Here is a 240,153-nt window from a genome sequence, read left to right on the forward strand (position 1 = left end):
CGGGGTAAACATTAAGTGGGGCACGACTGTACAAATACACACTAAACACAGGTCTGGTTTGTTTTCGCACCTCTAGCACTGCTGCTGATGCCCTGTGGTGGAGGGAAGATGCTGACAAGTGTTCAGCACTGTAATCATTTCTTGCACTGTTTTCATACTACGAATCACAAAATTAATTTGTGGGTAATTTTGTGCTGCTTGCCCCATGTGCCAAAATTGCTAGTTTGAGCTCTGTCTGTGCCAGTATCTGTGTGTTTTCAAGTATACAGGGGGGGAAACCACTAGAGACATGCAAACAGCTGGGGAGGGGGGTCTCCTCCCCACTCATAGCTGGAGACAGACAGGTGGCGGTTGGCTGTTATATTGTGGCACCATCAAAGCCATGAAAATAAAACAAAGCAGATCCAAACATCCTAAACCCTCAAAACCCATACCGAAATGCAGACATTCATCCACTCACTCAATCTCAGCAACCTCATAAACTGCAAGTTAAAATGGTGTGTGTGTGTGAGAGAGAGAGAAATCAAGTCCGTAAGGGCCAAAGACAAATAGGATGCACTGATGCTAAGTCCCTCACTTCTCACTGCAGCTAAACCAAAGGCCCCAGAGAGTAGCTGCAAAGGAATACTGCCCAGAGGTCTCTCTCAGAGACCACCTCCGGTGCCTCAGTGAATGTGAGTGTGCAGGGTGAGGCCCTGGGCTTTATTGGGAGGGTGAAGCTGTCAGTCTCTTTCTCTGTTATGTGGCAGCTCAACATCTTCCTCATAAGGTATTGAGCTTTCACGTTCTACTTCCCCACTTAAGTGTCACATCATTTTAACATTTTAAACTCCATGAATGAAAGATTTAACATGATGGGCCTGTGTGGGATGCAATTCCAAACTCTGATCATCTCTAGGCTCTTTACTGTGCCACATGGTTGACTCAGAAACACACAAAGCGCTCAAATTCAGTTAAGCTTTTGACATTCAGCCAAACAGAGCACACAAACACAATGTAAACCCTGTGGATCTTTTCCCCAGAAATCCAACTGCATTCAAGACAGCAGCTTTCCCAAACCTGATACTCTTTGTATGTACTAGGTCACAATTCCCACCAGCCTTGGCCAGCATGTCCAATGGTCCTGCCAACTGAAGATACAGTCCAAAACATTTAGAAGGAATTTGGTTGGGGGAGGCTACATTAAAAATAAGAGGTGGATTATGCCCCTTCTTCTCAACCTTGTAAAACAGCAGGAAAGGGATCCATCCCTCCCAGATAAATGAGCATAGAATTTCACTCATAATTACTCTTCTGCACTCTGTGCAGCATCCTTTTTCCTACCCACCACCTGCACAACGTTCCATGTATCATCATTAATCAACAGCCTCCCACATTTTGCAGCCAGAATATACTAAAATCAAGGCAACAAGGCCATGATTCCATACCCTACTTCAACTGTAAGAAGTTGCCCCACTCGTCTCCTCCACAGAATCTACAGATCTGAACACAGCAGTAAGGTAGAGTGATGTTTATTGGCACTTTGAGTTCTTGCTTGAGGACCAAGCAAAGATGGGGACAAAACATGTTCTCAGCAGTGTAAAAGGTCCAAATATAGAAGACCCCTTGACATGTTGAGTTTTCCAACACCAACATTCATATTTACTTAATGCAGACATCCAGAAGCTTAATACCTTCTACGGTTGCAAGAGCTGGGGAGGGGACGGGCACACATCTAGGAAACTACAGTTGAATTACATGACAAGCATTAACAAAACAGATATTCATACTTGTTTTTAGAAGAACAATATCATGATAAAGAAAGTTCCAAAGTCAGGGTTTGTGCACAAATGCGCCTCTCTCTGAGTTATTGCTCACTGACACACATCTGCACCTTCAGCATCCACTGAAAGTTGTTCTGTTCAAGGTGAGCTAACAGGGGTTGTCATCCTATATACCTGGGCGTAAACCCCATCGAACACTATGGGACTTACTTCTGAGTAAACAAGCACAGAACTGTACACTGTGATCTTTGAACTGTGATGGCTATTTCAGTGACGCAAGATACTGCTTGGTGTTGCTGCCATCAAGTGATGAACATAAATGTGTGAATTCATTTTGTTAGATCTTGGCGAATGAAGAAATGCTAACATTTGAAATCTTTCTGACAGATCCCTGTGAGGACTCTAAGGCAACTGTCTTTTTTTAATCTCACGTTTGTGCCCCATGTATAGTATCGTTTTCCATTACCACTTGGCAGGATTGTTCCAGACAATGAATTTACATCATCAGAAGTTCCCTCCCAGATAGTTTGGTCAAGTTTATGCATCGACCAAAGAATCCAGTCTGTTCACCCCTCTGCCCAAAGCAAGTCTGCACAGGATGTCAAACAATCAAGTGTTCTTCCCCATTGACTCACTCTTTTTCCATAAGGATACAAATTTCATAGCTCTAGTTTTTTTAAAATTTTTGCTCATCATCAATTGGGAGGCAACAGATCCTCATGTGAAACGAATTCCATCCTGCCCCCTCCTTTCTCTCTACTGTGGCTCCTGCTTATTATGAAAGGATCTGCCCATCCTCCTCCTAGGCCTGGCAGTACCATGTGTATATTACCGTGAAGCTGAAACAGTCCTGCGTTTGCCATTTTTAAAAGGAAATCACTTTCTTTAAAAAAAAAAAACCCATTGCTGTTAGTGCAGCTTGGAGATGGGCTCCGTTTCCCTAATGAGCCACTGGAGAGCTTCGTGTCGTCCTTGCCGTTCCAGTTCTGCCCCGACCACCTCTCTGCATTTTCTGTGATAGTTATTCACCCAGTCACACTGAAAGAGAGGGGGAAAGAAAGGAATTGTTTGCTAGAAGGAATGGGCAATGCAGTTTGATCTCTACCCACCATGAGTGTCACCTGAAAGGCGAAAGCATGCATGAGACCCTGCAGTAGCCTTCTACACAGAAAGCTGAAACAGCCACAGGGAAGAGCAAATACCCACAGCCTTTGTCTTCTCTGGTCTAAGAAGGGGCATTGGCCGACAACCAAATGTTGGTGCATGACATGCTGCTGCTGCCATCCCTTATTGCATGGCATCAACCTAGAATTCCTGAGTGCCCTCAAACCCAGGGAAGTTTTTTAGCGAGGTTATTAAGAGGCACAGGTTCACGTTTTCACTTCAGCTGTTGATTCCTAGCATTTCTAAAAACGTGCCTCATGGAAACCAGCATCAATTACTGCAAAAATAAGAATGTCAGCACTCGTTCAGTGCTAAAAAAGTCACATTAGTATGTGCTCCTCAGCAGAAAATTGCTCTGCTCTTCCATTTGCAACTAACTGTAAATGAGTACTTCTATCTATAAGACCCTGCATTTGCTCCGATGACAAAACTTACTGCACTTGTGCATTTATGCAGACAAAGCAATAACAAAAGCCCTTTGAGAAATCGGGATTCTCATTTGCTCAGTGAACCGTTGCAGCCTTTCTGAGGATCCTATGAGGCAAGCTGGGCAAACTACAGTCTCCAGCACCTCCCCCCAGTTGGATTTTTCCCCTCAGAAAGTCCCCATACACCCTTTTAAGGGGCATCAGGAGCACTTTTGCCACATGGGGGGGGGGGACCTGAAATGTTTTATTCTGAGAAGGAGCCTTTTTTCAAATCACACAGTAAGTTTTGAAAAAACGGGCTCTGAGGCCTGTAACAGCTCAGGCATAAACGCAAACACAGCAAAATTGCCCCACTAAGAGGGGACAAAGCGTGTGGTTTTTGTTGTTTTTTCAGTAAAAGAGAAGAATTTTTAAAATACTGAGGGAGGATGCAGCAGCAGGCCTCAAGGATCCAGGTATAGGCATGTGCAACCCCTGGACCTGTATCAGTTGCCCACCCTGCTCTATATTTATGATTAGTGACCAATCTATCGGGAGACCAATTTCTTATGATAATGCCTCTGTTTACTATGTATCTGTGTAGTTTTGAATATTGAACCTACCAGTCTTGCAGATTTGTTCCCTGCAAATTAGTTTTGTAACAAAACTGTTGCAGTGCAAAATGCTCATATTCAGCGACCCATATCTCCTTCTAGGGCAGTGGTTCTTAACCTCTGTTACTCAGGTGTTTTTGAACTGCAAGTCCCAGAAACCCCAGCCAGCAGAGCTGATGGTGAAGGCTTCTGGGAGTTGCAGTCCAAAAACATCTGAGTAACAAAGGTTAAGAACCAGTGTTCTAGGGGATTCCTTTCCATACCACCACCAGAGCCATCTGATTTTTGGAAGGTTTTACTCCAACAATCACTCTTGGCCAGCTGAGGATGCTCAATGTGTATTTGGCTATTGTGGCAAGCTGGGCAAAGTACAGTCTCCTGGTTCACTCTATGTTTTGGTGGGTTGGTTGGTAAAGATCTTTTTTTTACTTCTGCAAAACTTGCCCCCCCCCCGCCCCAAAAGGCTGCTGCAACTATCCTCATATGCAGCTGTGTGTTGTTTTGCCCACACAAGTAGTCACAATCAGAAAACTGTGTTCACTCCTGGTAAATCAAATATTGCTTTCTTAAATTTTGAAAGTCAGCCCCTGTTTGTATGTTAAAAAGCCATGTAGAATGCCTACATAAAGAAAGCAGTGTTCAAGCATTCCCTATCTCCTCTGTTTTCACCTCCATCACTCTCTTACATGGAGAGGTGACAATCCTGAATGAGGACAATCTCCATTATCTGCGGGGGCTCCTCATAAGATTCAGGACCCTGGAGAATCGGTGTTTAGATTTATATGAAGAACCCAGCCACCCCCCACAAGATACCAGAGCTTTCTCTCTTCAGCCTCTTTGCCCTCCATACATAGAAGGAAGGCAAAACCGATGATAAAAGGAAGGGGATTGTTTCTTAATGCCTGAATAGGGCTCCTGCATAGGCAAACTCTAGCACTGCTCTCTGAATAAAATAACTTCATCCAGGATAAGTTTCATGACTTGGACCATAGTGGCTGAAATCTACAAACCACTACCACCTAAGGTATGTCTGGCTTTTGAAATGTTTATAAATCTGGACGCAATTCCTGCCCACCAAACCTATATACTCTTTCTCCAAACAACCAGTGAGCTAACCCTCTTGTCTTCCAGCCTAGTTTAACAGCAGACAAAACGACAACAGCATGGGCACCAAATAAATGCTGTGACAAGTGCTATACCTGTGACTAGAAATTATGGAGAGGAAGAGCAAATATGCTTTTAAACCTCCCAGTAAAAATAGGGATAAAAACCAGTGCAAGTGATCTCTTACCTCTTTTTGGGTCAGTGAATGAACATGCATCATTTTGGTCTGGATCGGAACCAAGGTCAGAGGTTCAAAAGTCAAACTCCCTCTGTTGCTGAAGTTATACTACAAAGAGAAAAGTGTCCTGGTCACTTGAGAAATTGCTAGCTGAATAAGAGCATCCCACAGCCCCCATAATCTACACATAAAGAACATATGATAAGGCAATCTTATCAACTACACAAATCAGGACATGTCATCCTTCCTGCTGACAACCTGTCCCTAATGAATAGGAAACTGCACTTCACACTTTCATAAATGCATTTCAACAAAGCAATATATAGAGATCATTTAAGATGCAGTAACATCTAATCCAGGCAACAGCCGATTCCACGTTTCCAACCACTGTGTCTCAGTTTCCATTTGGTCATGTGTAAGATTTCTTTCCACCAGCAAACTGGGAAAGTCACTGTGAAGATTGAGAGATACTTTCCAAAGTTCTGTTTCTCTTTCAAAGTACAGCCACAAAACACATACAGGAATGACTCAAAAGGAAACACGTCTATATGACAAGGGAAGAAGCTAAGTAAAACGCTTCATTCAAGCATAAATGTCTTAATGTCTACATTCAAAGTGGCAAGAGGAGAATTACAGTAGAAGAGGCAGATTTAATCAAGCAGGAAGACAAACATCTTCTCACATTGTGTAACCAAAGCTATTGGTCTCTATTTAGATCAGGGCATCCCATTCTGAAAAGTCCATTTCCCAGACAAGGGCTTGGCAAAAACCTAATTTCTTGGTGCTTGGGAGTCATAGCAAGTTATTTTGTACCACAGGAAATGTTTATTTGATGCAATAATAACCCACACACTCTCCATTCATGAAATCCATGAGCGAGGTAGAACTTTTCAGAACAAAACCACCTTCAAGGAGAAACAGTAAAAAAAAGTTCTTTTTCATGTTTTATCATCTGACCATTCTTTCACTTTCAGTTTTTGCACCCACTATTTGAAAGGTTTTACATTTGAATATCATAGCAAGATGGCACTGCACTGTGTGCCAAGAAACCACTCACCTTCGTTTTGGTTGGAACGACAATTACAACGTTTTCTATTCGGATCCCAAAAGAGCCATCCTCATAATAACCAGGTTCTGCAGAAACAAAATTATTAAGGGGGAGAAATCCCTCTAAATACCAATTTCCTAAAGTTTTTACTGCTTAATAGGCTGAAGAGTTCTAACTCCTGTTCAAACAAACATACATATTTCATACAGAATGACAAAACACATTCCCATTCTGGCTTGGTCCTGGAAGCCAGTTTGCAGAAGCAGGATGACTTGAAAGCACTTTTGTGTGAAAATTCTGCTACTTCAAGAAAGGAAGCTGGATGCACACAATGCCAACGCAGAGACGAAATGAACTGCAGTACTCATTGCATCACAAAAATATTCATGATACACCAGAAAACATGCACCAAGTTACAGAACGCACACTGTAGGAGGAGAAAAACAGTGTGTATTTTGAATCCTGTTTTACTGATCTAATGTGATGATGTGTGAGTTATTATTTAAATTTTATTTTTTGTGTCTCAATTTTGGATTAAATGTTCATATGGTTATTGTACTTTCCTCCCCCACCTTAATTTTTCTGCTATTTTATTACATCAGGGGATGGTTATTCCTCTGTTTACTGTTTGCCTGTAAGACAGATGAATACAAAGCAGCCACAATATCTGAAATTCTTTTATCGTGACATGTACAAGGAGTCAAGAGAGACAGAAAATAATAGTATACACAGGTTCTACACTGGTTGATACGGCCGTCAAAATAAATGATTTAAATTACCATCAGAAACAATCATCCCAGCTTCCAGAGGTTCATCTGCAAATGTTTTGTAGCTAATACCACATGGCCCTTCATGGACATTCAAGAAGGCACCAACCCCATGTCCTGTGCCATGCAAGTAATCTAAGCCTTGATCCCATAGAGCTGACCGGGCAAATGAGTCCAGGAGGTGACCTATATGACACAAGAGGAAGACACAGGTGCACAGTGTATTAGCAGCTTTAAAAATGACCATCTTTGATGCATCTGTAATTTTTACTACGTGAAATCAGAAAAGTAAAGGAGTAAGAAAATGCATGTTAACTTTGTTACAGATTGAAAATACAAACTCTCTCTCATCTAAAACATTTTGCTTCCCAGACTCTTGCAGATTCCAAAATCAACAAAATCAGATAAATCAGGTCAAGCTGGAGTTCTGTAACCAATATAGTTTTTATTATTTATTATTCCTTAACATATTTTAAGCCTCCTTTAAAAGCCTTCCCAAGGCTTCCATAAAGTCAAACACTACAATAAAACACCAGAATGATAAATTGCTATGATAATAACCAATAACCAACCCAACGAAAACTAAAATGTAAAAAAAACCAACCTTATGACTAAGGAAAATTACTATTATCATAATCTCCTAGAACTTTACATTTTTCCAGTTTTTGAGGACAAAAAGGAATGTTTGTTTCTTTCAGAGGATTGTATGATTAAGATCCCATGATGCCAACTGAGTTCAATTTAAAGAAAGTTTACACATTACTCCTAAACATTTTTTTGCTTAATACAGCTCTCTTTTTGACATACATACTTTTTTGTGTATACGACCCCCCCCCAATGTTTAAAATCACCCCCTAATTTTGGCCCATGATGGAGGTGGAGGAACAATTAATGGGCAACTGCTCCTCCACCTCCATTTCCTGCTGCTGCTTTCTCCACTCCCGCCTGATCACCTTCTCCAGTGCAACTGCTGGGGCTCACCTCCAGCTCACCTCGCTGCCTGCCCTACGGAGACGATTGCTGGAGGAGGTGATCCGGCAGCAGCAACAGCAGGAAGAGGCGCCCAAGAGTGTTTGTTTGCCTGCACCTCCTGCTGCCTCCAGCACCGGAGGGGACAAGGTGGCGACATGAGCTGAGGCCCGTCAATCCCACTGAAGGAGGTGATCGGGTAGGCGGGGGAGGCAGCAGCAAGAGGCCCTCGAGTGCGTGTAACTGCTCCTTCGCCTCCTGCTGCTGCCTTGGCCACCGGAGGGGACAAGCCATGAGCTCTGGAAGAGGCAATTGGGTAGTGGCGGCAGCAGCAAGAGATGCTCGAGCACGCGTGCGACTGCTTCCTTCCGTGTCGACCCTCAATTTGTCCTTTAATTATTTTAGGAAAAAGTGTCATTTTATACAGGGAAAGATATGGTAACACAAGGAGAACTAAGTGAATTCCAAAATAAATCAAGAGTGTTCCTTTGCATGTCCTCAGCCATGATTTGCAGAAGGAGTGGCCCTTCAGATGTTGCTCGACAACTCCCATCATCCTTCATCATTTGCCATGCTGGCTGGGGCTGATAGGAGCAGCAATCTAACAACATCTGGAGGACTACTGGCTGCTCCCATTCATTTGAAGAAGAAGAAAAACACCCAGTACTCACATATCACAAGTATATCACAGCATCATTCCCGTTATCCCGTCTTTCTTCAGCCTGGTGCCCTTCAGATGCGTTGGACTATAACTTCTGATACCCTACACCCAACTAAAATGACTACAATTATGGGAGCTGAAATGCAACACACCTGAAGGGCACTGGGCTGAGGAAGGCTGTCCTAAACTGCAGAAAAATTTACACTGCTTTAATGTGAATACTCAAGTCTCTTTTCCTTCTGAAACACTAGAACATCTTCTAGACAGGCCCTGTGAGAGATTTCAGAATTAAATTTCAAGCAAACCCTGCTCAAAGAAGACAAAGTGGCTTTGGGTTGCAGCACATCTCAAAGACAGAATATATTCTTTGCACATAGAAGGCCACAGATTCCATCCCATTATTATTATTATTATTATTATTATTATTATTATTATTATTATTATTATTATTATTATTATTATTATTATTATTATTATTATTATATATGATCTCCAATGGCAGAGCTGGAAAAGAATAATAACCATGTGGTGTCAAGTCAATTCCAACGTACGGCAATCCTCTCAGGATTTTCCAGGTACAAAGAAATAATTTAACACTCCCTGCTTCTGGTGGTGCCCCAGGGCCTTGCAGCTTCCCCAAGGCCACAGAGGTGGCAGGGCACACACTTACTGCACCAGCCACACACAGCTTCAGGTGATCTGGCTCACCCCTTCCCCAGCAAGCACAGTGGGGGAGATGGATCCCTATACAATCAGGCCTGTCCAAATCCTTAGAGGGATGCTGACAGTCGAAGAAGACAGAGATTAGCCAAGATGGACCAGGGGTACTAAAGAGCCCGAAGTGGCCCTATAGGTCAAGTCTAATCCACCTCTCACTTTACACTGGAAATGAATATTGATGCATTCGAATTAATACTAACTGGCGACAGCCGTACATTGGTACCTTGTAACAATAATCATGCGCCTTCAAGTCAATTCTGACTTATCCTGGCTCTTTTCAGGGTTTCCCAGGTAGAGAATACTCCGTAGTTCACCGTTCCCTTCTTCTGCGGGGCATCCTGGGACTGTGCAGCTTGCACAAGACTGCAGAGACCGGCTCTACTCACAGTGATTCAACTCCAAACCTCTGACTCTGCAGTCAGATGCCTAAACCACTGAGCTATCTAGCCAGCTATTCGCTATCTTAACGAAGATCAACTTGATCTAGGGCACGTGAACACATTTTTAAAATCATATCCTAAACATAACTCAAGCAACTGGCTATTATTCTTTCCTCTAGCTGCGTTTACATTATAGGTGTGTATTTCCTTGCTCCACCCTTACATGTAACGATGACTGAGAATGCTTAGAATACACCTTGCAAAGACATTTAACGCAACGCCGACTCAATAACGATCAGCACAGAAGCGACATCAGAGTCTCCAATAGCATTGCTTCCAACAGTAATTTCAAAGATAGGGGAAGTAGAAATGCCCAACCTTTGGTTCCATTGGGGAATATGGCAGCGCTGACAGCTATGTGACCTTTCAGCACATATGTGAAACATTCCTGCAGAGAATGGAATATTATGAATGAAACAGAACAATGATGGGAGTATCTAACTAGAAATTACTTGCAGACTTTAGTGTATCCACATGAATTTCTGGGCTGGGATCAACCAATATACAGTGGTGCCCCGCATAGCGACGTTAATCCGTCCTGGATTAATCGTCGCTATCCGGAATCGTCGCTAAACAGAACTAAAAACCCCATAGGAACGCATTAAACTTTGTTTAATGCGTTCCTATGGGGCGAAAACTCACTGTTCAGCGAAGATCCTCCATAGCGCCGCCATTTTCGCTGCCTTGGTAAGTGAGGAAACCGCGCAAAAATGCTTGCAGCAGCCATTTTGGGCACCCGGCGGCCATTTTGGAACCGCCGATCAGCTGTTCTAAAAACATCACAATGCGAAGATCAAAACATCGCAATGCGATCGCATTAGCGATCGCAAAAAATAGATCGCTATGCGGATTCGTCGTTAAACGGTGCGTTCGTTATGCGTGCCACTACTGTAGTTGCAATGGTAGCTCACTCTGATGAGTGAATCAGCACATCTCCCGACATTGCTTAGAAGACAATAAAGAACAATTTTTCAACACTGAATAATGTTCTGCCAAAAGGGGGAAAGAATCTTGTCAGCAAAGACTGAGTTTTGTTTTAAAGTACTATTTTTTCCCAAACCAAAAGTACTGTATCATGGACCTTTTTAAAAAATCTTCATTCTTCAGTTACATGTTTTGCCCTCAACTCCAGAGAGGTTCAACCCAAGTCAATTATCACAAGAACGCTAGAAAGTTTTAAAATTAGGTGTCCATTACATTGAAAGGGCAATTATGACTAAGCAGATCAAAATTAAGAGGAAATTGCATGGTGATGTTGTCAGAAATAATCCAGACACAAACTATGTTCTATGGTGTCTTGGAATAATATACATTTTAAAAAAAGGTATGCCCTAACAGGCACTGAAACACCAAGGATCTCCTGATTCTGCTGTAGCATGATTACCTGCGGGTGATCATGCTGCAGCAGAACCAGGAGATCCTTGGTATTTCACTGCCTGATAGGGCATATCTTTTTAAAATGTGTATTATTCACAGAAATGCAGTTATGGGCTGATACAAAAGTACTGACATAGCTTCCTGGAAGTCCCATTGCAACTGTGGTTTTCCACATGTTTTGGAAGAAGGCATGCTCAGAAGAAGTAACAACTAAACCTAAATGGGAGTTGCAGTAGGACCTGATAGTGACAATGTGGACCTTGAAAGCAACCACATTAAACTCTGCTGGATGATCTGTTTGTCACTGTCCTTGAGGTCCTAGAAATTACCTTCCAGAGAAGACTGCCTGCCTAAGGATGCCCATCTGTGACAGAGCTGTACCAACCCCTTAAGAAACTGGCCTTCTTCTCCCCTTGAAGCTGGCAGTGAGTGGGTGGTTCTTGCTATTCAGGAATGGTTTTCCTTTCAGTGATTTTAAGGGGAGCCTAGACGTACCTGATGACCATAAAACCCATTATATTACGGAGAGAGAGAGATTCAATAACAAAAACAGAATTCTTGCATACCTTTTCATATGCTGATGGAGTGCCAAAGTGCATTGTCCTTGTCACATCTGTGGTTCCATCCCTTCCAAGAAAAAAAGAGAAAACTAAATACATAAACAAAAAGAGAAGACAGAAACATTAAAAGAAAAAGAACGCATTTCAAGGTATTAAAAATAGAATTATGCAAGAAAGATCTGGTTTGTAACCTCTTCAAACAGTATTACAGAATAGATTGTGCACTGCTAACAAAACAAAAGTGTGCAATACACTTGCGTCTCACAGACACACTGGAATCTCTGCTCTTTCCTCAACTGCACAGTCTGAAAAAAGGCTGTATCTATTAACCATGTAAGAAACTTTGGGTGCCACAGACTAAAATGTTGCAGAAATAGTTTTGTGCTAATTCCAAGTCCTGTTTCTTATTATTTTATGTTGGTTATACTGCTCTTATTTTAAATAAATATCTTACCATTACTGGGACTACTGACTTGCATTTTACATTTTAATATTACTCAGAGGACCTTCCCAATGAACAGTATGACACACGATGAATGGAACAGAACAAAGATTGTTTCAGGCAGAGCTAAGTGGCAAGACAGGAAAGTGGCTGTGGCAACAATGATAGCTCATAAGTGATATCCAGGCTCGTCATCATTTAGTCGTTTAGTCGTGTCCGACTCTTCATGACCCCATGGACCAGAGCACGCCAGGCCCTCCTATCTTTCACTGCCTCCCGGAGTTGTGTCAAATTCATGTTGGTTGCTTCAACAACACTGTCAAACCATCTCATCCTCTGTCATCCCCTTCTCCTCTTGCCTTCACACTTTCCTAACATCAGGGTCTTTTCCAGGGAGTCTTCTCTTCTCATGAGATGGCCAAAGTACTGGAGCCTCAGCTTCAAGATCTGTCCTTCCAGGCTAGAGGCAGCTTAAACACCAAAGGACATTGCTTTCCCTCACTTCGCAGAAAAGATATCATCTGAACCATGGATTCCCAAGTGGATCCCAGGTAAGATGGGATCACTCTTGTCACAACCCATGTTTTCCTATAATTCTAACCTTGTCCAGAAGCTTTATTTCTTCAAGATTAAAAAAAAAAATCCGTCTCTGATCCTATCCCAGACTCACCAGTTCCAAGTTAGCTTTCACAGACTGCATGGCCACTGAAGCAAAAATGACCTGAAGCCATCAGTGCCCTTCAGAGGAAATGAACTCTATTCTAACCAACTCTGCATCCCCCTGTTTTCCTGGCATCGGTGTCTGTCCACTTCTCCTGCTCTGTGCTAGCAGAACATTCCAGTCTGGATAGCTGTCTGCAAGCTGTTGCTGTACAGGCCAGGCTGTTCAGAAGGCTGAGATGCAAAAGATTTGGCAACAATGATACACGGGGCTGTTCTACGTGACCTTCAAGTGCCTGCTACCTCTGCTGCTGAACAGAATGAAACCTCAGTGAGTCTCAAGGCTCTGGAACATCATGTTTCAGAAAATATGTATTATTTGGTACTAAGAAGGGTTCCCTAGAGAATGAGAAAAGCCAGAATAGATATATTTCCTTATGTTAAAAAAAAAACTGGGCAAACGAATCCTTTCAAATAAGAGGAAAAAATAGTAGCAACATGGATTCTGTGCTCAAGCCGTGCAAGGTAAGACTGAAAGAATTGGGCATGTTTAGCCTTGAGAAAAGAAGACTGAGGGGAGATATGATAGCACTTTTCAAATACTTGGAAGGCTGTCATGCAGAGGAAGGATGGGATCTGTTTTCAATCATCCCAGATTGCATGACATATAACAATGGGCTCAAGCTACAGGAAGCCAGTTTTCAGTTGAGTATTAGGAAAAATGTCTTAACTGTTAGAGCAGTACAACAATGGAACCAATTACCTTGGAAGGTGGTAAGTGCTCCAGGCTGCAAGCATTCAAGAGAAAATTGGACAACCATCTGCCACAGCTGCTTTGATTTGGATTCACTTAGCAGGAGGTAGGGCTCAGTGGCCTTACAGGGCCCTTCCAACTCAATTATTCTATGTGTGGAATTCAGCATTTCAAGAAAGATAGTGGCAAGACTAGCTTGAGAATAAATGGCAAAGCCCAGTGAAGCCTCCCACGTCAGGGTACAGCCAAATACAATTGTATGGACCCACAAAGGCAGGAAGCCTATCAGAATGTCTGCATTAACTATCACCTCTGCCGTGTCACAAAATATTTCAGTCAGTGTGCTAAACAAAACAGTAGCTGGAGGGGAAAGGTTGTGTTGAGTAGGAAATTCTCAAAGCCTTCAAATTGGAGTTCAGGGAGAAATATGCAAACTTACAGAAATATATTATCTACTCAGACGTAAGCCCCACTGAGTTCAAACAAGACAAATTCCCAGGCAAATACACAAAGGATTACAGCCCGGACTTTGCTTTCAGTGGCCAAGGAAAACCTTTTCAGCTCTACAGCTCATGATGATTTGAACATCCACCCGAGGTGCTTCTCCACACAGGACGTGGGCAAGAAGAGTGGGATAACTTTGCTGCTGGATTACACAAAAAGTCTGTCCTCTCGAATCCAGGCACTCTGCCCTAGCACATGACATTAGAAGCAGCTAAATTAACTTTGCAACCTCAGCCAATTCAGCCCTGCTGCTATCCCCAGAGTCTGGAAAATATCATGGACGGCTAACTCATTATAGTCAAGTGGCTGCTTCCCATTGTGACTCAGAAGGAGGCCATCATTAGGCTGTCTGGGAAGAAAGATCTCATTGTACAAGTCTTATCAAAGAACATTCACATAGCTCCCTTTCAAAGAACAACTGTTGGATAACAGCAGTGCCAGACCTCTAAAGAAATTTGTCCCCTCAAAGGGCAGAACAGGTCTGCTAAACCTTGCCGGACAGAATGCTTTTAATCTGAATGCTGGTGTAGTGGACTGGCTAAGAGACGAGCTGCAAACAATCTCTGCAGATATCTGCAGGATAACTCAATAGGAAGTTGCAGGTGAAACACTTTCTCACAGTCTCTGCTCCATCCACCCCAGCTGCAATATGGGGTTCTTATTGTAGGTGTTTTTAGAATCGCCAATAGACAACCTACCTAAAGTGCTCGGAATGATTGAAAGTGTGATACTTTGCTGTGTATAAGATGTCCCCATGTATAAGACCCCCCCACACACACTTTTCTAACCAAAAATTAAGAAATCTAAGTGGGGCTTAGCAAGTGGAGAGGGAAAGCAGGAATCAAAGCGCTGCAAGATCACTTTGATCCCTGCTTTCCCCTTTTTTGCTAAGCTCGCTTTGATCCCTGCTCCTCCCCTCCACTTTCTTGGCAAGAAAATAGAGAGGGAAAGCAGAATCAAAGCTATAAAAGCATGGATCAAAGCGGTGAGAGCAGAGATCAAAGCTATTGTGCAGCTCTTTGATCCCTTTCCCCTCTCCTTACTTCCATGTATAAGACGACCCTCGATTTTTAGTCTAAAGATTTTAGACAAAAGTATTGTCTTACACATGGAAAAAATACGGTAAATGTCAAATAGGACCACCTATAATCTAGTCTTCCCAAGCCTCCATATATGTTGGACTACAGCCTCTATAATCCCCAATTAGCATGAGCATTGGAGGTTGCAGTTCAACACACAGGAAATCGCCTGATTTGGAAAGGCTAAAAAAGGAACACTACTCAAGCTAACACAGTTATAAAAGCCTTGGTCCATCAGCCACAAGGACTGATGAGAATTTTAGAAACCATGAAACCAGTAAAATCCAGGTAAAAGAAACAGGGCCATGTGAGTCACCCATAAGAACAAGGAAAGGGGGTAGGGCAAAAGTTATCAGAACAATTCACTAGACTATTTCTGAAGGGCAACCTCAGGCCACAGCAAACAGACAGAGCAAACAATGATGTCACTCTGCTGGCTTGCCTCTTATGGATTATCATGTGATCTTAGGCCTCCTTATGTGCAAAGGTCCATATAAAATGAGCTTGTCTTGTAATTCAATGTAATTCAATGACCCTGCAGCCTGACATATAACCACAACTTTCTGCATTTGCTGCTTCCGTTAAAGTGTCAACTAACCATCTATGCCATGCAGCTACATGAATCTTAGTCACTGAGTCCAACAACCTTGACTGCCAAGAAATCAAAATGTGAAATGTCAACAGTTCAAGGCAAAGTCACTTCTTTACCCCATTCCTCCCAGGAAATATGGGCGGAGAAAGATGACTCATTATTTTCTCCATATTATGGTTTTCTAAAACAAACTGCAGGCTACCTACATGTTTCTCTATAGCAGGGATAAATGAAAAGTAGGATTTAGTTCAGAATAGGACTATTAATTTAACGTAAGTACACACTTACTTGTACTGAGCACCGGAATCCAAGAGGTAGATTTCATTTACAGATAAAGTCCTATTTGTCTCAGGAGTAGGCCTAAAAAACAGAGATCATTTCAAACTTTAACCTCTGTTTCACTGAAATCAACAGACATTTTTGCACATTTCCAGTTAAACTATGTAAATAGCTTATGAACTTGGGCTGAGCAGATCTACATTCGCTAAAATATCACATATACCAGATCAAATCAACCACCAAGTTAGATCTGTATCGTATATCAAAGGACATCTTTAGATGTGCGCTTCCTACTTCAAAGTACTGAGGTTCTGCATGGCATCCCAGTGTATTACAGAGTTCTATTATCTACATTAGACAGGCAATGGCTTTTCAAACCCACTGAAGTTGCCCACACCTGATCTACATCCAAGTTAAAAGGCATGCACTGTATTACCTGCCAGGAATGCTATTCTTCAGACACATGTATATGGTAGAGTTTATTGCAGGTGCTACAGGGAGACTCTATTATGCACACAGACCTGCTTAGTGATTTCTTTTTTCCTCAGAAAGGGCTATTATATATTTCTGATCCTTCCATACATTGCCACATACATGATTTAGTGGGTAGTCAAGGAGGGAAGTGCACAGGCAGTGTCATTCCTGCACCACAAAAATGTCCCAAATCTGGTGAGCAGGTCCTACTGATACAACCTTGCCGTTTTTTATTCCTTGTGAAGAACTGTGGCACAGGAAGTAGGTCTTTGGCTAACAAGATCCAATGCATCAACGCTTAAGTGAATCTCATTCTAGTTGGCAGCTGAGTGCAAGGGCTCTTACTTGTAGTGAATGACAGCACCATTTGGGCCCGTGCTTGAAATGGTAGCAAAGCTCAGGTCAACAAAATCCTCTTGCTGGCTGAAAGAAAAAGAGATTTCATGAACAAGGACTACTAAGACATTGGAAGCATCACAGAGTCTTCGCAGCAATCTTTTTTTTTAACCTAGGCCTTGTCGGCCTATTCTCTCCTATTAGCCTAAGAAGCTAAATTGAAGCTAGAATGGATCTGAAACAGAGGCATTGCAACATAATGTCCCAGTCTAACAATGCAAAGCAGCTGAAGCCAGCAAAAGTATTTTCTTTTCCTGTAGCTGTTGAACAAAGATACAACATCACAGGACACACGACCCATTACCAGAAATGATCAAAGTACTGACTTTTCTGATCTCTCTGGATGAACTATTTAAACCACCACTTGTTCACATTGTTTCTAATCAAGCAATCGTATAGAATCAATCTGTTTAAAAACAACAACTGGAAAGCTGGGGGATGGACCATTCGTGATCACAGAACAGAGTTCTGGACCACTATACAAGACTTCAGTGGCCAGAAGGAGAACAGAATGTAGAAGTGAGCTGGTGTATCTGGTCCACTTGTGTATGACCGATTTTCCAACCAAGCACATAAATCTTATCTTGGATTTAAAAAAGTGTGGAAGAGTGGGCTCCTGAAAGAGGTTAAGAAATAGCAAAACACAGCCTTCTTTAAGGCAAGAAAGCAACCAGGCAAAACAAACAAAGAAAAGACAAGGTACAAGACAGAGACAGACTAAACTACCTGCATCAGAAGACACAAACCTGTTTTCTGCAGCATCCTGTTTTCCCCCAGGTATGAAAAAAACCATAGGAGCAATTATGATTCATAAACTCTCTGCTCCAACCTTTTGTCTTACCTACGGAATTCCTCTGCTTTATCTGCTGCTGTTATTTCAGTAATATTGCCTTTGGGGACCTAAAAGACAGGGTTGAATAAGATTAATACAGTAAAGAATGGCAAAAACACAGCACCATGTAGATTTTCTCAGCTCCACCCCAACCAGGCTTATTTAATGCCCTCACCTGGTTTCTTCCCATTGGGTCACATGGATCTAAGTCAGAAACAGATCCATACCATCTTTTAGGGCAGAATGTTGAGTTATTTGGGGGAAGATTACAACTCGCAGGAAACCCCAGCCATCTTGGCCGGGGTCCATGCTAGCTAGAAGATCCAGGGAGCTACCACACAAGTAACTGGGCCATTAATTTGCATGCATTTTGACATTGGCAAAACCAACAGCCTCTTCTCCTTCCTATATTGGCTGAAAGGAAGAGAGGAACAAAGACAGAAGGGGAACATCCTTCCAACTCTGCAGTCTTTTGTAGATGACTGCCAAGATCCAATGCTGAGCTTCAGAATCCAGTGATGTACTTCCACAGAAAAACAAATGGCATTAAGTGTTTTTGGATGCTCAAAAAGCATTTGACAATGTGAGCTGGCAATTTATGATACAGCAACTAAGATAGATGGACTTTGGCGAGGATTCATAAATGTTATTGAGACAATCTATAATGAACAAACAGCAAAAGTAGACATAGAAGGGAGATTAAAACAAGACCTCATAGACCAGGGCTTGGGTTCATCATGGTGGCCTTTAATGTAAACACAATCTAGACATGAAAGGCATTTAAAAATATATGATTTTTATAAAGAACAGACAATGTCTGATTAAATAACGTTGACATCAGATGATAAATTAATTAAGAAAATATAAAGTTTCTTTTAGACTGGAAAATGGAAGATGAACAAGAAACAATGGTTCAATGGGCAAAAATATTTGGATATAACACTGAATTAGAGAAATGGCAAAAGCTGTGGAATAGAAACTGCAAAATGACAATGGCGACATCTTATAAAGAGAATTTATATAAACTGTTTTATAGATGGCACCTACCACCTGCTAGATTAGGTAAAATGTTTTCTAATACGTCCAATAAACTTTGGAAATGCAACCAAAAAGCAGATACAGTGGTGCCCCGCATAGCGACGTTATTAATTTGTTCCGGATTAATCGTCGCTATCCGGAAACATCGCTAAACAGAACTAAAAACCTCTAAAAGCCCCTATGGGGCGAAAACTCACTGTTCAGCGAAGATCCTCCATAGCGCCGCCATTTTCGCTGCCTCGGTAAGCGAGGAAAGCATGCGAAAATGCTTGTGGAGGCCATTTTGGGCACCCGGTGACCATTTTGGAACTGCCGATCAGCTGTTCTAAAAACATCACAATGTGAAGATCGGTAAGCGAAAGGCTTACCGATCATCACAATGCGGTGTTTTCCCATTCAAAACATCGCAATGCGATCGCATTAGCGATTGCAAAAATAGATCGCTATGCGGATTCGTCGTTAAACGGTGCACTCGTTATGCGAGGCACCACTGTACTTATTATCATGTGTGGTGGACTTGTGATAAAGCTAAAAACTTTTGGATTAAAATATATACATGGCTTGTTAAAATGTTAAAAAATAGACTTTAAACCAAAACTGTTTCTATTAGGTATAATACCAGAAAATGTTGATAAACAAAATGTGTATTTAACATTGCATTTTTTGACAGGAGTTAGGAATGTTCTGGCACAACATTGGAAAAATGAAGCAATAACTACAGATGAAGAAATAATTAAGAAGATCTTGAATTGTGCGGAAATTGACAGACTTACATTGAAAATTAAAGAGAAGGAAGATTCAGAATATTTTCAAACATGGAATCTGTTCTATCAATGGCTAGAAACGTGATGTAGAGATTAGGCCCTAATCTGTAGCAACAAATGAATATAAACTGAACCCATGTATCACAATGTTTAATAAGCATGGATTGATTTTATTAATAGGAAAAAACAACAACTAATAAAATGTTTTTGAAAAAAAAAGAATCCAGTGATGTACTTCCATACTCATTTACTTTCATTCCTTTCGTGTTGCAGCCCTTTGTCATACCAAAAAGCTACTCAGAAGGATCTCCCAGCCCTTTCTAGGAAGGGATGGAGAGTTACAAGACAGAGAAAGGATCACCAGTTCTAGAAGAAGCAGTAGAATACAACAGGAGGGTATTCTGTTGGATCCTGATCCACAACTTGAGAAAAAAAATGTACTGATTGATTGATTTGATTTGATTTGATTTGATTTCTATCCCACCCATCTAGACCAAAGGTCTACTCTGGATCATCATAAGTTGTCATAAAGTGACATTTTCTCCTTAATTATCGCATACATTTGTCTTTCCCATCCAACAGTAAATTAACCATGGAGCATACAGTGTTACTTTATGACACCTTTGGTTACAACTCACTTGCATCAAGTTGTGGCATAAGGACAACCACAACTGGCAAATGAAAAATATGACATCACAGTAGTCATCTCCCAAAGATTGGAGATGTACTGACACTACATCTGAACTGAATTAAACTATGGTTTAGTATCATGTAAATAAACTTAGTCAAGCCTCAGATTCATGTGCTTCCTCTTCACCTCTCTTCTTTAGATGCACTTGAGAGGAGGAAAGCACATGTTTTCCCTTCCATTTTGACATGGCTATGTTTCAATATTACAGTGGTGCCCCGCTTGACGATTAAATCGCTTAACAATGAAGTTTTTGCGACCGCTTTTACAATCGCAAAACAATGTTTTAAATGGGAAAAATCACTTCATGATGATCGGTTCCGTGCTTCGGGAACCGATTTTTCACTTTATGACAATCAGAAAACAGCTGATTGTCGGGTTTCAAAATGGCTGCCCGCTGTTTAAAATGGCTCCCTGCTATGCTTAGGATGGATTCCTCGCATTACAGGCACCAGAAAATGGCCGCCCTATGAAGGATCATTGCTGGACGCAGAGGTATTTCGCCCATTGGAACGCATTGAGCGGTTTTCAATGTGTTTCAATGGGCTTTTTCATTTCGCTTGACAAGGATTTCGCTTAACAGCGATTTGAACAGAACGGATTATCCTCATCAAGTGAGGCACCACTGTATAGCTGAACCCTAAACTGCTATTAATACTAATGACATTTAATTGAAACAAATATGATTTACACATGGAAGTTTGAAGTTGGACAGCTTCAGTAAAGGTTCTGATCATCTTCTCCTAGCTATATTGTTAAGGAAGTTAGGAGGAGGTGATCAGAATCTATCCCCTTTAGTCTTAAATAGCTGTAGTTTTAGTATTATATCTGGACCAGTCAAACTGTAGTTGGTCTTAACTATAGTTTACTGAAGCGTGAGATTCAAACAGGCTTGTTCCCATCAATGGTCAGTGTTATGTCAGAATGAGGCCATTAAGAGAACTTTTATATGAGGGGGAAAAACTTTCTTTTGATAAACAATTTTGAGGGTATTGCCAGTTGGCAATATCCTTTTAAAATAAAATAAACAATACATTTCATTCAAAAGAGAAGTTCAGTGTTACTTCAACAACACTATACCCTGGCAATCTCTGCAGCTTTTCTTCTCCCCATATAACAACAGATATGTCATCCTTCCTTCAATCACACTAAGTAAATGAGAACAACATCCATAAGTCATCCCTCTTTTAGGTGAGAATCTTAACTGCACTCACTCCACAAGGCTTCATTATTTTCTCTTCATGTCCTCCCTCCAATACATCCTTCAAGACCACTGCAGTAATTAAACACATATTTATGCAAGATTTTACTCTTCATGAATAGTCTTCTGTTTCTAAAATGAAACTCTGCAAAGCCATACCTCCTTCTCCAGCCAATTGAACAATTCACACAGAGCAACGGCATCCTTAATCTATTATTAAAATGAGAAGAAAGGAAATGATGCTTAAAAAGGGCAGTGGAAGACACACATTCGGCAAAATCCATCAGAATAATTTCACAAATCTGGCTGCAAACATTTAAGGCAAAAATCTATCAAGAGGCAGAAGCCATCACTACTGCATATTCTACAGCATATCACAACATTCTCTATCTTACCAGCAGGACATCTCTTACCAGCAGGACGTCTGAGAAACTGTACTAAACCAGGCAAAACCAGGCATAACATTGCGGGGGGGGGGTCTTGCTTTTGTTTTGTTTGTTTGTTTGTTTTTTGTTTCTTTATTTGCAACCAGCCTTCTGTTCTGGCAACATATTTCATGATTAATCTGGTAAGCTTTTTGTAGCAGTCTCAGAGAGTGCAATTTTTTAAACTGATAAGAAGAAATAAGCATTTTATTTTAGTTTAGTTTATTTAAATTTATACCCCGCCTCATGGCGCAGTGGTTAAAACGCTGCATTGCAGCTAAAACTGTGCTCACGACCTGGGGTTCAAATCCCAGGTAGCCGGCTCAAGGTTGACTCAGCCTTCTATCCTTCCGAGGTCGGTAAAATGAGTACCCAGCTTGCTGGGGGGGCAATGTGTAGCCTGTATAATTAAACTGTAAACTGCCTGGAGAGTGCTTGTAGTGCTATGGGGCGGTATATAAGTCCAAAAAAAATTTTTCGTGAGCCTGCCACTACTCTAGGCGGCTTACAAAATATTATAAAACATACAGCTAAATACGGCAAAAGAAATGTCATCTGGCAAAATGAAACCTTGCTTGGGTGAAGGGGTCAGAGAATAAACTTTAAAAGGCAGGTACAATTCATCCTCTGCAGCTGTTCTACCAGACAACAGTTACTTTACTAAGCTCAGCAAATCACTTACATGAGCTCTTCTCATGCCTTCAGCCTCTGATGCATTCTTCACAGCTTTGGCAATGCAGATAGGGGTGTAGGGGGAGAGGTAACGGTGATCCTGAGGCAGAACACAAACACATGTATATATGACATAGAAGCACAACCAAATGTTTTGGTTTGTATGGCCACTATACTATAAGCTTGTTAGTGGCATTTCCAGACCTGTCTTTGAAGCCACCGTGATCACAGCCTCCAGATTCCTTGTAAGGAACAGGCTCCTACCCATTCCCCTAACCAGTTTATACAGCCCTTTTTGCCTCCTTTTCTGGTTCTTTCCCCAACTCCCCAAAGCACTTCTAAAGCTTCAGGAGAAGAAGACACCTTCAAGGCTTCACTTAACATCTTGACAAAAATGAGTCATGTCTGGAAGGTTTGTGATTCAGTGTCAGCCATCTTGGGAACCGATAACATAATGTCTCAAATAGCAATAAGTATGCTTCCAAAAACATAAAATAAAATTCTGGACTGTCTCAGATCAGTGTCATGTTCAATATTTGGAATCATCTGTCATCCAAATGCATATGGGTATGTTGCTAATGTTGAGAAACCAAGAGGAGATTTACCTTTAAATCATATCCTCAGAATCATAGAATACTTAAGTTGGAAGGGTCCTATAAGGCCATCAAGTCCAACTCTCTGCTAAATGGAGGAATATAAATAAAAGGATATCTGTCAGATGGTTGTCTAAAATTATCTTGAATGCCTTCAGTGTTGGAGCACTCATAACCTCTCAAGGCAATTGTTTCCATTGTCATACTGATCTAACAGGAAGTTTTTCCTCATATTCAACTAAAATCTAGTTTCCTGTAACTTCAGCCCATTATCACATGTCCTGCACTCTGGAATGCCCCTCCTCTGTATGAAAACCTTTAAATAATCTGAAGAATGCTATCATATCTCCCCTCAGTCATAGCTAAACATGTCCAGTTCTTTCATTCTTTCCTCACAGGGCTTGGTTTCTAGTCCTCTCATCATCCTTGTTGCCTCCCTCTAAACTTGTTCATATTGTATCCTTTTAAAGTGCAGTGTCCTGAACTACACACAGTTCTAAAGATGAGACCCAGCCAGTGCTGAACAGGAAGAAACTGGTACTTCACATGACTTGGAGACTATATTTCTGTTAATGCAGCCTAAAATAGCATTTGCCTTTTTCGCAGCTGCATCACACTGTTGGCCCATATTCAGTGTATACAATTCCAAGATCCTCCGATGGGAATTGTACTCCAACATTATCCCATGGGACTCAGAAAGGCTACTTTAGCTGATGTAGAAACAGTAATTTTAAAATACAGGCCAGAATTCTTTTTGTTTTTTACGTAAGGGTTGTAAAACTTGCCACAGCTAACTGCAGCAGCTCAGGGCACATCTCAGTCATGTGCATGGTAACACCACTACGATTCTTGCCATGAAGAACAGAAGCAGCATTTCCCTCCCCCTCAAAAAAGTATCTTTATGGGACAGCAATACATTTCAAGGTCTATTGTGCTTGTAGTTGCAAATACACAATCCCTACAAAAATCTCAAAGGGGCTGCTGTGCTTCTTTCCCCTCCAAAGTGTGAGAATGAAGTCACTTTATTTCTCTGCACCATAAAATTTCCCAACCATAAGAGGTTTATGTTGGAAAGGTCAATAAGCTCATGTTCTTGCCTTCTTTTAATCTGACAACCTTTTGGATAAATTCTTTTAATGAGTTAGCCATTTCCTCTCACCACAGCAGTCATAAACAACCCATAGAGAGCTTAGTGTGGGTCTCCAGCAGAGGGTAAGTCCTGCACACCACCACACAGAAGGAAACTTGAAAGCCTCCAGACCAAGTGGAAATGCTTCCAGCCAGAACTGAGCCAGGAAAAGTCCACTGCCCTGCCAGAGCATACAAACCTTGGGGATGGCCTGAGTCAGGGCAAAGCTGGCTTTGTCACTAAGCCAAACTTTCTCATGAGGAGACAGGCTGTCACAGATGGATTTCAGAACCATCAGGATGGAGTCATACGGCAGTATTTGGATGCTAGACTCAGCATCCTGAGAGATATCCAGCAAAAGATGCTCTCTCACAGCTGGGTCTGCCATGCGGTCACCATCAATAAACAACCTGGAGGGATAACAACATCAACAAAGAAAGCAGAGATGAGACGTCTATCGTTTTCAAAAGTTCTGCTTAATGAAGAGTGGGGATAATCTCAACAGTGCTCTTCAGAGTTGCAACACAATGGCAGGAACTTTGTACCAAGGCTTTCTTATAAACAAAAAAGCAGGCTGAATTCAGCAGTGGTGGTGTGACACCCCCATTAGATACAACTTGTTCTGTCACATCTTACAAGGTCTCACAACAACGGGACCAAATGCAGTGGGGTGCCACTACTTTTTCTAAGGCTGTAAGTCTGATCAGCTCAAGCTCCTCTCGTATTTAAGTGGAGCTATGCAAAAATTTCATTCCGTGTACAATTTGAAGGCAAACTGACCTGATCCAGATTTGCCCTTTTAGTCTGAAGATCTGAACACCATCTTTTCATATTTACAATTCTATTTCACAATGCAGTTCTCATTTCACAATGAACCAAATTATATTCAGAAATGCTAAAAAAACATATACATTGTGTCTCTCTGAATACACTCGACCTCACCTTAATTCAAAATTTAAACAAGGTCAATTAGTGATTAGTGCTTGGGTGGAAGACACCTAAGAGCCACTGTGGAGTCGCAAACAAGTATCTCTCTGCTTAAGATCTGGAGTCAGGAGACCCGAGTTCAAATCTCTTAGGATCTTGATGGCAAAAAAGGCAACAAGAGAATGCCAGGGCTCTCCAGATAAAGCTAAGAAGGAATCCTGCCTCTAAACCTAGACAGCTGCTGCCATCCAGAGTTGACAATAATGGGCTACACAGGCTGAAAGTCTCACTTTGTAGAAGGCAACTTCCTGGGTTCCTATATTTTGTACCAAATTTCATTCCAAATATTTAAACACAAATTTTAATGGGTGTTTTGCTTTTACAATTTCGGATGACAAAAGCAATGGCATTGGACAAACTCATAAAACAATTCATACATTGCTAATGCAGACCACAAATAGAGTGACTGGTCTAGTCTTAGTTACTAATGTTACTTAGTTACTTGGTTACTAATGTAACCATTAGTGAACTCTGATAATGGCAGATTATTGCAAAAGAAGTGGGTGAGAAGGACAACAAACACGAGTAAAAATTCCAAACTCTTATATGAGTAAAAAAGAGGTTTCCCTAAGGTTTTGCAGCCTTATATTATCCTCATTTCTTTAAACTACAGTTTGGTGCATTTATTATATAGCTGTAGCATATTTTATAAATGTTAGTGGGCATTTTTGTTTGTTTGTTTTTACAGAAATATAAATAAAGGATATTTTTGCAAAGCTTGAAACATTTTTCCTCTTCAAATTAAAAAAAATGACACCTACTGCTAACTACAGCAGGCTGGTATGAGTAGAGGTTATCACTGAAAATAAATGAACTGTTGGATAGCTCAGTGGCTTAGGCATCTGGCTGTGGAGCCAGAGGTTGGGAGTTCAGTTCCCCACCGTGCCTCCTTGACAAAGGCTGGACTTAATGATCCATACAGTCCATTCCAGCTCTGCCAGTTGTAAGATGATGATGATGATGATGATGATAAATCAAGGTCTTTTTTTTTTTTTTAAAAAGAGAGAAATAAACATGCATGCCCTAGTCTAACTGCAGTTAAAATATATCCCACAATTTTGAATATCAGCTTCTGGAAGGAAAATATTATATACATTAAACATTAGATCAAATATTAGAGAAACCAATGAGAAAGGCACCATACACATTACCTGATTGCATTTGTCCCTATGATGGCATAAGCAAAAAACACAGGGTTGTAGTCAACATCAGAGCCTCTGAGATTAAAGAGCCCTAGAACAAAATGGAGAAGCCAGTGTTATAACCCTGGTTAAAACTCAACATAACTTTTTTTTTAAAAAAAAAAAAAGGAAAAAAAACCTCTCTTCAGTCAGAAGTAAACCAAATTGGCCCTTGGTGTCCCTTTCCAGTTCTATTGTCGTAGTTATTTCTTTCTAAGTTTTGCTGCCTAACTGAGTAGTAAAGGTGATTTACCATAAGATGGCACTACAAGCCTGTACCACACAATACACATGACCTACAAGTAACAATAGCAAACACCATTGCAAACGAAAAGCATTGCTGGCCTCTTAAAGACAAACAGATTGATGTCGGTGTCAGTTTTCAGGGATTACAGCCCACTTCCTCATCCACACGTAGTGAAATATTTAGCCAAAGGCTTACATTTAAATGTGCATTCTGGAGGGGGAGATCCATTGAAAACGGATACAGGCACGGAAAATGAAATCTAGCCTTAACACCAATAATGAGCACTGAGAATGTAAATAACATAAACATAATGACATTAGCTAGAGTTGTTAATTGTCTGGTTCTCTCTGTAGTGCAAAAATGTAGAACGAAGGGATTAGCTTGTACTTTTCTAAATGATTTTCTGATTCTTTGGCCAAAATCATTAACTTTCCCTACAGAAAGATTATAGGAAAGACTTTTTATGAATACATATAGTGGGTCAAGAATCCTTGGTCTCTATTTCCCACTGTGAAACTGACATAGGATGTTTACCTCAGCTGTCTTTCTTGCTAATTAGCCCCCTTTTTTAATACAACGGTCAGTTTTGAATTGCCAACAAGACTACCCTGGGAGGTTGATGTGTTCTAAAATTGGCCGTTATATGCCTGATGCCAGCTTTGTGCCCTTTTGGAGAAGGTCCCATTTGCCTATGTAAAATGCATAGTGGCACTGCTGGCAAAGGGTGGCATAGATCACATCTGCAGGAGAAAAAGTGCCCAAGCCCCTACTGTTATTAGAGTTAGCAATGGTGCTGCCATATGGAGACACAGATAGTATCTGAGTTTGCAGCAGGGTCTTATCCATGTTGTGTGGCTCATTGTGTGTTAGTACCTGTTTAAGCCTGTCTATAAGTGGGTACAGGCCAGTGGGTACAGGGAGATGCAATAGTGTCCTGTCGTATTTTTTTTCTTTGGGGTCCATATTATAATAAGTTGCTTCTGAGAAACTATCTTGATCTTTCAAGTTGTTTCTTTACCTCATTGAGTGAATATTATGGCTTTGAAAATTCCAGAAACAACATTTCCGCCTTGAGGATCCAAGCAGATAAAATTATGTTGGAAGTCCTGGCTATAGACAATGGATTTTGCAGTGTGTGGAGAGTGGAAGGTGGAGGAATTTAAGCAAATATAATAAACAAACAAAAATTACAAAAGAAGACTGGAGTCTGAGGTAGTCAGCTACCGACGCCGTGCACTTGGCGAATACTCTCGGAGCTGTTGCAATGCCAAATGGGAGTCTTTTGAATTTGTATGCTTGTGATCCCAAACAGCTCAACACCGTTCCATATTCGATGCCCTCGGATCACCCACCAGTCCCTAACCTGGATTGTCGGGCGATGGAATAACCGAAGGATTGCTGGAAAGAATGGAAGGTTGTGGAATGGGAGGAGAAGATGTTAGTTGGTTGGCTCTGTTATCCCATTCTGGAGACTGAGTTGATAAGACGGAAGTCTGTCATCATCTGAGGGAGATATGACCAAAATTGATTCAGAGAATTATGGAAGTGGAATGTCTGTAGGCTTAGACTGTTTAGCTCATTTAGGATGAACAGGCGCTGGAGCTGGAGCAGAGGTTTAGAGGTTGTTTTTGAAGTTGAGGACTTTGGTATGGACAGTTTCAATGTGTGTGTCTTCGAGGTCTTAGACGATGCAGATGGAGAATCAGAATAAACTGGTGTAGCCGATGGACGTTGTTTCGATGATTCAGTAACGGCTTTTTCCATTGCTTTTGTTAGGGAAGTGGCCCTACAGGGAGGTTGGGCCGTTTGAACTGGTTGTAGGGATTGTTCCCAAAGTCGGAGTTTTAGCCTCAAGAGGCGAGATCGAAGAACTCTGTGCTGAAAATTTTTGCAATGGGTACAGGAAGAAGTTTGATGTTGTTCTCCCAAGCAGAAAAACTACTTAGCACGTCTGTTGGAAAGTGAGATGTTGTCACAGACAAGTGCTTAAACGGGCCCAAAGGAGCCATGAATAGGAGAACATAAGTGAGGAGAAAAACCAATGATTGGAAGGGTGTGTGTGTGTTGTAGCCAGAGGCCAAGAGAGGGGAAAAATCTCTGATGATAAAGAGTTTGATCTAATAGTTTAAAAGAAAAAGACTGATAAAAGGAAGGAATCAAGAGTAGGCTCTCTTTCTCATTTAATCACAGAAGCAGAATTTGAGGCTCTCAACGTGGCGGTTGAAACTGAAAGGGGACGGCTGGCATCAAGGTACTTATACAGGTGGGGAGGGGCATATTCGAATGTGTTTATTGCTACCGCAGAAGCTCTAGAATCTTCTGATAAGGCTCCATGCAGGTGCAAATCAGCCAGGGTGTGATTCACAGAGGCCATGAAGAAGAATCAGGAGTTGCTTCAGGAAAACAACAAGCTACTTCCCTGCGCCTGCTGCATATCTGCACCTCAAAGAGAAGTCAAACACTGAGGTGATGGATCTTACTAGCAATTTATGCTTGACAAAAGGAAATCATGTAAAAATCTTGGTGGCAAATTGCCACTCATTAACAAGGTGCAGTTGCATTCCTGAGCATCCGCTGATCATACAACTGGATGCACACCCATTATTCCCCTTATGCAAACATAAATCACCAAGAAGATTTTGGCTTGAATGTTCTTGGAAATGCAGAGAACTATACTGGCAAAGTGGCACAAAAGGCGTGCCTAACATGACTGGGAATCATTCATGAGGAAATAAACTCTCCAAGCTTGAGAAGGAAAACAAAATGGAAGGGCTCCTTTCACAGAAACAAGGGAACCAAAGAAAAAAGCAACCGAAAGGGCAAGACACAGCTCCAGGTTCCGAAACCCAGCTTCACATGAAGTTTGGCTCCAGGGTCACTTTATGAATGAAATTTTTCTATGTAAAGATCTACTTCCTTTTCCCAGTTTAGGATACTTTGTAACCTAACAGAGACACTGTGTGCATTCTCTTTTGAAAAAAGAACAAGGGACAGGCAGCTAATAGAGCAAATGGCTTATTTGTACAAGAATTAATCTCCCTCCATGGACAATGAAGAGACAACTCTGAAAGCTGAGCAACAGAAAACAGTGCCCAAGCTTGAATACTAGTTTGTTCTTGCATGACATTTCTTAGAAAGCCATTTTATAACTAAAGAACTGAAGCCAAAAGGATGTTTAGAAGTAATTACAATGGAATCACAGAATAATGAAGCAGGAAGTGGCCTACAAGGCCATCAAGTCCAACTCCCTACTCAATGCAGGAATATAAATCAAAGTTATCTTTCAGGTAGTTGTCTAAATTTCTCTTGAATGCCTCCAGTGCCAGAACATTCACCACCTCTCAAGATAATTTATTCCACTGTCATACTGCTTTAACAGTTAGGAAGTTTTTCCTGATATTCAACCAAAATCTGGCTTCCTTTAACTTGAGCCCATTGTTGCGTCTCCTGCACTCTGGGATGATCAAGAACAGGTCCTGTCCTTTCTCAGTATGATAACCTTTCAAATATTCGAAAAGTGCTATCATATCACCCCTCAGTCTTCTTTTCTCATGGCTTAACATGCCCAATTCTTTCAGTCTTTCCTTACAGGGCTTTGTTTCCAGCCCCCTTATCATCCTTGTTAGCCTCCTCTGAACTTGTTTCAATTTGTCAGCATCCTTCTTGAAGTGTAGTTCCCAGAACTAGACACAATACTCAAGATGAGGCCTAACCAGTGCCAAATAGGGGGAACTAGTACCTTGTGGGATTTGGAGACTATACTTCTGTTAATGCAGCCCAAAACAGCACTTGTATCCACATCACACATATTCAACTTGTGTTCTACAATGACTCCAAGATCCTTCTCACTTGTAGCGATGCCTAGCCAGGTATCACCCATCTTCTAACTATGTTTGGTTTCTTTTTCCTAGGTGCAGTACTTTGCACATGACCCTGTTAAATTTCATTCTGTTCTTTTCAGCCCAGCACTTAAGCCTATCCAGATCATTTCGGATTTTGTTTGTCTTCTGCAAATTGGACTAGTATTTCCTGCACCCCCTGATCCAGGTCATTAATAAAAAAATGTTGAAGAGCACGGGGCCAAAGACTGAGCCCTGGGGCACCCCACTTGTTACCTCCTCCCAATTTGAGAAGGAGCCATCAATCATCATCCTCTGAGTATGATTCTGTAGCCAACAGTATATCCACTTGACAGTTGTTCTATCCAGCCCACACCTATTTAGTTTGCTAATCAGAATATCATGGAGCACTTTGTCAAAAGCTTTGCTGAAACCAATATGTCTACAGCATTCCTTCTGTCTATCAGGGCAGTTACCGATGAAAACATAAGATTGGATTAGTCTGACAGGATTTCTTCTTGACAAATGTTGGTTTCTAGTTATTAACTAAGTGCCTGCATAGTGTCTGCTTAATAATCTGTTCCAAAAATTTCCCTGGGATTGATGTCAATAGCTATGTGATGATGACTGCAACTTAATAAGCAATAATTTTACTCCTTTTGTGATGTAACTAATTTCTGGTTGCTGTAACAGTTCTGGAGAACCACTGGGAACTGTACTTCTTTGGCCAGAATCCTATTAGTTATGCCCACTGGTATAATTCCATTGGTGTACATTACAGCTGTGAGTTGCTACAAGGTAAGAAACAGACATAGGCACCGAGTGCTACACTCCAGCTGCATGACTTTCCAAGCTGTGACAACCAGCTAAAGCCACCAAAGGAGGCCACTGCTGAATAAGTAACCTCCAGATCAGATACATCACAGTCTCCACTGGGCCTTCCATCTCACCTCACATGGGTCTTCTTATGTCTTTGTATTCTCACAACCTCACACCTTAATAGACCTCTGGGCAGGCTGTTCCTCATTTCCAGTTGTACAAATATCACTGACAGAACATATACGTACCAAAGGAATCCAGACTGAAAGCAATACTCACAAGCCACTTCATCCAAAGCTGTCACCACAAACCAAACAGCTTTCCTCTCAGCCATTTTCCCCCGCAGGGCTGTGATTTTTTCTTTCCAGCTGATCCCTGCAGTATGCAATGAAAACTAGAGCTCAGTCCAGCTCAGTACTCTGGAGTGAAATATAACAAAACTTTTATCTCAACAGACAGCGGCATTTGCTTTGATTTAGCAGACGGCACTCAAAAGTACCTAAGCAAAGAACTGTGCAAAGTCTGGTGTCCAAAATTTTAATACCGCTACAATACGAAGGCAGTATGTGAGCTCAATAGTCTTACGCTCTACCAACAACATCATTTTCTTTCCTACACCTGAATAGGGAGCCTGTTGAGATTGACATTTCATCATCAACAGTATTCTGAAAGCTATGGCTGACATCTGGCTAACCTGTGTAGTTCAGGCCCAGTGTCATCAGGGCTTTGCAAGGCCGTGGGGGTCGATCTGTCCATATGGCATCAATCAGATTGTCCTTGACAGGCACAAGGGCATGGCCAGCACTTTTCAGAACTTTGGCCATCCTCTTCCACTGATCTGAAAAAGAAGGGGGAAATGCCATAAGCCAATGAAAGCAGGCTATTGATGAAAATCCTAAAATGCTACCTAGCCCTGAGATCTGAAATTGGCAAAAATACATCAATCCCCAGCCTGCGTCCCTTGAAATGTTCTGAACTTCAATTCCCATCAATCCCCAGCCAACACAACCAATGGGCAGGGGAGTTGGGGACTTGGACTCCACAAGTTCTATTAGGAGCTAGGTTGGAGAAAATCAGTATAATTAAAAAAGAAAAAGACTATGGTAGTAATAGTAAGGTAGCGTGTAATGTGGTAAGTGTAGCCACGACCATGGAAAGAAAGACCAAAATCAGAACACGATCTTCTACCAGCATTTTCCAGTAACTGGTATTCAGAGCCATAGAGCCTTTGATACGGCAGATAACATATACCTTTCATGAACTTTAGCAATATCCTCCATAAATGCAGTTTAATCCCCTTTAAAAGCTGATCAAGCTGGTGGCAAACATTGCATCATGAAGTATGAAATACTACAGTTTAAAATGTCTGTAATTGGGTTCAGCAGAATTCACTGGCAATTAAGTCCCACTGCGGAAAAGACCGCAGGGATCCTTCACAATTATTACAGCTTTCAATTCTAAGAGAACTACGTGTGGGATCTCTTATTCTTTTGTGGAAGGAGGAACTGGAGAGGAACTAGAAGTTTTTGCTTACAAATTATAATAAGATTGTACAGAGGAAAAGAGCAGTGAAAAATGTTGTGTTAAGACATGTTATTCAGATCTGGAGAAAACAATGAATGCAAACTTCCTCTGTCTCCACTACAAAAAGCCACATGCCTGGTGGATCCAATGACCCCTGAAATAGGCTAAAACCATTGATTCCCCTCCTTCTTGGGAGGGCAGACAGAGCACCCTATCTCCAGAAAGGAGTTCATTGCTATGAATCATAAAATCTATACTCTTCATGAGAGCTATTGGGATAGCTTGTGGAGGTATGTGATTTTAAAGACATGCTTCACTACGATTATGCCACTCGTAAGAATCAGTGTGGCATAATCATAGGAGTGCCAGACTGGGACTTTGGAGAGTTAGGTTAATGCCCCTTTCCCAGGCATGGAAATCACAGGGGTGCTTTGTGCCAATTACTCTCTCTCAGCTTTCCCTGCTTCACAGGGCTGTTTTTTTAAGTGAAATTGTGATATGACAATGTTACATATATTTGATGGTTTTAAGCAATCAACCAATAAAGTAAAGTAAAGCACAAAGGAAGAAAACCATGTACAGCCGAGACCCACTTTTAAAAGTAGAATTCTCACTGTAGGAAAGTTAGGATACAGATGGAACTAACAGAATGAATGAATGAATGAATGAATGAATGAATGAATGAATGAATGAATGAATGAATAAGAATGTTCATCTTTTTTTTTACCCTTACCATGGTAGGCACAGAAAGTACCATCAAAAGTTGATAGGGCAGACATTCGAATGCGTCGTCGCTACCACGGGGGCATGCGATCGGCCCAAGGTTATCTAGAGTTCACCAAAGCGGCCAGGGCGAGCCTGGGTTGGTTTTGGTAGTATTCCGGCGACCGGCCTGCTTTGAATACTCTAATTTTTTCAAAGTTTTTACCCTACCTAATTGCAAAAGTATAGAGTATGCACTCTTTGGCTCCCTTCCCTCATTTAATCTGCTCCTACATAACCTATCCTCTTATCACCTTGGGCAAGAAATAGCTTAGGGGCAATCCACATATATTACAATTTTGACTGTGGCGAATGAAAAGCAAGTCTAAGCAAATTTAGATAACCTGTGTAAGACACTTATATTGAGGAATTACATTCTCAGACTGCAGGATTTACATATTGTGACAATTTAAAATTCAGCAAAGCCTGGGTTGGATCCAGTGCATCTCATACCTATTTATGTAGATAAATTACTTCTTCGTTAAGTAAAATACAAGGTTATGGCTGAAACTGGTTGAAATTAGATCTCATAGAAAGTGATCAGAGCAGTTGGACAGGACTTCTTTGAAACTTGAACCTGCTGATTTTATTCAGAACTAACCTGCCTGTGGCATTCACCTTTATTATGCTGCACAGATTATGTATTATTCATGTTCTATGCTGATGTGGTTGAGAGGTGGAGCCACCAGAGAAGTTAAAAAGGCAGAGCCTGGGAGGAGAAGGGTAGAATTCAGCCCGAGTTAGAGAGAGAGAGAAAGAGAGTTTGGGAATCTGAGGAGTGATTAGTCTGACGAGTGAAATATTAACCTGTAAGATAATATAGAAGATGGTTATTGATGCTTGTTGAACCTGAAGTAAATACTTATGAATTATTATAGAAACGTCTGTAATCAATAAACCTGTTTTATTCAAAAAGCAGTGATGAATGGACCTCTGTCTTTCCTAAGCAAAGTACGTTGATAAAGAAATCAACTGGTGGCAGCGTGTGAAAAAATGTTTTTTTTGGTTTGTCTACGTTGGCTCTCTGTTTTGGGGAGACAAACAGGGGCCACAAGGGGCAAACGTCACACTGCCCTTAGTCAAAGCTCCTATATGTATCTCCCAGAAGTTAAGTGATGGCGACATGCAGTCCAAACAAAGCTAGTCATTCACACAAAAGGGTACGGGGGAAACTAACCTGCCGGAATAATGAATGGATCTACTCCAACTCTGGAACCTTCAGGGAGCACACTCACAAGCCAATCCTCCTGTGTGGGTGTATCCTTCAGACCTAAAAGAAAGAAAAAATAAATACAGAAGAAACTGAAGAAAGAAACCAAACCAGAAAAAAGCCTGCAGTACCATGGATGGAATACATTACCATGTTTTTAGGGAGAAATAAACCACACACACATCCCTAGAAGAGATCCTCCAAAAAAATACGACACATCACCAGAGTATACAAATGTTATTCTGGACTACAGCTTCCAGCATCCGCAGCCAACTTGGCTTTGCTGGATGAAGGATTCTGGGTGTAGATGTAAAAGAAAGGGGGAGTGGCTTTTTCAAGGCTCTGTTCTTTACTGATCTGGCCTTTCGCGATCACAAAAGGCCTATGGATCTGTTCCAACAACTACAAAATCAAATGTGATTTACAGTCTCTTTCCCTTGCTTCTGAAAGCTTTCCAGATTTCCAGCAAAATTCACAACCTAGTAAAATCAGTGGTATAATACAATGCAGACCTAACAGTCCCACTCCAAGCAATTCTATCCGCTCCCTACCATTTTGCCTTTAGAAAGGAATAGGAGGGACTAGATTCTGCAACATATAGAACTGACTTATTTTGAGTCAAATTAGTGGCCCAGATGGACCAATGTTATCAAATCTAACACAGACTCTTCAAGGTCTTTGCCAATTTTGTTAGCTGATAGCCTTGAATAAGGGAGCCTCTGCCTTCATTGGATGTGCCTCACCAGTTAAGGATAATTACTGCTATCTTCAAGAGTAAAAGTATATGGGAATCAGTTGCCAAGAGCCCCCTTCCCTGCCTGCCTCCATCAATTCCAATAAAAGCTGGGGGAGATTATAATCAAGTTAGCACATTACTCTTCCCTTTTGCTTTCACTCTCTTTTGGGCAAGGAGATACTAGTGATCTCCTTGTTGCTATTGCAAATAATAGGCACAAGTTACCAACACCCTCTAGTAATTTGGTAATTCACAACAGTCGTATCTTCTGCATTTCACGCCTCACTTTTCACATCCCCAACCAACTCTTGCACATATATTTACTCTGACAGAAATGATGATTCTGTGCAATTTCTGAAGCCAGAATTATGCTAATATAGTACATTTTTTCAAGAATGTATCAAATCTGGGCTTCCTGCCAGCCCAATATGGTTTGCTTTATTGTAACACTTGGAACACTCAGTGTTCAATTCACTAGACCTCAGATACACACTACGATCAAGTCAGATCTTCTCTAGCCCAGTAAAAATTAGCTTAGTTTTTGAAAAAAAGTAGTACAGTGGAAAGCCAGGGAACATCTATAACACATATCAATCAGTAAAGCTATTTTCAGGTGAACATTGTTAAATGTTTCTATAGTGTCACTGTACAAGGAAGGAAGGCATGACTTATAGTTGTATCATTCAGAGATGGGGTCTGTTAAGAAATGGTGCTTAACATATAGTTTATCAGATATTCTCAAACTGCAGTTCCCATCAACCCCAGCCAGCAAAACCACTGGTCAAGAATAATGGGAGCTGAAGTCCAACGATATCTTAAGGGCCACAGACTGCCCACCCCTGGAGTATATAATACATTACATTCCACAGAAGGATCTGTGGAGGCACACTGAAGATTATTATTTGTTTTGATTCCTACAGGCAAATAAATATGTTCCCTATGGCAGGCAAAAGCATGCTGGGAAAGGAAAAAGCAGGGTCTTATCCCTGGAACACTCATAAGAATGAACAGTGCAAATCCCCTTTCGAAAACAATATACTCTGTGTTACAACAAAAGTGAGAGCAGGTTCATGAGTTAAGAAGCAGGAGCACTTGACTACACAACTGTAAGGACGAGATGAAGTAAAGCACTCCTTGGGACTCATACACACCCATCTTCATGAGTGTCCAGTTATTATCCATTTGCTGGGCAGCCTGCAGAAAGTAGCGTCCATCTGTCCACATGGCTGCCTCTTGCTCTGTAATAATGGCAGTTCCTGTCAGGGACCACAAAAGAGAAAAAGGGTAGGATCACATACAATATCCATAAATAGTCAATGCGGTCACTGTCATAAATGTAAGGGGGGAACAATCAATCAGATGGGAATTGGTTCATTTCAAAATACCTCAAAGCCAGTTCACTTGAGACCACCTCTGGCAATGTATATGGAGGACAAAGTATTAAGCCTATTCAGGTTTTCAGATAAATGAAATAAATTCACAAGGAGGAACAACCTGCTAGCTCCATGTTCTCCCTCTTCATTTCCATCCTCCTCCAGGCACAGAGGGTGACATTCCAAACTGGAAAGTATAATTTTCCAAATTCACATGGAGAGCCTTATGGAAACAGGATGCTCCCCTCTTCAGATTTGTTGCCCTTCGCATTCAGAGGATGACAGAAAGGGGCCTGTTTATGCAACCTACTTAAATAATGACTAAATAGAGCTTTCCTCTTTTTGGGCTGTAAGTTACTAATCATTACCTACTGAGAAGAGGGGAAATGTTGTAGCTCTAATACAAGTTGCTTGCAAACCTCTGCTTGAAACTGCTCCCTTCATTTGAGACAACACTTTTATAATGTGCTGTCTCTAGTTATTATTTACATTTTCCATGCTTTGTATACCATCCGGAAACCTTTTGTTACTGTTGGTTCACAATCTAAACAAATAAATAATATCAAGATTTTCTTTTTACTTTTTTTAAAAAAATAAAAACTCTAATAAAATTTTAAAATCAATCATTTCTTAATTAATACTGGCTACTAGAAAAGAAAAAAGCTGAGCCTATGGAAAAGTCTGTATCGTAGAACTGAATGATTATAGACAAGAACATTATACGCAGACTGGAAAGCAAAGGCTCTGATGAAAAAGATCCAAGACGGTCATGGAAGAACGAAATACAACAAGAGGCAGCAACATGATTCGCTACAAAACAAAGGCAAATGCCATTTGGGGACATCATGGCACACACTTAACAATTAGTACAGGGGAACAAACGGAACAACTTTGCTCTTTGCAGTTAGGCCTTGAACAGAGCATTGCATTCATGGTTTCGGTGCATGCACCTGGACTTGGGGCTTGCTAACCCCTGCTCTACAGTAAGAGGCAAACAGGCCTCTCCAGAACAGGAAAACTCCTCCACAATGTTTGCACTGGATGTTAATCGGTGGAACAGCTTGAAAGAAAACCTAGATCTCATCACTTTAATGCTTGAAGCCACAGGACATGTTGCTGCTAAATGAAACACATTGTTCCCCTAAAAGATAAACATGGGTTTCCACCACCTGCTTTCTTCATGAATGGAATTTAAATTCTTAACAAATTTCAGATGCAAAAAATAACCTATATTTTTAAAAGGAGATTGAACTTGGGAAAACAGTGTTGTTTACTGCTAATCCCTGATCGGATGAACTGCAAGCTATCTGTTTTGTTTGGCTTCACACAGGGAGAAAGAAAGGAAAGCTGCAATTCCTGTACCAAATAGTTACTTCACTGGAGGGTCATCTGGGGGTCGACAAAAAGTCATTACTATAACTGGTATTACATCATCACTCCAGCTGGTGTGGAAGCTGGAAAGGGAAAGGGCAACTCAGCCCTTCCTTTTATTCCCAGTCCTTTCCTAGAAGAAAAGCTAATTCACCCTCTCTCACATAAACACTCATATACATGTACAATGGAACATGGCAAAATTTATCAGCCATGTTGCTATGCAATTCAGGACACAGCAGCTACTACAATATACAGAAGAGGCTAAATCCAACATTAGTTTATAAGAAGAGGCCCAGTGAATATAATATGACTTGCATTTACTTGCCGCTAACAAATCCCATTCATTTCAAAAGGTCTACTCAAAGAAGGACTAACACTGGACTTGCTCCAAGTGTTGTATCAAGGGTGGCAGAGATAGCTAGAGAGGCAAGTCTCCGAAGGTGCCTGAGCTGTGGCACAGCTTGGAAAAACTACTTTGTTGGGCGATAATTCCCAGAACCCCTCTGCTTATGCTGACCACTGGCCATACTGGTTGGAGGATTTCTGGAGTTGTCATCTCCAAATGTTTTCCAAACTGTTTCCTCATCTGGTTTCTGCATATGCAAACACAGTCCCCACTGAGAAGAGACAGCCCCCCACTCCCTGCCCCACAAAATCAGAAAATGTGGCAAGGCAGTCGTATGGAGTCTGGATGAAAAAATTTAAAAAAAAACCGCACACACACACAAAGTACAATAGTTCTGCAACTCTCCAACGATATGGTGGCTGAAGGGGAAATTCAAGTGGTAGGCTCCAATCCTTCAAAGAGGGGCTTGGCATTCAAAGCTTAAGACGTTGCAAATGGTAGGGGTCAGTTACAGGTCTCAAAACATACCTGCAGAGCCATCAAATCCACAGATGAACTCTCTGCGACAGTCACAAGGTGCGATGTACTCACTCTAAGGGAAGTGCAGTAAAAAAGGAAACGTGAGCATGATGGTGAATAGCAGCAGAGACACAACAAAAGCAGTGGTAAGTATAAACTGAGATTAGTTTGGCTTTCCTACTGGACTATTAGGGGACTGTTCTGGATTAGTTTGGAAAACAAATGTTAAAATACTGAAATGTTCTTTATCAAGCGGTTTTAATGTAATCAATTAAAATTGTCCTTCACTTAAACCTGTAGGATTACTTCTCATGAGTTTATTTCAGTCTACAGCACTTTAAGCAAATATCCACAAGTACTCCAGTTTATTACCCTTTTGGTCAGGCTGCTGGCCGAAGAAACAAGCGGTGCCTTTGATGTGGCTAGGGGAGTGCAGAAGAAACTCTCCAGTTATCTTCCGATCTCCCAAGCTGTAAAATGGTGCTTTAGACTTGCAATCTCTGCTTGGTTTACTGACATCCTCTAACTGGATTTTACAAGAAGTACTTGGAAAAACATTCACTCCCCTTTCCCATTGTGAATTTCAGTCACTGAATGATCTGTTCCAGTAATGACCTTTTTTAAAACACCGTGTAGGCAAGGAAACATAGCAATCACCATTGCGTCAAACCCACTGTGAAATTGAAAATTTAATTTCCTAGGTCGACATCTACTATTCTGAAAGAGGTAACCATATTAGTTTGTTTCAGGAACAAAAGAGTTGTGACATCTGAAAAGCTAATAGATTTATTTCAGTGTGAGTTTTCATAGACTACAGTCCACATCCTCAGAAAAACCACTACCATGTTTCTGAACACAAAGCAGCCACCCACAAAAGATCATGGTGAAGTAAACATTTGAGTCTTTAAGATGCCACAACATGTCAGTTTTTATTTTTGCTACACCTACTATTTTTATTTTTATTTGTACTAAAAGAAAGAAATTTGATCACACAGATTCAGTGCAAACATAAAGCCATATAAAAGAAAAGCGGACAACTTCTATAGTTCCAGAAGACATTACCTCAACAGGCTGCATTAACTTCTGTGTTCTGCCCAGACCAAAAGCATTTTGGAGGGTTGTTGTTGTATTTTTAAATTTATAACACTGCCTCATCCCCACTAGTGGATAATATTAATTAATCAAAAAATGGAGGAATGTGCCAGGTTAGGGTTCATGGGGAGGGGGGAAAGCTTACCACACTTCCTGGTGGAGACACACTTTTAAAAAAATATTTTAAAACTGGGAATACAGGGACCCTGAAAGGGGCTTGGGAGGTATATTTGGGCTCCTCTGGGCCACATGCAGCAAAACCAGTTGACTTTGTCTACTCCTGCTGTAAACCATGGTTTACAAAGTGTGGGCAGCCTTGGTAATATATGTTTCTTCCTTTTTTCAATGAATGTATTAGTCTTTCCCATAGTTCAACATTAGATCTTCATTATAGTTAAAGCTAATCAGGTTCCCTCTGAGCCAACATCAACAAGCCAGCTTCAAACCCTGGTTCAGATGGGAGTACTGGTTAGCACTAATTATGGTTAGCACCAATGTGGATTTAATTTTCAACACATGGTAAAATTAAAAATTCAACAATCCTATAAACAAGTTACACAACCAAAGAAGATATAATATAACCTTTTGCTTACTTTTCATCATAAACTGTTGCTCCTTCTTAAAGAGAAAAAAATAACATAATCTCTACCATGACATGACTTCCTGAAGAAGTGAAGACGTTACCATTAATTTTCACACAAACAGGTCATAAATTTCTCAAGTGGTTGCAAGCACCTTCTTGTTACCTTTTAACACCTTTAACCTCACCACCACTCCTTTGCCAATAGGTAAAGCATTAACCTGAAAGGAAACTTTCTCCCAAAACTTCAGCCACGTATTCTGGGGTTTATCCTTTTATTCTGCCCCTACCAGAGCATCCTTGTCCCAGGTGAATGTTTTCTTATATCCAGTGTTTCATGAAAGGGTTTTTCTATTCTAGTTAATTATAGGTTGCTACATCCAAAGCCATTAAAACCAGAACGGCACCCAACATTAAAAAATTATGACTGCCCAAGGTCACCCAATGAGCTTCATGGCCAAGAGGGTATCTGAACTCAGTTCTAAGTCTGAAATTGTATTTATTCCACCACTATGGGTCTGACAAAAGCCTTCACAGATATTGCTGGAACTAAAGTTTAAGTCATATAAGTATGTGAAAAAGTTTTACTGTAGTCTTGGTATGTAAGAAAATCTAGTGGATACACAATGAACAGTTATAAGGTCCATTCAACTCTCTGCACACAAATAACCTGAAAAACTCGCTGAGCAAGAAAAGCATAACACAATGTCTTTGCATGACTGCGTTCCCCTGAAGAGACACAAAGACTTAAAGAGTCTCACAGGTCATATTCCAGAATTCACAGGAACATGTTAAAAGCCAAGAAAGTGTAACTAGAGCTGCAGAGAAGCAGCTGCCTCAGGCACTGAAAAAATAAATCTGTATCAGCTACAAAAGAGAAAAGGGGGGGAAACCCCACCTTTCTCACCTCTACCAACTGAGCGTGAAACTAATCTTCATGTGTTGCTAGCATAATGTATAAAACAAAGAATACACTGTACTTGCAAACTAGCGTCCTGTGTTTTTTGCACAGAGATGTTAAGAAAAAATCATGGGTAACTAGACAGGTGGAGTACAAGCAAACAGATGGAAAAGAATTGCTACTCCAATGAGTGCCATTTTACATGGCATAAGTTTGGGGGGGTTCTCTTTTCATACATAGACCCTCACAGCCACCACAAGAAATGAGTGGAAACATGGTGGTTACCTCAGTTCTCTGTCATGGGCAATTATAACTTCACATTCTGCATTAGACAACAATGGGCAGAATCCAGTTAACCACTGCTAAGCTATAACATTCCATCAGCATGGCTCCACACAATCTCTATTGAACAGCCTAAGATAATGAAGCTTGCCTACTGAATCCAAAAGGGCTTCCTCCACTTTTGGCACAAATCCCATGAATGTCATTAGGAATGTGCCATTCAGATATTTTTTTTTCACTGTCTCAGAATTCTCCAGTAATCCCCCAGGCAGATTTTTTGGAGTTCCAAGCCACAAATCCATATCTGCAGATACATCCATTTTGCTTACCTGGACTGGGGCCTTGCCTCAGAGGCAGCAGAGCTGTTTCAGACCTACTGCCTCTTGTTAATGCACAAAAATAATAATAAAAAGGTGCTACACTGTAGTTCTTCAGGACAGCAGGATTACAGCTCCCAGAAAGCACTACGGCAGCTTCCTTTTTTGGACATCAGTAACATGGAATAGACCCAAGACAGTCATGTAGCCTCCAGAAAAGGCCTTGGTCCAGGTGAGTGAAATGGAGGTATCTGTAGGTGTGGGCCTATGGTTTGGAATTCCCAGAATTCTGCCTATGGAATTCTTGGGATAATTTTAGGGGAACAGGATCCTAAAAAATCCAAACAGTACATCCCTAAACATCAAACTGCTTGCACAACTGACCACTGCACAAGCAGAACAAATGAACAGACTCTACTTTAAGGCTAACAAGTTTATTTAGCATACACTTTCATAGATTGGAACGTACTTCTTCAGATATGTCTGAAAAATGGGCTAGCATCCATAAAGCCTTATGCCAAAGAAAAGTTGCAGAGGTTTCCAAACTTCTCCTTCCAGCTGCACTAAAAAAGAAGAAAGCGTGCTCTGTAACTATACACAATGGTTTATCATTGTGCTTGAATATAGCCATTTGTAAACCTACTTTCACAGCCCTGAAACTTTCAAAGTATTTTATTATTTTATTTTATTCTATTCTATATGTCTTGCTTTATTTTATTTTGTTTTACTTGGTTTAATCTTATGAGTGAAAGCTGAGTGTCTTACAATATTGAATTTGGCATTCAAAACCAATTTCTGTGTTTTCATAGTGATCATATATTCACCACACTAAGGATGGTAGCCACATATCACACTGTGTCATTATTGCTGTCATAACATCCTTTTGAAATGCTGAATTTAGAAACATCTAGATTGCAGATGTGTACCCCCCACCCCAGGTGCAAGTCACAAGATCGGCAGCACCACCTCATACTGGTTCCCAGCAAACCCTTCCTTCCACACCACTGAATGCAAAGTGCAAGTGGAAGATGTGTGTACTGCATGATGAACTAACTAGCAGGAACTTGTTAAAAATCAATAGTGTTGAGAGTTAGGGATGATGGGAGTTGATCAGAAGGCCCATCAAATAACTTAAGCAACTCACCAAAAATGCCTATGATTTCTTTGCCATCATTAAGTTTTTACAAATATTGTTTAAACTGTTTAGAACCTTTCCTTTACTTATTCCCTTTCTTCACAGTCCTGTTCTCCTCTTTTCCAGTTCCACTCCCATCTTGGATGTCAATATCTCTCCCACCCCACATTCTGGCACTGCAAATAAACAGTGTACTATGTAATCATGTCACATGAACCACCTGCTTCACCAACAGTCAGGAAGTTGTCATCTGGATGTGCCTCTTTATATAAAGCCATTTTTCATTATAACTTGTCCCTTTCGCTTTCTTTCACATTTCTACGTCTACAAAGGAAACCCTGGTGGTTAACAGAAATGTAATCCCTTGCTGTTTTCAAAGGGGCATTCACTGTATCAGCAGAAAAGAATTTCACTAAATCCCATACTTGATGAGCATCTCCTGAAGGCACAATGTAGGCTTGGATTGGCTGTGGAAAGTATTTGGAGCTTCTCATTGACTGCCGAAGCTGCCGCAGTAGCTCTGTAGTCATCTTTGGAGCCATGTTCCTGAACAGAAACAGCAAATAAACAAAAGAAATCTTAGTTACAGTCCTGTGGATTTTGTACCCAAATATTTCAAATTCCAGACAGAAATCCTCCTAAGTACATCCATCAGAATTTGCAAATAAAACCTGTTTTGCCTGACCTATCTCTAGCAGCTATTGCTTAAATTCCCAGAGATGGGAACAAGGCTTGGTAAGGTGCATTTCAGGCCCATCTGCTTTGTCTTTCTCTCAGGCTGCCTTCCATAATAAGTACTTACAGATCTGGTTGTCTGCAATTTTGAATTTTCTGCCAGGGTATGCTGGCGGATGGCGGACCGGAGGAAGCACTGCATAAGGGAAGCACTCAGAGCAACAGATGCTTTGAGGCGTTGGAAAGGAACAACAAGGACATAGGATGGGAAGAAAACAATTCACAACTGCTGCTGCTTTCAGTCACAGGGAACACTCCTGCAGCCAAACGCTGCATCCTGCCTTCCATCCTGCTATATTTCCTTGCCCAGAACAGTTAGGAGGTTTTACAAACTCAGTTCTCTCAACAAAGAATGTTGGGAAAGGGGAAGGTTGTTTGTTTGTTTGAGAAGCGTGGGTCTGGAAATCCTAAAGATAATGTACTGCCTGTAGTGCTGCACTAGGATGTAGGAACCTAGGTTCTTATTCAGCAAAGACAGACTCCTTAGGGCCAGTCACTCAGGCTAGCCTACCTCTAAGGGTTACTGTGAAGATAAATTGGGGAAGGGAAGGCCATTGTGTGTGACCTTGAACTGTTTAGAAGAAAGGTGGGAATATAAATATAATAAAAACATACAAATATGAGGCTTGTTTTATTGTATCTAAAACTGAAAGCAGGAGGCGCTGCTGCTGAGAAACAGACTCAAACGGATTATTAGTGTTGGGCCAAGCTATTTGGTTTTTACAAAATGAAAAACAGATGTCAGAATTGTGCAAGTCTGGTTTCACAAAATCCAGTCCATGGGGCAGACATTGTCAACTCTTCCACTTACGCGATTACATTCCTGTGTCAGAGAAACTAAACTTCTAAATCCGAATGAGTAATTCTCCTTGTGGTTTAAAACTGGCAAAGCCTTGGTGGAAGAAGTTAATGAAAGGATGGAAGGGGGTGTTGTTATCTAAGAGAGAACTACTTGTGGCAACTCAAATGTCACAAATCATAGAACTCACAGGAAAACTGCATCGAAGCCTGTTTGAACGGAAACCAATTTTGATGCAACATTTTAATCTTTCAGATATGGAGAGATTTCAGTGGCCCAGAGCACTGTACAAATGCAACGTTTACCTCTAAGCATCAATATTCATCTCAGTTCAGACACGGAAGGCAGGGTGAGACCCACATGCACACTGAGACAACAAGGTACTAGTAGCAATAAACAATCATTTTCCTGGAGCAGCACAGACCACTACTGCATGTGTCTACTTGTTTCTGGGAGTCCTTCCAGTACATTTGATCTAGAAGGTAGTAACCTTTTCTTTATGTGTGTGCCTTACTCCAGAAGCCAATTTCACAAGGCACAGGGGAAGTTCATTACATCGCAATTACAGAGAAACCCTAACTTAGCCCATTCTGCTGTATAGACTTCCAAAAGACAGTGTTCTCAGTATCCAGTTTAAATATTATAGCCTGAATCAGCAGAGAATATAAATAACAAATGACCACAATGAAACATTATTGCTCCTTTTCTATGTACATAAAACAAGGCCATCTGAAAGTATAATTTCTATTTCCTTAAAATAATATTTTCAAACTTTTCAGACCTGGGAAACCTTTTGCCCAAACATGCATTTTGGAAATATTTTTTAAAACCATATTATGTTCTGAGCATGATTCACTGTAGCTTAAGGTACAACCCAATAATGAACCCATGGTCTGTAGTGGCCATGCTGGCTGAAGGATTCTGGGAAGTGCAGTGCAAACTGTGGTGAGGATCCATCCATTGGCAACCTTGATGGGGCTAATTGGATTAGTGCTCATATGTAATCCTTCAGGATTACAATCAAGCTCTGGCACTAACTGTGCATCCCCAAGTAACTTCATCGCTAGGTCTTACGTCATACTGGACCATTTGAGTGCCAAAGTGATCAGATGGAAACTGCTATAGAAAATTCTGCCGACACAGCTTCATTACATCACAAACCTATCTCCAGGATTAATTTGGTATTCACAAAGGACGGTGGACTTGCTGTGAGGTACAGCAATTAACATCTAGGGGGGGAGGCACTAGCACATACAAACCCATGCTAGAATTCGCCCTGAATAAGCTGCCATCAAGTCTGGTTCAACACAGTGCAGTAACCAGATCATTTTTTAAATGACCAGGATTCCACTTGAACCTTCAGCTATGACTAGATAAGCACAAGGCCAATGGAAGCAACTGAAGGACACTCAGCTACTGATGGACTTCCCTGCTTGTCATCACACACCATCTACCACAGCTCTTGATCAGATAATGGCTGGAAAAGTCTGGCAGCCCAAGGCCAACAGGGTATATCTTATGCCAACCAGATCTCAGCAAGAGCATATCACACTGCCAATAAATGTGGCTGAAGCACAGTTTTGGGATGGAGGCCTTTGTTTTCTCTTGAATTGAAATCTAAGAATATTTTTCACATTTCAAAACAGCTCTCAAACACAACGTCTTGCTAACACGTAAAGTTAATTTAAATAGATAAATAACACTTTCATAGAGTACAAGTAATAATTTGTTTTATTTATTTATTTATTTATTTATTTATTTATTTATTTATTTATTTATTTATTTATTCATTCGATTTTTACCCCGCCCCTCTAGACAACATCTACTCGGGGCAGCTTACATCTGTTAAAACAAGTTGAAAAACATATAAAATGCATTTATACTAATTAGTTCTCAACAAAAGGTTTCCAAGATGGTGGTATAAAAAGAAAGAAAGAAAGAAAGAAAGAAAGAAAGAAAGAAAGAAAGAAAGAAGATAGAGAAAGAGAAAAGTAAAATGACTTAATTGACTGGGGGGTAGGCCTGTTTAAACAATCAAGTTTTTAATTGGCTTTTGAAAAACCCCAGCGAGGGTGCCAGCCGGATTTCAGTGGGGAGTGTGTTCCACATCCGAGGGGCAACCGCTGAGAAGGCCCGGTTTCTTGTTTTCTCGGCGTCAGTCCCCTCAGCCGTCCCTGCTGGCTATGTCGGGTGACTCAGGTAGATCTGGGTGGGAGGAGGCGATCTGCCAAATATTGAGGTCCCAAACCGTTTAGGACTTTATATGTAATCATTAATACTTTGAAGTCAATGCGGAAACGAATAGGTAACCAGTGCAGCGCAGCCAGAGTGGGGGAGATGTGCTGATATTTTCTCACCCCACTAATAAGCCTGGCTGCTGCATTCTGGACCATCTGAAGTTTCTGCATGAGCCTCAAAGGCAGCCCCATGTAGAGTGCGTTACAATGGTCTAGTCTCGAGATTACGAGCGCGTGGACTAGAGTAGTGAGGGCCCCCCGATCAAGATATGGCCACAGCTGGGCAATCCGCCATAGATGAAAATAGGCAGAACGGACCACGGACGCCACCTGGGTTTCCATGGTTAGCGCCGGGTCCAGATGTATCCCCAAGCTGCGGACCTCACTCTTTGTGGCAAGGGTCGTCCCTCCAAAAGAAAGGGAGTCACCTATGCCGCTGACGGGAGGGCCACCCACCCTCAAGACCTCCGTCTTGTCCGGGTTCAGCCTCAATCCATTTGACTGCATCCATTCCAGTACGGTGTCCAGGCAGCGCTGGAGGGACTGGACGGCATCCACTGAAGTTGGAGTAAAAGAGATGTAGAGCTGTGTGTCATCAGCGTACTGGTGACACGATGCCCCACACCCTCTGATAACCCCGCCCAGCGGCATCATGAATATGTTAAACAGCTTTGGGGAGATGATCGACCCCTGTGGAACCCCACAATTGAGACTCCACGGGGCCAAGACATTCTCCCCAATCTGCACTCTCTGGGGGCGGTCCTCCAGGAAGGAGCGGAGCCAGGCAAGTGCCAGGCCACCAACTCCCAACTCGGAGAGCCTCCCCAGGAGGATACCGTGGTTGACAGTATCAAAGGCAGCTGAGATGCCGAGGAGGACCAACAAGGACACATTGCCCCCATCGGCCTCCCTCAACAGGTCATCCAGCAGTGCGACCAGTGCCGTCTCTGTACCACAGTGCGGCCTGAAGCCCGACTGAAATGGGTCTAGAGCATTGGTTTCGTCTAAGAGCGCCTGAAGCTGGTCTGCCACCACCCTCTCAACCACTTTGTTCCAATAAATCTAGAATATTCATTGAATTGCCAAAGAGAATCTGCAGGCACAAAACAAGGAATGCTCTCACCTCCCTACCATACCCGATTCAATTCTGTGAAGCTCAACGTAGGCATCCTTCAGCCTCAAGAGACCATGGTAACGTGTTCTGAGTAGAGTTCTTAGAACAGTATCTAGTGTGGCTGAGAAGGCCAATTTGAGAGTGACAATCCCTTCCACACTGAAGACAAATACAATCTGTCCCCTGTCCGTGAAGCTAATCAAGCCCATAGCATTAGCCTAAGATGGGACAGTAAAGATGACTGCCACTTACTGAATTCAAACGGCTGCCCTCGTGGCATGTCCGCAGTCTGGGCAGGCCTCCCTAAAGGCAAGAGAAATCTGATCCAAGTGGGGAGTTTCTACTTTTCATTGATCACCTGGAAGGGAAGGAGGATTCTTGCTGTACATGTTTTCCATCACATGCTGCAGCCTCCTTGTTACTCTTTCGAAACAGAATGTCTTAAAGCTTTCTGCCCTCTGTAGTCTCATCCACTATGAAAGGGAGGTGAGAGAGACTGGGACTAAGCTCATTTGGGAACTGCCATCTCAGGGTGCCTACAACACCTTGAGGCTTATTTTGCTCCTACCCTCTCCAGCCTTGCATGGCCAGTGGCAAGAGGAACCAGCTTCAATGGAGCCACCACCTCAGAGTACCAAAAGTGTCTTGAAACTGCACTTTCTGGAGGCTCCTCTTCTTCTTCGCCTTCTCATTATCTCTTACATAGGGGGATACAAGGATGAGTGTGCCCCATCTCCTCTTTTCCTGATTCTCAACCTTCTCTTTCTCCTGTTGACATGGAGGGCATGTGTTAAAGTTTTCCTTCTAAGCATTGGCATAGGCAACAGAGAAGAGATACCTCCCAGTATTTTATCTGCTGTCTGTTGCACTGAGTCCGATACTTGACTGCAACTGTTTTGATATTTCACAGGCACTTTCTCAAATCTTCCTAATTTTTTCATATTGCTTTAGAGATCTGTTCAGACACCTGTCTTCTTACTCAACTTTTGTCCTCTGCTCTGGTCATCATCCCAGCTCCCACAAAACCCTATGCCCTTTTGATCACAATGGGCATAAGCTGCCAGTGGGCCCAAAGATTCTTGGCTTCTAAAATCAGATGAGATCAAGTGGAATAAGAGCACCACTTGTATCTATTTCTTCACATTTTAAGCGTCTTTGCTCTGAAGAATATTTACCATGTAAAATGAAGGATAACAACCATCAGGAAACAAATATATCTCATGCTAACTACAATTCAGGAATTTAATTAGAATGTAATCCATGTGACAAACATCTTTGCGCAACAGTTCACCTTCAAAGGTCAAATCTGGATATAATTTTTTGACATCCAGGATTAGATGATGCAGTTTTATTTCAAAAGTGAAAAGCACTTACACGGCAGTGGGGGGAAAGATGAGGAATCCACACAGTGGAAGGAAGTCAATCCTTCTATATTTTCTCCCAACGTCAACTTCCTACGTCTGTGTTATCTCTCCAGGCAATAGGATAATTCAGATGAGGAAAAGCTCTCTTCCCCTAATCCTGTCCATCCCCACTGATCTGCTTTCATCTTTGAAAATTGCCACCCATCTAGTTTAGCCTCAAGTCTCTATTCTGCCAGTCTTTACACCATCTCTATGAGAGTGGCTTCTCTCAGAATCGCCTATAAAACCTTTGGCTGGATAATAATACTTAGCTATTGAAAAGCACACTCCAATAATGAAGACAAAAAGATTATTTTTATTTAACATTATAATGTGGGCAACTTGATGCTCTCAGGACTGCAACTTTGTTTTTTTTGCTGCCCAGCACTAGACATGCTCAATGATGGTTCTCTACCGCTTTTTCTTGTTAGATTGTACTGAAATCAGGGAACATATGCATTAAAATTAAGCCCTACCAGTTTCACTTCTCTCATAGAAAACTGTACACTGGGCCACTTCAAATTTGCATTATGGCTAAAAGCAGTATGTGGACTACAAGGCTTTAATAACCAAACACACATACTCCAGCCCTGGTTTTGAAACATCATACCAAAAGACAAAATATCTTACCTTCAGAACTTCCACAGAGAATTCTGTCCCTTTTGAGAAGACCCAAATAAAGGTATGTTCCCAACACAGATTCCAGAATGTTACTTTGAACCTTCTGGCCAACGTAGCTTCCCTTGCATTTCAAACTGTGCATTCTCAAAGCCTATGGCACAATGAAAAACCAACCTCCAGCAAAGGGCTGCTCTTTTTCCCACTTCAACGTACCTTAAGTGGTTGCTTAGTTCAGCTTTCCTGTATTCCCAAGGTTACTTTTGTGCTTGAGTATCATTCTTTACAATCATGCAAAAAGTTTAATACCAGCACTGTAATGCTGAAGAAAGTCTGACACTTCCCCTACCATCCTTTGTCCCTTTATTATTTAAAGCCAACAGCTGAAATTAAACCCAATTTTTCACAAGTGTAAAATGCAGTCTCCCCAGCACTGCTCCTTTTTTGCCTCCAAAACCATGATTTACATGTGTCTTTCATTACCTGTCCCTATGTAGGCTTCTCCTGTGTAGGCTTTCCCTCCAAATCCTGATTCCCCCAGCTTTTGACAGCACAAATTCTACTTCTGCTCTTTGCTTGCTCTTCATTAACTCAGCATTACCTAACGAAACAAAGGGCAAAAAATTCAAAGGCACAGAGACTTTGGCCACAATAACCTTTCCTTTCCACAATAGCTAATTGCAAGTAATGATCGTTGCAGAGATTAGACTGTGCCAGTCAGTACACAAGGGAACAGAACAGAAGACAGCAGGACATGGTGGACAAAGGGTTGAATTGAGAGCTAGAATCTGATTTCTCCTCTCCCAGGAACCATGAACATGTCACAATTCTTGGTTTAACCTTAAGCTGCTAGTTTATCCTCACAGAAGTATGCTGGTAGATTCCAATTCACCTATTGTCAGCTGTGAAGTTTAATGTAGAACTGCCTAGGAACTAGAAATCGTGGCGGGGGAGAAGAGAACTGACCCGCAAGAAGGACAAAGTACATTCAAATGGAATAAACTGTATGTGTATGTATGAAGTACTACTTCAGCTAAAGAATAAGTACCATATTTTTTGTGTGTGTATAAAATGACACTTTTTCCTAAAATCATTAGAGGAAAATTTAGAGTCATTTTATACATGGAAGGAGGCAGAGGAGGAGCCGTGCTTGGTCACCTCTCGCAGCTGCCCACTGACTGCTGCCGCTGCCTCCAGATCGCCTCCTCCAGCGCCACTCGCAGGTTCCCTTTGAGCAAGGGACAAGGCAGCAACGTGAGCTGGAGGTGAGCCCCGGCACTGGCGTTGGAGGAGGCGATCGGGCAGTGGCGGCAGCAGGAGGTGGAGAAGCAGGGCCGCCCCCCCTCACGGCTGCCCATTGACTGCTCCTCCGCCTCTAGCAAAGGTCAAAATTGGGGGTTGTCTTATGCATTGGGGGGTCGTATACACAGAAAAATACGGTAACTGCTTGTGGTTCAATGGTGTGCTGCCCTTGAAAAGAGCTCCAGGGGAAAAAAATGAGTCATTTTCCATTCCATGTTCCCATGTCTCCCAAGTTATCGTCACATCTAAATCAGAGCAAGCAATTCTCTCTTCTGTGATATACTGTTCCCTGCCTTTATTAAAACTTTATCCCACCCTTCTTCTAAAAAGCTCTAGGAACCTTACAAAGCTTCACATTAAAGTCTCATAGACAGCAGGCTGAATTAGACCACTGGCCCATCTAACTCAGTATCAATTACACTGGGGTGGCAGGGATTCTCTAGGATTTCAGACACAAATATTTCTTAGGCAACAACTGAACTTGGTACCTTCTGCAATCAAAGGAAATAACCTCATGACAGCCCTTCATATAGGATGGAAATCTGGGGTGGGGCTTCCCACGATTAAATGGGGATTTGCACTGGACTCTCTTAGTCTTTCTCCAGTATTCTAACCACTGTGCCACATGGGTTCAGTTATACCCTGCTTCCCAGTGCAGCTTCCACCAAAAATATGGCAGCAGAGAAAAAACAGAAACATAAAATCAAAAGCATAAAAATATACAATACAAGAATAAAAACCAGCTAAAACTACAACTAGAGAGCCTTCATATTGTAGTGTCTGGGCTCAGAACATCTTGGTTTAAATCACGACTTGGTTATGGAATTTCACTGGTAAGTGATGTGTGGCAAAACTACTAAACCATTCCTTGAATATATCATGTACCCTGAAAAAAAAACTGGAATGGTTATGCAAAGTGCAGTGAAAGAGAGAGGTTTTTCTCTCTTTTTCATAAACCCAGAACACCTGCTCTTCCAATGAAATGGAATGGTGAGAAATCTAGCAGAAGCCCAAAAAAGTACGTACTACCTCGTACAGCACACAGTTAATCTTCCTGCTGACTCAGAGGACTTTACAAGAGGATCACACAAACTTATGGAACATAAAATGCCTACTAGCTATGCAGGCACTTCACTACGAGGCAGAATGCTTCTCAATTTTGTTGTTGTTGTTTAGTCGTGTCCGACTCTTCATGACTCCATGGACCAGAGCATGCCAGGCCCTCCCGTCTTCCACTGCCTCCTGGTAGCTTTGATGACACTGTCCAACCATCTCATCCTCTGTTGTCCCCTTCTCCTCTTGCCTTCACACTTTCCTAACATCAGGGTCTTTTCCAGGGAGTCTTCTCTTCTCATGAGATGGCCAAAGTATTGAACCCTCAGCTTCAGCATCTTTCCTTCCAGTGAGCACTCAGGGCTGATTTCCTTTAGAATGGACAGGTTTGTTCTCCTTGCAGTCCAGGGGATTCTCAAGCGTCTCCTCCAGCACCACAATTCAAAAGCATCAATTCTTCAGCGATCAACTTTCTTTATGGTCCAGGTCTCACTTCCATACATCGCTACTGGAAAAACCATAGCTTTGACTATGCGGACCTTTCTCGGCAAAGTGATGTCTCTGCTTTTTAAGATGCTGTCGAGATTTGTCATCGCTTTCCTCCCAAGAAGCAGGTGTCTTAATTTTGTGGCTGCTGTCACCATCTGCAATGATCATGTAGCCCAATAAAGTAAAATCTGTTACTGCCTCCAAAGCTTTCCCTTCTATTTGCCAGGAGGTGATGGGACCAGTGGCTATGATCTTAGTTTTTTTTTTATATTGAACTTCAGACCATTTTTTGCGCTCTCTTTTTTAACCGTCATTAAGAGGTCCTTTTATTCCTCCTCACTTTTCTGCCATCAGAGTGGTATCATCTGCATATCTGAGGTTGTTGAGATTTCTTCCAGCAATCTTAATTCTGGTTTGGGACTCCTCCAGTCCAGCCTTTCGCATGATGGATTCTGCATATAAGTTAAATAAGCAGGGAGACAATATACAGCCTTGTCGTACTCCTTTCCCAATTTTGAATCAATCAGTCAAATGGGCCAGGCACTCCCATTTCTTTAAGAACTTGCCATAGTTTGCTGTGGCCCACACAGTCAAAGGCTTTTGCGTAGTCAATGAAGCAGAAGTAGAGGTTTTTCTGGAACTCTCTGGCTTTCTCCATAATCCAGCGCATATTAGCTATTTCCTCTCTAGTTCCTCTGCCCCTTCAAAATCCAGCTTGTACTTCTGGGAGTTCTCGGTCCACATACTGCTGAAGCCTACCTTGGAGGATTTTGAGTGTAACCTTGCTAGCATGTGAAATGAGTGCAATTGTACGGTAGCTGCAGCATTCTTAGGCACTGCACTTCTTTGGGATTGGGATGTAGACTGATCTTTTCCAATCCTCTGGCCACTGCTGAGTTTTCCAAACTTGCTGACATATTGAGTGTAGCACCTTAACAGCATCATCTTTTGAGATTTTAAATAGTTCCACTAGAATGCCATCACCTCCACCTGACTTGTTGTTAGCCATCTTTTCTAAGGCCCACTTGACTTCACTCTCCAGGATGTCTGGCTCAAGGTCAGCAACCACACTATCCGGGACGTCCAGATCTTTCTGGTATAATTCCTCTCTGTATTCTTGCCACCTCTTCTTGAGGTCTTCTGCTTCTGTGAAGTCCCTACCATTTTTGTCCTTTATCATGTCCATCTTTGCACAAAAGGTTCCTTTCATATCTCCAATCTTCTTGAACAGATCTCTGGTTTTTCTCTTTCTATTACTGTATTTTGCTCTATATCTTTGCACTGTTCATTTAAGAAGGCCCTCTTGTCTCTCCTTGCTATTCTTTGGAAGTCTGCATTCAATTTTCTGTAACTTTCCCTATTTCCCTTACATTTTGTTTCCTTTCTCTGCTATTTGTAAGGCCTCGTTGGACAGCCACTTTGCTTTCTTGCATTTCCTTTTCTCTGTGATGGCTTTTGTTGCTGCCTCCTGTACAATATTATGAGCCTCCATCCATAGTTCATCAGCCACTCTGTCCACCAGGCTAATAGAGTTTTGTTCTCTTGACAAAACTCTATTAGCCTTTGCCCTGCTTCGTTTTGAACTCCAAGGCCTAACTTACCTGTTGTTCCTTTTATCTCTTGACTCTTTACTTTAGCATTCCAATCCCCTAGCCTAGAAGGAGAAGAACATCTTTCTTTGGCATCAGTTCTAGAAGGTGTTGTAAATCTTCATAGAGTTGGTCAATTTCAGCCTTTTCAGCATCGGTGGTTGGTGCATAAACTTGGATTACTGTGATGTTGAAAGGTCTGCCTTGGAAATCATTCTATCATTTTGAGACTATATCCCAGTACAGCTTTTCCCACTCTTTTGTTGACTATGAGGGCTATTCTTCTATGGGATTTCTTCTATGGGATTCTTGCCCACAATAATAGATGTGATGATCGTTTGAATTGAATTCACCCATTCCTGTCCATTTTAGTTCACTGACACCCAGGATGTCAAAGTTTATTCTTGCCATCTCCTGTTTGACCACATCCAGCTTACCAAGGTTCATAGATCTTACATTCCAGGTTCCTACGCAGTATTTTTCTTTGCAGCATCAGACTTTCCTTTCACTTCCAGGTGCGTCCGCAGCTGAACGTCCTTTTGGCTTTGGCCCAACCACTTCATTAGCTCTGGAGCTACTTTTACTTCTCCACTCTTCCTCAGTAGCATGTTGGACGCCTTCCAACCTGAGGAGCTCATCTTCCAGTGTCATATGTTTAAGCCTTTTGCTTCTGTCCAAGGAGTATTCTTGGCAAAGATACTGGAGTGGCTTGCCAGTTCCTGCTCCAGGTGGATTGCGTTTAGTCAGAACTCTCCACTATGACCTGTCCGACTTGGGTGTCCCTGCACAGCATAGCTTCTCTGAATTACTCAAGCCCCTTTGCCACAACAAGGCAGCAATCCGTGAAGGGGATACTTCTCAATACCTGTTGCTAAACCTTTAGTCTAATCCAGCAAGGCTCTTTGTACATCTTTAAATTAGCTGCTTTAGGTTCTGATGATAAAGCTTCTTGAACTGGTTTCTCTTTATTAAATGCCCTTGAACCACCTCCGTCTTTTACTACCCTCTGGAAAGCGAGCTTTCCTTCACATAAGGATAAACTAAACAGCAGTCCTGTGGCACCTTAACAATTTAAATTGCTTAATCTTTCATGCACTGCAGCCAGTTCATTCAATGCATCAGACTAACATGATCAGTCACTTGGACATTTCTGCAATATACCGGGAGTATGTAAAATACAATAGGTTCCCAATACAACCATTACAATGATTGCTTCAAGGCCAGTAAAGAAATAATGCACAGCAATTTTACAGAATCTTGGCATGCCATGAAGAACTCTTCTATATTCTGATCTACATAACCAATCTATAGCTCAGTGCCATGCACCCTTACTAAGAAGTAAATCCCACTATTTTCAATATAGCATACCCCTATTTAGATACTGTATAGCCAGAGCATTAAGAAAATGAGGTACTATTCGGTTACCAATAATTTAAAGATATGCAATTTATCACATTTGTCGTGGATTCTTGAACTTAAACGTTTTCTTGTTGGAAGTTTCTTTTTTTAAAAAAAAAAGGCTCTTTTTCTTTCCTCTTGGAAAAACCTGCATCATAGATCTTTTCCCAGAATCTTTTATGGTACAACTTTTATGGTACACTATGTAAAAAATTTTAAAAAATCAATACTGCATTAGGCAGCAACCAGTGCACAGAGTTTTTCTTTAAATTTGTTTGATTAGCATGAATCTCTTCGTGGAATTGTGTGATTGCTACAAAAATGATTGTATGTATATTGAAACTGTGGTATGTCAATGAAGCAACAGCATGTTAAAAAAAAGTTCTTCCAACTGTAGTCTTACAGCCAGTTCATTCATTCAATATAAAAACAAGATCTAAGGAAGGCTAGACAAAAACATATTCCAAAGCTCACTTTCCATATTTGAAGACTACCTGCTTTAGTTAAGAAATAAAAGCCCTAATTTGATCAAAATTCAAAGAGGGTTTGCTTTAATTAATAGCAACAAGAGCTTATTCACCATTAAGGTTTATATTTATCTGTAATTCCATGAAAAATATTTCATAACAACTGAAGTAAGACAATAAAAAGGGTACGTTGGAAAAATTAAAAGGGAAAGGAGCAAAAAAGCAGAGGAGAAATTTTTCTGGCATTTTAAAGACTGAGATTTGTTTCAGTTTTGATGTTTGTTTCATGGATCAAAATCCACTTCTTCAGACACATCACACTGTGGCTTTTAATCCACAAAAACAAATTCGTTAGCCTTCAAGGAGCCACATTATGTTGCCCACCCCCCTTTAATTTTGCCACCAAGCAGATTAACAGGACTACTGTACCTCTTTGGTATAAAGGGGGTTAGCAGTTAAGAAATCAACTCTTCAAACGCCAATACAATCAACAGCCTCTCTTAAAATAGTAAATTTTAATATCGCCTCTCTCTTTTTTTGGCAGCCTCAAACAGCTGCAACCACTTTAATATTTTTATTTAATTATTTAAATTCTTGCACCCTCCAGTCCAGTTACACACGCTGCATGGGGCCACTGTTGTCCAACCACACACACACACACACACACACACACACACACACACACACACACACACACTTGCATTGCCTTTTCTTCCTTGCAAAACACGGGAACGCCCAGCCTGCCCGTGCAAAGACCACCCTCGCATTCTCATGCCTCACCTGATCCGCGCGCCTGTTCCTGGGTCCCCCTCACTTCACCGCTTCCTGGAGGCTGCCATGTAAACCTGACGTTTCAGCCCCCATGAGCCACCGAGGCTGGGGAAGAGGTGGAGCTTACGGGAAGCAATGGGCTCACGCAAGCAGGCAGAGTTTTGCTGATGCGCGGTAGCATCGTGGTTCTTATTCACACGGTCGAGAGGAGGCGGCCGGTGGCGGCGCTCGACTTGCCTGGGTTTCCTTTCTTGCTTTTAGTGGGCCCAGCGAGCGCAGCTAATTAGTAAGCAGCTGGATTCCGTTCTTACAGGATTATATATTTTAACCGAAATACGGGAGGTGTTGAGTCTACGGAATAGAAAATCGAGCTGTGTTTATAGCGCACGCCCTTTTTACAATCGATGGGTAACGACGGAGAGGCAAGAATTTAAGCGTTACAGCTTTTCTTTCCGCCATCACGGATACTGCCAATTTTGCTCCTGTTTTACATTCGTCTGACATACCAGAATAAAAAGATGTGCCCTTTATAGTTAGTTAAAAACCAGCCTGTATAGCCTTGGGCAAGTTCCACAGTCTCAGGACACCCCCCAGAAGAAGGGAATGGTAAATCACTTCTGAGTGGTCCCTGTTTGCTTTAAGTCAGAATTGACTTGACAGCATGCAATTATTATTATTAGTTTGTAAAGCCATATAATAATAGTGTTACTTGCCTAAGATACTTTGGCCATGGGGGGGATTAAGGAATAACTTCCCTGAGCTGGGCTACTTGTTGCAATACAAAAGAGTAGGTATTCTTGTACTGTATGTCTGAAGGATGATGGCAACCATGTCAGTGGCCATTAGCCTTCCATATATTTTGTATTGCAACCATCACAATCCTGCAGCATAAGCCAGCCTGGGTGAGGCTTTTGTGAGTTGATGCTGAAACATCAGCTTGTGGGCCAAAGGCTCTCCGCCTGTTGATCCCCCCCCCCTCCGCCCACTTCTCAGTCATTTATTTTTGCTAACCACAAAAACAATTAATTGGTTGTAACAAAACCACAATTCAGCTATGAACAAATATAAGAAATCATTAGCAACAATGTTAACAAAATAGTATTTAAAACCGAGGATAATAATAGTTTTTATCTATTATTACCAGTAAGTATTCATCAAAATACCTGAGAAATGATCACGGAGTCAACAATACATTACCCTCCCAGTGTTTGGGATTATAGTGCCCATGTGCCCCACTATAGTCTGGGGGTGGGGCTTCCAGAGACAACGCACCATCTGAAAAGACCCTAGGTAGTTCTGGCTACTACTCCTCAAACCTCAGAAAGTTAGAGGGCTCCATGTAACATCTCTGGAAGATCTGATGAAGTAGTTCAAATGAGATTCTTGTCCTGCTCTTTCACATGGCATTCTATCAAGAACAGGAATCTTGTAGCCTTTTTTCAGGGGCTGCCATGGATGGGAAGAGGATACAAAGAGCAAAGCTTTTCTTGCTCACTTGTCATATGAGCTGTGCTACATAGCAATAGAAGGCTTGGAAACTTATCAATAAATTAATTGGTGGAGGAGGAGGAAAATAAGGGGAGAAATAGTCTTATTCCTGTTCTTGGATCTTCACATTGTGTAGTGAAGGGAGAAAAGCTGTAAACCCTTACAACATGCATCACATCACTAAGCTGCATCCAGGTCATATACCATAATTTGTTTTGGTCTTCAGCAAGCTAACTTCTTCCCGCTCCCTCCACCAGCAATAGGAATCCACACATTTGTGTCACACCCATCCCCCCCACACACACACTGTGTAACCCCAGCTGGAAGGAAAAATCTGCCCAAAAAGAATTGCAGCAACTGAAAGTCTTTGGAGGGTAATGACCCTCCCTTTGAAACAACAAACACACACCTGTTTCACCCAACAATAAAAAGGTTATTTGTTTTTGGGTGTTCTTTCCAGAACCTTAGCTTTTGCCCAGCTCTTCTCTCAGCTGTACATCCTATAAGCTCATGGTTCCAGCGTCAAGCTGTTTGGCTAGTTTACATTATTGGTTTCATTTTTAAATGTATGCATCAAGGGATTCAGCCAAGTATATAGAAAAAACTTTAGCCCACCCTATTTGGGGGTACTTCCATGACATGCACTCAGTTTAGGTGAGCTTGTTATTTGTGGGGACCAGTTGGGTTGTCATGTAACACTAATATGTCTTATCTGAGCCTATGGTTGAGGGTATGGTTTCCAAATCATAGGAAAGAACATCATTTTTCAAAAGATTTTGAACACTTGAAAAGACAAGCGGTCTGCATGCAAAGCAGTGGTACAAGATTTCTATGGTTCTCTCACTTGCTCCTGTCCTTGAAAACATTTGCAAATAGCTTCTCTATGTGAAGGAGGATGTTATCTAGAAAATGTATCAACGGTGTTGGTTTTTTCCTAATACATTGTCATCTGCTTTCACTTGGAGAAGAAAATGAAGAGAAATGGAGTGAAGGACAAGTAGAAAACCCTCCTGAAAACAAGGAGATTTTTAAAAGTAGAGTTAGTATGGCAGGAGTATGGCTAAAAGGTAAAGGTAAAGGTTCCCCTTGACAATTTTTGTCCAGTCGTGTTCGACTCTAGCCATAGAGCCAGCGTTTGTCCGAAGACAATCTTCCGTGGTTACATGGCCAGTGCGACTTAGACACGGAACGCTGTTACCTTACCACCGAGGTGGTCCCTATTTATCTACTTGCATTTGTATGCTTTCAAACTGCTAGGTTGGCGGGAGCTGGGACAAGCGACGGGCGCTCACTCCGTCGTGTGGATTCGATCTTACGACTGCTGGTCTTCTGACCCTGCAGCACAGGCTTCTGCGGTTTAGCCCGCAGCGTAACCTTTTAAAGCCCAACTGTGGAGAAAATCTCCAGAATTTTTTTTTCTCTTATGGCCATAATTTTAATAAACAAATATGTCCTCTGAAGTTTCCACGATGGAATCAAGCTGTGAAAAGGAAAAGCACGGTTACAAACACAGAGTAGATATTATTAGGAAGTCAAAGCCAACCTCAGGGTCTCAGTGGATTTGCTCCCCATGTTCAGAGGTATACATGGCTTTTCTTCACCTTATAAATGTTTAATGCTGCAAATACAGAAACAATTGCTTGCAGCACATGCAAAATGTGAACAAAGCCTTGCAGGTTATTCAAAATCAAGTAAAGCAAAGGATAGACCTGATATCCTTTTGGTGATAAAGGCAACAAATTCTTCATATCCAGAATTGAGGTACTCTACTGGAGTCCCACAAAGACCACACTCTCTGACAACTTTGAATTTTGTTATTCATATATTCACATAAAAATTATATTTCCTTTGTATTTCAGCTGATATGATAATCAGCTCTCCCAAATAAAGGGACGTGATCCTATCTCCCCACACAAATTCCTATAGTCTCAAAATGGCAGGAATGTTTACTATAGGATTTGATACGTTTTCTTGATTGTTTCCTCAAGTGTTAAGAGCTACCCAACACATGTAGCCTTGAGCAAATTTTTACAGGTGGATTTTCATTTACCCTGGTTTAGGAAAATGACTTTATTAAATGTGGCCACTACCATTGAGCTGCAAAGAGAACAGCAGAAGGATGAATGGTAAGGACCACATGTAGGGGAATTATATATGTTTAATTGCTTCCAGGCTAAAGCAAGTTTGCTATAGTTTGGGGTTACCCACAGGACGTGCAGTGTGGTTTCTAGAGAAATACAATCATGCAGCTTGAAACAGCTCCCAGTTTTTAATGGGCAAGGGAAATCACAGTAGATCATCCGCTTGGTTTTATTGTTAACAGGCTAAATCTGGGAGGAATTTCCCTTCATCTATCAAGTCAGCAGCACAAGTGCAAGCACATTTTATAGTTCTGTGATTGTAAAACTTGATCCATTGATGCCTAGGGGATTTTTTAAAATGTTGACTTGCACAGGAGTCGCAACTAAATATTATGAAGGGAGTTATGTAAATGGAACTGTTATAAACAATACTTTTCTAGATTACTGTGGCACAAATGTCTAGGGCTGGAAATGTGGGCCTATCTGCTGCATCATTAATAGATGACAAGCCACTTGTGTATGGTGAAGACCTGGAAAAATACATTCACAGCCCTAAACAAGGACTATGAAGCCAAATGTTCAGCCTGAATATCTAAATTAGGAGATCTGTTTGAGGAATATGGCAAACAAGTCAGTGCTCTATCCCAGTGGTTCTCAACCTTGAGTCCCCAGGTGTTCTTGGACTAAAGATGTGGAGGTGGGCAGGGAATCCTGGAGCAGTGCCTTTAAGTGGGCTTCAGGAGGAGGAGGCAACACCTATGGGCCTCATCTGCCAAACCACTCCAAAGAGTTTGTGCCCATCTCTATGAGGAACAAAGCAATTGGGGTGGGAAGGTGGTAAATCATTGTTCATCGTTACCTCCTGGGTTGTTTTGGCAAAGAAAAAATGAAAAACATTGCATGACTTGTCCAGTTAAGATCAGAGCTTTCTCTTCAATAATATTGCCATGATCTACTGCATCAGAAGCTGCTGATTGACCTAGCAATATTAGGAAAGTTGATTCACCTTCGTCCAGGAAACAGAGGAGATTACTTACCCAAGCCATCTCAGTACCATAGCCAGGCAGGAAACCAGACTGAAAAAAAGTTCAGTGCAGAGAATACACATGCAAAGTTCTCACTAAAGTGTATTCTAGATTACATTCTATACTGTATGGGAGATTGGGAAATTTACTTTTTCAGATTACAGCTCCCAAAAATCACCCAGCCTCTATGGCCACTGGTTAAAATCCAGAACTGAATTGCTGCCAAAAAGCAGTGTTTCCAGGATCTGGCTTTTATTATGTTTTTTCTGTTCAGGAAATTTATCATGGGGAGAGGGGTCTCATCTGTTATTGCATTACTGAATAATGCTGAATAAATGAAATATAAGTAACTCAACTCTCTGTTCCTGATAATTTTTGCCACTAGCTGTGACAGAGGATCAAAGCAGACATTAAGATATTCCCTATAATTAACACATTTCCCCTGCAGCTACACATTTTCCTCAGAGTTGGCAGCTTTTGCCCTTGCAAAATAACCATGTGTTTATTAACCTTCCTGTAGCCAATCATAAAACAAAGGATGGCTAGATGTAAGATAGATAGATAGATAGATAGATAGATAGATAGATAGATAGATAGATAGATAGATAGATAGATAGATAGATAGATAGATAGATAGATAGATAGATAGATAGATAGATAGATAGATAGATAGATAGATAGATAGATAGATAGATAGATAAAAAATAAAATAAAAATCCTCATATGATCTAAAATTCTACAGACGACTTCCATCTGAGCATTTACCGGAGCCAAATGACTCATTGAAACAGCAGCAATGACAAAGAGAGTATGGCTCAATAAGAAGCTGGCGACATATACCAAGATCCAGGTCTATAGAGCCTGTGTCCTGAGCACTCTCCTGTACTGCAGTGAGTCCTGGACCCTTTGTGCATGGCTGGAGAGGAAGCTGAACACCTTCCATATGCATCGACTCCAACACATTTTTGGTATCACCTGGCAGGACAAAGTTCCAAACAGAGTAGTCCTAAAATGAGCTGGAATTGTTAGCATGTATACATTACTGAAACAGTGACGTCTATGTTGGCTTGGGCATGGTGTGAGAATGGCTGATGGTCAGATTCCAAAAGATCTCCTGTATGGAGAATTAGTGCAGGGAAATCGCCCCAGAGGGAGACTACAGCTTGCTTGCTTGCTTGCTTGCTTGCTTGTGCTTGCTTATTTATTTATTTATTTATTTATTTATTTATTTATTTATTTATTTATTTATTTATTGCATTTATATGCTGCCCATCTAGACATAGTCTACTCTGGGCGACTCACAACATAGAAGATAAAAACAATTTAAAATATACACAGTTTTACATTAAAAAACAAAACGATATAAAATATATATATATATAAAAAATGGAGCTAGGCAGAAATTCTTCTAATTTAGTTTTGTGTCTTTAGACTACTGTATCTAGATCAGTGGTTTCCAACCTCGGGTAACTCAGGTGTTCTCGGACTGCAACTTTCAGAAACCCCAGCCAGCACAGCTTTTGGTGAAGGCTTCTGGGAACTGCAGTCCATGAACCCCTAGATAGTAATAGGCTTTCAGTCTTATGTGTTGGATGAGGTATATTAAAGTATGAGTATAAAATGTTGCCTTAAGGGCCAATTCTGGCTTTAAAATTACCTGCCACTACAATAAAGGCAGTTTAGAGTATCAGGGTGTGCAGCACCCCCAGGCTTTCCACTGGAAGGGGGACATCAAAGTGTTCTACTGGACCAGACACAGAGGTCAAAGAAAAGGTGCGACACAACAGGAACTTTTATTCTCATTCTGTTACAAACAATAACCTAACTCCAAACAAAACTGGTGTGCTTACTTTGTCTTGCACTCTATAATCTCAGAAAGCCATCTAAATCCAGGAGAGCAGTTCAATACACCCCTTTCAAGACGTCCCATATGTGAGCTGCTTAACACTGGGGTTGCTGGCAGTTAGCTCACCCTTTCTGGGCACAGAACCATCCATGGACAGCCTGCCTCAGGTCTGTCACTATCTCTGGTGCCTCCTCCATGGTCTTCTCTGGGTGAGAGTCAGATAGAGGCAGCAGAAGCAGGTGGGTTGTTGCAATGGCATTATTTAAGCACACCCTGAGACCAGTTGGTGAGGGTCGCCTTCAGAGCTTCCTTGGACATCTCCTCCTGGCATCTTCCTACCAATCGTAGGAGATTCCACTTCCACAGGAGACATCAAAACACTCTCCTGCATCTCCCTGCCATATGAGACCATGGATAATGCAACTCTGAGGGGTGGATTCAGGGATCTGCAGGTGGGGTAGGCATACAGGTTGGCCTGACTGCCCTCTGCTCCCTGTCACCACCAAACAGGGATAAGTTCACTCCATACTCTTTAACCTTAGGCTGGTTTTTTCATGCTCTTGACTTTGTACGTTGAGAGGAAATGTACACTTTTATAATAAAAGAAAAATGATGGTGGCTAAAAATCTACAAGACTGGCAAGTGCTTGCTTATCAGGCAGGAGTAATTTTGTAACTATTTTTTGAAGCTTAGTGGTGATAAAGACAGCCGGTCTCCCTTTGGGTCTCCTCCTTTTGTTCCCATTGGACGCTTGAAGATCACAAGTAGTGTACCAATCAGCCAAAACTGGTTCCTGGGCCCAGATATGTTGAAGCAAAATGTTATCAAACTGGGTTATATACCGTAGTCTTTGAAAGAAACATCAGACCTCTTAGATACCCAGACAGCAACATTCCATGAAAGATGTTTGACGATACTGGTTGTCAGTCTTCCTATGAGATTTTCTCTGATTCACCACTAGGATCTAGAAAGATTAAGCCATTCACAATAAGGGTTCTTGACTGGATGCTGGTAGCCTCTGAGTGCTGAATCCTGTTGAGGACCTGGCTTTGAGCCTAATGGACTTTTCTAATGATTGTAGAATAGTCCCAGTTCTGCCACGACTTCCAAGACTGTACTCTCTGACTGGCTGAGCAGTCTGGGTTTCCGAATCCTTAAACTTCAAGTTTTTTCATTACTTCAAGGAGCATCACTTCTAAATATGTGCTAAACATATTGTCTAGCCTAACCGAATATAAACGCTGCAGACTTCCGTAGTCTTGGTGCTGGGACCATAACAGAATTCTATTTAGAAAACATATATCCCTTCTTCCCAACAAAATATGATTTATAGCAGCAGGCAATGAAAATACACCACAGTACAAAGTTATACATATATTTTTAAAAAAATCATTAACATCAAGACAGCAAAGCAATAATACTATGGAACAGCACAGATTGTGATTACAAACTAATATAGGTCATAAAAGTCACATAGGAAAAAAATCTAGGGAAAAGCAACTTGGATACTGATGTTGGTAGTATGGAGGAGGACAAGAAGAAGAAAAAATAAAAGGACCTGTTCCACCATCTCCCCTCCCTAAACCCCCCATCTGCTTTTCCTTGGGAAAAGCAGCCATCTGGATTTTGTTACATGCATATGCGAGTGACGTGCAGTTCCGCCTTTTAGATCAACACTGCATTAAGATTGTCACTTAAAATAAATTTAGCCTACCCCTGACACACACACACACACACACACACACACACACACACACACACACACACACACACACAAAGAGTGACTCATCATTATTCCCACTCGTCTGATATTTTGCTTATGACCTCAATTTAGGGGAGGGAATTCTAGATCTCTGTGTCCCAGGAAAATGTTTGGGACTGTTAACAGATCAAACATTAAATTTTATCTAAGCTTCTAAATTATTGCAGGATTGTAGAACATTGTTATGGCTAACAGTACAATCCTCTAAAAATCACATTGTTTCTAGAAAATGACTGCACTGTTCCTGGTGGTGGGGGGAAACAGGAATGCTTTTTGTGGACCAAATGCTTTGAAACAAATCTATTTGTTCTTCTCTTGCCAAATGATAAATCAAATATTATTTTATATGGTATGTGCAGCTTTTCTCTGTGTCTTGCTTGTCTCTTACACACTGGAGCCAGCAAAGCTGGCAACAGGTTTTTTTAATCAGATAATCTTTGGATTTATTTTTTTAAAAAGCACAGTTCAGTAATTATTTCTTAGGCAAGGCCTTTACAGAATCCTACTTTGTACCTAAAACAATGGATTTTAAAAAATGAACTGAGTGGATAACACTTTCTGAGGCAAAACCCATGAGAATTCCTGCAGCATGAGAAGAAGACAAACCCTTTTTAAAATCAAGGTTTCCACATACTGCATAAAATGTCTCTTCAGAAAACTATCATCTTTTTTTTCTGAATTAAGTGGCCCCCCACATAGAAACAGCAAATACAGAAAACTTTTCTAAGTGATCAAGAAGATGGAAACAAGCCATCTGATGCTTTTACATTTTAAAAGCCCATGAAAGAAATTTTCCTCCCACTATTCATGTGAAAAGAAAGACAAACAAGGATTGGCATGTCTAGATAAGTTCTGCACTGCCTAAACTGTGAGCTAAGGAGTTTTCACCTTCACTTACAGCCAGTTGCTCAAACCTTGTGGTATTGTGCTGCATTTTGTGCTGTATTATTGCCTGAAAATCATCTCAGTGCTTCTGATGGGGCAGCAAAAAAGCAATTGCAAAACCAGGCTGGTCAGTCTTCATCACTAGAGTCTTTGCAATCATGAGTGAAGTATTATCTAGAGTTAGCTGAGGAGAAGCCTGTGAGATAGTTTCTGTCCAATACCCATAAAAAATACATATATCTGTTTCACTTGATGACCATCCTATAAGAGAGCAGATAAGTCGAAGGTCAATAGGCAACAGGTGCCTTCAAAATGAAAAACAGCACAGGTATCATCATCATCATCTTAGAACTGCAGAGTTGGAAGGGACCCTATGGATCATTGAGTCCAGCCCCTGTTAAGGAGGCACAGTTGGGAATTGAACCCCCAACTTCTGGCTCCGCATCCATATGCCTAAACCAGTAAGTTATCCTGCAGTTCTATGATTTTCTTTAATTAGTGAAAACAAGTTAAAAGGCAGTAGACAAAAGCTTTGGTATTAACATTCAACACCAAACTACATCATTTAGTAAAGCTAATGTAACAGAAAAGGGGCAAAAGTCTATGTCCATAAAATAGCTGTACTGTATGTCGGGGGCGGCAGGACAGAATACGGATTGAATGCCAAGATTAGGAACCAAACATGATTTCAGATGATTGAATTACTTGTCTAGTAAAAGCAAGAATACTAAAAGAAGGGAATGAAATAAAATACGACAATTAAACAATGCAGGCTGAATTTGTCTTTGAGCTTTCAATAGCAGCTAATATCCAACCCCTTTTTTGAGATTCTCCTTATGCTACAAAAACACATCTAAGTATCATATTGTCACTGTCACATTGACTCAGATAGATTTAGTGTCAGTAAAAACTCTGCCCCCATATTATAGTAACAAAGTATTGCTGCTGACGTGTGGGAACAAAAAAAAAGCTTTCCCTGACAGCAAATGAAAGTGACAGCAGGTGCTGAACATCCTTCAGAACCTATATGACACTAATTCTGAATTTATTTGCACTGCCTGCCTATATGTGTCCAGTCTGAGTTCAAGATGTTGATGATGGCTTTGTTATTGTTATGCGCCATCACGTCACCTCTGACTTATGGTGACTTTATGAATGAGCACTCTCCAAAATGTCCTGTCCTTAGCCACCCTGCTCAGCTCTTGTAGATTCAAGGCTGTGGCTTCCTTTAGGGAGCCACTCCATCTCATATTTGGTCTTCCTCTTTTCCTGCTCCCTCCCACCTTTCCCACATTATTGTCTTTTCCAGAGAAGTCTGCCTTCTCATGATGTGCACAAAGTAGGACAGCCTTAGTTTCACTTTTTTTGGGGGGGGGGGCATCAGAGATAGTTCAGGCTTGATTTAATCAAGGATCTACTTGTTTGCTTTTCTGGCAGTCTAAGGTATCCCCAAAGGAAACTCCAGCCCCACATTTTAAATAAAATACAGTATATATTTGTTTTCCTGTCACCTTTCTTGACTATCCAGCTTTCACACTCAAATATGGTGATCAAAGAAATGCCCTAAATGGCTTGGGACCTGGATATTTGAAGGAGCGGTTCTCCCTATACTGTATATATATATCTTCCTGATCACTAAGATTTGCTGGGGGGGGGCTTAGTGCAATGTTTATAATGTTTGAGGGTTTTAATCTTGTGTTGTTTGATTTTAAATATCATGCTTTAAAACTGTTTTACACAGCTGTGTAACCTGCCCTCAGATCCTGCAAAATCCACAAGAGCTTTTGTTGATGCAGTTTTTAAAAGTTTCTGGTGATGTAACATTTTACATTTAACTCTATGCAATCAGTACTATAAGCAGCTTTGCCAGAATTATGTGGAACAACAGCAGCAAGATGCAAGAGTTAGTAGATTTTATGCTTTTAGTGATAAATTAAAGGGAAATAATGTGTGTCTCCTTCCAACAATGTTGGGGTTAGTGCCAGACACAAGCATAGTTCAAAATCATAGTATAACACTTATGCCCCCCAAAAGTAACTAAAGTGTCTATCAGCAGGGAAGAAACAGCGATGGTATCTCCTCCTTCTCTCCCTCCAATGGAGCAGTGCACCACTGTGATCTCTCCTGACCCATGTTAGCTTCCTTGCATGCCCCAACACCCACATGGAGCCACCATGCCAGGAGAAGGGGCCAGATGGCCTTCCATCATTGGATCAGGGGCTGCTGTCCCACCAACAACATCGGGCTGAGTAAATCTGAAATCCAGATTTCTCAGGACACTTTCTGCAGATGAATAGCAGCACAGTATTCACTGAATATTTATTCATTGAAAATTGACTGACGGACCTACTGATTGATTGATGTGGCAGGCTAAGCACTTTGGCCTCTGCTTCTCTAAACGATTCAGTAAAAAAAGATCGAAACTCTGTCTTTTGGCAATGATGCGTAGGAAAAGCCACATCTTGCTTTTATTTATAAATGTTTATAAACTCAGACCCAGTCTTTGGCACTTTTTAGTATGTCTTGTTAAGAACATCTGGAGAGGGGAAAGAAACACAGTCATATGATCTATGAGTGATATCCAAAATTGGGGTTGGGCAACACCTTCATTGGATAACTGAGTTGTCCTTCAAAATCATGCTTTCAGCAGAACTCTTCAACAGCTGGAAACTGAAGAAACTGAAAAAGAAGACACAGAGAAGTCCCAAGTCATCCTGGCTAGATGTTGAAGCCACCGAACCTGAACTTACACTAACTTTTTGAAATGGAGATTACAAGCTTGGAGCTTCAGCTTCAGATGTGGTGGGGACATGTCTCAAGATCTTTGTTTATTTTTGTTACAAATGGCAGCCAATCAGTCAGTATGGACTCCATTGCCCTTTGTGGAAGCAAAACTCCTAATTTTAGTTGCGTGCACAACTACCAGAAGCATGACAATTCTCATAGCAGAAATGCTGGTGGTTGGTCACAGTCATCACTCTAGACAAAAGCAACCAAATGAAACTGAATTATGAGTGTTACCTCATGCGTAGGGGCCTAGGGAGTCCTTATCACCGATCACCCATAATCTGTCATCAATTGACTTTTATTGTCTACTGTGCCACTATCTTGTGATGGTCCTTTCACTGAAAAATTTATTATGACCAAGATCAACCCTCAATCTAACTACTTATGCAGTGGTTGTGCATAGGGGTTCGGTGGTGTCCTTATTTATTAAAAATCTGTTCCTTGATTCTATTATAAACTACTACAGACACACACAGGCTGTAGATTTTTTGCCATCAGAAACTGGATTTTGGATGATCCTACTCCTCAAGGATATGAATAATCCTATTGGAGGCAGTAGCACCACAAATACAAATATATGTGTAAATGTGTATAAGAGTCTATTATACAACATGCTTACTTAAAATGAGCAAAATGGACAAGAACAATCAGCCTGGCTGTAAAAGACAACTATGGAGAGCTTCCTAAAATTAATGTGCTTTCTGGCGTCTTTACCCTTTGCTGTACAGTACTTGAATAATGCATGGGAAATAATTTAAATACCAGAGAATGGGCTGAGATTTCTAATAACTCAAAGATAATTTGATGCTAAATTCTGAGCTCTTGGGAGCCTTGATAATCTTAAAACCAACCTCTGCTTCTAATGTGAAATATTTAATAATTGATTTATCAACCGTATTATATTTAATTATTTAGGAGACAAAAATGCTACTTGAATCAGTTTGATCATGAAATTCAAATGTGTGCATGTGTGTGTTTGTATAGTTGTAAAGACACTCCCAAGCCCCTTACATTATGAGTCCAAGATCTAAATTGCAGTTTTTCCATTTCATTTGGATCCTTTTTTTCCAAGCAGGATATGGCATCAGAAGATACTAATGTCTGTCACATGATAGAGGATGTTACACTTTTGTTATTCAACCCATATCAGGAAGTAAACATCCCCTTATCAGTACTGTAAAATGTCACACCTTTGTGACCATTTCAAATCTCATTTCCCACATTTTCAAATCTTTCTTTTAAAAAAAAGTTTATCCTAATCCTTTCTCTACAGTTGGTGCAGGCATATTCCAAACACTACCCTCCAAAGTCAACACAGGAAAAAAAACCTTTTGCATAAGTGCTAAGCAGGAGGAAAATGACTAAGGATTTATCTTGTAGCAAGCCTATGTGTCTATTTTACATATCTGTATGGAATTTGGCACCAGTTACAGAATGTAATATCCTGAGAATCTAAGCTTTTAGGGTGTCCCTCCTTCCCACAAAAAGCTCTTCATGGCTATAAAGAGAGCTCTAAAACATGCAACTAATAGCATTACTAGTGATAATGTCGGAAGAGAGAATGAGCGCTATACTCAATTTCCCATGGCCAAAGGGGAAAATGCATCAGTTCTCCACATAGCTCCATGTTACACTGTCTAAATTATTTATTACACTTAAACTCAGTTCTTCTTCCATAGAGAAAGAACAGCTTTTTTTAAACAATTGCCAAGCTATCTTCTATCCAGCCAATGCTTAAGGCCAGATTTGACCAACCAGTAGCAGAACTTGGAATGGTTACTTGGTGTGGGTACAATTCCTATGATGCTTCAGAAATTCTGGGAACATAGTTCAAACAAGAAATACTTCTGACCTCTGAGTTATATCGTCTCTTTCATAACTAACCTAACATCAAACCTGACATATAAATTAGAGTGATTATGTTCATTCTTCTTTCCTTTCTCAGACTGCTAGAACACCAGGTTCAACAACTGCATTATAAAAAGGAAGTTATTTGGGTCTGTGCTATTATTTTCATCCCAAAATATTGAGGTCCTATGCTGAGGCTGGAGAGAGGATTATGGTGCCCATCAGCCCTTGGCAAAGAAGCCTTGATAAAATGCCTTTTTCTTCTGGCAGTTGAAAAAACCCCAGTCCTTCCTGCATTTTAGCACTGTAATTGTCTGACTGAAAATGAGTGGTGAATGAATGTTTAGTGAAGTTCTCAGCCCCCCTGTTTGTTGACCTAGAGGCTAGATGTTTTGTTTTGTTTAGTTGTTTGAGCTATGTGTTAACCGGCTGGACATTGGGGTTTACCCACTGTAGCAAATGAATGTTTTCAGAATTTTTCTTCCATATGAACTCAGCTGCTTTCAAGGATCTTTAATATTTTTATTTCTGTCTGCCAAGGAGAAGGCCACTAACAGTAACATAAGTCTTTTTTTAAAGACAGTAATACAGACGAACAAAACCCAGTCCTTTCTTCCATAGTGAGCTTCTGTGACAGGTAATTTGCAGTACAACATACACCCAATTCCATTCAAAAGTCCTTTCATATGAATGTGACACATTGTACTTCCTCCAATTACACCAGGGAATCATGGTCATTGTTTAATGCAGGGGTCCCCAACGCCTGGTCCATGGCCCAGTGTTGGCCCATGGGCTTCCTTGAACTGGGCCGCGGACATGGATCTCTTCCCCCCCGCCTGCACACACGGCGGGCATGTCGCACTTGCAGAGGGGTGTGTCATGCTTGTGGGTGGGCATGTCGCACTTGTGGGTGGGTGTGTCACGCTCATGCTAACTATTCCCCCAGTGCCTCTTGCAGGAGAGCAGTGCCCCTTCCCTGCGGGGAAGCCACCGTGGGGCAGCCCACCTGGGAAGCACCAATGGCTGGTCACCGAGCTCAGCAGCGCCCCACCAAGGGCAAGCTGCCAGACGGGAGCGCACGCATGATCCTGCTGCTTCCTGCCCGGCTGACTCTTCCCGGGTGGGAAAGGTGGGCTGGGCCGGGCTGCACAGGGTGCTGTTGCTCATCCACAGAACTTTTTAGGTACCTGGAGGGTGGCTTCCCTGCAGCCACTGCGACCACCTCCGAGGGCAGCTCGCCTTCTGGGGCCTCCCATTGGAGCCTTGTAGCGTTGGCTCTGTTGCTCATGGAGGCCCTGCCCGGCAGTCCTCGCCTCTTTCTCTGGCAGGGGAAGCATCCCCCACCACCGGAGCCCTGCTTCCCTCGCCGATGGACAGCGTGCAGCCGTCTGGGCAGGGAGGGGGAAGTGCCTACCTTGGCCCCGAGACTCAGCCCTTGTGGTTGCTGGAGCAGAAGCGGCCCCACCTTGACTGGGGGGTCAATTCGAGTGGCTTGTGTGAAGGAAGTGGAGCAACTCTGGATCTAGTAGCACCGCAGCCGCCCCTTCGGATGGAGTGGGGTGCCTTCGAGGGGCAATACTGGCCCCGCCTCTGCCAGGGCCATGGTGTGGGAGTAGCATCTGCTGTTATTCGCCATTGAGTGGGTTGGGTTGGAAAGAGCTGGCACGGTGGCCTCAGCCGGAACCCCAGGCAAACCCTGCTTCCTGCTCGGGGAGACTGCACGCAGCCCCGAGCACACGCAGAGTGCCTTGTTGGTCGATCAGCACCTGTCGTCTGGAAGAAAACGTCAGTCCACTGAGAGCCATGGACAAGCCTTGGCTGCCGGGCCGACCTTCCCATCCTCGGGGAACATTGAGGAGAGCAGAACCAGAAGAAGACCAAAGACAAAGTGAATTGACTCCGTGAAGGAAGAAGGCTCTAGGCGAAGAGCAGGACCGTTGAAGACAGACTGTTTTGGAGGTCACTTTTTCACCACCACCCTGCACACCCATTCATGCAGAGGGGTGTGTCGTGCTTGTGGAGGGGCGTGTTGTGCTTACAGGTGGGCATGTGCCAAACATGACACACCCCTCCGCAAGCGTGACACGCCCACCCATGAGCGCGGGTGCCCCCACCCCCAACCGGCCAGCGCACGGAGCCTGCACCCCCAAAATAGTCCGCGGACCAAAAAAAGTTGGGGACCGCTGGTATAATAGATTGTAAAACTCACTGAATTTAGTAGGACTCACTTCCAAAGAAACATTCTGTAATAATTGTGTCATTATTCCAAGTAAGGTCCTTTGAGCACAAGAGGACATAAGTATTTAATAGTAGCTACTTATAGGTATTTACTAGATTGTGAGTCCAGATTATTTGTCCATCTTGACATTGTACCAGTTACATTCAGATTCCAGATAAGTTCTGAATATTAAAGTTTAGGATTGCTTCAAAGCATACAATGATGGATATTCTTTCTCTTTCTGCATCCCTGTTTATATTTGTTCTGTGCTTCTTCCCAAAGGATATCATAATAGAAAATGAAGATACAGTACTGGCATTTCCCATGCACTATCTGGGGGAATTTTAGAATTCCTGGACAATATTGAAATATTTGTCTTATTTGAGTTTTATACCCTGTTTCCCCTAAAATAAGACCTAACCTGGAAAGAACCCCTAGTATGGTTTTTCAGGATGCTCGTAATATAAGCCCTACCCCCAAAATAAGACCCAGTTAAGTGAAACCCCACCCTCCACCAATGTGCAGCAACCAGAATAAGATGACATGACTATTGGAATAGCATAGATTTTTTTACATGAAAAACATAAAACATCCCCTGAAAATAAGCCCTAATGCATTTTTGGAGCAAAAATTATTATAAGACCCTGTCTTATTTTTGGGAAAATAGGATAGTTACACAGTATCAGTTCCTGAAATTAAAAATGTTGTCATTTGATGCTGCTTTCAAACTCTGCAAGGTAGAGAAGTCTGGGGCTTAAGTCTTAAAGTAGGTTGTCTCCAAAACCTAAGAAATAGAAATGACCAAAGTGGAAGTACAACTACTGTATGACACTCCTTTTCTTTTTTTACCAAAAAAAAAGGGGGGGGGAGAGAAGAACCAGCATCTTTCATTTTGTTTTGGCCTGCTCCTTAGTAACCCTAATGCAAGATCTAATCTGAAGCTATCAAACACAAGTAAAAATTATCTGCTAACCATTTAAAAACATTCCTTATTAAGAAATAACAAGGAATACATTTAACTGTGTTTATCTTATCTTGGTTGCCTCATTTCCATAAAGTGAATGAAATGTCCCGTATTTATTAGTGTTTCAGGAAGAAGAAGAAGAAAAAGAAGAAGAAGAAGAAGAAGAAGAAGAAGAAGAAGAAGAAGAAGAAGAAGAAGAAGAAGAAGTTGAAACGGAAGGAGTTTGAGTTTGCTGTGTGGGTGTGTGCATCATATCTCTCTTCCTTTTTTAATAGGTTTCTGTAAAAAGCATTTAGAGCACCTTTGTCTCTTTCATTTCCAGGAGAACTGGGGAAATATTATTTGGCATTGGAAGTTACTTGTTCATTTATACTACTTTCAGAGCTTGGAAAAGTTACTTTGCAAGCTGAGATTACTTTAAAAAGTAAACACTAACCATCTTTATCAAGATTGCCAGATTGCCACACAAACTCTTCTGTTACATTCAAACAGCACAGAGTTTTGTTTTTTATTGTTGTATTTGTGCATGAACCACAACTCACTGCAGCAAGAGATGTCTGAAAAAGCAGCATGACCTGTTCTACCAAAGAATGGACTTTGAACATCCAAATTACACATGCTCCTCCCTACCTCCACTACTCTGAATTTTTAAAAGTGGATGTGTGAATAAAAGGTGATTGCTTCCTTTTTAAGGGCCACACTGTACCTTAGGTATCACTTGTAATTACAGTTTGAATCCCCTTAGTGTTCCAGACATATGATTTAGGCAAACTCTCATCTCTAAGAAATCAAGAGTTGCAGACAAGGGAAGTGCTTATACACTATCTTGAAGGCCAATCACAAAACAAAGAAAGCTAATTTGCAAACTATATGAGCTGTGAAAAGCACCCAATTAGCATTTAATTAGTCCTGAGAGCTGTCTGGATAACTCAGTGGTTTAAGTATCTGGTTGTGGAGGCAGAGAATGGGAGTTCAATTCCCGACTGTGCCTCCTGTGAGTACAGCCAACTTGTATGGCCTTGGGCAAGCTTCATCTTTGCCCCAATTCTGCGCATTCTTTACCTGGAAACCCCTGAAAAGGGTCACCATAAGTGAGAATTGACTTGACAGCTCATGATGAAGATGATGAGAGTTTAGTTCAGTTCTTAGTTGCTCATAAATGTATCTTGGAGAAACAGATCATCAATAGCTGACATACAATATAGAAGTAAGTCGCGACTAGAATAGCCCATTGAATCAAGGGAACTTATGGTGGGGTTGACTCACCAAATCTCCACCAATTCAATGGACATACTCTAGTTGTGACTTGCTACTAGACTTCACCCTATACTTTGAGTGCCAATTATGAACTGAGGTTTACCACATACGGGAAGTACCTTCTCTGGTGAAAGAGATAGAGAAACCCACACATTTATTTTGTTAATCCATAATAGGACATATGGAGTTTTCTATCAATACTCCAACACCAATTATCATTTTAAGCCTCAAAATGAAACTTGTCTTACTGGACCTTAGTACTTGGGCTAATTTTTACATTTTTAAGAAAACAGAATCAATGTTGTTTTGCATTTATATATTTTGGTTACTAGACTGATTCTCTCTCGTTCTCTCTCTCTTTCTCTGTGTGTGTGTGTGTGTGTGTGTGTGTGTGTGTGTGTATGTTTGCTATGTTTATTCAAAACTGTGGGAAAGAGGAAGGAGCCTTGAAAAATGTAAATGAACTGGAATAAGAACCAACTGAAGCTTAAATGTAACAGATGGTTTATTATCAAGGAAGTTCCCTGATCTCTTGCTAAATCCTTGCTTGTCAAGGCCTTATCATACCACTCTGCATTTTATGAGGCACTATCAAAGTTCAAAAATCATTGTGTATGCCGTTTTGTTCTCAGACTAGGAGATTAAGGACAAATAACTCCAGGATACCAAGTCCTTGGTTTTTATTCACAAAAACATATCAGGCAGTACAAAGAGGGGAGTGTCCAGTTGTAGAAAAAGAAAGACCTTATACCATGTTCTACCAAGTCCAGTACATCTAAATCCTCCTGCTAACCTAATACTGGGGCAATGTGGAGCCAGCATTTGGCCCCAAAACTCCCACTATGGCCACCTAAGACCCCCCTCCCCCGATTCAATTATTTTGCATTCCCATGAACTTCGGTGCATGTTATTTGCCCTTTAAAGGCTTCTTCATGGCGGTAAACCTTTAAGACCTGAAATAGGTTTTTCTTTCTTGGTTTGTTTCTTCTTTTTTAAAGAAAATTCTGCTCCTGGGGAAGCATAGAAATAGCCTTTTAATGGTAAATCACCTTCCCCCAATTTGCTATTTTTTGGCTGAAAATGTTTTGTCAGCATGGAGTATATGTGGCTCTTAAGTTCTGGAGGAAGGCACAAATGGCCCTTGGATCCTCAGATGTTATCTCAGAGTGTCATAAAAACAAGGGAAACTACATTTTACCAGGTCAGATTTTGATAAGTTTAGCCTACATGGAGTCGCAGTGGCTTGCCATCTGTTCGGACAAATGTTTTTCCCTCCGGACCCTTCTGCTTGCAAAACGTTTGGAATACCAAATATATAGTTATTGACAATATAACTTCCAATATTTTGCATATAAAGGGGGACACTTTGGTTGAGCTCTTATAGCTTAGTATAGTAAATAGCAACTAATGCATGCCCATTTGGATCAATGGAACTTATGGTGGAGCTGACTCATGAAATCCCCACTGGTTGAATGGGCTTACTCCAGTTGCAATTTAACTACACTAAGCAAGAGAATTTCAGCCATTATTTTTCTAACAATCAAACCATTGATTGGTTGACTGATTTCAACTTTTCCATTGTATTCCACTCATCTTTAATGTTAATACAACATTCTTTTCTTCTTGCATTCTCTGTCATCCAATATATGTCCGGTCTTCTAGTATCATAAACAAGAACATTGCCATATGATCAGTACTGGAATAAAAGAAAGCATATAATAACATGGGCTGAAGTCACCTTGTGCATGGGACAGACCTTCCTCCAAATTTTAAAGGGAACCTTCCTGGTATGTTATTGCACCTCACAAGAAGGTGATTTAACCACTACTCTACCACAACCTTGGCATCATAAGGTAACATACGTCCTTGCCTATGGACACTGTCTGAGCTAAAACAGCAGTTATATTTTTGCTAGTGCTCTCTGTGGAGTTTTATTAATTTTTATTTATTTATTTGATTTATACCCCACCCATCTGGCCTATAAGACCACTCTAGGCGGCTTTTACATCTTATGCCATACTATTTTACACCTTATGCCATACTATTTAGCCTGTTGAGGCTCTTGATCAGCTGCTGAACACAGCAGTACTTCAAACTGCTCTGTCACCAAGCAGCAAAATAGCATCTGTATTGTTTAATCGAAAGGTTAGTCACTTAAGATAACTTTGTAATAATATGTTTTGTTATATGTACTACACTTGTGCAGAACTGCTGACTTACCCTAGTTTGCTGGGTGAATACACAGCGTGCTTAGTGAATGCAGCTTGTTTGCTTCCACTCTACTCAAGCAAGTAAAACAAAACAGAAATTCAAAGCTTTGTTTGACACTCAAACTAGGGTTTCTAGTTTGTTTTGACCAAAAAACTAGGCACGTAAATCAGGAATAAACCACAGTTTGTCAATTGCTTATACATGCTAACTTAAAGAGAGGAACGACATGGGCCTGAATTCACTGAATGTACCAGCATGAAGCTTGTGAGACAAGGTAAGCCAGCAATTCTAGCTTTCCATTATCTGTGGAAGATCCGGGCTAAGCACATATTACAAAACTGTGTAAGTTAATATTCAGGCACACCAGTACTGCTGGTGGAAAAGCAACATTATTGTTCTAGAGCACTTAACAGCCTCATCACTCACCCAAATTCCAGCCTTCCCCACTGGATTTCCTTTGACCTACTCTCTAACTTGGCAAGAAGGGTCTCAGGTCATCCATCGAGCCTGGGCAGATGGGAAAAACTGTCTGCAGAAATAATTATGGATTGTGCAAAACCTATAAATGATAACTATGGATTGTACATCTGCTTGTAATTTTTACCTGTGTGTTTCTGAAGAAATAACAAGTTTAGTATTCCGGGCAGGGGCGAGTTTAAGTCCTCCCCCCCCCCAGATGCTCATGCTATACTTTTTTCACAGAGCATTAGAATGTAGTATCAGGGATCAGGCTAGGGATAGTCACTTTGCATAACAGAACAGCACATCTGTAATACTAATAGCCTGCTCAGAGCTTGCAAGACCAATAATCTCCCTATTAACTTGTTAGTTTTGACATATGTGAACAGCTAATTAGCATTGACAACTAAACAGCTGTTCAACAGCTTATTAGCACTAAATATGCACTTATCAGTAAGATAAAATGTACAATACGTTCAAACAGCCCCAGTTCCTGGCAGATAATTATACTTCCACCATGTCCATTTGGGAGTTTTACATAGATGCATTTGACATAGATGCATGCATGCTTCTAATAATGGTCTATAATTCTTCAAACGGACAATATTATTGTCATTGTGCCAGTTTTCACAATTTTCTGAAAGCACCATGTTGTTCTGTCTTCTTACAAAATTCTGAAACAAAGCAGTTGCATTGTCATTTTTAGATTAGGCATTCTTCAGTCTCAAAAGACTATGGTAACGTGCTCGGTATAGAGGACTTGGAACAGTATCTAGTGTGGCTGAGAAGGCCAATTCAAGAGTGACAATCTCTTCCACACTGAAGACAAATGCAATCTGTCCCCTGTCCAGCTCCCTGATTTTGCTGCTTTTGGGACTGCCTTTTTCCCTAGGCCTGCTGGACAAGGGTCTCTTAAAATTGGGAGAGGCTGTGATGCAACGCCTGCCTCCAGGATGAATGCTCAGATGTCAGGGTTTTCCATCTATTGAGGTCCATTCAGATCCCACTTGCAGATGTCCTTGTATCGCAGCTGGCGATCGTCTTCTCCCACCCAGATCTACCCGAATCACCCGACACAGCCAGCAGGGACAGCTGAGGGGTCTGATGCCGAGGCAGGCCCAGAAGGAAAAAACAAGAAATCGGGCCTTCTCGGCGGTGGCCCCTCGGCTGTGGAACACCCTCCCCACTAAAATGCGGCTGGCACCCTCGCTGGGCATTTTCAAAAGCCAGCTGAAAACTTGGCTATTCAAACAGGCCTTCCCTTCAGTCAATTAAGTCATTCTTATCTCTTACTTTTCTTCTTTTATTCTTGCCATCTTGGGACTGTTTGCCTTAAATTAATTGTTAAAATTGTAAATTTACGATATATTTTATATTGTTTTGTTTTTTAATGTAAAACTGTGTATATTTTAAATTTTTTTTATCTTCTGTGTTGTGAGCTGCCCAGTGTAGACTATGTCTAGATGGGCGGCATATAAACAAACAAACAAACAAACAAACAAACAAATAAGCAAGCAAGCAAGCAAGCTGTGGTTTCCCTCTGGGGCAATTCCCCTGCACTATTCTCCATACAGGAGATCTTTTGGAATCTGACCATCAGCCATTCTCACGACAAGCCCAAGCCAACGTAGACGTCGCTGTTTCAGCAATGTATACATGCTAACAATTCCGGCTCATTCTAGGACTACTCTATTTGGAACTTTGTCCTGCCAGTTGATACCAAAAATGTGTTGGAGTCGATGCATATGGAAGGTGTTCAGCTTCCTCTCCTGCCATGCACAAAGAGTCCAGGACTCACTGCAGTACAGGAGAGTGCTCAGGACACAGGCTCTATAGACCTGGATCTTGGTATATGTCGCCAGCTTCTTATTGAGCCATACTCTCTTTGTCATTGCTGCTGTTTCAATGAGCCATTTGGCTCGGGTAAATGCTCAGATGGAAGTCGTATGTAGAATTTTAGATCATATGAGGATTTTTATTTTTATTTTTATTTATTTATTTATTTATTTATTTATTTATTTATTTATTTATTTATTTATTTATTTATTTATTATTTGAATTTATATCCCGCACCATCCGGCAACCAGGCCACTCTGGGCGGCTAACAGCAATATAAGGCATAATATTTAAAACATGATAAAAATAAATTAATACATAACAAATAGGGAAATTAAAACAGATGGCAATAAAGGTGGTAAAAAGGGTGATGGAGAGAATGGAAAAAAGAATGGTAAAAAGGGAGGGCGAGATCTTAGTGCTCCGGGAAAGCCTGGCAGAAGAGCCAGGTCTTCAGTGCTCTTTTGAATCCATCCAGGGAGGGTGCCAGGCAAATCTCAATAGGCACGTTGTTCCATAGGCGGGGGGGGGGCAACCACTGAGAATGCCCGGTTTCTTGTTCTTTCCCTTCGGGCGTCCTTTGAGGTCAAGGACAGATCTGGCTGGGAGCAGGCGTTCTGATAGGTACCTAGGTCCTAAATCGTTTAGGGCTTTGAATGTTATCATCATAACCTTGAAGTCGATGTGCAAATGAACCGGTAACCAATGAAGGGCAGACAGAGTGGCGGAGATGTGCTGGAATTTCTTCACCCCAGTTATTAATCTGGCTGCCAAATTCTGGACCAGTTGAAGTCTCTGCATCAGCCTCAAAGGTAGCCCCACATAAAGAGCACTGCAGTAGTCTATTCTTGAGATTACAAGGGCATGAATCAAAGTCGTGAGTGCTCCTGCATCTAGATAGGGACACAGCTGGGCAATCCTCCGAAGATGAAAATGGGCTGCCTGGACCACAAATGCCACCTGGGTTGCCATGGTGAGACCTGGGTCCAGGCAGATGCCCAAGCTGCGTACCTCACTCTTCTTAGGAAGAGTCACTTCCCCAAAGGAGATGGAGTTTCCCAACCCACTGACACCAGGGCTGCCCACAGGCAAGATTTCTGTCTTGTCCAGATTCAACCTCATATTTAAAATATGTTTGCACCACATTTATTTATTTACAATATTTTTATTTACAATATTTTTAGCTGCACCCTTACCAGTGGCTTCTGGGTGGCGTACAACAATATTAAAACTTAAAAACATTAAAAACATTTAAAAGGACAATATAAAATATCATATATTAAAACAATTCTTAAAACATTAATATTAATAAGTCCTGCTGCTCACGTGGCCAGCTAGGGAATACTGTTTAATTAAAATGCTGGCTAAACAGAAAGGTCTTTGCCTGGCTCTGAAAAGCCAAGAGTGTTGGAGCCAGGCAGATCTCTCTAGGGAGGGCATTCCAAAGTTGGGGGGCAACAGCCGAGAAGGCCCTATTTCGACATGCCATCCCCCTCACCTCTTTCAGGGATGGCATCTTCAGAAGGGCCTCCTGGCTTGATCTTAGCGGACAGGCAAGCTCATATGGAAGAAGGTGGTCCTTTAGGTAACCAGGTCCTAAGCCGTTTAGGGCTTTATATGTCAAAGTAAGCACTTTGAATTGGGCCCTAGCAGCAACCAGCAGCCAGTGTAAATTTTTCAGAACCGGCGTGATATGATTCTGTGTGGCGGCGCCACTTACCAGCCGTGCAGCCCGGTTCTGTGCCAGTTGCAGTCATCAGACCATCTTCAAAGGCTGCCCCACGTATAGCACAACGCAGTAGTCCAGTCTGGTTGTCACCAGTGCATGAGTGACTGTTGCCAGGCTCCACTCATCCAGATAAGGGTGAAGTTGATATATTCTCCGCAGCTGTAAGAAGGCACTCCTGGACACCGAGTCCACCTGGGCTTCCAAGGTCAGACCGGGGTCAAGCAGCACCCACAAGCTGCGGACCCTGTCCTTTAGGGGGAGTGTAATCCCGTCTAAGGCAGGGAAATGGCCCTTTAACCTATCTGGCGGGGCACCTACCAGCAGCACCTCTGACTTGTCTGGATTGATCCTCAGTTTATTGACCCTCATCCAGACCATTATCGAGTCCAGGCACAAGTTCAGAACGGTGAGTGCCACACCTGGATTGGTAGAGAATGAGAGGTAGAGCTGGGTGTCGTCAGCATATTGCTGACTCCTCAGCCCAAACCTCCTAACGACCTCCCCCAGTGATTTCATGTACATATTGAACAGCATGGGGGACAGTACAGAGCCCTGAGGAACCCTATGACACAAGCGCCATGGATCAAAGCTACTGTCCCCCAGCACCACCTTCTGGACTCGATCAGCCAGGTAGGAGCGGAACCACTGTAAAACAGTGCCTGCGATTCCCATCCCAGCCAATCTGTCCAGAAGGACACCATGGTTGATGGTGTCGAAAGCCGCTGAGAGGTCAAGGAGAATCAACAGGGATGCATTGCCCCTGTCTTTCTCCCAGCAAAGGTCGTCAAACAGGGCGACCAAGGCAGTTTCCGTCCCATAACCTGGCCTGAAACCCGATTGAAATGGATCTAGATAATCAGTTTCATCCAGGAGAGTTTGGAGCTGCTCAGCCACCACGCATTCCAACACCTTGCCCAGAAAAGGGAGGTTTGCTATTGGTCGATAGTTGTTCACTAGACCTGGGTCCAGATTAGGTTTTTTTTAGGAGTGGGCAAATCACTGCCTCCTTTAATGGGGCAGGGACCACTCCCTCTCTTAATGAGGAGTTGATGACCTCCAGGATCCAGGTGCGAACTCCCCTGGCAGATTTCTTTATTAGCCATGATGGGCAAGGGTTGAGTTGTGTAGTGGTGGCACAAACCGATCCAAGCACCCTGTCCACATCCTCAGGTCGTAACAACTGGAACTCATCCAATAAATTCTGACATAAGTCCGGAGCACTGGACACAACCATAGGCTCTGCATCAACAGTGGAGTCCAACTCTTTGCAAATCTGAGCAATTTTTCCCTCAAAGTGTGTAACAAATTCATTACAGCGAGCCACTGAGCAGTCCAGGACCTCCACTGAACCATTAGGTTGAAGAAGGTCCCGGACCACTCGAAATAGCTCTGCTGGACGACACACCGAGGAAGCAATACGACTGGAGAAATACTGGTGTTTCGCCAGCCGTATTGCCACAGAGTAGGCCCGATAATGGGCTCTAAGCTGTGTTTGGTCATAGTCGCAGCGATATTTCCTTCATCTGAGCTCAAGCCATCTCCCCAACCGTTTCATATCCAGAAGTTCCTCTGTGTACCATGGAGCCATATAGGCTCTGTGGGCAGGGAGAGGGCACCTAGGTGCGATCGTGTCAACCGCCCGGGCCATCTCCTTGTACCACAAGGCGACCTGGGCTTCGACAGGAGCGCCGACCATATCAGCTGGAAACTCCCCTAGAGCATTCAGGAATCCTTCAGGATCCATAAGTCTCCAGGGGTGGATCATTTTAATTGATCCCCCACCCCTGCAGAGGGTAGTAGTGGCAGAGAGTCTAAATTTTACCAGAAAATGGTCCAACCATGACAACGGAGTCAGAGATAGATCCACCACATCTGGACCACCATCCCCCCGTCCCGTTGAGAATACTAGGTCAAGTGTATAGCCTTTCTCATGACTCAGGCCGATGACATGTTGAGACAGCCCCATGGTTGTCATGGCAGCCCTGAAGTCCTGAGCTGCCCCTGATAAAGTGGCCTCGGCATGGAGGTTGAGGTCTCCCAGTACCAAAAGTTTGGGGGTCCTCACCACTAGATCTGAGATCACGTCCGTCAGCTCAGGTAGGGAGACTGTTGGTAAGCAGCAGGGTGGGCGGTACACCAACAGAATCCCCAGTCTATCTCTTGAGCCCAACACACAATACAGGCCCTCTAGACCATTTCCCAAGGGGACGGGGAGTCCAGAAAAGTGAAAGGAATCCTTGTAGACTATTGCCACCCCACCTCGCTGTCCCTCCGGGTGGCCCTGGTGTTGGATCAAGTACCCAGGGGGACATAACTGAGATAGAGGAACTCCTCCTTCTTCTCCCACCCAGGTCTCAGTAATGCATGCCAGGTCAGCCCCCTCATCCAAAATTAAGTCATGGATGAGGGCAGTCTTATTTTTTGCCGACCTGGCATTTACCAACAGTACCATGTGGCCCAGGGGGTGGCTGATATGGTCACCTGGTACCGTTTGGCTGGGAGTAGAGCTAGAAAGGGGGATAGGTGTAAGGTATCTAACCTCCTTTCTCCTACGCAGGCATGCTCTACTCCCACCGCCATATCTTCCCCTGCCGTATATTGTCTCTATTGATTGCCCCAGAGGCCCCTCAAACCCCCCTGTTTCCCAGCTTGTTCCCCAGCCAGTTCCCTCAGAGAATCTGGCAGCCAGCGGGAGCCCAGCCACAGTCCCACCGTCTCTCACTCAGTGAGCTGTAGAAGGCAGATGTTGTTCGGCTCCCCTGAGCGCAGGAATGATGGTCTGGTAGGGCCCTAGAAGCAGCTCCTACTTAAAAGCCTTCTTTCCCCTTGAGCCAGGTGGCTGATGTTGGGAAGGGGATCAGGCAGCCAGAAGCAACAGGGCCCAGTCCTGCAGAGCAGAGGGAGACTTAGCCAGCTCCCTTGGCAAAAGGCTGGCAACCGCCCGACCACAGATTCACCGTCTCTCACACAGGATGTCATTTGGCTCTCCTGAGCGCAGGAATGCTGGTCTGAATTTCTCCTTAAAAAGGACCCAAGGTGGCTTACATCATTAAAAGAAAATATTTAAAGGTAAAAACAGTAAGTGCACAAATACTAAAAAGGATCAAACAAATGCCAGACTAAAAAATGGTAAAGAAAAGCAGCACCAAAAACACATTCAAAGTGGTAAGGCACAACCATCTATTTAAAAAACCCACTCCGGCATTCACTCACTAAAGGAAAACGTGCCTCAAGAGAAAGTTCTCTGCTTGCCAATGGACAGCAAATATGGTGCCAGCCTGGCCGCCGGTGTAAGGAAGTCCCAAATTCTGGGAGCTGTGACAGAGAAAGCCCTTTCCCCTGTCCTCACACAGCATTGCCCACTGGCTGTGAATTCTGTGAAATGTAGCCTCAAAAACTAACATTTCAAAACTCTGATGGTGGCTTCCACTTAACAATTGTCTAAGACAGAGCTGTCCTGTCACCTGCCATAAATTTCAACATATTGTTTGCTATATACAGCATAGGCATCCTTCAGTCTCAAGAGACTATGGTAACATGCTCTGAAACAGCGTCTACTGTGGTTCAGAAGGCCAATTTGAGAGTGACAATCCCTTCCACACTGAAGACAAATACAATCTGTCCCCTGTCCAGCTCCCTGATTTTGCTGGTTTCGGGATTGCCTCTTTGCCTTAGACTGCTAACAAGTGTCTCTTCACATTGGGAGAGGCCATGCTGCACTGCTTGCCTCCAGGCTGAACGCTCAGATGTCAAAGTTTCCCATCTGTTGAGGTCCATTCCTAAAGCCTTCAGATCCTGCTTGCAGATATCCTTGTATCACAGCTGTGGTCTCCCTCTGGGATGATTTCCCTGCACTAATTCTCCATACAGGAGAAATTTTGGAATTCGACCGTCAGCCATTCTCACAACATGCCTGAGCCAGCACAGATGTTGCTGTTTCAGTAATGTATACATGCTAACAATTCCAGCTATTTGGAACTTTGTCCTGCCAGGTGATACCAAAAATGTGTCGGAGACAACGCATATGGAACGTGTTCAACTTCCTCTCCTGCCATGCACAGAGGGTACAGGACTCAATGGAGTGCAGGAGTGTACTTGTTTTCTAGAGTCAGTTAATAAGCTAAAAGGTAGGTGAGGTAGCTTCCACACAAATCCAAAGTAATCACCTTCATACTGCTGTCACGTATGTATTTGATGGCAAGCTCCACTGGTTGTCAGAACACCTATCTTTCACATCAATGTACTTGATGTACATGTATACCAATGTACAAGAAAATATTTTCCATTTCTGTTATATTTAGAATTATTTCTAAAATGTTTCTTCAAACTAGAACAAGACTTACATAGAATGAAGTTCCATTGATTTCAATAAAACTGTAAGCAATCTCAAGTAGATGCATCTAAAAGCAGGATGTTAGGAGTGGTACTTCTATTCTTCCGTTCATGATAGGCAGTATGTCTAAAATAGAACAGCTGTCCTTTCAAATCTACATTAATTACTCCATTGCCATGAATATTTCCTGCCTTGGGGGTGATGAGAACTTTTGTTCAGTAGGAAAACAAAACTGTAGCTTCTTTCCTGTTCCTTTTTGCAAACATGAGCGACACTTGAAACATGCTGCATCCTGTCTTTATTCCCGGTGTCCTGTATTTTGAAACAGACTTTCCCATTGTTCAACATTTTGGCTTTTGAGTTAAGTCCCCTCAAAGAAAAGTCTGACTGTGGCGTGGCAATCAAGATGGAAAATAAGTACTGTGAAAAGCAGTGTAAGCATGATTACTTTATGTAAGCCAAGTGAATAAAACCACAGGAAGAAAGAAACAGAAGCCTAAGATTCTATTATTGTCCATGCTTTGATGCAGAAACTAGAAATGTACATGTACTATTACTTCCTCTGGGGAGAGAACTGTCCATTCAGTTCCACCCAGCCAAATTGTGAGGGCTGGGACCATTTTCTGCAGTAACAGGCACAGGATATCAACAGCTCTCCAGTGCTTATATGGAACTGCATATGTCACTTTGAATCTTAGTCATCATCCTGCCCTGTCTTCCTGTTCAGGGGCAAGTGACAAAACATGTACAGCCAAAAAGGCACTATGCACAAACAACAAAAAAGTATCAGCAGAGTGGGTGGGGGGGTATCCTCAAGTTTAGTGAAATGGAGAATATTTGGGGGGGAAGGAAGCCTAGAGAGCAAATTTTCATCCCCCCCCTCCCCAAGAGATCCAATGATGATAAAGAATACTTGGCATCTATAGAATGCTGTTTGTCTGCTGGGAGATAAATAGGTGGAAGAAGAATAACTGTTGAGTGGAATGGAGACTACATGGCTAGCTGGCATCTTGATACAAAAGCAATATTTGTCTACCAGTCCCATTTTTCAATACATTACAGTCAGAATTTTTCCAGCTGGAATTTCTTTGAAGCTTTTTGTAGCGCTTCAAGGACAATCAGGTATGGTGGAGAATGTTCTCCTGGAACCTTCTGGAGTACAAATCCCAGTGCAAATTCTTTCTTTCACGTACTAGCCCTAAGATGGGCAATGTTGGGGATTTGTGTACATGTTGCTGATGTACTTAAACTCTTTTTTAGAGAGCAGGATTGGAAAGTGGATTTTTAAAAAAGCTAAATTGGCCTTGTGTTAGAGGGATGGGGAATGAAGGACTCATGTCTGTGAAAGGTGGACTACTGGTATATGACTGTCTATCAAGAAAAGTGGAGATCTTTTCATTCCAGATTGATTAATCTGGAGTAAGAAACTGTGAAGGTGTGACAAGAAGTGTGCCATCCTCTAATAAGAAAGACCCAGTGGAAGGAAGTAGTTGCGCGGAGGGTATCTTGATCGAGATAGATCAGGCAGAGGAAGTGACAGGGAGACCTACTGAAGTGTGTCTAGCAGATGAATGAGGGGTGGAGCTAGACCTCATTATATGGGAGGATATAAAAGAGAGTGAGAGCGTGTGCGTTTTTAGATTATCCACTGAGGGAGAACTTGGAAGGTATGTGGATAGAGGGGTCCAAACAGAGCCCATGCTCTATTCAGGAGAAACGCCGGGCATTGAGAAGGACTTTCCCAACTTACAACTTGGCGGGGGATTGTTACCTGATCCACTGATTCAAGGTGGATGAGGGCGAGTGTACGACCCCTTAGAATGGACCGTTGTGGTATATCCCTGGAATCAACCTGGTGGACAGAGGGTGATTCGCCCTGGCCCTTCATTCCAACAGAAGCCTCCGGAAGGAGACTGGGCCAGGCATCCGTGCTGCAGGACGGTATGCGCGGTTCGGAGCACCCCTTTGTGACCTTTAATGGATCGGGAGTGTTTCGGGCCGGCTCCCTTTTAGGGGAGCTTGAAGGGGTCAATGTTGTAAGACCCAAGAAATACAAGTTGTTGATGGATGATTGTTTATTAGACCTGTTTGATGCCGTTGAATTGAGTTCTGTTACAAATAAAAAGGTTGATTTAGAACACTGATTCTTAACCTTTGTTACTCAGATGGTTTTGAACTGCAACTCCCAGAAACCCCAGTCAGGACAGCTGGTGGTGAAGGCTTCTGGGAGTTGCAGTCCAAAACTCCTGAGTAACCCAAGGTTAAGAACCAGTGATTTAGAAGATCCCGAGCAGCCTCCGCGTCTTTTTCCCGCCTTTACCACGAGCACCCCCCCCGGCAGAGAAGGACCTTGTCACAGAAACATAATCTTAATAGTATTATACATTAAAACTGGCAGTCCACCAGAAGTTATTTACAATCCAATTTTTAATAATGTTTGACATACTCCGAGTGGAAGTACTGAAAGGAAACTAAAATATATCAAAAATAAACAAGTCTTTATACTGAAATGTCCTTAGACTTTAACATGTATTCAGCATGTATTCTTCTACTCTTTTGTGATTCTCCCATACCTTTGCTGATAACTTTGCCTTCCTATCAACTGGATGTAGCACTACATAGTACATTTAGGTCATTTATGATTCTTTAGTAATTTTAGTATTTGATACTAGCCTGATATATAAAAAACTAATGAGCCCAGAACTCGTATTCTGCAGCCTAAAATAATCTCAGAACTGATAAAAGCTGCAACATGGAACATAGGGGAGGTGAGGCTATATTGTGAATAGTTGTCATGGCAACCTGATGTGTGTTAGTGTGTAAAACATGCTGGGTGCATATTATTGTAGATGCAGACAAGTTCAAAGCTGGTGCCTCACTGCTAAATCTTGTTACCAAGGCAATGCAACAGAAAGACTGACTAAAATGAATGCCACAGATGGCTCAAGACAGTACAATCTAGCCGGCTGGAAACATAAGTGTTAAAAGTAATAGTAATTGAAAAGAGTACAAACAGAATTGGGGGATGGGGTGCTGTGTGACTATACTGAGTGAAAAAGGAAAGCAAAGACCATGTACTGTAGGTGGAATATCAGGTGATATTGTAAGTCTTTGATTGGCTTTCTAAAAAAATAATAATGATATTGTTCTTCTAATTCTTGGAAGTTGCCTGCAATGATGTGTATACCTTAGGTCTTGATTAGGGGCAGAAACTTTAACATAAATAACTAACATAGGCCTTTTATTTAAATAGCAACATATTGGCTGAAATCCAGTAGTAAGTTGCAACTAGAGGAGGCCCAATGAATCAGTGGGGATTTGCTGAGTCAACACCTCTGTAAGTTCCACTGATTCAACAGGATTGCTCTTGTTGTGATTTACGACTGGATTACAGCCCGTATTTAATATTCTTAAACGTCCTGATTTTTGGTTTTCCATATGTTTTGGATTTCAGCCTCCCAAATCCCTGACTATTTGTATTGCTGGTTGGGAATTCTGAGAGTTCAAGTCCAAAACATCCAGAAGACCAAAGATTCAGAACCACTGTATCCATAAAGTTACATCCAATGTATGGCAATCCTGTTTAGATTTTTAAAATACTGTATGTGAGATATTTAAGGAGTGGTTTTACCATTGGCATCTCCCAGTGAATTTCCATGGTAGAACAGGGATTTGAGCCAACATCTCCTGAGTCCTAGTCCATCACTTTGTCCACTACCATCTCTTTCCTTTGTAAATACATATTTAAAATGAGATTGACAAGTTGACTTTCCAGCACCTTCCCCACAAAATTATAGGTTCAGCATGAACTTCACTGTCCATGCTGTGACTTCGTATATTTGAACTGCTGCTGCTATTCATCCTTTTAGTTACAATGGCTTCCCCCAGCACTGGATAAAGTCATGATCTGATGCCTCCCCCCAACTAGAGGCATTTCAGCATCATAAGCCATCACTCAAAAGATAACACCTGAATATTATTACTCCTGAACTGGTATGAACTCAGAGTTAAGCTTCTGTGGGTCTATAAGGGTTTATGAACAATAGATTCAAAGAGATCTGTTTTTGCTCTTATTACACTTATGTAATCTGAAACTAGGATTAGAATTGTCTTTTCTTTTCATATACTTTCAAATTGATTTGATTCCCCCCTCCCCAAATAGTTGTTGTTTATCTCAGGTTATTAAAAGAACAGGATGTTCTTTCCTGCCCTGAGGGGGCTAGCAGGAAATGAGAACTAGGCTTTCTGGCATGATATGAGCTGTAATACTATTGGGACAATAAGAGTACTACATAAGGGAAGATATATGCTTGATTAGTTTCATAATCCTGGAATTTTACTTTGCTGAATTTGAGCCGACTTGATTTCTGCTCTGGAAAATGTAGGCTGAAAGCTTACTAGGGAGTAAGTTCCCCCCTGAACTCAGCGGTGCTGAAATTAAGATTCGGGGTCCAACCCATGGCTTCTAATATGTAAGAGATTGCATTGCTGATTAGATGGATACTACTTACAGCTTTCAAATTAGGCAATACATGTCCTACAAAAGAAGAAAATTAGTGTCTGATGGAAATTTAAAATACAGTCTCAGTGATTTAGGTATCTGGCTACGGAGGCAAAGGTACAGAGTTTCAATTACACACTGTACTTCCCTGACAGGGACTGGACCTGATGATCCATAGGGTCCCTTCCAGCTCTGGAGGTCCAAGATTATTATAATTAAAACTCTTTAAGAGTGACTGTGTGACACATCTAACCTCAGCACACACCCCAATAATATCAGCAAGGCTTGCTACTTTAGTCACTTGACTCTGGACTTCACAGGATGGAAGTGAGGAAAATACCAGCCTCTCTCACAACTGGTCTTTCTCTGGAGTCAGGAAAGGGGTTAACAACTAGTGAATTCTTACTGGGAGATTTTTGGGGGAGACCTTTTTAATTGATAAAAAGCATACTACACATCTTTTAAAAACCACCAATCTAGGTGGCAAACAGAAATAAAAATACAGCAACGGTAAACATTCTTAAACAAAAAGAAAAAAGAAACATTAACAAGGTTACTTGTTTCTAGGAAAGGTTACACCTCATATGATTGTCTCCTAAGTACAAAGTCCTTATAAAAAATTAGCACTATAATTCTTGTGCACCTTGTCTACAATTTTTACATTTGTCACTAAAAAATCAACACTTTTCTACTAAGTTTCTCATCTCTGTGCTCCCATTACAAACCACATGCAGAGAGCTACAGCTGGCAGCAACAACCAGGGGGACACGACGGAACAAGAAACCAATAGCAAGAAAGGAAACAGCTTCCTTTTCTTTTTTTAAGCTACTGTTTCTTCTTCTCACAGGACAGGAACGAAAAGATAAAAAGCCACTCAGGGGAGTAAATGTCCAAGATAACATGCCGCACAAAGTTAAACGGTCTGAAGCATAGGCAGGAGTCATCTCTTCCCAACACCTCTGAAGGACTGGCTGGGGCATATTCAGCAGTGAATAGCTTTCCTAGACATTAGAGTAGTAGAGGAAGACCCTCTCCCATTTTGCTTACCTGCATCTCCTTCTTTAATTTCTTCTTTTCCCCTGAAGGGGAAGCTGAGGCAAGAGGTAAGCTCTGTTTTGGGAGCACATTTTATTTGGGGAGGCATTTTGTTTCTAGGCTGACCTTTGCTCTCACTGCCCGCATGGTCTGAGGGGGCGGGGGTTAGATTTAAATAAGCGCAAGCAGAAGCGGCACATGAAATTCTCTGATTCTATTTTTCACTCTAATCTAGTAAATAGGAAAGCAAAATAGCATGGCTTACACCTGAGGGGCAGGAAAGTCTTAGGAGTCAGACCATACTTCCGACCTATTAGGGAGCAGGCTGGGTAGGTGAGGCTCATCAGCCATGGAAGGCAGCCCATCTAGGAGAAGGAAAACTGATTTCAAACCCCCACTGCCTTGTGGCTATATCCACTGATGGAAAAGGCTTCAGGAGTTAACCTCGAGGCAAAATCCGGAGCCGGAGTCCCGGAGGCAGTTTGTGTCGTTCTGGCAACTCCTGTGATGTTGCTGGAACCAATTGTATTGGCTCTTGCCTTTCCATTAGACTATTTCAGTGACGTGGAGAGGGGAGATTTGCTGCTTGAATAACAGCCTATTCTCCATATTATTTTACCCAGGCTTTGTGCTCTGGAGAGGACAATCCAGCTTTGCGTACAGCATCAAAACAACACGGGAAGTAGCAGTTACCGGTTATAAGTCTTTGCTCGATTGGCGTAGAGCGTGATGCCAGGGGCTACTTCCAAAGGTGGGAGAGGCCATTGCGCCTCACTAGGTAGTTACCGCCTGCCTTAAGATGGGCAATCCCCAACCACTAACAGGGGACAGATTGCACTTGTCTGCAATGTGGAAGGAATTGTCACTCTCGAATCAGCCTTCTCAGCCACACTAGACGCTGTTCCAAGTCCTCCATACAGAGCACGTTACCATAGTCTCTTGAGACTGAAGGATGCCTAACTAATTGCCAGATTTTAATCTTGCTATTAAAAATTCAGGGATTTGGCTGAAGCAGAGGTCTGAAGCGATAATCTTCTTCCTCCAGCTCTCATAAAGCCTAGTCCAGAGAACCTCACATCCACAAGTATGTGAGAGAGGCCACAGTGAGGAACATCATTCAGTCAGCATGCCATCCCCTCTTCCCCCTGAGTCTGAGGAATACACCACCACCTGTTCCCAAGCTGACATTGGGTTGGGAGAAATGAGGATTGAAAGCCCTGCCAGAGCTGTTAGCCCTGAGGCACAAGAAAAACCCAGGACCAAAGATCAAAATCACCCAATTAAAACAGAGTAAGAAAAAGACTCAGGAAAAAAGCAAGGGGAAAAAAGAGGAAGAGTTAAAGGGGAGAGATGGGATTAAAAAAAGGAGAGAGAACAAAAAGAGCAACAGTCCCGGCCCAGAGAGCTATGCTAGAAGGATGGGAGTGGAAAGAAAATCCTTGGACTGGTAAATGGAAAAGGTTAATGGTTCCCCAGTAAGAGGCTGAAGGGCAGAGGAATTTTCAGCCCCCCCCAAAAAAAAACTTTGTATTGGGGAGAAGGGGAAGGAAGGGCAAGAAGGCATTTAGAAAGGCAGAGAGCAAAACAACAGCATTGGAAAGTGAGGGGAGAAGAATGGAGATCCCCTTCAGGGAGGAGAAGTGGGGAGAGAGAAGTAGGGCAAGGGATCAGCAGGGAATCAAATGAGGGCCATTACCATTGTTGCAACTACCTCTGCTTGGACTCAGAATATACATGCTATCCAGGATATTGATGGGCCGACCTGTCACCATTGAATGGGACTTGGTCTCAAGATGTTGTAAATTGCCAAAGAGCAGTCCAATGAAGCAAAACTAGGACCCCCTGAGATTGTCATAGAGAAACCGCTAGTTACGTTAATAAATCTGTTGAACTGATATGAGAACAATCTCGGTCGATCAGTCTGAATTTGGAAGCAACCATGGGAGTAATCCAGGAATCCAATCTACAGTGTAACCTAACCTTTGCGTCAGCACCTTGAGCTAGATTGAGCTGGACTTCTACAATCTAGGAATTATTCACCTTACTTTATATCTAATAATATTGAATTCTAGCTCAACAACCCTTCTGCCCATTGTAAAACCTGGGCCCCCACTTTGGATGTCTGGTAACCTTTTTCACTTTTACCAAAAACAGTACACCCAGGATATAGGCAAACAACACCATTTACTCAAATTAATTTTAAAAAGATTGACAAATACTCTGCCACACTCATGAAAGGGCTGGCACTGAGAAGGGTAAAGAAAGGCAAAGGAACAATGTCCAGCTGACCAAAACATTTGTTCAGCTTATCAGTGAAGACTGTACAGTATTGTCCTTTCAGTTTAAGGTTGGAAACATTATTTCTGCCCAAATCATAAATGAAAGAATCAACTTCCAAGGAAGCTTTATATCCATCTTTTCTGGCCTGTTTACAAAAGGCATCACTTCCTCATTATGATCCTCTAAGATTTGACTTATCAGATAAGTCATTAATAAATATTTTGGCTTTGCAAATACTGTGTCAGATCAGATCCTCAGAATATTTAAGTGTCAATGGAATTCTGCAAAATATTCACTTCTTGGTACAGTATGTTTTACTAATAAATTACTGTAGTGGCGAAATCTACTGAACAGAGTAATAATTGTCTTTAAAACATTTTTAGAAAATTAATTGTGAAGGTCTGTATACAGTATATAGAATACATGAATGACTTTATTATTTATATTTAGACAGCAGTTTTTTGTCTCACTCCAGATGATGCACATTTAGAGCACAGAAGGTAAACTGCAGTGATAAGGATTTTGCCACAGGGCTGTCACCTCTGATAATAGTGCCCACAGCTCCATTTGGGTGCAAACTAGCCATCTGCACAGGCTACACATGATAATTAGGAACACATTGAATTGTGCCAAAAGCTCCGAAGCCCCTAACCCTGTACCAAAAAGGAGCATAGCAGCTCTTAAAGGGGTAGAATGGGTTGATAAAAGTAGCAACATATATGGATGATGCAGTTTGGTTTGAACCAAACACTTCAAATACTGATCTATATACCCATCTGGATAGACCCTAACTTTAGTATCTCAGTTGGAAATCAGTCCCAGATCTTATCCACACTGATATTAAGGAATTACTAAAAAGGATTGCACATTATATAAAAGATACAGAAGTCTCAAAAATACGTGAAAGAAATGCACACTTAACTAAGGAAACTGTTAAGAAAAGGAAGAGCTCATCCAATCATATATGAAGTGTGAATTCATTATTTCTGGGCCTTCCCCCCCCTCCTCATCCCACACTCATCCAGCTTTGTTCAATCGTTCTTCTCCTTTCAACTGTAAAGAAGACAGTATATATCATCTGGCAACTGTGCAACACAGATGCAGTTTCCCTGCTATCTAGTTTTGACACATAATCTAGTTTTGACACAATTTTCACACACTTCCCCAAACAGAAAGAGGCAGAAACAATAAGAGAGAGGCAATGATAATATTTTTAACATATTGGTGGAAAATATTCAAACAACTCAGGGAAGTAACCATTTCACCTAGAACTCCCTTTTCCTTTTCTTTTGGTTTTATCCACTTTCTTTCCTGCTGAATCTTCTCTTCCTATACTTTGATGCTCACTCAGGCTTTCTCTCCACATACTGTCCCCACTCTTACCAGACAGCTGACACTCTCCATTCCCTCATAACTGTTTGAAGAAATCAGAGAATCTAAAGAAAGTATAGCTGGCTAGAACTTATCTGGAAAATAAATATCCAGGGGAATATGACCAAATGCTTCAGTCCGGAGTTGTCAGCAACTCCATTTCTAAGAAAGGTTAGGGAAAGCTGATGATTGAAGAAATTATTAGAAGTTATTGACCAATTCAAATTATCTAACATTGTATTCGCGAAAGCTTTCACGGCCGGGATCTAATGGTTGTTGTGGGTTTTTCGGGCTCTTTGGCCGTGTTCTGAAGGTTGTTCTTCCTAACGTTTCGCCAGTCTCTGTGGCTGGCATCTTCAGAGGACAGCAACCTATGCCCTGGTGTAGTTGGCTTGGGAGTGCAGTATTTATGGCTGTGAGATAGGCTTTTGTCTTTTTCTGTAGATGGGTGATTAGTGTGTCTTGTTGTGGGTGTATTGTTGTGCTAAGGAGAAGAGGTTATCTGTTACTGTGGTTGATGGGTGTCATTAGCTGGTCTTTTCTGTGTAGTGATCCCCTGTCCTTGTGGCTGGGTAGAGTTCGTTGATCTTTTGCACACTGTATTTTTGAGAGCTGGGAGCCAAGTTTTGTTGAGCTTCACACTTTCCTCTTTTTTGTTGAAGTTCTGCTGGTGCTTGTGGATTTCAATGGCTTCCCTGTGCAGTCTGATGTAATGATTGCTGGTGCTATCCAGTATTTCCGTATTTTGAAATAGAATTTCATGTCCAGTTTGTTTTAGGGGATGTTCAGCTACTGCAGATTTTTCTGGTTGTTTTAGTCTGCAGTGTCTCTCATGTTCTTTGATTCTGGTGTGGATGCTTCGTTTTGTGTTTCCAATATATACCTGGCCACAACTGCAAGGTATCCAGTATACTCCTGCAGTGGTGAGGGGGGCCCTTCTGTCCTTTGCTGACCGTAACATTTGTTGTATTTTTGTGATGGGCTTGAATACTGTTTGTAGGTTGTGTTTTTTCAAAAGTTTCCCCATTATCTAACATTAATTCTATTTGTTTTAATGTTGGGAGCCACTTTCAGTCCCCTGATCAGGAAAAAGGTGACCTACAAATGATACTAAATAAATAAATAAAATAGAATAACCCATTTTTAAAAAGTAAATTAAAACCACATATGGTGGTTGGAAAGTGATGGAATGATCACTGAAGTGGACTTAATCTGATAGTAGAACCTGCCTCTAACATTTAATAATATTCCCCAAAGCAAATAAAAATAGTAGCTGTATGATCTATGTGTAAAACACAATTCTGGGCTGGATTAATACCTTTACTGTTATATAACAAACATGCTGAATATGTTGAGTTGTCCCACTGTTATGCAAACATGTTGCTGTTATGTGCCACCAAGTCAGAAGTGACTTATATCGACCTCAACAGTTGGTACAAAAATTGAATGACTGGGAAAGAAGCAAAAAATGTACAAATCTGGCCATATGTGGTGGCCATTATTTCTGAAAGCAGACTAACTTTCAAGATGGACATTGGAAAATTGGAGAAGAAAGCTAGTAAGATGTTGGTTTACAGTCTCCTTTTCACAGGCTTGAATATTAGCTTAAAACAGAAGCATATGAGCAACATACGTAGTATTCTGACATTGCAAACAGCACACTCTCTCCATATAGAATGAAAGATGTAGAAGGAACCTTGTATACTATCAAATCCCATCCTCTGCCATAAGTAAAGCATTTAAGGCATTTTCCTTTAGCCCCCTGAAACTATGGACACCATGGTGATGTTATGATAGAAATGACATTGCGCTAGTAGCAGCAACAAGTTATACATGGACATAGCATTACGACTAAATACTACACTGTATTTATGATGGCATAATTTTGTGCATTGTAGTGAAGTCGATGTTTTGGGTTAAATCTGAGAGATTATAAAAAGCAGTGTACAGTGTTTAGAAAATAATCACAGGGGGAGGGAGACCACAATGCCATTATACAAACATGGAATGATCTTACTGCAACTACTTAATGAATCCTGATTTCACTTAAAGACAATGCAGCAGTTGGTTAAAAGCTTTCAAATATTGTTTCAAAGACATTTCTTAGCAAACTTAGCAACCTGATGTTCCCTCAGTATGCACGACCATTAGCTACAACAACATGCATCATCCTTTGGGAGTTCTTGGGGTCATTTGCACAAATCGGACATTTTACAACATTACTATCTGGCAGTATGCCATGTAGCTCTTGCAGCTGTAATGATTTCAAGACAGAACAGAAAATAAAGGAGTAGGATTCAGAAAAAAATGCCCTTGACTAGGGGAACAATTTGTCCCAGGGAAATCTTGTGATATTTATCATTACTATTGAATAAAGTATTGCAGTTTGTTTCACATATATACTGTATTATATAGCCACAGCTGTGTGAATAACTATAAAGTTATTTGCTGAAGCAAACATTCCATAAAATTGGTCATAATTTTCTTAATAGACCTCTTGAGTCATGTTTTGATTGTCTTTCATATATGGAATGACAATGGTATTCTGGCATGCTTTTTTGATACTATGTGCAGTTATCCTGTTCTTAATGTCAAACAAGGTGTAATAGTCTTCTCTTGAGAAATGTCAGAAGCAACTGGTACATGTTGTATTTATATTGATTAAAGAAAAAATACACTAAGGCATGCAGCTAAATCTTATGATTTTATTTGGAAGTTTCATAGAAATAAGGAACTGGAGACAAACAAACAACTTTAGCATCATGATGTAATGGAAGCTCCTTCTGGCAGGATTTTCCTCAAGTTTTGCAATCCCTTTTTCTTCCTGTTTTGCAACTGAGTTTAATATATTTGTCAACAGGCATCTGTCTCCAATCTAGAACAGAAAACCTAAACCCACAACATCTTATTGCTATCATTGATGAAGCTACCTGAGTGGGGACTGGAAATCACAGTACCTGCACTGTGTTCGTAACATGAACTAGCATATTCATCAAGTAATGCACAATATTATTTTGGGTTTAGAAGGAGAAATCACTCTGTTTGGCACATGGACAAAACAGGACTAATTAGTGCATATTTTATTTTTAATTGTAACTATCATGTAATTGTGCAAAAGTGTTATTGTTGTATTTCTGGTACTACCATATGCATATGATAGATCTTTGTTAACTATATCAGAGAATTGCACAGTCTAAAATTATGGATGTATGTGAAATATAGGTAAAATTTTAAATAAATTAAAATGCAAAGATAATTAGACTATTTTGACCAGAAGCAGGCTACTTCAATAGCTTTATCTTGGCCATTTGCTAGATCTTCTTTTGTACACATGGTGGGGCATAACTTGCATGAACATTAAAGCTACATTGATTGAATTTCTCCATAATCACAGAAAATTTGTCCTATATCCAAGTAGCCCCATTTTATTTCATTATTCTCTGATCTTTCTGCTTTGCTAGGAAGTATATTAAGTGTCTTCCAGATAGTGTAGCCAGAGTCTTGTCCTGGTGGGAAACACTCTTCAGCATTTATCCATTCAGCAAGGTGTTTTGCTTTTGCTCTCCTAGCCTCTTCTGGTTTCATTGTTATCATCATCTTAGAAATGCAGAGCTAGAAAGGACCTATGGATCATCAAGTCCAGCCTATATCAAGGAGGCCCAGTGGAAATTGAAAACCTATGGCTCCGCAGCCAGAAACCTATACCACGGAGCTGATATACAGTATAGAGCTTGAGATGTGTGCACAATTTTCCCCCTCAAATTTAGCTGTCATCTAGGGACTGGTGTCAATGAAATGGATGGGTTTGGTGTTGTATTATCTTCTTTTGTTTGTTATTTGCTAGCACCTCTCAATGTCCTCTGAAGGGAAAATGCCAGCCAAATTATGGACTTTTTCAATGAGGGCAGGCTTTAGGCAGCCAGTAATAATCCTGCATGATTCATTAAGAGCTAGATCCACTTGTTTGGTATGTGCTAATTGATACCATATGGTGTCAGCATATTCTGCTGTGGAAGAGCATAAGGACAAAACTATTGTTCTTATTGTTTGTGGATGTGCATTCCAGCCTGACCCAGCCAGTTTCCTAAGTACAGTGGTGCCTCGCATAGCGAGGTTAATCCGTTCCGGATTAACCTTCGCTATGCTGAAGCATCGTTGAACGGGGCAGGGAATTCCATTGGAACGCATTAAACATGGTTTAATGCGTTCCAAACGGGCCGAATACTCACCGTTCAGCGATGCTTCTTAATGGCCGGCAGCCATTTTCGCGCCCTCCCCTCGCTTAACGAGGGCGCGAAAACGCTGCACGCGGCCATTTTGGGCCATTTCCGGGCTTCCGGCGGCCATTTTGGCCGCCAAACAGCTGATCGTCGGGCTTCGTTTTGCGAAGATCGGTAAGCAAAATGCTTACCAGTCTTCGCAAAGCGAATTTTGCCCTATTAAAAAAACGTTGAGCGATCGCATTAGCGATCCCAAAAAAGGGATCGCTATGCGATTTCGTCGTTGTACAGTGCGCTCATTAAGCGAGGCACCACTGTATGTTATTTCTGGTGGCAACTTTCTGTTTGATGCTTAGACAATGTTTTTTGTAGGTCAAAGTTCAATCCAGAGTGACACTCAGATACTTTGAGATAGGGCAATATTCCAAAATCTTACCTTCCCAGCTAACTTGGAGCTTTCTCTCTGCTTCCTTTGACAGATAACTTACTACCTTTCAACAGTTCTGGCTATAGGAGTTACCTGCAGTCTCTATTGTATATGTGAATCCATTTGTTTTGGAGGAGTGTTCTGCTGCCTTTTTTAATTCATTAAAAACATCAGAGCACAATGCAGCAATCCTATAATACTTTCCTGGGAATACTTACCAATTGAACTCAATGAAACTTACTAAGTAAGTATCAGTATATGATAAACAACTGGAATAATCATGAACATCAGTTATGCAAATTCAGGTTCACACTGGACAAACCCAACAGAATTCTGGCCATTACAATTACATTAAATGTTATCCTCTCGAACAGTGGTTCACAAACTGAGGTCCTCATATTTTCTTGGACCGCAATTCCCAGAAGCCTTCACCACTTCCTATGCTGGCTAGGATATCTGGGAGCTGGGGACATCTGGGGAACCCAGTTTGAGAACCACTGCTCTAGAATATGGCTTTCCAACCTGGGAGTCGTGTCCCCCAAGGGGGTTGCAAAGAGTTTTCTGGAATGTCCTTGTCTTTTCTTTATGTTAGAAACAATTTTTACAGCTTGAAGAAGCCTTGAGTCCAAGTTTTATCTGAGGGACTATGGTGCACATATGGGAGTCAGGAGCAAAGCCACCCAGGAGATGGGTGTGGGCAGGGTTCCAGGTGGGGGAAGCTGGAAGTGGAGGAATGGCTATTACATTGTAGAGGAAGGATGAAAAAAAAAACACTCATCTGCTCAGAAGAGCCTGGGACAGCACAGAAGAAGCCTGCAACCCTTCTTCTTGGACATGTGAAGCTTCCACCCAGTTGCCTCTGCCAATGGGAATTCAGGGGAGGAACCTGCCTTCACCAGTCAAGCAGTGTGAAAGTGAGGCAGCATAGGAAAACTCTCTTACTGTGGTGTAATGCTGTGGGCACTGTTTCTCTGAATTTTCTGGGCACAGGTCTACTTACCCTGTCAGCAAGTACCTTTATTGGGACAGGCTGTGCCTTGTGGTGTGCATTGGCTAGGAGGAGGAGGAGGAGGCTTGTAATAAAATTTGCAATGAAGCACATTGTGCTGCACAATACCTTGACGAGTCTGGTGAAGAAGCATAAACTTCACTTCTGTTTGAATGCAAACACCAACCTATTGGTGAGGGGGACTGGAGGGAAGTTGGGATGAACACTGGGTGGTGGGAAGGATTATGAGTGCCCTGCAATCTCCATCAAACCACTATATCTTATTTGTAACTACATGGATGACCATAGGTGGTTCAGAGGAATGTTTTAAGAGCAAGAAAAAGTCAGTTCACTGGGTAAGTAGATCAAAATCGAGGAAGGGTCTCTGGAAGAGACCAGAAGACCTTTTTCCAGCAAAGGCTAGCTAACTGCTTTTAGGAGGAATTGCAAGCATCTCCATTATTTGCATTTAGCATCCTCCCCTGCTCCCGGGTTTGAAAATGAAAGGTCCTTTTTTTCTCTATCATGTCAGATAATTACTGTTGAGCCTTAATCCTGTCCTCCCCAGCCAGTTTGTACACTAATAGTGCTCGTCTTTCCTGGGCATGGATCTTTCTGTAAGGAAACAGATATATCTCCCACATCCAGAAGATAGGTATTGGGCAGGCTGAGAGGTACAGGCCAGACTTAGAAGTAGCATTTAAAAAGTGTGGGATAAATAAACAAAAGATAGAAAGAAAGGAGAGAACTTAAAACAAGCCAGGAGAATTGACCACTCTTTGACCTGGCAGAGAGGCTTGTCATCCCACCTCCTGCCAGGAGTGGTGAGCCGATCACAATGTCTGGAGCGATAGGATGGGAGCGCGGACCCCGTAGCATTAACACATCAGTGAGTGGACCATCCGACCCCATGGAGCCGGACCCTCATTATCTCCACCTGTGTGGGGGTATTCGTATATGAATACGAATTCCCCCATCTCTAGTAAGGATGCATGTCCTTCCTTTATTTGCAGTGCAAATACTAAAAGTATAGTTGTTCTTTTGTTGCACAGCATAGTGAGTGAGATGTCCAAGTTCTGGGAGCTTTCTAACTCTAAAATGTATGCAGTCCCAAGAAGACTATCAGATATTGCTGTCTATTGGCCTTCAGTGGTCACCATACATAGCTGTTTGATTGCATTTAGACCAGGACTTATGCTTTCATGTATTCCCTTTTAAGAATATGCTGGGCTGTTTTCTTTATTCCATTAAAAATGCCTTTTTATGCAGATATGGTAGGGATCACAGGTTACTTGGCTATTATAAAAGGGAGTCATGACTAGAGATGGGGATATTCATATATGAATAAGAATACCCTTGCACAGGTGGTGATAATGAGGGTTTAGCCCCATGAGACTACACAGTCCACTCACCGATCCGCTGCTGCCGCAAGCTCCGGGATCCTTCCTATCACTCCGGAGCTTGTGATCTGCGAGTCACTCTTCGACCTGGCAGAGAGGCTTGTCGTACCGCCTCCTCCCAGGAGTGGCGAGCTGATCGCAAGCTCTGTAGTGATAGGAAAGATCCTGGAGCTTGTAGCGGCAGCAGATTGGTGAGTGGACCTTCTGGCCCCATGGGGCTGTACCCTCATTATCGCCACCTGTTCCGGGGGTACTCATATATGAATGCCCCCATCTCTAGTTATGGCTTAAAAAAAGATTGGGAAACACTGCTCTAGAACTATGCTGTACTGTACTGTATTTGTGAGTTTAACTATGCCCTTTTAACTAGTAATGAAAATACTGTATATACTTAGCATTTTAATGCAACAATAGGACAGTTGAATGAAACAGTTTTAAAATTTCATGAACTGTACTAGAGCTGTAATATTGTACATACTTACTGGGAAGTCTCACTGCCTAAATCAGTGGGACCTCAAGTAAATATGCATTAGTTAACATTTCCTCTTTTCTTTGATTCATGGCAAAGTTGTATTTTCCCCCTTCATCTTAACTTCTAGTTTGAACTTTTATATAGAGTTCTGCCAGTACAGTTCATTTGGTTAACTTTCCTGTGTTCTAGATGGCAGGAAACAATTAAAGAGGAATCAGGAATGAGTTTTAAGAAGAAGAAAAAGCCTTTTGCCTCTGCCAGCGCCTAGTGGCAATATAGAGCCTCTCTAGGAAGTAACATACTTTCCTGTCCTTTGGCTTTAGAGCTGCTGCAGTGTGTGTGTCTCCCTCTCTATGCAGCATTGTGAGATTTAACACTCCTACATAACGAAAAGGCAGACGTACAGGAAAACCAGGAAAGCTATCTGGTAAGGAATCTTCCATCAGTTTCTAAAATATACAAGCTATGGGAGGAAAAGCAGGAGGCATATCACCCTTGGAAGCTATTCTGCTGCATGCTTTTTATGTAAGGACTGCAGACTTGGATGATTATATGGTGGTTAGACTGCAAGAGACACCTCCCCTTTCCCTACCCTCAGAGTGCTTTTGTACAGTTAATTAGCATAAACTTTCATGCAAGAAGGAAAGTAATTAGGATTGCTTTCTCTTTTTTAGTGACACAAATATTCCTTTCCATATTCAAATCCAACCACAGTGAATATCAAATGATATAACAGCTGGCAAAGTCTCCATATCCTCGAGCAGTACTTCGTTTTGCTTCTGAATTTGAAAGCATATTAAGGTGATGAAATAATCTGGGAGGGAAGGGCCAGCCGAAGGTAGCAGAACTCGGCAGTCTTACAGCTTTCAATTAAAGGTTACATTTGTAAAGGCTTGTTTGTTAGAAGCAGCTTTCTGTTGTAAAAGAAAGTGAGGGGGCAAAAAGGGAAAAGTGAAGGTATGTAGTGGGAGGTGTGGGTGTGTCGGCTGTGTGATGTGAGTTGGAGTGTAAGAGAAATGGAAAGCATGTTAAGTGTGTTTATAGCAGAGGGAGAGGCTGGAAATCAGAGATAAAAGTATGTGTAATTTATGGAGAAAATACTGTAATTTTGAACATAATGGTTTGCGAAACCCCAGCCTGTAAATGCCTACTCGGAAATAAAAACGAATCATATGAATGGCAGTTACTTCCAAGTAAATGAATATGTTTGTAATCTAAATGCCAGTCAGGTCAATAGGATTTACTGATGAGTAGACGCAGGAAATGGAGTGGCTCTATGATATACAGAGCAAGAGTACTGTATATTAAAAGGGCGGAAACCTTTACACGGTTACTTGTGTGTAAACGCCACTGAACACAGTACGACTTACTTTGGAGAAAACATGCATACGGCCAGGTTAGACGCATGAAACAGGTGACTGCAGGGGTCGGGGACAGCTTGACGAAAGGCGGAGTTTGAAAGGAGTGGTTAGTTTATTTCAAAGAGGAAGGAGGTTAACATACTATTGAAGCGGATTGATTTTCAAGCCACGTACGAAAGTAATCCTGGGGAAACCTGTTTGCAGGATACAGGGATTTTACAACGCATCGGGCGAATGTAAATACAGTATATGTTAGAAGGCTAGAATTACAAGCCGCGTTTCCAGCAACTGTAGGGGTTGGGAGGTAACATGGAGTGGCCGGATTTTAATGCGGACAATAGAAGAGTTGCATAGGGAACGTGCAAGGAATATGGAGTAGCAGAGCTAAAGCGATTTAGGTGGCTGCAGAAGCACTGAGGAAAGAGGGAACTGCTCGCGCCTGGGGAGAGCTTCGTGGAAGGCAGGAGAAAAATCGCAAATGAACGCAATGGACCGGCTTCCTTACCCCTCAACTTTGCTTGGGTTTATTTACAAGCAGGCGTAGTATTACTCACACGATAGCACGAAGGCAAGCGCGCAACGCCTTTCGGCGAGCGCTTATCTTCGGGTTGGGCACTAAAAGGAAGACTTAAAGTGCGTACGTGAAACCGCCATGATTTAAGCGGTGTTGTTATAGCTAATATCCAGGTGGATGTAAAGGAAGCTGCGTTGTGTGTTCCAGGGTAGTGTTTTCGTGTGAGCTCTACACTTGGAGATTTAAACACTAGAAGCAGCGACGGGAAGGTTATAAGCAACGTGCACCTTAAACGTGTGAAAACGCCCCCTTTCGTGGAGGATATGGTGGTGGGGGCATTGGCTGGAGACGCATCTTAAGTGCTGCGTGGAGAAAAAGGGCGGGGAAGTTGACTTCCCATTCTGGAGATGGAGGTGATATGAGTGTGTGAGGGACGTGGTGAGGATGGTGGTCAGGGACGTTTTGTGAGTACTGTACTCGGCTCAAACGGACCCGCCCCTCGGTCTCTGAAGAGCCTCCACCTCTCTGGTGTCGTCGTCGCCCGCCTCGCCTGTGAGATAACAAGCTGCCCCCTTTCTCCAGAAGCTACGGGACGCGGCGGCTTTTGGTTTGGTTGGAAGCCTAGAGCGACCACTCCGTGGAACCGCCCGTCTCACTCCCTGACACCCACCCACCCACCTACCTACCCCCCCGACATAGTGAAGAGGAGATCGGGGGGGGGGGAGGCAGGGAAATTCAAACTCGAACAAGCGCTGGCCGTGCCTCGAAGCCTGAGGGCGGGCGAAGCGCGCGAGGGAATGCATGAGGGCCTCTAGGGTGCTGCCAGATAGTGCGCCCGTTCCGGCCGACAGCGGGAGGCGGGGCGTGCGGAGAAGGGATCTTTCCTGCCAGATAGTGAGGCGGCTCCTGAGCCGGCCCCCGCCCGGCCTGGCCTCTGGGTTGCGTCGGCGAGGCGCGCCCCTCCCCTGAAGGAGGGGCTGCTGCTCCCGCGAGCCATCCAGGGCAGCAGAGGCAGCAAGAGGGAAACACAAAGGCGCGGGCGCTGCTGAGGTAAGCTGCTTCTCTGCCCTCCTTCCCTCGGCGGGGGCCTGGCGGCGAGCTGCTACATGCCAGGGGCCCTCCTCCTCCTCCCCCCGTTGCCCCTTTACTCAACTTTTGGGGAGAGGCTCCAAGAGCCCTTCTCTCGCTTGCGAGGATTACCTCTGCGGGGAAGCTTTCTTGGAGGACGCCGTGGCGACGACCATTGGGCTCCGTTCGCCTTCGCATCGCCACTCAGGTCAATCTTCTGTTTTCCCTCCAGGGCTTATGACTCCTTTCGCTTTTTTTTTTTTTTTTTTTTTGCTTACGGGTGTTATCTCGCGCTTCGAAAGGCTGGTGTGTGTGTGTGTGTGTGTGTGCGTGCAGGAAATGGGGAGAGGAGGGGGTGTTAGCCCTGTCGAAGAAGGAAGGGGCCTTGGGCGCCTCCACACTTGGGAGCCACCTTTACGTAGATTTGGGCAACAAGAATGTGTGACACTCTCCGGGTCGATTCTGTCCATCTGCTAGAAGACCTACTCTCATTTGTGATGCCCCTTAATCATCTTTTTTTTAGGGGTCGGGGGTTCATCCATATTTGTAACTTCTAGGCTGTGAGAGTCGCATGGATTGGATATGTAATTCAAAGCCTGTTGATGGCATGGAGACGTTAGGGGCGTTACTGTCACCCTTGTGATAACAATTTGTTCTCTGTGACCCCATTGTTAATGAGTTAATTACTCTCGGGTCACCTTCATGTATGCTGTAGGAATTGTAGCCTAATAATCTGTTTAGTCTGGAATGTCTACCCGTGTCTTGTCTTCTTGAAAACCCTCTACAGAATTTATTATTCTATATTGTAGGCGGTTGATACTGTATCCGTCTCTTTTTATGTGGTCCCTTTGCACGGATATCTGGTCTATGTTTAGTTCGTTTTCCTGTGTGCTTCCCAGTGAGGTGGGTTTGCTGCGTTATGTTCAGTGGACTTACTATTGTGTCTTGGCATAGGGCAGTTTTATGGAGAGCAATCTGAGGTGCTGCATGTTATGTATTGGCATGGCTTTGATGTTTGTCTTTTTGTTGGGCTATGGTTTAATTACTGTATTCAGGTTTGAAGCTGGAGGTTGGGAGTTCAATTCCCCACTGTGCCTCCTGGGAGAAGAGCCAGCCTGTGTAGTCATAAACAAACTGCACAGTCCCCAGCACTGATAGAAGAGGGGAATGGTCAACCACTTCTGAGTATTCTATACCTGGAAAACCCTGAAAATGGTTGCCATGAGCCAGAATTGACTTGAAAGTACCCAATTATTATTATACACTGTTTTTATTTTTATGTTTGAAGTGCATCTCATGCTTCAGTGGTGAAATTCTCATTCTGTACCATGGATAGGATATGGGCTGATTTTGGTGCCCTTTGCAGTTCAGTTTCGTTAGAGTTCATGCACAAGTATGCGTAGATTATTTGTGTCCTCATTGTTCCTTTAGAGCAGGAATGATGACGTTTATTTTTCTTGGGCAGAGGCAGGACAGTTAGTTGCCAGGTGCAGATCAGATCAACTACTGTATATAAGTAGAAGAATATTTGCAGAATGGACTATTTGTTTCTCCTTGCAAGGTGGTCCCACAGTGTTTAGTGAAGCAGGCATGTGAATATACTTGCAAACCTACTTAGCATCCTGTCCAGCTGATGTTGGAATTAGAAAGTTCTGAGACTAATACATTTTTCTTGACTACTTGTGTGTACTTTTATCAGCAGTATGACTACACAAGATAAAAGCATGATATTCTGTATCATGGCACATTCGGCATGTGGCGTCATGGTGTAAATATGTTGCCATCCTGTTGTAGCAATATCTCTGGAAATACTTTATTCTAATTCTTGATTAACTGCTTTTCTGATCTTATATTAAATTTCTCTTTAAAATTAGAATATTATGGCATTGTAATTCAGTGGTTTATTTTGCTGGGTGATATTTTATTAGAGGTAGAGGGGTTGTTGGTGAGGAAGAATTATAAGTTCTAATAATACAGAACAGGGATGATTTTATTGCTTCCATGTAGGTTATGTACATAACAATTTTTAGATTTTGTTTTCCAGTACTCTTAAAATTTAGTGAGTGTGGAAATGCTAGATAATCATGTGAATGAAATCATTGACGCTCCTATTGGTTTCTTACCTTTGTGGTCCATTTGTAAATATAAAGTTGCCAAAGTTAAGACTATAAAGCCAAAGACAGTTTTCTAGCCATGAGTTGTGACCTTATGAATACATGAAGTAAATCTCTTTTTGTAATCCTGGTGATATAGCAAAAGCAAGCTGTATAATAAATACTTGGGGAGGAGACACTATATATGACATCTGGATAGTTTTTGACTTTGCAAATGATATGGTTGTAAAGGAGTATTCCATAGTGAGCCTGTGAGAATGTAGTGGGTAGAGTATCAGACCAGGACTCAGGAGACCTGGATTTAAATCTCCAGTTGGCCATGAAAACTCATAGATGGATGTGTGCAGCAATGGTAAACCACTCCTTGAAGATTTTATGTAGCTTGAAAATCCTGCTGCTGTTGTTATTGTTACATGTCATCAAGTCGCCTCCAGCTTACACTGACCCTATGATCTCCAAAATGTCCTGTCTGAAACTGCTCTGCTAATCTCTTGTAAATTCAAGCCTGTGGTTTTCTTTAGGGAATAAATCCATCTCATATTTGCTCTTCCTCTTTTCCTGGTACCTTCAGCCATTCCCAGCATTATTGTCTTTTCCAGAGAATCTTGCCTTCTCATAATAAGTCCAAAATAGGACAGCCTGATTTTCAACATTTTTGCTTCCAGAGATAATTCAGTTTTGATTTGCTCTAGGACCCATGTGTTCATCTTTCTGGCAGCCCAGAGTATCTGCAAAGCCTCCCCCAGCATAATCTTTCAAACAAATCAATTTTTTCCTGTCAGCTTTCTTTACTGTCCAAATTTCACACCCATATATGGTGCTCAGAAATAAAAGAGTGTGGATTTTCTTGGTCTGGGTCTCCAGCAACACATCCTTACACTTGATGATCTTTTATAGTTCCTTCATTGCCGCCCATTTGAAGTCTCAGTCCTCTGATTTCTTGGTTGCAGGCTCCATTTCAGTTGATAGTTGGACCAATGTATACAACATCTTTAACAATTTCAATTTCTTCATCATCAACATTAAAGTTGTGTAGTTCTTCTGTAGTTGTGATTTTTGTCTTAATGTTCAGCTGCAATCATGCTTTGACATTTTCTTCTTCCACTTTCACTAAAAGTCATTTCAAGTCATTGGTGCTTTCTGCTAGTAAGATGGTGTCATATGCATATCTTAATTTCTTAAGCTTTCCTCCATCAGTTTACACTTGACCTAAGTCTGAATCTAGTCTGGCATTCCATATGATATGTTCTGCATATAGACTGAACAGATAGTAGATAACATGTGCTTTTGTCTGACACATTTGCCTCTGGGAATCCTTTCTGTCTCACCATGTTCTGTCCTAACAGTAGCTTCTTGTCCATAATGCAAGCTATACACCACAAGAATCAAGTGCTGAGGCATACACTTTTTTTCAAAACAACCCATACTTGTTCTGAAAAAAATGTTAAAAACCCTGCTAGGACCATCATAACTCATAGGTGAGTTCACGCATGATAACAGACTTCTATGGTGACTCTGCTAACTTTCATATTTTAACTTTGATCAGAATTATTATATGAATATTCTTCTTGTGTCTGTTATATGCATCTGTTTGGAAAGGTTTTCCTTTGAGATGTGTGTGAAAATATATATTCCAGGAAGTAGTATATGTTTTCAATTAAATTAATTAAGTTCTAATCATTGTTGCTGAATATTAAGTATTATCACTGTGAAAACATCCTACAGGTGTGGTAACTAAGATTACAGTGGAATTGTGAGACCTGCCATTTTGCATGTATATGTAGAAGATCCAAATACTATGTTGGTCTGATAGATTGCTGTTTTTCATACTTTTAGTTTTAGCATAAAAGATTGAGGTGAGATGATTTTGCAGGCATTCCACAATGTTGAAAGATGTCAAGCTTTGTCTTCCAGATGAAAAAGCAATGAACAGTGCATATTCCTTTTTTCTTTACTTCTGTGGTCTGTGTTAGAATCACTGAGGTAAATTGAATGTGTCTGTCTATTATAGAAAATTATGGGATAGCATGAAGAATGTCTAGCAGTGGACTGTCTTTGTTTGGAAAAGGGCTACCAGGATATTTGCTTTAATTTCAGAAAGTCATGGTAGTAAAGGGAGAGACACTTTTAAGTTCATTCTGCTTGTTCTTTTCCTTCTTGGTATAAAAGGGGAAAGATCACTGAGAAATGTGTTTGCTAACTGGTTCGTATTTCATGTACTGCAAAATATTCCATTGAGGAAAGGTATTTTAAATGTAAAGAAAGCACTCCCATTTTAAAAAATGCTCACTTTTAGCCTCCAGAATTTGTTGCTAATAATTTTTCTGAATTAGCTGGCTATTTCCCCTTGTGTTTTTCTTTTTAATTTTAATGACAATTTTCCAATTTCTCCCACCACCCTACCAACTCCATTTTTGAAGGTTTACATCTTGTGTTTTCATGATGTATTTTCAACAAATTGCTTGTTGCAGTTCATTTTTATAGGGAAAAAGAAGAGCAGAGTCATGGAAATTTAGTAGGATAGAAGGTGGGGGAAGAGCAGGAGAAATGTTGGCGTTTTTCAGAATAATAGATCTGTGGGTTGTGAAACATTCAGTAATTCAGTATAAGTACTGTAATCTGTTAACTAGAATTACAGTCCAGGAAATCTGTGTGATGTTATCTTGCTCATACGTGGTCAGTGGTTCTTAACCTTGGGTTACTCAGGTGTTTTTGGACTGCAACTCCCCAGAAGCCTTCACCACCAGCTGTGCTGGCTGGGGTTTCTGGGAGTTGCAGTTCAAAAACACCTGAGTAACCCAAGGTTAAGAACCACTGTTCTAAATGATGTGTACTTTTTAAAAAGAGACTGGAATAACAGCTGCACAACAACAGAGAAGTAGGAAGGTGTTATGGAGAAACATAGGGAGGTCCAACATAAGAACTGCATCCCAGATTCTTCTTCCCTGGATGCTGTATATCCCATTTAGAATCTGCTGATTATTAAAGCACTTTATATGTCTTTACCTTGGGGTCTGAGCCCCTGGAAGAACGATGATCAGAATCCAAGGAGTCATTGATCCATGTGTACTAAGGTATGAATCGGGTGCTGTGAACGATTGTTTCCTGAAGAGAAGACTTGTAAGCTTCTCTGTGCATTTGGATCTTGCAATATGATGAGCCTTTTGGGTTGTAGCCAATGTTAGCACATCTTCAAGTGGTTCTCTACAACATTAAAGGAAAAGACTGGTTTAAAAAGAAATGAAGCTAAAATTGCCATAGTTCTAGGCTGCCAGTTTCTGTACTCTGGTGAATCCAGATTCTTTTATTTACATTGCAATCACAGCCATGCAGATGTTCAGACCCCATGATACTGGCTGTTAGCCAAGATATGGCATTCATTCTTACTCTGCAGGTGTCCATGATCCTCTGATTGATAGAAGCTGGGAATGAATGGTAGAGAATGAGTCATTCTGTATTTTTTTTTTCTGTTTCCTCCAGATTTCATGGTAGTATTTGGTACTCTGATTACTTAATTGAAAATAACAAAGAACATCTGAGTTGTCTTTATAATTTGACAGCACAAAGCCCATCACTCTGTTTATCAATACAGTACAGCTGAAATGTATCACAGGAGATTTCTTGCCCTGCTTGAGGTTTTCAGTGTACAGTAGTTTGTTATCAGCATGTAGTGATTTTAAAATGATCCAAAAATGCATGCTAAGAAAACTAAGGTTGTGGTAATAAAAGAACAACAACAATCAATTCAAGAAATACAGTAAAAGATCCTGTGATCGGGTTTGTTTAAAATTTGAGGCAGTTCCTCGCTTTTGGCGGGAAATAAGGACAGAGGATTGTCAGTCATATTTTCAACTTTGATTTTATTAACTCTTGATTTCTCAACAATTATTTCTACTGGGTCAAAACATGATATGTCTGGTAATGGGCCATAACTAGGTGAGGCCAACTCTCTGGAAAAGTCCGGGTAACACATTGGGATGCTGGACTAAAACCATCGCTGTTGGTGGGTTTCCGTAGAGGGGTGCTCCTCACCGCACAGATGGTACCACAGCATGGGTGTCTCGCCCAGTCTTCTTCTTTAGGTGGTCTGTTGAATGTAGAATCAGGTCTTATTATTTTCTTGCCTCATCCCGGGCCCTGTGGAAAGATGAAAACGGTATACTCCTGAGTCTCATACTCTGTCTCTCCTTCTCTCTTTGGTTCTGGGTCTGGCAATAAACCTCCAACCTTCAGGTTCAGAAAGTCCTGTTGAGGACGGCTCACTGTGCTGCAACTGTCCTTCACAGATCCAAAATAAAAATGTGAAGTGTGTTGACAAATATAAATAATTTGGAATTTGGTTAATGACCAGTAGGATTGTAGCCATGCAATAAAAGATAGAATAAAGATGAGGTAGTTTTTCCTAACATTTCGCCAGTCTTTGTGGCCAGCATCTTCAGAGGACAGCAACCTGTGCTGGTGAGGTAGTTTCCTTAAGATGAAAAATGTAATATGAAACAAACACAGCTTCAAGAAGCTGTGCTGCACAATGCTGTGTATTTTGCTATATGACAAAGGGTCATGAACATCAAAACAGACTAATACATTGAAGAAAGAAACATTTAAAATTTGGATTTGTTCTGGGATTGTAATAATTTCTTGAATTCAGAGTAACTAGTATGTATGTAGGAAAATGAAAACCATGTAGATATAAAATGCAGAAGCTAGGATATTTTGATCATAGAGTGAAAAAGAGAAAGTACAGATTATATTCGCGAAGGCTTTCATGGCCGGGATCTAATGATTGTTCTGGGTTTTTCGGGCTCTTTGGCCATGTTCTGAAGGTTGTTCTTCCTAATGTTTCGCCAGTCTCTGTGGCCGGCATCTTCAGAGGACAGCAAGCACAGAGCACAGATTGCTGTCCTCTGAAGATGCCGGCCACAGAGGCTGGCGAAACGTTAGGAAGAACAACCTTCAGAACATGGCCAAAGAGCCCGAAAAACCCAGAACAACCAAAGTACAGATTGTTACAACTGATGATTCAAGGTAAAATAAAAGTGAAAAGAAGAGCAGGAAGAAGACCTGATTGAATGAAAAGCCTGGCAGACTGGTTTGAATGAAGTAAAACTTTTAGAGTTGCCACTTCTGAACTCAGAGGTGTAGTGATGACATTCCAGCAAGACCTTTCAGCCTTATAATTAGAATAATTTATACTGTGCCTTACATAAAAATTCTTTAAATAATTTGAAATATATGATACCTGTCGCTGTTACTACGTAAACTGTGTCTACCACAGTTCTTTCCTGATTTTTCAGCATATTCAAAAATCCTGTGTAGCAAACAGTTGAACATTGTTTAGGCATTATTGAATCTGACAGTTGACCGTGCTTAGAAGAAATTGCCTAACCCCATATCCCGCACTGTTGCTTCCTTCAGACTTTCATCCCAGCATGTAGAGAGGTTCTTGCTTGTATGTAGGCTCTTCATGTGAGCAAGTGCCATGGAAAATCTGAGTTCTTGCTCATATTAAAACTATACGTAAACAGGACTCTCTTCTTATCGGGCTCAGACCTGAAAGCAGGAAGAAAGCAGCAGTGATGGATGGGGCTAGATGCTCCATTTTAGATGTATTCAGAACAATGGGTTCTGTAGTCCTTAAATTAGAGGTATGGTGACAGATGAAAGTAACAACTTGAAAAATTTAGGTTTAATGTTCATAGTTATGTAGGCTAGTTGAAGTCAGTTGGAGTTACTTCTGAAGAAGTATGTAAAATCCTATTAGAGAAAGGGTACCTGACATGCCTTTTAAGAAGACGTTTAAATATTCTTAGTTTAATGAGTAGCACTTGTTTCTACAGTTTGAGTACCCAGATTGAACCTAAAGGAAGAATAATAGTTGATGGAGTATATCCTGATTTTTATCTGGATACAGAGGTGTGCCAACTCTGATTTGTCTTGTACAGTTCCTGCCAAGTATAATTAGATACATTGTACATATACAAGCTTTATTTATTTATTTATTTATTATTCGATTTCTACTCCGCCCCTCTAGACAGAGTCTACTCTGGGTGGCTTACAAGCAGTTATAAAACGTCATTAAAAGTCATCAAAGCAATCACATAGTTAAATCAACAAATTTAAAAGTTCAAGATGGGGAAAAGGAAAACTAAAGAGAAAAAAAATCTGTTGGCTGGATGGAAGGCCTGCCTAAAGAGCCATATCTCTAATTGAGTCTTAAAAACACCCAGCAAGGGTGCCAGGGTGATTTCCGACGGCAAGGTGTTCCATAGTCGAGGGGCCACTGCCAAGAAGGCCCGGTTTCTTGTTCTTTCTTTCTGGGCCTCTCTCGGCATTAGGCCCCTCAGCCATCTTTCCTGGCTAAAATGAGTGACTAGGGTAGATGTGGGTGGGAGAAGGCGTTCCACCATGTACAACACATGCGTATTGCTGATGCAGTAGTAATTACGAAGGGCCTAATTGTTAAGTTTAGTAAGAGGGCATAATCGGTAGCTGAGTCTATAAAATATCATGTTTTATTTTTTTATTAATATACAGTTATTTATGAGACATAAGATCCTTTGCCTGGGACACATGCGCCCATTGGAACCAGCAGTCAAGGTAGACATTTTCATAAGAGCTACAGTGTTTGGTGAGACCTCTGCATATGATGACAGTTGCATGCCAACCCCTGATAGGAATCTGCAACAAAAGAAAGTGAAAGATAAGGCTGCATTAAACCACATGTTTAAAGTTCAATGTGACTTGTCCCAAGGATGGATTGTGTACTAAATTAGTGTACAGGCATTCATCCTAAACTAAAAAATTCCAGTTAGCAAGAAATATTCATAATATACACTTAATGATTAACTAATAACATTTGCAAAGCCTTACTGCTTTGAATCTGTTTTGATGTTCCTTTTGTTTACTGTCTTTTAGTGTAGTATTTGTTTGATCCTTTTTAGTATTTGAATGCTTAGTCTTTTTAGCTTTAAATATTGTCTTTTAATAATGTAAGCCACCTTGGGTCCTTCTGAAGGAGAAAGGTGAGGTTAAAATAGTTTAAATAAATAAATAGTGTCCTGCCCCCCCCTTTTTTGTTGTTGTGGCTAATTTTTATTTTAGTCATTACTTAAAGGTCACTTAATTAGATCCCTTGATAATGGTTGTTAAAGGCCTACAAGAAAGTACTAATTTCATTGGGTTTATAGTGTTTAATTTATGAAGTCTTTTTCATTGAGGCTGATTTTTTTCCTGTCCAATCCAACATCTCCCCAAGAGATCTTATTTAAGTGAGACTAATGAATAGAAGTGACTTGCCTCAACTGAAGTAATGTTGTCATGCATCTATCTTAATGGAAGCATGATTGGTTTGTATAAGTGGTGCTTTAACAGATGTTGGAGGTATCATACTCTTAACAAAAACATGCTGTGTTAGTATAGTCTTGCAAAGCCCCACTGCTAGAAGTGTGTTCCAAACTTTCTCTGTCTTGTAGTATAGGTTTGCAGTTAATAGATAGTTGGTTCCAGCAGTGTGATCTCTGTTTTTCATGCATATGAATAATACAACAGTTAAGGTTACGGAAATTAAATGACCTCAGGTTTGTTTTAAAACTAGCTTTTGAATCCCAGACCAAATAAAAGTTTAACTAAACAAACAAACAAAAATATGTATATTTCAGTCAGTGTCCATTGTGGAATTTAAGGGGAGAAATAGTAATGGAATATCCTTCAGGAATTTTATCATTAGTATGTCATAATCTGCCTGTTTTTATGGTAGCAGATCAATACATTTTTCCATTCTAACACTGGATTTTAAAAAGTAGTGATAGAATGGAAGTCATTGGTCTCATTAGCACTGTTTGAATAAGAGTTGCCACAGTTGACTGGCACTGTCAAAAATATACAGCAATGCTCTGTATTTGGAAAGTCCCAATAGGACAGATTTTTTTCAAATTTGGGTGATCCCACATTTATCAATCTGAAAATTAAATGTATGCTTACCTATTCTGGTGATCGCCTAAGGTACTTGGGACTGACTTTAGTATAAAGGTTATAATAAACCTGTTCTAGGTTTTAATTTCCTTTGAAGGACCAGATTTGGCACTTGCAGGTGAAATTGTATCCATCTCAACAACTGAGAGTGAGGTAAGTGCTGTAGGAAGGAACGTCATTACAGTGGTGGCATGACTTATGAACATCCCTACTTACGACCATTTCGAGTGACGACCAGCTCCGGCGCAAAATTTGGCTTCTACTTGCGACCGGAGCTTCTACTTTCACTCTACACAAGTATGCACTTCCCTTTCTACTGTGAATTACAACAAATGCTGTATTATTTTACTGCCCAAGCGTTATAAGGCGAAGCGGATTTGTCAGTTATCTTTTTCTTCAAATTAAATATGAATAGCAAAGATGGTTTAAACAGAATAACCAACCTAATTTGCATATTATTATTTTTGTTTCACAACAAACCTATTTTCGTTTTTTGAAAATGCTGTTTTCCTTTGGTATTTTGCTCTTGTTCTTAATCCAAGCTTTTACATTATTGTTACCTTAATCTTGAGCTAGCTTGTTTGCTACAATACAAGAACAAAGAATAACTGATTTATGTAATGTTGGATTTAGTATATACAGTGGTGCCCCGCTTAACGATGTTAATTGGTTCCAAAAAAAAACATCGCTATGGGAAAACATCATTAAGTGAAACACCATTTCCCATAGGAATGCATTGAAAACCGGTTAATCCGTTCCAATGGGAACGGATTGCCATCCTTAAGCGAAAATCCCCATAGGAAACATCGCTAAGTGAAACAATGTTACCCCCAAGGGAAAGCCATTCAAAAGCACTGAAGCCGGCTTCAGTGCTTTTGAATGGCTTTCCGATGTCTGTTTTCGCTCATTTTTAAGTGTCTTAAAATGTTTGAAACCTGTTTTAAATGCTTGGATTCGGTAGTGCACCTTGTGAAACATGTGCAGACTTAATTTGGTTTTGTTCTGAGTCTTCGTTAATTTTTGGTGATTTTTTGTTTTCCCCATTTAAATCCATTGAACGGAGAGTCCAATGGTTTTCAATGAGGGAAAAAACAAAAAATCACCAAAAATTGACGAAGACTCAGAACAAAACCAGATTAAGTTTGCACATGTTTCAGAAGGTGCACTACCGAATCCAAGCATTTAAAACAGGTTTCAAACATTTTAAGACACTTTTAAATGAGCAAAAACGGACATCGTTAAATGAAATTCCCCCATAGAGAACATCGTTAAACGATGGGGAAATTTCCTCAAAGAAACCCATCGCAAAGCGAATACATCGTTAAATGAAGCAATCGCTAAGCGAGGCACCACTGTACAGGCAAAAAAGTACCGTGAAACTGCTTGAGAGAGATGCCATTATCCAGTATACCTACTTGCTGTAGGATGTAATCTCATCTCCCACTTTTGTAATATAGACTTTATGCTGCTTCCATTGACTGTGGTTAAGTAAAATACTATCTTGAGTATATTCTGCTTGAACAAAGATTTTGTTTAAGATCTTAGAAACAGCAAGTCTCTCTTTTATGCAAGATGACCTTTGATACATATTGGCTTCAGGTTTCAAAAGGATCTGTTGTAAAAGATTTTGGTTACAGCCCTCACCTAACTATAATATACTAGTAGTTAATGGTCAAAACATGTTTGAAGTAGAAAATCAAGGAATGTTTGCCCCATCTATTAAAGGTTTATATGGATGTAATTGGTTCTTTTTGAATGGAATACTTACACAATCCTTATCTATTTATTGATTTGAAGCATAGCAGCCATCTGATACAGACTTTTCCCTAAATACAAAGTTGTTGAGAGTAATTTTATGAGTGCACAATAAAAATAAACTCTGAAGTGTATTATGTTGCTTATTGATTAACTTGGGGGAATGTGTAACCTGCATATATTTCTATATTGGGAAGGACAGCGAAGGACGGGGTGGGCAGTGTTTTGCACATACAGTTTCAAAGTAATAGTGGGCATTTTCTTCCAAACACTTTGGATATTAACTTAGATTTATAAGTCAAATCGTTTTCATTTCTTATTGAGAGTCATATGTAAGTGCTTTCGAATGTGAGGGGAATGTCAGTCATCAGATTTACTATCATAAACTGCAATCTTGTACATAGTGCTATGCATGAATAAATATAACACTGGTACATTAAAAGCTGAAACACTCAAAATATTAAATATTTAATGTATAATTACTGAATCCTCCTTCACCATTGGACTGTTGCCATGTTTTCTGTTTATAAAGTGGAAAACATGTTTGTTTTGTGTTATTGTGTTTTATTTCCAGCAGGAATTCAAATGATTTCTCAAAAGAGCACCCAAAATGAGAATGAGGGTAAATGTAACTAATTTTATCCAGTGTGCTGTTTCAAGAAATCAATTTTCCATTGACTGGCAACTTTCTTAAAGCTTGGCTAGTTTTTGCCTCTGTTTAGGACTACTGCATTAGCATGATATGTTGTCCAGTGTGCTTGGTTATTCATTTTAATTGTATCACTTTAATTCATTTTAGTATGGGTGACTTTTTCTAATATGCTGTTAAGATGGAAGTCATAACATTCAAAATAAAACTGTACATGAGCTCCTGTTGAATTTTAACTGTTGTCAGTTAATGTGCAGGCATACCATGCACATCATTAGTGGGTATGTGGTTCTCAAACACACATCCCTTAAAACACAAATGTCTGCATACATATACACAAATAGAAACACGCTTCTTTAAAAGTAAACTTTATGCTACAGTTTGGAATTTGGTTGGTGTAGCTGCAGCCCTCATAAATAGTTAATAATTGACTCATTTTGAAACTTAAGACGACAAAAATTGCTAAGTCATGATATTTTCATATTCAGGTATCATAATTCAAATGTGTCCGTTTCCCATCCCCCTATTTTCAGTTGACTTGAGTTATTTAGTCTTTGTTTACAGAAACCTGCTTAGTATATTTATTACCTTAATGCTTGAACCTTGCTTAATAACTGTTCACCATGAGTTCCTCCTCTGGACCCTTAGATCTGTGGAGAGAAAGAATTAGGATTCATTTTATTTTGTGCAAAAAAGGAGGGCATAAATTTGATCTGCTTTGATTACATTTCCAATATATTCCCCCTATGGTGAAGAGATGAAACCTTGCCTATGACATCACAGTGAGTATTGGAGGCACTCCAGCTTCAACTTGCAAACATTTTGAGTCATGCAAAGACTTGAAGATGAGCAAGATTTTGGCTCACAAGCCTTTTGCTGTTACAAATTGGAGCTACTCCACTCTATGAAATCTGAAGATGAATGGTAGAGAAATTCTCTGATTCAAAATGGGTCTCAGAGAGGTTCAGGAAGTGGTTGATCCATTAGAGCCATTTCAAAACTCAGTGTCACCTTGCAGATCCCAGGGCATGTTGCAAAAGTAACAAATGTGCTAACTAGTAACAAGATTCTTAAAACTCAGTGATTTAAATAAAAAATGCAATGTTTTTTTAAAATTTATAATGTGATTTAAATCCATTTTGAAAATTTAAATTGTGATTTAAATCAATTTGAGGTCAATTGAGTGATCTGTCCTTTGGGGATCAAGCCTGTCTTCTAGCTTGTAGTCACCTGTGGCCATCAATTTGTTACTAGGTAGGGTCTCCACAGCAGTAATTTTCTAGTGGCACCCACAACAGTTTTTCAGATTTACAAATGTGAAAAAGTTTGGGGACCTGAACATTTTGGTAGTAGGCTAGCACCAGACTTATGGGTCACTGAAAATCCTCTGACAGAGCATTTAAAAATTAAACTTGCAATTTTTGTTAAAGCAGCAAAGTAGCCAACTATTTAAAAAGATCAAGGAAAGAGGTGGTGTGGGGAAAGTACAAGTGGAAGGCTGTAGGAAGGAAGCCAGACAAAGACTTAAAAGCTGTCAAGAAAGACAGAAGGACAGTAAGGTTGGTGTATGGAGACTATCCAAAATAAGGTCAGTACAGTGGTGCCTCCACTTACAACCATAACCCGTTCCAGAAGATGGACATAACTTGAAATGGTTATAAGTCGAAACACAATTTCCCATAGAAATGCATTGAAACTCCATTAATCTGTTCCAGCCAAAGAAAAAAAATCACCAAAAAAATCACTGCAAGACTCATTGGAAATGCGATTAATCACTTCCAGCCGAAGGGAGAAAAAAGAAAAGCAATCAAGCGTGCAAGACTCATTGCAAATGCACCTAAAACAAATGGAGCAGATTGGAAATGCCCAAAGAACAAAGGGACAAGGTCAGAAATGCACAGAAAACAAAGGAAAAAGCAAGAGAAGCATGCAGGACCCATCAGAAATGGGGGGACCAAAAAGCAACAAACCCCCAAGAACCATAACAGGACAGAAACATAACATCTCCAGCCTAAAACCATGCTGCAAAAACACCCAGAAGTTTTTTAAAAGCAGAAAACAGCACCTTACCTCCCTGCAAACCCACACACGTTTACTCCGAAGCAGAAGGAAGCAGTCCCAAGCCTCTGACAACGACATACACTCTCTAACTGCCGGGGTGAAAGAGCTACAAAGAAGCAGCCTCTTTCACCACCTACAGTTAGCAATTTGAATTTCCCGCCTTTTCCCCCTTGCCTTTTTCTGTTTGTAAATGGAAGCACTGGTCACAAGTAGAAGCAAAATTTTGCGGCCAGAGCTGGTTGTAAGTCGAATTGGTCGCAAGTAGGGACGTTCATAAGTGGAGGCAACACTGTACTTTTGCCATGTTGACACAGGTTGCTTAGCACATTAAATTATGAAAAGAAAGAATATTAGAAAGGAGGATACTGAGAACTTGTAAATATAATCTCTCCCAAAGCTATGGGTTTGTGTACAATTAATCATTATTAATTGGGATGCTACTGTCTGTGCCAAGCTTTAAGAGTGAGGAAGGGAGTACCTTAAAACTATATAAAAGGATAGCATGCTCAACATGTTGCTAAATATACAGTCTAAGCAAAGGCTAGGAAGAGCATGAGCTGAGTGTTTGAACCCCACATGCTGTTATTCTCTAATCTGAAGGCTATGATGAGGGAAAGCTGCCAACCCATGGGTTCTTCTGGAGTCCTTGCAAAGGTACTTTAAAAACAGAATAAAAAGTAGTAAAAAGCCATTCAGTATAGATGAGGCCTGTTCTTCAAGTTGCCTTTTTCCCCCCAAGGAAGGAGTTTGAGATATACTGTGCTAGTGGGACTTTTCCTGCTGTGGATCTTGAGTGGGAAAAAATGTGGATAAAACAAGGAAAATGATGTTTTATGCACTTTTTAGATGTAAGTTTGCAACTTCAGCAGGCAGTACTAGGAAAGATTTTATTGATAATAAGTTGACAGTGCTTCTTGTTTAGTGATGTTTACTTTTTCTATGGCACTCAATGTCCATTCAAAAGACATCTCACAAGGCTGATTTAATCAGAAACTGTTGACGCTAAAGCATTTATGCTAGTCTTCTGAATGTTGTACCCGCTCCCATGTTTGGACTACAATACCACTGGCCGGCATTGCCAGTGATCAGGGATAATGGAATGTGTGGTCAAGAACATCTGGAGGATGTCAGGTTGAGAGAGGCTGATCTGTGGTTTTTGGAATGCCCATACTATCCGAGTAGAGAAAGAGGACAATCCAAGTTCCCGTTAGTATAAAAAAAATCTGGTATACATTTGAGTTCTCACTTGGCCTACAATGCCAGATTTCTGTTCACTCCTTGTTTCAGACAAAACTGAAACTTGGATTCTTCAATGCTTTAGAGACAGTCTGATACTGTGGCAGAACTTGGTGTTCTTGGCCACATACTGAAGCTTTTCTGCTGTTGAGAAAGCACATTGTAGCATTACTGTATCTTCAGATCACTTGACAAAGGTCTTTTTAGCCTGAAAATACGTGTTGAGTTTCCCTGTGTGAACTGTGCTTTTCCTTATATTGTGGTAAAAGCTAGGAAAATGTCACTTGCTGGAACCATATGTCTCTTTCCAAACACACTGCATCTAAAATAGGAATGATGTCTGTTACAGGCATCACTGTTGTAAACTGATGGTGTGATGTTCTCTCTTTTCTCAACAGCACACATTTGATGCTTAAATGTAACTGAAATTGGGTCACTTGAAGAATTTTTGGAATAATGAGAACCTGCTTTTATTTTTAGTAAGCAGTAAACACAACTGTAAATTAGCTCAATCTGTTCAGAGATAACTGAAGAGTCTAGAACAGTTAAAGAAATGTCAAATTATGGTACTATTGTTGTTTCAATTTATATACAGTGGTGCCCCGCTTGACGATGACCCCGCTTTGTGACAAAATCGCTTAACGATGAGTTTTTTGCGATCGCTATAGCAATCGCAAAACAATGATTCCTATGGGTTTTTTTGCTTAATGATGAATAGTTCCCTGCTTCGGGGACTGTTTTTTCGCTGGATGACAATTAGAAATAGCTGATTGGTGGTTCTCAAAATGGCTCCCCGCTGTTTTTCGGACCTATTTCCGGAAGACAGCGATCGAAAATGGCTTCCCCTATGGAAGATCTTTGCAGAATGAGCAGATATTTCCACCATTGGAACGCATTAACCAGTGTTCAGTGCATTCCAATGGGTTTTTTACTTTTGCATGATAACGATTTCGCTTTACAGCAAATTTAATGGAATGGATTATCGTCATCATGCGGGGCACCACTGTACCATGCCATAGTGCCAGAGCACTGTTGATAGCATTGATATTTCAGATAGGGAGCTACTATGTATCAAATGCATGCCTCCAGAATATAATTGCCATACATTAAAAGGACCAGATGATATTCAAGATACCCTTATTCTGTAGAGCCTAGAAAGCCTTTTGATTATAAAAGAAACATTGTCCTATTTGAGTAATTAAATTGGTTTTCTCATTGAAATGAAAATATTCATTGGTTTTCTCATTGAAATGAAAATATTCATTGTAGAATATTCATTGTAGAATATTTTCTACAATCAGATGTTGCTTAATAGGAAGCCGAAGTAAATGTGCCATGACAATTGAATAAATAATCTTGAAAGTTAGAAGTATGGAAACAATTATTCATACTTTTTTTGACATAATAATCAAGTACTACCATGAGCAACACATGTTCCCTTGGATACATTTTCTTGCAGCCTGGAACACATTTTCAAGACCAAGCCTCTGTTTTGCTTTCCCCTCATTTATTTGGAAGAATTCATACCTACAACCAAAGTAGGTCTCATCAAGCAAAACCTCTGTCACCTCAAATATATTGTGACATTAAACAAGCATTTTCCTGGTCATCAGGGGGTTGCAACCTTGTGTATTTGCAAGTCCTATTATACAGGAAACTGATTCAATCGCACTGAAAACTTTTTTCTCTCTCCAAAACTGTGAAGTTGCCAGAAACATTAAGTTGGGAACCCATGCTCTAAACTTGATTTTTGTCCCCTTAACCCATTAATAATGTATGAGCACGATAACTTTGTGTCCTGTAATCATTTGTGTGACTGTGCCCAGTTGAATGATGCTGTCTTGAGTTCGCCGCTCATACCCTGTTTCCCCAAAAATATGACCTAATCTGAAAATAAGCCCTAGTATGATTTTTCAGAATGCTCGTAATATAAGCCCTACTTGAAAAATAAGCCCTAGTTAAGTGAAACCCTGCACCCTGTGCAGCAAGCAGAAGATGACTGTCCATCCAATGGATTTCAATGAGGGGAAAAACAAAAAATCACCAAAAATTAACGAAGACTCAGAAGAAAGCCAAACTAAGTGTGCATAGGTTTCACAAGGTGGACTAACTATTCCAAGCATTTAAAACATGTTCCAAACATTGTAAGACACTTAAAAATGAGCAAACACGGACATCGGAAAGCCATTCAAAAGCACTGAAGCCGGCTTCAGTGCTTTTGAATGGCTTTCCGTTGGGGAAACATTGTTTCGGTTATCGATGTTTCCTATGGGGATTTTCGCTTAAGGACGTTAATCCGTTCCAATTGGAACGGATTAACCGGTTTTCAATGCATTCCTATGGGAAATGGTGTTTCACTTAACGATGTTTCCCATAGCAATGGTTTTTTTGGAAACAATTAGCATCGTTAAGCGAGGCACCACTGTACTTGCTCCTTCAGGAGGAATGTGACTTCATTCAGAATAGGTCTCCTGCTCAGCTCCCAGACCTGGTATCTACAGAACCACAGAGACTCCATTTTTCTGGGATTCAAGTTCAGTTTATTGGTCCTCGTCCAGCATATTGCAGCCTCCCGATATCCAACACCTGCACAGCTTGAGCCCACCTGATGATAAGAAGTAGAGCTTAGAGTCATCAGCACATTGATGACATCCAACCCCTAAAATCCTAATGATCTCTCTGTGAGGGTTCTGTGTTGGGGGGATCAGTCACTTCCAATAAAGTACGAGACGGTTTTAACGGTTCAACTTTGTATTTATTAACACTTCAACATTAACTGGAACTTCTTTAGGAACAGGTTCTAAAGTCTCTTGTGGTCTAAACCCTGACTGTAAGGGTGTCCAAACGTTGCCAACGAAAGGGTTACTGTCTTCAAACGTCCACGATCCGGGCATAACCTTCTCCAGGATCGGTTCTTCAACGCCGTCCCCCTCAGGTTCAATTAGGGAAAGGGTCTCCTCATCCCCGCTCCAGACCCAGAATGAGGACCCCTCTCCTGGGCTGGCCAGCCACGGTCCGGGTAGACCCCCATCTTCTGTACTTCGGCGAGATGCCATGCTTTCTTCCTTTCGAGCTCTCTTGCCACGGCTTCTGTCTCCTCTCTCAACCGGCGTCTCCACTCTTTAGCCTCTGTCTCTCCCCAGTATGAAGAACGGGGTCGTTGCCGTCTTCTCTGTCTCTCTGCCTCCTCATGAGGCACTTTTACTTGCTCCCAGGCACTTGTCCGGGGTCCTGGACCCAAATCATTTCCCAGCCACCCGGGATCCCGCTTCCCTTCGCTTTTATGTCTCCTGCTCCCACCATCTCCCCTCCCCCGCTTCCCGCCAAACCTCTCCCGGTTTTGCTCATTACGCTTAACCCTTTCATCACCTCCACCAGGTCACTAGTGTCAACCCCTTGATGTTTCTGTCTTTCCCTTTCTCTTATTTCTTCCAACTCTCCAGTGTCCACCTATTTGTCCTCTTTCCTAGGCGGAGAAGGTGGGGGAGTAGTCTGTACCAACTCTTGGCCTGAGATGAGACTGAAGTGGGTCCAAATAATCAGTTTCCTTCAAGAATGCCTGGAGCTGCCTAACCATCACATCCTTGCACCTTGTGCACCTTGCACAAAAAAGAGAATATTTGCAATGGGGCAGTAGTCACATACCTCTGGGTCTAGAGAAGTCCCCATCAGGAAAGGGTGCACCACAGCCTTTTTCAAGGCAGAAGGCACCGTTCCATGCTGTAATGAGACATTTACTATTTCTTGGACCCACCCAGTCAATTCACCTTTATTTATTATTATTAGCCATGATGGGCAACGGTTAACTATACAATGGACCGATTCAAGTGTCTTGTCCACATTATCTAGCTGTAACAATTATAACTGATCTACAAAAATTCTGACTAGACAGTGGACTGGACACCACCTATGCAGGGTTTTGGGGGGGATCCGTTTAGGGTTTTTTGGAATCAGTTTCAGCACAGAGAAATAAAACTTATACAGTATAACAATGTAGGGGAAAAGTCAGGAAGAAAAAAAACATGTTGCTTGATATTTTCAATAGTCTAGTTAAAATTTAGTAACAAATTTTTCAACCCCTCCCCACAAAACAAAACAAAAAGCAAGCACTCAAAAAATGCAAGACATCATCTTTCCTGCTGTAAAGTCATGTAAACAAAATTCACCGTGACAGAATAAGTGAGAGTCATAAGAGGATTATAGGGAGAGTCAAATGAGGGCAAAGCCATGAGTATAATTGGAGTGTAGCTTGACTGTTTGGTTATTTTTGTGTTGCGGTTTACAGTACCAGCCCCACTCTCTTCTCATGTCTAAAGAGCAGGTATGCTGTTTGTGTTCATAAAGAAATAAGAATGCAGTAACAGTAAGAATGCTTCTTTGTGCAAATAAGGAAAGAAACATAATTGCATTTATTGAGAAATCTGACATCTTTCCAAGGTCTGACCTTGTTTCAATAAACTGAGGCTATTGTACAGTAACATCTGGTGTCAGATAGTATTTTTCTGAACTGCAGGTTGAAGACCTGTCATTTCAAGGGCTGATTACTGAAAAATATGTGTTGCATGATTTGTGTTACTCAAATACTGGAAACATTTTCTCCTAGCTAAAAAGTTAAAATATTTCAAGACCATCATTGAGGGCTTTTTATACTCTAGTTTTCTGAACTAGCTTCAAACTTGATTACATGTTACACAAGAGGTGGAGGTTGGATTCTTCTAAATCATTGCTTTCTCTCAAGAACTGTTCACCTTCATGGGGTGACTGCTTCTTGGAGGTTCTGTGCCTGCCTCAGGAATACTTCCTCTTGTTAATGTAATGGAAGCTGCTGTGGTACTTTTCTGTGAGGTATAGTCTCCCTGTCCTTTAGGTTGTATAGTGATTGCCTCCTGAAGAGATATGATACCCAGAAGGCACCGTGCCAACTTCCAATTTTGTGCATTTCCAACAGAAACTACAGGCCCGAGATAGACTTGGAGCCTCTGAGACAGGTACTACTACAGGCGAGTGAAATATGTGTGTCTGAATGTGTTATTAGGTATGGTCTGTGGACTGGAACTCCCAGAATTCTGCCTGGAGAATTCCTGGAAAATTTTGGGAGTTGGGAGTCCAATAATACACTTGTATCGAATGCAGTTCCTCATCCTGTTACCTTCCAGGTATAGCGAACTACAGTTTGTGTTAGCCCTAGCCAACATGGCCAGAAGTCTAGCATGTGTTGTCAAAAACTGCTTTTCCCCACCGTGGGTTCCCATTTGCTCATTTCCAGCATGGCCAATTGTCAGGGATTATAACTTGTTACAGTCCAGCAGATTTTGGTGACCCAGTGCTGGGAAAGTCTGGCCAAACAAAGTAAAATAAACATTGCTTTAGTGTTTTTGAAAAACATCTACTTCATAATATAATTCTCATGCTCTGTAGAAATGTTCTTTTTGAGTTTTTTTCTTCTTTATAACTTTGTAAAGTTCTCTGTGATTTGTGTACAGCTGGAAGGTAATCACTTTTGTAATTTGTTTTAGAGCTTGCTTCAGCTTTTGCTTCTATTTTTTTCACTGCTTGAACTGGTAGAGGTCTGTACACTCTACAAAGATATCAAGATTTTTGCTATGGTTACTTGATTGAATGCAGTCATGGGAATGTTGACAAAGCCAAGTTCTGGGGCGGATGTTTCATTTGCAAGGGAAGGTCACAGTGCTGCACAGAAGAGTTTTCACCAATGGGTGTGTAAAGCTGACATTTGTTTCACACCCAACTATCCTGACAGCATGTTTCTGAGAAGACAGAGAGTACTGTAGTTGATAATGGAAATACAGTGCTTCAAGCCAGAATTGCAAGTCCTGCTTGGTAGTATTGCAATGCACGTCATTGGGGAAGCCCTAAAAATCTTGTTTTTTTATCCCTTGTATGTCTGAATTTTATAAGGGATGTGGTGGCGCTGTGGGCTAAACCACAGAAGCCTAAGCTGCAGGGTCAGAAGACCAGCAGTCGTAAGATCGAATCCACGCAACGGAGTGAGCTCCCGTCGCTTTGTCCTAGCTTCTTGCCAACCTAGCAGTTCGAAAGCATGCAAATGCTGTTAGGTAAATAGGTACCACCTCGGTGGGAAGGAAAAACGGCATTCCCTAGTCATGCTAGCCACATGGCAATGGAAACTGTCTTCAGACAAGCGCTGGCTCTACAGCTTGAAAACGGGATGAGCACCGCCCTCTAGAGTCGGTCACGACTGGACTAAAAATGTCAAGGGGAACGTTTACCTTTACTCTTTTTTTATAAAATAAGTGACTTAAAGATTTGGTGAATAAACATTAAGCTGGGATAATTCTGAATATTGTAGCTCTTAGATGGTGAATTACCTGTCTTGGAAGTGTGTGTGCATTTTTTTAAAATTAGCTGGGATACTCAGGACTTAATGCATTGGCTTTTTGAGATACTGCAGGAATTATAACAATCAGATATTTTCATTTTCTCCTTTATTCTCAAAAGTAACACATGAAAATAAAATAAATAAAAATGCCCTCAGATAGCTCCAGTGGTTTACTCTTCTGGGTAAAGACTGAAGCCCTGCTTTGAACAGTTGGGAGCTGGCGGAAGGTGCAGAGAATTGTTCTGCTACACTTCAGAGGCAATCCCAGTGGAGCTGCTGGGAAAATTCTCAGGTTTCCTCCTCGACTTCAGGCTTAAATGGAGAGGTAGTGTTTGTGTTATCCTAAGTGTTGTGTAAATAAGCTACAGCCTTTGTCCTAAGTTTACAGTAGGAATCATATTTGACCTGACATTGTGCTGTAGTAATGTTTTGAGCACCTAATTTGAAGTCAGATGAGGCTATTGCTCCTTACTGTTTAGGGAAAGGATGCTAGCAATAATTAATTCTAATTAGCTTCGAAGATTGCTTATGGGGTGTGTGTGTAAAAGCAAACTCTGCTACTTTTGATAGCACTGAAATAATAATGCACTTAACTGTATTTTTCACAATTATACTCATTTTTACATTGCTACTATAGTAAATATATAGAGCCAGTGTACTGAATACATGGTTAGACTGAAATTCAGGAGACTTGAGTTCAAATTATTTATTTATTTATTTATTTATTGGACTTATATACCGCCCCATAGCGCTACAAGCACTCTCCGGGCGGTTTACAATTTTAATTATACAGGCTACACATTGCCCCCCCCAGCAAGCTGGGTACTCATTTTACCGACCTCGGAAGGATGGAAGGCTGAGTCAACCTTGAGCCAGCTACCTGGGATTTGAACCCCAGGTCGTGAGCACAGTTTTAGCTGCAGTACAGCGTTTTAACCACTGCGCCACGATTCTTACTTAGTCATGGAAACTCACTGGAGGGTGACAATAATAAACTTTTCATGTGTGTTGAAACCCCTGTTGGGGTTCCTAAAGTCAGGCTTGATGGTACATAACACACTTGTATTAAGTATATGTATAGATAGATACAGCTGACAGAAAACTGAAGTCTTGACTAGTGCTATTTGTTTGGAGACAACAAAGCATTGTTAAATAAGGTAGATATTTAATAAAGAAAATAAAGTATTTTTAAAGGGAGAAAATGAACTTTATTTTATTTGAATTTTCTTCCAAAGGAGAAAATGAAGGTTTGTGTAAATATGACAGAATAGTCACTTTAACAGAGAATACAGTGGCACCTCGCAAGACGATGTTAATTCGTTCCATGAAAATCGCTGTTAAGCAAAAACATCGTCTTGCGAAACACGGTTTCCCACTGAAATGCATTGAAAACCTGATAATCCATTCCAGTGGGAACAGATTGTCATCGTAAAGTGAAAATTGCCATAGGAAACATTAAGCGAAACACGGTTCCCAAACGAAGACAGCTGTCTAACGAAACAGAGACCATCAAAAGACTCGTATAGCGAAGCAAGACCAAGCTGTAAAAAACATCGTAAAATGAAAAACAGGGGCCTAAAATTTAACCGTCTTGCGAGGCAAGGTCCCTAACATTGTAAAGTGAAAATCACCCATAGGAAACATTGTTAAACGAAGCGCAAGATCGCTCTGAAAACCTTATCGTAAAGCAAATTCGTCATCATGCGAAGCAATCGTTTTGCGAGGCACCACTGTATTCCCTATTTAAGGTTTACGAGTTAATCAATGGCCACACAGTAAAGACTAATTCAGTTTTAATGTAAAAGTTTCCAATTTATTGGAGTATCTTCTTAAAAAGTGTAACATATTTTAATTTTAATTTTCTGGTCTTTGACCGTAATAAACTGAAACTGAACTGAACCCTATTCAGAAGAATATTGTGCAAACTTGAATTGCATAACTTTTTGCTATGGTAGGGGGGGTGTTCTTGGATCTTACTAAAGTTCTGCTAGACTAATTTGTATGTTTCATACGTACCTAAAAATGTGATTAGATTCTGCAGGTTTTTTTCCTTGAATGCTGTGGTCTGAATTCCGTTTTTGGAGCATTATTTTCCACATGTGCATGGACTGTTTTTTTTTTTTTCTCCACCCAGTTTCTCACTGCAAATTGAATGTTTGGCATTAATTTATTAAGCTTGCTTCAGCCAAATATGTACTCATTGACTTCACCTACACACAATCCATTGTACCCACTTAAGGTACTTGCACTGAATTTATAGCTCTTTGGGGAGTTTCCAGTATCAAGGCATCTTCAGTCAGCTGGAAACAATAGTGTAATTAAGAGGCTGATAGAAAGATTCTACATAATTGAAGCATACAGTGGCACTTTTGGCTATAGAGTAGATTGTGTGTGTAACAATGTATTTGGAGGCATCCTCTTATTTCTTTTCTTTCTCTTTGCTCATCCCTTACATTTAAATTTCAAATGTTATCAGCATTCATTTTTAAAGTAAGTTGCTAGACTGGTGGCAGTCAGTTCCAGCTATGTGATCTAACTGACATTGAAAAATTGCATTCTTCTCAGCATTTTACTTTGTACTGACTGGACAATGGGAAAGAGTTATCTTTAATGGAAACATCCATTGATGTGCAGTCTGCAGAAATGTTTACTTGCTCTCAACAATAGTAAAAGTAACTTTTAAAAAAGCATGTGATATGTTGGGTTTTTTTTTAATATCTTCCCCTCAGGTAGTTGCCATTCAGCTAAAAATGGCTTTACTTTTCTGAGTTAACCCCATAGAAGTTGCCATTTGAAGCTGCCCAGGAGGTGCTGATGTAACATGCAAGCTTGAACAGATGGAGAGCCCAGGCAAGGCTGTTGAGTACATTCGTGAGGACTGTGGATTTAATTTACTTTATCTCTTGAGTCTTTCAGCCCATGCATCTGTATATAAGAACTGGGAGGGGGGGGAAGTATAGGTCATACATTGTTTCTTGTATACATTGCTGAAATTCTATTGCTTTGTCTAGTAAGTTGCATGAAAATAAGCCCATTGGATCATTGGGGTTTGGGTAAGTCTGCAGGTTTCATTGATTCAAATGGGGCTCCTTTAGTTGTGAGTTACTGTAGTGTCGTAAATCACAACTAGAAAAGGCCTGTTCAGATCAATGGAACTTATGGAGATGTTGACTCACCAAATATCCACTGAGTCCATTATCCTACTGTAGTGCAACTTACTGCACTAAGAAACAGGTTCACTACAAAATGTGTTTTACAGCTCCTTTGATGGGAGGAAATGGGGATACAATTTTATTTTTCATGCTTTACATTGCAGACTTCTGTATACTTCCACAGGAAAAAAAATCCCACTGTGTGCAATAGACCATGTATGTGTGCATAAGATTGTATCCATGTTGCTCTCCTGTAGGAGTGGTGATGTAAAAATTAATAATGTTATCATAACTAGCATTGTACCATGAAACATATATGTCCCTTGAAATGTTTTGGTTCTGTGGTTAAATGGGTCACAAAAATGCTTTTGTTTCTTTTATTAAATTGATAGTCTTCCAGCTGTCTTCTGTTGTTTGATTAGTTCTCTTTTGTGGTTTTGAGAAGTAATTCCAGTGTATGTAATTTTTTGCAGTTATTGATTTTTTTAATTGAAAGGGGAAAGTTAGTGCAATATGCTTCTAGTAAGCAACTCTATTCTTAAAACACTGGAAACCATAATTGCTGTTGATTTTAGCCAGTAGATCAGAAGATGTCGTAATGGCATTTTGCTGCCATTGCTGCAATTATCATTAATACAAGTCAATACTATTCAGAAGCAGTAACTGTAGTGATGAGAAATAATTTTAAGATCAAGTGTTTAAATAGTTCAGTCAAGTTTTAGAATGGCATTGTTTCAGATTTAAATACTTCATTGGTAGAGCATCTAAAGTGGTAAAAGTCAATTCTAAGTTACTCTTATATGGGCCAAAATCTTGTGAGTTATAATTGGTCTAAAGACCGTAACAATATACTGTGCTGTACTGTGAGTTATGCCTGTGAGTGTGATGTAAATGGTGTAACTTTTCATGTCAAATTGCCACAAGTTACAAAGGCAGCATTGACACTATCTATTTCCTGCTGATTTGTGAAACACAATGCTCAACAAATGCCTACACTGGCCTTGTAATTTGCAGCAAGTCACTATCATCAGTATGTTATTTGCATTATGCTTATGTAAAATGCAATTTGATTTTGACTATTTGTTTGTTATTTCTAAGAACTTGAAAGGTCATAATGAGATATCTCCTTTATATACTGTATGTCTCTAATTGTTTTTAATATGTTGTACGTTGTTATAGTACTGTAACTTTTCCAAACTATCCTTGCCATACCTTCCATAAAACGTAATAGAAAGAAGAGTACAACAAATTTTCACTTGCTAGCCAGGATATTTAGAGCTAAAATTTTATTTTCTGCTGTTTGTTTTCTCTGGCACTACTATGCAATCAGTTACTCATTTGCCTTGGTGCTAGTGGTAAAAGAACGTTCCAGATGATGATATAGTAATGTTCATTCAGGTTGCTTAACACTGCCTTGCATTTTATTTGAAGTCATTATGAAATGCATACACTCATTAAATTTAGTTGTTGTAGCTTTAGAAATCTCTCCCTCTCTCCCTCCCTCCCTCTCTCTCTCTCTCTCTCTCTCTCTCTCTCTCTCTCTCTCTCTCTCTCTCTCTCTCTCTCTCTCTCACACACACACACACACACACACACACACACACACACACACACACACACACACACACACACACACACACAGAGAGAGAGAGAGAGAGAGAGAGAGAGATGGATATATATGTAACTAAATGTAGAAATAAGTAAAAATAGTTTCATTTCACGGAGCATGTTGTATATGGGCATATAATTCATGTTTCTCTTCTGCACAAAACTGCTGCTTGAAGGAGAGCTAGAGAATAAACTGTTCACAGTTTGGAAACATTTGGGATATACAAAAGGAGCCTGCCAGGAACAACAGGAACAATGTCAAGTGCAAACACTGGTCAATGCAGAAATCTAGGCCTAAATTCTTTAGAACTAGATGGTGTAACACCCACCCACCAAAGTGATTGGTGTCTCGGACTTGTATTAACTACAGTGGTGCCTTGCTTGACATTTTGCACAGCAGGTGGCTATTTTGAAAACCCAACAATCAGCTGTTTTGATCGTCGTTAAGGGAAAAATCGGTTCCCGAAGCAGGGAACCGATCGTCGTTAAATGAAAAAACTGATACAAACATCGTTTTGCGATCGCTATAGCGATCACAAAATACTCATCGTCAAGTGATTTCCTCATCTAACAAGGTAATCGTCAAGCGGGGCACCACTGTATTTGTTTCATTTGAGTTTGCATCTTAAAGTCCTGGTTCCCTTACCACCAGTGTCTTGTGGAACCATCATTAAGAGTAAAGGAATATGTGAGGAGGCACAATGTTTTCCTGGACTGCTGTGTGCTCTTTCTAAATTTTCATTACATGACTTTTCTCCCTATAATTCCAGCATATATTTGATACCTTTCAGGCACCATTTACTTGCAGTCTCAATTAGAGCAGAAAGATGAGCTTAGCGGAAAGAGGCTGGCTCAGGAAGAAGTACAGTGGTGTCTTGACTTACGAACGCCTTTATCTAATGAACATTTTGAGTTACGAACAGCTCCATTTGCAAAATTTTGGTTTGACTTGCAAACAGAGCTTTGACTTATGGATGAAAAAAAGGCAGGGGAAAAGGGCAGGAAATTCAAACCGTTGGTGGTGAAGAGACCGCTTCTTTGTAGCTTTTTGCCCCAACTGTTCAGGAAAGGGATGTGGGTCTTGGCAATGGCTTCAGTTGGGTTTTCCCCCTCTTTCTCTCCCCAGCAGCATAGGAAGAGGGCAAAAGGGATCAAACCAGTCCCCTGGCTCCAGATCACTTTGATCCCTTTCCCCCTCTTCCTATGCTGCTAGGGAGAGAAAGGGGGGAAAGCCTGACTGAAGCCATTGCCCAGACCCACTGCCTTTGCAAAGGCAGTGCATCTGGGGGATCAGTTTGATCCCTTTCCCCCTTGCTCCTTACCGCTCCTCGCTGCCCTCTGCTATTTGAATTTCCCGCCTTCAGCCCATGGAGGGTGGCGAGGAGCGACACAGCCACCCCAGTGAGCAGCGGGAGGCAAGCCGGGAGGCGAGCAGGCAAAGCAATCCGGCCACGGCGGTCACAGCGTCGATGGAAACCTGGGAGGCTGAGGAAGCTTCGGACCGGTAAGATGCTGCTTTTAAAAAAAGTTTTGGGTGGGTGGCTTTTGTTTTGTTGATGGGGGGATTGAGGGTCAATTGGTGATTTATTTATTTTTGCAGTCCCAGCGCAGGACTTGCTCCAATGTTTATTTTGGGATTTTTTTTATTTTTTATTTTTATTTATTTTATTTTTTGCAGTCCAAGTGTGGGACTTGCTCTGTTTATTTTTATTTTTATTTTGGTATTTTTTTAAAATGCTGGAACAGATTAATCCCGTTCCCATGCATTTCAATGAGAAATGGTGCTTTGACTTACAAACGTTTTGACTTACAAACACCATTCCATTACGGATTAAGTTCTTAAGTCAAGGCACCACTGTAATAGGTTGGGCCAAGATTAGTCCATTGATCATCTTGCATGGAAAGGCAACAGTGTTTTGCAAGGAAAGGGACCATGTTGCACTAGTGCCAGTTCTTATTTTGCTTTTGTGTCAGAAAGACCATCCTAAGCCTCTCAGAACACTAATGTAAAATTAAACATAATAGCAGAAGAATGGTAATAACATCTATTTTAAAAAAATATCAGCCATGAGTAGACATGGGGACATTTTTTTTTTTAAAAAATTACAATATTTGTTAAAAATCACTTATGCACTTAATATTCATCTCTTCATATTCATCATTTTCAGAGACCCCAACGAATACAGATGAATATTTTTCCATTTTTAGCGGGTGTGGACAGTGGCGACCAAGGTAGGGAAGTAACTGACAAGGGACAAGCTGTGAGGCTTGTGAGATTCAGCTTTTTTTTTTTTTAAGATAGCCTCAGGCTGTCCAAAAAAACCCTCAATGAACCAACAATCCAATTTGTGGTTCGTCAGTTCATGGGGATGAAATTAATGATTTGTCAATCTTGCTGGATCACAAACGAGGACAAACCGCCATTTTGGCGGTTTGTCCCCATCTCAAGTCATAAGAAATAGATTACTTTAAACTTAATATTCTTGCACAATTCTCTTTTAAACTGTCTGCTAAGTGCATCTGGTTATATCATTTGTTTCATTAGTTGAAAAAGCCAAACTTGTTTATTTACATAAGGACAAAACTGTAACTATACAGCTGCTGAATGTTATGTAGCCAAATACAGTTTTCAAAGCATTTTTAAACAATTGGAATAGTAAATCTGTTTTTAAAACAATGATTCAATTTAAAGCACTGCACTAGTTTAGAATTGAGCAATTCAAGAAATGATGCGCAAGAAAATGAATAACATTTCTGTGCAGGCTTATTCCAAATGCCTTTTTATTTTACTGTTGACTCTCTGACATGCCAAATTAAGTGAATCTGGCATTTGAGATAGTTAACTATTTTCATCTGATTTATAAAATGAACAGTATGATTCTTTACTGACTTGTAAGATACCTAGCCAACCAAGTATTAGCTAGCTTTTGTTAGGAGTAATGGCTCTTGTAAAGCTGTTTGAAACTTGTCCAGCTGGCAGGTCAGCACTGCAAAACAGACATGGCTGATTTTTACAACTAGTATTGGTACCGTAATTCCTTTTTGTATAACATTCTGTGAATGTATACATGGGGAATGCATGTAAATATGTGTTGTATATGTGTGGAACTAGCCATCATACCAAGGCTCATTTGATTGGTAATACTAGCTTAGAGATAATAGCTCTTGGTTTCAGTCATAGAAAATGTCCAATAATCTAGGAAAGTCTCTTGAATAAGTCTGTAATTTGACTTTTCACAAGAATGCAGCAAGGCATGTCAAATTATACAAATGCATGTATGAGTTTGCATTTCCTTGTTAAGATATGAGCTGCTGTAGAGCGCATGGCTATCTATTGTGATAAGGTCTTCATACAGTTTAATGTAATGATAGTCTAGTTTGCTACTTAAGATTGATTGGAGGAGGGCAAATGGCAGTTAAAATATATGATAGAAGCATGTGTACTGTAGTTTGTACTATGTAAGGCCCAAAAGATTTAATGTAGCATGGATGACATATTTTCAGCCTTGCACTATGAATTCTCAGTCTACTTTCATCGGGTTCATTTGGGTTTGCATTTCCGCACTCACCACTATTTAGCAGAACGTTCTGTCTTCATTCTAGATTTTTTTCTCTCTGTCAACCTGGCTTGCTTTGCAGTTGCCCCCTTTTTCATTTATACTGCTATAGACACAATGTGTAAATCCAAACAAGAGACTAGGTCAGTTGACAGAATTCTCCTTGTGCACAAACTGAGTCATAGTTTCTTCTGTATTTAGTGGGAAATATATGTAATAATATATGTAAATGTGCACAAGATGGCTGGACAGTACATCAAAGCTACCAACATGAATTTGACCAAACTCCAGGAGGCAGTGGAAGACAGGAGGGTCTGGCGTGCTCTGGTCCATGGAGTCACAAAGAGTCAGACATGACTTAACAACTAAACAACAACAATATGTAAAAAATAGCTTTTCTGGAAAATGTTCTGTTATGCTTCCTTATCATTCAGCTGACACTCTACAGTTTACAATACAGTTGAAACTGTTGGCTCTTCTCTTAATTTGCAAGGCCAGCTTTTTTATTTTCATCAAATTGCTGGCAAAGTGTCTATCAGAATTTTTTTTGGAAGCTCTCCTGACTCTCCAAGCTGCATGATGTATTAAGAGATATAACAGTATAACAGAAACCTGATAGTGTAGATGGAACCAATACGATGGTATAATCTCTGCACATAAACTATATAGAAAGGGCAGTGAATGTTGCACAGTGTGCAGCCTTGAGTATCAAACAAATAGAACATCAAAAGTGATAAATTCCTTCACAAAATTGCTGTGGATGGCAATAGTAGGATCCTAATTATTTAAGTATTAAGGTCATGTTATCCCCCTCTGTCTTGCCCATATAGGCTAATCTTGATGTGGAGCATGGAATCAGGGAGACATGTAAAAGCAAAAAGGTTGCAGTGATCACTGACTTCACCCTGGGAAAAACTCCTTCATGATTGTGATATCTAACCTGTCAGATGAAATGGAAGCAGATGAGAAGGGCACAAACTGATTTGGACCAAAAATATAAAATGGAACACTAAAATAAATAAGTAAACCAGAAGCTTGGAACTGGCTAAGGCGATGGTTAGACCATTAGTTGACAGAAGTTGAAGAAGTACTGAAAAAGACAAAGGATGCTAAAGAGAAGCTGAATGAATTATTTCTGCCTTCATTACAGAAAATCTAGAACAGATGTATTTTGGAGAGTAAGTGAGATGTACTTACAGAGTTTTAGTGACAAAGTGAAAAAAGTAGTGGAGTATTTTAAGGTTGTGAAGAAATCAAAATTTGTCCAAAGGACAATGAGCATTAAAACACCAAATGCAATGTGTTTTAAGCAGGTATGAAATCATCATCTTAGAACTACAGAGCTGCAAGGGACCCTGTGGATCATCGAACTCAGCCCCTCTGAAAGAATTGAACTCCCAACCTCTAACTACTCAGCCAGAGACCTAATCCACTGATTATGCATATTCAACCAAAAAAACTCAAATTTCAAATGTACACTGATGGAGGATAACCTGAAGGTGAATTATCTTGGGATAAGAACTTGAGGATGTGCTGTGAGAAAGACAAAATCCATATTGTAAATGTTTGGGAAAGAAATAAAAATTTAAATCACTATTATAGAAATCTGTGGTGAAATTATATTTGGTTGTTAACATAATACTGTATTACCAAAACTTATGGTATAGCTGAAGGTCCACTGTAGTGTAGTGGATAGACTTAAGACTCAGGGGACATACATTCAAATTCCTGCTCAGCGATAGAAATTCATTGGGAGTGTGTAAACCATCCTTTAAATTTTTCATGCATCTTGGAAACTCTACCAAGCTTATAATAATCAAGTTGATGGTACATCACATCGTTGAAGAAGGTGCAGAAGATGGCAACCAAAATGACCAAAAAGCTACAACAGTTGCCTATGAGGAAAGGCTGAAATGTTAAGAAAGAATATTACGTTTAAAGGAAGGCAGATTTAGGGAGACAAGATTAAAGGCTATGGACTTGAGTATACTGTATTGAAAACTGATACCCCCCCATATTATTAAAATTTGGAGTTGTTAAATGAATCCAAATGATAGGATATTTAGGTCAAAAGAAATAGTTTCTTTAATAGCATGTAGTTAAACTGGGGGATTCTTCACCAGTAGAGGTAGCAACCCTTCAATTTCAATGGCTTTAAAAAGGAATTAAGAGAGATTAATGGAGGATAAGGCTATCAATGATGTCCATATTACATCTGGTATTAGACACATTATGTGTTATGCCTCTTGGTGCCAGTGATTGGATAACAAAAGTGATAGGGATCTATTGCACTTGTATCCTGTTCATGTAGGAATCCTGATTATCATTTTGGGAACAAAGCGTTGGGCTTGATAGAAATAGGTGTTTGATCTGCTCTAACATGGCTTTTCTTAATTATTCAAGAACCAGGCCTGTCAGTTCTAGCTTGACTCTTGTGAGTGTGGGTATGCATGTGTCACTTTCCCTTTCTTTTGAGATATTCACTCCTCATCCATCTCCAGCATGTAGTCTGACTTTTTGTACCTGTACATGAGTAAAGATGAAGGCTAGGACCTTAGCATGAGTGCAAACAATGAAACTAAGTAGATGTAACTACTGAAGTACCTACCTTGTTGTTTGCTTACAAGGGCATCCAAAGCAGAAATGAACCTTAGGGGATACTGGACACACCTCAGTGCACTGTTTCCTGAAGCATAGCAATTAGAAACTGATGTTCATATTTGTTTGTTGTATGCATATGTTTGCAAAACTGTTTCTGTGTTTGGTTTTCTCATATTCTGGCACAGACATAGTAAACATGTTAGGAAGGAGTATCTGCTAGTCCTGTCCTCCTCCATTAGTTCCACCATCCTTTCCTTGTGAGAGGAAGCAGCTGCAGAAAATAATTTATATTTTGAAAATTTTCACACAGTTGGCAATGATATGAAATACTGGAAAATTCATGGAAAGCAGAAATCCTTTTCTTCAGAATTTTGCCATACACACATGGAACTGTTGATATGTGGGCTAGTACATACCTCTCCTCATATGTTTACTGTACTAATTTGATGTTGGTAATATCTGAATAAACATATGTATGTGTCACACCTAAATGTAATGTGTGGTGGTAAGTGTCTTGGTTCTGTCAACTATGCATTTTTCAAGTATGATTTTTTCGTAATCATGTCTAATCATATCAAATTATAATGACATATTTGCTGTGTATGCTTAGTTTTCTTAGTAGGCCCTTAGCAATTGAAACTTTTCAGGAGATTTATAATCCCTCTTGTTGATTTAGAAGTTGCCATTACAATAGAATGTGTTCATTGTGATAGCTGTTACAAAGGGTGGCAGAGATGAAGACTCTCGAACAGTCCTGTGTCAGACTGCAGTAGATTAAATTCTGCTAAGTACTGTTATGTGCTGAATTAGTTGCTGTTTTATAACTTAGCAGAAAATTGTGCAGTTATATTTCAGTGTCGATTGCATACATTGTTTCCCTGAAAACAAGACAAGGTCTTATATTAATTTTTGCTGAAAAAACACATTAGGGCTTATTTTCAGGGGATGTTTTTTCTCATGTACAACAATCTAAATTTATTCAAATACAGTCATGCAATCTTTTTCTGGTTGCTGCACAATGGTGGAGGTGGGGTTTCACTTAACTGGGGCTTATTTTTGGGGTGGGGCTTATATTACGAGCACCCTGAAAAATCATGCTAGGGCTTATTTTCAGGTTAGGTCTTATTTTAGGGGAAACAGGATAGTAAGATCTTGAATTAACCAGACTTGGGAGAGGGCTTTCATATATGTGGAGTTCCTTTAAAAAAAGGAGTAAAGTAGCACAGATACTGTACATCATGGCTGCTTCTGCAATGAAACAGTTATACAAAGTGTTATTCCTTGTAAGTCAGTGCAGGCAATAGAAAATATCTATTTCATTATTGTTTTGTATTACCCAAAGAGAGTTATTTGCTAGTGTGCAGTACATATTATAGACTGAAGTGTGTAGCACACAAAGAACTGAAACTAGTAACATCTCTAAGATTCTTGATTTGTAGATTATTAGACTCTTTTTCACTAGCAATCTCTATAAAAGGTCATAGGGAAACTTACAGGAGTGGTTTATATATTGTTTCCCTTGTTCTGAACTGAGAAGGCATAGCCTAATTTTTTTTCTAATCCTTACCTAAATCTGGATAATCCCAGTTATGGCTTTCTTACTGTAGAAGCAGATACAGTATTTTAGTTTACCAGAGGAGTGTTCAGTCCAAAATAAAGAAAAACATGCCTTCTTACAGACACTAGGTCATAGGTCAGGGAACAGGGGTAAATTACCCCAAATGGGGTAAAAGTGAAAATCCTGGGGGTAATGAGCAGGGTGCTACCCTCCTCCCTCCCACCCAACCCCACCCTCTGCAGCCAAACCTCAAATTGTAAGCCACCTCTCCCTGTTACTTCCTTGGTTGCAACAGGGCACTTGTAAATACTCCATTAGTTCAGAGGTCGGAGATAAGCCTGCTTGATTGGTTACAGCTGTGGATTAGCCCCAGGCAATCAATCAATCAATCCTGGTCTTCTGAATGACTGCTTCCTCTGGAAATGACTGTAAAGAAGCAGGAGGAGGGAAAGGATCAAGGAGCAAGCAAGGGAAGGAGGGAAGAAAGGTGTGAGAAACCGAGGACTTCATCAAGCTTATTTAAATGTATATAGGGAAATGGAGGGAGGGAGGAAATGGAGGGAGGGTGGGTGGATTTATGTGTGTGTGTATGGGAGGGAGGGAGGGAGAGAGAGAGTGAGTGAGTGAGAGAGAGAGACTGACTCAAAACTATGAAAAAGAACAGGCAAAAAAAAGAGAAACCTTTAATTAAGGTGGGGGGAAAGGGTGGCTTTTTAAGGTGCTGTCTAGGTTTATCATTGCTTCCCTCCCAAGAAGCAGGCATCTTTGAATTTCATGGCTGCTGTCACCCTCTGCAGTGATCATGGAGCCCAAGAAAGGGTAATTGCTTAGATACTATCTTTTTAAAAAAGGAACATCAGAGTGGATTTAAATAGATCTTTAAAAAGTCTTTGATTTTTATCCATCTTGAGTAACATGCTTTGCTGATGGAAGTGATCCCTGTAAGAAATTAATCTATAGAATAAAGCATTTTTCCTGTTCTTTCAGAGTTATTTTAATTTTCTGCTCAACATCAGAGATTCTTTATTCAGACAAGTAAGCCATTTATTTCTAGGAGTAATATCTAAAAGGTAGACTGTAGCTCAGACAGTAGACGTAAGTGTTATTGAATCAGGCTCATCCCTGGTGGGGTCTGTCATTTTTTAAATGGCTAAAGTGGATTAGCATTTTCTTCTTTCCCTTTTGTTTATTTTAAAAGAGAGTGATTTGATGTGATTTGGATTTTTCCCTCTCCCATGAAAATGCTGTCTTGACATGACAAGTTGAAAATTTTGACAGTTGCCTCACTAGAAGGGTTGCATAACATGTCCTATTGATGTATTTCACAGAGGTTGTAAGCAATCTCTGTTTTTAGTTTTTAAAATGTGAAGCTGTGTATAGGGGTTATGAGATGAGATTTGTTTACAGTGTGCTAAACATGGTAAAGAATCACACCATCTCTTACATACTGCTTTGAACCCACCTAGAGTGCCTTGACTGACAGTAGTGAGCTCTACTAACCTCTGGAATGATAGAGTAAACACTGAGGCATGCTTTCATTTTTTTTTTTTTTACTTCTGCAGAAAGAGAGAAGCATTCTCTTTTAGTTCTAGAGATCTCTGTCCTGTTCATAGATCCATCCTCACTCATCAGCAGTCCTTTTTAACTGTCTGTGTATTCAGTACCTGAGCATCAACTTAGACAAAACAAGCAGCTTTCCATTTAGAAACTGCTAGCACATTACTGTTCTAGTGACAGGATAGCCCAGAGCTTTCTGCCTGAACAATTAGATTTGCAAATGAAGCTCATATTTAACTCCCATTGACCATTTGCAAAACAAGAAAAGCCACTTTGGAAGATGTGAGAAGCAAGAAAGGTTTGTGGTATGACATACACATGTTTTTCAGCACTTAATTCTTACTTCCAGTGTCATATTAAGTGTTGCCTATATTGAGATTAAAAATGATGGCAGTATCAAGGGTGAATTATGAAGATCCCAGTTCTAGTTTCACTTCTCTATGGATTTACTAGATGTACCTGAGCAAGTCATTTTTTAATTCCAAACTCCTCCATTTCTCTCTTTCCTGCTTAATGTGGGATAACAGTATGGACAAGTCTTAGAATTTTTGCAAGGATAATACACATGACACTTTGTAAATACTGTATTTAAAAGTGCTTCAACATAAATTGCTAATGATCAACTTGCTAAACGCTACTAACAGTTTAAAGATATGCATTTTGCTCTTTAACTGTTACACAAATCTTCTGAATTGTTGCTAATCAGTTAAACATTTTCCTTTTATATCTAAACATAGATTTCTGTATGCAGTCAAATTATGAAATATAAATCCATAATATCTCCTGCGTTGTAAGTGCAGAATTTTGAAGTAAACGTTAGCATACAGTTGGACATTATGAAACTTTTGCTTGAGCTGTTGATCTCTCCTTTCTGCCATTTACTGGAAATGGAATGTTATCACCAGCATTGGCAGACTGCTTTGAAATGTGTGAACAAATAAGATTCACCACACCCACATGATGTTAGCATTGCAGTTAGAGTGCATATAAAAAAGTAGTATAGTAGAAAAATTTGAAGTCAGATTTGCAATGCAGTTAGTCTGAAGTTGAAGTAACTATCCCCCCCTCCTCTCTCTCTCTCTCTCTCTCTCTCTCTCTCTCTCTCTCTCTGTGTGTGTTTTTAAGCTTTATTGCATCCATTGTTCAGGCTGCATTTCAATTGAAATGAACTTTTATTTTAGAGCAGTTAAGGGGTCTAAAGTTTTGGTGCCTTCATTAAAAAGGTGTTGCATTCAAATACATATCAATTATATATTCCCTCATGTTAAGCAGCATACTGGTAGAATACTAGAATTTGGGGGTGAGAGTGGGGGAACATCAACGTCCTCAATTCAATAGTTGCTACTTATACCTTCCTTTCTGGTAAAATTATCATTAGGGATTGAATTTCCAGACTTCTAGCACTTTCAATCCAAATAGTTGCCCGAAATTCCCAAGGTGGACTTCTGTGTCTGGGAGAGTAAAGGAAGAAGGCAAAAGAGATATTTTTCTCCCTCTGTTGTCTGTTTCATTCCATGTGCTTGGATGGAAGAAGAAAGGATTTCCCCCTCTGTTCCACTTGTTGGCAGTTGCCCAAGTACACAATGGGGAGCACAGTGTCTCTGTCCATTAAATTCCATAGGGGGAAGCTGTCACACCCCTTTTGCCGGATACTGAAGTCAAGCCTTCCTTTGTCTTGTCACCTAACTGTTGAGGTAATTAATGGTCTGTTTAAATCACCACTGCAATAAATGTATTTTCTTTAATACCTGAAAATAAGACAGGGTCTTATATTAATTTTTGCGCCAAAAAAAATTAGGGATTATTTTCAGGGGATGAATTTTTTTCCCATGTACGACAATCTACATTTATTCAAACACAGTTATGTCATCTTCTTCTGGTTGCTGCACAGCGGTGGAGGATGGGCTTTCACTTAACTAGGTCTTATTTTGGGGGTAGGGCTTATATTATGAGCATCCTAAAATCATTCTAGGGCTTATTTCAGGTTAGGTCTTATTTTCAGGAAAACAGGGTAGCTTCAAAATATCATGACTAAAAAGTTCATACACTGACATGATGGTTGCCAAGCTGCGCCCCCCCCCCCCAATTTAAAACAGACCTTAACCATTTTAACTTAACAGAATGGACATGAACAATAACTGGATTATACAACTGAATATTCCATTCTTGCAAAAACCCCTCTCCCTGCTAACATTCTGCAAGTTCAACTTAACAAAACTCTCTGCAGGCAATGATAACTCCTCACAGTTCATCAGCTCACCTAGATAAATAGAACTTAAATGAACATTCTTTTAAGTCTTTCAAAGGCTCTAATAAACTGGACATATTTTGAGGGAAAACTTCCTTTCCTTTAAATACAGTAAATGAAGGCATATATTCACAATGCCCAATAAAATACAATCATTTGTATGTGATGCTAGCACCAAATGCAGCAACAACAAAGATTGTAGCCTCTATTATAGGAATACCACTGACACAATGGAGGAGGTGAGCAGTAAGTGAGTTCATTTATGCAAGGAAATTTTCTGTTCCATGTGAAACAGAGGTGAGGAACTAGCAACCCTCCAGATTCAATTGAACTACAACTCCCATCATGCCCACCTTTGGCTATGCTGACTGGGCTTTATGGGAAATGGAGTCAAATAACCCACACTGAGGGCCACATTTTTCACAGCCTTTATTTCAAATAGGTGTTGGATCAAGCCAAATGAATAATAATAATAATAATAATAATAATAATAATAATAATAATAATAATAATAATAATAATAATAATAATAATAATAATAATAATAATAATAATAATAATAATAATAAATTTATTGTCATTGTAAGTATATACACAGTATACCCATACAACGAAATTCACAGACACCCAGAGACCAGACCAGACACATGCACACACATAAAATTCCCCAAACACTCCTCACCCACTAAAAGTCCCCCACTAAAAATACAAACATCTACACCGCAGGCTGTATGGCTCTCCAATGCACACTGTGACATGAAATTTTGCTGCTAGTTTTGAGAAGAAGCTGCTTTTCACAATAAATTTAAACATATACCAAAAGCACATCAGAAAATATTACAATTGCTAGAAAAGTCCATGAAATGGAATATGCCAGTCTTTTCCAAAGTGTGCACTGTGATGCTTGGATGCACCCCCAAGCCTCATGAGGCCACTATGGGAAAGGGAAGGGCAGTCTCTAACCCCTTCCCAGCTGCAGCTCCTCCACAGTGCCTGACAGTTCTGATCCTGGCCACCTCCCCGCACTGTGTTGCTCTCACCTTGGCTGGGGTTGCTCGTGCTGGTGCTACACTGGCTGCTCACTTCTGGGGGAGATGGGCTGTCTCACAGCTGCCTACAAAGCTGCCTGTCTCTGACCCCCTGGAAAGCAGGGCTGGTGGGAGGAAGGCACCACACACACACACACACACACACACACACACACACACACACACACACACACACACACACACACACACACACACACACACACACACACACACACACACACACACACACACACACACACACACACACACACACACACACACACACACACACACACACACACACCACCCCCCCACCCCACCCCCCCACAAACACTGTTGCCGTCCTCACAACAGGTGGCTCAGGCCAGCTCCACACCCCTCCACCTGCCTTCCACATCAGGCAAAGGGGCCAAGCTACCAAGAGTGGAGATGGGTAGGGGTGAAAGCCGTCCTTTCGGGCTCTGCCTCCTTGCAGGGTGCCATTGCCCACCTGCCTGAGACTGAAGGCCCAAGTGAGCGGACTGGGAGCCAAACCGGGGGAAGAGTATGAACCATACACAAGGAAAGGGCACCCCATGTCTAGGATTGGGGAGGAAAAGGAGCTATGAGTTGAAAAAGTTTGGGAACCACTTGTATATGGAAATAATGGCCAGAATAATTATAGGCATAAACCCCGGCCCGGGGTTCAGTTAAAGGTATCTGGCTCAAGGGTGACTCAGTCATCTATCCTTCCAAGGTCAGTAAAATACTGTAAGTACCCAGCTCATGGAGGGGCAATGTGTAGCCAGCATAATTAATTTGTAAACCACCTAGAGAGTGCTTTAAGTGTTATGGGACAGTATATAAGTAGCACGTTTTGCTTTTTTAGGCATATAAGAGGATGATGTGGTGCGGAACTGGTAGAAGGCAGGTAAGTTTGGGACCATCTTTTCCTAAGCAAAACCACTGATATGGGCCTCATATCCATACTGCTGCTTAAAGCACAGTTAGTGATGGTAACTGAGACATCATTTTTATGCTAGATTTGCTATGTGGAATCCCCTGATTCAAGAGACTGCATCACTGTTATTTCTATTTTGTGTTCTCCTGACATTTCAAAACACTTTTAAACTTGTAGTTCTGTTGTTTAATTTTGTATTGGTAACTGTATTCTCCTCCCTTTTTTGGCAGTCTTCTGAATGGCAGAACTATGGTTTTTAAACTCTTTCCCTGGATTTTTACATTTTTTTCATGTTATAGGCTATTCCTTGAGAGGGATAAACTACTCCTTGAGAGGGGTATTCTAGGATATAATTTTCTTACAAAAATAAAAATGTCTTTTTGCAGTCCATAAAGCTTTCATGGATTGCTGACAACTTTTGAATGACACTAGAGAAAATATTTTATTAAATTCCCCTAGACCAGTGGTTGAGACTGATGAGATTCTTAAGTGTAAGGGCAGTAAAATGCCTACAAAATTTGCAGGACTGAACCAAATGGACTTTCCCTAGGCAAAATAAGCAGGTATCATGCTTGTCGGACGGAGGAATTTTCTTGCCCCATATAACACACATTTTCATTTAAGGCAGAGAGGCCAAAAACACCAGTAAAGGATGACAGCAGAGCCATGGGGGGAGTGTGAGGTAACCTCCCCCTCTTTTAGGTAGAGAAGAGAGAAGGAAGGATAAGGGAAAAAAAGGAAAAGAAAGCAGAAGACTTGTGGTAAGAAGGAAAGCAAGAGAAGCGAGGCTCCAGAGCAGTCCTTCAAATGCTGTTGCAGTGGCGGACAAAAAAGAATTTAGGAAAGTGGTGCCCCACTTGTGTGGTATAGGCTGAGGCACTTTCATTTTTGAGGCTCTGAAACTTTCCAAAGCAGTGTTGCGCAAGCACGCACACCCATTCTGTATGCATACATGGACACCACAAAAAATAATGAAACATGAGGTTTCTAAATCATGTTCTTCCCTTGCAGAAAGCAATCCATTCCAAGGATTAGACTGGTGCTGGCCATAAATAAGATTATCCTTTGCATGGGTAGACTATATGGTTCATGGGTCTCCCCTACAAAGAAGAGGGGAAATCTAGCATACAGAGTGGCTGTAATAGCTGGCAATAAGAAATATTGTAATATCGCCAAGAAAACATATAGAGGCACATTGTTCTTTATCTTAATGGGTGGGCAAGGAGAGACTCACAAATAAAGCAAAGCATTAAAGCAGTGGTCCCCAACCTTTTCTCAACTGCGGACCAGTTGGGTGTGTGTTTAGAAGGATTCTTGTCAGTGGTTTTGCCATGTTTACATTCTAGAGATCAACAGAATCACCTGCCAAGGTGATAGGGAACTCTCAAAGAGCTATCAGGAAACCATTGAGATCCATCGGCCTTTTGGGATGGACCATCTTAGTCCATCCGTCATTTCTGCGAAGGCTCTTGAGTTCTCATGCATCTGAACACCACCACATAATGGTCTGTCCATGACAACCAAACTGCAGAGAGTTCCTCCACACCCAGATCACCAGCATCTAATCCGGTAAAGAAAACCAGGTCTGAAGTGTGCCCTGCAGCATGAGTGTGGGCAGATCATAATTGACCAGATAGGCGGGATATAAATAAAATGAATGAATAAATAAATAGTACCATTTGGGATAGGCTTATGGTTGGCATGGAAGTCACACAGTCCTGAGATACAGGAGTCGTGTCTCAGAGCTACCTCAGCATGGATCTTGAAGTCTCCCTAACAACGAGAATGGTCTCTCTAGCAGTTCTCAATGCCCATCTGGGTTTCTATGGGAGAATATGTTTCAGATAGTCTGGACCTTAGACTTGTAAGTATTTTGAGTTGTGCCTAGAAACAACTGGATAGCCAGTGAAACAGCTGTAGAAAGGTAGCTGTAAGTGGTATCTTACACTTACTTCGGTCTGTTGAAATGTTCAGCATATCATCTGGTCCAGAGTTGATGCCTGAGTTTCCAGTGCTGAGGCCTGAAAATGAGTATACTTGGTCCTTTTCCTCATTAGGTTGAACAGGGACCTATTGAGAGGTTACATCCAGGAAGTGGCAGAGTGCTCATTGGTGCAAGTTACTATGATGACTTCTAAAGAAATTTGTCCTGAGCAAAGAAGGTTTTAATAGTCTTTGTTCTGTTCCTAATGCTTTTGTTATTGGGCAAAGTGCTTGGCTGGATGGCTGAGGCAGTTACTAGATTGTATGCTATCATCATATGATGCCAGACCTACTGACTCTGAATCCATTTCCAGGTACTGTTTTTGACTTTTACTATCCTTCACACATGAAGACACAGGGACTTGAAGAACTGTCAGTCTGAATGTGTAGATTGCATATATTAAAGTCTTCAGCAGGATTTGGGTGGCTTCCAGCAGGAAAACAATGACAACACAATTGTGACAAGCTCTCCCCAGAGAGGCTTGTCTGGCACCTACGTTAGATGCTTTCTTAACCCCTAGAGGCTACAGCTCTCAGGATGGCCCAGCTAGCAAGTTTGATATATATATGTTTGTATATATGTTTGGTTTCTGGCAAATACACTTGACATGGAATGAGTGAGTCTTTTAAAATTAAAGATTTTCTTACAGTTAAAAGTAGCTATAACAGACAGAGTAACAGGATTTGCAGTAGCTGTCCAAAGATTGTAAAGAGTTGTATTGTTAATTGAAAGAACTGAATTTCTCAAAATTGTGTATATTTTAACTTGTTTTTACTGTTTTTTAACCTAGTATCCTATGACTGTATGAATTTGTATTGTTTTATTAGTATTATGTTTTAACCTAATACTCTGCAGGTGTACACAATTCTATTTCTGTTTGTAATACTGGTTCTGCTTGATTGACCAAAGAAATTAAGTCAACAATATATACAGGGTTTTGTGTGTGTTTTTAAACAGTTTGAATCAGCTCCCTTTTAAACTATACCTTTAGTTCTACTTCCCTGAAAGCTGCCAGGTTCTTTTCATTAGATTTCAAATAATATAATGATATGATTACAATATATAATCATTTATGAAAGTTTAAACTAAGGCAGATGAAGACTAATGTAAACTAATTTTAAAATCTGTTACGTAATCCATCTACAGTGGTGCCTTACTTAGCGATCGCTCCGTTGAGTGACGAAATCGCTTAGCGACTGAGTTTAAGCAATCGCAAAAGCGATTGCTTAGCGATGGTCCCTATGGGGAAAATTCGCTTTGCGATGATTGCAGGGAAGTGTTCATTGCAAAGCCCCCATTTTCGGCCAGCTGATCGGCGGTTTCAAAATGGCCCCCCGCTGTGTGTCTTTGCTTTAGAGGCACCAAAAATGGCCGTCCCTATGGAGGATCTTCGCTTTAAGGTTAGTGTAGAAGCCTATGGGAATGCATTAATGGTGTTTTAATGCATTTCTATGGGCATTTTAATTCCGTTTAGCGATGAAATCGCTTAGCAACATTTTTTCCTGCACGGATTAACGTCGCTAAGCAAGGCACCACTGTATAATCTCAATAATTTGTCTGTCCAGCTACCAATATCTTAGCCCTTGATCAGGCTGGAAAGAGATACATTTTTCCCACACTGTGATTTTAAGGAAACTACTTGGAGCATGTTTAGGATAGCTGGAAACTTATATGCTGATTCAGGGGAAATGATGGAAGTAAGTTGTTTTCAGTTGAGATCAGTGACATGTCTTCTGACTACACAGGCATAGTAGTGCTCTCTCTCTTGAGAGAGAGAAAAACCAATGAGTTGCTTTTTGTGATTCATTTTTGCTGTTCTTCAGGTTTAAATATAATGTATTCTTCTTTTGCATTAGGATAGGACAGATGAGCAAGTGGATAGTAGTTAAGATCACTTTGGAATAATCTTAAATTAGACCTTGAGATTCAAAAGTATGCATGGCCATAAAATTCCATGCTTATGTGTCTCTAGTATCTTGATGACTTAGGACAGAATCAGGCATGTCTGCTGTTCAATCTTACTGTGCTTATATTCTTGCCAGGATGAATATGAAGCAATCACCCAACAGCCCTTGGTCCTCTAACAGTGGCAGGACTATTCTTCCATTCACTCTACTTAGATATTTTGTATAATTATTCTGTATCTTTTTGGATACTGTATGCTTAAGCCATTGGCAATGGAAAAAATTGTGTTATTGGCAATTGTTTCCAGTGAAACAACTTTCCATGCAATGTTTGCATTCCTGTAGTCTGTGGTATAAGAAAACATAATGTAATAAAAATTTCCAGTAATTTCTAGAAAGATCCTTTTCCAACTTAGAAACCCTTTAATGGTTTCTCATGCATTACCATGCAACCTCACATTTCCTGTTGACATTTGCTGGTTTGTGTTATTATAACACATTCCGTAGAAGGAATGGAGTAGCCCTCATAGTCAACAAAAGAGTGGGAAAAGCCGTAATGGGATATAATCTCAAAAATGACAGAATGATGTCAATACGTATCCAAGGCAGACCTTTCAACATCACAATAATCCAAGTTTATGCACCAACCTCCATTGCCGAGGAGACTGAAATTGAACAATTTTACGATGATTTACAACACCTTCTAGAACTGACACCGAAGAAGGATGTTCTTCTCATTCTGGGGGACTGGAATGCTAAGGTAGGGAGTCAAGAGATAAAAGGAACAACAGGGAAGTTTGGCCTTGGAGCAGGGCAAAGGCTAATAGAGTTTTGTCAAGAGAACAAGCTGGTCATCACAAACACCCTTTTCCAACAACACAAGAGGCGACTCTACACATGGAAATCACCAGATGGGCAATATCGAAGATGGAGAAGCTCTATACAGTCAGCAAAAACAAGACCTGGAGCTGATTGTGGCTCTGATCATCAGCTTCTCATAGCAAAATTCAAACTTAAACTGAAGAGAGTAGGAAAAACCACTGGGCCACTCAGGTATAATCTAAACCAAATCCCTTACGAATACACAGTAGAAGTGAAGAACAGATTTAAGGAACTCGATTTGGTGGACAGAGTGCCTGAAGAACTTTGGATAGAGGCTCGTAACATTGTACAGGAGGCAGCAACAAAAACCATCCCAAAGAAAAGGAAATGCAAGAAAGCAAAGTGGCTGTCCAACGAGGCCTTACAAATAGCAGAAAAGAGAAGGGAAACAAAATGCAGGGGAGATAGGGAAAGTTACAGAAAATTGAATGCAGACTTCCAAAGAATAGCAAGGAGAGACAAGAGGGCCTTCTTAAATGAACAATGCAAAGAAATAGAGGAAAATAACAGAAAAGGAAAAACCAGAGATCTGTTCAGGAAAATTGGAGATATTAGAGGAAAATTTTGTGCAAAGATGGACATGATAAAAGACAAAAATGGAAGGGACCTCACAAAAGCAGAAGACATCAAGAAGAGGTGGCAAGAATACACAGAGGAATTATATCAGAAAGTTTTGGATATCCCGGACAACCCAGACAATATAGTTGCTGACCTAGAGCCAGACATCCTGGAGAGTGAGGTCAAGTGGGCCTTAGAAAGCCTGGCTAACAACAAGGCCAGTGGAGGTGATGGCATTCCAGTTGAACTATTTAAAATCTTAAAGGATGATGCTGTTAAGGTGCTACATTCAATATGCCAACAAGTTTGGAAAACTCAACAGTGTCCAGAGGACTGGAAAAGATCAGTCTACATCCCGATACCAAAGAAGGGCAGTGCCAAAGAATGCTCCAACTACCGGACAATTGCACTCATCTCACACGCCAGCAAGGTTATGCTCAAAATCATACAAGATAGGCTTCAGCAGTATGTGGACCGAGAACTCCCAGAAGTACAAGCGGGATTCCGAAGGGGCAGAGGAACTCGAGACCAAATTGCCAACATGCGCTGGATTATGGAGAAAGCCAGAGAGTTCCAGAAAAACATCTACTTCTGCTTCATTGACTATGCAAAAGCCTTTGACTGTGTGGACCACAGCAAACTATGGCAAGTTCTTAAAGAAATGGGAGTGCCTGACCACCTTATCCATCTCTTGAGAAACCTATATGTGGGACAGGAAGCAACAGTTAGAACTGGATATGGAACAACGGATTGGTTGAAAATTGGGAAAGGAGTACGACAAGGCTGTATATTGTCACCCTGCTTATTTAACTTATATGCAGAATACATCATGCGGAAGGCTGGACTGGAGGAATCCCAAGCTGGAATTAAGATTGCAGGAAGAAATATCAACAACCTCCGATATGCAGACGATACCACTCTGATGGCGGAAAGTGAGGAGGAACTAAAGAACCTTGTAATGAGGGTGAAAGACGAGAGTGCAAAAAATGGTCTGAAACTCAACATCAAAAAAACTAAGATCATGGCCAGTGGTCCCATCACCTCCTGGGAAATAGAAGGGGAAGATATGGAGGCAGTGACAGATTTTACTTTCTTGGACTCCATGATCACTGCAGATGGAGACAGCAGCCACGAAATTAAAAGACGCCTGCTTCTTGGGAGGAAAGCGATGACAAACCTTGACAGCATCTTAAAAAGCAGAGACATCACCTTGCCAACAAAAGTCCGAATTGTCAAAGCTATGGTTTTTCCTGTTGTGATGTATGGAAATGAGAGCTTTACCATAAAGAAAGCTGACCGCCGAAGAATTGATGCCTTTGAATTGTGGTGCTGGAGGAGACTCTTGAGAGTTCCCTGGACTGCAAAGAGAACAAACCTATCAATTCTAAAGGAAATCAACCCCGAGTGCTCATTGGAAGGACAGATCCTGAAGCTGAGGCTCCAGTACTTTGGCCATCTCATGAGAAGAGAAGACTCCTTGGAAAAGACTTTGATGTTGGGAAAGTGTGAAGGCAAGAGGAGAAGGGGACGACCGAGGATGAGATGGTTGGACAGTGTCATCGAAGCAACCAACATGAATTTGACACAACTCCGGGAGGCGGTGGAAGATAGGAGGGCCTGGCGTGCTCTGGTCCATGGGGTCACGAAGAGTCGGACATGACTAAACGACTGAACAAGTTATTATAACATAAGTTTAGGACTTGTACTAGAGGTACTTCCTGTAAGTATTCTAATAGTTGTGAGAGGATTCCCCCCCTCTCACGCAAGACAATATCTGTCTATGCATGTATACCAAGAAGTATACCCTGTATACACTGTATACACTGTTGATTTCAGTGGGGTTTACTTTCAGGAGAATGTATATAGGATTGCAATAGTTAGGTAAAAGCTGTGAACAATATGAACAGAGAGATTGTGATAGCATATGCGAAATTGCTGTATAATATGTTACCTGTGTGTGCTAGGGACTTTGGCACATAGTTCATAATATGACGTACTTTGTTGGCAGCTTTTATTAATTTATCACTTTTAGAGAATTGAAACTTGCTGATAAGTAACTACAGCAAAAGGTTATGCGAAATTCAGACTAAGGTATATGAAATATGCCTATCTCCAGAAATGTGGTAGCTAGTTAAAGTACATTGCACAGAGAGTAAATATAGGAAGGTATTCATTTTGAAGGGGAAAATGCTAAATCAAGGAGATTGTTTTAAATTTTCTTGCAATAATTTCAGTAGTCTTAGATTTATCCACTCACACACTTTATGTTTCAATTTAAATGTGCTATTATTGTTCTCATACATTAGATACGATGTATATAATGCTCTTAGATATTAACTCTTATGTTAACCTAGCTTTTCAGAATGAATGGGAAATATTTTTGCAAATATTTTTACCAGATGATTCTGAATAATAAAGAGAAATAGATTGTCATAAATATTTTTAAAAAGTAAATTAAAAGGTATAAATTGAAATTGGTATTAAAACTTTGTTGAAAATACAATGTTGTCATCCCTGTGTTATTAGCTTGCACATATTTTAGAAATGTAAGAAAATCAAAAATTTTAGTATGTGGTATTATATATTAGATTTTATATCCTACATGTCTCCTTAAAATGAGACTAAAAGATAGTATATTTTAAATAAACTCTGTGGTATAAACCTTGATGAATCCTAGTGAGATACAGTCATGGCCCAAAATATTGGCATCCTTGCAATTCTGTCAGAAAATGCAACCCTTCTCTCAGAAAATTGTTGCAGTTGCAAATGTTTTTGGTCCTCACATGTTCATTTCTTTGGTTTGTATTGGAACAACACAAAAACAGAGAAGAGAAGTCAAATCTGATACAGTCCCACACAGAAACCCCAAAATGCACTGGCCAAAATTGCATTTTGCTTTACATATTGCATTATTGGATACTTCTTATTTCTTTTGTTTAGTGCTCATTTAATGTATCTTTTAGCCCAATACTTAAATTGTACTAATACAGAAATATAAGAAATTGTATACAATATTTTGATAAAACTGATTTACTTCAGATTCAGAAAGATACAAAAATATGGTGGAATTCCATTGTTTGTTATTACTGTTGCTATTGTTTTTGTTATCATCATCATCAAAATTATTCGTGTCACATTTCTCCCCATAGGAGGCAGCTCACAATGGATAAAATAAGAAATTTAAAAACACTGTATAATTATCACATTTTAAAAAACAATTATACATTATGATTTTGAAAGTCAAGTATAAAATCAATTAGTAACATTTTAAAAACCAGCACTCCTGAGATAACGTACTGCGTAAAGGTCTGCCTGATGAGTAAGGTGTTTGCCTGACAATGGAAGGACAAGACAGAGGGGTGAACCTGACTTCTTGGGGCAGTGCATTCCAAAGCCTTGGAGCAGCCACTGAGAAGGCCCTGTCTTGTGTTCTTGCCAAGTGAGCTTGGGAAGGTGGTGGACCCAAGGAAAGGGTGCCCCCAGAAGAACCTCTGGAGCTGAGGCGCCACAGCACTCTCCAAGAACTTGCTCAAAAATGGAATATTGGAGACTGGCTGATAACTATCCATTACAGTGGGGTTCACGGAGGATGTTTTTAACAAAGGTCTTACTACTAAGACATTCTGGTACCTTACCTTGTTGCAAGGAGGCTTTCACACTCCTCTTACCTACTCTGCCAGTCCCACTGTGGCTGCTTTTATGAGCCAGGAAGGACAAATGTTAAGTATACATATGGTGGCTATTACCTCTCTGGAAATCTTGTTCACACAGTCAAGTTGCAGCAGCTGAAACATATGCATTATAACCAGACAAGCAGGGGCCAAAGTTACATCAACAGGACCTGCATCAACTTACACCATCTAAGTCAGAGATGCTCTGGGTTGGAAGGCAGATGAGGGAATAGGGATACTACCTGTGCTGGATGGAGTTACACTCTTTCTGAAAACTCAGGTCTGAAGCTTGGGTGTACTCCTGGATTCATCCCTAAGCTTGGTCATTACCTATAAAGCGGTATGCAGCTTGGGTCCAGGCTGCCTGAAGGTCTGTATCTCCCTTGACAATTATGATCAGTAGAGAAGGCCTTCTGCTCAGTCCCATAGCCAGCACAAGCACAGCTCATGGGGAGACGGAAGAGGGCGTTCTCTGTGGCAGCTCCCAGGCTATAGAACGCTCTCCCTCAGGAGATCAGGATGGCCGCTTCCCTGTTATCCTTCTGAAAAAAAGACCCATTTCTTCAGGCAAGTTTTTAACAGTTATAACGGAATTCCTGACCCCATTTTAGCAGATAATTTAAATCTTTTTTATGTTTTTATGTTTTAATCTTTTAATTGTATTTTAAATCATATATTATTTAATTTATCTTTTAATATTTAACTAATTGTGTTTTTAAATTGTGTGAATTTTAATGTTGTGAGCTGCTTTGGGTCCCTTGTTGGGAAAGATACGGCATATAAATAAAACTAATAAATAATAATAATAAGTCAGAGTGGATCCAGGCAACGTCCTCTGCAAAACACTGTGCAAAATGTAACAGGCCCTTGACAGCCTGAAAGAACTCTGATGGAAGACTGTGCAGATGCAGTAGTAGCAAAGAAAAATAACTTGGTTGTCACTACTGCCACAAAGTAGGTCTTCCAGTGAGCTCCACTGGTTCTTAACCTTGGGTTACTCAGGAGTTTTGGACTGCAACTCCCAGAAGCCTTCACCACCAACTGTGCTGGCTGGGGTTTCTGGGAGTTGCAGTTCAAAAACATCCGAGTAACAAAGGTTAAGAACCACTGGTCTAGCCCATGTTCAGTCATCTGCTCCAAGTTTTCTGCCATTGTTGCTCAATGGATCATAGTTTTTTTACACTTCTTAAAGAACTGTTTTGTGCTAGTGAAAATCAGAACAGTGTATCAAAATAGATGAATACAGTATTTTATCAAAATAGAACGAGCCATCTGGCCAATGTTTCAACAACAGGTTTAAGAAGAAATGTGTAAGAGATGTGCAGTGTTGAGAGACCATTTTCATAGTTTCCAAATGCCTGCCTGCCTGCCTGCCTACCTAATCTAGTGATCAAGTTGAGAAATCAACTGAAGGGTCAGCTATGTTGACTGTTAACCTTGCAATTTGTTGGCATGGAAGGAATGTAAATTGGTGCTACATATGTAAAGCTTAGTGCAGTCAAGTCAATGGCAAACTATCTTTTTTTGTACAGCTGGCAGATGTGATGTAATTTTACACTGATTCATTGGCACGGCTTTTCTCAACTTTTTGCCCTATGTGATCACCTGCTCAGATGCAAAGGGGCACTCACATAGCCTGTTGTCTCCAAACTGTTTTTTCCCCTTTTAATAGTTTCCAAAATCAGTGCTGATTCAGATAAGTGCTGTCATGGGGGAGGGGGGAGGGGCTGAAGAGAACTAGCGGTCCTGGCAGCAGTTCTCATTTGGCACCTTGTCAGATCAAAGGCAGCTTGTGCTGTTGGAACACTTTGCAAACAGAACATTTACAGCTTTCTCTATTGTCTGGTTAGCTACAATGGTTTCATAGGGACCTGAAAAACTGTGGATCAAAGTGTTTTTCTCCTATTGCAGTTACACCCTGAGAGTTTAAAAAGTAGGAAATTTTGTATTTCTATAAAAATTTGAATTTGGGATAATCTTAATGTTTATGTAACATTTAAGGTTTAATTTGACAAAATATAGATATACTTTTCTATAAGATTATTTGGAAAAAAGGTTGGGGATAATTTTTGACTTAAGGGGATTGAAAGGATGATGAAAAATTGGAGATTTGCTTCAAAGCTCCAGTGATCTAGTTTTCATTTATTTTTTTAAACCTGTTAAAATAAGCACAGGTGATAGTAAAACAAAAAGAAGTATGTTCACTTGCTACTGAATATGTTAATTTCCCATCATATTCCAAAAACTTTCAAGTTTCTCTCCCTCCGCAATTGCTCCTTCCTGTTTGAAACAGTGGAAGAGAGAAACCTGCCGTTTCCCATCTCCTCTATACTTTTAGATGACTGAGCAGATAAGCTTAGTTTCACTTTGTGCAAAATTCATCTGTTCATTCATTCATCCATCCATCAATCTGTTTTTTTATATCCCATTTTAGTAGCAAAATGAATCAATCATAGCAAGAATGATCGGAGATTAGCCCCTTGCCTTCAAGTTTTCAGGTGAACAATGGAGTAAAGTCTCTGAAGGCATATGCTAGTTGAAACTTCTTGATATTAAAGATGTTACCTGACTATTGTTTTTGCTGCAGCAGATCTGCAGACTAACTCAACTAGTCCCTCCTGAAACTCCTCTTCAGTGTTCCCTCCAGTTTTACAGAAAATCTGGAAGAGGAGCTGACTCCTTTTGCTGACCTGCTCTGATGGCTTGGATTTGTGAAGCCTTGGCAATTATGTTGTGACAACAAACTGTTAATATTTAAGACTGGTCTCTGCACCTTCAAGCCTAATTTCTAATGTCTCTTTTGATTTGTATCATACTGGTAAAGGTACTTGCTTTATGTAAGCATTTGCTGAAATCTATTCCATAGCAAAGTACATTGAAGTCTTGTTGACATCAAATATTCAATCTTGTAGCTGTGCTGAAGCTGGTTTTGGGAGCCAGGAGAGTTGAAAAGTTCACTCTTCTGAACACCTGGTGGTGTTAGTTTGTTTATTTTTAAAGTTTATCAATGTCTTCTGAAGGATTGTGCTTGCTCCTGTAAAATGATAGTGTGATCTACAGTCCATACACGTTCTGTCTTGATGTGACATGCTTTGCTTTATTTTTATTTGCAGGTCAACGGTGTTAAGAGGAAAAAGGCTACTGCAAAAGTAACAGCCAGGTAATAAGTAGAATGTTTCTTGTTCATGTTGGATTATTGTAAACCGTAGCATTATTAAATGTTCTTAGTATTTCTAAGTCTGAATGATTGAAATCCTGTTGCCACAGAAAGAGGACTTAACTCACTAAATCCCTGTTGATTCAGTGGCTCTATTCTAGTATGATATATGGTGCTAAACAACAGGATTTAGACCACTAGAATCAGAGTGATAGTATTAGGTGATAAAGCCAATGGTCCAGCCAGAAATTCTGGTCCTCTTAGGCAAATGTTCCTTGACATTGGATCTGTTGCAAGTGTGGCAAATAATGCTAAAGACTTTGCAAAACAACACAGTGTGTCCAAATCCCCATTTACAATGTGCCACCTTGAGATATCATAAATTATTGAATCGGAATATCTGTGGTTCCTGAACTTCAGTATGTGATTAAAACATTAAATTTAAGTATATTTTAAAAAGCCTTTAAAATGTTCCAAAATTTTTTACTTGCTGTGCCTGACATTACCTGCTCAAGGCCCCGCTCTATATCTACTTTGCCACACTACTCCCCTTTTCTGTCCTGGGGTGGGTGAGCCCAGGGAGGCCTTAGATGTGGTGAAGGCTATGGAACCTGACTGGAACCCTGTTACTCTCACACATTACTGTCTATTCAGATTTGTCAGTGCTTCCAGGCCAGGTAGTTCAAATCATAATCCACAAGGCTAGGACCTGAGATGCAAAGTGCTCCTCTTCAAGCATAGACCCACTACACCCACACAAGCACCAAAAATCCCAGTAACTTGGTGAAAACTAGACATGGTTTTAGCACCACAAATATCTAAGCTTGAAATCCAGAAAGCTGTTTGAAGGGATTTGTATTTTATTTTAAAAGGAGGAGCAGGTTTAAAGGGGGGGAGAGGCAAACATTCCAAAAAGTTTCAAAAAGGTTTCTCCAGATACTGGAGCAAAATACAGAGACAGTCGTATGACCATTCAGAAGAAACATCCAGAAAACAATAGAGGCTAAACTTATCTACCTAATATTCACACCTCAGTGGAGAGCAACATAGTTCTGGTACATGCACAGAGTGAAACTTTCCCAACATGGCTTTGTAGAGCAGCAAACTGATACAGTCTCTTTCTTCTAATAAGACTGAGCCATCTAATCAGTTTTCCTAATCCCTTTTACACATTAAACTCCAGACCTCTTGTAATCAACAGCTTAATCCTATTTCATGTTTACCCCAGACAAACTTCTTCCCTTCTTCCTTTCCCACAGCTGTAATTTGCATGACCCTAAGAAAGGAAATGGAAAGGCTTTTGAAGTCAGTAGATAAGGTGGAAGTGCTAGATCCCTTTTAGTGCTGCTTTGATGTACCCTTAGGGAGGAACTCAATTGAGGGTGTCAGTTGTCCTGTAGTTCCCTCTCAGACATTTTTTGAGGTCCTCTTTAATAGGATGTCAATTGAAGGTGTTAATTTTTGTTTGGGGCATCCACTGACTCACCTTTCCAGCCAGCTTTCTCAATCAGTCACAGAGAAGACTTGAAGGTTATAGTAGATGGATTCTATGTCCCATGCTCCTCAGTTTCTCTATCTTCACATCATGTATAATTTTCTCATACAATCTAGGTCCCTACATACAAAGTCTTACAATAAAACATGATTAATAAACTGCAATTTAAAAATTGTATGCCTCCTGCGAAGTGGACGAATGTAAACTTTTAATGTCATGTGCAAAATTTTGAATTCTTATTTGTATTTTTGCTCTAGTCACAGTGAAAACAGGATATGATAATAGTTTCATATCCTCAGGAGAGAAAATGAACACTGTTTTCATAGTTGTTTCTGTATATTTTCCTTTTTCCTGTTGATCACTAGAAACTCTAATATGAGAATCTCTCTTTTGTCAAAGTATTCCAATACTGTTCCTTATTTGTTCGTTTAAAATATTTATACTCTACTGTTCTTACTGAGGTAAGTCTCAAGCTGGCTAACAATATACAATGAGGAAAGTACAGTATGCAAACAATATTATAAATATTTACAATATTGAAAAACAATTGAAGAAATATCATATTAAAATTAATTGATGAAATCAATTAAAACCATTTTAAAACCCCATTAAAACAGCAGCCCTGTTTTTAAGAACGTACTGAGTCCATTTTAAGGTAGCATTTTAGGCAGCAATTATTGAGAAAAGACCCACATGAATAGAAAGATATTTGCCTGCTTGTGTAAGGACAACAAAGAGGTGGGCAGCCCCCCTCTCCAATCTGAGAGAGTTCTGCAGCTTGGAAACAGCAAGCGAGAAGGCCCTCTCTCAACTCCTGACCAAATGAACCTGTAAGGGTAGCAAGATAGAAAGAAAGGCTTTGCTTGATGATTTTAATACCAAGGCAAGCTCATAAAGAGAGATGTGGTCTTTCAGGTAACTTGGACCCAAGTAATTTAATGTGCAAGAAAATAGCTTTTTTTTCCATCTGCTTTCACTTTTCTCACACACTTCAGTGCTGATTTTTTCTAAAACAATTGTATAGTTTACTGTAACCTTGAAAACTTGGAGCATTGCCCAGTTGCAGGTGCAAACAGTATTTTCCAGGTCAGTTGTAATCTACACATAAATATGAACTCAATGTGTATGAATGTATGGCAGTTGTAGAATAAAATAGTGTCTCTGTAACAAAAAGCTTATCTTAACTCTCTGAATTAAATTTAGTTAAATCTAGCATTTAAATTTATTAGCTCATTTAAAAAAGCCAGTTGACCTTCAGTTTTTCCGAGCCTTATCTAGCCTCAGGGAGGTCCTAATCTGTAAAGGATCTGGGGGATGTTTCCAGTTTATATTCCCAGTGAAGAAGATGAGGAAGATTATGACAACTTCCTGCTATTATCTCTAATCAGGAAGGTGAGTAGGGCAAGAAGGGATTTTCCTCATGCAAAATAAGGAACCGAGTTCTTTAATTCTCTCTCTTTCTATGAATGGAGAAAGTAAAAAATGGGAAAGGAGGAGGAGTTTAGGCCCAATTATTGTTATGGCAGGGGATAGGGCTTCAGCAGTTCCCTAAGGAGCCTTGTTTATAAACTTCAAAGCAGTATCGCTTTCCTGTCCAGTCAGAGTTAAAATAAGTGATTTCTCTTGTTTCCCTGGGCCAATTTGCAGTTCTTTATAAGTGCGCAGCAAATTGGGAGGAACATAGAACAAATAGTAAGAAATCTGACTAAGAAGCCATTATGGATAACAATTTTGCATTCATAATATTTAAATGTTTATATAAGCCTTAAATGTAATGGCTAAAATCTTGTTATGTAGTTACATGTGCATAATAACAAGCTGTAGAACCAGTAGAAGAAAATGGAATGGTAGAAATCATATTCATTAATCATTTCTGTGGGCATGTGATGTGAAACTTGCACAATTGTGATCAGGAACCATGCAGTCTTTTGCAGAACTGTGACTTCAACCACACAGCCACCTGAGCATAAGGCTAGGCACAGTGTAGGCATAATTTATGTTACACCAACTTGAATAGGATTTTCAACCAATGTTTTTAAAATAAAATTTCTATATTATTAGAATTTTTCAGAATATAAATTTGTACATATCAATACTTTTTCTATATGAGAATTGTACTGAATGTACTATTATGTGAAATAAGGAGAAGCTTGCTGGAAATTATTCTTTTCCCTTGATCATAGCTACACTTCCCAATAAAAATGAAAATCTGTATTGGAGTTCAGTATGAAATATAGATAGGCTAGCGAATGCAAAATTAAATTGAGATGGTATTTATATAGAATCCCAGATTTGGAACTGAGGTTTCTCCGTTTATTCTCCTTTAGGTTGATGTTCCACGTAATGAGCTGATAGACTGAAAAACACTGAGTTACTTTAATGAACTAAACTGAAAAATGTAAGAAAGAGTTGCAAATCTTAATGCTTTTCAGTAGCAAACAGGTGGCCTCCCATCATTGACTGGCCATGCTGTTTTACCAAGACTGCAGTTCTAAGATTAAGTGCGCTCAGATCATTTTCCAGGACCATTTTCATCGCATAGATTCTGCTTCTTGCCCCTTTACTAGACATCATGTAACTATTTATTTATTTATTTATATCCCACCCATTTAGACTCAAGTCTACTCTGGATGGCTAACAAAAATAGCATAAAAGCAATATAATAAAATAGAGAACAACAATAATAATATTGTTCAAGATGGGGAAAAGATAAAAATAATTAAGTGATAACAGGAGGGAAAGCCTGCCTAAAGAGCCAGGTTTTAAATTGGCTCTTAAAAACACCCAGCGAGGCAGCCAGACAGATCTCTGAAGGGAGACTGTTCCAAAGGTGAGGGGCCACTGCTGAGAAGGCCCCTCAGCCGCCCTTCCTGGCTAAAAGAGTGATTCGAGTGGATCTAGGTGGGAGGAGACATTCCACTAAATATCGTGGTCCTAAACCGTTTAGGGCTTTATATATGTCATCATTAACACTTTGAGATCAATGCGGAAATGAATGGGCAACCAATGCAAGGCAGCCAGAGTGGGAGAAATATGCTGATATTTTCTCGTCCCACTGAGAAGTCTAGCCACTGCATTCTGCACGATTTGAAGCTTCCGCAACAGTCTCAAAGGTAGCCCCATGTAGAGCGCATTGCAGTAGTCTAATCTCGAGATTACAAGCACCTGGGCCAAAGTGGTGAGCGCCCCAAAATCAAGATAGGGATGCAGCTGGGCAATCCGCCAGTGATGGAAATAGGCGGAGCGGACCACTGATGCCACCTGGATTTCCATAGTGAGCGCCGGATCCAGATGGACCCCCAAGCTGTGAACCTCACTCTTCATGGTGAAAGTCACTCCCCCAAAAGAAAGGGAGTTTCCTAAACCACCAATGGAGGGGCCACCCACCCTCAGGACCTCTGTCTTGTCCATTCCATCTTGTTCATTCACAATGAATGGTGAATTGAAAAACCATCTAAATAGCAAGAGGAGGTTGTGAAACTGATTTGATCACTTTGAAAAATGAGGTGGTATATAGAGACCAGGGGATGAGAGGAATTCTAGTGCTGCAGGAATGACATCACTGAGAGATCAGATTGCAGTTAATTAAATAGTTCCTGCTTTGACTTCACATTTGCTATGTGTACACAATAAGATGCAGTTACGCACAACTTGAAATCTAAGCAGGAACTCTTTCAATAAGGGTAATCTGACTTTGACGTAACTTCTGTTCCATTGATATGATCTCTCAGAATTGGAATGGGATACTCTTTCCCCTTACTGTTCCACATGTACCCACCACAGCCAGATCTGGAAGGCTGAAAACCCTCCAAAACAATTTTTTGGTTGCATGGAGGGCAGTGGGGGTGGAGAGTTTTTCCTGACTTCCCATCAGAATATTGGATCCCAGCAGAATATTGGATTAAGCCCAAAAGTACCAAATTAATTAAGCAAGTAAGGTTTTAAAATCAGTACAAGAACCTCCACATAACTTAGCAGATGCTATCTTAGAAAAAGTTCCCCTTGACAATCTCATTTACTGTGTATATTTTCTTCAGAAAAAAGTGTCATTTATTTGAAAATTTGAGTAGATTTAGTAGATATATTAAATTCTTACAATTAATGACCTTTCTTTAGCTTTGTGACAGCTTTAGAGAAGTTGTTCTTAGAACTGATGCTTGCCTTTAGTACACTTCATACCATCTCAATGTCCCACAGATATCTAAACATAGGGAGCCATTTTCTAGACTAATTAATAATGAACCTTTAGAAGACAAATCCTATGCTTTTTAATTTATCAAATAGCTGATACTTTTGTAGTGTCTGTAGAATGTTAAATTACTCCTCCCTACTCATCTTTATCTCACCAACTATGCCTCCTCTTTCTAATACTATATGCTGGCATGCAGCCATTTTCTGGCAACAGATAAATTTCCATGTCACTTTCCCTGTCAGATTCCTGGGCCATGAGATAAAACAGTTTACTACAACACAAAAAGGAGAAGATTACAGTTAATGTAAAGTTTCTGATTGCACTCATGGGTAAGAAAAACCTGGCAGTTACTTTGAAAAAGAATTATGCAAAAGTGAATTGTTCTGGTCTTAGTTGAAATGGATCATGTTTTTCATTTAAATTCTAGGGGCCTTTTTCAAGGTAAGGAGCTTAAACTGTACTTTCCTATTCCGTTTAAATGTATAAGGGCAGCGTGTCAGAGAAGAAATAGATAATTGTGTGACAGTTGTATGTTGAGAGATACTGAGATATGGGCTTTTAAAATCCCTTCACAGGGTACTAGTAGTTACCCTGCAGATGTCAACTTCATGTAGATAAATCTCTTGATATTTGTTACTGGTCATAGTTATTTAATTTAGTGTATTTACTTTTGCCATATATGTGGGGAAAGTTACATGTATAAGGCTAACATGCAAGATTTCTGGACTTAGGTTTGGAATGGACCAAAGCATATTATTATAATAACTAATTTTACCTTATGTCTGAGTGGTTCTCTTAGCCCTTACCCATATTCACTTTGGTTCTTATAAATTTATTAAGTCTTTGGAAACAAAGGATCATCATTGGGGAACTAAATTTCCTCCCTGTGTTTCATAAGTCTGCTGCTTTTAATCAATGAAGTTGTGAACTGCATCAGCTGAAGTTCTCAATTCTCAGTACATTAAAATATATCAGCTGTTGACATCATTTTTTGCAAACCAGAATGTCAAGATGTTTTGTCAATCTCATTTTGTATATTTTAATAACCTGAGAATTTTCAGGTATCTGTGGTGGAATAAACTCTCATCTGTTGCAAAAAAGTGGCCTTAAGTTTAATATTTGTATAAGTGAAATATACTGGCATGAAAGTTGAAACTGATGCCAGTTTTGTAAGCATTGTTCAGCAGATTAAGTCACTTAATAGCTGGATGCATCACAGTGTCTGTGGGGGTTTTTTTCTGCAGAAAAATGCAGTTTTTTTCCACCAAGTTCCTTCTTTTCTTCTACTGGTCTCATATTGTAGAAAAAGGAATATAGTGGTGCCTCCACTTAAAACCATAATCTATTCCAGAAGATGGGCGTACCTTGAAATGGTCATAAGTTGAAGCATCATTTCCCATAGGAATGCATTATTCCAGCCGAAGAAAAAAATCACCGAAAAAAAATCCCTGCAAGACTAATTGGAAACATGATTAATCCCTTCCGGCCGAAGGGGAAAAGAAAAAAGAAAAGCAATCAGACGTGCAAGACCCATTGGTAATGCACAGAAAACAAATGAGCAGATTGGAAAGGCACAGAGAACAAAGGGGGCAGGTCAGAAATGCAAAGAAAATAAAGGAAAAAGCAAGGGAAGCATGCAGGACCTATCAGAAATGGGGGGAAACCCCAAAAAGCAACTAAACCCCCCAAGACCGATTGGAAATGGGGGAAAACCCCAAAAGCAACCAAATACCCCAAGACCCATCGGAAATGGGGGGACAACAAAACAAACAAACCCCCCAAAACACATCACAGCACAGAAACATAACCACCCCCAGCTCAAAACCATGCTCCAAAAACACCCAGAACAGTTTTTAAAAAGCATAAAACAGCACCTTACCTTACAAGGCAGCCCAAAACCTCCTTGCAAACACACGCACACGCTCTCAGAAGCAGAAGGAGGCAGTCCCATGCCTCCGACGATGACATGCACTCTAACTGCTGGGGCAAAAGAGCTACAAAGAAGCAGCCTTGTCAACACCTACAGTTAGAAATTTGAATTTCCCATCTTTTCCCCCTGACTTTTTCTGTTCATAAGTGGAAGCTCTGGTCACAAGTAGAAGCAAAATTTTGCAACTGGAGTTGGTCGTAACTCGAAGTGGTCATAAATAGCGACATTCGTAACTTGAGGCACCACTGTACTGAATTAATAGGAATGACTTGATTGCCCTGTGTCATAGGTCAAAACTAGAGATGGGCGTATTCGTATACAAATACGAATATCCCTGCACAGGTGGCGTTAACAAGGGTGCAGCCCTATGGGGCTGGACGGTCCACTCAGAGATCCAACATGGATGGTGTGATTCTACCAATGGCTCCGCAGAGTGTGATCCGCTCACCACTCTTCAACCTTGCAGCAAGGCTTGTCCTCCCACCTCCTGCCAGGATTGGCAAGCAAATCGTGCGCTGTGGAGCCATTGGTAGAATCATGTGGTCTGCATCCGCGGCAGATCACTGAGTGGACCATCTAGCCCCATGGGGCTGGACCCTTGTTAATGTCACCTGTGTGGGGATATTCGTATATGAATACAAATACCTGCATCTCTAGTCATAACGTTTTGTCTTTAGCAATGTATTCTTAAAATTGAAAGAAAAATTTTATATAAATACAATTGTTTGTTTAAGTGAAGGAACCAGCAACTTCTGGCACAGTATAGCATTTTATTTATTTATTTATTTATTTATTTATTTATTTATTTATTTATTTATTTATTTATTTATTTATTTATTTATTTATTTATTTTGGCCTGACTGCATTATGACTGGGTAAATTGGACCTTTCAACAAAACGGGTAGTTCTTACTCAGTTTACTGAGAAAATAAATGCCTCTCTTTGTTTACAGCTTAGCTATAGATATGTGGTGGTTTCTCCTGATCTAGAGTTCTAGTGTGCTTACAGATGGAAACTTCAAATAGTCAGTGAAAGACATATATAGTAGAAGAGTAAAACATTGGGTATGCTGTGTGGCTTTTATGACACAAAGGTTTGAATTCATGATCGAGTTCCATTGATTCAGGTTAGAGCCAGTTCAGCCAATACAGGTTAGAGCTAATGTCTTCTGCGTGTTTTGAAATTCTTGATTAATAATAATGTGTTAATTCCTGACTCATTGCTTGCTGAGAGGGTCACTAGTTAGGAATGATTGCTCTGCAGTGCTTCAACAACCTCATTTATCCATATCTTTGCCCTTATGATCCCAGATGGTCTCCTAGGCCACACTGACCCATAGTGATTCCAGATCTACATTTTATATAAGAAAGACAGGTTACTTACCTGTAACCATGGTTCTTCAAGTGGACCTCTGTGAATTCACACAAAAGAGTTAAACAGTGCCTGCGCTGGTCTTGGAATCTTCTAGAGCTTTTCTGGAAAAGTAACAAAGTTTAGAATTGCCCCTATCACACATGCTCCAGCCACCTCAGCCTCCAGTTCCATTTATCCACCACCATAGCCTGAGCTCAGCACATGTATAACAAGTGATGGATAGTGGGGAGGCTGGGTGGGATGTGTGAATTCACAGAGGTCCACTGGAAAAACCATGGTTGCAGGTAAGTAACCTGTCTGTCTTCTTTGTGGCCTCTGTAAATGCACACAAATGGGTTAAACAGCGCCTGCACTGATCTACTCAGTAAAATGGAACTATCTGCTGGGTTTCATGGCCTCGACAATGTCGACATGCTCAACTGAAGATGTGTTCTCTGCAAGCATGGCTCCTACACGTATTCAATCCGCTTCGAGACGACTCAGGAAAGAAATTGCTAGTTACCCCAGAACTAGCACACCAACTGCAATGGAGGCTGAGGTGGCTGGAGCATGTGTGGTAGGAGCAATACTAAACTTCTTCCAAGAAAACCAGTGCAGGCGCTGTTTAATCCCCTCCTGCCTTAGACGACCTAAATTTTCGGTGACATCGACCAGGAAAGATCACAACCACTCATCTTTTCCAGAAGATGAGTCTCCCTGGGAAGAGTATTTGAAAAACTAGGTGCCCACACTGAAATGATTCTCTTATCATTTCCATCTCAACCCTGAACAACTCAGAGGAAGACTCAAATATCTGGGAATGTTCATGTGGGAGTAAGTGATCCTTAAAAACACTTTGGTACAAAGCCAGATTAATTGTACATTTTGGCTGAGATAGCGTGCAATTTCATTAGACCTATTTTGTTATTTGGCAACTTACGACAGACTGGGTGGAGTGCTCTAGTCCTACCTCCACTTTTTCCCTTGTCATTGTTCTATACCGGTGGTTCCCAAAAACCCCGGCTGTAATGCCCGGTGTTTCTGGAGTTACAGTCCAAGAACACCTGGGTTACCCAAGATTGGGAACCACTGTTTAGCACAAGTCCTTGTTTTCTTCAGACTTGTCACGAGGGAGTGACAGTTCTGAAGAGGGATGCCTCTGCTATATGGGAACTCTCCAAGTGAGTTGGAATGCTGATTTTGAGGTTCTCACTTCACATGGAAAGACCCTATGGACATAAAAGGCTCTCTGATTTAGACTCATCACTCTCTCTATATAGGGGAGCTACAATACTGGAAGCAGAGAAAGAGGCAAGGCTGGAATACCCTTCCTTACCTATGGTAACAAAACGCGATTTCCTAGCAACTGAACTGGGCTGTTTCTATCTGCAGATGGCAACAGCTGCAAATGTTTCCTGTCTTGTAACGTGAGAGATGGAAATATTATAACTGATCTTTTTCTTAATGCTTACTCAGCAGCAGACCATGGTCCCTCTCACTAGTCATTTTCCTTGGGTGTAATCTTGCTTTTCTTGAGAGGTCTGTATAGACAGTCAACTGTTTCATATTGGACCTGTGGAAATTAGAAACAGAATGAGTCTGCGCTAGATAGGACTTGATGACCTTGTAGGCCCCTTCCAACTTCATGGTTCTATGTTTCTATTGTGTAACAGAAGTTTTTTATCCATCCTGGATATGAGTGGGATGCAGGGCCGGACTGGGACCAAAACTCGGCCCTGGCATTTAGAGCACACAGGCCCACCGGCTGTGGGGACACAGGCCCACCTGTTGTGGGCTCCATTCACGATATTGTGGCGCGTTGAAAGGGCATTGCTGGTATAGTGGTATTGGTACATGCTTACGGGTTCTCCCTATCCCAATCATTGCCCTGGTTGTATAAATAACAAGGAGCATCAGGAAATCTAAACCTATAAAATCATCACGTTTAACAAAAAGTGTAATTAAAATTTAATGTTTAAATTTGTCAATGCTAGTGCTCTCTAAACAAAAAACACCAACAGTGCAATGTGAGATCTTATAGCTATTTTAATGTATTGAAACATTAGATCATTAAACATAACTGCAACAAAACGTTCAATGTGAACAAGCCGTAAGTAGCAGATCCTCCTACATCAACACTTCCACCAGGAACAAAAGGCTCGGCTCAAGAACTTTCCACCTCGTTTATGATTTGAACATTTTAAATTTGAACCCTACTAATACTGGAAAGACTTAGGAATGATACGTTATCAAGGAATAAGAAGACTTTGCAGGGCTTCACTGCTCTCTGCAACTCTGTTGATGATGGCATCCACATCAAGACTCATGAGGATTTCTTTTTCTGTAGCCATTAACATGAATGAATCCAAATGGTCCTGGGATACAGTATTCCTCAGTCGATTCTTGATGAACCTCAAGGTGGAGAAGCTTCTCTCACAAGCAACTTGAGTAAATGATAGAGTCAGTAGGAATTTGTAGGCTAGACCTATCACATTATAGGCATCTGTTAATAAATTGTAGCGCCGTAGAATTTGATAGCAACAAATGGCACAGTTCTTACATGTTGTACATGGCTTATTTAACAGCTCCATTTCATCAAATTGTTGACTTAGATCTTCCATGGGCGTTTCTCTTGACACCCTTACAGTGTATTCTTCTAGCGCTGATGTCTTCAATTTGTCCCAATGCAAAGCTAGACTAGTTAATTCACACCGCAAATCTTCAGCTGTGGCATTCTCATTAAATTTGATCAAGACTTTACTTAAATCTTCCATTGCAGATATATGAAGCCCTTGTTCTCTTATGTTTGAAAAGTTCCTAGGGTCTAAGCATGCATAGTTGGCATACAGTGTTTCACTAGCAAGAAAACGTCGAGTTATGCTCTCCGTGATTACATCAAGGATCACATTGTGTACTTGTATCTTATATGCCATGATGGCATCAGATATTACTTCATCTTGAGAACATTCACCAGCCATGCTTTTCTTCTTTCTTAACCTTTTATGAGGCAAGGTGGCCTGTACTTCAAGTTCACAATCTTCAAGTTCTTGTAGTTTGTCATTTGCCCATCTTATAAAATCATCTGCACTGTTCTTCACCCCTTCAAAATCTCTGGCAAGCTTTTTGAGATTTTCCTGTGTCCTTGTGACCATGTGATGAGCTTGTAATACATCTAAGCCACTTGTTTGTAGATATTCTGACAACGGGGATGTCAGCTCAAAAATCCGAAGAAATATATGTGCTGTGAGAACGGTCTCATATTTAAGCAGTGATTCTATGTAAGGTTTTGCCTTTATTCGTACCTCTGGCTTAGATCTTGAGTTTTCTTCAATCTTTGCCAATGTTACAATAAGGTCAACATATAAAGCCGAATCAGGTTGGGAAAATGATCCAAATATTTTTCTAAGTGCTGCATCTTTGGACCACCAGCGTGTTTCCCCAATCACAGAGAGTCTTTGATGGTGTGGGTCCTGACTGACATTTAGCCATACATTCATTCGTTGATAAGACTCACAAATAAAAACTCCAACATCATTTATTAGATTAAATAACAATGCACTTGGAATTACAACCTTTGTGGTGTCAGCCAGTACTAAATTGAGTACATGTGCATAACACCAAACATGAATTTGGCCTGGAGATTCTCTGGACAACCATGTAGAGAAGCCTCTATACTGTCCTTGCATGTTAGCTGCTCCATCGGTAGAACTACCAGTGCAATTTTTATGTCAATTTTACATGACTAGCGGGAGAAATGGAGTATACAAATAAAAAAAAATTAATAACACACATACCTAACCCTTCAAATATACTTCTTTCTGTGAGTCATAGGACACTACAGTGGTGAATCAAATTTGCAGTGCTACACAATTTCCAGAATACCACTAGAAATACCTTGCACTCTTGTTTTGTAACGGATGGGGACATTTCCCCCCAGAAATCTGCAAAAGATGCCAGGCAAATCTATACGAGGGTATATGTAAACATCGTTGCACCTGTTTATGATTTATTTTCCTGAATATAAACAACTGAGCTTTCCCTTGCGGAAACTTCGTCTGGCTACCTCTCCACCTTGTCAGGGCACTTATTGGGGCAAATTTATTCCATGTTCGTTTTGGAGAAGAAGAAAAATAGGTACATCGTCGGCATGCCTTCTTCCTGTTGTGTTGTTGTTTTTACTAAAAGTCCGCGTATCCCATAAAACAGCGCCTGCTGCAAAAGAAATATTCCTGCAACCTTGCAATTCTGCAAGCCAGGAAACGCCTCCAGCATTTCTTCTCGAAACCTCAACCGGTGCAACACCATCCTGCCACCGCCCCCCATGGAGGGAGGGAAGCACCGAACTTGGAAAAGTTACTTTGTTCGGCCTTCCGTTCCTGATGCTGCCCGAGCAGCCCCGGGAAGGACAGCCGAGCAAAGCAACATTTCCAAACCGCGAGCGAGAGAGCAAGTCGCTTTCGGCGGCGGGGGAAGCGAAGGCGAGCGCTCGTGCAAGCGCGGCGCACCTTTTTGCGCCCAATCTGGTGCGAGCAAGAAGGTGCGTTCCTGGGGGAGGAGAGGGCGGAGCGCTTCCAAAGAGGAGGAGCCGAGTCCGGCAAGGAGGATGGGGAAAAAATAAGGAGGGAGGTTGCAATCGCAACCCGCCGCCAGGAGAAAGAAGCTCCTTTGGGTTGCCGGGAAAGGGCCGGGAGCCTCGGCGCTGCGCCTGGGGAAGCGCTCGGAGGAGAGGCCGGGCCTGGCGGTGCACGTGAGCCTGGGCGGGCGGGCAGGCGGGCTGGCCTGAACTTGGGATCCGGTGCGCAGTGGGTTCCGGGCTGGGTCCCGCGCTCCCCCCCTTTTTTTTTTGCAGCGCTCCAGATGGGGAGCCTTCCTCCGCATGCGCCCGCCTGCCTGCCCGCCTGCATTCCGGATTCCCCCCCCGCGGCCTGGGTGGGATGCCCAGGCCTGGCCGAGAAGGGGGACGAGGGGCACCAGAGGAGGAGGGTTGGGGGGGTGACCACCTCGGGTGGCCAAGGCGTGTCATCTCCAGGGGCTTGGGGGGGCTCCCCCTTTGCCATCCTGGCCCTGCCCGCAGGGCTTCTTGGATCGCGGTCTGCGGGGTGCGCTCTCCCTGCGGGGTGTTGCATGGGGAGAGATGCAGTGCCTCTGCGCTGAGGCAGGAACCGGCCGTTCTGACCATTGGCTGTTCTGGCATTTGCCAGAACTGCCAGATGGCCAGTCCGGCCCTGGTGGGATGTCAGAAATGTTTACAACTAGTTCAAACAATACATTGTCTATGTGACAGTCCATTACTTGCACAGGGTCCACAGATGAACTTAACACAAACTACCCAATTCTCCAAATTCTCCCCTGGCAATGAAGCTCAGGATTGGCACTGTGAACTCTTTCCCAATGTTACTTAGGATTTTCATGGCTGTCATACAGGTAAAGAAATGATAGAGGTCTAGTAAAATGTCATAGAGTTCAGAGTCATTTTGATACATAGTTTGTATATGGCTTGCAGAATAGCCAATGAACGGAGAGATTTGGTGTTAATAAATTATTCCGCTTCTGCTATATGTTTTTTCTATCAAAACTTGTTACACTTATTTTCATCTCTAAAGCTTCAGTTTCCTTAGTGCTAACTGATAAGTTCCAGTCCAGATGGAAAAGGTCTGTGAATGAGAAATTAAATAATTTGGGTCTCTCGAGAAGTGCTATTGTGTTAATGGTCTATACAAAAGCAAAACAGGAACCACACCAGCGCATCATGACAATGAGCTGCAATACCATGTCAGCATAGCTACGATCCATCCTGGCTTTAAAGATTATGGTCAGGCATTTTTATCTGCAAGCTATTTGAATATTCTGACCCTTCCAAAATATAGAAAAGCTTTTACATTACCAAAGTTTAATGTACTTCCTTCAGTCCTGCTGGAAGGCAGATACAAGAACATTCCCTATGAAGAGCGCTTGTGAGGCTGGTGTGGTGGAGATGGTTGGCCATGTTCTGTTGTATCACTCCTTCTACACTGGTTTCTGTTACACTTTTATTCATCCAATTTTGCAAAGCATCCCCGGAAGGGATGATGAGTACTATACATGTTATCTGCTGGCAGACCAGAAATGATTAAAGTGGCCAGCTTCTGTGCAGCAGCACTAGTCTGCAGGCAAGAAATGGTGCCTTAATCCTCTAGATATATATATGTATGTATGCATATATGAATATGTATGAATTAGGGGTAGGGGTATGCTCCTAACAATTATTTATGGAATTTGTTTCCCTAAGAGTCTGCTGCACATAATGTATATTATAGTTATATTAATTCTGTTCATTCTTGTGTAGTTGTTCTGTATTATTCACATCTGATCTGTTGATCATACAATTAAATTAAACCTTCAGTTCAGTGAGGCAAGAAGAAAAATACTGTGTTTCTGGCAGAATAGAGAATGGTGGTATATATATACTAGGCAGGATTAATTTTATTTTATTATTTTTTAATCAGCCATGGGGTTTTTCCACCAAGCAAAAAATACATTTACACCAACATGTCTCCTGCATGAATTTGTGTGCTTTGCTTGATTTGTGCTTAAATTCATGGCAAACATAATTAAGAAAATTGCCAACAATTTTGTTCTATATGCAAAATGTTTGTTTAAATTAATATTGATAGTATACATCAATATTATAGTCAAATATGGAATATATTTCTCATTTGTGTTATTCTTTTTTTTAAAACATTGTATAGATCTAGTTGCAAAGCTGCCACAAGTTCATTTCAGTTAAGCAATTCAATAAAATTAAGCAGTTCCATCCATAGGGTTCAAGAGATATGTGCCTCTGGCTCGGTACATAGTAACTGGACTGCTATGTCCAGTTCCAGTGCACAGTAGATGTAAAAAACAAAGTTGATTGTGTACTGTTGCCTCACTCTGCTCCTTGATAAAACAGCCATACATAATTGTGTTTGCAGTGAATGGAAAGGAGGGGAGATAAATATTACTTTTCTTTGTGATGCGGAAAGCTCCTGTGCAGCTATGTCCACTTGTTTACAGAGAACTAAAATTGACCTTCTGTGTTCTGTGAGCAAATTTTACACTGCTTGAAATTGTTTCATGAAATTAACTATGACAAATAACCCTGTATGTTAGAGGTTCTGTTTTGCAAGCACCTCCTAAAATACCAGTATCTGGGATGACTTTAACAGGCCACGGAGTAGAGCCCTAAGAATGTTGCACCTTTCTTCTGCCAATAGAGCACAACTGTGTCTGCCTTGAATGCATAATCTGACTGAGTTGGCAGTTGTCCATTGTTATCAAGGGAGTGAGGAGGAGGGGTAGAATAACTTGATCCTCTTAGTTGAGACATGCAACACACTACTAAGACCACCAGATCTGGATTTGATTTCTTCATCCCTATGTGATCCAATGTGCATTCCTAACATGTTACAAACAGCAAGTGTCTCTGAATGTGCAAGATCAGTTTTCAGAGGCAATAGCCCCTAAAGGAAACAGTCCAATTCCATAATGTACAAATATCTGGACAATTGTGGATGGAATTAATTACTGATCTTTACGGCTTGTGTTTTTGTTAGCTTGTTATTTCTTTTTTAGCGTTAAAAGGCAAGTTTTAAACCTGAAAACAGCATGGTCATTTCTAGCAGTAGTAGTTAAAAGTTACAAATATTATTGATTCATTCAAATCCTGAAAGATTACTGTCTCTGAAAGTCTAAGAGTTGTGCAGTTGCATATTGTACCTCAAGACATTAAGCCGATTTAACCTCCACCCACCCTCAGCTGGATAGCTCATTGGGTTTGGTATCTGCTGCAAAGTCAGAGGTTGGGAGTTCAATTCCCACAGTGCCTCCTGGGAGAAAAGCCAACTTGTGTAGCCTAAGGCAGGTTGCACTGCCCCAGAGAGCCCGTAAAAAGGGAATAATAATCCATGTTTGAGTTATCTTTACATAGAACACCCTGGAAGGGTCTACCATAAGTTGGAATTGATGGTACAGAATTAGTTAATTAAATATGCCAAACCAAAGGGCTCAGATAAAAATTATTATTTATTCGTTCATTCATTGCACATTTGACCCATCTTTCAAGGACCACAACTGGACAGCATGTAAGTATGAATTAACTTAACCAGTGGTTGAAATCCTATTGAGTAGCTACATTTGGTCAACTTAGTGTTACACAAGGGGTAGCTGTAATGATTCCGAGGCATAATTGCTATTTATAAAGCGCATCCACAGATGCAGTGCATAGTTGGTTGCAACAGGAACTGTGTGATCAGTTGTTGTAATCAAATTATGTAGTCTTTGTTGCCTGAGTGTAACATCTAGCACATTTACAATGGAATAACTTTATGTTACTTGAAGAGGAAGAGGATTCCAGCCACTGCCTGATATTGGTTGAGTTGGGGATTGCAGGGGGTGGGAAGATTTTTTTAAAAAAAAATACACAAAGGCTTGCAAATTTTAAAACACAAAGAAACTTCAAGGTTTATCAGGTGTCTTGCCCTACAATTTAGGAAGGCACATTTCATTACATAATGCTTTGGTCACCTTTAGCCAGTGGGAAAGTTCACTTTTTTGAGATATTTTGATTATTAAAGCAAGTTTGTATGTAAAGGAGCATATATTTCGAAGGATGGGAATTTGTTATACCAGCACCATTTCATACATGGTTCCTTCATCATATCACAAATAATCAGCTACCTTTGTGAGCTCTCTGAAGATATAGCATTAAGATATGCTGCCCATTTACTGTTAATATTGGTTACATTATACTGAAATTACATTGAAATTACTATATTGCCTTCAAATAGTGAGCCTCGTACATAGTGGTTAAACTGCAGTACTATAGTTAAGCTTCTGTAATCAATAATAAATAAAAATTGAATAAATAAATAAAATAAAATAAATAAACCTGTTTCTGTTTAAAAGTTCAGTACTGAATGGACCTCAGTCTTTCATATGAAATATAGGTTGATAAAGAGATCAACTGGTGGCAGCGTGTTTGCGTGTTGGGATACTTGTGTGAGCTCTGTGTTTGGTGAAGCAAGCAGGGGCCATGGGGCACTGCGGGTTAAACCACAGAAGCCTCTGTGCTGCAAGGTCAGAATACCAGCAGTCGTAAGATTGAATCCATGCAACGGAGTGAGCTCCCATCGCTTGTCCCAGTTCCTGCCAACCTAGCAGTTCAAAAGCATGTAAAAATGCGAGTAGATAAATAGGTACCACCTTGGTAGGAAGGTAACAGCATTCCATGTCTAGTCGCACTGGCCACGTGACCACGGAAACTGTCTTGGGACAAAATGCTGGCTCTATGGCTTGGAAACAGGGATGGGCGCCACCCACTAGAGTTGGACACAACTGGACTAAATGTCAAGGGGAACCTTTATCTTTACCTATTCTATAGAATCTGCTTCATTTCCATCAACATTAGTGTTTTACTACCGAGCTTTATACTTGAGAATAAGCTTCATTAGTGGAACTTGCCTCAGATATGCCATGCTTATATTTTTTTTCTAGGGCTGTGCTTCTTAACCTGTAATCTTCTTGATGGTTTTAATCTCAATTTGGAAGAGTGGGTGGTGGGTGGGAAATATTTAAACATTGTCCATGATGGCTGGAGCTTTGGGGAGTTGAAATCTAGAACATCTAGACAGTCAAAGATTGAGAGCAACTGTCCTACAAATTGGCTCTGCCTGCTTCAAATATTTATTCATCCATAGGCTAGTTTCACAGGGATGTTAAACCTAGAGTAGATCATGTCAGTGCATGGAGTATGATAAACAGTGCATGGAGTATGATAAAATAATTCACATCTCCTTTACAGTCACACTCTCTAAATTGTCCAGAGAATAATTCTTCACTTGTAACTAGGTAGTAACCAGAAAAGTAAGAAACAGAACTTGAATCAAATGATTGATTTTCTTCATTTCCAGTGGGGTAGACCAGATTGATCCTTGGAGCCCCTTCCAGTTACATAATTCAGTGGTTTTGGTGTAACTATCTTCATTGATTACCCATATCTATTGGGTTTTTTTTTTCTAAAACAAGATTTATGGAGGCAGGTGTTTAATGTTCTTTCATTGATTACATAATTGTGTCCCTGGATTTTGTGTGTCCTCTCTCAGCTATCTCATATTAAGTACTTTTTGGCAGACAGTGAAAGTTATGGAAACAATTAACATTCCTATGCAACATCAGCTCACTTGTTTATTTGGAAGAGTGGGTGGTGGTTGGGAAATAAAGGGCAGATACTTGCTTTAAAACAAAAGTTGCTCTGGAAAGGATTTTTCAGCAGAAAGCATCAGCTTTACCAGTGCACTCTCATATACGTATGAGAGCACATATATGAAGCTTTTTGTCAAATCTAGCATTCTGAACACCACGTCAAACTCTTTTTGATAATATTCAGACTAAAGTAAGCCTTATCTGAAAAGTTGTGGTGTAACACTAATACGCAATACGGACATGGTTTAAAAAGGGAGTGGGAAGGCAGACAATTGTGTTTATATTCATGTTACTATAGAAACAGAAGGAAGAGCTGAAATACTCCTTAAATTGAAAACACATGAAACCTGCTAGGGATCAAAATACCAAAAATACAAAGAGTTACCTCCACTAATACCATCAGTATATACTCAGTATATAGTGCCTGTGAGCCAAGGAATGAGCCAAGCACAGGAGATGTGTAGGGGTAAGTAAGATATAGACAGATTTCCATTCCCCTTAGTGAATACATATCCCAAATGTTTTGATTATTATTATTTATTTTTAATGTTTGGGTCTGGGAATGGGAGTGTATGAAACAGGTCTCCATATATGCTTCTTGCTGGGCTTGACAACATTATGACCTCAGGCACCTAGGAATCCCCTGAAGCTTCTGTTGATGTACGCCAAGGTCTTTTATACTTCCTTGTTTTTATTTTGTTCCTCCATTTTTTTTAATGAGCTGCTGGAAAGCAGTAAAGCTCCAGCTATCCTACCTACCTCCTTTCCTCTCCCCAACATGCCTCATTGCCTGGCATGGGCGCAGGGTATCCTTCAAAAATGGGAGGCATTTTTGTGTTGATCTGAAGACCTCATGTCTTAAATATAGTCAGTCTCTTGCTCAAGTTTGCTTCTTTAGAACTGGCCTCACCCATCGTGAGAGATGCTGTATAAAAGACACCCCATGGGAGAGAGTTGTTTTTCAGTAGAATCCTTGACCAATTTTGTGTACCAGGTCCAAAAAATTGGGGGCTCTATCTGCTTCATCTCTAGTAGAACTGGGACAAGTTCAAAGTCTACTGCTTAGATTTCTAATTTAGCTTACACAAAAATGTTAACTACTTTTCTCTTTTTTCTTTTTTTGCTTTTGTTCTGTTTGTTTTAACAGTACCATGCTTCCCTGAAAATAAGGCAGGGTCTTATATTAGTTTTTGCTCCAAAAATGCATCAGGACTTATTTTCAGGGGATGTTTTATTGTTTTCATGTCTACATTTATTCAAAGACATTCATGCAATCTTCTGGTTGCTGCAGAATGCTGCACAATCGTGGAGGGCTGGGTTTCACTTAACTAGGACTTATTTTCAGGGAACCAGAGTACGATGAAAAGTGTTTTTCAAATCTAAAGCAAACTAGAGATGGAGGCATACTGTCTAGCTGACTCCCCCATCTCACCCCTTTAATTATACTTGCTGTGATGAAACTATCTTCCCTAGGGCTTGATACAAAGATGTGGCTTCATGTTCATTTGTTTTGGCATGTCTGAGGGGTTTTCGGGAGGGGTTTTTAGGAAGCAATGTTTTTATTGTGTCAACAAGGGTATGGTTTTAAAGGCGAATAATTATGTCAATTTATGCATCATGTCTTTTACCTGCCCTGTAGAAACCATCAGGCACTTTTACTAATAGGTACTTCTTAAATAGATGCAATCTAACTCAAGTATATTTTATCAGTATTTAAGTTTGAAATTATAGCTAAAATCGCTGCTAAGGTAAAAGCCTTTATTGCAACATCTTGAACATCACTTTGCTTGCATGGGAAATTAAAGCAATAGTCATATAGCTGTTGCACTCTTTGATGTTTCGTTTCTTGTATTATTATCATTTCTGATCTGTGGGCCCTTACTTTGTTTTCCATATTTTTGGCATATACTTTTTAGGATTTTGAGAGATGCATTTTCTGCGGCTTGAAATAGTTCTATTGGTATTCCATCTACCTCTGTTGATTTATTTCTTCCCAGTACTTTCAGAGCAGCTTTCATTTCTAAAAAGCAAGAAGGACTCAACGTCACATTAACTCCCTAGAGGAAGTCATAGGCTTGCGTTTGCCAGAGCTGAGCAGGGCTGTTGAGGACAGGATATTTTGGAGATCATTCATAGTGTCACCATGAATCAGAGGTAACTTGATGGCACATAAAAACAAGAACCGAACCCAAGTAAATTCTCTACTCTGTAAATACTTCAGTGCTTTCTATATGTAATTTGCAAAAATTGAATGATTACTTGTGATCTGACAGTTCTGCTGTGTGAGACATTGTGGCATGAACTTTGTGTAAGAGTGGGTTCATTCAATTAAAAAAGAAAAAAAGAAAAGAGCATTTAAAGAGCCTTTTATTCCACCCATAAAGATGCTTTGTGCTGTAGTTGCTGTGAATTTGACGGACCATTAGGGAAGAGATGCAGCCAGTTACTGTTTTGAAGTATGCTTCGGTGCTCTTCTGCTAGGGAAATTTTCTTCGTCTTTGCTTCACAATATGAATAGTGAGTTTCAATTCATAGGAATTATTCTTTTTCTTCTTTTGGCTCTGATTGCGTTAATCTAAATCTAAACCCTTGCGAAATGAGAAGACACCGTACTGTATCTTAAATATGGCAGTGTTCCAAAGAGCATGCAACTTGATATAGATGGATTAGGAATGAGTTTTTAACTTTTGCTGAATAATCCACATTAATGGTTTGTGACATCAGAAGTAAATTGACAAATGTACATTTTACTGTAGTCTTTACTGTGCTCTTTAGTGCGTAGTAGTTTTCTATGCAATAAAGAGTTGTTCTCATGTCAGGATGGGCTGTTTGTATTATATCTGGCAATGTGAATAGGACTGTTTTAATATTCGTAATTCATATGAGAACAGCGATAGCTCTAGTGGTAGGATGTAGCTGAGTAATGTATGCTTTCTATAGCAGTATGTCCAAGCGATTGTCTGTCAAAATGCAGCCATTCTGTCTGTTCGTATCTCACAGAAAATTTAACTACAGTATTTTAAGCCTCAGTGTGTGGGACATAGTGTCTGTTATATCAGCAGTTCTGAAGCACATTGGTGTTTGGCAAGAAAAATAATCAGGAGACTCGTGTATAAAGATTTGTGTATTAAATGTTTCAGTAAGACATATAGAGTAGAATATATTACTTAAATATTTTAATATGTAAAATGTTAAGGTGTACAGTACTATAGATCAGTGGTTCTTAACCTTGGGTTATGCAGGTGTTTTTGAACTGCAACTCCCAGAAACCCCAGCTAGCACAGCTGGTGGTGAAGGCTTCTGGGAGTTGCAGTCCAAAAACACCTGAGTAACCCAGGGTTAAGAACCACTGCTATAGATAATATGAACAGTGTCTAAAATAACAGATTAATATAAATTTGCAAGATTTATATTTCTGACTGGAAAGCAGGCTCAGGCATTGTTCTCATTGGAAAACTGGTAGATGTAGATTGCCAAAAGCTGGCAGTTCCATTTTTGCTGCCTTTCAGAATCCCACTGGTATTTTCATCCCATCCTAGTTTTGTATTAGCTTATGAGACTTCTTTCTTATATATAAAAATGTACGGATGTTTTATATGTATTTTCCTAGTGCATGTATTTTTATATATTTTACCACTGACTAAAATGTCTCTGCACATTTTTCAGAGGCATTTTTTTAATCACTGAGTTTTTTTTCCAAATATACACATACTTTTCCTATGTTTTTTTTTTTAATGTTCCACAGTCCTCAGAAATATATGGTTCTTCATGGTCTCTGTGAATGCATACTATAGGGTTTATTCTGTGCTTGTGCAGAGGTTTCTGGAATATTCTAGAGCTTTAGCACATGTTCGCCATGACTGCCCCCCCAGTACATATGGTCCGCCCATCCTGGCGAATGCCTCAGTTTCTTTTTGCCACTGCTGAGGTTTTGTCTCTCAACGAGCAAGCTCTGTTCACCTTCTCTTTGAGATTTCTTATCAAAAATAATAAGGCAGGGAAAATACTAAGAGACTATTTGAACTTTTTTCCCCCTCCACTGACTGCTTCCTCTTTCCCTTCCCTTTCCATGCCATTTTATGTCCCCCACAGGGCCGTTCAAATGGTGCGACTCCTGCTCCAATAAGTTTCTCCTCTCCAACGAACATGATTCATGCCTCTTTTGTCTCGGGGAATCCCACTGACCTTCATCCTATCAGGCCTGCAAAAACCTCATCGAACAGGCTCTTAAACTTAGACAGCAGTCCTCTAGTCCTTTCTCTGGGAACGTTCTCTCCAGCCCCTACTGTCTTCAATAGTAGCCACACTGACCCCTTAGCCCCACCATCCTGCATCCTCTGCAAAAATGCCCTCGACTTCCCCAGTATCAGGACCAATTCAGGCAATATCTAAATCCAAGTCGACCTCGAACTCAAAGCCCTTGGGGTCAATGTCAAAATCGGTATCGACTTCAAAACCACCTTCAACATCCAGTCTCTCTAAATCAGCCAAAAAAAGAGGAAAAATCTTCTTTGGATTCCCCCACTACCAAGTCTAGGCTTATGTCTTCTCAACCTGCATATGACAAGGTTGTTCCTCCAGTTTCCATTCCGGACCAACCAACTGTCTTATCTTTACTCACCTTCCGCAGATGATGTCTCCATCCCCCTGCCATCAGGACATCTGCGATCCCCTATCCTTGTTCAGTCGCCAGACTGGGGAAATACCTCAGCTAAGGTCACAGCAGTTGCCCAGTTAGCTTACCCGAGCCTCAAATCTATGGGTTGCTGTGTCTCCACTTTCAAGTCAGATTCAGCATCTGCTTTAGGTGATCCACTACCACTGTGCAAACAGTCTCGAAAGACCCACCATACACTGGAGACTTGCTGATCTGATGCTGAACATTCACAACCTACGGTACCACTGGAGTTGATGGCATTGTATGACATCCAGGCACGTTACCACTATCCTAAGCGAGTCACCTTATACGAACCTCCAACTTACTATGAGCCTCAACCTAAACGATATCGAGACCAGTCCTACCGATACTGGCAATCCAATCCCAGTCTCTATACTGAACCTAAACACCATCAGTATGCGTATTACTGCCCTTCTGACTCCTTGGAATCGCCGTCTCCTTCTCGGTATCATCCAAAAGGTCAGCCATTCTACGAAACATCTTTTGAGGATGACCTACCTCCTCCTTCAGTACCAAAACTGGATAAACATTACCTTAAGTGATTTCATCCTGCAGAGCCATACTCTGTACAACCAGCTACAATACCAAAGCGCCCTCGAGCCTCAACATCAAGCCAGTCACATACCACCAAACCAACTACACTTTCTCAGGTCTGTTCGTTTTCAGGTCACTACCACTTTTAGGTTCAGGTCACTACCAATAGGGGTGGACTACCACCCACCCCTATTGACATTACACATTGTCGCCCACCTAAGAAATACATACCACATCCGTCCTCTCAAACCCTACCTCTGAAGTCCTACGGTACCAGCAAGACCAGGCACTATATTCCTTCACCTCCACAAAAAGATACGGCCCATGCCTCAACCTCTCCATACCGGCACTCCTCTCCACTGGTAGAGTACCAACCACACTCAGCTCACTTGCTTTCCGACATTGAAACTTTGAACTCTTCACCACCACATAAGTCTTCGTCTAATTTACATATGCCTGATTCTGATGTAGCAGATGCCAACCCACCGTCACCATCTGAGGACGTCTACTCTTACTCATGACTCCTTCTCTGTATAGCAAAAGCCACAGACCTCGATGTCCAACAGGTCATACCGAATGAACCCGATAAGGTCTATGAAGACATCAACCAAGACCAGACCCCTCCACTCCATGTGGGATTCATTCCTTCTCTCCTTAAACTGATCAAAGAATCATGGTCAAAACCTTCCTCAATACCACAAATCTCCAGATGCATTGAGAACCTATATAGAACACATGAAGACAATACCACTTTCTTGTCTATGACCCAGTTTGGTCATAGTTGACCCCACGCAAAATAGAGCCCGCAACCACTGTAATGTCACTCCCAATAACTGAGAGCGCAGGAAACTTGACATAATTGGTCGTAGAGTTTACTCTTTAGCCTCTTCCACTCTCCGTGCTGCCAAGTATCATCAGCACCTCTGGAGCAAAGCTCTACCAGCTCTTCAGTCTGCGCCTGACAAATACAAGGCCCACGGCCTTGCTTTGCACTAAAAGGCCATGGCTGTAGCCAACCAAGAGCGAATCACAGCTCGCCATGTGCTTCAAACTGCCTCCAAACACAGGGCCACTACAATCTCACTCCTCAGACATGCATGGCTTCGGTCTGCTCATATATCAGCGAATCCACATTTGCGGATCGAAGACTACCATTCGATGGTATCATTCTCTTTGGTGACAAGACAGACAAAATCCTAGATAACATACAGAAAATGAGAAAGACAACACGTTCTTACAACAAACAACCTTACTTCCCTCCCCAGTAATACCAGCAATTACCCTTAACAACAGTACCTACCACCAGTCGATAGACAAAGATATTTACCATCACCTTCCTCGTCCTTTCTGCCCTGACACACCATGCAACAACAGTATCCCGACAATCTTTCAGGCGTCATGACAAGAAAACCAAACAGAATTTTTGATTCTTCCCCCACCAGATCCACCCACTTTCCACCCTACAGCCTTGCAACACCACACATCTCGCAGCCCATTTACCAGCTTGGGCCTCTATCACCACCAACTCTTGGGTACTCTCCACCATCACCTTAGAGTATGCAATCAAATTTTCTCTTCTGCCACCCTCGAGAATGGTAAGAACCACCCCATCGACTACACTAGAAGAAGTTTGATCCCTAATGCTAAAGGATGCCATTGTTCCTGTCTTTCCATCAGATGACGACCCAGGATTTTACTCATGTTATTTCACAGTTTCCAAGAAAAATGGAGGTCTCTGACCCATCCTCAACCTACGAGACCTCAATTCCTACATTATTTCAAGATACTTCCATATGGTCACACTAGGATACATACTATCCCTCCTTCAAAAAGGGAACTGGTTTGCCCTCATAGACTTGAGTGATGCCTACTTCCACATCACCATACATCCAGATAATTGCAAATTCCTCAGATTCTCCCTTGGAGAGTCAGTCTACGAATTCAAGTCCCTCCCATTCGGCCTCTCTACTGCTTTCTGGGTCTTCATGAAGTGCATGGCCCCGGTAGCTGCCCATCTCCGTGTACGGGGAGGCACCATTTTTCCATACATAGATGATTGGTTGCTGGTCACCCCTTCTCGCTCCAAGGCTATGTGTGACATAAACCTAACTCTCTCCCTTTTGGCGGATCTGGGCCTCAAAGTCAACATGGACAAATCCATCATACCACCCTCTCAAAGAGTAACATACATAGTAGCTGTCCTAGATTCACAGAAAGCTTGTGCCTTTCTCCCTCAAGAATGAGCAACAAAACTACACTCACTTACGTGCCACTTCCAAACTTGTGCTGCTGTCACAGCACACCAAATCCAACTACTTCAGTCATACAGCATGCCCAATTGAAAATTCAATCAGTTCAGACCTGGTACTTGTCTCTTTTTGACCTGCTTTCTGACCCAACTGATTCATCTCCAACGACTTTCTCCATCTTTCCCTGTTCCCCCACCACCTCACTCAACATCGCGGGAAGACCTTCCATCCCGATCTCCACACACTTCTCCTGACAGCATGGAGAATACACTCTCCATAGCTGCTATCCTTGCTAACACTTGGAAACCTTCCACCACCTGTCTTTATGCTTACAAATGGGCCATATTTTCAAATTTTGTGCTAGACTATAGCCTGCCTACCATTCTGACTTCTCAATGCACCTTTGATGTTTCTTTTCCATCATAAGCTTTCACTGTCCACCCTAAAGGTTTACATATTTGCCATCATTTCATACCAACCAAGAGTCTCAGATGCTGCCACAATATTCTGTCATTCCATTTTCAAGCAATTCGTGAAAGGCATTTCCAACATGCAACCAACATGCCCACCCTTGCCTGCACAGTGGTTGCTGCACAATGTTCTATGCTGTCTCACTCCACCTCCCTTCAGACTGCTACCCTGCAAATCTAAGAGACTCTGTGTTACTCCATATCTGCCTAACAAAGGATCCCCTATTTCTTCTCAAACCATTTCTCACTGAATTGTGACGGTAATACACCTCACTTAAAATCTCGCTCAAAAGCCTCAACCATCACACCTAACAGCACACTCCACTAGATTTGCTGCTGCTTCCACAGCCTTCCTAAAGGGCATAGCCATCCCGGACATCTGCAGAGTTGCAGATGGCCAGCCCCATCTACTTTTTCCACTCACTACCACTTTGATGTCAGAGCTAAGATGGATGCAGCCTTCTGCAAAGCTGTATTGTCATCAGTGCTTCCGTGATGTCTCTCCTCTGGTAGGTGAGCTTCTTAATCACCCTATAGTGTGCATTCACAGAGACCACAAAGAAGAAAGAGAGGTTACTTACCTGTAACTCTGGTTCTTCAAGTGGTCATCTGTGAATTCACACTTCCCGCCCATCCTCCTCTCTGCCCGTCATGTCTGTCTCATCCTTGTGCAGTGGTGGACTGTTCCTAAGAACTGAGGCAATTGCCAGGATGGGCAGACAACGTGTACCAGGAGGGTGGTCCTGGTAAACACGTGCTAAAGCTCTAGAATATTCCAGAAACCTCTGCGCAAGCGCAGAATAAACCCTATAGTGTGAATTCACAGATGACTACTCGAAGAACCAGAGTAACAGGTAAGTAGCCTCTCTATTTTTGAAGCAAGGCATGCTTGGTCACAAGCCCAGACTTTGGGTGTGGGAGATTACAAAATATACATGTTTGTAGGGCTATATACATGTAACAAATTTCTCCTCTATCCCTGGACAGAGTTCTTGCACCATGGTATCATAGGGCATGAACTTAGCTTTAAAAAGTGCCATCTCTTCAGCTGGGACTTTCAGTCTATTCATTTAGTTCTAAAATTAGGCTGTTAAGATCTGCTTATGTAATAAAAAACATCTCTTTATGAATATTTTCAAGTCATTCAGGAGCTGCATGAATGAAGAAGACCTTATTAAGCAACTGACACAATTAGAAGTCTCATTGAACAGACTGAAGGTATTATTGCCCCAGATTTATTTTATATTATTAAATGAATCAAGGTACATGGGGAAAAAGTATTTTCAGACATGCCATCAGAAGCACCACGTATGGTATCATTTCTACAGTACCTAATTTGAATAAAAAATTCTCAGATTCATCAGGAACATCCTATTCTTAGAAATGAAAGAAGAGGCTGTTATCATTGTGGAAGATGGTATAAGTTAGCCTCGACTTCTCGGTTGCCATCAACATCATGATTTTATAACTGCAGAGTTGGAAGGGATCCTATGGATCATTGAGTCCAGCTCTTGGTAAGGAAGCACAGTGGGGATTTGAACTCTCAACATCTGGCTCTAAAGCACTGAGCTATCCAACATATCTTCCAGGGAAGCTCCCATTATCCGTTATCATTGTACAGTACTGGTTAGGACAGATGAGAGCTGAACAATATTTTAAGGGCTACATATTCCTTATCCCTGCTTTACATGGTCATTTTTTCTAAGATGACAGAAAGGCCTGTTAATACGAACAATGCAATTGTATTCATGTCTACTTGGAAGCGAGTCTCTTAATTTCACTGGTTTTTACTGTCAAGACTAAATGCAGTCTCTGTTTTCTCCCAACATTGTGAGAATAGCATATAGGTAAAATTTCTATGAACCCTTTTTGATTATCTGCATTTATGCTTTAGCCAACTTGTTTGATGAAACATACCTCACTTGTCTGATAGATTCCTTTGGATTTTGATACCTGAACATTATGCTTCTCCTTTTTGAGGTTAGTCATGTAAAATGAAACTTTCATACCTAATGCTGAATATCAGCATGCTTACTTTGCGTTATTTCCCCATTATATCCTTCTAATCTTATTCTCTGCTTCACTGAATACTGAAAATGACATAAATTGGCACAGCATAGAATATTTTTGAATGGTGTTGAGGAAACAGAATGGGACATGAACTTTAGCCTACCCTAATGCCAGCAAACATATATTGTTGTAGAAACAGGAATTCACACAGTGTTAAGGAAAGGTTGTTTGTAAAAATGATTCATGTTTGATCACATGTCTGTCTTTGATGATGTGGTGGTATGTTTGCCAAATAAAGATGGCTAGAATATAGGATTTCAACATCAATTTCTGGCAAGAATAGACTGCCATACAATTTATTGTAGAATATAAAAACCTGAAATTAAGGATCCTCAGTTTTGGGCTAGTGTTGCTTGCCAAACCAACAATATTGATCACATGTCCCTCTCCTTATTAGTTGAGTTCTACACTACTCAAAAGTTAATTTCATCCAAGAAGGTTTCTGGACCTTTAGCACCCTAATACAGTGGTGTTCTTAACACTTACATTATCAATCCTCCGACCTTGCTTTTTTATCATTTTAGTTATTATTAGTTAAATTTTGCTTTTGTCTTTGTATTTCATTTTGATTTATACTATTATGTTGTTGTTTTTAACTATTTTTAATGATATGAGATTTAATTGTGTAAACTGCCCAGAGAGGCCTTGGTAGTCAGATAGACAGTATAAAAATCAAATAAATATCTTCATCTGATGGGTAGGTTAATTCAACAGCCTCTTAATGGTATCCCTGCAAATCATACCATACAATATAAATAGTTGGTAGATTCAGAGCCATTAGAATCTTTGTACCTATTGTGAAAAAGACATTATATATTTAAATAGTATAACCACTGAGTTAAATGCTGCACTGAGTGTTTTGAGAATAAAGCCCCTGTTTCCATTCTAGCATCTGCATCAGTTTGTTTCAGCCCAGGCTGCGGATGTTACTCCTTTGGAGATTAAATAACAGCAGTAGCTGATACTTTAGCTGCCGTCATTACAAGCACTGTTATTTACCACATGCAACACAAGAAGCAGGTACATTGGGAGTTACTGCTGATCTCAGGCATGTTATCAGTCTCCCATCTTCAGTGAGGGAGTGTAGTGTTTCTCACTTTTATTTCCTAAGGGGAATTGTCTTTTTGATTGTTGCTGAACCATAATACTTTAAATACCTTTGCCAATAAGCATGTTAGTAGCCTCCCTTTTCTGTAGTGAATTTTTCTCGGCTACTCAAATAGCATTTTGTGAGCAGTTTAAGAATATGATGGCTAAGCAACCCTCTGCCTTCCTGTCATCTTTGGACTTGACAAACACTAAGTTTGAAGAGAAATCTGGACTTTGGTATGTTCTAGATCAGGGGTGGGCAATTAATTTCTATAGGGGGAGCACATGAAAAATCTGAACTGTGTTCGGGGGCTGAACCAACTTTACTTAAAAATAAAATGAAACAGTGATGTTATGCTAGTTTTTATTTTACACTTGTTAATCTTCACAAATAATAGTTTTTGCCCTCTTCAGATAAAGATAAGCAACTGATCAACTTTAGACAAAAAGCTATAATGGTTTTGAAGTTCAAAACTATTCGCGGGCCGGATGGGAGCAGCTCACGGGCCGTATGTGGCCCTTGGGCTGCACTATGCCCATGTCTGTTCTAGATCAGTGGTTCCCAAACTGGGGGCCCCAGATAGTCGATGTATACTCCAATGTTTTTGTCAATGCTAGTATGTAGATAGCAATGTAGTTTCAGCTTTTTGCATTGCTCATCTATTCCAGCCTTTAAAAGGACCCAGAAATAGAACTTTACTATATGAAATACCTGGATCTTCAGAATGCAATACTAGAGAAGATACTTATTCCTGTGATACATTTATAAGAAGACTTTTGGTAGTTTCTCATTTGTGTAGTGTCCCAGCTATGATGACATGTGTTTTCAAAATTTGACACCTTTGTAGTCATGTGGGATCTGATGCAGGGAAATTTCTGCTGATCTTTGAATATGAGGAACAAACATTCTGACTTTTGAGTGATTTGTCAAAAGTTTTATCTGTGTCTCAAAAATTCCTCAATATTCCCTCTAATTTTCTGGAGTGCTACTTGGGAGCTCCACCCTTGCACGCTGGGTTCAACAGCAAATGGGCATTGACACTTGCTTGGTTATGTGCCTGCATGGCTTAAAGAGAACATTGCTCCTCATTCTGTTCATGTAATACTGACTAGGGAGGACACTTTTTTCATAGGAACTACAGTATAGTTGGAATCGAAAATGCAACAGAAATGTGGGTGGATTCAGTAAACAAAAAGACAAATGTTCTTTATAAAGTTGTAGTAATCCAGCAGAACAAAATTGGCATTTAATGCTGAATCTATCACTGTCAACTTCATAAGAACAATTACTGGACAAAAAAAATCATTGGTAATCAGCCTATCTGATAAGAGAGGCATAAAAGCCCCTTTTTTCAAAAAGAAACATAATCTGTAGCATGCTGTCCTTATACAATATACATTTACTATTAATCATATAGTTAAAACATCTCAGTGCTGGCTCGTAACTTGAAATATAAAGTTAGTGGTCTGTGTATAATTGCATGAAATGTCTCAGTGATACCATGTTAATTTATGTCTAATTTAAATTTAGTGACAGCTGCTGCATTCGAATCAGAGAAAGTTCAAACCAGAAGACATATTAGGTCTGCTGGAACCCTTGTAAAGAGCCACTCAGTCATTGCTGTAGAATTGTGGATAGGGGAGGCTTTTCAGTACCATCCCATGCAAAAAGGTATCCCATGCATCCCATCTTGTGCACTTTCATGAGACACATCTCCTTTGTCTTGTGAATTGTGTCTCTTTGTATTCAGTGTAATTATGTATCTAGTAACTGAGCGTTATATGAAGATTGCTACGTCACGTTGTGAGTTCAGTAGGTTGCCTTCAAGAGGGAGCAATTCTGGGGAATAATTTCAGCAGGAATTGTTGTTTGCCATAGTTTGTACTTGTAGTGTACTGAATTTCTATCTCTGGAGCAGAGATCCTAGCTGAAATTTTGTGACAAATAGTGGGAATTCACTTCCTGTCAGGAAATGCTGTTTTCAGTGTTCTGTCTTGTTTAGGCAAATGGGGGCAAACGTAGGCTATTAAAACACTCACTAAGCCAATATTTTGTTCAGAATACTGTACTAAAAGGAAGCGTGGGTTGGCTTTTAGAATGGATTCAGGAACTGCAGTTGGATTCAGTTTGGGTGTTCTCACTTTTAGCCAAAGCATGATTCTGCATTTAACCTTGAGAGCTCCCTGCCACTGCTTCCTGTAGTAAAGCTATCAAAAATAAGTGCAGAGGTTTTTAAGGCACTTAACAATTAAAATTCTAAAATTGCTTTATAGAAGCACGTTGTACTCCAAATGGTTATTGAAGAGTATGCAAATATTGCTGTAAAGTAACAGGCACACAAGATGTGGTGGATTTGTTTTAGTCTGTTTAACCCTCAAATATCTGTGATTCTTCTGTTAGTTTACCTATCAGTCATTATTGCCAGCAGTGATGTATCTATAGAGAGAGCTGTAATTCTCCCAGGTATCTAGGAATCATTCTGTTACTGAGAACTCAAAATGTATATAATATACATGCAAATAAAATATTACAGTATTAAATATCCTTCTTGTAGTACATACATACAGCCATGGCCAGAAATATTGGCACCTTTGCAATTCTGTCAGAAAATCAACCCTTCTCTCAGATAATTGTTGCAGTTGCAAATGTTTTGATACTCATATGTTCATTTCTTTGGTTTGCATTGGAACAACACACACAAAAAAAAAAAACCAGAAGAAAAGTCAAATCTGATACAATCCCACACAGAAACCCAAAAAATGCACTGGCCAAAATTATTAGCACCCTGTATAAATTGTAAGAAATAATTGCTTTTCAGGCATGTGATGCTTCTATAATTTATATTTAGACACACTTGTTACAAGTAAGAGGTGTGGGCAATATAGTAACCAGTTAAGATGGAGAAAATACTGTAGACTCAACCTTTGTGTTGTGTGTGATACTGAGCATGAAGAAAAGAGTGAAGTGTAAAGAGTTGTCTGTGGATTTGAGAGAAAAAATTGTGAAAAACATTGACAATCTCAAGGCTACAAGTCCGTCTCCAGAGATCTTAATGTTCCTGTGTCCACTGTGCGCAATAACATCAAGAGGTTTACAGCCCACGGCACTGTAGTTAACCTCCCTGAATGTGGATGGAAGAGCAAAATTACTGAAAAAATTACAACGAAGGGTTGTTCAAATTGTGGATAGAGAACTCAAATTAACTTCCAAACAAATTCAAGCTGATCTGCAGACACAGGATACAATAGTATCAGCTTGCACTATCTGTCACCATCAGAATGAAAAGGGACGCTATGGTAGGAAACCCAGGAGGACACCACTGCTGACACAAAGGCATAACAAAGCAAGAATGGAGAATGCCGAAATTTATGTGACAAAACCACAGTCGTTCTGGCAGGACGTACTGTGGACAGATGAGCCAAAATAGAACCAGGGACATCATGGCACTGTTTAGAGAAAAAGAAATGAGGCATTCAAAGAAAACACAGTCAAAGATGGTGGAGGTTCAAAGATGTTTTGGGGTTGCTTTGCTGCTTCTGACACTGGATGCCTTGACTGTGTGAACGGCATCATGAAATCTGATGATTACCAAAGAATTTTGGGGTGCAACGTAGTGGCCAGTGTCAGAAAGCTGCATCTCCACTAGAGGTCATGGGTCTTCCAGCAGAACAATGACCTGAAACACACTTCAAAAAGCACTCAGAAATGGTTACAAACAAAGTGCTGGAGAGTTTTGAAATAGCCAGCAATAAGTCCAGATCTGAATCCCACAGAACACCTATGGAGTGATTTCAAAACAGCATTTGGGAGAAGGCATCTTTCAAATCTGAAGGCCCTGGAAGAGTTTGCAAAAGAAGAGTGGTCCAGAATTCTAGTAGAGAGGTGTAAGTTATTGATTTCAGTTATTTTTTTCCAAAGGGGGTGCTACCAAATATTTAGTTAAGGGTGCCAATAATTTTGGCCAGTGCATTTTTGGGTTTCTGTGTGGGATTGTATCACATTTGACTTTTCTCCTCTGTGTTTTTGTGTGCATGTGTGTGTGTGTGTGTTTTGTTCCAATGCAAATCGAAGAAATGAACATATGAGTACCAAAACATTTGCAGCTGCAACAATTTCTGAGAGAAGGGTTGCTTTTTCCCACCGAATTGCAAGAGTGCCAATATTTTTGGTCATGACTGTATGTACATACGTATGTATGCATGCATGCATGCATGTATGTATGTATGTATTACAAGAAGGATATTTAACATTGCAATCTTCTATTTGCATGTATTTTATATATTTTGAGTTCTCAGTACCCAAATGATTCCTAGGTGCCTGGGAGAGTTACAGTTCTCTTCTATTTTCTGACAGAATTGCAAGGGAGCCAATATTTTTGGCCATGACTGTACATAACATCTGTCAACTCAAAATAACAAAATTATTTTTTTCTTGCAATATACATTAGCCTTGTGGAATTCAAAGAGAGACCATGAACACACTGACATGAACACACAGTATTTATTAACCCAGTGTAACCAGGATAATTCATGCATCTCACAGCATGAGACTTTTATCATTTTTTCCTAAGAATAACCTATCCTTACATGTTAGATTTCTTTTTGAACCTTATAAAAGTGTTTTTGATGTCAAATATTCTTTATCACAGTATAGATTATACTTGTTATTTCATTGACACTACCAAGGCTTACTTGATACACTTTTGCCACTTAATAACTTGCATGTAATTACAGTTAGCAGTTGAACAATAATAGCATGCAGAAAACTCTTTGTGATCCAGAGTGAAGATTTAATTGTGTGCATAATTGCCACTAAAGTCAAGATTACACCATATATTTTCAGCCTCTGTGAGCAATTCTGACTTAGCATCATCTTTATATGAATCAAGTAGCCATGAGTATAATGGGTACCAATTCCAGTGGTATCTTCACTAGCTTCAGAAGACACTGGTATTGTTATCTAGGTCTGTAACTATCCAGTGAACATTTTGGATTTGACCACATGATGCCATATTTAGGGATGTTAATATAGTATTTAATTGAAAAATGTTCAGTCCATTAAGTAATCTTCTTGCTGTAACTTGCAAGGACCTCAGCAAAAAGTTTAATGCAGGAATGGTTCTTTAAAAAAAATTCTTTGTCAGGGAGGATGAGTGACTGTCTGTGTTGGACATGATGGAAGTAATTAGAATTTCATTACGTGGCTGGCACTGGCTGTTGATCCTCATGGGTTCTCACAAAAGAATTTCTGTTCGGAATCTAGCATAATAAGCAAACTCATATGTTTCCAACCAGTTTCCATGGCAGCTTTGTAACCTGATGTGAACAGGCAGAAGCAGTAATTGTACAATAGTGAAAGTTCTTTATTTTCTGAATGTTCCATGTTTTCACATCTTCCACATTTGTTTCAGAATGTTACATTGTACATATGTACAATGAAGATTTTTTCTTTTGGTAGCACTGAATTATTTTTCTGAAACCCATCAAAATAACAATTTTTATATATTCAGACCCGGGGTAGACTGTGGTCCTCAGTGGCAAGGACATCTTTTAGTGAGTGATATGCCCCATTGGCAAATAGATTGGTGAATGAAATTTAAAAAGTTAGGAAAACCAGTAACTAATATGGCTTTTGGACTCATTCTTGTAGTCACCTTCTAATTATGTGCCCAAAGTACAACAGCCTCAATTTTGTCATTTTTGCTTTTGGATAAAGTTCAGTTTTGATTTGATCTAGGACCCAGTTGTTTGTCTTTCTGGCAGTTCAGGTGTCTGGAGATCTCTCCTCCATCACCAGTTATTTCTTATATGTTTTTATAAATATCTGCCTTTCATGCTCATACATAGTAATCAGAATGAAAGTGTGTGGATGATCTTGGTCCTGGTCTCCAGTGACATGTTCTTACAAGTTGAGGATCTTTTCTAGTTCCTTTATTCATGCCCTTCCAAGTCCCAGACGTCCGATTTCTTGGCTGTAGTCTCCATTTGGTTCAATGAGTAAACCAAGGTTTACAAAATGTTTAACAATTTTAGTTTGTTTATTGTCAACGTTAAAGTTATGTAATTCTTCTACAGTTATGGTGTTTCTCTTTGTGTTCTGCTGCAGTCCTGCTTTGGCGATTCTTTCATTCACTTTCACCAAAAATCATTTCAAGCCATCTCATCAGTATAGGTCTTCACTATACACTTTTCACCTTACCTTTATTTTATCTTGGTCAGGTAGTGTGCTTTACTGTTTCGTTTAGGATACTTGGGCCAAATTTTCCAACAGCATTTGGTTCTGCTTTGTTTCCTACTTTTGTGTTCTGATCACATATGATTATAAGCTTGTCTTGTTTGGGTATGTGATCAATTTCCTCTTGGATGCTTGCATAAAAGCTTTTTATTTCAGCTTCAAACACTTTGTAGTTATCTGACTGAAAATGTCCTGTTCTAGTCCATTTTAGTTCACTGACATGAAGCACCGCATTGTTATTGTTGCCTTTATTGCTTTTTTATTTCTAGTTTACTTTGATTCATACTTCTCATGTTTCATGTTCCAGTTGTGTATGTTATGCAGCATCAGACTTTCCTTTCCCCTCTGCCCATGTCAGCCACTAGATGTCCTTTCAGCTTTAATCTAGTTTATTAACAACAGCACTATTTGTACTTGTCCTTTGCTCTTACCCAGTATGCTCGTAATTCAGTCTAGCCTTCTGATGGTATTGCTCTTGTCTTCTCTAATGCACTCAAACCTCCCCACCGTGTTGAGACATGCATCCAAGAAGAGGGTGCACAGAGTGTTGCAAAAGTTTGAATTTTGGTTAAATTTATCTAGCTGTGTAGCAGAAATGCAGGGATTCAAAGAGCAGGATAGTTTCAATTTCCTTAGAGTACATCATTCCTTCTTATCAGCTGGCACTTACAGTCTCAGTAACTCACTCTGAGACATCAGAAATAGAAAGAATAAAAAGTTTCATTACATACAATAGAACATGTCAAACAGCAAACTGAGAACAAACATGACTGCTTGTAACAACAGACCTCGACAGGTTCACTGCTTCCAACACACAAATGAGAGGGGAAAATGCTGAGCAGATAATTCTTTGAATTCAGAGGCAGGAATGAACAGTGGGTTAATGCTGGATAGATTGACAGTCACGCCACCCCTGAAAGATCCCTACTACCCACATTTACTAGAGGCAGCATGCAAGGTTGCAAAAACTCCAACATGAAGTTGGGAATGGACATAAGCCTTTTCTACCAGTTCTTTTAGCTGGTCGCAGAGATCTGCTGTCAGAATGATCAGCACACAAAGCTTCTGTACTGGCTACAGTTTGCTGAAAGAAGATGAGAGAAGGCGGCAGAAGAGGTATGGACAACAGTGAACCTGAGTTATACAAGATTCAAACTGCCAGTCCACAAATAGAGCCTTAATGGCAGCACAGTCCTCGTGAAGGTGATCCTTAGTGAGTAGCATTGGGATTCAGCAGAGCTTCAGCTGGCCTATTATTGGATCTGTAGCCAGTATCACCAGTTAGCATTGCATCGCAGACCTTTAATTTTTTTTTAAAAAGACCCACATAATAACAGTACAAGCCAACATCATAATACTTTTCTACTTTGTGACTTCAAATTTTGGAGAGGTGCTATAGCACCAACCTAGGAAGCATTGAGCCATGTGCACTGATCCTCACACCTCATGAAGATCGGCAGTTTTACAAAAATTAGTTGTGGAATTCCTATTTCAAGATGAATTGACAGCTTAACATATTAGTGGTTTAGGAGAACTACCTTTATTCAAAAAAATAGACAAAAGGATACTCACTTATTTAGCATGTTTATACTGAGATCATCTCAGCTTTAGAATGTTTGGTGCAGTAGGGAACAGGAAGGCACAGAGTCTTTGAATATAAAACTGGAGTAATGTATACGAGTGGTGCAGCCCTCAGTATCCTTATTATAGCAACAGTCATTTTGAGATGGTTTAATAGTGAACATGAATAATATCATTGGGCACTTTCTTCATGTTCAGTTTGAAAGCCCAAATCCTGTGCTCACAGTCCTTTCTGAGTCTTTGTGCAGCTCTGTCTACTGCAGCTTATCCGCTCCAGATTCCTTTTTAGAGGTATACTACTGGTCTTTTAAGATAGCACACTGTGGTAATCAATCTCCAGATGCTGTTGAGGTGGTAGCATTTGATATCGCTGTTGTTAATAACATTCTTGGCATATATGAGTTAAAGATTATGATTGAATCAACACCCTTGATACTTTGTGGGTGAAATTTGTAATTTTATGATTTTATATATTTTTATACTGTTTTGTTTTATTTTGTAAGCCGCCCCGAGTAGACATGGTCTAGAGGGGCGGGGTAAAAATCAAATAAATAAATAAATAAATAAATAAATAAATAAATAAATAAATAAATAAATAAATAAATAAATAAATAAATAAACAAACAAACAGAAAGAACTGGAAGGGCTTGCACTATAAAAAGCTTGGTACATATACAACTGTGTTGTTTGAGATCAGTTGTTCATGTAAACATTTGTAAAAATTTGTAAAATCTGCCAGCTGCTGCATGTCTGTCACTTAGGTTACTTGTCTTCTCTACTTTTGAACATATAGTCAGAACAAGGAGGCAGCTGTTTCTGCTCTAACATTTCTAAGGATGGACATAACCACCATAAATCAAAATATTTCTAGTGTGTTATTAATCCCGTTTGTGAAGTAAGAAGAAGAAGCAGAGTGTTTTCTAAATTATTCTCACTGGGGAGACTTAACATACAAATACATGTTAGCTCAAGTGGAAAAACATGATATTCTAATGAACTCCATCTACTTAGTAAAATACAAGTTATATATCTGGACAAGCAATTGATTTCCCCACTGCTGTTGGTTAGAGAGACTTTGTGGGTTGATGTTTTTTGTTGTTGTTTTTAATACTGTAACAAAAAAAGTGTGATCTTGATTCAGCCTGGGCTGTGCCACAAGAAAGGATATATTTTATTGGCTTCCAAGAACAACTATATAAAAATAAGACTAAATGTATTTTACATTCTATTTCTTTTACTTACTATAGTTATCTCAATGGAATTATGGAAGTAGATTACAGTCCATAAAAAGTGAAGAAACGTTTTCCATGACTGAAAGTTTATCCATAGATGAACATCTCCAGTAAATAAGACACAATTACCTACTGATGGTAAATTAAAAATATCACTGGCCATTTGGTTTTGTAATACAGTAATGAGAGTATTCAGAGTACAGCCACATTAGGAAATTGTATTTGGAAAAAAAATCTGTCAGATATTAAAATGTTCTCATTTTTATTTTAAATACCAAATGTAAAGTTATTAAATGTAAGATGCAAAATATTCTAGAAAACTGGCAGAGTTTCCCAGTTGGACCCCCCCCCCCCTTTCCCTCCAGTCCACTCTTTTTCCTCTTTCTTTCTGCTGATAATTTACTTTTGGCCCAAGCTGAATTAAGTACACTGGAAATGAAGCTAAGTCATGAGAAACAAAAACTGAAACTGGCAATTTCCATTCGTCAATGCTTATGTTGCCAAGACTGCAGCAAAATCTTCTCATTGCAAGGAAAGAAAACTGCTGTCATGCCTCAATACAGTTTTCTCAACTCCCTCTTTTTTCTGAATATGCAGCTTTTCATTTTGAAATATCTAGTATAGTTCCTGTGTCAAGAATTTATTTTCCATGTTATGTACAAAAAACAAAACAGTTTTAAGGTGTACAATCCCTTTCTCATGACTTTCTAAATCATGATATCTCTACCAACTGGGGTTTATTATGGTTCAGAAATAAAGAACTTTAAAGCACAATACTATTGCCTTCCAAAGCAAATCTTAAATATGCTACCTAAAAGAAAATTCCCAAAGGAGTTGCTTTGTAGTAATTTGGCTTTGGATAGCAACTTAAAGTTTATAAAGTTTGAAGGACTTGTTTTCAAATCTTAAATACTAGAAAGTATTCAAGGAAAAGAAACAAAGTGCTTTCAGGATTTGTGGAGTAGTTCTAAGTGAGTGTAGAACAGCTAACATGGTATACCTTTTTAGTATACCAACAGAGGACAATTCATTTTAACTGGGATTGTTTGTTTGTTTGTTTGTTTGTTTGTTTGTTTGTTTGTTTGTTTATTCATTTATTTATTTATTTATTTATTTATTTATTTATTTATTTATTTATTTATTTATTTATTTATTTATTTATTTATTTATTTATTTATTTAACTTATATGCCGCCCACACTACCCAAATGTCTCTGGGTAAATTAATGTATTTTAATTTACAAAAATTAAAATACAGTAAAAAAGATAAAACAATTAAAATACAATTAAAATAGATACTCTAAAAATTGCCATCAGGACCCACATTTGATATTATTTCAATTTAAAACCTTCTGGAACAGGAAGGTTTTGACCTGGCGCCAAAATGTCATCAGAGTCAGACCCAGATGAATCCCATTTGGGATGGCGTTCCATAGTCAGGGGGCAGCTGCCAAAAAGGCCCTTTGTCTACAAGTCATCCTGGCTAGATCTTAACTGCCAGGTAGGTTCATATGGAAGGAGGCTGTCCTTCAGGTATCCAGGGCCCAAGCTGTTTAGGGCTTTATATGTCAAAACAATAGGAGCCTTGTGGCGCAATAGTTAAACTGCTGTACTGCAGCTAAAACTGCTAACAACCCAGGGTTCAATCCCAGGTAGCCGGCTCAAGGTTGACTCAGCCTTCTATCCTTCCGAGGACGGTAAAATGAGTGCCCCACTCACTGGAGGAGCAGCTGAAGGAAGGCCCCCCTGGCCACCGAGTCCACCTGGGCTTCCAGAGTTAGACTGGGGTACAGGAGCACCCCCAGGCTGCGGACCCTGTCCCTTGGGGGGACTGTAACCCCATTCAGGGCAGGGAAATGGCCCTCCAGCCTATCAGGCGAAGCACCCACTAACAGCACTTCCATCTTGTCTGGACTGAGTTTCAGTTTATTAACCCTCATCCAGTCCATTATCAGGTCCAGACATGAGTTCAGCACAGAAACCGCCTCACCTGGATTGGTGGAAAATCAGAGGTAGAGCTGAGTGTCATCAGCATATTGCTGACTCCTCAGCCCAAACCTCCTGATGACCTCTCCCAGTGGTTCCATGTGGATGTTAAAACAGAATGGGGGACAGTATCGAGCCCTGAGGAACTCCATGACATAAACGCCATGGGACAGAGCAATTGTCCCCCAGCACCACCCTCTGGACATAGTCAGCCAGGAAGGAACAGAACCACTGTAAAGCAGTGCCCCCAACTCCCAACCCAGCCAGCCAGCCTATCCAGAAGAACACCATGATTGGTCAGTGGTGTCGAAAGCCACTGAGAGGTCCCGGAGTATCAACAGGGTCACAATCCCCCGTCTCTCTCCTGGCAAAGGTCATTGTACAGGGCGACCAAGGCAGTCTCTGTACCAAATAGTAAGGCTTGAGTTCCACTGTGTAGGAAATCAAAAGCATTCTGAGTGCTAGCTGGATATGAAATAAGTTGATGTTTTTCATTCTCCTGTGTCCATTGCCCTCCACCCTCAATTATTACTGCTATTTTATTTTATTCCAGAAATCACTACATGACACAAGGTGACTTTTTCAGTTAAAAATAAGAAGAAAAGAAATATTTGTAGAGATAGCATGGGAGCATTTTGTGATGAGAATTTGTACTTGTAACTGTATAGCAAAGGACAAATATTCTAGTGAGTAAAAGAAAATGTTTCCTTCCTTCTCCTGAACCATAGTGTCAGGAGTAGATTTTTTAAAAAATCTTTCAGCACACATCCCAGCTACCTAATTGCTCACGGACACACATATTTTCTATGAACTGTTAAATATTTGAGTAGGCTAATTCGCTTTCCTTTCCCCTCAACACAGCATATCAATATTCTGTTCAGCTCATACACCCTAGAAAGGCCATAGTTAATTATGTGTTCTCAGTTCAATTTAGACTTAATGCAACCCTTTTAGAGTTTCTAGGTACAGTGGTGCCTCGCTTAGCGAGCGCACCGTATAACGACGAATCCGTATAGCGATCCCCTTTTTCGGGATCGCTATACGGAGCACCCAATCGCCGCACCTCGCATTGTGACGATTGGGGAGTCCGGCCGCCATTTTGGAGCCGCGTTCGGCGGCTCCAAAATGGGCGCCGGATGACCCGAAATGGCCCCACGCTGTGTTTTCGCGCCCTCGGCAAGCAAGGGGAGGACGCGAAAACGCGGCGCGGGGCCATTTCGGGTCCGTTTTGAAGCCGCAAAACAGCTGTTTTGCGGCTTCAAAACGGCCGCGGACGACCCGAAATGGCCCCGCGCCGCGTTTTTGCGCCCTCCCCTCGCTTGCCAAGGGCGCGAAAACGCCGCGCGGGGCCATTTCGGGTTGCCCGCGGCCGTTTTGAAGCCGCAAAACAGCTGTTTTGCGGCTTCAAAACGGCCGCGGGCAACCCGAAATGGCCCCGCGCGGCGTTTTCGCGCCCTCCCCTCGCTTGCCAACGGCGCGAAAACGCCGCGCGGGGCCATTTCGGGTCCGTTTTGAAGCCGCAAAACAGCTGTTTTGTGGCTTCAAAACGACCCAAAATGGCCCCCCGCAGCGTTTTCGCGCCCTCGGCAAGCGAGGGGAGGGCGCGAAAATGGCTGCCCGGGGCCAGGAAACTTCTCTAAGTGGGAAGTTTAGGGCCGATTTGGAACGCATTAAATGAAGTTTAATGCGTTCCAATGGCTTTTTACTTCCCGCTTAGCGAAGATTTCATATAGCGAAGGTTAATCCGGAACGGATTAACCTCGCTATACGGGGCACCACTGTATAAATTACTCAGAGGTGGTTAACAAAATAGGAACACGATGCAGCAAATATATTAAAAACAATTAATTCAGAACAAAACAAAACCAGCCCAGCAGGAGCACTGCAAGGACCTGTTGTGACCTTTGCCTGCCATCCTCCAATTTATTTGTTTGTTTGCTCTGTTTATATAGGGTCTTTCCTCCAGTGAGTTCAAGGCAGTGTTCATGGCTGATTATGTGCTTCCAAGTCAATTCTGACTTGCTGTATTCTTTCCCAGGTAGATCTAAATTAGACAGGAGTGGTTTACAATCCTTCCATGTAGCACCTAAGACTGCAGCTTGCAACTCCACCAGCTTCACATACACCAGGTGACGAGCTGACCCCTGGCCCCATAGTCATGAGGTCCAACTAAGCTGTTTCAGTTCCCAGAAAGGCCATGGGTGTTTTGTTTTGTTTTGGAGGAGAGGGGGATTGGTTTACAAATGTATACATTCTAAGCTTGCCTCCCAAATATAAACCATTATCTTATTTTTGAATTAGCCTATTTTATTTCCAAATAATTCTACTTGACTATGTAAGCTCAATATTATAGGCAATTTAAATAATAGGTACTCTGGCTGAAATCCTGTTGCTTATTGTAATAATTTGCAACTAGAATAGGCCTACTTAATCAGAGGGGGATTTTGGTGAGTCAGTTCTTCTGTAAGTTCATTTGATTCAATGGGCTTATTCTAGTTGCAACTTATTATGCTAAGCAACAGAATTTCAGCCTTTATATTATAAAGTTCCTTCAGTTTCTTGTTTTTATTTGTGTTTTACTAAATTATGAAGTAGAAAACAACTGAAGGTATTCCTATACCTGATATTCCTGGCATTTAATTAACCAAGCCTAAATCCTGCCAACCTAGCAGTTCGAAAGCATGTAAAAATGTGAGTAGATAAATAGGTACCACCTTGGTGAGAAGGTATTAGTGTTCCTTGTCTAGTCATGCTGGCCATGTTATCACAGAAACTGTCTATGGACAAATGCTGGCTCTATGGCTTGGAGACAGGGATGAGCACCGCCCCCCAGAGTTGGACACGACTGCACTAAATATCAAGGGGAACCTTTACCTAAATGTATAAATGTTTTCATGGAGGGGGACAACGTGAGGCAAGTTTGTGTTTTTAACACAAGTCCTCACAGGTAGGGAAATTTTTCCCTCAGCTCACTTAGTCTAGGGATGTAATCAGATATCCAGACTGTACAGTATCCACCTTGTCCTTTGGAGACAACAATAGATGTTTGGCCTTTTGGTAAGCTGGGAAAGTGATACATTTTGTGGATACATTATTATTCCTGTATGTTGTAGGCAAACCCAGGCCTATTAGTTCAAGTGACAAGTTAAAAGCAGGGGTGGGATATATAAGGAGCTTAGGATGTGACAGATGCCTAGGACAAGTTCACTAGAACAGCGGAGAAGGCTCATTTTCATTGCACTTGATTTCACAGATGATTACAGCCTTCATATAGTGGCTTGTAATTGATAGTTTACAGTGTACATTTCAAACAGTCAAAACTAGACATGGGGACAAATATTTTTAAAAATTGCAATATTCAACTATTATTGGTAATTCGTCAGATATTTGTTGCTTCGTATTCTTGAGGTCCAGAGACCCCCAACAAATATGAAGCAACGAATATAACCTTTTTACAATCATCCATGTATTAGGCTTCCCCCCTCTTCCTATGCCTGAACAGAGGGATCGCTTTGATCATGCTTTGATCCCTTCCATCTTCTTCCTGTGCCCATGTGGCTTCTTTTTAAGAGAGAGATCCCCTGGGCTCTCAAAAAAAAGTATGACCCAACGAACTGATGAATTGACTTGTGGTTCGTCGGACCACTGGAGGGCAATTTGTAGTTCATGAACCAAGATGAAGTGCCAAAATGACACTTCGTCACCATTTCTAGTCAAAGTTTACATGAGTGTGTTCATTGGTGTACAGGGAATTTATCTGTGATATAGCCATCAGGCTGCTTGAAAATTCAGCGAGCAAATTGTGAATTAATTGCCATAATCAGATTAGTTGTTGTCTACATTTAACTCATTCATCATTCTGTAAATTTTGAATTAATTTTTTATATGTCAATGTACAAAAAAAAGATTATTTTGAAAATATGTTAATATAACATCTCTTTTCTCTCCTCTAGCGTCCATTCTCTGATGTGGAACTCCAAGGGTTCTGGGTTCAGTTTTGTATTTTTTTGTGGAGGAGAGAAGTTTATATTTGTCCATGCTTGGAAGATTGTTTTTAAATACCATTAAATCTCTCCTGGCTTCTTATTGTTCCAGGTGAAGGGAGTAATTCAGATTGAAGCATGAGTGCTGAGACCAGTCAGGGGGTAATCACAACTCCTCCACCACCCAGCATGCCTCACAAAGAGCGATATTTTGACCGCATCAATGAAAATGACCCTGACTACATCCGTGAAAGGAACATGTCTCCTGACCTCAGGCAAGACTTCAACATGATGGAACAAAGGAAGAGAGTTACCCAGATACTGCAGAGTCCTGTGAGTAGGAGTCAGAGGGGCAACAGAAACACAGCAGTGTTTCTTTCTTTTCAGAGACTTGCATTTGTTTAAGCTTATTAATATATGTATAAAACAAAATAGCTTAAACAAAGACAAGAAATCTCTTGCACTACATCGCAGTAAGACAGTATGTCCAAACTAACTTTTCGTGAAGACCACCAGTTTGTACAGTATTTGTTTGCACAGTTTTCATGTGCAAACAAGTAGTCCTTTATCTAGAGTTTTGCTTTCCGCCCCCCTTAATGTTATGCTTCATTAACACTGCACAAAAGTAGCTTCCCAGCTACATGGCATTTGATTGCTGCTCAGACACAGAAAAGAGAGGGGAAGTTGTTGACTAGGTAGAAGCTGTTTAGACATTTGCATGCTGATCAGCATTCCATTCCTATTTTAAATTCTGTACTAAAAGCTGTCTCAAATCCCTGCATGTGATTTGCTTTGGAAGAAAAAGTAAACTGTGTTTTACCTCATTATTCTGATTATGTTTTAGAGTAGCAGCTTAATGTAGACTTAATCATGAGAAAAGTGCATCTCATAATTGTAGTCATGACTGTTACAACACCTTCTGGATGCTCAAAAGATACTGTAATTTGTCAAATTCCACTCTTGGCTTTTTAGTTCTTATACCTCATGTATGGTCTTAACACTATGGGTCATGGAAATAGTAGCAGTCTACCGCAAAGCAATATAAAGTAGTCTGTTTCAGCTGTAATTCTGTGCATGCCACCTCAAAAGTGAAAACTAGTATACGTAGGATTATGCTCCAAAGAGATACTGATACTCTGTGGGACTTGTGTCTGAGTTAACATGCATAGGACTGCACTTTTAAACTGGCATTCTTGTGCAGTCATCCTGTCTCACTTAGTACTGTGATTTCTTCCTTGACTCCCTGTGCTTTGTTATCTTTATAAAATTCACAGTTTATTTTTAGTTTTGCTTTGTTCCAGGGAAGTAGACTTTAGTGCTGTCGTGTTTTTCTTTGAAGTTCATATCTGCACTGAGAGGTTCCCCTTTTGGAAGCTTTCAGGTAGCCCTCAAAAGCACTTAAACCAAAATAACAGTAACAGAAACAACTCCTGTAGAGAAGCCCCAGCAAGGAAGTTGATTGGTTATATGTTTTCTCATAGGATTTCTTAAAGATCTCTTAAAAGAGAGGACTTACTTTCTTAAAAGAGAAATAGGTTTATCTGTACATGAATCCCTGTAAACATCACTCTAGTCTGTCACAAAGTAGCAAAAAGAAGGAGGAGGAACAAATGTTTCACCTGGAAGAGCTGTACAGTGACATTTGTAAACAAACCATAATACTGGTAAACCTGTGTGTTAAGGCAGTTATTTTCTTTGTCCAAGCAATGTACAGATAAAGGGATCTGATAAACTCTGAGGAGTCATAGACTCGTGACAAGTGTTTAAGACGTGGTTATGAATTTAATACACAATTGTGTATAGTGGGATGGTCAGATGGAGTGCAAAACAGTGACCGAGGGAGTGGACCTATGTTTTTATTATGTGCCCCTCTGTGTTTACCATGCATCCCACTTCTAAAATCTCCACATAGCTTATGAATGTATCTGAAATGTTGTTGTTATGTGCCGTCAGTTGCCTTTGACTCATGGTAAATGAGCAATCTCCAACTACCCTGCTCAGTTCAATGCTGGCACTTTGTGGTAGCTTGACGGTGTGTAAGATGAAGCTGTGCTCAGCATCTAGTTGGAACCTGATGAGAATGTGAGATGTTCCTGTCACACTGCATAGAAGGAATGTGTTGTTGCACAAGCAAGGACAAAGCCCTATCATTCGCACAACCAGGAGTTCTGGAAGAGTATTCCAGTCCTGGATCCTGGCACTAGTCTAGATTATGGTTATCCAGAGAATTTCAGATTGGCAAAATCATTCTTTCTGAAGCACAGAGGATTTGTTTGATAGAGCAAGAATTTGCAACATGGAGCTGCCTTGGGGCACACATAGAGTCCCAGGGAACAGCTGATCCCTGCACTGCCCCCGGTGATGCCCAGCTACATTAAAATATATTGTTTGTATGGTAATGACAAGCATATGCTTTTGAAATGCATTGATTTGGTAAGTTTGTGATAGAAGGAAGAGAGGAGGGATCATGTTGGTAAGAATAGTTCTGATTGGCTGGAAGAGAAAATTGGGGAGTTTTAAGTGTTGGGGAGATTTGAGGAACAGTGTAGGAGTAGAGATGTCAAGGTCAAATGTATGACACATGAACAAAGTTCTCAGAGCAGTATGAAATTGGTGGATTGGTAGTTTGAGTCTGTGGGGATCCATCACAAATGACATTTATCATTGATAAGGTAATTTCAGTGTGAGATCAGATAACCCCATCAGTCATGTCAGTGTTCTTCTGGATCCTGTGGCATGAGTGATTTCTTTAAGTGCTTCATCAATCTGTATAGTATGAAGCATTATTTCACTCATAGTAAAGCAGGTATTTCTCTAGAGCAGTGGTCCCCAAACTTGGGCCTCCAGAGGTTCTTGAACTTCAGCTCCCAGAAGTCCTAGCCAGCAGAGATGGTGGTGAAGGCTTCTGGGAGTTGCAGTCCAAGAACATCTGGAAGCCCAAGGTTGGGGACCACTGCTCTAGAGGGCTATATCCTATTTTTCCACAGGTAGAAAAATAATTCCAGGCAACATCAGTTTGCCTAATAAACATTTATCTAATTGTTTCAATATTTCATAAGAATAAAAATGTAAAAAATCCAAAATTGAATACATGTAACTTAAAAGTTACAGGTATGCTTACTATATTTTACAGAAATCAGTCTTATAGCTGTGAAAAAAACTGCACGTATAAATACTTTAAAATATATGAAAACTCATCTTAAGTTGCAAACAATAAACTTAAATGGTGTTTCAAAAAAATTTCAAAACACAGGAGCATTTTGGAAAAAAAATTCTGTAGGAAATTTTGAGGATGTTTTAATTACATTCTAAAAATGCAGGAACTTGCAGTCTTGAAAAGGGAAGTTGAAAAAATATACATCTCTAAAACACATCATTACATTGAAAAGTTTTTAAAAAGTAATTATTCATAGCCTTTGCATATTTTACATACAGAAAATTATTTAATGAGGCTTTCACCTAGCTAAAGCAGCCAACTTTGACAGAGAAATCAGGTAGAGTAAAAGATAAAAGATGTGTGAGTGTGAAGGGAAGAGAGGTTTTAGAGAGAATTAATTGTATCGAATAAATTTAAAGCCTAAGAATAAACATCTCTTGAACACTGTTATTTTTATAAATTTTTCTAACTAAATTTTACTAAATTAAAACTGAGTGATATAGAGTGTTGGCTACCTGAGGTTGGATATGTGGAAGGTGTTATAAGGGCCTGAGTGAAAGGGCAAATACATACCCATTAGGTAGGGGTTAGTGGCAGTAAAAGAGGAAGAGTGGAAATAAGTTGAAATTATTAAAGCATAAACATTATTTAAAGAAACCATAACCTAAATAGTCAAGTGACAAGACAAAGTTTAGATATCAGTATATAAGAGAGTGGTAAAGGTAAAGGTTCCCCTTGACATTTAGTCCAGCCGTGTCCGACTCTAGGGCATGGTGCTCATCCCCATTTCCAAGCTGTAGAGCAATTGTTTTGTCCGAAGACAGTTTCCGTGGTCACGTGGCCAGCACGAATATACACGGAACGCCGTTACCTTCCCACCGAGGTGGTACCTATTTATCAGCTCGCATTTTTACATGCTTTCGAACTGCTAGGTTGGCAAGAATGAGAGAGTGATAGGTTGCCCTCAAAAAGTTCCTCTATGTTTTCCCATGTTTGGAGAGGCATTTAACAGTACAGTACTGGGAATCTCTACACACACCAAAGGGGGTGTGTGAGTGTGTGTGCATGTGCACTTGCCCTTTCCATGTTAGCTATGGCTTTTCTTTTCATGTACATGTTACCCAAAGTGGAGTATAGAAATGTTTTATTTAATTGTACTTTAATATTAACTAGTGAAATCTGGCTAGCTGTAATTTCCAGAGAGCAAGAGCTCTGAGCAAAATTGTTCTGCTTCCTAGTACTGCAAAAATTGAGTGAATTTTTCCTCTTCATGTTCCTAATCTCTCTTGTTTCCAAGTATAGAATAATCTGGTAGTTTTAGTAATACTGTACTGCAGAGAACTAAGATCATAAAACCATTAATTCCTTCAGCATTTTCCACTTACCACCACTTTATTTGTGGCTTTCCTATAGATTTGCTTAGTAATGTAGTATTTATGGCCAGTTTATTTAGAATGTATTTGCTGGGTCTTGTAGAGACATGGTGTAATAAAGATTTGTGTGTGTGTGTGTGTGTTTCTTAACTAAATCCAGATGAATTACATTTACTAATATAGTGTTTCATCCACTGTTTCTTTGTTCAGTTGTCAACATATTCAATATTACTGTATTATGTAGCTGGGAAAATCTGGCCTTAGAAAATGATGTTTCCTATTAGTGTGATTCAGACCCAAAAATTGGTAGAAGAATATAGTTTACTGGGACTCAGGTGATTAGATGCGTTGAAGTGAATTGATGTTAACTCTTATTTAAGTCCAGTTGATTTCAGTGGGTTTACTCTAGTTGGAACTAACATTTCAGTGGGTTTACTCTAGTTGGAACTAACATAGTCCTGTGACTTCAAATGCATCTCTCGGTCTTTGTCTTCTATGAACAAAGCCCTCTGAAGTATGCTGATGTGTATAAGGATTCCAGCATATCAGATCCACGCTCTTTCTCTAATATTATTATGAATGCAAATACAGTACTTGATTCTAACACTTCCAAAATATCACATGCATTCTTTCCCTAGTTATCCATAGAAGAATATTCCATGATGTAAATGTGTTGCAAGTTGGAGTAAAATTGTTACCGCAAACCCGCGAAGATCCAGCAGAGTTAATGTTTTCAGATCCTGATGGCAAAATAACTCACGCAGACATGTTCAGCTTCCTCCATCACGACACGTGTATTTACAGCATACACAAATATACAAAGCGGCAGCACGACAGGTTTTATTATGAATGAAATGCTCACCTTCAATCCTTACATTGATCTCTATGCCCCAAATTGCTGTTTAGCATAGTAAATTGCACTAAAGTTGGTCCACTGAATCAATGCGGATTTTGTGATTCCATTGATTCAAACAGACCTCCTCTAACTGTGGCATCTGCATAGCAAGTTGAAGTTAGAGTAGGCTCCTTTGAATCAATGGAACTTATGGAGAAATTGACTCATTAAATCCCAGCTGAATTAATGGTTCTTGTCTAATGTGATTTACTACACTAAGCAACAGGATTTTGCCCAATCACTGCTTTATGGAAAAAGGCTGGCCATAGAGCAGAATACTTTTTCAACAAAGTAATAAGTAACCTGTTTCCCCAAAAATACAGAGTCTTATATTAATTTTTGCTCCAAAAATGCATTATGGCTTATTTTCAGGGAATGTTTACATTTATTCAATTACAGTCATGTCATCTTCTTCTGGTTGCTGCACAATAAGTCCTTGGTGGAGGGCAGGGTTTCACTTAACTGGGGCTTATATTTGGGGTAGGGCTTATATAACGAGCATCCTGAAAAATCATACTAGGGCTTATTTTCAGGTTAGGTTTTATTTTTTGGGAAACAGGGTATCTTTTCCTGGCTTTAGGTGCTATACAGCAGAGGCAAACAAAGGTGCAACCAGTCTGTGCAAAGCATCAGATCTCTTATGTAGCCACCATGAAGTTCACCACCGAGGTTTCGGTTCCATAATATTTCCAATTTGGAGTAAAGCTAAACTATTGATTAGTAATTACCAATGTTTGGAAATAGATACTAGGAAGTGATGCTTCCTGACCAGTAAGTCAAATAATATTTTGATATATTTTAATATATTCACAGGCTTTTCGGGAGGATTTGGAATCTCTTATACAAGAGCAGATGAAGAAAGGCAATAACCCAACTGGGTTACTTGCCCTGCAGCAGATTGCTGACTACATCATGGCAAGCTCTTTTGCAGGCTTTTCTTCATCTCCTCTAAGTAAGTAAAAGTGTGTGCAGTGTATCAATTGGGTGGGCGAGTTTGGTAGGGCATGGGGGACAAAATAATGTCCCCAGCTCTTGCCACAGGCCTCCTAAATGGCCCAGAAGCAGACCAAATCATGCATTTTAAAAAAATTGTACAAGAAATGTGTGGCTAGCCAGTCTTGATGTCTGTTAGTGGTTTTGTTGGGGTTGAAAGAGGTTCAGCCTTCCTAGGGCAAAAGCCAAAAACCTTTCTGTTTTTTCAAATCTCTCTTCATTATGATTATGGATTGACAGTGGACTCCCATAAAAAAAAACCCTTGCTGTGCGCAGTACACCACCCACCCTGCTTAACATGTAAATTAGAATGGAAATAAAAATAAATTTTCTTCTACTTTTGGTGTGTTGAATTACTTGTTCATTACAGAAAAAAAGAATAATAAAATAATTTTCTGGGTAGTTTAAAAGTGGCATTTTGTTCTGTAGTTCAGACTTGCTTGATACTTCAATATATTTAGCTGAATCAGCAACTTTCAAGTACCAATATTTACTAGGGAAGTATTAGAAATCAGCAAAATGTTAGCAGTTTCTAGTTCACTGTTAAATAAATCATATGTTTCTTTTGCAGACAAAACTTTTAGTCATTTCTGTTCAATTTCCTTTAGGCTCTGGACTGATTACAGCCATCAACGACCTACCTGGGATAGATACCACTGCGTTTGTTAAAGGAGAAAAACTTATTCGTTGTAAATTAGCCAGCTTATATAGGTTGACAGATTTGTTTGGGTGGGCACACTTGACAAATTCATACATCACAGTAAGTATCTAGAGATCAGCATTTTCATTCCCTCCTTATGTGTTGAAAGGCACATGTAAACATCTCAATCCTATGTTTTGCATATGCTTCCGCTAGAATTAAACATATTGTTTTGACATAACAATAATATTTTCTTCTTTTTTTCAGGTAAGAGTAAGCAAAGAACATGATCACATTCTTGTAATTCCAAGAGGTCTATCATTTTCTGAAGCTTCAGCTTCCAATTTGGTATGTGCTTAAAGTGGATTGCTTAGTCATCTCAAATAATTCATTTTCAGAGTTTTGATCTGTTGGTGTTCTGATTCAAAGTAGAACTTAGCATAAGCCCCTCATATCAACATAAAAATGGGGTGATTTACCTTTAACAGAACATTTTTTTCTGTATAACAAGGCACATGCTCCCTTGTATTATCCTTTCAAGCCGATTCACACTTCTAGAAGTGCTGCAAATGTAGGAACAGCAGGTATGTGTGTATGTCCAGTTCCCGGTAGTCTCATGAAAGACCATGCTGCCCTCTGACCCCCCCCAGAAGTTACCCACCCCAGTACAAGGTGTATGTTTATCCTAGATTCTTCTTCTAATCAAGCAAGCAAAACCAGGCTTAAATTGTTTTCAGCTCCTTAAACATGTTTGCTTTATTTAAATTTCCACTTCCATTAAGATTCTGTTTCCTTTCAACAAGAACTTTTCACTGAGTGAGCGTTTACATTTTTAACTGTACAAAAACAGAAATATCCAGGAGATAGCCCTCTTAGTCTTTAGACTGTTGCAGCAAAAGCAGCAAAAGGTTTTGTTGTATTTTAAGGACTAACAAGTTATAGTTGGCATTAGCTTTTGTGAGCTGCAGCCTGCTTCTGGCATCTGAAGAAAGAGTTCATAGTCCACTAAAGCTTAATGCCAAATACAATTTGCTAAGGCTCTTTGTTGCTTCTGATTTATCTAAATCCAAAAGTTGTCAGATATAATTTATCTGATGATTTTTTATCTTATTCTTTTTGATCTGCTTTATTCTCTTTTTTTCATTTCTCCAGCTCTTGTTTATTGTTATGTATGGCAAGTGGAAGTCCGGTTATATAAAAATTGGATGCTCCAGGGGTATATACTTGGATATAGGAGTGAGAAGCCAGATAATGTCTCTGTTCTGCTTAAGAAACTGTTTCTATGTTAATGACTTCAGTTTCTATTTCAGATATTTTCTTTTAAAAATCAATTTGCCCTTCTCCCTCTCCATTCACTGCAGATTTGGTTACAGAATTATTTTAGGAGACAGATACTTTCATCGTATCCCTTTTATTTAAGATTTAATATTAAGATATAGTATTTAAGATTTAGTATAGCACAAGTATGGTACTATCGATTGAAAATGCCACATCACATTTATTTAAATCTTTCATAGGAATTTTAATAACTTACTGTTCTTTCCCACTTTGTTATTTAGTTAGTTGTAGAAAGTAGCCAGTGATCCCTAGTTACTTGCAGTCTAAGCTGAAGTGTAATTAATGGGGTTCTCCTAACTTGTTTCTCTTGCTTGTCTTTCTAGGTAAAAGTAAATATCATAGGTGAGGTAGTTGATCAGGGAAGCACCAATCTAGGCATTGACAGTGTGGGATTCAGCCCTCATGCAGCCATCTACTCCATGCGGCCAGATGTCCGATGTGTTATCCATATACACACTCCAGCAACAGCAGCTGTAAGTGTGTTCTTGATGTGGCCCAAAAGAAAACATTTCAATATCCATCATGAATGAAAATGATTTGCTGTAGTCACTGGGATTGACCTGTTGCCGATTAAATAAGGTCTAGCTTAAATGTATGGAACATGCATTCTCAACTAATGAAAGCAATATCCCAGCTTCTCTACAGACTACTATTAAATTTCTGCTTTACCTAAAGTAATTATGGTTGTCATTTTTATTTTCCAGAGTATATTTAGCATTAGTAGCACATCAACCTGAAAATCATCCATCATCACAGTTATTTAAACATCTAACTCTTAAGATTTTCTTTAAAGTTAGATGTTTAAATAACTGTGATGACGGATGATTTTTGAAAAACACTTAACATGATGTAAAGCCACTGCAAGCATCTTGGTCCCTGTCTTGCTCCCAGGCACAGACTCCATTTGTCTGAATAACATAGATGACCACTTGAAGAACCACAGTTACAGATGACTAACCTATCCTCTTTCTTTAGGACCCATCAACAGGTTACTGTTTCATTCTTATGCCAGCACTCTTGTCTGTATTTGCCTCACAATCTCTATGTTGGCAATGCAGCTGTAAGGGCCAGACAATCTGTCAGTGGGTTCTTATCCACTGCAATTTTTTGTTAAGTCATGTCCAACTCTTTGTGACCCCATGGACCAGAGCACACCAGGCCCTCCTATCTTCCACTGCCTCCTGGAGTTTGGTCAAATTCATGTTGCTAGCTTCAGTGACACTGTCCCAGCATCTTGTATTCTGTCATCCCCTTCTCCTCTTGCCCTCACGCTTTCCCAACATTAGGGTCTTTTCCAGGGAGTCTTCTCTTCTCATGAGATGGCCAAAGTATTGAAGCCTCAGCTTCAGGATCTGTCCTTCCAGTAAGCACTCAGTGTTGATTTCCTTCAAAATTGATACATTTGTTCTCTTTGCAGTCCAGGGGACTCTCAAGAGTCTCCTCCAGCACTACAATTCAAAAGCATCAATTCTTCGGCGGTCAGCCGTCTTTATGGTCCAGTTCTCACTTCCATACATTGCTACTGGAAAAACTATAGCTTTGACTATGCAGACCTTTGTCGGCAAGGAGATGTCTCTGCTTTTTAAGATGCTGTCTAAGTTTGTAGCACTTTAACAGCATCATCATTTAAAATTTTAAATAGTTCAACTGGAATGCCATCACCTCCACTGGCCTTGTTGTTAGCCATGCTTTCTCAGGCCCACTTGACTTCACTCTCCAGGATGTCTGGCTCAAGGTCAGCAACCACGCTATCTGCGTTGTCTGGGACATCGAGACCTTTCTGGTATAATTCCTCTGTGTATTCTTGCCACCTCTTCTTGATGTCTTCTGCTTCTGTTAGGTCCCTACCATTTTTATCCTTTATCATGTCCATCTTTGCACAAAACGTTCCTTTAATATCTCCAATTTTCCTTTCGTATTATTTTCCTCTATTTCTTTTAACTGTTCATTTAAGAAGGCCCTCTTGTCTCTCCTTGCTATTCTTTGGAAGTCTGCGTTCAATTTTCTGTAACTTTCCCTATCTCCCTTGCATTCTGTTTCCCTTCTCTTCTCTGCTATTTGTAAGGCCTCATTGGACAGCCACTTTACTTTCTTGCATTTCCTTTTCTTTGGGATGGTTTTTGTTGCTGCCTCCTGTACAATGTTACGAGCCTCTATCCAGAGTTCTTCAGGCACTCTGTCTACCAAATTGAGTTCCTTAAATCTGTTCTTCATTTCCACTGTATATTCATAAGGGATTTGGTTTAGATTATACCTGACTAGCCCAGTGGTATTTCCTACTTTCTTCAGTTTAAGCATGAGTTTTGCTGTAAGAAGCTGATGATCAGAGCCACAGTCAGCTCCCGGTCTTGTTTTTGCAGACTATACAGAGCTTCTCCATCTTTGGCTGCAGAGAACATAATGTGATTTCGATATTGCCCATCTGGTGATATCCATGTCTAGAGTCACCTCTTGTGTTGTTGTAAAAGAGTGTTTGTGATGACCAGCTTGTTCTCTTGACAAAACTCTATTAGTTTTTGCCCTGCTTAGTTCTGAACACCAAGGCCAAACTTACCTGTTGTTCCTTTTATCTCTTGACTCCCTACTTTAGCATTCCAGTCCCCTATAATGAGAAGAACATCTTTCTTTGATGTCAGTTCTAGAAGGTGTTGTAAGTCTTCATAGAATTGGTCAATTTGAGACTCTTCAGCATTGGTGGTTGGTGCATAAACTTGGATGACTGTTATGTTGAAAGGTCTGCCTTGGGTTCGTATTGAAACCATTCTATCATTTTTGAGATTGTATCCCAGTACAGCTTTTCCCACTCTTCTGTTGACTGTGAGGGCTACTCCATTCCTTCTACTGGATTCTTGCCCACAATAATAGATATGATAATGGTCTGAATTGAATTTGCCCATTCCCATCCATTTTAGTTCACAGGATGTCAGTGTTTATTCTTGCCATCTCCCGTTTGACCACATCCAGCTTACCAGGGTTCATAGATCTTACATTCCAGGTTCGTATGCAGTATTTTTTGTCGCAGCATCAGACTTTCCTTTCACTTCCAGGCGTGTCCACAGCTGAGCGTCTTTTCGGCTTTGGCTTAACCACTTCATTAGCTCTGGAGCTACTTGCACTTGTCCTCCGCTCTTCTTCATAGCATGTTGGACACCTTCCGACCTGAGGGGCTCATCTTCCAGCCTCTTATGTTTTAGCCTTTCTGTTCATGGAGTTTTCTTGGCAAAGATACTGGAGTGGCTTGCTAGTTCCTGCTCCAGGTGGATCGTGTTTAGTCAGAACTCTCCACTCTGACCTGTCCGTCTTGGGTGTCCCTGCACGGCATAGCTCATAGCTTCTCTGAATTACTCAAGCCCCTTCACCACGGCAAGGCAGCAATCCGTGAAGGGGTTTATCCATTATCCACTGCATAATGAGCCTTAATCCACCAATCTGGAATTCATACAGTTAGTCCTTTCATATTTATTGATTATGTTAGTTTTCATTCTCCCTTCCACCTGTGAAATGTTATTTTTTAAAACAGGTTTCTTCCATGAAGTGTGGCATACTTCCTATCTCGCAGGAAGCTCTCATTTTAGGGGATGTTGCTTACTATAACTATCAAGGATCTCTGGATGAACAGGAAGAGAGAATTCAACTCCAGAAAGTTCTTGGGCCAAGCTGTAAGGTATTCCACTCTAGTTCATAATTTTGTTGAGTTTCTAGCACTTGCCCAGTTTCTGCCAGTTATGAATTTTTCTATTCTTTAGGTCCTGGTTCTGAGAAACCATGGGATAGTAGCACTGGGGGAGACATTAGAGGAAGCTTTCCACTACATCTACAATGTGCAATTAGCTTGTGAAACACAGGTGAGAGAGACCTTATGTGCAGTATTTTAAGTGCTTGAATATGATCCTTCTAATCAATGTATGTTCAGTAGGATCATTCTACAAAGAGCAATTATGGGTGAAGGGATAACTTGTTCTGATTTTGAGTTTTATTGAACACCAGTAGTGTGCTAGGTCGCAGAATTGCAAAGTTATTACTCTAGTGTTCAGTTGATGCTTGCTTTACAAGATGACCATTGTTTTTGAGCATATTAATTTGAGCAAGTTAATTTATCTGGACAGAGAATAATACCAACAGATTGTTTCTTTCTGGAAAATTTAAGAAGGCTACTTTTAAAGAGTATTTATGAGAAGAATGCAGACTACAGTGTCATCTTATTTTACAGGTACATGCCTTAGCTGCAGGTGGCGTAGACAATCTTCTTGTCCTAGACTTGCAGAAGTATAAACCTTTCACACACCATGTGGCAACAAGTGGAGGAGTTAATATGGCCTCTCAGTTCAAATGGAAAATTGGGGAACTAGAGTTTGAAGCACTGATGAGAATGCTGGATAACCTGGTGCGTTCACAACTAACTCCGAGCTGAGGATTCTCAGCACGCCAGGGGATTGTGTCCAAACAATTCTGATGTCTGTCTTTTTCCATTAAACAGAGTCTTAGGAAATACTGCTCTGAAATACATTGAAGCGAACATTCAGTATTTATTGACTTCAATAGCTGTGCTACTTTTCATGCTGATTTGTTTGATCTGATTTGGGAGTACCTTGACCTTCAATAACACTCAGGTTTTCTTATTAAATCTAAAAACACAGTAAAATAAATGTAGACCATGCAGATTTTTAAAAATTATAAAATCAGTGGAAGTAATACAGTATTTAAAATAATAAAGCTAGTCATTTTTGTTGTATATAAACCATCCACACCAGATTTCATTTTGTTTTGATAATTCAAAAAATGCTTGATTTGGCTGAAGGTGAGGGAATAGGTTTATGAGCAGTTAGGCTCAGATTAGAACTCTCTCACTCATCACACTCTTTTAATTTTTTGGCGTTTGCCCCTGTGCATGAGGCTGCCTTTCTCCAACCTTGTTCCCTCAGTTGTTTCAAATCCTAACATTCTGAGCACAGCCAATGGCAGTGATGATGAGGGTTGTGGCCCAAACTATACAAAGATTCAAGTTTGCACTCTTTCTGTGGGGCCTCTGCCTTGGAGCTGTTAAATTGCTAAGATTGTTTCACAGCCGTCTTTTGTGATCGTTCAAAGGTAATGGTCTGCACCACAGCACAGATCATCAACAAAAACTTGGATGCCAGAATGCAAGCCTGAAATATTTCTTTTGTTATTGTTTGGCAGGCAGGGTGGTATCAAAGCTGTTCCTCCTTTTAGTATATTGGTTTCTTTTTTAGTGGAATATTTAATTGGAAATCACCAATGAGTTGAGATTAATTATCAGTGTTGGCCAGGCATGATAAACATACATTTTTGTACAAATTTTTACAGGGTTACAGAACAGGCTATGCTTATCGGCAACCCCTTGTGAGAGAGAAGCCCAGGCACAAGAGTGATGTTGAGATCCCAGCCACTGTGACTGCCTTTTCCTTTGAAGATGATTCTGTCCCAATTTCTCCTCTCAAATTCTTAGCACAAAAACAGCAGCGAGAGAAAACAAGATGGTTAAACTCACCAAATACCTATTTAAAGGTGGATGTCCCTGAAGAATCTCGGAATGGAGAAACAAGTCCCCGGACTAAAACGATGGTAATGGGCTCCTTGTGATTTCTGTATGGTGTCCTAAAAAGGGTGAAAATAAGCTTGTTCTGGAATTTCAGTCTCCTGTGTGATAAAAATGATGAGTTAGTGGAAGAGGACTTGATTGGCTATAATGATGGGGAATGTATTTCTTTACATATTGTCCATTTCACTTAGTACACAGTACAGTCATTTTTAAATTCTCGTATGTTCCTCATATTTAAACTGAATCTGTACATTTGTTCCTGGTGTACATATCATTCAGTCTTTTAAAAAGAGGGTACTGATGTTAGTTTACAGCAAAACACTTCTGGGTGCAAGAATCTCTGCCTTACCCAATTACACACAGACTGTATGCCACATGGCTACCTTTGAAAACAGGAGCAGTATGAAGAGGGACCTTGTTTTCCTATTTTATTGAAGGTTGGACATCATTGTGGCTATTTCAGTTATGGATGCGACAGCTCTAAAAATAGTGTTTTGTATACAAACTCGTCTCCCAGGTTTTTCAGCCAATATGTTCTTCTCTTTTCTGCACTTTCTTGCAGAAATCAGCTGTTGCAGTCTGAACTTCCCATTTTCATTACATAACTAAAGTGATTTAGTTTTCTGCATTTCACACATTTATCAGTTGTTGGTCTTTCTTCTTTCACTTCAATATATCTTTGTCACACTTTCAATCCAAGAAACTCTTGGTGTGTTGGAATAAATCCACATTTCAGGTGAATTTTCAGAATAAGGGCAGGGTGTGGGAAAGTTTGCTTGCTTGCTACCTACAGTTATTAGAGCATGCTAGCAAGAATGGACAGTAGCCATGCTAGCTGCAGGATTCTGTCAGTAGTAGAGCAAAATACAACCTTTCCAAGCTGTACGCCTTTCCTCCCTCCTTGTTTTGCTTAGCCCATAACTCAGTAGTACAGCACATGCCTTGCATACATAAGCTACCCAGTTTAATCTCTGACACTGTCAGATACAGCTGGCGAATCTGAAGCCCCAGGGGACTCTTTCTCAAGTAGATAAAAGCTGAAGATCCATCTTAGTGTCAAGAGTACTGAGCAGAATGAAGCAAAGACCTAACCTGGTATAGGGCAGCTGGAAACTGTTTTGCATTTCTTGAGAACAGCTCATTTAAATGTGACCATGTCAGGACTCCTACAGTGTAACATTTGTGAGTGAGGAAGAGAGGTTTTAAAGCAAAACTGCTGCTGGCCACACTGTACATACCATTCATTACCTTAGGCTGTTGTCTTTGATCAGGGCCAGATTATTTATTCATGCATGTCTTTCTGTGTCCAGATATTTTTTCTGACAAGTTTTGTACTGCAAAGAATATCCCTCACCGTCCCAAGGATGTTACTTTGCTAATATTCCAAGAGAATGGATAAAAGTTATGTTTGGATAGCTCGGTGGTTTAGATATCTGGCGGAAGAGCCAGAGGTTGGGAGTAGAGACCGCCTGTGTGGCCTTGGACAAGCTGCAGTCCCAGGATGCTCCCAGAAGAAGGGAATTGTAAACCACTTCTGAGTATTTTCTGCCTGGAAAATCCTGAAAAGGGTAGCCATAAGTCAGAACTGACTCGACACATGATGAGGATGATGATGGCTGAGGCTGTCACATTGTTAGCCTCAGCATAAACTTGACTCTAAAAAAATAGCTCCACTTCCCCACCTGCTGGTGGCTTAGTAAATTCAACTTTTAGAAATCAGCAGTTTCAAGTGAGCATCACAATGAGAAATACTGCTTAAAAAGAAAATTAAAATACAGTACCTATAGTTCAAAGAAGAAAATATCAGGATAGCAGATTAAGATGTTCTGTGGAGTATTTCAGCAAGAGAAATACTGCAGATATTTAAATAGTATGCTTCCTATATTGTTGTCTAAACTATTGTTCTTTTCCTATGCGTAATTCAAAATGTCTAAACAAATCTCAAAATAGAGGACTATTACACCGTAATACTTGTCTGAAATGGCTGCCTTGCATGGCTAAGTGTTGTTAGTCAGCCACCTGCATAGCTTTGAACACACCCCAATATACCCTAAAGATACCCGTAATTTTTTTCTAACCACTAAACTGTACTCTTTTCCTGCAGCAAAAAAAATCTCTTTTCTCATTGCATTTTTTCTTTTTTCCTCCTACTTTCTCAAGTGGGTAAAAGCTGAAGATCCATCTAAGGTTAGTGGAGGAACTCCAATAAAAATTGAAGATCCAAACCAATTTGTCCCTCTGAATACAAATCCAAGTGATGTCCTGGAGAAAAGAAATAAGGTATGACAGTTTTCATGAAGATCTATCCCATGTATTTTTGGAAAATAGTCAGTAAACAAACATCTTTAATTTTTCCTGTTTGAGTAACATTAAAAGCTATTTGTTGCCCTCTAAAATATCATAACATTTCGTAGTTAATTTGAAAATTGCCTTAAAGCACAGAAGAATACAGCTGAATATGTCATACTGGCAAAACTGTCATAATTTCATTCACGAAAATCTTTTTTTAAAAAACAACAATGCTATTAAGCCCATGAAACGTTTAAAATAATAGCCAAAATCCTGTTGCTTAGTGTAGAAGATTGCATTAGAGAGTGCCCATTGAGTGGGACGAGGTGGCGCTGTGGGTTAAAATGGAGAAGCCTCTGTGCTGCAAGGTTGAAAGACCTGCTGTCGTAAGATCGAATCCACGCGACAGCGTGAGCTCCTGTCGCTTGTCCCAGCTCCTGTCAACCTAGCCATTCCAAAGCATGCAGATGCGAGCAGATAAATAGGTACCACCATGGTGGGAAGGTCACGGTGTTCCGTGTCTAGTCATGCTGGCCACATGACCACGGAAACTGTATATGGACAAATGCTGGCTCTATGGCTTGGAGACGGGGATGAGCACCGCGCCCTAGAGTCAGACTTGACTGGACTAAATGTCAAGGGGAACCTTTACCTATGCCCATTGAATCATTGGGGATTTTGTAAGTCAAATGGGCCTACTCTTACCATGACTTACTATGCTAATACAAGTCGCAGCAAGAAAAGACCCATCTGGATCAGCAAAATGTACACAAAATCACCACTGAGTCAATGAATGGGCCTTTTGCAATGCAATTTTCTATGCTAAGTGATAGAATTTTGGCCACAATTTCCTTCTGCTGTTTTAATACTGTATTCTGCTATTTTGGCGCTTCTCTTCTTTTTTAGTTTTGAAGGGAAAGCTAGTCAATTCCAACAAGAGGTGGTCTGCCCTCGTATTCTGAACCCTGCTGTTTTTTCCCTGCTTGGCTTCCAATCAGGCAGTGTGTATTTAACAATGGCAATGACAAGGGACTCTTTGTACGCCTAGACTGCTGGCTGCATTTTCTCCCCAATGTATTTTTTTGATTTCCATACAAATTCAAACTCCACCCTAGGAAACAATTGTTCTGCCAAATATACAGTGTTTCATCCAGAGGTTCTGGGAATTTTTTCCTTCACATCTGCTAATGATCAAAGGGCTACAACACTATCCTTAGGGAATTAGCTGGGTTCAGAAAATATTACTAACTCTTTCTTGGAAAGGATCAACATCGCATTATCATCTGAATATGAGCTTAGAATAGTATTATCAGTTCTGGATATTCAGATTTTTCAGGCAGATTTGAGTGTCAAAGTGGGAAACTGGTATTTGTTTGATTTTCCTGATGATGTTGGCTGTGTGTACCACACATCTTATGTGGTGAGCACTACAACAAGATACAGAGAATGCTGTGATGACGAGTCTCTACCTGGATTTTCAAAGGCTCTAAAGGCAGTTGATGAATTGCAGCTTTCAAAGGGCCACAGTTAATGTTAACTTGCAGCAAGGACTTAAGATTGAAACTGGTTCACACCAAATGTATGACTTAAGGCTAGCTAGCAGTTTTTGTTCAAAAGAAGTGCTAAATTGGTAACCTGACTGTCACAAATTTTTATGAAAATCTTAACGCTATAAATGTATTTCCCTTATCTTACCCTGATTTCTGAATCAAGAAGAGTTGGTTCTTGTCACCTTGCTACCCATGACTGAGAAATATAAATATGAAGAGAGAGAAAGAATTCATAGAACCAGAGCAATATTGGGATATATGTTGATAATAATAATAACATTAGCACTGCAAGGCTGGAAGCGATCCATTGATAATCATATAGATTATATGTTAAATGCATGTTCAAACAAAATATTAAAAACTCTACATTGACATTTTAATTTCAAAACTTCAGTTTATCCTGAGAAAATAAAAGCAAATAATAGGAACTTGGTAGATAGTCTTGGCATCTCTGTGATTCCTAATACTTCCATAACATTTGTAAAACAAAAATACTGTACTGAATAATTTATTTGTCCTTTCAGATTCGGGAGCAAAATCGGTATGACTTAAAGACTGCTGGTCCACAGTCTCAGTTGCTTGCTGGGATTGTTGTGGATAAAAAGCCTAGTGCTGTAAGTGCATCCATTGTTTAAACTTAAACTTTATCTTTTGAAGCATGTTCAGTGTTTAAAGTTCAGTCTTGTTCATCTACAAGAATCTGTATCCTTGCCTTTGGAAACCACTTGAAAAAAAAGAAGCAGAGTATTTATTTTATTTTAATTTTTTTAATTTATGTTCTTTAATTTATATATTGCCCCATTAATGTGAGCACTATTCTGGGCAGCTTACAACATAATAAAATAAAGCCAAACACAACAAGGTACAAATGTTTTAACTAAATTATGGGTAAACAAATGCATATTTGGAGAAACATTCATTTTATGTCTGAATGACTTTTAGTTGAGTTGTGCCTTCATTTGACTCTCTAATGTAAAAGGTTTCAGTCAGATATTCTAGTAAATCTCATAATTCAAATCAGGAAAATAATGGCTAGAAGAAATATAGCATTTTAAAGAAAACGTTGGGTACCCTACAAGTCACTACTTAAAACTTTTTACTTGTGGCAGGAAATGTGATGTGTTCATGAAAGCACCTTTCCATATGCATAGTGTCTATTAATTGTGGCAATTCACATCTTGATGGGCTTTTGGTTTGGTTTGGGGTTTTGTGTAATTTTGTGTGGGGGTCTGCTTTAAGGTTCTTGTTTAAGAAATGTTATCACTTAGTAGTAAGATCTGGGAATTTAGTATGATTGGTTTTGACTCTTAAAGCTTACTGTTTAGAGTTGGCTTTTTACTCCCTAAAATATTTTATGTTCTGTTCCAGCCCATGCAGTTTGAAGAAGATGAACATGCTCCTCCAGCACCTCCTAATCCATTCAGTCATCTCACTGAAAAAGAACTGGAAGAGTACAAAAAGACAATCGAACGCAAGCAACAAGGAATAGAGGGTAAGTGTTACGATTACCTGAATGTTTCCATCAGCAATTTAAGTTTTAAGGCAGTGAGTTTGAATTGTTTTAAATTCCTGAACCAAATGTTACTATATTAAATTATTATCTGTGACATTCTTAGTAACGCAACCTTTTATATTTCTTATCCATTCATATGCATTTTAGAAAGAATTGTCACACTTGAATGAGACCAGGGTATTTGTACAGACATGCTTCCTGACCTGTGTCTTGCTGATATTCTTTGGAAAGAGTTTTCTTTATGTACAGATGTACACAGGGAGAACTTCTGCACACACAAGGGCCCCTGATTGGTTACAATCCTTTGTCATGTGTAGAACCCCTATGCACATACAATTGTATGCAGAGAGAACTCCTAGTGTACCTCAAATGGATTTTAAGGGGAGTGTAATGATAGTGGATAGGACTAGCCTCCACACCTTCCATGCATTCATTGTGGATATAAAGAGGATCATGCGTAGAACCTGCTTAGATCAATGGAAACATAAAATTACTATATGCTGTCTGTAGCTCAGAAATCTAATTTGGATGCCAGGGTCGTCATCTGGATCATCAGTAACATTATACAGGTTCAATAGAACAATAATTGGTGAACTTTCAATAATTTGCTGTCCAAGCCAACACACACACTGACTTGTTCACACACTCTGCTGTCTCTGCTTGGATCATTGCTTCTTTGAGTAACAAACTGATGCAATCTACTGAAATCTCACAAATACCTTCTCATTTTCATCTAATTCTTCTGTTTCCTCTCAATTCCTGACTACTGTCTCCTCTCCTGTTTACCCCGAATCATGCTGTTGTTCTCTTTCTGACCCTTTTCCACTTCATTTAAGCATGCAGCCATTCTCAGAAACCCCAAAACCTTCTGTTTCCCCTTCTGAATTTTATCTCTTCTGCTCATCACTTTGAAGTTCTTGGAACATTACTCTAGTTGTCTTAGAGTAAAATTATTGTTTTCTGCTTCTGCAATGTACAGAATAAAGATAGATAAGAATAACATTTCAGCTGTATGAAGAGTTTTGTTTAGTGATATCTGTTTTACTGTTACATTGCTTCGGCATGTTACTAGTATAAGAGCATGTGAACATATGGAAAACAATTTTAAACCTCAGTTGAAAGGAATTAGGAAATATTGACAAGGTCTCCCAGTATAATCAGCAGGGTAAAAAGTAAGAAACTTTAAATCATCTTTTCTCAGTCAAAATAGTCCTGACAATAGTGTGTTCTGTTGCCTGCAATCTTCGTATTATAGCTAGCAATGTTCTAACTTGCCAATTTCTTATTTTTGAAAGCATAAAGATTCAAAGGTAAAAATACTGTATTTCAATAAACTTTTCCACCCATCTTCATTAAAAGCATCTGATAAAGGTCTTTGATAATTGAATCACTAATTTGCTATTGTCTAACACTAGCATTTCCAGCACTAACAATGCATAGATTGTACTGTCTATGTTGTATAATAACAGTTCCACCACTAAATCAAAGTATGTTCTCATGGAATGCTTTCTTCTAAATATTTTGGGGCAACTGTGTATTATATATTTAATAATTCTAGGTTACTAATAGGATGGAGTTATGATCTAATTCTGTGTTATAACTTTAGCATGATCAGGTCAATGACACTAGAATTGCTTGTGTTTGGTATGCACTAATGTAAACGGGTCATTTTTTGCTAAATTTAATTTGGCATGGCTTTTACTAACTCAGGCTCTTGTCCTACAGATGCTGATCAGGAATTATTCTCAGATGATGGGTCATCTGTTTCACAAATTAACTCTCAAACTCAATCCCCACAAAATATCCCTGACAAATTAGAAGGTATACATCGTAATGTCCTGTACAATATTGTGAGCCTATTGTACCCTTTGCCAGTTATTTTAGAATTTCCCAGAAATTATACAATAATCATGATATAGGGAAACTATAAAGGCCTCATCAATATGTGAAGACTAGATTTTAGAATTGTTGGTTATATAAAATCTCGGATAAATGTTGGTTGTCATCTCATTCATCTTTCAGGACACATCACCCAGAGATCCAGCATGATGTTGAACTACTATTCTAGCACCAATTTGTATTTGTATCTTTTCAAAAAATCATGCATGTGTTTTTTCCAACATTATCTGTGTACATTGCCTCATAACGTCAGGCTAACATAACAGGCCATGATGTTGCTCTGGTGAGATTGTCGTTGCATCACCTTCTTATTGGAGGTGTAATCTGTAAATGTTTGGTTGTGTGCAAAACATGACTTAAAAACCTTCATCCTAGAAGTCCAATACTTAATATTGTTTATAATTTAAGTTCTGATACCTTTTTATTATAAAAAGAGAGTAGGCGAGTGACAAAGAAAGAATGCTGATAATTGAAAGGAGCCCATTCCCAAATACAAAGTTTTACTATTGTTCTCTCAGGTTCCCAATCCAGTTTGCATTTTATCCCTTTATAGAATTGTGTGCAACTGTCTGTGCAATGAAGAGTAAAACTTCTCCCACTTTTCCTTCTCCAGAAAATAATGATGATTATCTACAGGATGATAACCTCATCTCTATGGATCTCCCAGTGGTGGTGATGAATGGCAAAGAAGATGCACATGATACTGAAGAGGATCTTGCACAGAGAGTCAGCCAATTAACCACCAGTACTGTAGAGAATGTAGAGATTACAATTAAGACCTCTGAAAAGATAGAGGAGGCCCTCTCTCCTGAAGGTTCACCTTCTAAATCACCCTCAAAGAAGAAGAAGAAATTCCGTACTCCATCTTTCCTAAAAAAGAACAAAAAGAAGGAAAAGGTAGAAGCCTAAAGCTACCTTGCACATTTAAAACCCACTTTTTAGTCAGCCATTAATATGGTCAGTTTAGGTAGGGTTATGCAGGAAACTGGGCCTTAACCTGACAACAGAACTGGAAGAAAATAGAATCACTTTTTATGTTAATTACGCAAGGAATTCATCTCTTAATTAGTATGAGTAACAGTTACTATGAGAGTTTGGAATATTGAATAGTTCCATCACAAATTTGACACTAGCAGGTGTTGTAAGATAGCACTGTAGTAATTTCAAATATCCTTATAGTAGCAAGTTATACATGGGGATTTTTTATTTAGAAAATCTTCAGCACAGTTTTCACTAAGGTAGCTCTTGAGTTATCAGAAAATGTAAGTTTTTTAATCTACTGCCTCACTGTGTAATTGAATGAAACTTCTTTGTATTGTGATCTTGACCATAGCATTTGTTGTATCCCTGCCTCAGAGGGTGCCTCTTTCCACACTGTTAAGAGTAGGTCATTCATTATACACTGGCACATAATACTAAAGGGGAAAATGTAAAAGGAATTGAGTTTGGAATTTTACAAACTCTGTAAAGATTGCATTCGTCAACAACTTTTGCCAAATATTTTGTTTTAGTAAGATATAATTTTTGAAAACTTTTTTATTCTATCAGTTGGGGGGCAGGGGAAAAGCCCTTATTTTTCAATAAAGGGGATTTTATACTCTTAACATTGATAACTTAGTTTAACTATGGCAAAACAGAAAAAAGAATTTTATATGTTGAAATTTTTGTATACCACTCAGTATAAAGTATTATAGGCATGTAAACCAAGCATTTAACAGTAGAACGTATTTAAGGATGCTTGGGGTAGAGTATACTTAAATATAATTTAGGAATCCAGAATTTCTGATACCAGATGTTGAAACCATATAAATGTAACTGGATTCAAGTTTAAATCTTCCTATATTTTTTCCTCATGGTATTGCTGTTGAATGAAGAAAAATAATCTCATTAACATATGGCCTATCCAGGAGATCAGTTCAAGAGGTGTCCCAGCTTTATTGTAGACTTTTTAGGTTATTCCTGAAACAAGCTCAATTAATGTCTCAAGGCAAAGATTTAAGGACACACTGATGAAGTTAAAACCATAAGGGATTTCTCCACTCTTTGTTTTGAGACACTCATTTTTAAATCCTCTATTAACTGCTTCTTTCCAGACAAAGCGCTGGTACTAGGCTCACAGAATAACAAGGCTCTTGAGAGCAAAGAGTTTTGTTGTTTCTGAGCAACATACAACTGATCAGTGGCATCTCACACTCACAGTTTGTGCCCATGCCACTTGTGCAACCACATCACTCCAGGTGGCAGTAGCCCTCTTAGGGAAAGAGTAGTGTTGTTGAATGGAAACTCTGTAGCCATTTGAGCGTAGTATCTCAAATGAAATATGCAGCAAGCACATACGTGTTAGACTATAAACTGATCATCTGGAAAGGCCCATAACCAAATGAAGGAGACAAAACCGAAAAAGGGAAAGTGAAATGGAAAGGATAGTGGCATGGAATAGAGAGAGTAGTAACTTCTGGATTATTTTTCATAAAATATATGGTATGGATTTTGGGGGTACAGTATTTTTATTAAATGATTTAAATGATGAAGCAGCCATTTCATATTTTAAAATTACAAAATCAAGGTTCATATGGAGTTCGACATGTCCCCCTTTACTATCATAGATGCTAATAGGAACATTTTAGTCTGTGTTTGACCTTTTCAAGGTATCTTGGAACCAATTAGTTTAGCACTGTAGGTGCCAATCCTTCCACTTGCTTCTCTTTGATGGTAGTTTTATTTTGCTTTGGACCTGAACAAACAAAAAGAACATGTATATACACGCTAAACATGGAAATTTAACTGAAGGCCTTTGAACTAGCTTGTGTACATTAATAGCCACAAAAGCAAATGCACCTCCAATATCAAAGTGACTCCCAGATTGCCAGTTGAAATATATACCGTATATAGATTGTTAAATATGGCTGGGGCGTGGTTTGGCATGCAGAAAATGACTATAGCATGTTACAGGGCTGGTTAGCTTTGACTGTGTAAGTGTGACAATGCAGTGCTGGCGTGACTCTGGAAACGATATTCTAGAGAGTTCAAAATACTGGAATCAGTGTGCTCTTTTTTTAAAAAATAGTGGAAATTTCTAAGTTGCTTAACTTTATGTTCTACATTTTTTGTGTTGTATTACAACATATGTAGAAACAGTAACCTGTGAACTATGCTTTTCTTAACTTTAAAAAAATATATCTAAATGAATGCAATGTGCATAAATATTTTTTTTTAAATGCAACCATGAACTATTTGCACCTTTTTTGCTAATGCCTCTATTTACTTGCTTTGGCATAAAGAATGAGCCAGCCAACTCTGTGTCCTGTGGAAAAAGATATATAAATGTTTGGGAATTGCTCATAGATGTAATGCTAATTAATGTTAAATCACAAATAAACAGTATTTTAAATAGATGAATTTTGGAAACTACCTATTCTTTGTAGCATTCTTCAGCAAAGGAGTGTGTAACCCCTGGATGGAATCAGAATAGAAAAGAGAAGGCAGTAAATAGTTTAAGAATAAGAGTTTCTGTTTTAAAAAAAGCATTAGTTCTATAACAGGATTTCATGGGCTGTAGCCCACTTCTGCATTTGAACAAGTGTAAGACAATGTGTGAAAGCTTCCATTGATAAAATGGATTTCTGTTGAAGATGGCGCAAGATTCTTTGTTTTGTTACAGTAGACTACAAACTGATAATCACTTTTGGAAAGTTTTTTAAGGAAATTAGTTTAATAAAAATATAATAAGGCAAACAACAAAGATGGTATTTCCTGTGCCAAATTACTTTTGAATGTTTTCCCCCCAAAATCTAGAAATTAGTGGTCAAAGCATGTATATGCCATTTCAAAAGACAGATGCTCAATCAGGTCTCTGTTTTTAAAGGAACAACAGGAAAACTCTAAAGTTTGTAGGCTTTGAAGACTGGAGTGGTTGAAACTGTTGTTGCCTTCAGTGCAATTTATCTGTACTTGTACATGCATTCTTATTAACAAATCATTAACAATTTATTTTTTTAAAACTTTTTTTTATTATATAAATCCATCCATACTGGTTTAATATCGTGTCACCAGGGTACAGCTTATAATCATTTGTAAAACAACTACTACACACATTACACTCCTAATCTATACAACATCCTTCTAACCATTGATAGAATAAGTCCCATGTTTGATAATATTTTGTATCTTCTTTTCCTTTGATTTTCAGTGTTAGTCTGTCCATTTCGGCGCAGTCCAATATCTTTTTAATTATTTCTTGATCCGTAGGTGTTCCTTCATTTTTCCACTACTGTGCATAAATAATCCTCGCCGCTGTTAGAAGATGCAGTATTAAATATACATTTTGTCTATCAACACTTTCTGGTATTATACCTAACAGAAAGAGCTCTGGCCTAAAATCTACATGTTTTTTAATTATTTTAACAAGCCATGTATGTATTTTATTCCAAAATTTTTTTGCTTTATCACAAGTCCACCAGAGGTGATAATAGGTTCCAGTTTTTTTATGACATTTCCAACATTTACTTGACCTGTTAGAGTACATCTTAGCCAATCTATCAGAAGGTAAATGCCATCTATAAAACATTTTATATAGATTCTCTTTATAAGATGTTGCCATTGTCATCTTATAGTTTCTAAACCACAGCCCTTGCCATTTTCTAAGTCAATATTGTGCCCAAAATTTTTTGCCCATTGAACCATCGTTCACACATATAGGGTCAGTGTAGTAGTTGACAATTGTGTTGCCATCAAGTGAGTTCCAATTTATGGTGATTCATCCCACAGTTTCCTAGGTACTCAGAAGTAGTTTTGGAAGAGGTAATCTGTGCAGGCATATCAAGCCAAAAACAAAAGGGAAAAAAAGAAAAAAATATTGTGGCACTTTAAAGGCTAACTGAGGAAGTAGATGTGTCCACAAAAGCTCACATTAAAATATAGCCATTAATCTTTAAGGTACCACAACATTTTTGTCCTTTTTTTTAAATACTCAGAAGTAGTTTACCACTCCCTTTGTCCAGTGGTACTCTGGGACCATGCAATTTCTCCAAGGCTGCACAAGTATCAAGGCACACAACCAAAGGCTAAATCCCTCTTCAGCAAGGCACAATGAAGATTCAGGCTCCCAGCCAGATGTTTCAACCCACTGAGTTATATGTACTTGATTTGTGCATGTTCATGTGGTGGTGTGGATGTACAGTGCAAAACTGCAACCTATGACCATTAGGTGGCACCAGTGCCCTTGTTTTATATATGCGTGGGATTAATCCCTTGAAAGACAATTAGCAAGCTGCTTTCAAAGAAAGTATTTTGGTGGAGGCTCTGTGGGCATTATTCCAGCTGCACTTCAAACAAATGAAAAAGAACAGCTGGCTTTTTTGGACATCTATGTTTATCAGTTCAGTTGGAAACCCAGAAATTGAGCATTTATCTCAGAGAGTTTCTCCCCCTCCCCTCAAACATTTTCCTTAAAATCTTCTTAGATTATTATGCTTGCTTTTAGCAATAGTGCTGGGTAAGCAAATATTCCCATTTTTAGAATACTGTACTTTTGGATAGGTTATAGATTGAAAATATTTAATATGCCAGATAGCCCTCCATTTTAAGGTCACTTTATACTTTATTTTGGTGGCGACTAGGAGTGCATCTGTGCAGTTAAAACTAGTGGACCAGCTGTGCCCATTCCTGGAGAGGTCTGATCTAGCTACAGCGACACATGCTTTAGTTACATCCCTACTGGATTACTGTAATGCATTCTACATGGGACTGACTTTGGAAAGTGCTGAGAAGTGTCAGCGGATCCAAAATGCAGCAAGCACCTGTTCCCGCAGCTTCACTGGCTGCTGATCCATTTCTGGTCACAATGCAGAGTGCTGGATTTTAAAGCCCTAAACAGCTTGAGTCCAAGCTATCACCAAGATCATATCTCCCTTTATGAACTTTCCAGGCATTAAGATCATCAGGGGAGGCCTTTCTCTCAGTCTCACCACTTTCACAGGTATATTGGGGGGGATGGATGATGGCCTTCTCTGTTGCTGCTCCCAGACTCTGGCACTCCCTCCCACAAGAGGCCTGGCTGGCCCCATTTTTCCGGTCCTTCTGCAAGCACATTTTCTCTTCAGAGGCTTTCCCTTAGTAACTGGCTATGTAAGAGGGGTTTTTTTAAACAACTGGATGGTTTGTATTTTTGTTGTTTTTAAATCTGTTTTAGGAATGTTTTTATCTAAAAAATTTAATACAGTGTTTTTTAAAAGTATTTGTATAATGTACTTTTTAAGCTTTCAAATATTGTATTTTTTTAATTATATAATCTGCCTTGGGTTTTTTTTAGGGCAAAGCCGAGGTAAAAATATTTTAAATTAATAAAATACACATTTATTATATGGAAGATGCTAACAAGTTGAAATTTAAATGACCCTTCACATCAGTACTGGAGATCCTTTAGCAGGTATTGTGTCTCAACATAAATACACTTCAGAAACATCTCTGTGTATCCCTACAGAATACAACATGATTGCAAACCACTGTAAGATGAAATGAGATTTTGGTGGTATATCAATATTAAAAATAATATATAGTAATCACTGACAAAGATCTAACATGTACACTTGATATTAATTTTTATTTGGTAGTGTTCTAGTACATGGTGCATGTAGCTGTGATCAAGAGAAACAAACAAAGCAACCTTATCAATGCAGGATTGGAAGTGAAGAATGAAACAGTCCTAGTAGATACCAGTATTATTGTGTCAATAGCAGTTCAACCCTCACCCCATACACATTCCGGTATAATGGGACATCATCAGCCAGACTCAAAACACGTTCCTATGTGTTGCCCGACTAACGGGAAAACTGGCTGCAGAGACAGAAGTTGGGACTTCAGTTTTGCATTGTGCCTCTTTGACATGGGCTGGACTTGATGATCCATAGGGTCTCTTCCAACTCTGTAGTTTTAATATCATTCAGATTTTATCATAATTATCTACTACAATTCAAATAATAATCCAGCCTATGCTGTTCTAGAAGTATCTGTTCAGAACAATGAATTCAAATCCAGCCTCTTAATTTCTCCTTTTTACTCTTTATAATCTTAAAAATCACTGTCAAGTTGTTGCTATCATTTTTACTAATTAGCTGGTACTATTCAAACAATTGCTTGGTCTGCATAGACCAGATTAAATGTATTATGTTTTGTTACCTCCTGCATTTTTTCAGCAAACAAAAAAAAAGCACACAGAAAATACTGTGGTCCAAGGTTTCATTGCTCAATATAGCTTCTTCCCAAGGAGAGGGCTGTGTTGTCTTTACTTACTGTGCAATTACCTCCACTTACATCTCAGCATACACCATTGTGTGTTTTATAGCTAATGTTTCTATTGAATGACCACATTTGACTTCGAGTTGTCTCTTACAAGAGTATATAATAACCCCCTTCCCCCCCAAAAAAACCCTTTAGATCTCTCTCCCTTTATAATGTCTTTCACCTAGTTACATAATCCCTCCCCTTTTTTTCTGTTTGGTGACCTATGAAGAAATGGTTTTTCAGCCTGCAATCTTACACTACTTCTCTAACAGCAAGTCCCATCAAATTCATTTGGGCTTACTTCTGAGTATAGTACTGTCCTATACAAAGCTTACACTGCTTTCCCTGCAGTGCTTTAGTAGAGGCATTGTTTCACAGGAGTGTCAGAATCAACAAACCTGATACGGTTCTGCTCTCTAGATAGTTAAAAATCCAGTGATTTATTTCAAAAGATTACTTTTCCTATTTGAGGATTTTCCTCTGAGCCTGCTTATCTTCTGGAAATTTAGAATTTGATTCTAATGAGGTCAGCCTCATTTTTGTGCTTCTTGCATTTTAGTCTCTCCTGACCTCACTGCTTGCTAAGAAACAAATACAGTACACCACAACAGACCACATGCACTGCAGACCACATGCCAAGCCCATGGGAAAAGGCCTTTGTTTTGTGTCACTCTCAAATTGCAGCATCTACTTCCTCCAGCAGTACACTTGGCCCCTACTGTTTTGCCTTTATGGCACATATTTGCATTATTTTTAATGTGATACATGTTTTATTATTTATGTATTGTTTCAACTTACATACTACCCCAGAGTGATAGAGAAAACTCTGGGCAATTTACAACATAATTACCCAAGGAACACTTTGCCCCCAAGCAAGCTAGGTACTCAGTTTACCAACCTCAGAAGGATGGAAGGCTGAGTCTGGCTCCCTGAAACTATCAAGATCAAACTTGGATCATGGCAGAGGCCTGACTCCAGTACTGCAGTTCAACCACTAAGCCACTGGAAACCAAGTTTAAAATTACCCATATCACATGAAAGACAGTGAAGGGGATAAAATCAGCTCATTTGAAATGTGTTAAGGAAATCATTACAGTTACCAAAGACAGCAAGAAAAGCAGAAAAGTGGGTGCTCAATCAACTCAAGCCTGAACTCTCACTAGAGCAAAAATGAGTCAAGTGAAGCTATTCTACCATGCACATATAATGAAAATACAGGATTGACTAGAAAAGAGAACATTGCTAGGAAAAGGAAGGGGGAGTAGAAAGAGAGAAAGAACTAATATGAGGCAGATTGTCTCAATAGAGGAAGCCACAGCTCTTTGTTAGCAAGACCTAAGAACTACTTATTGGAAAAGACAATATTGCTAGGAGCAATAGGATGAAAGAACAAACTAAAACAAGATGCTGTTTGTTTGCAACATCTAAGCAAAACTGTTAATGATATGACATTTTAGAGGCCCTTAACTCATATATTCACCCCACATCAGAAGTAACTTGATGGCACATAACTTATTGGGAACTTTTTTCTTAATTACTAGACAATTGTATAGGGACAAAATGAATTGAATGGTTGAAACTATGACAGGGTATAGGCATAAACATTCTGCTAACATTGAGACCATCCCCAGCTACAAAGCAAAAAAACAATGTCATATGGTTGTTGTAGGTTTTTCGGGCTGTCTGGCCGTGTTCTTGGGGTTTTTCTTCCTAAAGTTTCACCAGTCTCTGTGACGGGCATCTTCAGAGGACAGGAGTCAAAAGCAGACAGAGTTCTTTCTCCTGTCATCTGAAGATGTTGGCCACAGAGACTGGTGAAACGTTAGGAAGAAAAACCTCAAGAACACAGCCAGACAGCCCGAAAAACCTACAACAACCATCAGATCCCGGCCATGAAAGGAATACAGTAATGTCATAGCTTAATGAGTGAGCTTCTGAATAATTGTTATCTTGTCTTTTTGTAATATCTTTTAAAATATTTTTGCAACCCTTTGTAAGCATGTATCCTTACTTGGGCAGTAAAGAGATAAAAATTCAATTGATTGGAGGTCTTGATTGAGAGGTTCAAAAGTTCCGATTGCCCAAAACCTGGACCTTAATTCTCCTTTGAAACTTGGGTCACAAGGCCAGTCTCAGAAACCCTGAGAAAATGTTTACTGAAAGCAGTCAGGGCTGGGAGAAACACAACTGCCCTGTGGTTTTGTAATGCAGAAATACTTTGAATATGCCTTACTAAATGTTATGTATACTAATTCCCTGGATATACATGACAAAATATCTGACCGCTGTTAAAACTACAGAGCTGGAAGAGACCCTTTCTGGAGGAAAATCACACAAGTGCTTTCTTTAAAGCAAGCCTGTTTTGTTTATTTATTTATTCTTAAAAGCTGTCTTTTGCCTCTGTTTCCATGATCTTTCATTGCCCTATAGCAGTGACGGTGAACCTGTGGCACAGGTGGCACGCAGAGACTTTTCTGTGGGCACGCAAGCCATAAATCGCCAGATTGCTACTCCCCCCCCCCCGCACAGCCAAACCTGAGAAGGCGGCTGCAGCCGCGGTGCTGGCACTTTGACAGCCGGATCCACAGCAGCTGGTGCTGGCGGTGGATCCAGAATGGGGTCTCGAGGCACCTCTGTGCACTTCCACCGCCACTTCCGGTTCTGCCACTGCACTGCCACAGCTCGCTGCTGCTGGGGCTTTTTCCTGTGTGTTTTTTTTTTTCAGTTTGGGCCCGTGTGACATACACCCAGTGTCCCCTGCTTGTTTCCCCCAAACCAAGGGTTCACTCTGGTGACGTTCCCTCTTTCCTTCGCTACCACCAGTAGATTTCCCTTATCCACACTGTAAAAGACTTTACTCAGACACTTGCTGAACTTGTTTATTAAAAGATATTAGGTTGAATCTGAATCACAGATGTTCTTTAGTCATTGTATAGAATCAAAATCATTGAAACGTCATATAGTTTGTTACACACTCCATCACCATTTGCTTTATTTATTCACTTTAACCAGCTTATCTTTATTAATATCAGTTCTATCAATTTCTCTGACTACCTCTCTTTGCTCTTCAGCCTCTCTCCTTTACCCTTTGCACTCCCCTTCTTTTACTCACTGACTGACTGAATGATCCAGCCCCTCCAGTCCTCTCATAGGCTCATGCAATTGCGCTCCAGCTATGAGTGACAGGAGTGACGTGGGCATTCGTCACAGCCCGTGAGCCCAAAAAGGTTCGTCGCCACTGCCCTATAGCTTTCCCCACCAAAAAGCTGCAACAATGTATCTAATTTGAAATGGTCTTGCTGATAAGCCTCTTGCATGCATGCATGCTCAGTTTGTCAAGGATAATTTCACACTGAGGAAGAACAAGTTCCATGGTAATCAGCAGCCATATTTGACAGGTGTGCAAAATGCTGAATCATGCAGTCTGGGATGATGCAATGTCCACACTAATTGGCTGTACATGTGTATAACTGTGTGGACATGTGGAGAAGATGTATGGATCATTTCTATGAATGTCATGCTGCATATATTATAAATACACTTGGTGTTGGAAGAAGCTGTCTTTGTGTAAATCAACTGGACTGCCTGGATTGGGACAAAAAATCTGATAACTTACACCAATACAGGTTTCAACAAAGTCACTGCTTTTTCCTCTTGAAATGTATTTTTCTACTATCAATATTTCAGCCGCTGCCACTTGGATTAAAAACAAAAAACAGATGGGGCCAACCATTCTCTTTCAAGATAAGCAAGATTGGTATTTCCAGTTTTTATGAGTGGAAGTAAAACAGTTTACTTTTAAAAATAATAACAGACAACCCCTATGCCCAAACCTCCCCAAATTTGGCACAGTACACCAGCAGACTTTCTGCTACACCTGGGCTAACTTTGGTGCTGATCCAATGTTCATGTTCAATGTTATAATTTTCTGTTTGAACTGACCCCATTTTAGAGCCATCTTGCAGAATGTTGCTTTGCTCTGCTGCACAATAGTATGAGTAATGTAATAATTATTGTCTATTTGTTTGGACAATTACATCAATTTCTACATGAGGAAAACTTTTCATTCGCTTTTCATTCCAGTTAGCATTTAATGGGATCAAGTTTCAACCAAGTTTTGGAAAAGAAAAATGCAAGACAGGTGGGTGTGTCAGTCTGTCCACCCCACCCCTCTCAAGCTTTATGTCTAAGCCTGAAAAAGCTGGTTGCCTCTACATGACACAGAGCCTTTCAAATGAGGCCCATTTAAAATGCAAGATTTAGCTAATGCAGTCTTCCTTTTCCGTGCATTCTATTGGAAGGAGACCAAGTTTCATTTAAGATAGATCTTTAGTAGTATAACATGATTAAGTAAAAGAGGTCACAGTTATGGCTTGCATGGAGGTAGCTCTCTTGGGATGAGTGTTCAGTTGCTGGAAAAAACAGAGGCAGGCACCATATAGATAAAGTGTTTGTTTGTTCCAGCCCTCGACTGTCACTCTTAATTGCAAGGCATCTGCCCTAGCAAGATAATGCTCCAGGAAAAGGTATCCTGTTTTATTTGTTGCTTCAAATACAGATTTCTCGTTCCATCACTACTACAGCAAAACGGCACCCAACTCTCTGCTGCCTGGCAGATCCCATCTGATGGATTCTCCAAACCACAATTTCCTCCCCCAAGCTGTTTGTTTGTGCAACCAAAGGTCAGAGACATCTGACCTGACTGGAGACTGCACTTGCATTTTTGCCCCTCAAGGATTCTGAGTCGCTGCTGATTATATACCCTTTTATGCGGTGACAGAACTATTCAGAATGCCTTTACCCAATTCTTGAAAAGTCCAATCCCTGTTTTGAAAGCTTCTAATCTTTGAAACACAACTTCAGAGTTTGGATTAAGAATCATATAAGCATAGTTAAGTTTTATTTAAGCTTTACCCGGGATGATTTTTGACAGCACTTTGAATCAGTTGATCAACTCCAGAATAATTTGTCACATTGTGATATTATTGGAAGCCTTAGAAAAGTGGTCTTCAAAAGTATGCTGAAAATCTGCTTTTAAGACACTTATTAGTTGGCTGGCATTTCCCAAATATAACTATTTAAATATATATTGCTTCAGCAATTCTTGATCTGTGCATGGTTCCTAGTTCTCAAGAGAGAAATGTAATTAACAGGGCAATTCTGTCCTAGGCTAGGGTTGCCAGACGTCCGGCAAAAGGAGGACATGTCCTCCATCCAGCAGGCAAAACTAAAAAACTTCTAAATGTCCAGCTTTTGTATCTCCACCCCACCCCTCCCCCACCCACTGCAGTCAAACCTCTCCCTGTTACAGTGGTGCCTCGCTAGATAGTTACTCCGCATGACAGTTTTTTTGCTAGACATTGGCTTTTTGCGATCGTTATAGCGATTCACAAAAGAGTGATTCCTATGGGGGAATTTCACTGGACAATGTTTGGTCCCTGCTTCGCAAACCAATTTTTGCTTGATGATGATTTTGACAGCTCCCTCCGCGCTCGCAAACAGGTATTTATGGGACCTAAGCTTTGCAAGACAGCAATTTAAACAGCTGATCGGCGGTTTGCAAAGCGTCTTTCCTATGGCCAATCTTCGCTAGACAACAACGATTCTTCCCCATTGGAACACATTAAACAGGTTTCAATGCATTCCAATGGGGAAATGCTTTTCGCTCGACAATGATTTTGCTAAACAGCTATTTCAGTTGAATGGATTATCATCGTCTAGCGAGGCACCACTGTACTTTCTTGGTTGCAGCACTTGTAAATCCTCTGGTTCTTTCAGAGAGATTGGAGATAAGGTGGCTTGATTGTTTAGGGCTGCAGCCCTGGACAATCAATCCCCGGCTTGTGGATGGCTGCTTCTGCCTGGGAGCTGAATAAGGCAGGAAGGTGCGAGAGAGACGGATGGATGGATGGAAACCTGGACAGTAGTGAAGTGAGTGCACTTGCTTGCCTGCTGGAGGGGAGGCTGTTCTGGGGTTTGGGGTGGTGGTGGTTCAAATCCAGGAAAATAGGGGTTGGGCCGTCCCCCCTTCCTCTAAGCCAGGGAACAGGAGGCACTTTTATCCCCCCTTCTGCCCTGACCCCCCCAACTCTGGGGCATGTGCAGAGTGCGTTTCCAGGTTCAGGAGCATATGCACAGTTATCCCCCATGCTTGTGGGAGCTGTAACACACTCATACACACACACACACACACACACACAAAAGCAGATCTCTCTCAGCTTGAGAAATTGCAAAAGGTGGAGAAAATGGCTTTGTGTGTGTTTTTGTGTGTCTGCAAATCCATTTTCTCCACCCTTTGTATTTCTCAAGCTGGGAGAAATCCACACCTTCTGTTTTTTTCTGTTTTTTATAAAGTGTTTCAAATCTGTCACACAACTTTTTAAACTTTTTATTTCACTTTATTGTGCTTTTATTAAAATTTTAAAAATAAGTAAAAAAGGGGGGATGGGTCTCCATTAAAGGAAGGAATAGATTGTCTCCATTGGTCCTGGGAGCCCAGTAAGTGTATATGTAGATTTGTTTTGTTTTTTTTTTAAAAAAAAAACATTTTTTAAAACACGAAAACACAGTGGCCAGTGGATTCTGAGTTTTGTATTCCAAAAAAAGGTAATTTTCCCAGTCTTGATCTTTCAAGACTGAGTAGGTTGAATGGTTATGGTATTGCCCCATGATCAAAGAGCTATTCTCCCCAATACCTAATTCCAAAAGTGACATGCCCTCACCCCACCCTGTGCACAGAGCCCCCCCCCCAATATGTCCTCCTTTGTCCTCCTTTTTGGCTTTCTATGTCCTCCTTTTCATACACATGTATCTGGCAACCCAGGACCTAAGCAGAAGTAAAATCAATTTATTCTCTGATATGAGTAGATAGAATTTTAGCCTGAATTGGGAGGCAAAGGTAGTGGAGTGTTCATAAAATCGATAAATTCTACCCTTGACGCCTTGTCACTTTGGCAAAAGAACAAACCTATCTGAGGCCTTCTAAAATTGAGTGGTGGGCATGAATGCCAGGGACTGAGGCCCATCCCTTTCCCTTTCTGAAATGCTTAAGCTGGATCTGCCTAACTAAAATTGTACTTTTAAAAAGGTTTTAGCCCTCATAGCTAAAGGGCCAATTTTGAATATTTAAGTTTAGTCGGGCATATAAATACATGAGTACTGTAAATATGTGGGCACAGATAAGGATCAGAAACCAGAAGAGAACAGTTTTCTGCTCCTCACATGCCACGTACCTTTCTATTATAATTTATTGTCTACAATGTATGTGCAATCAGATGCATGGGAATATTACACAAGTGAAACTTACATATGCAGCTTCATAGAAAGCTACTAAAAACAACAGTTACCTACTGTATATATTTGTTTTTGTATTTGTTTCTTCTCAACAGTCTGACATATGAGTAAGATGCAACAAATACATTAAAAGCCACAAACTCAAAACAAAACCAGCCCAATCCAGCTTAAGTTGGATCAACTGCTTATTGGCACCCTTACCTACTTTCTTCCTGCAATAAGTTTGTTTGTGCCACTTATTTTGGGCCTTTCCTCCTGTGAACTCAAGGCCGTCACAACTAATTATGTGCTGTTAAGTGGAGTCTAACTTAGGGTGTCAGGCTTTTGGGGGTATATAGTACTCAGAAGTAGTTCACCATTCTTTCCCTTTAGTGCACTTGGGATCATGCAGCTTGCCCAAGAGATCTCTTAGGTGGCAGGGCACTTAACCCCATTAGCCACACGCTTACCAGATGACTTTAACTGCTTGCCCCCCCCCCCCGGGCTCTGCAGCCAGACACTCCAACCCAATTATATCTACTGATATGTGGCTGTAAAGGTGAGTAAAGGATAATAAGGGAACCATCCTAGGATATTAGAATTGTAATGGCAGCTGTTACACAAAAGGCCTTGTCCTGGGTCCCCATCGCTCACCACTCTAGACGACACTGAGCCACAACATGAC

The 240,153-nt window shown here is 40.4% G+C and overlaps 2 protein-coding genes across 27 annotated transcripts; one reads left to right on the top strand and one right to left on the bottom strand.

Annotated features, from left to right (window-relative positions):
• Positions 1–1,495: 1,495 nt before the first annotated feature.
• Positions 1,496–91,863, bottom strand: XPNPEP1 (X-prolyl aminopeptidase 1). 2 transcript variants are annotated; one of them, XM_072995572.2, is made up of 20 exons: positions 91,771–91,863; positions 43,944–44,064; positions 39,221–39,284; positions 36,751–36,855; positions 34,831–34,923; positions 32,062–32,205; positions 31,647–31,742; positions 26,433–26,514; positions 24,494–24,704; positions 22,583–22,672; positions 21,635–21,685; positions 17,794–17,852; positions 16,902–16,979; positions 16,092–16,163; positions 11,779–11,839; positions 10,154–10,223; positions 7,058–7,231; positions 6,288–6,364; positions 5,240–5,338; positions 1,496–2,801 (listed from the first exon to the last, which is right to left on the bottom strand). In XM_072995572.2, exons 2-20 carry the CDS (start codon positions 44,058–44,060, stop codon positions 2,673–2,675), a joined length of 1,872 nt encoding a protein of 623 aa, XP_072851673.2. In that variant the 5' UTR covers positions 44,061–44,064; positions 91,771–91,863; the 3' UTR covers positions 1,496–2,672. The 2 variants fall into 2 exon arrangements, with proteins under 2 accessions (XP_072851673.2, XP_020635460.3); XM_020779801.3 differs by lacking the exon at positions 91,771–91,863 and adding an exon at positions 57,503–57,605.
• Positions 91,864–103,086: 11,223 nt separating this feature from the next.
• Positions 103,087–228,310, top strand: ADD3 (adducin 3). 25 transcript variants are annotated; one of them, XM_020779811.3, is made up of 18 exons: positions 103,087–103,343; positions 158,368–158,414; positions 162,234–162,304; positions 164,341–164,427; positions 203,821–204,041; positions 209,947–210,085; positions 210,735–210,886; positions 211,034–211,114; positions 212,428–212,577; positions 215,625–215,768; positions 215,851–215,949; positions 216,315–216,488; positions 217,430–217,687; positions 219,825–219,944; positions 222,028–222,117; positions 222,872–222,995; positions 224,742–224,837; positions 225,529–228,310. In XM_020779811.3, exons 5-18 carry the CDS (start codon positions 203,847–203,849, stop codon positions 225,822–225,824), a joined length of 2,118 nt encoding a protein of 705 aa, XP_020635470.2. In that variant the 5' UTR covers positions 103,087–103,343; positions 158,368–158,414; positions 162,234–162,304; positions 164,341–164,427; positions 203,821–203,846; the 3' UTR covers positions 225,825–228,310. The 25 variants fall into 25 exon arrangements, with proteins under 25 accessions (XP_020635470.2, XP_078245630.1, XP_020635471.2 ...); XM_078389504.1 differs by lacking the exon at positions 224,742–224,837; XM_020779812.3 differs by lacking the exon at positions 164,341–164,427.
• Positions 228,311–240,153: the final 11,843 nt, after the last annotated feature.

The sequence above is a fragment of the Pogona vitticeps genome, chromosome 3 (assembly GCF_051106095.1).
Source record: "Pogona vitticeps strain Pit_001003342236 chromosome 3, PviZW2.1, whole genome shotgun sequence".
Classification (NCBI taxonomy): domain Eukaryota; kingdom Metazoa; phylum Chordata; class Lepidosauria; order Squamata; family Agamidae; genus Pogona; species Pogona vitticeps.

Coding starts and splice junctions, on each gene's coding strand:
- XPNPEP1 (XM_072995572.2), bottom strand. CDS start 44,060: ATGGCTCCAAAGATGACTACAGAGCTACTGCGGCAGCTTCGGCAGTCA. Junction 16,164..16,901: donor GGTGCTGTCATTCACTACAA/GTAAGAGCCCTT, acceptor TCTGTTTTTTAG/GCCTACTCCTGAGACAAATA. Junction 5,339..6,287: donor TCGTTCCAACCAAAACGAAG/GTGAGTGGTTTC, acceptor TTCTCTTTGTAG/TATAACTTCAGCAACAGAGG.
- ADD3 (XM_020779811.3), top strand. CDS start 203,847: ATGAGTGCTGAGACCAGTCAGGGGGTAATCACAACTCCTCCACCACCC. Junction 217,688..219,824: donor GTCCCCGGACTAAAACGATG/GTAATGGGCTCC, acceptor TACTTTCTCAAG/TGGGTAAAAGCTGAAGATCC. Junction 224,838..225,528: donor TATCCCTGACAAATTAGAAG/GTATACATCGTA, acceptor TTCCTTCTCCAG/AAAATAATGATGATTATCTA.